The 243,793-nt window shown below is 36.7% G+C and overlaps 3 protein-coding genes and 2 pseudogenes across 13 annotated transcripts in view; 3 read left to right on the forward strand and 2 right to left on the reverse strand.

Annotated features, from left to right (window-relative positions):
* LOC309859289 (large ribosomal subunit protein uL30 pseudogene) overlaps positions 1-30,363 on the forward strand; it is a 56,979-nt pseudogene extending 26,616 nt beyond the window's left edge. The window contains exon 3 of the transcript in view: positions 29,682-30,363. The product of the transcript in view is annotated as a large ribosomal subunit protein uL30 pseudogene (transcript). The remainder of the gene's footprint in view (positions 1-29,681) is intronic.
* An 84,387-nt stretch (positions 30,364-114,750) lies between these two features.
* Positions 114,751-205,393, reverse strand: XKR9 (XK related 9). Of its 5 annotated transcripts, XM_082721190.1 has the most exons (6): positions 205,312-205,393; positions 196,467-196,602; positions 157,848-157,928; positions 152,617-153,153; positions 124,080-124,300; positions 114,751-115,445 (listed from the first exon to the last, which is right to left on the reverse strand). In XM_082721190.1, the coding sequence occupies exons 4-6, from the start codon at positions 152,886-152,888 to the stop codon at positions 114,817-114,819; spliced, it is 1,122 nt and encodes a 373-aa protein (XP_082577316.1). In that variant the 5' UTR covers positions 152,889-153,153; positions 157,848-157,928; positions 196,467-196,602; positions 205,312-205,393; the 3' UTR covers positions 114,751-114,816. The 5 variants fall into 5 exon arrangements, with proteins under 5 accessions (XP_082577316.1, XP_082577317.1, XP_082577319.1 ...); XM_082721191.1 differs by lacking the exon at positions 157,848-157,928; XM_082721193.1 differs by lacking the exon at positions 205,312-205,393 and having other exon boundaries at positions 196,467-197,445.
* LACTB2 (lactamase beta 2) lies at positions 160,602-203,638 on the forward strand. 5 transcript variants are annotated; one of them, XR_014309034.1, is made up of 8 exons: positions 160,602-160,828; positions 166,381-166,544; positions 172,207-172,333; positions 179,343-179,521; positions 181,882-182,030; positions 184,715-184,796; positions 194,452-194,609; positions 200,134-203,638. XR_014309034.1 is itself a non-coding variant. In XM_082721196.1 (7 exons), coding segments are annotated over exons 1-7 (825 nt in total). In that variant the 5' UTR covers positions 160,602-160,706; the 3' UTR covers positions 194,454-197,192. The 5 variants fall into 5 exon arrangements, 2 of the variants coding, with proteins under 2 accessions (XP_082577322.1, XP_082577321.1); XR_014309035.1 differs by lacking the exon at positions 200,134-203,638 and adding an exon at positions 194,761-197,192; XR_014309036.1 differs by lacking the exons at positions 194,452-194,609; positions 200,134-203,638 and adding exons at positions 184,883-185,173; positions 185,455-186,056.
* Positions 205,394-205,688: 295 nt separating the features above from the next.
* Positions 205,689-243,305, forward strand: TRAM1 (translocation associated membrane protein 1). Its single transcript, XM_082721189.1, has 11 exons — positions 205,689-206,050; positions 214,072-214,135; positions 216,097-216,218; positions 216,342-216,458; positions 218,082-218,140; positions 219,831-219,915; positions 225,371-225,441; positions 225,548-225,652; positions 226,800-226,943; positions 227,287-227,447; positions 241,739-243,305. Exons 1-11 carry the CDS (start codon positions 205,928-205,930, stop codon positions 241,810-241,812), a joined length of 1,125 nt encoding a protein of 374 aa, XP_082577315.1. The 5' UTR covers positions 205,689-205,927; the 3' UTR covers positions 241,813-243,305.
* On the reverse strand, positions 236,975-241,730 carry LOC309859922 (small ribosomal subunit protein eS8 pseudogene; annotated as a pseudogene). The gene has a single exon. The product of its transcript is annotated as a small ribosomal subunit protein eS8 pseudogene (transcript).
* Positions 243,306-243,793: the final 488 nt, after the last annotated feature.

The raw sequence follows: 243,793 nt of genomic DNA on the forward strand, positions 1-243,793 counted from the left end.
TATGTTTGTATCTTTAGGGTAAATACCCAGTAGTGCAATTGCTGGGTCATTGGGTAGCTCTATTTTCAACATTTTGAGGAACCTCCATGCTGTTTTCCAGAGTGGTTGCACCAGCTTGCATTCCCACCAATAGTGTAAGAGGGTTCCCCTTTCTCTGAACCCTTGCAAGCATCTGTCATTTCCTGACTTGTTAATTTTAGCCATTCTGACTGGTGTGAGGTGGTTTTGATTTGTATTTTCCTGATGCCGAGTGATATGGAGCACTTTTCCATGTGTCTGTTGGCCATCTGGATGTCTTCTTTGCAGAAATGTCTGTTCATGTCTTCTGCCCATTTCTTGATTGGATTATTTGTTCTTTGGGTGTTGAGTTTGCTAAGTTCTTTATAGATTTTGGATACTAGCCCTTTATCTGATATGTCATTTGCAAATATCTTCTCCCATTCTGTCAGTTGTCTTTTGATTTTGTTAGAATTGTTTCCTTTGCTGTGCAAAAGCTTTTGATCTTGATGAAATCCCAATAGTTCATTTTTGCCCTTGCTTCCCTTGCCTTTGGCGTTGTTCCTAGGAAGATGTTGCTGTGGCTGAGGTCGAAGAGGTTGCTGCCTGTGTTCTCCTCAAGGATTTTGATGGATTCCTTTCTCACATTGAGGTCCTTCATCCATTTTGAGTCTATTTTTGTGTGTGGTGTAAGGAAATGGTCCAGGTTCATTCTCCAGCATGTGGCTGTCCAATTTTCCCAACACCATTTATTGAAGAGGCTGTCTTTTTTCCATTGGACATTCTTTCCTGCTTTGTCAAAGATTAGTTGACCATAGAGTTGAGGGTCTATTTCTGGGCTCTCTATTCTGTTCCATTGATCTATGTGTCTGTTTTTGTGCCAGTACCATGCTGTCTTGATGATGACAGCTTTGTAATAGAGTCCAGAATTGTGATGCCACCAACTTTGGCTTTCTTTTTCAATATTCTTTTGGCTATTCGAGGTCTTTTCTGGTTCTGTATAAATTTTAGGATTATTTGTTCCATTTCTTTGAAAAAATGGATGGGAATTTGATAGGGATTGCATTAAATGTGTAGAAAGCTTTAGGTAGCATAGACGTTTTCACAATATGTGTTATTTCAGTCCAAGAGCATGGAACATTTTTCCATTTCTTTGGGACTTCCTCAATTTCTTTCATGAGTACTTTATAGTTTTCTGAGTATAGATTATTTGCCTCTTTGGTAAGGTTTATTCCTAGGTATCTTATGGTTTTGGGTACAATTGTAAATGGGATTGACTCCTTAATTTCTCTTTCTTCTGTCTTGTTGTTGGTATAAAGAAATGCAACTAATTTCTGTGCATTGATTTTATTTTTTTTTTAAAGATGTTATTTATTTATTTATTTGACAGAGAGAAATCACAAGTAGATGGAGAGGCAGGCAGAGAGAGAGAGGAAAGCAGGCTCTCCGCTGAGCAGAGAGCCCGATGCGGGACTCGATCCCAGGACTCTGAGATCATGACCTGAGCCGAAGGCAGCGGCTTAACCCACTGAGCCACCCAGGCGCCCCTCTGTGCATTGATTTTATATCCTGACACTTTACTGAATTCCTGTGCAAGTTCTAGCAGATATGGAGTGGAGCTTTTTGGGTTTTCCACATATAGTATCATCTGCAAAGAGTGATAGTTTGACTTCTTCTTTGCTGATTTGGATGCCTTTAATTTCTTTTTGTTGTCTGATTGATGAGGCTAGGACTTCTAATACTATGTTGAATAGCAGTGGTGATAACGGACATCCTTGCCATGTTCCTGACCTTAGCGGAAAAGCTCTGCTTTCTCCATTGAGAATGATATTTGCGGTGGGTTTTTCATAGATGGCTTTGATGATTTTGAGGTATGTGCCCTCTATCCCTACACTTTGAGGAGTTTTGATCAGGAAGGGATGCTGTACTTTGTCAAATGCTTTTTCAGCATCTACTGAGAGTATCATATGGTTTTTTTTTCTTTCTTTTATTAGTATATTGTATCACATTGATTGATATGCGGATATTGAACCAGCATTGCAGCCCTGGAATATATCCCACTTTGTCATGGTGAATAATCCTTTTAATGTATTGTTGGATCTTATTGGTTAGTATTTTGGTGAGAATTTTCATATCTGTGTTCATCAGAGGTACTGGTCTGTAATTCTCTTTTTTGATGGGATTCTTGTCGATACCAGCAGACATTTTATAAGTAACTATATCAAGATCTTCCAGAAAGAAAGTGGTACCCATGATGTGGATAATAATAAGATAATGATAATAATAATAATAATAATAATAATAATAGTTTGTAAATCTCCAACATCTCTCAAGTGAATCATAATATCCATACAGCATTTTAACAATTCTGAAAGTCCTAGAAAAAAACCGTAAAGAAAGAAAAGTTCCATTATCTCAACACTTTCAGTATTTGAATGTTCCCCTTCCTAATCCCGGTATCCCCCTCCCACCTACCTGCTAAGTTCTATCATGGTTATTTTGAATACTGTGGGCACACTCCATACAAATGCTTTGCTGGACCGCATGAAGGAAACAGCCCAGTGAGGAAGACAGCTGGCAAGCAATTACAAGAATAAAGGTATACTCTGTAATCACTGTTAATATAGGAAGGAAATAAAAAGAGAGAATACTTCCTTGTGGAAGCAAAGGGTAAAATGAGCAGAATTAACTGAAGCATATGTAATCCATTCTTCCCACATTGCTAAAGAACTGACCTGGAATTACCCTAAAGCCTATAAGTGATATCCCACTGGATACTCCATCCAGGCCTGACATTTAATATTATTTCTTCTTCCTTTCTTTTCCCCCACCTTCCCCTAATCAAATCATTCATGCTACAAATGTTTTGCCTTTGGCAGACAAAAAGAACTATTATTAATAGACCAAATGTAAAAATATCCCAACACATAGATGACCAGTAAGTGGAAGAGAAACTATCATTTATTGAACTTCTATGCTGTACCTGGAACTCTGCAGAATGTTTTCACATGTTAGCTAACTTAATCCTCCCCAAAAGCTTCTATTAGAAACATATTACATTCTTTTTCATTAGGTAAAGAATATGAGGCTCAGAAGAGTTCAGTAACCCACTCAAATTAAGACAGATGGTGTAAACAGCAGAGCTGAAATGTAAGTGTCTGACTCTAGCCTAAGGCCTTGTTACTGTACCAACCATGCTTCCACCGTAAAGATCCCATGCTCTATTTGTATGCTGGCCCTTACATACTTCTACTTTTATTATAATAGAATGACTAAATCTGAGACTAGTAGTGCTCTTTTTACAAGAGGTCTCTAAGACCTTTTGGTTGGGACTCAGTTGTTCCCTGGTTGTGTTAACTATCTTATATACTCCAGTCTGGAAACTAGAGATCATCTATGCCTTAATCTCTGACTTGGTTCTTAGATTCAGTTCCTTGGTATCTGAGGGCTTTATTTCCTCCAAGTCTTTCCAAGGACAGGAGCCCTCCTTCTTATGTACAGTCCTTCACCTATGTTCTCACCTTCCCTGAATCTCCCTAATACAGTCTATCTACTACCTGCACCCATCTTTTTTGGTTTCCTTCTACATTGTTCTCTCCCAGTCTCTGGGTACTCTGTCTTCTCTCAATCATTTCTTGCCCAATCTGCCTAACTGCTTGGTAGGGACAAACTGACTAAATCCAAAGGAAAAACTTCCCAAAGGTGAAGTGTCAAGCAATTTAGCAGGCATCTAGAAGATTCTGAAGCAAGAAAACTTTCCCACCGTCCCTAAGAGGACTGCTGGTTCTACTTACATTTAAGGCAAGATCTCCATGTAACTCCCTATACTACAATTAATAACTAATGTTTTTAAAACACTTACTATATACTTGGCTTTGCTCTAAGTATGTTGCAGGGATTATCTGATATAATCCTCGTCATAAACCTTGAGGTAGATAGTAGCTACTATTATCCCCATGAGGGGAGGAGGGTGAGGAAAGAGGCTTATAGAGAGATGTGTAACTTGCTCAATATCACACCATTTAGGAATCCATAAAGCTAGTATTTGAATCCAAGCAATCTAGCTTAAAAGCCCATATGTTAAACTGCTATGCTTTTAAAGATTATGATAATCTAAATTTACAAGATGCTAACATTTGGAAAAATGTGACTGTTTCAACTATGCCATTTGTTCATTCTTTGAATAAATATGTATAAAGCCAGAAATTATAGGGGTGCCTGGATGGCTCAGTCAGTTAAGTATCTGCCTTTGGCTCAGGTAATGATCTCAGAGTCCTGGGATTAAGCCCCACGTGAAGCTCCCTGCTCAGAAGAGACTCTGCTTCTCCCTCTCTTTTTGCTCCCCAAACCCCTGCTCATGCTCTCTCTCTTTCTCACTCTCAAATAAATTTTTAAAAATCTTTTAAAATAATGATAATAAAATTTAAAAATAAGAAGTATAATATTCTGGGCGCCTGGGTAGCTCAGTGGGTTAAGCCACTACCTTCGGCTCAGGTCATGATCTCAGGGTCCTGGGATCGAGGTCCACATCACGCTCTCTGATCAGCAGGGAGCCTGCTTCCCTCTATCTCTCTGCCTGCCTGTCTACTTGTGATCTCTCTCTCTGTCAAATAAATAAATAAAATCTTTTAAAGAAAAAAAAGAACTATAATATTCTAGGAAATAGACAAGAAGTGAACAAGATAGATAAGGGCTCTGACCTCCTATAGCTGATATACTACATAGGCAAATAACAAATCAGGAAATTTCAAGTAATAAAAAATGATATAAGGGAAATATGATTAAAGGAGGAAATCTATTTTTGATAGAATGATCAGGGAAAGTCCTTCAGAAAAGGTGTTATTTGAACTGAAAGTTAACCCTGACCCAGCCAAAGGTCTCGTGAAACATTCTAGTTAGAGGCTTGTAAGGATAATGTCCAGCAGCAGAACAGGTGGGGTTAAGGAACAGAAAAACATGAAGTGAAGGGAAAAAGAATAGAAGGTAAAACCAAAGAAGTGAGCCTAGATAATTCATGCAAAAGTGTGGCTGGCCACATTAAAGTCTGGACTTTATTCAAATAGCAATGAAAAACCATCAAAGAGTTTTGTGTAAGGGATCTTAAAGGATCTCTTTGGTTTCTTTGTAAAAAGTGGATAAATTGGGAAAATATTTTAAAAGATTCAATTATATCTGGATAAGACAAATTTAATAAAGGATTGGTTGGTGATAGGAAAGAATGGAAGCAGGGAGAACAGTAGGGAGTCTCCAGCTGTTGTCCAGGCAAATGATAACAATGACTTGGACTAAGGTGCTGAACACAATATGTAAAAAAAATAGTTAGATATATGAAGGTAGGACTTCAAAATACATCAGGATGGATTAGATGTGGGGAATAAGGGAAAAGGGAGTATCAAGGATGGAATCAAGGATTAAAAAAAAAAACCACTATGGTGCCCTGCATCCTACAACAAAATAAGTTTCTGACATCTATCCCATTTTTTATTGATTCTAACCAACCAAATTAGTTAACAAAAATGAATACATTTTTGGGCATTACAGTGTGTTAAGTTCTGTGAATGATATGAAGATGCAAAATTACAAAGGAAAAAATTAAAATACATCACTATTTCAGGTTGGATTCTCCGGAAGCAGATACTGATGAGGAATTTGGAGGGCTAGATATTTATTAAGGATCCACACCATGAAAGAAAAGAGGAGGAAGCAGGACTGGGCAGATGAAGAATTTGAACTTCAATTTCAAGATGACTAATCTTTGGCCAACCTGGTAGGAAACCCTGGAATGAGTACTGCTCAGAAATAACCTCCAACTCTTAGTCATAGGACACAAGGTGCCTGGGAAGAATGTGACTTGTAGCAAGGCAGCCCTCAGTAGTTGAAGCAGATTCTTTAAAAACTGATGTCTGAGTGCAACCTACTGATGACATTCTCCACAGCTAAGCATCAAGTCCTTCCTTAAAGGGGCACTTAAGCAAAGTATCCTCCACAATTCTACTTTATGTCTCGTATACCTCACAAATTTTCCAAGACAGCCCCTTTACAAATATTTGGTGACATTATATACCATGTATCAGAAAATAGATTCCCATTATTAGTTCAGGGGGGCATCTGGGAGGCTCAGTCAGTTAAGTGGCTGACTCTTGATTTGGGCTCAGATTATGATCTCAGGATCCTGAGATAGAGCCCCCTGTTAGGGTGTGGAGCCTGGTTAAGATTCTGTCTCTCCCCCTCCTTCTCTCCTCCCACTCATGCTCTTTCTTTTTCTCTCTCTCCCAAAATAGAAAGAAAGAAAGAAAGATGTTTGTGATGCATATAATTGAAGAGGAGAGAGAAGGCCAGTTCAGTCTCTATTTACTTTCTTTTATCTTCCTGTTATGGGTTGCCCTTGTGCAGATCTCTTGAGCAGAATGCTACCATTTGAGTACTGTATCTGAAATAAATTTCTATTGTAGCCTCTTGCTGAACTGGGTTAGGGCAACATGGCCGGGAGGTCATTAATTAACATTAATGGTTTAGCTCAGAGAGTAAGAAGCTTGAAAGAGCATCACTCCTACACCTAAAAGAAGAAAAAAAGACGGACAAGTTGAAAATTAATTATTTTTCTTGAACTTGTCCTAGAACTGAGGTCAGAGAACAACTAATTTCAAAGTAAGAGAACTGGCACCTGCAGGGAGTACCTGGAGCTGAGCATTTGCTTATCTGGAGCAGACGCAAGTAATAATCATATGAGCCACTGTATTAGTCATCTTGGATTTCAATAACAAAATGCCATAGCCTGAGTGGTTTGATGAACAGAAACTTATTTTCTCACAGTTCTGGAAGCTAGAAATCCAACATCAAGTTGCCAGCATGGCTGGGTCCTTGCAAACAGCTTGCCTTCTCACTTTATCCTTACATGGGAGAGAGGGAAGGAGAGAGAGAGATAGACTTTGATTCTTCATATTCATTTCTGGAGAAGGGAATAACAGCTACTGCCAAAACATCCAGACTCCCAGATCTCCCTGATCTCCCCTATAGAGCAGAAGCTTTAAACATCAGGGGAAAGAGCATAAACACTGGCCAGAGACCATTGGTAGAAACCCACTGCATCTAAGAGACAGAAACAAGGAGAGTGGGGGCTAAGAAGCTCTACGCCTGGGAGTAGGGAGAGGATTCCATCCAATACCACATCTACAGAAGGTGTAGAATACCAGTGAAGGCCATACCCCTACAACCTATGTTCTCAGTGTCTGCATAAAACTGATGCTTAATCAGAACATCAAAGAATGCTCTACTATCTCTCTTCTTATGCATCTAAGTAAAAATGACAGCGAAATACAGGTCAGAGAGTTTCAAAAAGGGGAATAGTGCAGTAGATAAGACACAAAGCCAAGCAAAGAGACCACTATAACCTTAATATCATAACTGAAATTTTAAAATTTATGATCTAATCTCTTTCATGAACAATCCTAAATGTATATATGGTAAAATATATATGTATGTATGTATATGAAAACTGAAGCCAGTATTGTATAAATAGACAATTATATCATAATAAAACTGGTTACATTTCAGGAATTCAAAGATAGCCTAACATTTGAAAATCAATCAATGTAATTTCTTATATTAAAAGAAGAAAAGAAGAAAAAAATATAATTCTTGTATAGATGAAGAAGAGGAAATCTGATAAAATTCCAAACCTCTCAGCAAACTAAAATTAAAATAAAATTACCTTAATCTGATAAAGTATATCTACAAAAAAATTTGTAACAAGCATCACCTTTAATGGTGAAATGTTGGAAACCTCCTGAGATCTACATCAAAATAAGAAGACCCTCTAGCATCATTTAACGGTATATTTAAATCTTAACCAAAGCAAATAGGACAAGGTAAAGAAATGAAAGTTTATATGGGAAAAAAGAAAAATAAAACTGTCATTATTTACAGATGATACTATTGCAGAAATAAAAAATCCCAGAGAAGTTACAAATTAATGGTCAGAGTTAAATGGATTTAGCAAGACTTCTGGACATAAGGGTAACACACACACAAAAATGAACATAGATATATAAATATATCTACTCTATTTATATATTACATATTATTAATATATCATATATTATATATTATATGTTTATATAATATATGTGTAAATAAATGTATATATAAATATGTTATATATAATTAAAATAAAATAAATAAAAATGTTTAGTAATACCAAAACATCAAATACCTAAGAAGTCTCATGAAAGATGAACAAATTCCTTCACAGGAAACTGTAAACTGTTACTGAAGGAAATTAAGAAAGACCTAAATAGGCCTGGATTTCTGGGAAGATGGTGGAAAAGAAGGACCCTAAGCTCCCCCCATCCCACAGACACACCTAGGTAACAGCCACATTAGTGCAACCAACCCAGAAAATACCCAAGGACTTGCAAAATGGATTTCCGCAGTTAATTGTAAAGAGGAAGCCACATAGCAAAGGGTAGGAGGGGTGGAGATGTGGTCAGAACCAAACTCATGGAGAGACTAACCACAAACAGGAGAGATACCACAAGCACAGAGAAGGGAGAGAAGCAGAATCTATGCCAGGCATCCCAGACATGGGGGACCTACAATGGGAAGATGAGTGCCTTAGCATTTTGCTTTTAAAATGAGTGGGTCTTAACTTCAGGAGGTTTTCCAATCAGCAGGGTTTAACTCTGGGTACTTTAAAAATCAACAGTCTTCATTCTAGGAGAACCAGAGGGTGACAGGAAACTGAGTCCATGTCCTTAACAAAGCAGTATAACAAATAACCCTGCCAGAGATATGTATAGAAACAAAAGTTTAAAAAGTGCCTGGGATATATGAGAAGATTTATTTATTAATTTCAGAACATGTGCAGCAGAGGCTGGAACCTTTAGGAAACTTCTCCCAAAAAATGGAGTTATTAGCATATCTCTTCCCTACCCCTAGCCTAGATAGTGGAACACTTGCTGGAACCAGTATGACACCCTCCTTCTACCTTGCTAACACTGCATTATCTGTACTCACATTCTCCTGCAGATCCAACCACTTAGCAGGAGTGAGTCCCCCCCCCCAAAGGGGTTCCTGCCATGTCACATTCTATAAGCAGCCCCTTAGGGACAAGCACTACTCCAAAGAAACCTTGTCCCGAGAGAGGAAAGATAACCACACATACCAGTTCCACTGAAGTCCCAGAAGACAAACTGGGAGCAAACATACAATCTGACTGCTGGCCCTGCCCACCAACAAAAATCTCTCAGGGGGCAGCACAGGGAGAATATCTGTAGATTGACATGTGTGACCATGGCTAAGGGTAGGCATCTGATCTGACTGCTGATACCACTCAAATATAAGCCCACATAGCCCCAGACTAGCCCTTTAACAGCACAGGGACCAAATTCTGCTGGTGCACCCACAACATGCAAAGTGGGCCACTGCAGCTGACTGAACTGAAGGCAACAAGGCTCAGCCACAACACTGGGGTGCACACAACCCACAAAGGAGAGATACCCATGAAGCACCTGGTTCTGGTGAAGAGGAGGCATTGCACTGCAAGGCAGCACAGGACTTCTTATTCATAAGGCCACTACTTTCAAGATCAGGAGACATAGCTGACTTTCATAATAAGTAGAAATAAACATAGCATCTTAGACAAAATGAGGAGACAAGGGAATATATCTCAAATTAAAGAACAGGACAAAACCATAGCATAAAATTTAAATGAAATTAAGATAAACTATATGCCTGATAAAGAATCCAAAGTAATGGTCATAAAGATATTTACTGGACTTGAGAAAAGATTGGAGGATCTCCGTGAGACCTTCAACAAAGACATAGAAAATATAAAAAAGAACAAATCAGTGATAAAGAATTCAATTTAAAATTAAAATTAAAAATGCACTAGGGGGAATCAATAGTAGTTTAGAGGAAGCTGAAGACCTGGAAGACAGAGCTGAACAGCAAAACTAAAAAAGAATAATAAGAAATGAAAATAGGTTAGAGGAACTCAGTGACATCATCAAACATAATAACATTCACATTATAGAGATCCCAGAAGAAGAGAGAGAATAAGGGATAGAAAGTTTATTTAAAAAAAAAAAAAAAAAAAAAAAAAAAAAAAAAAACACAGGGAGGCCTGGGTGGCTCAGTGGGTTAAGCCTCTGCCTTCAGCTCAGATCATGATCTCAGGGTCCTGGGAACAAGCCCCACACTGGGCTTTCTGCCTGCTTCTCCCTCTCTCTGCCTGCCTCTCTGCCTACTTGTGATCTATGTCAAATAAATAAATAAAATCTTTTTTAAAAATTAAGAATTAAGTTAAAAATTTAAAAAAAAAAAAAAAGAAAAACAGCTGAAAACTTCCCTAATTCAGGGAAGGAAATAGTCATCCAAATCCAGGATGCACAGATAGACCCCAATAAAATCAACCCAAAGAGGTCCATACCAAGACACATAATAATAAAAATAGCAAAAAGTAATGAAAGAATTTTTAAAGGCATGATAGAAAAGAAAATAGTTACATAGAAGTGATATCAGCTCATTTTTAGCAGAAATTTTGTAAACCAGGAGAGAGTGGCGTGATGTATTCAAAATGCTGAAAGGAAAAAAACCTATAACTGAGAATACTCTATCCAGCAAGTCTATCATTAAGAATAGAAGAAAAGATAAAGAGTTTCCCAGATAAATAAAATCTAAAGTAGTTCATCAACACTAAACCAGTCTTACAAAAAACATTAAAGGGCATTCCTGGACTGGAAAGAAAAGGCTATTATCAGCAGTAAGAAAATTATGGAAGGCAAAAATTTCACGGGTAAATACAAACATAATAAAAATAGTAGATATAAAACCAGTATGAAGGGCGCCTGGGTGGCTCAGTGGGTTAAGCCGCTGCCTTCAGCTCAGGTCATGATCTCAGGATCCTGGGATCGAGTCCCGCATCAGGCTCTCTGCTCAGCAGGAAGCCTGCTTCCCTCTCTCTCTCTCTCTCTCTCTGCCTGCCTCTCCGTCTACTTGTGATCTCTCTCTGTCAAATAAATAAATAAAATCTTAAAAAAAAAAAACAGTATGGAGATTAAAGCACAAAAGCAGCAAAATCAATTATAGCTATAGAAATCAGTCAAGGGATTCACAAAATTAAAAGATGTAAAATATGCTATCATATACCTGAAACATGGTGGGGGAAAATATAATGCTTTTAGAATGGGTATGAAACTGGAAATAGTCATAAGAAAAAATCTGGAAAGGACACAAATACATGGAGGTTAAATAACATGCTACTAAACAATGAATAGTTCAACCAAAGAATCAAAGAGGAATAAAAAATACATAGCGACAAATTAAAATTAAAATACAATGGTTCAAAAATTCTGGGATGCAGCAAAAGCTGTTCTAAGAAGGAAGATTGTAACAATATAGGCCTACCTCAAGAAGCAAGAAAAATCTCAAATGAACAACCTAACTTTATACCTAAAGGACCTCGAAAAAGAAGAACAAACAAGACCAAAACCAGCAGAAAAAAGCAAATAATAGAGATTAGAACAGAAATAAATGAAATACAGACTCATAAAAACAAAGAGAACTGATCAATGAAACCAGAAGTTGGTTTGAAAGATCAACAAAATTGATAAACCAATATTAAAGAGAGGACTAAAATAAACTAAATCAGAAGTGAAGGAAGAGAGATAACAACTGAAACCATAGAAATACAAAGAATTATAAGATAATATTATGAAAAATTATATACAAAAAAATTGGATAACCTAGAAGAAATGAATACATTCCTAGAAACATAGAACTTTCAAAAATTGAAACAGGAAGAAATAGAAAATTGAACAGACTGATTACTAGAAATGAAATTTAATCAGCAGTCAAAAAATTCCCAACAAACAAAACTCCAGGATGGAGATAGGTTGACAGGTGAATTCTATCAAACATTTAAAGAAGAGTTAATACCTATTATTCTCAAACTATTCCAAAAAACAGAAGAGGAAGGAAAACTTCAAAATTCCTTCTATGAGATCAGCATTACCCCATACCAAAACCAGATAAAGACACTAAAAGAAAGGAAGAAAAATGAAAGAAAGAAAGAAAGAAACAAACAAATAAATGGCTATCAGACACATGAAAAAATGTTCATCATCACTAGCCATCAGGGAGATTCAAATTAAAACCACATTGAGATATCACCTTACACCAGTTAGAATGGCCCAAATTAACAAGACAGGAAACAACATGTGTTGGAGGGGATGTGGAGAAAGGGGAACCCTCTTACACTGTTGGTGGGAATGCAGGTTGGTGCAGCCTCTTTGGAGAACAGTGTGGAGATTCCTCAAGAAATTAAAAATAGAACTTCCCTATGACACTGCAATTGCACTCCTGGGTATTTACCCCAAAGATACAGATGTAGTGAAAAGAGGAGCCATCTGTACCCCAATATTTATAGCAACAATGGCCACGGTCGCCAAACTATGGAAAGAACCAAGATGCCCTTCAACAGACGAATGGATAAGGAAGATGTGGTCCATATACACTATGGAGTATTATGCCTCCATCAGAAAAGACGAATACCCAACTTTTGTAGCAACATGGATGGGACTGGAAGAGATTATGCTGAGTGAAAATAAGTCAAGCAGAGAGAGTCAATTGTCATATGGTTTCATTTATTTGTGGAGCATAACAAATAGCATGGAGGACATGGGGAGTTAGAGAGGAGAAGGGAGTTGGGGGAAATTGGAAGGGGAGGTGAACCATGAGAGACTATGGACTCTGAAAAACAACCTGAGAGTTTTGAAGGGGCGGGGGGGTGGGAGGTTGGGGTACCAGGTGGTGGGTATTATAGAGGGCACGGATTGCATGGAGCACTGAATGTGGTGAAAAAATAATGAATACTGTTATGCTGAAAATAAATAAATTTAATTAAAAAAAAAAAAGAACACCAACCTTGGATGCAATTAAAAAAAAGAAAGAAAGAAAGAAAGCAAAAGGCCAGTAAACTACAGAAAACTACAGGCCAGTATCTCCAATGAACATAAATGCAAAAATCCACAACAAAATATTAGCAAACTGAATACAATACATTATAAGAAATAATTCACCACAATCAAGTGGTATTTATTTCAGGGATGCAAGAGTTGGGTTCAATATTCACAAATCAGTCAATGTGATACATCACTTTAACAAAAGAGAGGATAAAAGCCATAGGATCATCTCAATAGATGCTGAAAAAGCATTTGACAAAGTACGACATCCATTCATAATAAAGACTCTCAACAAAGTAGGTTTAGATAGAACATATCTCGACATAATAAAGACCATATGTGAAAATCTCATAACTAACATCATACTTAATGGTAAAAAACTGAGAACATTTCTTCTAAGATCAGAAACGAGGATGTCAACTCTCACCACTTTTATTCAACATGTTACTGGAAGTCCTAGGCACAGGAATCAGACAACAAAAAGACATCCAAGTTAGTAAAGAAGAAGTAAAATTGTCCACCATTTGCTGATGACATGATATTATATAGCAAAAACTCTAAAGACTAGAACAAAAAATTACCAAAACTAAAAAATAAATTCAGTAAAGTCATAGGATACAAAATTAATATAGAGAAATTTGTCACATTTATATATATTAATAATGAAGTAGCAGAAAGGGAAATTAAGAAAACAATCCCACTTACAACTGCACCAAAAATAATGAAACACCTAGTAATAAACTTAAGCAAAGAGGTGAAAGATCTGTACTCTGAGAACTATAAAACATTGATGAAAGAAACTAAAGATGACACTAATAAATGGAAAGATATTCCATTCTCATGGATTAGAAGAATGAGTATTGTTAAAAAGTCCATACTGCCCAAAACAATCTACAAGTTTAATGCAATCCCTATCAAAATACCAACATTTTTCATAAAACTAGAATAATACTAAAATTTGTATGCAACCACAAAAGACCCCAAATAACAAAAGAAATCTTAAGAAAAACAAAGCTGGAGGTATCACAATCCCAGATTTCAAGATGCACTACAAAGCTGTAGTAATCAAAACAGTATGGTACTAGCACAAAAAATAGATACAAAGATCAATGGAACAGAATAGAGAGTCCAGAAATAACCTCATACTTTTATGGTCAATTTATCTATGATAAAGGAAGCAAGAATATACAATGGGAAAATGACAGTCTCTTCAATAAGTAGTGCTGGGGAAACTGGGCAGCTTAGGCAAAAAATGAAACTGAACCACTTTCTTACACTAGATGCAAAAATAAACTTAAAATGGATTAAAGACCCACACGTGAGACCTGAAACCATGAGTCCTAGGAGAAAACGTAACTTCTTTGACATCAGCCATAGAAACATTTTCTCTAGATATGTCTCCTCTAGCAAGGAAAAAAAAAGTAAAATTAAACTATTAGGACTACACCAAAATAAAGCTTTTGTATGGTGAAGGAAAAATACAAAAAAAAAAAAAAGACTATCTACTGGATGGGAGAAGATGTGGGCAAATGATATATACAATTAAAGTTAACATCAAAATATAAATAACTTACACAACTCAAAATGGTAAAGATATAAATAAATAAATAAATAAATAATAAAAAGTATTTTAATAAATAAATAAATAACCAGATTATTTATTTATCTGCACAGGTCTTGTGCAGAAGACCTGAAAGGATATTTCTCCAAAAATGATATACAGATGGTTGACAGAAATCTGGAAAGATGCTCAATATCACTAACCATCAGGGAAATGCAAATTGAAAGCACAATGAGATATTAATTTATGCTTGTCAGAATAGCTAAAATTAAAAAAAAAAACACACACACAAGAAATAACAAGTGTTGGTAAGGATGTAGAGAGAAAGGAACCTTCATACATGACTGGTGTGAATGCAAATTGGTGCATCACCATAGCAAATAGTATAAATATTTCTCAAAAACTTAAACATAGAATTATCATATGATCAAGTAAATTCTACTATCTAGTATTTACTCAAAGAAAACAGTAAGACTAATAAAAAAAGGTTATGTGGACCCCTATATTTATTGCAGCATTATTTACATTAGCCAAGGTGTGGAAGCAACACAAGTGCCTATCTATAGATGAAAGGATGAACAAGATGTGATTTATTTGTATAAATATATAATGGAATATTACTCAGCCATAAAAATGAATGAGATCATGCCATTTACAACAAGGTGGATGGAGCTACAGGGTATAATGCTCGGGAAAACAAGCCAGTCTGAGAAAGACAAATACCATATGATTTCCCTCATATATGGAATTTTAAGAAACAAAAATGAAAAAAAAAAAAAAAGAGAGAACAAACAAAATAACAGACTTAATTACAGAGAACAAACTGGTGTTTGCCAGAGGGCAGGTGGGTGAGAGGATAAGTGAAAGAAATAAAGGGGGTTACAAGTACATTTATCTTGCTGAGCCTTGAGAAATGTGTAGGATTGTTGAATCATTATACTCTGTACCTGAAACTAATGTAACTCTGAAAGTTAATTATACTTAAATTAAAAAAGAAATAAAAAGAAAGAGAAGAGGGAGAAAGGAAGGAAAGCAAGGAAGAAAGAAGGAAAGAAAGAAAAAGATCTAAATAAATTGAAGGATATATCCCGTTCGTGGATTGGAAGTCTCAATGTTATAAAAAAAAAAAAAAAGGTTAGTTAACAAATTTATCTATTAAATGACTACAATGCCAATTCAAAATCCAACAAGATATTTTGTGGAAATGATTCTAAAATTTTTATAGAAATTCCAAAAGCCAAGGATAACCAAGATAATCTTGAAGAAGGAAAATGATGTTGGAGGATTTATACTATCATATATCAAGGCTTATTATAAAGCTACAATAATTAAAATAGAGTCAATTTTTAAACCTACACTACTTGGTATTCCCAGGCAGTTTCTCATCCATGCTCAAAAAATAAATCAAGGGAACAGAATAAAGAATACAGAAAAAGCTCATAACTATGTAATCACTTGATTTTTCTAAACTGGTGCTGTGGTGCAATAAAGAATGGATGGTGAATGACGCTAAATCAATTAAATATTCATTTAAAAAGAAATGAGTATCCCTACTTCACACTATACAGAAAAACCATTCTAAATGGAATGTAGAATAGTGTAAAAGACAATAAAAATCAGTCTTTTAAAAGGTAATACTATAAAATACCTTCATGTCCTCAAGACAGGAAAACACTTTTTATACTAGTTACAGAAATGGTAACCATGAGAGAAAAGATTTATAAATTTGACTTAATTGAAATTGGGATTTCTTTTTATTTTTTTTAATATTTTTATTTATTTATTTGACAGATAACAAGTAGGCAGAGAGGCAGGCAGAGAGAGAGAGGAGGAAGCCGACTCCCCACTGAGCAGAGAGCCCGCTGCAGGGCTCGATCCCAAGACCCTGGGATCATGACCTGAGCCAAAGACAGAGGCTTTAACCCAGTGAGCCACCCAGGTGCCCCAGGATTTCTTTTTATTAAAGACACCATTAAGATAGTAAAAAGGCAAGCTAGTAAATGAGATAAGACATTTGTAATACATGTATCCAATCAAAGGTAGATATTCCTAACATAAAAAGAGTTCCTAAAAATCAGTAGAAGCAAAACAATCCAACAGAAAGTGGGCTAAAGATTTGTGTAATCCACTTCACAAAACAGGATATCCAAATGGCCAATAAACCTCATAAATCAAAAGGGAAACAAAAATCAAAGCCACAATAAGATAACAACCGAACAGATACCACCCACCAGATCTTGTGATCTGACAATGTAGGGGCACCTAGGTGCCTCAGTAGTTTAAGTGTCTGACTTTTGATTTTGGCTCAGCTCATGATATCAGGGTTGTGAGATGATCAAGCCCCGCATCAGGTTCTACATTAGGCATGAAGTCGGCTTAAGATTCTCTGTCCACCTCTTTCTGCCTCTCCCCACACTCCTCCATCTCACTCACTTAAAAAAAAAAAAAAAAAGGCTGACAATGTAAAAAAAAATTTCTTAAAGATTATATTTATTTATTTGACAGAGATCACAAGTAGGCAGAGAGGCAGGCAGAGAGGGAGGAGTAAGCAGGCCCCCTGCTGAGCAGAGAGCCTGATGCAGGGCTTGATCCTAGGACCCCGAGATCATGACCTGAGCTGAAGGCAGAGGCTTTAACTCACTGAGCCACCCAGACGCCCCTGTAAATATTAACTAGTATCCAAAACAACTGGAATTTATATATATTACTAATAGAAATATAAATTGGTATAGCCACTTTGAAAAATTGTCAGTATCTACTAAAACTAAATACATGTATATTCTATGACTCAGTACTCCTACTGCCTCGTATATGTCAAGAAAAATATGTACATATGATCACCAAAATATGTTGTTAAATGTCAGAGTGTAAATAGTTATCGAAAACTGAAAAAAACTCATGTATCTACCAACGGCATAATAAATTATAGTATACTGATACAAGTAATACTATCAGCTATGAAACTATTATTATACACAACATAGATAAAATTCAAAAATAATGATGAATGTCAGAAAACAGACATAAGAGAATATGTATAATAAAAGAATGCATACTATATGATACCATCTATATGCAGTTCCAAAATAAGCAAAATAGCCCATGGTTTTAGAAGTCAAAGTAGTTACCTTTGTGGAGGAGAAAAACTTGGGACTGGGGATGACCCTATGTAGAAGATTTGGGAGCTGGTAATATTTTCTTTCCTGATCTTTCTTTCATGATCTGACAACAGGTGTATCACTTTGTAACAATTCATTGAGTTGTGTCTTTGTTATTAGTGTTTTTCATGTATGCTGAACTCAATAAAAAATGCAAAAAAATAGTATGAACAAAGATTCTACGACCCTTCTATCTGTAGTTAATAGTTTTTTGATTACTGGAAATTTTTCTCTCCTACATTTTTCATAAATTCCATGTCATTTTTCTTCTTCTAAAATATGTGTTATTATTATGCATTGTTATATAAACCTATTAGGTATATAATTATATATCAGATTTATATTCCACTTCAGTGATGTTCTTACTTCTAATAATTACCAATTGCAGCTAACCTTAATATCTATTTTGTTTTTCCCTCTATTCTCTGAGATTTTCTTTTTTTTTTTTTAAGATTTTATTTATTTAGAGAGAGAGACAGAGACAGATCATGAGAGGGGGAAGGGTAGAGGGAGAGAGAAAATCCCCAGCAGACTGCACACAGCCCAGAGCCCCACAAGGGGATTTATCTCATCACCTTGAATTCATTACCTGAACCTAAATCAAGAGATGGAGGTTTAAACTGAGCCACTCAGGTGCCCCAGAAGGTTTTCAACATTTGAAAAGTTGTTTCTTGGGGCGCCTGGGTGGCTCAGTGAGTTAAGCCGCTGCCTTCGGCTCAGGTCATGATCTCAGGGTCCTGGGATCGAGTCCCACATCGGGCTCTCTGCTCAGCAGGGAGCCTGCTTCCCGCTCTCTCTCTCTCTCTGCCAGTCTCTCTGCCTACCTGTGATCTCTCTGTCAAATAAATAAATAAAATCTTTAAAAAAAAAAAAAGAAAAGAAAAGTTGTTTCTTGAAGACCATTGGTTCTCAATTGAAAAACAAAAATGTACATAAACATCACATGAGAAACTTGATTAAAATGCATGCTTCTTGTTCACAGCAAAAATTCTGGCTCAGCAGACTTGGGATAAATATTGGGAATGTTCATTTTCACAGATACCTCAACTGGTTGTAATGCAATTGATCTTCTATCACTCTTAAGAAAACACTCATGATACATTCATTTTGGTGATTTTTAATTTTCCATGAGTTCTTACGTTTTGTGTGTGCTACAAAACTTTCCACTGATCTATATTATTTTGGGACAGTGGAGTGAGAAGTCAGGGCAAGAATGGTATTCTTTGTTACTTGCATTTAATTGCTTAATCTTTTTGTTTAATTATTTTGTCATGTCAGAAGATATAGTAGATTTTTTAAGGTATTAAAAGGAAAGAATTAGTGAAATTTTCTTGGCTTCTGTGATACTACTTACCTCTTAAGTCAATTCTTAGCTTCCCTTTCAGGGTCTCATCCCTCACCCCTCTTTTTAACCCATTTTCTCTCCCTGTTCTGTTCATTTTCCCTGGGTGATCTCATTTATGCCTGTGGTTTCAACTACCATTAATATGATGACAATCTCTAATTTTTTAGTCTGAGCTCCAAACAAGAATATCCAATTGCCTGTTGAAAATGTTCATTAAATTAGCCCTCGAGAGGGCCACCTGGGTGACTCAGTTGGTTAAGTGTTTGCCTTCAGCTTAGGTCATGAACCCAGGCCCCTGGGATGGAGTCCCATGTCAGGCTCCTCACTTAGCAGAGAATCTGCTTCTCCCTCTACCTCTGCCACCTACCCTGTTTGTGCACTCACTCTCTTGCTCTCTCTATTAAATAAATAAATAAAATCTTTTAAAAATTTTATTCCTTGAGAACCCGATTCAAGATGTCAAAAACCAAACTCCTTAACTTTTACCCCAAGTCTATTCTTCCTCCAATATTTCCTATCTCCATGAATTACTATAACAAGTTACCCATGACAGACAACTGATTCCATTCCTTTCAGTGTCCACATCCAGAAGACTTTTAAATCCTATTGATTGCATGTCCATATTATCTCAAGATTCTGCCCCTCCTTCTATCCCCATCAGAGCCACCTTGGTCTAGTCTTCATATAGTGTGGCTGTAGTTCTTCTCCCTTCCTTTAGTCTTTCCATTTGCATATTCATATTTCACACTGCTTCCAGTAATCTTATAAAACCTCTACAAGCACAGTCATTCTGAACCATATACAATTTTCTTTCTGCCTCTTCTAACATATATGTTTTCCCATGTGCTGCTCACTTGCCTTGAAAATGCTTTTCCTCTATCCAAATGTCTTACTAATTCACACCCATCTTTCAGTTGTTGACCTAGGTATCAACTCCTCCTTCAGGCTTCCCTGGCCTCTGATGTAGATGCTAGCGCCCTGCATGCCCCTACTCTCTCATATATATCTTCACTTCTCTCATAGCATTTATCTCATTGTGTGGTCACCATTGGCCTATTTTCTGTCTTCACTAAAATTTTCTAACTTTACTCAAGTCTCTACCTTTAAAAACCTTCCCTTGCTATCCTACCTAAAACAGCACTCCCTGACCTTATCACTTTCTCTTCTTTTACTCTGCTTTACTTTTTCTCATGGTATTAATAATCACCCAAAAAAGTATGTTCTATTCATTTGTTCATGTTTAATTTCAGATTTCCCACATATGATATACACTCCATGACAGCAATGTGTCTTATTTCACCATTGTATTTCAATAACCTAGAAGAGTCCCTAACACATAAGTCTTAGATAAATATGTGATAGACAGACAAAAGTATGTGTCCTTTATATGTAAAATTTCCAACTTTTACATCACTGTGTCCTCAGCACTCAGAACTAGTGTTATTGGCACAATGTATATATCTAATAAACATGTGATGAATTAACAGAGATGGCCCTAATAACTCTTCTACCAAAAAGATATGTTAAATATGTATTATCTCATATATGAGGTGTGTGTGTGGTATGTCTGTAAGTTATGTAAAAAAGGGATGTGTTAAAAATTACTTAATACCAAGAAAAACAAACTTGTATTAGGAAATAAATAATGATGACTAGCACTTTTGTTTAAAAATCAGGTAATTTGGGCCTTAGGTAGGCACAATTCTAAAGATCTCCCTCAAGATTCTCATTCCCTGGCTATTCATTCACATACTATTCAAGGCACTGTTGTGAAAAGACATTGCAGATGTTATTTCAAGAAGCAAGAAAAACCTCAAATAAACAACCTAACCTTACACCAAAAAAAAAAAAAAAAAAGGTAGAAAAAGAATAACAAATGAAGCCTAAAGCCAGCAGAAGGAAAGAAATAATAAAGATCAGCACAGAAATAAGTGATATAGAAACTAAAAAACAGAACAACAGAACAGATTGAGGAAACCAGGAGCTGGTTCTTTGAAAAAAATAATAAAATTGATAAAGTTCTAACCAGACTTATCAAAAAAAAAAAAAGAGAAAGTACCTAAATAAATGAAGTCACAAATGAGAGAGGAGAAATAACAACCAGTGCCACAGAAATATAAACTGTGGAAATATAAATATGAAAATATAAAATATGAAAACTATATGCCAACATAGTTGGACTTAGACAACCTGGAAGAAATGGACAAATTCTTAAACATGTGTACACTACCAAAACTGAAACAGGAAGGAATAGAAATCTTGAATAGACCAATAACCACCAAAGAAATTGAATCAGTAATCAAAAAGTTCCCAAAAACCATAAGTCCAAGGCCAGATAGCTTCACAGATGAATTCTACCAAACATTTAAAGCTAACTATTCTTCTCAAACTATTCTAAAAAATAGAAAAGGATGGAAAACTTCCAAACTTATTCTGAGGCCTACATTAGCCTGATACCAAAACCAGATAAAGACTCTACCAAGAATGAGAACTATAAGCCAATATCCCTGATAAACATGGATGCAGAAACTATCAATAAAATGCTAGTAAACCAAATCTAACAATACATTTAAAAAAATCACTCACCACAATAGCCTGGATTTATTCCTGGATTGCAAAAAAACAGTTCAATATTTACAAATCAATCAATGTGATATACCATATTACTAAAAGAAAGTGTTAAGAACCATATGATCATTTCAATAGATGCAGAGAAAATTTAACCAAATACAATATCATTCATGATAGAAACCCTTAACAAAATAGGTTTAGAAGGAATATACCTCAACATAATATAGGCCAGCTATGAAGAGCCCACAGCAAATATCATCCTGAATGGTCAAAAACTGAGGGCTTTTCCTCTACAATCAGGAACAAGACAGGGATGTCCAATCCCACCACTGTTAGTTAACATAGTATTTACTGTAAGTCCTAACCTCAGCAATCACACAACAAAAAGAAATAAAAGGTATCCAAATGGTTAAGAAAGAAGTCAAATTTTCACTCTTTGTAGAAGACATGACACGCTATATAAAATATCCAAAAACGACTAAGAAGCTGCTAGAACTGATAAACAAATTCAGTAAAGGCTCAGGATTCAAAATCAACATACAGAAATCCACTGAATTTTTGTACAACATAATGAAGAATCAAAAATAATTAAGAAAACAATCCTATTTATAGTTTCACCAAAAGCAGTAAGATACCTAGGAATAAACCTAACCAAAGAGGTGAGAAACCTGTACTCTATAAACTATAAAATATTGATGATAGAAATTAAAGATGACACAAAGAGATGGAAAGACATTCTATGCTCATGAATTGGAAAAACAAATATTGTTAAAATGTCTATACTACCCAAAGCAGTCTACAGATTTAATGCAACCCCTATCAAAATATGAACAGCATTTTTTATACACCTAGAACAAGCAATCCTGAAGTTTGTTTGGAACCACAAAAGATCTCAAATAGTCAAAGCAAACTTGAGAATGAACAAGACTAAAAGTATTACAATCCTAGATTTCAAGATATACTACAAAGCTGTAGTAATCAAAACAGTATGATACTAACACAAAGGTAAACACACAGCTCAACACAACAGAATAGAAAACCCAGAAATGAACCCATAACTATATGGTCAATTAACCTCCAACATAGCATGGAAGAGTACACAATAGGAAAAAAGGCAATCTCTTCAACAAATGGTGTTGGAAAACCTGGACAGAAACATGCAAAAGAATGAAACTGGACCAAACACAAAACACAAAACACTTTTTTACACTAAACACAAATTAGAAATTTATACCAAACACAAAAAGAAATTTAAAATGGATTAAAGATCTGAATGAACCCATAAAAATCCTACAATAGAACACAGGCAGTAACCACTTTGATATGGGCCATAGCAAATTCCTTCTAGATACATCTCCAGAGGCAAGGGAAACAAAAGCAAAAATAAACTATTGGGACGTTTAGGTGTGATTGGTGAAGGAAAGAAAAATTATATGGATTTAAAAACACGGATTTTAGAATTGTTATTATTATGAACTCCTTGAAGACAATGAATGAAATCTTTCCATATCCCCAGTACCTAGTATTAAACCTGATGCCATAAAGATATTCAGTAACAGTTTAGTGTATAGCCATTAAAAGTCAATTTTTAGTTATGCAATTTTCTGAAATAATAGCTTCCTTTTAACTCTGGCAGAAATTATTTTATAAATCTATTTTTAGCATTTAAGCTAATTCAAATAGTCAAATAAGATGAAGTTATATCAGAATATTATATTTTTAGCTAAGGGTCTGCAAAACTTACAAAGCAAAGAATAAATATGATGTGATCTTTTAAATAAGTGATAAAGATCAAAACAGACTGAAGTTAGAGGTCATGTTTACGTATAAGAAAAAGCAACAACCATTCACAAATTATTACTGTGGTGCCTAAAGTAGATCTAGATATCAATCACAGACAAGTAACTCTTCCTATACTGTTCAAGAGTTGATACTAATGAGATTATGTTCCCCTCCCAACTCTGCTATGCTCATCAATATTTTCTACCTTTCTTCAGGGTACATATGCTGTTGTGGAGACAAGAAGAGAAAGGGAAGGTGGAGAAAATGGGAGGAATTCTCCATATATGGGTACATTACTCTATAGAAAATCCTTAGTCATGGCAATGGGTATGGTGTCAGCCGAGACTGCCATAAAGGCATATCTGATTTCGGAAAAACAATGTAAAATAAGAAGTGCAACCTATTCTATTACTATTAATGGTTTTTAGCCGCTTCAACTTTTATACAAAACAACATAATGACAATGCTTTGATCAAAGATCTAAGATGGCTGACTTCTTGAGAAAGCATTTGAGTCCACAGAGATTGGCCAGAGATGAAACAATTTGTGGAACTCCAACTAGAAACCTTATAGGTCTCAGGTAGACAGAGCATAGTGACTTTGATGGGAAATGGTGACTGAAATGTGTTAGCATGCTTCACATCTTAGTTTTTAAATGTTGCACATGATTCTGACAAAGGCAAAGCTGTAAGACAACAGATCATCAGTTGTTTAGGTTGAAAATGGGGAAAGGGTTGACAACTAAGGGACAGCACAGAGAAACTTGAGGGGGGTGACAGAACTACATCTTGATCATATTGGTAGTTATGCAAATTATACATTTGTCAAACTCTTTGAGCTGTGCACCAAAAAGAGCTCATTTTATTGCATGTAAAACTTTTAAAATATTAATAGTTAATCATTTTTAGAATAAACTGGGTTGACATACAGAACTGACAAGAAGATAAGACTTGGTTAGATCAGTAGTAACTTCCTAATATTACATAAAGATAATCCATGTTGTTTTCTAATTGTTAACTCAAAGCTCTAACTGCCAAATGAAATGCACTCTTTTTGATTAAATGTACAAATGAAAGCTAAATAGGACCCTTAGAAGAAGTAAAAATTAAGAATACTTGACACAGAGAATATATAGGGTAAAAGAAAAAAATAGGTAATATCAAAATGAAGTATACAAAAGGAAGCAAGTTTTGAAGACAATTTTGATGGCAAAAGTAATTGAACAAAAAAAATCTTTGTTATAAAAAGTTAACTAAGAAATGCAGTTCTGGGGCGCCTGGGTGGCTCAGTGGGTTAAGCCGCTGCCTTTGGCTCAGGTCATGATCTCACGGTCCTGGGATCGAGTCCCGCATCGGGCTCTCTGCTCAGCAGGGAGCCTGCTTCTCTCTCTCTCTCTGCCTGCCTCTCCGACTACTTGTGATTTCTCTCTGTCAAATAAATAAATAAAATCTTTAAAAAAAAAAAAAAAAGAAAAAAAAGAAATGCAGTTCTGTTGGAGGCTGAGACTTCAGTTTCAGTTAAGAATATTTAATGCCGGGCGCCTGGGTGGCTCAGTGGGTTAAGCTGCTGCCTTCGGCTCAGGTCATGATCTCAGGGTCCTGGGATCGAGGCCTGCAGCGGGCTCTCTGCTCAGCAGGGAGCCTGCTTCCCTCTCTCTCTCTCTGCCTGCCTCTCCATCTACTTGTGATTTCTCTCTGTCAAATAAATAAATAAAATCTTTAAAAAAAAAAAAAGGAATATTTAATGCCAAGATTTTGCAATCACTCAAAAAGTCTAAGGTAAATAAACCAACCTACTGTATATAAATTTTAAAATAAGAAATCTTAAATACTGTATACTTATAAATCTAATATCTTAGAAAACTTTCTAAGTTTTCTTACATTCATCAGAGAAAGGGATATACCCTTTATATAGACATCACTACAGAAAATCATGTCTATTAAAGGGAACACATTTATTCTCCCCATTTTTCTTGAGCTAACATTTCAGAAGGAACCAGAAAGGAGAAACAAACCCATCTTCTCTACTTTCCTCAATTCACCATTCAATGTTAATGGTAGATAATTTATGTAGATAAGTGTTTACTTTTCAACCAATGGCTTGTGTAGCCAATATTCACTGTAGCCATCAAGTAGGTTCAGAAATCACCTCAGGTCAGCAAATGGAGAGAGCAGCATGGCCTTGAAAATACACCCCCCAGTGTCCCTTCTTTTAGTCCCAGAACTGAAAGGTGACTACATGCATGCACAGAAGTTAATGTGATGTGGGATTTTTTTTTTTTCATCTCACTTTGTCAGTCCTCATGGAATATTCTATACAATTTAATAACGTGCTCAAGTCTGGGAATCACATAATCAAGTTCTTTCTATTCCAGAATTATACTTAGTCCTGTCAGATAGGTAGGAAAACTCTACTGAAGTGTGCATGAGCCAATACACCCTTAATACACCATTTTTCCACTGGCTGCCAATGGTGAAAAATGTACACTAAATAAAATCATAAATAAACCAGAGGAAGGTCTGAGTGGCTTTATTTAAAATCTGGGTGGGGTTGAGGGTGCGGAGGAACTGACACTTCTAACTAAACACAAACCTCAAGCAGTTATCAGAAAAAGGCACACAGTGGCTTTATTGTTCTTATGAAAGAATGTTCAACTTGGACCATTATACAAAGAAATGTAAATCAAAACAAGATAGCTTTTTCACTTATCAAACTGCAAAAATTTTTAGGTTTCTAGTTGAGCATGACTGTGCAGAAATGGGCATTCTCCAACTGTTTGTCAAGGTGAAGGTATTCCCTAACTAGCAATTTTCCTTACAGATATACTCCCCAAAATATTCCAAAACACATGGATAAAAGGTTGTCTCATTTTTGTTAATAACAAAAAATATATATAAACAACTTCTTAAATAAACTATGACACATTTATAAATTGGAGTATTCTGTCACTTTAAAATAAATAAGCAAACTGGTATGTGTTGATACAGAAGCATCTGCAAGATGTAAATTTTTAGAAATCAAAGATGACAACTCCAGCCAAAATGGAGTAACCCTACTACAGCTCTCTCTCCCACTAGTGTAACTAAAAACTCTATACGAATTAAAAAGCAACTAGAAGGCAACTGTGAAAATTATACAAGGGAACCAAGGCTTAAAGAATGATCTATAATAGGAGTAAGTTTTGCCATCTTATTTCCTCCTTTATCATCCAGCTTTGACCCAAGAGTGACCCCCAATGCAAAACTGAGGATGGATACAGGCAGCAAAACCTCTGAGAAAACCTATCTTTCTGGGGAGAAGACTGGGAAAAGGGATCACAGTGAGTTGAAGAGTATGAGAGACACCCATTTATTCTTACTTGTTTTTCTCTTGTTTTATGTCATTAAACTCCCTGGAGGAGAGAAGAAAGATTGATGCAGAAAGAAAAATTTGAATAAATTTGTTGAAAGCCATATATTTAGAGATTCATGAAGCTCAGCAGACCCTAAACAGCATAAACTCAAAGAAAAGTTTGCACAAATAGCAGCCAAGTAACTGTATGACAAAGATAAATTTTAAAATCTTGAAAGCAGCCATAGAAAAATGATATATTACATATAGGAGAACAAAATTTTGACTTCAGAATTCTCCTTAAAAGACAAAGAAGCTAAGACATCCTTAAAGCAGGACATCTTTAAAGCACAGAAAGAAAAGAACTGTTGAGTTCTACATCCAGCAAAAATACCCTTCACGAATGATGACAAAATAAGGACATTCTCAGCTAAAGAAAAAATAAGATAATCTAAAACAATAACAACTTTAAAAGGATAGAAATCTTACAATGTATGTTCTTGAACTATGATTAACTAGATATTAAACTGTATAATCTAAAGAGAAATAGGAATTCCTGGGTGGTTCAGTCCGTTAAGCATCTGCCTGAATTCAGCTCAGGTTGTGATCACAGGGTCCTAACATTAAAGTCCTGCACTGAAGTCCTTACTTAGTGGGGAGCCTGCTTATTCCTCTGTTTGGGGCTCCCCCTGGTTGTTCCCCACCCCTCCAACAAATAAGTAAATAGGATTTTTAATTTAAAAAAAACAGAAAACCCTCAATTTGTAAAATGTAGACAACACACTTCTAAATAAACCATGGGTGAAAGAGGAAGTCTCAGGGGAAATTAGAAAATATTTTGACTGAATGAAAATGAAAAGATAAAATATCAAAACTTACAGCATGCAGCTAAGAGTTCTTAAAGGGATATGTATAACATTAAATCTTATGTTAGAAAAAAAAGGTCTCAGGGCACCTGGGTGGTCTAGTTGGTTAAGCATCTGCCTTCTGTTCAGGTCATGATCCTGGGGTCCCAGGACTGAACCTGCTCCCAGCTGAGTGGGGACCCGCTTCTTGCTCTCCCTCTGCCTGCCGCTCTGCCTGCTTGTGATCTCTCTCTTCCAAATAAATAAAGACTTTGAAAAGAAAGAAACAAAAAGGTCTCGATAATGAAAGTGGAAAAGGAAGAAAAAAGTAAACCCAAACCAAATAGAGACTAGAAAAAGCCAAATCTGAGAACAAAAATCAACAAAATTTTAATCAGAAATTTGATGAAACTAAAATATGGTTCTTTGAAAAGATCAATAATATTTGTAAACCTCTAGACAGACTGACCAAGAAAAAAGAGAAGATATAAATCACCAGTAGCAGGCATAAGAGATCCTACAGACATTAAAATGATAATAAGGAAATACAACAAACAATTCTATGCTCGTGATTTCAAGAACTTAAATCAAATGGGCCAGGACTTTAATGAACAGAACTCACTGAAAAAGAAATAAATAACCTGAATATTCCTATATTATTAAAGAAATTGAAAACCTTCCCACAAAGGAAACTCCTGGCCCAGATGGTTTCACTGGAGATTTCTACCTAACATATTTATCAAACATTTCTAGGAAAAAATATCAATTTTATGTTATCTCTTCCAGAAAATTAATTGAGAAAACACTTCCCAACTTATTTTAAGAGCTGCCATCACAATGATACCAAAACTAGAAATAAGACATTATAAGAAACTACAGACCAATATCCATGTGACCACAAATGCCTAAATCATCAACAAAATTCTAACAAATTATATTCAGTAATATATAAAAATAAAATACATTATAAACAAACTGGGGTTTATTCAAGGAATAGAAAGCTGGTTCAATATTTAAAATCAATCAATGTAATTCATTATTAAGAATTTTTTTTTTAAAGATTTTATTTATTTATTTGACAGAGAGAAATCACAAGTAGATGGAGAGGCAGGCAGAGAGAGAGAGGGAAGCAGGCTCTCCGCTGAGCAGAGAGCCCCATGTGGGACTCGATCCCAGGACTCTGAGATCATGACCTGAGCCGAAGGCAGCGGCTTAACCCACTGAGCCACCCAGGCGCCCCCATTATTAAGAATTTTTTTAAACATAGATAATCTCAATGAAAAAAGGAATACTTTTACAGGAGTCAACATCCACTCATGATAAAAATTCTCTGCAAAGTGGGAACAGAAGAGAATGTCCTCTACCTGATAAAGGACATCTACAAAAAATCTGTAGCTAACATAATACTTACCCAAGTTTTAATCCAAATTATCCAAGTCTTAATTATCTAGTCTGTAAAATGAGGATATAAATATTTGCCTTTTAGATTTATTATGAAAGTTAAAGTTATTAGCATAGTGCATTAAGAATGGTGAAAATAGGGATGCCTGGGTGGCTCAGTCAGTTAAGCTGCTGCTTTCGGCTCAGGTCCTGATCCCAGGGTCCTGGGATCGAGTCCCGCATGAGGTTCCTTGCTTGGCAGGGAGCCTGTTTCTCTCTCTGCCTCTGCCTGACACTCTGCCTGCTTGTGTGCTCACTCTCTCTCTCTCTCTCTCTGAAAATTAAATAAATAAATAAAATCTTTTTTTAAATGGTAAAAATAGTCTTTTCCAGCTGGAACCACAGAGGATGCAGAAGAGAAGAAAAAGAGGATTTCTATGGTGCCAGAAATCCTTAAGAAAAAAGCAAAGCAATTTCTCAGATTTGAAGATCAAATGTCTGAGAAAGTAGTTTGCTCAAAAAATGCTTCGAAAAGCAAGGAGAGGGGCACCTGGGTGGCTCCATTGTTAAGTGTCTGCCTTCGGCTCAGGTCATGGTCCTGGGGTCCCGGGATATAGCCCCACATTGGGCTTCCAGCTCATCAGGAAACCTGTTTCACCTTCACACTCCCTGTGCTTGTGTTCTCTCTCTCACTGTCTCTCTCTCTCTCTGTGTCAAATAAATAAACAAAATCTTAAAAAAAAAAAAAAGAAAAAGAAAAAGAAAGAGAGAGAGAGAGAAGGAGAAAAAAAGAAAAGAAAAGCAAGGAGAAACCCTATTTATCAAAAAGCTAAGCATTACCACAAAGAATATAGGCAGATCTAGAGAACTGAGATTCAAAGGGTCAGGATGGCAAGAAAAGTTGGCAACTCCTATGTACCTGCAGAACCCATATTGGTGCTTGTCATCAGGATCAAAGGTAGCAGTGGTGTGAGCCCAAAGGTTCCAGAGGTGTTGCAGCTTCTTCAATGGCACCTTTGTTAAGCTCAACAAAGCTTCAGTTAACATGCTCAGAACTGTGGAACCATATATAGCATGGGGGGACCCAACCCTGAAGTGGTAAATGAATTGATCTAAGAGTTTGGTGAGGGCAAAATCAACAAGTGAGTTGCCCTGACAGGTGATACAGTGATTGCTCAATATCTTGGTAAGTATGGCATCATCTGCATGGAGGATCTGATTCAGCAGATCCGAACGGCTGGAAAATATTTCGAAGAAGCAAACAACTTTTTATTGACCTTCAAGCTATCTTCTCCTCAAAAGGGAATGAAGGAAAAAGACCACCCATTTTACAGAAGGTAGACATGCTGGTAACAGGGAAGACCAGATCAATAGGCATATTAGAAGGATGAACTAAAGTATCTACCATGATTATTTTTATAAGCCGGTCATTTAATAAATGACTACTTTCATACTGAAAAAAATGGTGAAAATAATAATTATTATATATGCAATAATAATAAAATTTATATTCATCATATATCAATTCTGCATTATTGGTTGGAATGCTGCGTAGTCCAGAACTCAGAATAGCTGCAGTATTATCACACACTACACACACACACACAGAGCACACATTGTAAAAAGCACAAGATAATTTTTAAAAAGTCAAACAAATAGGAAATAAAACTGGAAAAGGGAAATAATATCCTATGACTGATCATTCTTTCTGATAATGAGAACTAGCAGTCATTTCCTAAAATCAACTCCATTGAAAAACAAAATGGAAAACATCACAATGAATTTGAGACAAATTCTGCTGACAAAGTTGTCCCTGTAAGACAATCCAATGCAAGACATAGTTTCAGACTCACGAAATCAAAGTTTCCTAGTGAAGTTGTTACTCATGGCTTTTCTTAAATCGCAGTTCTCATTCCTGAAAGTTCCAAGCAGTCTTCTGGAATTTGTGTTGCTTAAAGGATTTCTTTGTTTTGGGGAGTTTTTATAGTAAGGTTGTCCAGATTACTTCAAAGCAGAAATTTTTATTGATATAAACTAGGGACCATTTTTCATGCTAGAGAGATTAAACTAAGACCCAAATCTACGTGAGAATCAAAAAAAGGGTACTTACCCACCCACCCGCTTGCTAAGAATAAATATTCTGATAAACAATAGTAAACTTTCTGAGGCTCCTACTTCCAAGCCCTAGTATACTCCCCAGTAATTCTAAAAGTTCAGGTAGTATGAATGCTTTCAGATAATTTAGCTTTATTTCAGAGTATGGAATTCATACCACTCTAAGAGTATTGCTTTTATATTATGTTGTAACTATTCCTGTGTTATATATTTTGAGGTGTTTTTGTGCCTCCTATGCTCTATTTAAGTCCTCCTGAGGTTTTCTTCCTGTATGTTAATGGTTTATTGATATACTAGGAATCTAGCTTAGTTTCTACTACCCCCAATAAGCATTTTATAGTTAATATTAAAGAATGGGTTTTTTTTAATCCTGAGGGTCTCACATTATAACAAGGGCTAGTTTAAATAAAGAGTTTTAATCTTTCAGACTGCAGAAACTCATGCAAAAATAAAATAGTAGTGGGTGGTCACCAATATAATGAAACTTCATTGAATAATTCCTTATATATATTATTTAATGGAGTATACCAATCTTGCATCCTCATGGGAAGTTAAATTTAAAAGTTTCATACTGCTCTGATTCTTATGATGTATAGATTCCTTTATGAGTCCACTGGCAGATGTTACTATTTTAAACACTCAGAAATCATTAGATTAAGTATAACCACCCAGTTGGATGCAAAATTTAATTTCCAAATGAAAAATTATTTCTAATGTAGTTTATACAACTTCATGATGCTTTTTCTTTGAGGATACATAGTATTAAATGTTCTTTATAAAGAGGATGCAAAATATATATCCTGCTCTATATAAGTTGATTTTATATCAATATCAAGGGATTTTGATGACATAATATATGTCTTTCACTAAGGCAGTCCATATGGCCAAATAGCACAGACCAATTTTTCTTCTATAAATGGAAACATTCTCTACTTAAGGATTTCACAGTCCTGAAAATCCCTGGTTGTAAACCATGGTCTCATAAAGAGACTAATGAGCAAACCCAAATGTGTAAGATAGCGAAAAATTAATGCACTGGGGTGAGAGAGAGGCAGCTGACCGTGGAATCCTCTGCTGTGATGTAAGGTAGAGAACAGATAGGCTCTTTCTAGATACTACATATTGCTAAAAATAAGATAATGGACATGGTCTTACTGCCTTCTCCTTCTAGTAATAGAAGTCTGATATTCCTCATCCTCATGTAGTTTGGATAAGACTGACACTACCAGCTCCATGGATGGGCATGTGACCCAAGACAGATAAACCAGAGCCACTGAAACTCAATCCTTACACTTTGGTTGGAACTACTGGAAAAAAAAAAAATCCCTTACACTTGAATTGTTGGCACAATAGGACCTAAACCTAGAACTACTGATAGCTATTTTATCACCATGAGGGAGGCGCCTGCTCAAAAAATGGGGCCAATACACAGAAGCAGAGCCAAGAAAGAAAGATAACCTTACTGACATCATTTGAGTCCCTGGATCAGACCATGTGAGTGAAGGTCTTGACTTTTCAGATATGGAGCCAATCCTCTCTTTTTCTTTTTTCTTAAGCCAGTTCTTAAATAAAAGAAAGTTCTTTCTAAAGTATTAATCTAAGATACACTCATGGTTTACCCTTTTAAATATTTGAGGAGAGTCAATACTACAGTCACATAGCTCATGTTTCAATATTAAAAGATTCTTGCATTTGCAATGGGGAGAGTCTCTAGCAAGCACCATGCTTTTGTGTTAGTATCTTATTGATTATTTCTTAATTTGTGTATATTTCTCATTATAGATACTTCAGAGTACTCAAGGTTCTCCCCCATTCATAGGGATTTCTGGCAGAGAATAAATTCATAAATAAAGAGAAATGTGCATATTAACAGAAATATAGGGATAGCTTATTTTTAACTTTTGTAAGTTATTTATCAAAGTAAATTTTATAAATTTTAATTAGGAACAAATTAAATGAAAAAACATGAAACTAGTTATCTTTTTATCCTCATCACCTAGCTCAGTACTGGGAGCTTACTACTGGTTGAATGAATAAATGCATTCATGAATAAATGAATATTTAATTAATGGAAAATCATCACCCAATATCTGACTATTGTATTTTTCCCATATAACATTGTTTTTGTTGATTCATTTTCTCTACATGTAAATGTATAATGATAATTTGGAATCACTGCATGTTATTAGTACAAATCTGGGAAATCCACTAACACTTCTACAAAAGTCCACTCTCGTGGTTTAAGAAAATACCATGTTTTCAGGAGATTTTGCAAATGACACACTTCTCATTGCCAACAGAGAAACAATCTTCTCCTTATTTCTCTTTTCTTTTCTTTTGTTCATAAGGCTTTTAGGAAAGAAAAGAGTGATAAAATCATATAAGTTCCACTTGGAACATTTTATTAATATGAGCCTCTAATTTATTTTGATCTTTCAGAGGCTTAGCAAATATGTAATTTCCATATAGTTGTCTTAGAAATAGAACTTTCTCAGATGATTGTATAGTCATTATCAATCTCCACAATAAACAGATGGTAGTTTGAAAAGTTATCAACTTTTCAAAAAATTAATAAAATGGGAAGCAAGATGGATGATTGACCTTCACACAGCAAACTACAAGCCTAGTGCACAAAACATCTGACTTCCATCTTTTATGAGACCATGCAACAATGGCTACCATCCCAAACCACAAAGACAAAGAGCAGTATGAAAGTCCCACTAAGAGAACAAGGTTTCAGAGAATTCTCTTCCTTCTAGCCATGTCTGGGCTGATGCCAGTCTGATTCTTTCCTGTGCTACAATATATGTGACCAGATTCTCTCAAACATTGGCATGAAGTCACATTTTACACTCAGTCACTGGGCACCTGGGTGTCTCAGTCAGTTAAGCATCTGCCTTTGGTTCAGGTCATGAGGGTCCTGGGATTGAGCCCCACATTGGGCTGCCTGTTTAGTAGAGATCCTGCTTAGTAGAGATCCTGTTTCTCCCTCTCCCTCTGCCTCTCTCTCCCTACTTGTGTTCTTGCTTACTCTGCTCTCTCTCAAATTAAATAAATAAATTTTTAAAAAATAATAAACTCGGTTACTAATACTAGTGTCATTACTAGAGTATTCAGATTTTGAACTTGCTGGGAAGGTTCTATTTTCTCTATAGTTAACCTGACACATTTGTAACATCTGATCAATGCAAAATATTAATAAAAGTTATCATAACTTCATCAAGATCAAAAGCTTCTGCACAGCAAAGGAAATAGTCAACAAAATAAAGAGGCAACCCACAGAATGGGAGAAGATATTTGCAAATGACAGTACAGACAAAAGGTTGATATCCAGGATCTATAAAGAACTCCTCAAACTCAACACACACAAAACAGACAGTCATATTTTTAAAATGCTCATATCTTTAAAAAAGATATGAACAGACACTTTTCCAATGAAGACACACAAATGGCTATCAGACACATGAAAAAATGTTCATCATCACTAGCCATCAGGGAGATTCAAATTAAAACCACATTGAGATATCACCTACACCAGTTAGAATGGCCAAAAGTAGCAAGACAGAAAACAACATGTGTTGGAGAGGATGTGGAGAAAGGGGAACCCTCTTACACTGTTGGTGGGAATGCAGGTTGGTGCAGCCTCTTTGGAGAACAGTGTGGAGATTCCTCAAGAAATTAAAAATAGAACTTCCCTATGACCCTGCAATTGCACTCCTGGGTATTTACCCCAAAGATACAGATGTAGTGAAAAGAAGGGCCATCTGTACCCCAATGTTTATAGCTGCAATGGCCACGGTCGCCAAACTGTGGAAAGAACCAAGATGCCCTTCAGCAGACAAATGTATATGTGGTCCATATACGCTATGGAGTATTATGCCTCCATCAGAAAGGATGAATACCCAACTTTTGCAGCAACATGGATGGGACTGGAAGAGATTATGCTGAGTGAAATAAGTCAAGCAGAGAGAGTTAATTATCATATGGTTTCACTTATTTGTAGAGCATAACAAATAACATGGAGGACAAGGGGAGATGGAGAAGAGAAGGGAGTTGAGGGAAATTGGAAGGGGAGGTGAACCATGAGAGACTATGGATTCTGAAAAACAATCTGAGGGTTTTGAAGGGGCGGGGGTGGGAGATTGGGGGAACCAGGTGGTGGGCACTAGAGAGGGCACGGATTGCATGGAGCACTGGGTGTGGTACAAAAACAATGAATACTGTTATGCTGAAAAGAAATAAAAAATTTAAAAAAATAAAAATAAAAAAATAAAAGTTATCATAACTATTTAAAAGGAAAGAAGATGTGCTCTTCTTATCTTTTTCTGTAGGACCTCCATAACTTGGAAAATACACTAGTTAATTCCCATAATAACCTTGCCAAATAGGTTGGCACAATTTTCCTCTTTGAAAGAATAAAGAAACCAAAGTTACTATGCCTGAATAACAGAATTTAGAACTGAAAGAAACTCCAAAAAATTAGCAATCTGAGCTTAATTATATCATGTATCATTTTCATTCCTGCTATATGCCAAGCACTGAAGTAGGCAAAGAAAACTGGGGCCCAGCAAAGTTAACTTTGTCTAAGACCATTTGCCTACCTCAAAGCAAAAGTGGTCCTCCAAAGTTTCCACCACTGTTTCTGGACCATACTAGCTTAAGATACAAAAGTAAAATCAGAAAAGTTTTCTCCTCTCTAAGATCTACTCTATCCCACCTAACATGCTGGTGACCTTGCCAGTACCTCCAATATGATATGCAAAACTTGTTACTCTTAAAATATAGTTTTAAAGCTTTTCTTCTCAGATATATTAACCTGCAATGGGTAACGAAGTATATCAAATATTCTCTTTGGAGAAAAAGAATGCAGACTCAAGATCAAGATGAACATATTTGTCAGCCTAAGGGAAACTCCTGGATACTTGATTTCTTTGTTTTTCTCCCAACTGTAAAACAGAAATAATAAAACAAGGATGTTGTAAGGTTAAAAATATTGCATTTCTAAAAAGCTTCATACTTAGGATGAGCCCCATAAATGAGAATTATCATTCTTATTATTTATTTAAATATCACACTCCAGTTTTAGCAAGGAATTGTTCTGTTGTTGGAATGCAAAATTTCTTTCCATTATTCCATTGGTCTGAGACAAGGAAATGGTCCAACCAGTCTTTAATCTTTCTAATAAATTGTACTCCCAGGCTCAATGGAAATTCCTTTAGCTAGCTTAAGTGGCTCATCCTCTAATTGCCTCGCTAAAGCTCTACACATTATTATCCAAATATGTAACTCTCCAGTGAAAACACCACTGCACCCATAATCATTTCCATTTCCCATCCCCATATTTTGGCCTTTCCCGTGAACCTCTCTAGTTTTCTTCTCAAGTAGATACAGCAGAAAGCAACCAAGCATTTTGTAGGCGTGGTGCATAGTGGAAAGAATATGAGCATCAGAGACATACAAGGTTACAATGGCAGTTCCTCCACTGCAGAATTTCAACCCAGATAGGTGAACCCAGGCAGGTGTCTTGGTTTCCTGAGTCTGAGTCTCAGTTTTTCTCCTTTACAAAATGGAGATGATAATATATAGATTACAATGTTGTCAGGATTGATGAGACTATACATGCAAACCCTCAAGCACAAAGGGAAATAGAAACTATCATTATTTTGAAAAAAGTGTTTTGTCTGTCCCTTCTAAGGTTAAACTGTTGGATCTCATAACTTGGTCAGTTCAAGCTATTTTATAAAGTAAATCAGCAATAGGATCTTATTTTTTGAGCACAGACAACCTTAATACTTTCCTTCGCCCTATGTTTAAATGGACCCTAATCAGATTAATTTTAGAAAATAATGAGCATCGGGTAAATGTATATATACAATCTCACTTTCAGAAGGACAAGTTTCAATATAAAGAATGCAAAGTGATTTTTTCCTTCTATTATCCCATTCAATTGAGACCGTAAGTACTCTTATCAATTACAGATATGACATTAATTTTATTAGCCGCTGCTATTCTGCTCTCCCTCTTTAAACTGATTCAAATGGGATGAATATTTTCCTGAAAAACTGTAGTGATTCACCTGGGCCTGCACTTTCTAAAAAACAGAAAAATAAAATAAATTCATTGTTGTAATTACTATTTTTCAGTTTTGAGATAGTGAAATTCATAGTCTTACACTGGAACTCTAAGCTCTAGCTTTATAACACTAGAAAGTAATTATGAACATAATTAGATTTCACAAAAGCAAGCTTAATTAAGATGTAGAAGTCTTGACTGTGACAGAATTTCAGGGTTGATCCCAGCTTCAGAAGGCATCTAACCTCTCTCTTTCCTTAACAACAACAACAAAAAAGTCCAGAAGGACTTTTGATCAATACACGTAAAAGATTCTCTCACTTGCCTCTCCAAAAGACAAATTCTTCCTTGGGGAAAATTCTTCACTCCTTTAAGTAAATTCTCTCCACCAGCTAATAAACTAACAAAAGTACTACATCCCCCTTTTGCAGGTAATCAATTTCAAAACCCAGACAAATAGGAGGAGTGAGGCACATTGATACATAACAACTGTCTCATGGAAAAAGTCAATAGAGGAAAATGTCAGGTTTCCCTACTTTCTAATTAGAATTACTCACAGAAAACATTATGTTTTCTTGCCTGCCTGAAGGCCACTTCAGACCAAAAGGGTTGAAGTAAGCCTGGGTGGGTAGTTTTCAATGGATTTCTGTTGAAAGTTTTTTGATAAAACATGGTGCTGGGGTTAAAACTTTAGGATCTGGAAAGGTTATTCTGGAGATCATCCACCCTGAGTAATGTGGTATCTAGAGACCCGATAAGGTTAATCCAAATTATCCGGGAGATTACCCCTGAGACAGCAAATGGTTCCATAAACATCACCATTGCTATCCCAAGCAGAGAAATGATATGCTTCACTTTTGTTAGCATTTTCAAGGAGACTAAACCTGAAAATGTCAGTGAAATGAAGACTTGAGTTTATAGGCAAAGCTGTCCCTGGACCTCTGAATTATGAGGCTAGACTTCCAGTAGCTGTCAAGTTATAGGTCAGGCCCTTCTAGGTCAACTTTCACCTCTTTCACAAAACCCATGATGAAATTTCAAAGGCTTTCATGGGAAGTTTTATTAACTTAAGTTAGTTTGAAAGAAAAAGGTAGGCAGGGCAAAATGTGAGAACCCATTATCTTTGTTCATTGTTTTCTGTCCTTTTTGCTGCAATGCTTGTAGGATCACACACGGATAATCAATTATTCTGCGCACACAGTGGGAAGGCAGGGTGAAAAGGCTAAAAGGATTCTTAAAACATTTAGGACAGCTGGCATACAATATTCAAAAACTAAAAAAAGTAACTTCTTTTTCCTTTCACGTTTTTAATACTTTTAACTTCCAAGTTATTCAAAATGAAGTTGAAGTGGTTTAATTTTTTTCAGAATTACCACTCATGTTATAAAGGTATGGGGGTGGGGATAAAAATTTACAGATCATAAGCTAAAATCTGTTATTACCTGGTGCATAGTAGGTGCTCAATAAATATTTGTTGGCAAATTCTGTTAAATTTCTGCATTGAAAACAAAACCAAAGAGTTAGTCTGTGTTAGGACTGATGTGTGTCAATTGTGTTATTTCCATACTCAGGTGATTATTTATACATACAAATAGTTATTTGGAAAATGAAAAGTTTAAAATATATCCAGATATATAAACATAAAAAGATTTTTTTATATGGAGAAAAAAAAGAATCACTATGTTGGTGTTATTTAGTGATTTTTGTTTACCTTTCAGTCAATTTCCCTAATTCTAGTTCTAATTTGGGGATTTGGTTCCATGAGGTCCAAAATCGTGGTTGCTCACTATCATTCATCCTAAACAAAGACCTAACTAAGCCATCTGTGTCTTTACAACTCCATAACCATCAGCCACAACATGCCTTTCCTGTCAGGACCACTGCCATAGTCTCCTAAATGAGAACTCTGGATTCTTGCTGGTCCCTCTAAAATCGGGTCCATTTTTATCGAGCACTTTTGTTTTGTTTTGTTTAAATTCAAGTAGCCAACATACAGTACTAATTAGAGGGTTTTTTTAATACACACATCTGGCTGCATCCCTTTCCGTTGTGCAGGACATGTCAATAGTTACTTATTCACAACCTGTCACAAAGACCACATGGCCTCACATTCATAAAAAGCCACAGATTGAAAGTTTGGCCCTACCTCCAAATGAGGATCTATATATAGTCACAGAGACATAGTGCCAGGATTGAGAGAAGATAGCTCATCATACAACTTTAAACTGGTGTCCTTTTACCAACTCATACCATCTGAGGTATACTTTAAACTGATCTTTGGTAAATTCTGTAACTTTCTTGTGAATATAATGCTTATACTGAATTGCATTTTTTATATTTTGAGAGTATAAATATTATAGCCCTAATTATTAGGGGACTTTGGGGGGGGGGGGTTGTGTTTTTTTTTTTTTTTTTAAGCATTTCTTCATTTCTTTCCATCTACTAGAATCCAAGGCCTAAGCTTCTCTCAGTATCTGAGGGGTCCCTTCCCAGGGAACTTGGGATAACATGGGTACTTAATATGGCCCACAAGGCCCTAATTGCTCTGGGCTACTGTCTAACTTAATTCTATAGCCTCATTATTTCACGACACTCCTTCTTGCCTCTGAACTCTGGCAATTCTCACCTTCTTTGGGCTCTCCAGAACCCAGTCCATGCTCCCTCCTGCCAAAAACTTTTGCATATAGATGCCCCGTCTGCAATAATCTCCTTCCTTAAGTCCCTGACTCCTCTTCAGTGTTATTATCTGTTCATCCTTCAGATCTCAGCTCAAGGGCCACTGCCTCCAGGAAGACTTCTTTGGCTTCTCCTAATATACAATTATATATTCTCCAATACCATGTTATTACCCCAATTATAATTATGCTTCTATCTACATGACTCTTAAATTAATATCTGTCTCTCCACCAGATGTTATAAGAGAAGAAATATCTTTTCATCAGGAGCGGGAGGGGGCAGCAATGTGTGTATGCACACATACTTTCTTCACCCAGCACAGTTGGCTGACATTTATTAGAAGCTTAAAATACATTTGTTTAATAAACAAATTTTTTTATTATTCCATGCTGTCTCTTAAAAAGAATCTGAACACTCAGATTGTTTTGTGAGATTAAGAGTCTCTTATGGTTTGCTGGGAGGAGGATGGGTATGGAGAGGGTAGTTGGGTGATGGACATTGAGAAGGATATATAATATGGTGAGTGCTGTGAAATGTGTAAGCCTGATGACTCACAGACCTGTACCCCTGGGGAAAATAACACATTATATGTTAATAAAAAATTAATAATAATAATAAATCTGAACAGATATTAATTATAATCTGTTTTAAAAAGTGATTATATCCAAAGCCTAATTTATCTAAAATAAACAAAAAACTTTGCAAAAAAAAAATAGGTATTATATGAAAACAGTTTGAAACCCATTCAAAAAAATCTCTTTTGCTAGTGACTTTCAGTCTAAAATATAAAACTTTAACCTCAGGTGCACTAAACAGAAGAAAACAGCACCAGAGATTTAAGAGACTGTGTGGGATTTTATGCCACAAACAAAATGGACTGAGCCAAAACATTCAGTTGACTCAGTTCTCCATGCCTGTTTAAGCATCTGAGTCACGTGGAGGAAAAGGGGAAACATCGATCACTGCTTCTCAGCCATCTAGACATCCCCCAATGAATCACATCAGAGATATGCTTTGGTTCTACTCCCATCTCACTTATTCATACAGATAGAGGCTAAAGAGAAAAAGTTTCTCCTATACCACAATCAATCATATTGTGTCAGTAAAATGGATAAGTAAAAAAATTATTATATAAATAATATAATTGTGTAATATGTACGTCATTATAATATATACATAATACATACACTATAAAAATTTAACTTTCTAAATGTAAAGGAAAAGAACATTTTGAGTATAAAGGAAATAAGAACACTTTGATTGTGGTCACAGGAAAACCTCCCATGCTGATGGAAAAGCCATTAAAGATCAGTAGTTGAAGAACTTACATGTGTACAGTGCTTACTAAAGGCTAGGCCCCCATCTAAATTCTTTTACGTATTTTAACTCACAACAGTCTTACAAAATAACTATTTATTAAATATTCTGATATTTCAAACCCACTTTATACATAAAGAAACTGATGCACAGAGAGGTTAAGTAACTTGCCCAAGATCGCACAAACTAGGGAGCAGAAAAACAAGGATTAAAACCCAGGCTGCATGGCTCCAGATTCTACCCTCCTAAAAACATTATACTGGCTCTCAGTAGTTGTCAGTCATGGACTCCACAATCCTAAATTCACATATCCCTCTAAAACATCCAATATTGTAGTTTTTTCTCCACAAACACTAACTTTTTGAAGCTGCATATAGTCATTTTTCTCAGCATTAGAACTACTATTTAAGATCTGGAAGAAAAACATCTGAGGGAGAGAAGAAAGTTAAAAGAGAGGAAGCTAGAATCAACCCCTCCAGTTTTGTATCATAATCATAATCATAACTAACATTTTTTGGACATTGTGCTAAGTGTTCTAAGAAATTGTCTCATTTAAATGACACATAACACACACAGATCAATGGAATAGAATAGCAAGGCTGGAAATAAATCCATATATATATAGCAAATTAATTTATAACAAAGAAGAAAGGACAGTCATCAATAAATGTTGTCGGGAAAACTGGAGAGCCACATGCAAAAGAATGAAAGCAAACTACTATCTTACATCATAAATAAAAACTAACTCAAAATGGATCAAAGATTTAATCTTAAACATGAAAACATAAAAATCCTACAAAAAAATATAGGCAGTAAGCTCCTTGATACTGATCTTGGCAATGATTTTTTAGATTTGAAATCAAAAGCAAAGCAATAAAAGTAAAAATAAACTAAAAAGTTCTGCACACTAAAGGAAACCACCAACAAACTGAAAGAGCAACCACTAAATGGGAGAAAATATGTGCAAATCATATATCTGATATGAAGTTAATGTCTGAAATACGTAAAGAACTCATACAAATCAATAGCAAAAAACCAGTCCAATTTAAAAATGAACAGAAGAGGGGTGCCTGGGTTAAGCAGCTGGGTTGGTGGTTAAGCAGCTGCCTTCGGCTGAGGTCATCATTCCAGGGTCCTGGGATCGAGCCCCGCATCGGGCTGCCTGCTCAGCAGAGAGCCTGCTTATCTCTCTCTCTCTCTCTCTCTCTGCCTGCTGCTCTGCTTACTTGTGCTCTCCATCTCTCTGTCAAATAAATAAATAAATAAATCTTAAAAAAAAAAAAAAAAAAGAATGAACAGAAGATCTGAATAGGTCTTTTTCCAGAGAAGACATCCAGATAGCTGACAGGTACATAAAAAGTGCTTAATATCACTCATCATCAGAGAAATGTAAGTCAAAACTACAGTGAGATGTCACCTCACACAAGTTAGAATGGCTATCATCAAAAAGATAAGAAATAACAACTATTGGCAAGGATGTGGAGAAAAGGGAACCCTTGTGTACTTTTGATGGGAATGTAAATTAGAGCAGCCACTGTAGAAAACAGTATGGAGTTTCCTCAAAAAGTTAAAAAACAAAATACCATATGATCCAACAATTCCACTTCTGGGTATTTAACTGAAGAAAATGAAAACAGTAATTTGAAAAGACCTATGCACCGCCATGTTCATTGCAACATTATTTACCATAGCCAAGATATGGAAACAGCTCAGTGTTCATTGTTAGATGAATGGATAAAGGAGGTGTGTTATATACATACAATGGAATATTACTCAGCCACAAAAAAGAATGTTAAATCTTGCCATTTGCAACAACTTGGATAGAACTTAAGGACATTATGTTTGGTGAAATAAGTTGGACAAGAAAAAGAAAAATCTCACTTGATCCCACTTATGAGTGGAATCTAAAAAAAAAACCAAAAAACAAAAACAAATAAATGAGTTCATGAATACAGAAAATAGATTGGTAGCTGTAAGAACTAGAGGTGGTGGGGTAAGTGAAGTTGTTGAAGAGGGTTAAAAAGTACAGACTTCCAGTTATTAAAAAAATAAATAATAAATAAACAAATAAATAGGGAATACAATGTACAACATGGTATAGTTAACAATACCATACCATACATTTGCAAGTTGCTTAGACTGTATATCTTAAGCATTCTCATCAGAAGAAAAATGTGGTAACTCTGTGTAGTGATAGATGTTAACTAGACTTATGATGGTGATCATTTTGCTATAAGCGCAAATATCAAGCCACTATATTGTACACCTGAAGTTAATATAATGTTATATGTCAATTAGATCTAAATTTAATTCATTCATTCATTCATTAAATTGGTAACCCTATGAGGTAGCTCTATGAGGTAACACTACTTAGTTCCATTTTATAGTTGAAAAAAACTGGGGATCAAGGTATTTGAACACTTTCACAAGGTATTTGAACACTTTCACAACATCACACAGCCAAGACCAGAGCCCACAACAAAAGAACTGTTATGTGATCTTCTGATGTTCTAGATTCTACAAAGTCCCCAAAGTCTTATCTGAGTCCAGAACTCAGATATTTATGCACAAACAGCATAAAATGGGTAAAAACAAAGCAGAGTTGAGTTGTAGGGATGAGGGACATAGACTAACTCATTTCCAAAATATAGGAGAAGGAAAAGGAGAAAATCAAATTATTAGTTTATGTAGAGAAGAAAATATTGCAAATTAAGTTTAGGGAAGGTTTGTGAGGGCTTTTAAAGAATTAAAGATATGATAGTAAAAATTCAAATAAATACTTGTATAAATGTACTTATACATTTATATCACATTTATATCATAAACTAAGGTTTGTGAGGGTTTGTAAAGAAGTTAGAGATATGACAGTAAAAATTCAAATAACAAATATTTGTATTAAAAAAAGGATTTGGCTGGGACGCCTGGGTGGCTCAGTTGGTTAAGCGGCTGCCTTCAGCTCAGGTCATGATCCCAGGATCCTGGGATCGAGTCCCACATCGGGCTCCTTGCTCGGCAGGGAGCCTGCTTCTCCCTCTGCCTCTGCCTGCCTCTCTGTCTGCCTGTGCTCGCTCGCTCTCTCTCTCTCCCTCTGTCTCTGGCAAATAAATAAATAAAATCTTTAAAAAAAAAAAAAAAAAGGATTTGGCAATAAAAATAATAATAATAGCAACAATTATGATAATGCTTACTAAATATCAGACATTATTCTAAGGTCTTACATTTATCAACTTATTTAATCCTCAAAATCACCCCAGAAGATAAATACTGTTACTATTCACATTTTACAGATGAGGCAGCTAAGGCACATAGAGTTTAATTAACTTAACCAATCATACAAAGGCAACTCAGGCAGTTTAAGACAGAACCCATGCTATATTTACTTCTAAGGTATTCATAGTGGGAGGCCGCATTTATCTGTTATATTAGATGTATGTGTGACTTCATATGCCAAATCCAGGTTACATGCAATCATTTTCATTGTGCTTTTTTAAATAGTATTTCAAGTCTGTATATTTCTCTTTTAAAGGTGGGATTATTCTAATTTTCTGCGAAAGTACACTTTAATATGAAATTTAGTAAAGAATAAATAGCAAACCATGGGCATGCACCCTAACTTTAGTGATTGTTAAAATCCCTGTTATCTATTTTAATCTATAATTTCTTCAGTCTCCATTCTTCCTTCCTTCCTTTTTTCCTTTCTTAGTCCAAAATTCATTAGGCAGACTTCATTAGCACAGTAACAGTGGCCTGCAGGACAATGATATCAAAGCTGTGGAGAAAAGGCAGGCTGAGCAGCTCAGTAATGGCACCTGGTAAAGATGATGTTGGAGCCATGTGGTGAAGAAGCCTGGTTATAGCAGGTAACAACAGCCCACGTGAAGATAGTGTTGGAACAGGGCAACAGGCGTGGTCTGACAAGATCAGTAGTTGGCTATATAAAAAGGATCAAGCAAATGAGTAAATACATTGGTGATAATGAGAACCAGGTTTCTCAATTACTGAGAAGAACCCCAAGGTACTGGAGTTATTAATATGAACTTATATTCTCAGAATGTATAAATACAGATGCAATGGGATGTGTGTACTTGTATGTATTACTAAACTCTGACGTGGGAACAACATCCCAATTGCAATGAACACATTGAGCACCCTGATCTTGGTTTGTAAATTTCACTTTACACTAAAAGAAGTAGGGCTTCTTGGGGGAATGGCTGAATCCAGGGCCAGGCAAGAAGAGTACAAGGTCAGGCTAAAACATTTTTTGACCCCAAGAAGTAAGGAAATGCTTAAACAATGGGGAAAACATGTCAAAAGGACACAGAAGCCAGCTTAAAGGAGCAACTTAAGGTCAAGTCCAGGCCGATTCAAATGTCAAAATAATAATGACAATTGCAGATTATAAACTATGAATAAAATAGGAATCAATAAGTCTACACTGATATAAGTAAGTAAATGAATAAATAAATGGAGAGAAAAGAAAACTCTGCTTATAACAATAGCTAATAAATGTGGAAGAAATCAGAGAATTAGAAAAAGCACCACTTAGGGGCGCCTGGGTGGTTCAGTGGGTTGAGCCTCTGCCTTCGGCTCAGTTCGTGATCTCAGGGTCCTGGGATTGAGCCTGGCATCGGGCTCTCTGCTCAGCAGTGAGCCTGCTTCCCCCTCTCTCTGCCTGCCTCTCTGGCTGCTTGTGATCTCTCTCTCTCTCTGTGTGTCAAATAAATAAATAAAATCTTTAAGAAAAAAAAAAAGAAAGAAAGAAAGAAAAAGCACCACTTAGAAACTATCATACTGATAATTCAAGCATGATAAATCAATGGACACTAAAACTTGCGGGTGAAAGTGAGGAGACGAATATATATTTGTATGGTTTCAAAGTATTTCCATTAAAAACACTTACTTAAATACAAAAAAAAAAAAAAAAAAAAGCAACTTCACTATGGAGACTCCTCAAGCAATCAAGTGGTCAGAATTTACACCACCAATGAGGGTACAAATCAACATCAAGTGCCATCCAATTGGAATGGAGCATCACTTCTGTAACATTTTTTTTTTAAAGATTTTATTTATTTATTTGACAGAGAGAAATCACAAGTAGATGGAGAGGCAGGCAGAGGGAGAGAGAGGGAAGCAGGCTCCCTGCTGAGCAGAGAGCCCAATGCGGGACTCGATCCCAGGACCCTGAGATCATGACCTGAGCCGAAGGCAATGGCTTAACCCACTGAGCCACCCAGGCACCCTTCTGTAACATTTTTACCAAAAACTGCATAACCTTATCATAAGGAAAAATTTCAAAAACAGAAGCAGAGGGACAGTCTACAAAATGACTGATCTGTGATCTGAAAAGGATATGAAAATGAAAGGAAGACTAAGGGACTGTTCCTGATTGAAAGACCCTAGGGAGACATGACAGTTGGTTGCAGGGTGTGATCCCGGAGCCTTACACTATAGAAGATACCAGCAGGACAATGGTAAAACCTCAATGGAGGTTGTAAATGAAGAATATACAAGAGTTTTTTTGTGCTGTTCCTGCAATTTTTTTGTAAGTTTGATGTTACTGCCAAATAAGTTGTTTCCTAAAATCTCAAATAGATAATGTTGAATATGACACAGCTTAAGACTAAATTATAATTTGTTCATAAATAGAAAGTTCATAGAAATCTGATTAAGTACTTAAATAGGCAGAAACTTGTATTTTTAATTATATCCTTATTAAAAGCTAAGAAATCACCCAGTCCTTTTATACAGTTGGAATATAAGGCCCAGAAAATAAAGAAAAATTGAATGCCATGATTTCATCAGATTCACAGAATATTATCCATAGGTAATGTTTTCTTTTAAAAACTTGAGGTTATTCTCTGTTTTGAAATTATTAAAGCAAAAGCCCAGATTCACAGTGCAAATAATACCTCAAGTAATTTCCATAAAGGATAGACAAAATGATACACATTTTTCAGCAACTGACCTACCCCAAGCTCTATGAATTTAGATTCGAAATTTTTTACTCACATAAAAGGCATTTATTCTTTCATTAGAAATGACTACTCCTTTAACACTTGTTTCCTCAAATTTCCTAGGGACTAAAAGAGTGTATAGATCAACTTCTAAATAGATTTGAGAAACAAATGAATTCCACAGATACTGTAGTAAACATTTCTCCTTAACCTTCATTCCAGTCCAAAGAATTACTGTTAATCAAGCTTACATTTAATCTCTTATCCCTTTCCCAGTAGTTTCTTCAAGGATGCATAAGCCTCTCATGGGACTTGGGAGTACCAAAGTGAATCTTCTCTCCTGGATCAAGCTTATCTGCTAACAGCCATGTTATGACCACAAGTAGGAGCCTAAGAATGGAGCAAAAGCTATGAATGACAAAGTAGAGACACAAAAGAATCTCAGTGTCCAATAACAGTGTTTATCTACTGAATTAACTAACCCTGTAAGCTGTTTTACTTCAGGATTTTCTATTATAGAAAATAACAAATATTTTTATATTCAATTTAACTTGATATAGGTTTTCTGTTTCAGCCCAAAGTATTTTAATACATATACATCAATGGGAAAAGCATAAGATCAGAGAAAATCTCCTACAAAGAGGATAAATCTTAAAATATGCACTAAAATAAAAGAAAATATCAGCCATAGGCCTCAAATTACTTAAGAGTTTCCACATCTCAACCGGTTTCCGGAAGGGTACAGTACTGCGTAGGTGGATTTTGTAAGCAAGAGTACAGAGGTCCATAGAAGATAAAGGAGGGGTATGAAGAGAACTAAACCAGCCAACAAAATTCAAAAGCTTTTTTGTTATGGGGAAATCTCCAAGTTTCTTACTTAGATAAAACATCAACAACATATTCTGCCTCAAAGTTTGCTCACAAGTTATGGTAACTCAATGCTTAACATTCCAAAACATGGGTAAGTCAAGCCCAGGAGATCAGAGAGGTGAGTACAGCAAATAGTCCCATCAAGGTCACTGTGGAGAGCAGTTAACATAAGTTGCTTGTTAAAAATGTGTGCTCCTCTATTGGGTATTTACCCTAAAGATACAAATGTAGTGATCCAAAGGGGCACATGCACCCGAATGTTTATAGCAGCAATGTCCACAATAGCCAAACTATGGAAAGAACCTAGATGTCCATCAACAGATGAATGGATCAAGAAGATGTGGTATATATACACAATGGAATACTATGCAGCCATCAAAAGAAATGAAATCTTGCCATTTGCAACAACATGGATGGAACTAGAGCGTATCATGCTTAGCGAAATAAGTCAAGCAGAGAAAGACAACTATCATATGATCTCCCTGATATGAGGAAGTGGTGATGCAACATGGAGGCTTAAGTGGGTAGAAGAATAAATGAAACAAGATGGGATTGGGAGGGAGACAAACCATAAGTGACTCTTAATCTCACAAAACAAACTGAGGGTTGCTTGGGGGAGGGGGTTTGGGAGAAGGGGGTGGGATTATGGACATTGGGGAGGGTATGTGCTTTGGTGAGTGCTGTGAAGTGTGTAAACCTGGTGATTCACAGACCTGTACCCCTGGGGATAGAAATATATGTTTATAAAAAATAAAAAATTAAAAATAATAATAATAATAATAAAATCTTAAAATAAAAAAAAAAAGATTTAAAAAAAAAAAAAAATGTGTGCTCCTAAGACCAACCGAGGGACCACATTCAAAGCACAAACCCCAGTAGCCATGTTTGACCTTTAGGGATGACATACACAAAATGCTGAGTTGGAGAATAGTCAGATGGAATGGAGAGATGAGATGATAGCTGACAGATAATGTTAAATGGGTTCTTACCCAACCAAAGCTATCAGGTTTCTCTGAAATGGCATGTGACTTCACTGGGGTATCAGTTTACTTAGGTACTTGCCATAGGTCTGGAAAGAGATTCCATGTAGGGGGATTGCCATCTGCTGGTGGCTCTCTTCTTAGGGACAGATAACCTTGAAATTTGGGGACTGTGCCTTACTTAACCCAGAACACAAATGATCATTCAGCAAGTAATAGTTTCTTTTTCATTGCTAAAATTAGACTACCTTGTCAGTTAGACAGATACAAAATTCTGAAGTTGAGCAAGGTATTTCAGAAAACAAAAGAGAAAAAAACAATAGACAACAAATGCAATTTTGTCTCTGCTACACTAACAGTTTTTGTCCAAGTGGTACACTAAAATCTTGCAGATAAATTTGTCTTCATGTTTAACCAAGTATTAACAAATTTTTATAAAATGGATGGTGACTCCTATGCTTGGAAAATTAGAAACATAGTACAGTGACTTATCTGACCATATATTTAAAGACCAAGTCTTAAAATCTCCTAAGAGTCCTAATCTCCCAGGGAATATATTTTCCATGTGGCATATAAAAAGTAAAGAGAAACACTAGCTTCCAAGCACAAATCTGCAGAGTCAGCCTCCAAAACAGAGGTTAAAATTCCTATTTTCTTAGTGAAATTCCTTGGAAGCATACTGCTTTATATTGTAAATACAGTTGTACAGGCAAAACTCAGTCCTTCGGGATACAGAATATGGGTTTTAGACTATAACCCCAAGTCATGTAAGTGTAAGAAATATGGAATTGGGTCATATTATTTCACCCACATTTTATTCTTCAAAGCAACACTTTTCTCTTTAACATTATTGCACAACCTCTATATCAGGAAACAGCCCTTCAGAATAGACAAGTTTATGCCATTTTTCTTTAATGTTTAGAAACAGTACAAAAATCAAAATAAAAGTATAAATAACCTCAAAGCAGAAAGAAATCGTGTCACAGGCTACAACAGAGATAAATCTCGAGGATGTTGTGGCGAGGGAAATAAGCCAATCACAAAAAGACAAATACTGCATGATCCCACTTATATGAGATATCTAAAAAGTAGTCAAATTCATAAGAACAGAAAGTAGAAAGGTGGTTGCAAAGGGCTTGGAGGGAAGGGGAATTAGTTTTCAATGGATACAGAGTTTCAGTTTTGCATGATGAACAAGTTCTGGAGATCTGCTTCACAACATGAATATAATAAACCCACCTGAATTGTATGCTTAAAATGGTTAAGACGGTAAATTTTATGTTACATGTTTTACTTTATCACAATTGAAAAAAAGATAAGCGAACATAGTAGACACTGTAAATATGATCTATAAGTGAAGGTTAAGGGGTTTGCCATCACAGTATTTAGTCTAGCAAGAAGGAGAATACACAGTTGCTTAATCACATGGATTTGAAAATGTCTCTGAAAGAGCAAACCCTTGACCCGTTTTCTCTACCTCTGCAGAGGACATAATGATGACACGCACTAAAACCAGAGAACAGCTGCAGAACATAGTGGAAAGAACAACCAAATTTTGAGTAAGAAATTCCACTCTACTTCTAACTCTGTGGCCTTGGACAAATTAAGTATCAGAGAAAGAACACTATAACTTTGAGGAAACATGGACTTTGGAAAAAGAAGTGACTGCTTTGACTTCCAGTTTTGCTTTGTTTCTGTTCACTGAATATATGAATTTGAGCCAATTACTTAGAGTCCTAGAGCCTCAGTTTTCTCACCTGTAATTTTGGGGGTCTGGGTATCTTACAGGGTTGTTATGAGGCTGTGAAACTGAATTAACAATGACAAAAATGCACTTGGCATGCCTAGAGAATTGTGGGTATTCCGTCAGTATTCACTCCCTGAGTGTCCTGTGGTATGTTTTCTTTTCTATAAAATGGAGGTCGATGATAAGTGCCTAACAAAATAACATCATAAAATACCAGATATGTACTCTTTCTTTGCCTTCTCCGAGCTTCAACTTTGCCATCTATAAAATATTGCACTAATACTACATAAAAGGGTTATGAGAACAAAGAGAGATAATAAATATACAATTGTTCCATACTGAACATGGCACTTAGTAAGTACTGAACAAATCTATTATTATTATTATTATTGTTCAACAATCATCTCTCGAGGAATATTTTCTATAATCATGCCTGGTCCTAAATCAGCTGGTCTTTTCAGCATTCTTTTAGTCTTCTCTAAAGGAACCAATATTTTTGTGGAACTGTTAGCATCAAACCACTGAACTTTTTTCTCAGCAGTAATCTCAAGATTTCAAGCTTTGACTAGGAAGGCAGATTTTGTGAGGGATCATGAACATGTAAACAAGAGATACTAGTTAAAAACCTCAAGACATTTCATTCAACATCAACATTAGTTGATTATTGTTTTCATCACCTTCACATTAGCTGCTTCTAATTAGTTCAATGTTGAAATAGATAAAAACAAAAAGAGAGAATATGCATCCTTCATGGCCTGGAGACCCTAAGAGAACTGTTTCTCTCTTAATTTATAGGAGCCACAAAATCCAAGGGTAACAATAATTCAGTAGGTGTTTTGTTGCCTCCAAACTATTATTGAGACCAGCACAACCAGGACGTGACTAATGGTGAAGTTTACTAAATTTGTTTCTCTTGTTCATTCCTTCGTTTTCGGTCTGTTACAAAAAACCTTGTACCTTTGAGCCCCCTTGCAAGGGCTCAGGCTCAATGACCTGCCTCCAGGGCAGCCTTCTATTTTATACCCCACTTCCAAAAGATTTCTCTGTCCTCTGTCTCATCTCTTCAGCATCCTGCTCTGAACACTGATACTCTGACAAAGTCACAATAATACGATAGCATGTGTTTATATGGTTTCCTACTTCAAAGTTTCTCATTTAAATCCTTACAAATCCCTGGGGTGCCTAGGTGGCTCAGTTGGATAAGCATCCAACTCTTGGTTTCGGCTCAGGTCATGATCTCAGGGTCCTGGGACTGAGCCCCACCTCAGGCTCTGTTCTCAGCATGGAATCGGCTTGTCCCTCTTCCTCTGCTCCTCCCATTACTCTCACTCACTCTCTTTGTCTCTGTCTCTCCCCCAAGTAAATAAATGAATTTTTAAAAAAAATTTTAATAAATAAATAAATTCTTACAAATCCTTGTTGAGAACTATGTCTTAACCCCAAAAAGCTATAGTAAGTCATTTATTCACCAAACGATTATTGAGCACTTGCTATCTTCTATGTAATAAACTTGGTACTAACATTATAAAATAATGTTAAATAACATAATAATAAATATATATGCGGTTCAAGAAGCCCACAGTCTAGTAGAGAAAACAAATAAGTGTGCAAATAATTGTGATAAAACTAAATGAGTGGTATCAGAGGTATATATAAGAAGCTATAACAGTAGGTAGTTGGAGGATAATCTTAAATAACCTGTTCCAGATCACACAGCTGTGAGTGGTAGAATCAGGATTTGAACCCAAGTATTCTAACCCAGGCTCCAGAGCCTGTGGGCTTAACCACTATGCAGTAGTGGAAATAGTCTCTAATGAGGCCTATTATTTTGAAATAAAAATCACTAAATAATTTAGAAAATGTACCTGATCAATTTCATAAAAGAAAACCTTAAAATAAGATGTTAAACCAGTAAGGGAAAAAACATGACACATATTAAGATACCAACTGATCTTTCCTATATCCCCACTGCCTAACATATTAGTACATGACATATTAGATATTTTAGATATTAGATAATTAATTAGATATTAGATATTCAATAAATATTTAGTTTTTAAACAATGAAATAATATTTATAAAACCAAATGTACATTTACCTATAACCCAGCCATTTTTTACCACATTATTTACTTAAGGGATACAAAACATATGTCCATAGAAATACTGGTACAAAAATATTTGCAGCAACTTTATTTGTAATAATTAAGAACTGCGGAAAAAACCAACTATCCATCAATATTTGGCTTATAATGGGTTTAAAAAACTGTAGTATATTTATTTAGTAATGGAATACTACTAAGAAATAAAAGAGACTACCAAGATGGGCAACAACACTGGTGAATATCTCAAAAACAGTGTGTTGGATAAAAGAAGCCATTACAAAAAGATAATGTACTTCTATTTATATGAAGTTCTATAATGGGCAAACTAATCTGATGTGAAGGGAAAAAAAGAACAGTGGTTACCTTTGGGAGGGGACATGGATTGACTGGAAAGGGACTTGAGGGAAACTTCTAGTCTGATAATGCTCCATATCTAAAAGGGGTTTAGGTGACACGGGTGTATTCATGTGTCAAAATTCAGCAAATGCCCCTTAAGATTTCTGTATTTTTGTGTGAAAATTTTACCTGGAACAAGCTAAACAAATATTGAACTCTACTTATCTATTACCATACTGAAATGGCTAAGGGGAAGCATACTGATGTCTATCTTTTACTTTTTAATGCACCAAACAATAAGATGGATAGATATGACAGGACAAATACAGCAAAATGTTAGTGGTAGAGTCTGTGTGGTGGGTATACAGGTATTCACTGTAAAATTCTTTCAACTTTTTTGTATGTTTAAGTTTTCCATAATAAAAATATTTTCTTTGAATAAGGATAGAATGAAGCAAAATAAACTAAAACCTTAGAGTTGAAAAGTTTTTGAGATCATCTATTCTAAAATTACATTTAGTGCAAGAATCTCCTCTTCAACCTCCCAAAACATGTGAGTTGTGCCAGCTCCAGTTAACATATGGGTAGTGCATGGGAGCTTGCTACAACGCAAGGTAGACTACTGCATCTCTGAACGTGGCTAAAGTAGGTAACTTACATTTAGACTATACCTAAGCAGGGCATGCAGGAGGGAGAACATTTTCTATAAGAAGTAAAATCCAAAGAAGTAGAAACCTGGGATTTTGTGTAGTATCACTCCTCTTCCCAGATCTTTACTCTGTTGGCTGACTGCTTGTGTGCCCATGTCAACTTAATTAACCTATCTGGACTACAGGTTTTTATGTCATTCATTCATTCATTCATTCATTCAGTAAATAATTATTGAGCCCACATTATATATCTTAAAACCCTAATACCTGAATGCTTTAAGGCAAAGAGGCGAACTGGATGATGCTGAGATCCTTGTCCATTCTAAAGCTGAATGGTTCTGGATGAATTAACAAGAATTAGCTAATTGCTCTGTTCCATGTATCTGATCAATTAAAAAAGAAGAGAAAACTTACCTTTTTCTTAGTAGAGGAGTTATATTAGGATGATACGTAACTGTCTTGTTTCTTTTCCCTTTGAAAATAAAGACTAGCTTATCCATTTAAAATATCGTATATAAATGTCATTTTTAAGAAAGGTCATTTTCCAAGATGGCCTCTTTTCTAGAAGATTATCTTTGAGCTGCCTCTCCCAATTGGAAGAAGGAAGACTCTTCCTGACTAGGCCATAGCTCCTCCTTGTGGTTGACAGATGTAAGACCCTTAAATTCCAACTGCAGAAACCGTTAATAAAAATTTGATGTGATCATATTAGGATTAACTCTGAGGTGAAAAACACCAGTATGATTTTGTCTTTACTCCATTTCCATAGATGCTCGCTCACTCATTCATCTTATTAACTAGCTCAGCTCAATGAGTGTTATTTGAGAGAAAACCCAGAGTAGTATTTTCAGTCTTGGGATCTTTCTTGAATCTGTGGTGGTTTAAAGTAGCATCTATGTTCTAGTAACTCAAATCTAGTTCTCAACAATAAATCCAGTGTGTTTGCTTTAATCCATGCTAAATCCATACTCTAGCATGGTAAATTATAGACTCTCCATCACTGGGTAACAGGTCCTACCCTACTAACATAATTCTTATCAATGGCTTAAATAATACGTAAAAGGATTTTATCAAATTGTGAATAATTCTAAGATGGAAGACGAGTTAAAATAACAGGTAACCAAATTAATCCAAAAAACAGTTGATAAGCTGAAAAGATCAGACAAAACTAACAAGATAGATTTTTAAGTGAAAACTCTATCTCAACAATTTTTAAATAAAATATAATTGGGACAAAATATAAAGTCTTATATTAAAAATTTTTCAGAAAATGAATTGCAACAGGATGTAAAAATCATAATTAGCAGCATCATATGTAAAAATAAATCACCAGTGGGAGCTGGCTATTCAAAAGATAATATGAATTTGGAGTACATTAAAATAGAATATGATGTAGCAGTGAAAATCAATGGGCAGAAACAACATAATTGTATCTCACAAACATAACAGTAAGTTGCAAAATAATACATATTTTTTTATAAAGTTTCAAAATTTTTAACTGCAAAATAATGCCATATGTTGCTTAGGAATATATGAGCATATAATTTTAAAAAAGAGAAAACACATGGTTATTTTGGGTAAGTGAGTGCATTTGAGGGAGGTACACATAAAGTTTCAACTATGACTTGATAATATGCCATTACCTTTAATCTGGTGGTGAATCTATGGATATCCATTGCATTATTCTTTACATCTCTTTGTAGGTCTTAGGTATTATATAATATTTCTTGTGTTTTAGACTGCATTTAAAGAAAGAAGGTAATTAAAGTCCTCTGTACTATACTAATGAGACCATATATTGACTTCTATGCTTTTTCAGGACACTAAGTGTCCCTGAAAAGATAAAGAAAAAAAAGAAGGAAGTATAGTGAGGATGAAAGGTACTGTGAAGGTATTCAAATCAAAGCCATAGTGAAAATCATTTTTAAAAACTTGTTTTTTTATTTTTTTTATTTATTCCTATAGCTTTGTAATGTATCTTGAAATCTGGAACTATGATACCTCCAGCTCTATTTTTCTTTCTCAAGATTGCCTTGGCTCTTTGAAGTCTTTTGTGGTTCCATACAAATTATAACATTATTTGTTCTACTTTTTTGGAAAATAATATTTTGATAGAGCTTGCACCAAATCTATAGGTTGTTTTGGGCGGTATAGACATTTTAACAATATTAATTCTTCCAATCCAAGAGCATGGAATATCTTTCCATTTATTTGTGTCATCTTAAATTCCTTTCATCAGAGTTTTATAGTTGTCATTGTACAGGTCTTTTCACTTCTTTTGTTTATTCTCTGCTATTTTATTATATTTGGTACAACTGTAAATGGAATTGTTTTCTTAATTTCTCTTTCTGCTACTTCATCATTAGCGTATAGAAATACAACCAATTTCTGGCTACTAATTTTATATCCTGCAACTTTACTGAATTCATTTATTACCTCTAGTAGCTTTTTGGTGGAATCTTCAGGATTTTCTATGTCTAGTAACTTGTCATCTGCAAATAGTAACAAAAATTGTTGTATTTTTTTAAACATAAAATGGCCTAACCCTGGATATTCTGATATAATGGTCTAAGGTAGGTCCTAGACACATTTTTAAGAACCCCTGCTTCTATTGCACAGCCAGAGTTGAGAACAGTGGGCTGGAGTTTGAGGATTATGCCTTCTACAAGACACTTCACATGTCTCACAATTTTTTTACTAATACATCTCAAACCGGAGAGTAACATCTACATATATTTTACATTTTCTTAAAGATTGTATTTATTTATTTGACAGAGAGAGAGGGAACACAAGGAGAGGGAGTGGGAGGGAGAAGCATACTTCCTCTGAGCAGGGAGCCCGATGGGGGCTCGATTTCAGGACCCTAGGATCATGACCAGAGCCGAAGGCAGACACTTAACAACTGAACCACCCAAGCACACCTTACCTTTTATTTCTTTTTTTTTTTTTTTTAAGATTTTATTTATTTATTTGACAGACAGAGATCACAAGTAGGCAGAGAGAAAGAGGAGGAGCAGGCTCCCTGCTGAGCAGAGAGCCCGATGTGGGGCTCTATCCCAGGACCCCAGGATCATGACCTGAGCTGAAGGCAGAGGCTTTAACCCACTGAGCCACCCAGGTGCCCCCCTTACCTTTTATTTCTGATACTTAAAATGTTTTTGGGAAATAACTTGTCCTGTATTATATTAAATTTGAAAATTAATGAGGATCTGACAGAAATCTCGAAACTAATAAATAAACAATAATTTCAATTCAGGCCAAGACATATCTGTCTCAGTCATTGCTGAGACACTGTTATTTGTCCATTTGCCTGAATTTCATGAAGGTTATAGAAAATAATTGCTATAAATTATAATACTGAGAAATACAACTAATTCAAATTGGTAAAATTCTAAACATTCTTTCCACCATCTCTACATAGAGGTAAGCTCAATATTTGGGCGTGGGAAGGAATCCTCTATTAATTAGTTACACCTCTCCCCTGAATCTACAAAAGCTTCAGGGAAATTATACAAAGGTGCTTGAAGGAAGACATGACAAACCAATGAGAATTTTTCTATTAAGATTTTTTTTTAAGATTTTATTTATTTATTTATTTGACAGAGATTGCAAGTAGGCAGAGAAGCAGGCAGAGAGAGAGAGGAGGAAGCAGGCTCCCCGAGGAGCAGAAAGCCCGATGCGGGACTCGAGCCCAGAACCCTGGGATCATGACCTGAGCCGAAGGCAGAGGCTTTTAACCCACTGAGCCACCCAGGCGCCCTTTATTAAGATTTTTATTTTAATTCCAGTATAGTTAACATACAGTGTTATATTAGTTTCAAGTACATAATATAGTGATGTAACAAGTCTATACATTAACCAGTGGTCATCATGATGAGTGCATTCCTTAATCCCCATCACCTATTACACCCATCCCCCCACTCACCTCTCCTCTGGTAACCATCAATTTGTTCTTTGTAGTTAAGAGTCTATTTCATGGGGACACCTGGCTGGCTTAGTTGGTTAAGTATCTGCCTTCTGTTCAGGTCATGATCCCAGGGTCCTGGGATCCAGTCCCACATCATGCTCCCTGCTCAGTGGAGAGTCGGCTTCTCCCCCTCCCTTTGTCTGCCACTTCCCTGCTTGTGCTCTCTCTCTGTGTCAAATAAATAAAATCTTTAAAAAAAAAGAGAGAGAGAGAGAGAGAGAGAGATCCTTTCCTGGTTTGTCTCCCTCTCTTATTTTTCCTTTGTTCGTTTGCTTCTAAAATTCCACATACGAGTGAAACCATATGGTATTTGTTGTTCTCTGACTGACTTATTTAGTTTAGCATTATACTCTCTAGCTCCAACCATGTTGTTGCAAATGGCAAGTTTTCATAATTTTAAGGTCAAATAATATTCCTTTCTGTGTATATATATATATACCACATCTTCTTTATCCATTCATCTAACCAATGAGAAGCTTTTTACACATTATTGCAAAAGGATTAGTATGGTTCTGAGATTAGAATGATTTTATTCACTCATTTCATAAATATGTAATGAGCAAGCTCTAAGTGTCTGGCCCTGAGCCAGGCACTGGGAATATAGCAGTTTTTAAAGACAGATATTGGTTTCCCCTCATAGGGCTTAACATTCTGGTAGAGAAGGTGGTGGACAGTAAACAAGTAAATAATAACAAAGCCTGGGAAGTACTATTAAGTTTGTGAGCAGTTCCACTACTTACCAATTCTGTGATCCCAAGCAAGTTATTAACCTCTCTCTAAATTTCATTTCTAAAACAGAGAAAAGAGTATACTTTGATCACAGGTTATTTGAGAATTAAATGAATTAACTGTCTAGCACATACTAACATTTAATAGACGTTAGTAATATTAATGTGAATATCCCAGTGAATTCACAGCATTCCAAATTTTTATATTTTTTTATGTTAAAAACTGCTGCAACTAAATTTCCTTTCAGCTCATTCTCTCCTCAACATAACTCCTTTTTAATATCCTATAAGTAAAGATTTCCCCCCCTCAATTAACTTTGGTCTATATTGTGGGAATTCAGGGCCTTTCATCCTTTTTTACAAATCTTTTCTTCCACTCTAATAATTATTCATGCCTATCTTTGCTAAATACTTTCCATTTCTCTTTTCTTTCACTTATACCCAAAAGGAAGAAAAATTTCGATGTCCAGGTCTAATGAATGCCCAAACCCTGTTGTTTGTGGAAATTTGAAGACCAAGAGGGTTTGAAAACTGTAGGTCAGTATGTCCTCATCTAGTCTGGAACAATAATGCAAATGTGATACTCTATAAGAATGAGCTCATAGAAGAGTGGGGCAATGTATTCATTTATAGAAAGGAAATTGCACTCAGGATACCTGCTTTCTAGATCAGTGAATAGATGGCTATCAAGCTAAAGTAAACCTCTTAAAAGTTAATTTTTATGTGTAAGTCAAGCTGTGCAGAATGACCCTGAGATGGAATTAGGTTTATGGGATGGGAACCAAGAAGTGCATTTACAGCTGCTCAGACACAGGAGAAAAACTGCTTCTAGGATCATAACAGGTGAAAAGAATTTCAATCATCCCTGCCAGGAGTCAGTAGGATGCAGCAGGAAAACACCTGAACTCCAAGCATGGAACAAATATTTACTAGTTGTGAGGTCTTAGGCAAGGGGGTAACCTAAGTTTGTTCATCACCAGTAAAATGGAAAAGGTGATAACAATATTTATAGTATGAACTACTTTGAAAATTAAAGGAGATAATGATTAATATGTAGCATCCTGGGTCTAAACATTTATGACAACCAAACATGGGTTTTATCATTGACAGAGAAAGAAGTATGACTGATTTGGCCAATCAGCACAGATTGCTATGGGAGTAAAAATGCAGAGCCTTCCTGAAAGGTGATTTAAATAGAGAGAGAGAGAGCAGGCTTATAACATGGAGATGAGATGAATGAAAAGAAGTCATTGCAAATAAGACATGATATAGTTCCTGATAAAGGGAAAATGAGAAAGGAGTCACCTGGGTGGCCCAGTCGGTTAAGCATCAGTTTCTTGATTTCAGCTCAGGTCATGATCTCAGGGTCCTGGGATGGAGCCCCACTTCTGGTTCTGCACTCAGTGGGGAGTCTACTTAAGAATTCCCTCCCTTTGCCTTTGCCCTTCCCCCTCACTCACTTGCACACTTTCTCTCTTTCTCTAAATAAATAAATCTTTGAAAAAGGGGGGGAAATAAAAAGGAATCAAAGGATACTTTAATCAAGTTAATGGCCCAGTGTAAATATTTTAAATATAAATACTAGCTCAACAAACATACTTTCCTTCCTTCTAGCAGGGTATCTGGAGCAGCAAGAATTTGAAATGTTCAAACCCAAAGAAGTTATATCCTTAAAAATTTTACTTGATATACACGTAGTTTTTCAAAAACAGGAAGACAAATGAGTGAAGCACAGATTTGGAATTGAAGGATCTGGGTTCAAGTTCAAACTCTGCTATTTGCTAATTGTACAACCTAAGAGAAGCTACACACTTACTGAGAATTGGAAAAATAATAAGATAATAATTCCACTTTATTCCACTCCGTAAGGTAGTTGTAGGAGATGAAATTACAGAGTGTATGTTAGAAGTGTTTTGTAAACTGTAATGTCCTATATCAACAGATACTGGATACCTAATTTGTTTATATAAGTATATGAATATATATATATATATATATATATATATATATATATGTTTAGATGAATTTATATTTAATAAGAGACTTTTGCTATGAATTTTGATGATAATCTTCATTACAGTAAGAGTAAGTGACTTCCTAAGCTCATACAAAGAAATGATTCCAAGTCCTTGAAGCTCATGAGTAAATTACTCTATTAATCAGGACTTAGCCAGAACTAGCAGTTGTTTTCATAAATCTTAAGAATGGTGGCTTTTCAGTGGAAGAAATCACAAAGGAAGAAGATCAAAGGATTTCATTATATAAGCACTTAAAACTTCTGTACATGAAATATAAAATTTAAAAGAAAAAATATTTACAATAAATATGACAAAGGGCTAATGTCCTTAATAAACAAAGGCCTCATAAAAATAAATAAGCAAAACAGGAACTCAAAGTAAAACAGGACAAGGACCTTCTACAAATAGGTAAATAAATTCATTTTTTTAAATTAACCTATTTAATCATCAAAGAAATGAAAAATTAAAGCCATAATGTAGAATCACATTTAAGCATAAATTAAGATTCAAATTACAAATAATAGTGTCTTGGTGAGGTAAAATGGAAACTTTCACAGGTTCATTGGAAACACAAATCAGGAGAATCTTTTTGGGGAAACAGTAAAAACACATTATCAAGAGGCTTAAAAATAATCAGGCCCTTCGTCCTGATTCGTCCAGTTCTACTTCTTAACACAGAACTAGGTCCTAAAGACCCTACAGAAGTTCTTGGAAATTAAAGTATGTAATAACAAGCAACAATAATAGTTGTAGCCAGCACTTACGTCATGCTAATTGTTTTAAATGCCTTATTTATATTTTCCTATTTAAATATAAACCCTATTATCTCCTTTATATCAAATTAAGAAATTGAGCCAGAGAAAGATTAAGTAATTTGCAAAGGTTACACATTTGGTAAGCAGAGGAGCTAGGATTTAGTTCACACTGGGGCAATAAATTCCATTCCTTTTTTAAAACGATGAACCACAACACAAGCATTTGTGATAATATATGACAAAGAAATACCAGATGTGTCATTTTGTGTGTGTGTCATTTATTTTGTTGGTAAAAGTTATTATGGCTTTCCACAGGAGATTTTCTCTTTCTCTTAACAATGAAAACAGTTTATTTCTTCTAAATGGTTATAACTGAAAATTCTTGGGGAAGTAATAGGTAGAGATGGAAAAAAAATGCAAATAAAAATCTTAGAATGGAGGGCGCCTGGGTGGCTCAGTGGGTTAAGCTGCTGCCTTCAACTCAGGTCATGATCTCGGGGTCCTGGGATCAAGTCCTGCATCGGGCTCTCTGCTCAGCAGGGAGCCTGCTTCCTCCTCTCTCTCTCTGCCTGCCTCTCTGCCTACTTGTGATCTCTCTCTGTCAAATAAATAAATAAAATCTTAAAAAAAAAAAAATCTTAGAATGGGAACTCAGACTTTATTCTCAGGACTCTTAATGACCCAACAGATAATATAAGTAGGGATAATTTAATCTTCATGGTCATTATATACTCTATTCTCCTAAGCATGATTTCCTTCCCCTACCCCCACCAATCCTTATACATTAAATCAAATGGTTAGGTATTCAACCCATGGCCCCAAACCTTGGAAGTCCTTGCCCCACTCCCCATATGGTATTCCCACTACTGGCTTTCTCCTTATATGTTCATATGCTGCAATAGGGAGACCAATCATATGATATCACTGTGAACTATGGGATGTATGAATTGATATCACTGTGAACTATGGGATATATGAATTGATAAACCATGCATCCAAAATCCAAAGTTAACTTGGAATTTACTTCTTCATTCATTGAAAATTTTTCATTAACCTTTATCTTCTTTGAAAATGTCAAGCTCCTCCATAAAATGAACAGTGTACTGTTTGAAATCCTTAAGAGTACTGAACTTAATCAATTTTTTCAAAAAGTTCCATGGAACGAAGAGAAAATGCCAACAGCCAAGGTGAAATAAAAACCTAACTTTGTTCAGCCAATTGTTCCTATGTCATATATCATAAAGTATCTTACATAATGTTCAGCACTCATGTTTTATGACATCGTTAATAATGAAAATCTTGTGCAAAAAGCATTATAAAAGGTTAAAGTAATTTTATTTATTAATAACGTGTTCACTGGATTTATAAATAGTAAAATAATCACAAAATTCGATATTTTAACAGATATCTAACTATAATAAAGATGGACAATTCCATTTAAATTCTAGGTTAACTATAAATTAAGCAACTTTTTTATTTAACTTGCTTAAAACCTTTCCTTTCTTGGTATGTTTTCATACATATTAATAATACAAAAATGACCTCCTTTTTTCAAATAAATACATTAATAAGCAGTGCTGACATTTCTCTGGACTTCGCTTAAACTGCCAGAGACTTTTGCCAAAAGTCTAATTGCAGTGTATGTGGATGCCAAGGAATGAATTTTTTTGCTTTAAAAGAAGTATCTGTAACTACTGAAGTAACATGTAAAAATACGCTACAGCCTAGCTGTAATGTTTCACAATACACGTAACAGATTTTTTTCAATATCACAAGCTTTCCATCTTTCCTTCCACCCTTCTAACTAAATGAAGGACATATGAAAAATGCTTATACACAATAGCCTCTCAGACATTAGCTCTCCTCTTTCTACCTGTGTCTTGAGTCAGGGAGAAGGATGGAAGTTAAATGAGCACTGGATAATCTCGAGTCTCAGTATCTTGTAACCACGCTCACAACGAGACTTGACTGACGTTTGTGTTAAACTGTTTTTCTTTCCTGCCTATCAGTTTTCCAAGAACTAAATTTTATAACTATTTATGAAAATAAACAACACAAATCATATATACACACATTCACATATATATGTATATAGAGATAGATTTTAATCATGGAATAAATATTCCATCAAAGAGACTTTTATGTTTCACAGAGGCAGTCTCAAATGACTTTCATGGTATCATGTTAAAAACCAGAACACGGTCCATTTTTACAGTAGATTTACTCAATCACAGTTACTAATCAGATTAGCACCGCTTTTATGTCTAACAAATTTTAAAAGTTGGAGGATCATTAGAGAAGCTACATATTATGAGCCTGTAGCCTGTGTTGTATTTACTTGTTAACCTTTAGGGAAAAAATGGTCTTTGAAAAATAGCTTCAAGGAATTCTTTTTCTTTTTACACTATACTTAGAATAGGATACAAATGCATCAAAAAATTTTATTCATTTTTAATGTTATAAGCATTTTATTTTAAAAGTAGTTAAATCTTTATTAATGTTAATATATTAAACAGCTAAGCTCCATTTCTACATTGCTAGGACAGCAATGTTCCCTGAAGAGTTTCATAAATTAGTTGTAACAGAAAAAGATCTTCTAATATGGACAATGGAAAGTCTAGAAAATCAACCAGACTGAGCTATTACAATTCTTAAAGGAAGTAGCATAAATCAACATAAAAACTTTATGTGGATAAAATAAAGTAAGTTTCCATGCCTCTAAATTTCTCATAATTTAAATATAAGAACCATTTAGGCCATTTTATCTGACTTAAATTAGTCTAAACTGATATCTTTTATCCAAAAATGGGCAAAATTTATGTTATCTACTTATGTCATTGGAAGAATTTTGTTTAACAATGAAAAAACATAGTAGACAAACCAAAAGAAGTCAGTGTTTGATTTGCTAATAGAACAAAAGCAAATAGATCTTTAACAAAGGTCTGACATATCACAAAACTAATTAGTTCAAATTTCATCTCCTGATTTCTATTGTCCACACATTGGAGGATATACCAAGATCCAGTCAAAACTTGGGAAACCAAAGTACAAATTCAACATCTGAGAGTTTATTATACAAATGCCTTGGCCCAACACACAGTTAATAGCTTTTCTTTAGAAAACAAAGACCCAAAATACAACCTCACTTTTGTCAACAAACATTTATCTACAACTCTGAGGTCTCTGACTCTAATTTTTCCTAATTAATTATTTATTCTAACTATATACCCTAATTTAAAACCAATTGCAAAATAAATTATAAATATATGTTATACATAAATATATAATTTATAAATATATGGGTATATATGATATCATCAAAAAATAAACTCGACCATTCTGAAGGAAATATAATTTGCCTTTAAATTTCTTTGTGGTAAATTCCTTTTTCCAGCATAACCTTTGCAGGAGTAGAGGAAAGAGGAAGGAAGTTGGATAGTTAATAGAGCGTGTCCATAGATCCCACAAATGAATGATCAATTTTCAAAGGATTCTTAAGTTTCCAGGTGTCTGGTAGATTTCCCCATGGCTTATCTATTAAAATTCTAGATGACAGCAATGACATTCACAGACATGGCTATGCAATGTGTTTGGGAGACATAGAAGTGACTGAACCCCCATCTAAAGAAGCTCTTCAGGGTGGTCCCATGAAAGAACCACAAGAACCTGGTGTTTCCGGGAGCTGAAGAGAGAACTATTAAGCCAGTCTTCAAGGAAATGTCCTTTTTACTAGAATATGAAGATACTTTTTCCAAGATATGATATCTTCTCAGGATTCTGTGAAAGAATTGTATGAGCTTAAAATGTTCTATTATATCCAGGAAAAACTTTGAGGGAAGGCATAAAAGGAGGAAATAAACTTCCCAGGCAATTTAGAGAAGAATTCAGGCTAACAAATTATCAAGATATCTGAGCAGGCTACTTAATGAAATCTGGATGAGAAAATCAACCAAGTCCAATTGAGAACTCTAGCAGAAAGAAGAAACCTGAGATATGATCAGTATGGGAGTAGAGCAAGGTGGGAGAGGAGGGAGGAAGAGCTACAGACTACAATTTATCATTTACCAAATAACTCAAACAGCACAAAGAGAGAACTTCTAGAAAAATTTTGTCAAAGATCAGGCTACCATGTTTCAAAGAGTCCACACAAAGGAAAATCCAGATCATGATGAATGTGGAACTTCCTTCAGCTCAAAATAAAATATCCTTGTCACTGAAACTATACTAGACCTTTTAACCTTACTTTAAGGATAGAGAAAGCACAGAAATTTTGCAGGACCTCTGTGATATTATTACACACATTTCTATTAATACTAGTGAGTATTTGTTGCCCTAATGAGTTTTTGTATTTGAGTTACATCTTTCAAGAAGTGCTTTCATTTAAATTAAGCCCATCAAAATCTAAGGCCATATACCACAATTCAAGATTATAAAGTAATTTTTACTATGTAATCATAGCTACTCACTAGATGCTATTTTTTGTCCATCCTAATATTCTAGAGTATAAATATCTGCCCATGGCTCCTCTATAGAATTTGAAAGAGAATATATAATGTTATTTTTAAATAGTGTTCATTTTCTTTTGGTTCTTAAATATAGTTGGCAAGATGATACGGTCCCCTAAGATTTTCAAATCAACATAGTCCTCATCTGAGTGTTTTTCACATACCGATTTTGGAGGTCTGTCTGAACTGAAGCAGTACGTTTTACTTAAGGAGGCTGTTATGGTGACACCTGGGTGGCTCAGTCAATTAAAATGTCTGGCACTTGGTTTTGGCTCAGGTCATGATCTCAGTGCCCTGGGATGGAGCCCCGCATCTGGCTCCTGCTCAGCAGGGAATCTACTTGAGAGTTCTCTTTCTCCCTTTCCCTCTCTCTCTCCTGCTGCTCATGCTCAGTGTCCTTCTCTCTCTCTCTCTCTCTCTCTCTCTCAAATAAATAAATCTTTAAAAAAAAAAAAAAGGTGTTTGTTATGGACTGAATTGTGTCCCTCACCCCAGATTCCTATGTTAAAGTCCTAACCCCCATTACTTTAGACTGTATTTGGAGATTGGACCTTTAAAGAGGTAGCGAAGGGAAAATGAGGTCATATGATTGGGCCCTAATCCAATGAGGTTGGTCTTTATCAGAAGGAGAGATTAGGACCCAGACAACACACACACAGAGACTAATGGAGGATCCTGTGAGGGCATAGCCAGAAGGCATCACCTGCAAAGCAAGAAAACAGGCCTCAGAAAAAAAAAATATGCCGACACCTTCACGATGGACTTCTAGCCTCGAGAACAGTGAAGAAACAAACTTCTGCTTTTTAAACAACCCAGCCTGTGGTATTTTGATATGGCATCCCTAGTAAACTACTATGATTATAATGAAAAAATTTTAAATACATTTATTGACTAGGAAATAGAAAACTAAGTAAGAAGTGTCCGTCCTGAATAAAGAACAGAGCTATAAAACCTAATGAAGAGAATAGCAAACAGAAGCCTCATTTCCCTAAGTTTTAGATTGAAAAAAATTACCTTACATACAAGTGTTGTGTACTTACTATGTGCCAGGTACCATATTAACTTTTAAAACAATAGAGGAAAAAATTAATCAAGTGTTTAGATACTCCTTTTCTAAAAGATACAATGGTTGAAAGTAGTCAGTTTTTCCTAACTGAAAACGGTCTGTTTTGTATTTCCTTAGTCACTATCTCAGAATCATAGTATATTCAGCTCACTTCTCCCAATATTCTCTATGCACTATTCTATCTAACCTAATCCACTTCTAATCCATTGTGATCTTTTTTCATTAAAAATTTCTCAAAAGACTACAAATTATTTTGGTAATATATTCAGTGATTCACAACTCCATGGCAAGAGAAATCCTTGCTATAGAAACTAGATTTACAGTACTTTGAGAATGGAGACTTTATTTTTACTTTGGCTAAAACAGTGCAATGGACAATGTTTATCTTCAGCATTCCAAGTGCTCTTCCTTCAGCACCACCCCCAGCTCCTTTAATAGAAACTCCTCTCCACTTCATTAAGGACTCAAGAACTCTTGTTCCCCCTTTCTTCCCTAAGACCCATCCCCACTTGATCCCCACCCAAAACTTCTCTCAGAGAGAAGTCTCATACACCCACCTAATTGAGATATGAAAATATTTTTAAAAATACTAAGTATAAATACTTTTCCCCAAGAACAAAAATTTTTTTCCAACGATTTTTTCTTATCAGAAATTCTAGTCTCCTGCATACCTTTTTCCAGCAACCATGAGCATTTGAGTTCCAGAGTCCATAAGTTACAAGTCGTGCCTAGGAGAGATAAGTAAAAAAAAGAAGGGATTAGTGATTTGGATTGGAAAAGCAGAACAGCAATAGTTTTCTCATCAGCTCCTCTTCCAGAGATAAAGGAAGCTGAGGAAAAGTAACTTTGGGCCTTGGAATTGCACTTCTACTTCTGTAAGGAGAGAAAACAGTGAGTTATACAGAAAAGCTGGTGGTATGTTTTTATTCACATTGATGTGAGTATCGATTTAGTTCTGTCAAATGGGTAAAAAATGTTATACAAAGCTTGGTAAGTGTTAAGGTATGTCTCTAAGGTAAGTCTCTCTAAGGTATGCTGTATTTCTGAAACCACAGTAAAAACTGGGGACTGGAGCCAACAATTTGGGGTCATTAAAGTTCAAAAGGCATTCAAACAGGGCATCAGACACACAAAAAATAGCCCTTTAGTATTTGTGCTATCTTCCATAAGGCAAGTGGATATATTTTTACATCTCACTGAAATAGTGATAAAGGTCCTAAAAATTTTCTAAGAAGCTAGCATTTGAGGGGTGCCTGGGAGGCTAAGTTAGTTGAGCGTCCCACTCTTTTTTTTTTTTTTTTTTTTTTTTAAAGATTTTATTTATTTATTTGACAGAGAGGGATCACAAATAGGCAGAGAGACAGACAGAGAGAGAGATGAGGAGAAGCAGGCTCCCTGCTGAGCAGAGAGCCCAATGCAGGACTCGATCCCAGGCCCCTGGGATCATGACCTGAGCCGAAGGTAGAGGCTTAACCCACTGAGCCACCCAGGCTTTTTTTTTTTTTTTTTTTTTTTAAAGATTTTTATTTATTTGTCAGAGAGAGCGAGTGAGAGCGAGCACAGGCAGACAGAGTGGCAGGCAGAGTCAGAGGGAGAAGCAGGCTCCCTGCAGAGCAAGGAGCCTGATGTGGGACTCGATCCCAGGACGCTGGGATCATGACCTGAGCCGAAGGCAGCTGCTTAACCAACTGAGCCACCCAGGCGTCCCACGAGCGTCCCACTCTTGATTTCAGCTCAGGTCATTATATCAGGATCCTACAATGGAGCCCACATTGAGCTCCATGCTCAGCAGGGAGTCCCTGTGGGGATTCTCTCTCCCTCTGCCTCACTCCCCTGCTAGTTCATGTGCGTACATGCTTGCATTCTCATTCTCTCTCTCTCTCTCAAATACATAAGTAAATCTTAAAAAAAAAAGAAGAAGAAACAAGCTGTTGATTGATGGAAAGTAATTATAAAGTGTCCATTATTATTAATATGAAATAGTTAAATGTTACTATCTCTATTTCATTTACTATGTTGTTTTAATTTTTTGACTTTAAAATTATTTACAAGAACTTTTTTTTTTTAAGATTTTATTTATTTCTTTATTTGACAGAGAGCGAGATCACAAGTAGGCAGAGAGAAGCAGGCAGAGATGGGGAAGCAGGCTCCCTGCTGAGCAGAGAGCTGGATGTGGGGCTTGATCCCACGACCCTCGGACCATGACCCAAGTGGAAGGCAGAGACCCAACCCACTGAGCCACCCAGGCCCCCTACAAGTACTTTTATAGAATCCTAAAATCTTTAATCTTTCTAACTCTATTTATCTGACAATGCCTTATATCCTTTAACTGTGAATTTTCCTGCCAAAGAATTTTTCATGAACTTGGTCATCAGCCTGTGTATGTGTGTATATGTGCATGTATGTTGGGGGCATGGTGAGGACTCTATTCTTTTACATTTTCAGAGTAGATAAAGTCTTAAATTGGGGTGGGGAGCAGGGATGGAAGAAAACAAGCTATAGCTTGTTTGTTGCCAACAACTAGAGCTAACATTACTGCTCAGAACCAAATTTCACTGAGTACTGAAAGTGTCCATTTCACTCTTCTGGGAAGTTATCAAATTAAAATGATTATCTAACCTATATACCTGGTGTCATAATTTGAACCTATTCCCTTTTTCTTTTCTTAATATAAAGTATTATATTATTTATCATTATTAAATTATTATAAAAATATAACCAGTAAATTATATTTCTAAGTTTTGCAGCAAATGTAAGTAAGTATAGTAGTTTGGGGGAAATTAGCAGATTCAAATATTAAGAAAGAATCTTTTATCTTCTACTTGTATTGCTCATGGCCACAAATATTCCTATTCTTCCCAGACCAACTAAAATAGTGTTGACAAGATCTTCTTCTTTGACAGTTAGGATAAATAAACAACACCTATATAATTAAACCACTAAAATTGTACTGATGAAATTTAGAGGATGAAAATAAGGCTGGTTTTAGTAAAAAATTGTTGCTGGGGAAAAAATTTTAAATATTATGCCATAAAATGAATTAAACTTATTTTTAATTATAATTAAGCTGATTTTAATTATGTGCATTTTCATATATACGTATAGATATATATGTATATATGAAGGTGTTTGCTTTCCTTTACACTTAAGTAATGGTTTAGATCTATTTAGGTCTATTAGATTAATGCATCTAGGATCCCCGTTAATAAATACATGCTAATGACATTCTTTGGGAGGGGGTTCGGGAGAGGATGGTGGGGTTATGGATATTGGGGAGGGTATGTGCTATGGTGAGTGCTGTGAAGTGTGTAAACCTGGCGATTCACAGACCTGTATCCCTGGGGCTAATAATACATTATATCTTTATAAAAAAATTAAAAATTTTTAAAAATAATAAATAAATAAACACATGCTAATGACATTCTTCCAAGTGTATGCTATCTGAAGTTTGTACTTCCATAGGGGCCTTGCTAGAAGAAACATGACAAGAAATAGGGTTTTATATGAACCAGCCTTCTTTTTGAAACCTGACGGGTCACTTCAAAGACTCTGGGCTTTCCTTTCCACTTTCCTTCAAATGGAATCATGGAGCCTGACACCTGTTCTGTCTGGCGGTGGGAGGGGCGGCCAGTGTGGCCCTAGAGGAGTAATTAACTAACGGTTGGAGAATGTTAACATTCTCTTTAAAGAAAGGAGAGGAGAAAAAGCTTTGATAAGGACAAAAGTACTTTACATTTGCAAAGAGCTTTACAGCATACAAAGTATCCTCACATCCCTTATTTGATTTGATTTTTAAAACAACAGTGTGAGTTCGGTAAAGCAGCTGTTACGTCTATTTTACATGAAAAAATGAAGGCTCAGAGATGTTAAGTGACTTTCCTAAAGTGCTCACATTTTTAAGTATCAGTGATAATTTGAATCCGTCTTTAAATTCCAGGAGCAACACTCTTTTCATCACCACTCAGAGACTGAATACTAGAATATAGAATACTAGAATGCTAGTGGACAGCTTCCTGGAAATATGGTCCTGTCTCAGAGAAAGAATGGCAATTCTTCATATGTTATTAAGATACTACAGACTTCTTTTTATTTTTTTAAAGATTTTATTTATTTATTTATTTGACAGAGATCACAAGTAGGCAGAGAGACAGAGAGAGAGAGGGGGAAGCAGGCTCCCTGCTGAGCAGAGGGCCTGATGCAGAACTCGATGGCAGGATCATGACCTGAGGCGAAGGCAGAGGCTTTAACCCACTGAGCCACCCAGATACTAAAGACTTCTAAGAGATATGATTCTTTTGCTCAATTTTCCTAAGATGTCACTAAATCTTTTCTTTCAAGGAAGAAACGTGAAACAATCACTTTATCTCAACTAAGACATCTTATCATTAAGCCAGACTCAGAGAGGAACCTGGAGGTGTAAGAAACAAAGCAGGAAATTGATTGCTATGCAATACTAAACAAATGGCTCAAGGGGTGAAAGAACAGATCCAGGCTGCTGTTCATGGGGCAGCCAGCTCTCTTTCTTTGCAGCGAGCTTCCTGGTGTATGTCCTTGCCTGTAAGCAGTGTTATGAAATAGTGTGATTTTAATCAGCTTTGACTGTACCTTGCTCTAAAGGTTTACTCAGTGCAGTCCTTAGAGGCACATTACCAGTCGGCCCCATTCCAGGGAAGAAGTCTGTTCTTCATCAGCTTTAGAAAGACAGGAGTGCTTTTGTCTCACCATTCCAGAGCTACCAGAAGCACCTAAGACACAGATGGCCAGCCATGGACCTGGCCATGCCAAACTGCAACCACACTGTAAATAGGCCAGTGTAACTCAATTCTCTAGTAATGACTTAGGAGAGGTGTGTCAAAATGCACAGTCTCTAGGATCACTCAATCCCTAGTTACATTTACCGATCAAGTTAGTACAAACAAAAATCCCAGACCATCAAATGTATTCTGTAGAACACAGCACAAATATTGTCTAATGGTACCAATATGTATGGCCCAGATTTCATGGATTTCTTCATTATCTCTGAAACCTTCACATCCATTCATTCAATCATTCGTTTACCAAAGTTCCAGACACTGGTTATATGGGGGTAAAGAATCACTGTTTGATTTGGTTATATTACAATAAATAAAAGTGATAATCACTATACTCATGAACATTTTAGTGTAGATAAGAGACAGTCAATAAATGCTTAAATTAGCAAACAAACAGAATGTAATTATAAAGGTAAAAAAGATGCTACAAAAGAAAAATTAACAAGGCACTATAATAGGAAATAACAGTGCCTGGATGGGAATGATTTTTAGATAGGGTGACCAGGGAAGAATTTTGTAAGGACTTAAGTTCAATTTTGAAAGATGAAAATGAGCTAATCATGTAAAAAATCACATTAAAAAGCACTCCAAGTGTTGCAGGATTATTGGGTTCAATGATTAAGAAAGAATTCTTGAGATATTTTATGGTATAAATTAACAAGTTTATTTAAGTAGCACAGGGATAGGATCCATGCGCAGAAAGAGCTGTACTTTTGCTATATGAAGCTGGTGGTTATATGCTCAGTGCTCAAGGGGGAGGGTGTGCACAGTGACTATTAGATTTAAAAAAATATGTTTTTTTATGAACTCATAAAACCACTTTCACAAGATTTCTCTGGTGCTTATCATTCTGTTCAATATTAATATCGGTGACATGTACAGGCAGTCATGACACCCTTTAAGCATATAGCAACCAGGGCACCTGAGTGGCTCAGTCATTAAGCATCTGCCTTTGGCTCAGGTCATGATCCCAGAGTCCTGGAATCAAAGCCCACATTGGGCAAAAAGCCTGCTTCTCCCTCTCCTATTCTCCCTGCTTGTGTTCCCTCTCTAACTGGCTCTCTCTCTCTGGCAAGTAAATAAATAAAATCTTAAAAAAAAAAAAAAAGGAATATAGCAACCAGCATGTATTTGATCCTTATCAAAACCCCACAGGCTATAGGTGAACATTTTTCTGCTTTTTTTTTAAATTTTTTTTTATTATGTTATGTTACTCACCATACAGTACATCATTAGTTTTTGATGTAGTGTTCTGTGGCTTATTGTTTGGGTGTAACACCCAGAGCTCCATGCAATATGTCCCCTCCTTAATACCAATCACAGGTATCCCCCCACCACCCTCCCCTCTAAAACCCTCAGTTTGTTTCCCAGAGTCCATAGTCTCTTATGGTTCCTCTCCCTCTCTGATTTTTTCCCCTTTTTCCCTTCGTTCTCCTAATGTCCTCCATGCTATTCCTTATGCTCCACAAGTAAGTGAAACCATACGATAATTGCCTTTCTCTGCTTGACTTCTTTGACTCAGCATAATCTCCTCCAGTCCCTCCCATGTTGATACAAAAGTTGGATATTTATCCTTTCTGATGGCTGTGTAATATTCCATTGTATATATGGATCACATCTTCTTCATCCATTCGTCTGTTGAAGGGCATCTCCACTTCTTCCACAGTTTGGCTATTGTGGACATTGCTGCTATGATCATTGGGGTGCACGTGGCTGTTCTTTTCACTACATCTATGTCTTTGGGGTAAATACTCAGTAGTGCAATTGCTGTGTCATACAGTAGCTCTATTTTTCACTCTTTGAGGAAATGCCACACTGTTTTCCAAAGTGGCTGTACCAACTTACATTCCCACCACAGTGTAAGAGGGTTCCTCTTTCTCCACATCCTCTCCAACATTTGTTGTTTCTTGCCTTGTCAATTTTTGCTATTCTAACTTGTGTAAGGGGGTATCTCAATGTGGTTTTGAATTTAAATTTCCCTGATGGCTAATGATGTTGACAATTTTTTCATGTGTCTATTAGCCTTTCACATGTCTTCTTTGGAGAAGTGTGTGTTCATGTCTTCTGCCCATTTTTTGACTGATTTGTTTTTTGGGTGTTGAGTTTGAGAAGTTCTTTATAGATCTTGGATACCAGCCCTTTGTCTGTAGTGTCATTTGTGAAAATCTTCTCCCATTCCATGGGTTGCCTCTTTGGTTGACTGCTTCCTTTGCTGTGCAGAAGACTTTTATCTTGATAAAATCCCAAAAGTTTGTTTCTGCTTATGTTTCCCTTGCCTTTGGAGATGCATCTTAAAAGAAGTTGCTATGGCCAGTGTCAAAGAGGTTACTGTTTGTGTTCTTCTCTAGGATTTTAATGGATTTCTGTCTCATATTAAGGTCTTTCACCCATTTAGGGCTTTCTTTGTATATGGTGTAAGAGAATTGTTAAGTTTCATCCTTCTGTAGAGAGCTGTCCAATTTTCCCAGCACTATTTATTGAAGAGACTTTTTTCCACTGGATATTTTTTTCCTGCTTTGTGGAAGATTAGTTGACCATAGAGTTGAGGGTCCATATCTGGGCTCTCTATTCTGTTCCACTGATCTATGTGTCTGTTTTTGTGCCAGTACCATGCTGGCGCATGGTGATCACAGCTTTGTAATATAGCTTGAAATTTGGCAACATGATGTCCCTAGGTTTGTTTTTCTTTTTCAACATTTCCTTGGCAAGCTGGGGTCTTCTGGTTCCATACAAATTTTAGGATTGTTCCAGTTCTTTGAAAAATGCCATTGATATTTTGATTGGGATGGCACTGAAAGTATAGATTGCTCTGGGAACCATAGACATTTTAACAATGTTTATTCTTCTGATCCATGAACACAGAATGTTTTTCCATCTTTTTTGGGTTTTCTTCACTTTCTTTCATAAGTATTCAGTAGTTTCTAGAGTATAGATCCTTTACCTCATTGGTTAAGTTTATTCCAAGTTATCTTATGGTTTTTGGTTTTATTATAAATGGAATAGATTCCCTAATCTCTCTTTCTACACTTACATTGTTAGTGTATAGGAAAGCAACTGATTTCTGTGCATTGATTTTGTATCCTGCCACATTAATGAATTGCTATATGAGTTCTAGTAATTTGGGGATGGAGCCTTTTGGGTTTTCCACATAAAGTATCATGTTATCTGCAAAGAGAGAGAATTTGGCTTCTTATTTGCCAGTTTGAATAGTTTTATTTCTTTTTGTTGTCTGATTGCTGTTGCTAGGACTTCTAGTACTAGCTTGAAATAGTGGCAAGAGTGGGCATCCTTGTCATGTTCTAATCTTAAGGGAAAGCCTCTCAGCTTTTCCCCATCAAGAATGAAACTCACTGTAGACTTTTCATAGATGGTTTTTATGACATTGAGGAATGTTCCCTCTATCCCTGCACTCTGAAGAGTTTTAGTCAGGAAAGGATGCTGTATTTTGTCAAATATTTTTTTCTGCATCAATTGTGAGTCTCATATGGTTCTTGTCTCTTTTCTTATTAATGTGTTCTATCACATTGATTTGCAAATATTGAACCACCCTTATATCCCAGGGATAAATCTCACCTCGTTGTGATGGATAATCCTTTAAATGTACTGTTGCATTCTATTAGCTAAGATCTTGTTGAGAATTTTGGCATCCATATTCATCAGGGATATTGGTCTGTAATTCTCCTTTTTTATGGGGTTTTTACCTGGTTTGGGGATCAAGGTAATGCTGGCCTCATAGAAAAGAGTCTGGAGGTTTTCCTTCTGTTTCTATTTTTTTGAAACAGCTTCAGGAGCATAGGTATTATTTCTTCTTTGAATGTTTGGTAGAATTCCCTAGGGAATCCTTCAGGCTCTGGACTCCTGTTTTTTGGAAGGGTTTTGATTACTGCTTCAATTTCATTACTGGCTATTGGTCTATTCAGTTTGTCAATTTCTTCCTGTTTTAGTCTTGGTAGTTTATAGGTTTCCAAGAAGGCATCCATTTCTTCCAGGTTGCTTAATTTATTGGCATATAATTGTTGTCAATATTTTCTAACAATTGTTTCTGTTTCCTTGTTGTTAGTCGTGATCTCTCCCCTTTCATTCATAATTTTATTAATTTGGGTCCTTTCTCTTTTTCTTTGGATAAATTTGGCCAGTGGTTTATCAATCTTATTAATTCTTTCAAAGAACAAGCTTCTAGTTTTGTTGATCTACTCTATTTCTGGGTTTCTAATTCATTGATCTCCACTCTAATTTTATTATTTCTCTTCTCATGCATGGCTTAGGCTTTAATTTGTTGTTCTTTTTCAGTCCTTTAAGGTGCAAACTTAGTTTGTATATTTGGAATTTTTTTTTTTTTTTTGAGTGACGCTTTGATGGCAATGTATTTCCTCCTTAGGACCACCTTTGCAGTATCCCATAGGTTTTGGACCAACGTATTTTAATTCTCATTGATTTCCATAAATTGTTTAAGTTCTTCTTTGATTTCCTGGTTGACCCAAACATTCTTTTTTTTTTCTTTTTAAATATTGTATTTATTTATTTGACAGACAGAGATCACAAGTAGGCAGGGAGGCAGCCAGAGAGAGAGAGGAGGAAGCAGGCTCCCTGCTGAGCAGAGAGCCTGCCATGAGGCTCAATCCCAGGACTCTAGGATCATGACCTGAGCCAAAGGCAGAGGCTTTAACCCACTGAGCCACCCAGGTGCCCCTGACCCAAACATTCTTAAGTAGGATGGTTTTTAACTTCCAAGTGTTTGAATTTCTTCCAATTTTTTTCTTGCGATTGAGTTCCAGTTTCACAGTATTGTGGCCTGATAATATGTAGGGAATAATCTCAATCTTTTGGTATCAGCTGAGACCTGATTTGTGACCCAATATGTGGTCTATTCTGGAGAATGTTCCATGTGCATTCAAGAAGGATGTGTTAAGGTAGAACATTCTGCATATAGCTATGGGGCCCATTTGGTCCAGTGTGTCTTTCAAAGCTCCTCTTTGTTGATTTTCTGCTTAGATGATCTTTCTATTGCTGAAAGTGGAGTGTTGAGGTCTTCTACAATTAATGTATTATTACCAATATGTCTATTTTGGTTAATAGTTGGCTTACATAGTTGGCTGCTCCCATATTGGGGGCATAGATATTTACAATTGTTAGATCTTCTTGTTGGATAGACCCTTTAAAAATGATATAGTGTCCTTCTGTATCTCTACCTACAGTCTTTAACTTAAAATCTAATTTGTCTGATAGAATTGCTACCCTAGCTTTCCTTTAAGGTCCGTTGGCCTGAAAGATGGTTCTCTATCCCTTCACTTTCAGTCTGGATGTATCTTTAGGTTCAAAGTGAATCTCCTATAGACAGCATATGGATGGGCTCTGTCTTTTTATCCAATTTGCAACCCTGTGCAGTTTCATGGGAGCATTTAGGCCATTCACATTGTGATTATTGAAAGATATGATTTTATTGTCATCATGTTGCCTGTGAAGTCCTTGTTTCTATAGATTGTCTCTGTAAATTTCTGTTCTATATCACTCTTGGGGTCTTTCTCCTTTTCTAGAATCCCCCCTTAATATTTCTTGCAGGGCTTACTTGGTAGTCATATATTCTTTCAGTTTCTGCCAGTCTTGGAAGCTTCTTGTCTCTCCATCCATTCTGAATGAAAGCCTTGCTGGATAAAGTATCCTTGGTTACATGTCCTTCTCATTTAGTACCCTGAATACATCTTGCCAGCCCTTTCTGGTTTTCCAGGTCTCTGTGGACAGGTCTGATGTTATTCTGATGTTCCTCCCTCTGTACATAAGAAACCTCTTCTGCCTCACTGCTTTCAAGATTATTTCCTTGAATCTAAGATTTGTGAATTGTACTATTATATCCCGTGGTGTCAGTATGTTCTTATTGATCATGGGAGGAGTTCTCTCTGCATCTTGGACAAGAATGCTTGTTCCCTTCCCCAAATTATGAAAGTTCTTAGCTAAGATTTGCTCAAATATATCTTCTGGACTTCTCTCTTTCCACCCCCTCAGGGATCCCAGTAATTCTGATATTAGAATGTTCTATTGAGACACTAATCTCTCTGTTTGATCCCTTGGGGTTTAATTTGTTTTTCCCATGCTGCCTCACGTTCCTTCTTTTCTATCATCTTATCCTCTAGCTAGCATTCATTCTTCTGCCTTGTTCACCCAGGCAGTGAGAGTATCCAGTTTAGACTACATTTCACTCATAGGATTTTGAAGTTCAGCCTGATTAAATCTCATTCCTGCCCTTAGAGATTCTGTACTGTCATTAATATTTTTCTCAAGCCTAGATATCACCTTCATAATTGTTACTCTGAAACCTATTTCTGACATCTTGGTTATGTCCATATTCATTAGTTCTGTGGCAGAGGCCACAGTCTCTGTTTCTTTTCTTTGTTGGGAGTTCCTCCTCTTAGTCATTCTGTTGAGGGGTGGTTGAGGGAATGTACAGAGTCCAAAGTGTTGACCACAACCCAAGCAAAATACACCTGTTTTATAGGGACCTTAGGGTTGTCAACCTTTTATTCTTCCAGCCTATCTCCAGTGGGAGGGTACTGTTGCACTGTTACTTGGGCAACCCTGTTTGGGCAGAGTTGCCCTGCCCCCTGTTGGGGGGGTGGGCTTATTGAAAACCAGTTTTGGGGGGCTTTTGTTCGCTGGTGGCCTTCCCTGGCAGCTTTCTGAGTCTCTTCTGAGAGTCAAAGCAGATATGAGCATATCCAAAACTCTGCCTCAAAACAGAGAAATCTGCTCATCACTGAGCTCTCCAGCCCACATTATCTCCCTTTCTGTCCATGCTGCTAAAATCTGCAGCCTCCTGGGTTGTGTGCCCCACAGCAACACCCCCAGCCCTTGCTCTCAGGTTTAAGCATGTCTCTGCCCTTTGTGCTTCTGAAACTGCAAGTTGCCTCTGGGCTGCACATGTGCCCCTGTAGCTCCAGGCTACAATCTGGGGAGCTGTCCTAAAGTTCTTTCCCTGCCATTACCAGTGAGTCTGTGCCCAGTCCCCAGAATGGGAGACTTTTGCCTTCCTGAGCAAGTTCATGAAGTCTCCCTCCCCCTTCTATTTATCTTCTGATATCTGCCCACAGAATCACGGCTTCCCGCTTCATACCTCAAGAACAACCACTAGAGATAATGTTTGTAGAGATCCAGATCTCTACATCTCATGGTGATTTTGTGGATGTTCAGAGTGGTCTGGTAGATATCCAGCTCAATTCAGGGAACTGGTTGAAATAGGGTCCTCTACTCCTCTACCATCTTTTTTCTAATATATGTTTTTTAAGTGACTGATAAATGCACAGCATGGTGGGGAATGCTGATGTGCAAAAACTTATGTTTTGATCCTCGAAGTCCAACAGCTTGCTTTTCTCCCTAAATCACAGTCAAGGAATGTCTCCAGTCTTTGCCCTTGTGCTTTTTCTTCACTCACCACTATATCTCCAGTGTTTTCTCTTGGTACTGAATTATCTTGGAATATGAGAGAGCAATCTCAAGGACCCAGGCCAGTGGCTGTCCAAGTTCCCAGGATGCAGGTGAGGAAGCCTTGGCCACCTCTGCCAACCACGTGACTTCCCTGAGGCCTGGTGCACTGTCCTTGTGACCAGAGGTGGCCCCAGGACTCCTCTGAAGGCAGGGCTGGGCTTGGGGGCAGGTTACACAGGAGCTGGGCTTGAAGCATTTCCTGGCATTTAGGCTAGCTGGTCCATTATTTTGTTTCTATCCCTCATAATTTCCACCTGACCAATTTTTGGTCCTTAGATCTTTAAGGTCGTTGGAGGATGAAGGGCCCATCCTCTTGAACTTCTTCAAGCTGACAGGGGTTGTAAAGATATCCCTGTAACTAAAAAGTTGGTCACTATCTGTCCCTACAAATAACTATTATGGAAGGCCATTGCTGTAGAGTGCAGAGTGGACATTGGAGTGAATTTGTTTTGAGTCATGAGGATTATCTGTCAGCTGGGCAAAGGAGTCAGAAAGTCCTTGCAAGTATCTCAACAATAGGAGATAAAGTAAAAGAGACAACATATTAAGATTAAAACTATAATAAAAATAAGAAGTATGACAAAGAAATCCTTTAGAATAAACTGTAGTCCACCTCCCAACCAGAAATTTAAACAATAATTATGTGTTATGTAGGGCCTTTAAAAGCACCAATTTGGTTATTTATATCAGTAACTAATCTTATCTTTTTATCATAATCTGGAATGTAGACACAACATTCCATTTTAATAATAGCACATGTTCTTCCTTGTGCTGCTGTTAAGATATATAATGCCATTCTATTTTGTAGAAAGGCTTTACACATTTGAGTCACTTTAGTGTTTAATAATGTAATGCTATTTGAGTCATTTAAGGCCCCAACTGTGTATTTATCAAGGGCCTCCATATGCCATATGACCTACTGATAGAAGAAAAATCAATGTCAGATAGATGGTCATACCAACATAATATGGATCCTGTCCATCATTATGTTACATGTGGAAGATTAGCTGGACTTATGGTAGTCTTAGTGCCAGAGCCATGCATCCAATTATGACCTATAGTACATGTTTCAATCCAGCCTGGTGGAATCCATGACCACAAATTTGATCCACATTACCACTGTGTTCCATTAGGTGTTAACCATCTGATGTCTGGTTGCCTTGTCCAGTCAGTAGTAAACCAATCAGGTGCCTATAAAATAATGGTATGGTCACAGGCTTCTGCAGGTAGGTATCCCATTTGGTGAGTATCTCTGGGCTATAAATCAAGGATATGTTTTTTCTCTTTACAACATAAAAAAAATCCCTTTGGCTTAGTTGTCCTAGTGTAGGATTAAGCCACATATATCCATTCCATATTTGATATAATCTTTCCTGGGTATATTATAGGAAGAACTACATGGCCAGGGAATTTGTTGTCATCGCCTATCTGTAGGTTGGCATATTCACTTAAAATTTTGATAGTCCGAGGATAAAAAGAAAAAAAGCTTCTTATGTCCTAGAAAGTCTTGTGAAACATTTGCCATAGGCCAGGAAGGAGCATTCCTTTTAGTAACAGAAATATCCCTATATGTGCTGGTATTGGGGTGACTTCATGTTGGGTTTGGTTAAAGGTGGCCACTGTATGCTTGACTAAAGACTCTATTTGTAATTTTACATCAATAAAGGTGGCTCCCAGGACAAATACAGCTAAGGAATAAAACCATTAAGCTTTCTTTATCTGATGTCTAGCCTTAACAATATCCTAATTACAAGAAATTACTCACAAGTGGGAGATGACATGTCCTGCCAGATAAGGGCATCCCCAAATGCATTTTCCCAATCCAATTTTAAGGAAGGTGAGGCCATCCATTATCTCCACATGTTCATAGTTAACCCTATTGCATGGGGTATACACTGACTGTTAAGGAACAATTTTGTTATCCCAGCCACATAGAATTGATCAAGATGACAGCCAGGTTACACAATTGTTGGAGAGTCCATCCCATTGTCCAGCTGCTTAAATAATCATATGCCCATGGGGTACCTTTTATTGATACCCACAGAGATACAAGCAGAATAATCATGTATGTATGTGTATATGTATATATATATATATATGTATGTATATATATATATGTATATATATATGTATATATATATATATATGCATGCTATTCTGGCAATCTCTCTGAAGTTTATCTCCAGTTGTATAACTTAGGCAAACAACAAATATTTAAAGACAATCAAATCTAGAATCTAATATCCATATAGATGCATTAATTGAAACATAATTTCTCACTCAATTCATCTTTATTTCTAGAGATAGCCAAATCAAGACTAAATTATTTGTAAAATAAGTCCAATTTCAACAAACCTGGCCTAATTATTTATATAAGCTTAGCAAGAATAGTGTTTGATCACTAAAATCACTTAAAATCTGCTTTGCCAGAACTTTTTTTCATAAAGAATCTCTAGATTGAACTTTTAATAGCCTCTCAAGGTCAGATCCAAGCCAAATATTTGTTGTCAGACTTGCCTGCAAAACCTATGGATTTTGGTATATTTCTCTTCTTGAAGTCCCCAAAATATCCCAAGGTTTCCTGCACCTGCCATGAAGTAACATTCTTTATTCACCTGGTAAGGCTGGTGAGAACTCTGTAAGCAAGGTATCAGGTCAATATTCTCAAGGGGTTTTATTGGCTCCATAAAGCCAACCTTAATTCCTTAAAACTGTCTGGTCATACCTGAGTCTATGCACATCTCTCTCAAATATGACATTCCAGTCGAAACCTTGGTAATATAAGCAATGTTTCCAATGGTGTTACAAGGAAACAGATTCTCACTGAACTTATGAAAATAATTATAATTCCCATGAAAGAAAGGAATACTCATTGACAGTTTCTGAATTCTGGAAGGTATGGGTAGGCAAAATAGATGTTTCAATTTGTTCGCAAATGAATATTTTATTATATTTCTATAAGTCATGGATATCTTAAGAGAAAGTTTCCCTAAAACTAGAAGGGAAAACATTAAAGAACCAGCAATGTTTACAAGAGTCATAAAATACTATAACCATCTTCCTTAATTCTTCAGTCCTATGTTGTTAATTTTTGTTCTGTTTGAATGAAGTTTTCCCATTAGTTCTGGAAATTCTTACCCAGTTCAGCATTATGATTTTACAGATATCAAAAACCTGTATTTGTCAAAAGTCTATTTTATGAATCTTCTTGAAATGAAACACATACTGCAACACATACTGCTGTTGCTAGGACTTCTAGTCCAGAAAAGTGACTATAGATGACAAAACAAAACAAAACAAAACAAAACAAAACTCAGAATGGACATGGTTAAAGATCTGATAGGAGAATTCATTATAATGAAAGTGACAAGTGACAAAGATATTCTGGTTATTCATGAGAGACTATGCACTCTGAAAAACAATCTGAGGGTTTTGAAGGGGCAGGGGGTGGGAGGTTGGGGGAACCAGGTAGTGGGTATTAGAGAGGACATGGATTGCATGGAGCACTGGGTGTGGTGCAAAAACAATGAATACTGTTACGCTGAAAATTTAAAAATAAATAAATAAAAATTTAAGAAAAAAGAAATTCTCGGGGCGCCTGGGTGGCTCAGTGGGTTAAGCCGCTGCCTTCGGCTCGGGTCATGATCTCAGGGTCCTGGGATCGAGCCCCGCATCGGGCTCTCTGCTCTGCAGGGAGCCTGCTTCCTCCTCTCTCTCTCTCTGCCTGCCTCTCTGCCTACTTGTGATTTCTCTCTGTCAAATAAATAAATAAAATATTAAAAAAAGAAAAAAGAAATTCTGGTTATTTCTGTGACACACATTTCAGTAATTTAAGTAATGAACTTATACCAGGACATAGTAAAACTTCAGGAATTTCATATATTTTCTAGAAGAGTTAGAGCATTTACCCTTACAATACAACCTAAGGCTTATTATTATTGGTTTAACAGTGCTTTCCAAGTAACTTAACATACCAAATAAAACAAACCTAATTAGTCAGAAAGATTTCATTTACCATCTAAATCTTGGGAGGTTTGTTAAAAACCTTAGAAAGTTTTAAAGCACATACCTAAATAGGATTACAGATCAATATAAATTTAGTATTTATATTTAACAAAAGTGACAATAAGGGATTCTACAGGAAGTTATTTGGTTATTAGCAAAACTTAGCTTCTTTAACACTAAGACTTTAACTTTCTTAAGTAATCTAAGACCTGATAAAGACAAACCACAAGAACTTTTGTTTTTCCAGGCAAATAAAGAAAAAACCTTTGTTTATATTTTCTTTACCAAGAGCAGACTATCAATCCAAGAAAACTTTGTCCTTTTTACAAAGAGAAAAGCAGAATTTCTTGTATCAGTGTACTTTTAAAATCCATTAATTTCAACCTCAGTCCTGACCACACATAAAATTACATAAGAAAGCAACTGATTTCTGTACATTGATTTTGTATCCTGCCACATTACTGAAGTGCTGTATGAGTTCTAGCAGTTTGGAGGTGGAGTCCTTTGGGTTTTCCATATAGAGTTATCATGTCATCTGCAAAGAGAGAGAGTTGGACTTCTTCTTTGCCAATTTGAATACCTTTTATTTCTTTTTGTTGTGTGATTGCTGTTGCTAGGACTTCTAGTACTATGTTAAACAACAGTGGTGAGAGTGGACATCCTTGTCATGTTCCTGATCTCAAAGGGACGGCTTATACCAGTTTGAATGGCCAAAACTAACAAGACAGTAAACAACAAGTATTGAAGAGGATGTGGAGAAAGGGGAACCCTCTGACACTATTGGTGGGAATGCAAGTTGGTACAGCCACTTTGGAAAACAGGGTGGAGATTTCCTTAAGAAATTAAAAATAGAACTACCCTATGACCCTGCAATTGCACTACTGGGTATTTACCCCAGAGATACAGATGTAGTGAAAAGAAGGGCCATCTGTACCCAAATGTTCATAGCAGCAATAGCCACAGTTGCCAAATTGTGGAAAGAGCCAAGATGCCCTTCAATAGATGAATGGATAAAGAAGATATGGTCCATATATATAATGGAATATTATGCCTCCATCAGAAAGGATGAATACACAACTTTTTATCAACATGGATGGGACTGGAGGAGATTATGCTAAGTGAAATAAATCAAGCAGAGAGAGTCAATTATCATATGGTTTCACTTAGTTGTAGAGCATAAGGAATAACACAGAGGACATTGGAAATTGGAGAGTAGAAGTGAGTTGGGGGAAATCAGAGGGGAAGACAAACCATGAGAGACTGTGGACTCTGAGAAACAAACTGAGGGTTTTGGAGGGGAGGAGGGTGTGGGGTTGGGTGAACTTAGTGGTGGTTGTTAAGAAGGGCACGTATTGCATGGAGCACTGGATGTGGAGTATAAACAATGAATCTTGGAATACTGAAAAAATTTTAAAAAATAAACAAAAATATTATTAAATTTTATGGATAATTTCATTCTTCCTCCAATAAAGGCATTTGAAGGTTAAAAAAAAAATCTTTTCCAAAGATTTCCCTTCAAAGCCAGCTTTTTAATTCAGATTTCGTCTTAAGCATTTTCTCTCCAGCCTCATTTTAGAAAAAAATTGCCTTATTTTCCTCTCAACAAAATGTATTTCCATTACTTATATCTTTCTCAAATATCTCCTATTTTCCTACATACAGATTTGCTTTCCTTATTTTCATCAGTCTTAATTACATTGAGCGAATTTTAACTCTTAGAAACCTAAGCATCAGTGAAAATTAAGTAGTAACCAATTGTGAACTGTTACACCAGAGCCTTTTAGATCTGAAACTCATGAATACATTTCATAATTTCAGTAAAATGTGTTTTTCCATAGTACAATCTTTCAATAAAGCATAAAGCATATTTATCAGCACACCCAAATATCCTCAGTTTCTCCACAATAAGAAGCCAAAGCAGGTAAACCTGCATTAGTAACCAATGCTTTAGTATTTTATCTTATTTGGAAAAGACTTAGATATCCAATGCATTCAATTGAATTTGTTAATTTAGCAAAATTTCAAAGTTCAGGTTACTAAAAATTATGAAAGCTATTTAAAAGTTTTGCTGATAAAACTTTTTATTTATTCAACCTATTAACAATTACCCATGAACACTCTTATGAGACAGACAAATTAACCATAATTTAAGTCTTCTTTTTGCCGACAAATTGAAACAGAGATAATAGGAAATTATTTGACTGATCTTTAGTAAACTTTGGAAGAATGAAAGTTTTATAGTAAATGCTGATAAATCTAAAGACATGTATATCTTAATTAAACTAGCAATCTTAAATTAGTTTAAATACTGAATATGTTGCACCTTGTATACTAAAAGTCAATCAATTTGTTCCACACTGTCAATTTTTACCAGAGGCACCTGTGAGGAAATGAAGTGGGAAGTTTAAGCCAAGGGAAGCATTGGACCCTTCCATATTGATTCAGGAGATGCTCCAGCTTGAACCTCATAAGGAGGTGACCCAACAGTTTGGGATGCCCTTTGCTCTGTGATAGTGATGGTAGTAGGAATAGGAGTCACCAGTGCCAGAGGCATGGAGGATGGTATAGGAGCCAGTTTTGCAAGCTGTACCTATGGTAATGCAGAAATAGGAGGAAGGAGAACAGGAGGCAGAAAAGTTGATATGCTGCCAGCAAGGCTGGAGGCAAATAAAAGCCAGAGGGCAAAGAAAGAAGACTCCCAGCCCTAAAATTTGTCAGGTCAAACAGATGAAGAGATACATTTTCTTCCCACCAACAAAAATAAAAACGGGCTGTCCATGTCAGGGCAGAAAAGACAGAGAACCTTCCCAAAACAAAAGGAATTTTGGCAGATGCTTTGGAATTCTCCTTCAAGTCCCCATTCCAAGGTAGAACTGACCAGACAATTGGCTCCAATTATTATAGCCTTTAACCAGGAAATGAATAAGGGAGAAAATCCCATATGACAAAAGCCAAGCAACATTCATCCAGTACTCTCTAGATATATTCCAGATCAAACACACAAAAGAAGGAGCAAACAGAGCACACACATGACTCAGCAAAAATAGCAGGAGGCGGGTACAGGATCTTTGCAGCAACCTGTTTACAAGAGAGTTGGACACCCTGGGGCGAGGGGGAGGTTCTATCTTTTATAGCCCAACAGCGTGGGCTGCTTTTTCTCTAAATCCAAATTGACTCCAATGTGCTAGGAGATAGCCTGAAAAGGAATCCTTTGAGATCAAGAAAGTTGATCCCACAGTTAATTCTTATAAAATGAGGACAGCATGTTAACTAACTAGGAGTCCATTACCAAAATTCGCCTCTGCTTCTAACCGGTGTCCCATCAGATATATTGCTGAAAGTTCCTGAGATTCAGAGTGGCAAGAGGCATCCCTCTTTCCTAACCACTCCGAAACTTTGTGCTAGGTCCCTTCAGTTCCCCCACTGCATTCTAGACTACAGCAGGTGCCAGTGAATGGACTGGCCCAAAGATTGGGGTATTACATTTTGGGGTTGTTGATATGTTTGGTGACCAAAAATGATTCCTTCATAAGCCTCTTTATCTAGTAATAATGGGGTAGAGTACTGGCCTTTGTTAAGAACAGGCAGCTATTTTATATCATATTAACTATCACATATCTAAGTTAGAAGTCCTTTCAATCTGAAAGCAGGACCAAAAACACTAAATAGGCCATGGGTAAGGGCAAATGAGAGACATGAAAAATCTTGAAGTATGGAACTCCTACCTAATCCAGACTAAGAAAGACAAATACCATATAATTTCACTCATATGTGGAATCTAAAAAACAAAGCAAATGAATAAAAAAAACCAGAAAGCTGAATCAGACCTATAAATAAAGAGAACAAACTGATGGTTGCCAGAGGGAAAGGGAGGATGAGCAAAAGGGAAGTGGTGTAGGAGATATAGGCTCCCAGTTATAGAATGAATAAGTCATAGTAATAACAGGTACAGCATAGGGAATATAGTCATTGATACTGTAGCAGCAATGAATGATAACAGAAGGGAGCCATAACACCTAGAGATGTTGAATTACTGTACTATACACTTAAAACTAATGTAACACTGTGTGTCAAGTATAGTCAAATTAAAAAAGATTATAGGTATATATACCAAAAGAATTACAAGGGAATTAAAATATGTTAGAAAATAACTATTTTACACAAAAGACAGCATTAATGAAGGAACTGAGTGGGGGAAGAAATATAAAAAACAAACAGTAAAGTGTAAAGTATAAATTTTAATCTTAACAATAATTATATTATATGTAAATAGATGAAGCTCTGCCTTTAAAGTCAGAAATTGGCAGACTTGATCTTAAAAACGTGACCAAGGGGCATCTGGGTGGTTCAGTCATATAAGTGTCTAAATCTTGATTTCAGCTTAAGTAATGATCTCAGGATTGTGGGACTGAGCCCCAAGTCAGTCTCCACAGTGGGTATAGAGCCTGCTTAAGATTCTCTCTTTCCAACAATTATCATATGGTCTCTCTGATATGAGGAATTTGAGAGGCACAGCAGGGAGGTGTTGAGGGTAGGGAAGGAAAAAATTAAACAAGATGGGATCAGGAGGGAGAGCCTCTTAATCTCACAAAACAAACCGAAGGTTGCTGGGGGTGGGGAGGGGTAGGGATAGGGTGGTTGGGTTATGGACATTGGGGAGGGTATGTGCTATGGTGATTATGGTGAAATGTGTAAGCTTGATGATTCACAGACCTGTACCCCTGGGGCAAAGAACACAATATATGTTAATAAAAATAATTTTTTAAAAATCTGTTTTACCAAAAAAAAAAAAAAAAAAAAAAAGATTCTTTCCCTCTCTTTCCCTCTCCTTCTGCCTCTCACCCCTCCCTCTCCCTCTCTAAAAACAAAGAAAGAAAGAAAGAAAGAAAGAAAGAAAGAAAGAAAGAAAGAAAGAAAGAATCTAACTATATAGTGACTACATGACACTTCAATTCCAAAGATAAAAATATGCTAGAAGTAAAATGATGGAAAAATATATACAATGCAAATTGTCAGCAAAAGATAACTAGAGCATCTACACTAATATAAGACAAATTAGACTTTAACACAAGTATTGTTACTTAAGTCAAAGAAAGACATTTATAATGATAAAAGCATGAATCCATCAAGAAGATACAGCAATTATAAATATATATGCATATGTATGCACCCAACAGCCATCCCAAATTACATGAAGTAAAACTGCCAGCATTGAAAAAAGAAATAGACAATTTAATAAGAGTTGAAGACTTCGATATCCCACTTTCAAAAATGGATAGAACTACATAGAAAATCAGCAAGGAAATCACAAGTTGAGCAATATAAACTAACTAGACCTAACAAGCATCTATAAAACAGCAGAATACACATTCTCCAATGCACATGGGACATTCTCCAATATAGATAATATGTTGGGCCATATAACAAGTCTCAATAAATTTTAAAAGACTGAAATCAAACAAAGCATACTCTCCAACAATAGTCTGAGGAAAAATCCAGAAAAGAAAATTTGAGAAATTTACAATATGTGGGAACTAAATGGTGTACTTTTTTTATTATTATGTTATGTTAGTCACAATACAGTACTTCATTAGTTTTTAATGTAGTGTTCCATGATTCATTGTCTGCTTACCAGTGCTCATTGAAATTCATGCCCTCCTTAATACCATCACCAGGCTAATCCCTCCCTCCATCCCCTCCTATCTGAAACCCTAAGTTTGTTTCCCTGAGTCCATAGTCTCTATGGCTCCTCTTCCTCTCTGATTCCACCAGCCCCCTTCATTTTTCCCTCCCTTCTCCTAATGTCTTCAATGTACTTTTAACCAATGAATTAAGAAAGATATCGTAAGGGAATTTTAAATACAGTTTGATATGAAAGTAAATGAATATGCAACATGCCGAAATATATGAAATGCACCAATAGCAGTGTTCAGGAGTAACTTTATAACTATACATGCCTATTTTTAAAAATTTCATCCAGGGCGCCTGGGTGGCTCAGTGGGTTAAGCCGCTGCCTTCGGCTCAGGTCATGATCTCAGGGTCCTGGGATCAAGTCCCGCATCGGGCTCTCTGCTCAGCGAGGAGCCTGCTTCCTCCTCTCTCTGCCTTCCTCTCTGCCTACTTGTGATCTCTCTCTGTCAAATAAATAAATAAAATCTTTAAAAAAAAAAAATTTCATCCAATAATCTAATAATAAAAGTTATAGCTAAAATAATAAAATAAAGACTAGAAAAATAGAGAAAATCAATGAAACCTAAAATTGGGTCTATGAAAAGATAAATAATAGGGGCACCTGGGTGGCTCAGTGGATTAAAGCCTCTGCTTTCGGCTCAGGTCATGGTCCCAGGTTCCTGGGATCCAGCCCCGCATCGCATCGGGCTCTCTGCTCAGCAGGGAGCCTGCTTCCTCCTCTCTCTCTGCCTGCCTCTCTGCCTACTTGTGATCTCTGTCTGTCAAATAAATAAATAAAATCTTAAAAAAAAAAAAGAAAAGATAAATAATATTGGCAGACTTTTATCAAAGGGAAAAAGAGAAAAGACTCAAAATACTACAATTATGAATAAAATGAGAAACATTCCTACTAACCACATAGAGATATAAAGGATTATTGGGGAATATAATGAATACCAACAAATTAGAAAAATAAAATGGAAAAATTCCTAGAAAGACACAAACTACCAAAACTAACTCAAGAAGAAATGAAAAATCTGAATCACATATAACAAGTAAAGAAATCACAAAATTTCACAAAATATTCCACTAATATCTATGAATTATCAGAAAAATAAATTAAGAAATCAAAAAGAATAAACTACCTAGGAATTAATTTAACCAATGATATAAAAGATCTATACACTAAAAACTATAAGACTGTAATGAAAAAAATTGATGACACAAGTAAATGGAAAGATATTCTATGTTTTTGGAATAGAAAAAGTAATATGTTTAAGTGTCCATACTACCCAAAGCAGGCCAGTTTCAAAGCAATCTGTATCAATATTCCAATGGCTTTTTCACAGAATTAGAACAAATAATTCTAAAATTTATATGGAACCACAAAAGATCACAAATAACTAAAGCAATCTTGAGAAAGAACAAAGCCAAAAGTATTGTACTTTTGATTTTCTATTTTTGATTTTGAACTATACTACAAAGCCATAGTTATCAAAACAGTATGACATTGGCATAAAAACAAACACACACATCAATGAAACAAAATAGAGAGCTCAGAATCAAACCAACACATATATGGATAATTAATTTACCACCAAGAGACCAAGACATAAAATGGAGAACGGACAGTCTCTCCAATAAATGGTGTTCGGAAAACTGCATAGCAACATGCAAAAGAATGAAACTAAAGTATCTTAAATCATACATTAAAAAAAAACAAACTCAAAATGGGTTAAAGACTTGAATATAAGACCTGAAACCATAAAATTCCCAGAATAAAAGACAAGCAGTAAGCTCCTTGACATTGATTTTAGTGATATTTTCGTGAATCTGATTCCAAAGCCAGGGAAACAAAAGCAAAAATAAACAAATGGAATTACATCAAACCAAAAAGCTTTTGTACACAAAAGAAACCATTATCAAAAAAAGAAAAGAAAATTAAACCTCAAGTAAGTAAGAGAAAACAAATAATTAAGAGTGGATCACAACAAAAGCAAGAAAAACAAAAGAGGAAAGTCAATGAAATATAAACTAGTTCTTTGAAAATTCTGATAAAATTAAAAGAAATCCCAGTTTAAAGAAAAAACTCAATTAGTATCAAAAGAAGGAAAATCATGAAGATTCTACAGACACTTAGAATAAGAGAAAGAAATTTAGTCAAAATTTAGACAAACTGCCAAAATTGGTTATAAAAGAAACAGATATTCTAAATAGATGCCATATCAATTAGAGAAATTGATTTAGAATTAAACCATTTTCACAAATAAAATTTCAGGCCCAGATAGCTTCACTTATTCAAGGGAATTATTATTATTTCAAATATTTAAGAGACAAATAATATCAGTTCTTTAGAAAGAACTTGGAAAATAAAGGAGGAAAGACCTCTTTTCAACTGATTTTCTGAGACAATTCTGAGAGGCAATGACATTATAAGAAAAGAAAATTTAAGATTAATGTTTTTCATGTACATAGAGGCAGAAACCTTAATAAAATATAAGCAAATAAAATCCAGTCATACCTAAAAAATATAATACGTTATGACCAAGTGGGATTTTCCCAAGAATACAAAGTTGGTATAACATGTGAAAAAAAATCTATGAACATATTATGAACATATTAACATATTAACAGAATAAAGGAGAAAAGACATCTGAGCATCTCAATAAATATAGAAAATTTATTTTACAAACCTCAATAACCATTCATAATTTTCAAATCTCAGAAAACTGGGATGAGAAGGAAACTTCCTCAACTTGATAAAAGGTATCTACTAAATCTGCTTCTACCGTCCTATTTAATAATGACAGTATTTTCCCTCTGAAGATCAGGAACAATGCAAAGATATTGGCTCTAACAACTTCTATTCAACATTCAGTTTGAAGTGTTACTAATGAAATAATGCAAAAAAAAAAATAAGATACAAAAGGCATACAGTTTGAAAAGGAAAAGGTAAAATGTCTTAATTTGCAAAATAAATTATTGTGGACATAAAAATGCTAAGAAATCAATGAAGAAAAAGCCATTCGAATTAACAAGTGAATTTAGCAAGTTTATAGGATACATGATCAATGTTTAAAAATCGGTTGTACTTATATATCTTAGCATGAACAATTAGAGAAATTGAGAAAATAATACCACTTGATTAGCATGAAAATTAAATATTTAAGGATAAATTTAATAAAATGTGTAGAGTGAACTTATAAAGCATTGCTGAGAAAAACCGCAGACCTATACAGATGAGGAAATATTAGGAAACTCAATAGGGTTAAGATATAAATCATCTCTTCCTAAACTGATCTAAAAGATTCAATGCAATCTTAAATAAAATCCTAGGAGGCTTCTTTGTAAAGGGGGCCTCTTTGTAAAGGCTGACAGGTTAATTATAATATTTACATGGAACATTAAAAGATCCAGAACAATGAAACAAATAGTGCTGGAACAACTGGAAAGCCATATAGGGGGAAAAAAATGAAAATCAATTCTTACCTCATACTACACACAAAAATTACCTGAAATGGCTCATAGACTTAATATGAAAGTTATAGAGCTTCTAGAAGAAAACACAGGAGAAATCTTTGAGACTTTGGGATAGGAAAATATTGACTTGCTTTGGTCAATAAAATGTGAATGAATATGAAGTGGCAGATTTAAGTGTCAGGGTATGATATAATGTGTTCCTTTTCCATGTAATCATGAAAGCATCTGTCAAAACGGAATCTCTGTCAACTTATGCAGAGATCCTTTGTGGACATGTAGCATGAATGAGACTTAAATCTTTGCTATGTTAAGCCACTGATAATTTGGGCATTCTTTGCTACTGAAGAATACCCTAGCCCAGTCTATAAGAAATGTTTTGGAAACACAGTTCTTATGCTATTTTTCTTAGAAATGTAAGGTCTTATTGGAATGTTTAATCTAGAAAACTGGCAAATTATCAATTGAGAACTTCAATCAAGCATGAAATTGGAGGTATGACCTCAATAAACAAATGTGCTATTAAAGGTGACTTGTGTCTATTCTTTGGGCAAAGAAAAATAATTAGAAAGTTATTATTCAAAGATGCCAAGAAAAAGGTATGAAATAATGTCTAATACACCAGTACTCTAGATTTTAAATCTCCATACTTCTATTCTACATAAAGATGACTCTGTACTAACAGCCAAGCTCTGCTTTCTTACTAAACCTAACAAAGATTACAAAGAAATGATGTAACTGGTTTAAGGTCTAATTAAATAGCTTGACTTCATGCTGGACTTTGATTCCAAATATTACAATGACACACTCATTTTGTCCATTCATTGTCTTTGTATGTAGGAAATAAGTCAGTGTTTTGACTATGAGTACTTCCTCTTTTTAACTGAGAAATGGAAGTTAGAAATGGTATGCCAACATTTCACCATGAAGCTATCAATTTCCTTCCCAGAGTCTGATCCACATACATTCCAAAAAATTAACATATAAGATGTAATCCAAGCATTTCTTCTTTTTCCCAAAATGTACAAGTTGAGTCCATTTTACAACAATCAGGATCATCCAATTCTGCATGTGGTGTTTGTTAAGTGCTGCGCTGAAAGAAAACTCAGCCTGGAGGGAAGAAGAAAAAAAGCTGTGTTGCTCTATGGCCATAGCCAGTAGATTGCACTCAGTTAACTTCTTTCAGGCATAATTCATCATGGACAGAGCCAATTTGTTAACGCATGTTTTCTGGCTGAATTAGGCCATAGCCCTGTTGCCCTGCATACCATTGTATCTGTAGACATGCCAAATAATACTCTTTTTTCAGTTGGGCAACCCAAATTAAAACCCCTCAAAGACATTTATAAACTGCTTGCCTCACCATATCTATTGGCTAGATTTGTTTATAACCTTAGGGAACATTTTTGAGCACTCAGTAATCACAATACTGGGGCCTTCAACAATGTAACAAGACCTCTCTTATAGTAATTACTATGTAGGTTTATCACAAAAATACATTTGCCTTGGGGCACGTGGGTGGCTCATTCAGTTAAGCTTCCGCCTTCAGCTCAGGTCATGATCCCAAGGTCCTGGGAAAGAGCCCTGAGTTGGGCTCCCTGCTCAGTGAGGAATCAGTTTCTTCTCCCTCTGCCCCTGCCTGCCCCTGGCTCTGTTCCCCACCCTCATGCTTGCATGCAGGCTCTCTCTCAAATAAATAAAATCTTTTTAAAAAAATTATCTTACATGCATAAATAACCTTTACTTTAATATTACCATGATCTATTAATTTCCTATCAAACCTATGGATATAGCATTAAGAAAATACTATCAATTCTCAAAACTATTATTTAACTGGAACCAACAATTCTTTAAAATTCTTTAAACTCTCATACCAAACTATCCCCCTTATAACCTGGTTATAAATGGAAAAATTTGAAAATTTTTTCAAGTCTTAAAAAGTTAAGGCTTATAACTCATAAATTAAAAATCAAATGACTAATTGTTCTACTCACCTTCTCACAAGATCTCTTTTATTTTTTAAATATTTGTATGAATAAAAAAAGAGTAGCCATGGTATTTCAGTATGATGTTATGTCCAGAAGACATCACAATTCAGAATATTTGCCGTACATCAAATGAAACCTTACACAGCATATGTTTTTAAACTCTTTTCAGTGTCATAAATGTTATAGGGTTCCTGGCTTGTTCGCTTAAACACTTCATGGTATTTTATGCTACATCAGTCTGCCAAGAAATCTGCTTCTCCCCACTATCCCTGCTTATTATTAAACTGGGCCATTCAAAATCCTTTCAGGGTCAACACAAGTTGAAATCTGAATCATTAGGTTCCTTTATCATGGGGTATTATCCCAAGCAAAAAGAGATTAACATCATTTCCTTTGTGTTCTCTTTCACAACTCTTTTGTTCGATATTAGCAAAATCTACACAGACAGCAAACATGCCTTAAGTATTTTACGAAGTTCCAGTTATCATGCTAAACTCTATAAATACAAAAGCTATTAAAACACAGTCCTGGTCTCAAGTTGCTTATAGTCTAATAGAGAGGGGTGCCTAGGTGGCTCAGTTGATTGAGAGACAGCCTTCAGCTCAGGTCATGATCCTGGAGTCTCAGGATCAAGTCCTTCTCAGCCGGGTGGGTGTCTGCTTCTCCCGCTGACCCTCCCTGCTCTCATACTCTCTCTCTCTCATTCTTTCGTTCTCTCATTCTCTCTCTCTCAAATAAATAAATAAAATATTTAAAAATAAAAAAATAAAAGGTCTTGCAAAAATCTGTCAATATCCAAAATTACTTTTTTGCCAGGTATAAAAGTTTCATGCTACAGCAGGATTGGACCCTCTGCTTTACCCAAATCTCAGAAAAATAGGGCTTGATAAGTTTGAGTGGGTTCTCTGAAGGTCTACACACAGAATACCATTAGTGGACACAACCAAGGAACATTTTAGATACTACTAGGTTACTATTAATAGCCATAGGCCACATTTTCTTTTGAGGTCATCTAACCTTCTTCATTTATAGACTGTCATACAGAAACCAGATTAATTAAAACAGTCACTTGATCTACATATAGCAAGAATATTTTTTGAAGTATATCAGCAACTTTCCTCTTTTAGATATCCTAAATCATCTACCTTTCTTGAAAACTGGGGTGGTACTAAGATTGTTACAATATTAAAATAGAAATAAAATTTAGTAATCACTTGGACCACAAAATAGAATTTTCAAGTCAATGAGGATAAGAAATAGTCCTGAAAGTAAGGCTTTGTATGTGAGAAAAGGATTTTCTAAATTCCTTTATGTCCCTGTGTAACAAATGAAGACACAGATCTGACTGACTTGATCACAGATTTTTCTAGAAAAGATGTCCATCCACTCTCACCACTTTTATTCAACATAGTACTGAAAGTCCCAGCCACAGCAATTAGACAACAAAAAGAAATAAAAGACACCCAAATCGGTAAGAAGAAGTAAGCGTTTCACTATCAGCAAGTGACATGAAACTATATGTAGAAAACCCTAAAGAGTCAACAAAAAAAAACTATTAAAACTAATCAATGCATTCAGTAAAGTTGCGGGATAGAAAATCAAAGTACAGAAATCTATGGCACTATTATTGAAGCAGCAGAAAGTGAAATTAAGAAAACAATCCTATTTACAATTGCACCAAAAAGCAAAATGCAATAAACTAACCAAAGAAATGAAAGATTTATACTCTGAAAACTATAAAATATTGATTAAAGAAATTCAAGACAGGGGCGCCTGGGTGGCTCAGTGGGTTAAAGACTCTGCCTTCGGCTCAGGTCTTGATCCCAGGGTCCTGGGATCGAGCCCTGCATCGGGTTGTCTGCTCTGCGGAGAGCCTGCTTCCTCCTCTCTCTCTCTGCCTGCCTCTTTGCCTACTTGTGATCTCTGTCTGTTAAATAAATAAATAAAATCTTAAAAAAAAAAAAGAAATTCAAGACAATTCAAAGAAATGGAAAGACATGCTAATAAATTGGATGATAAATATGATTAACATGTCTACACTACTCAAAACAATCTACAGATTGAATGCAATCCCTATCAAAATACCAACAACATTCTAGTTCACAGACTAGACAAACAATCCTAAAATTTATATGGAACCACAAAAGACCCAAATAGTCAAAGCAATCTTGAAAAGTAAAAATAAAACCTAGAGGTATCACAATTCCAGACATCAAGATATACTAAAAACTGTGGTAATCAAAACAGTTTGGCACTGGCATAAAGACAGACACATAGATAAATAAAACACAATAGAAAACCCATAAATAAGCCCACAAGTATAAGGTCAATTAATCTTCAACAAAGAGGAAAGAATATGCAATGGGAAAAAGATAGTCTCTTCAACAAATGGTGTTGGGAAAACTGGACAGCTACATGCCAAAGAATGAAACCAGACTACTTTCTTACACCATACACAAAAGTAAATTCAAAATGGACTAAAGACATAAATATGTGACCTGAAATCATAACAATCTTAGAAGACGGTACAGACAATAATCTCTGACACCAGCTGCAGCAACATTTCTCTAGCTATGTCTCCTGAGGCAAGGGAAATAAAAGCAAAAATAAACATCAAAATAAAACACTTCCATACAGTGAAGGAAACAAGAAAACCCAAAGCAACCTACTCAATGGGAGCAAACATTTGCAAATGACATACCCATTATTTAGTGTCTAAAATGTATAAAGAACTTATACAACTCAATACCCAAAAAACAACCCAATTAAAAATGGTCAGATTTTTTTTTTAAAGATTTTATTTATTTACTTGACAGAGAGAAATCACAAGTAGATGGAGAGGCAGGCAGAGAGAGAGAGAGGGAAGCAGGCTCCCCGCTGAGCAGAGAGCCCGACGCGGGCCTCGATCCCAGGACCCCGAGATCATGACCTGAACCGAAGGCAGCAGCTCAACCCACTGAGCCACCCAGGCGCCCAAAAATGGTCAGATTTTTAATGGCTCCTGGGTGGCTCAGTGGATTAGGCCACTGTCTTCGGCTCAGGTCATGATTTCAGGGTTCTGGGATTGAGTCCCACATCGGGCTTTCTGCTCAAGAGGAAGCCTGCTTCCCTCTCTCTCTCTCTCTCTTTGCCTGCCTCTCTGCCTACTTGAGATCTCTGTCTGTCAAATAAATAAATAAAATCTTTTAAAAAGAAATGGTCAGAAGACATAAACAGACATTTCTCCAAAGACATACAAATGGCCAAGAGACACGTGAGAAGATACTCAACATCACACATCATTGGGAAAACACAAATCAAAAACACAATGAGCTATCATCTCACATTTGTCAGAATGGCTAAAATCAAAGCCACAAGAAACAACAAGTATTGGTGAAGATGTGGAGTAAAAAGAACTCTTGCACTATTGTTGGGAATGCAAACTGGTACAGTCACTGAGGAAAACAGTACAGACATTCCTCAAATAGATAAAAATAGAACTACCCCATGATCCAGTAATCACAGCACCAAAACTTACAAAAACGCTAATTCAAAGGTATACATGCATCCTTATACTTAGTGCAACATTATTTTCAATAGCCAAATTATGGAAGCAGCCCACACATCCATCAACATATGAATGGATAAGGAAGATGTAATATATGTATATATATATATATATATACACACATACACACACACACACATATGCAATCGGATATCATAAAAAAGAATGTCATAAAAAAAAGAATGAAATCTTGCAATTTGGATAGAGCTAGACAGTATAATGCTAAGTGAAGTAAGTCAGAAAAAGACACCACAGGATCTCACTCATATGTGGAATTTAAGAAATAAAACAAACAAGCAGAGGGGAAAATAAGAGAGAGAGGCAAATCAAGAAACTGTTACCCCAGAAAATAAACTGATGGTTACCAGAGGGGAGGTGGGTGGAGGGATGGGTTAAATAGGTGAGGGGACTAAGGAGTGCACTTGTGATGAGCACTGGGTCATGTATGGAATCGTTAAATCACTACATTAGTTTCACACCTGAAACTAATATAACGCTGCATGTTAACTAACTGGAATTAAAATAAAAAACTGGTCAAAATGGTAAATTTTATGTTATGGATATTATATACTATAACAAAAAAGAAGATAGTAACTATTAAACATTAAAACAATGCTTCATATGGTGCTTTGTAACAATGTACTCTACAAAGTGAAGTCTCCAAGGAATACATGCTGTATAAATTACAGATCTTACTTATCAATAAGAATTTTCAACAGAAACAGGCTAAACTGTTAATGAGTAAAAAAGTAAAACAGTTAAAAATTTTAAAATAAAGATCAGTAACAATTTCCTCATCAGAAGCCTTAGCAATTTACAAACTAGTTTGAGGGCAGTATACATTTTGTTCTTACTTAGAAGTACATTGAATAAGAACAGATAAAAACACATTATTCTAACAGAATTTGAAGTAGTTATAGAATGATACTTGCTATAGATATACTAGTTTCACAACTGAATAAGGATGTTTTAAAACCCACTGTATTCACTCTGTAACAAGCACTTTAACAAGTGAATATTAAAATACACATTACTTGAAAGTAAAGATACGAAATAATATGATGAAAACAAGCAAGCTAGAACACTAAATCCTCTAAAGAGTTAAAATAAGCTGTAGTCTGTGAACGGTCACCCTCTAGAACCATGTCTTCATAAATTTGATTCATTTATAGAGTGTTTTTGATGATAGGCAATTCTTTGTTGAAAGTTAAGTGCTCTTTTATATGAATAAATAAAGAAGGCTTTGGTTTGAACTAATACATTATTTTGACAAATGTTTATTGGAAACCCAGTTATAGGTTCATAAATCAGGGTTCTTTGTGGTCCATCAGGTGAGCTCACCAATGCCACCAGATGTCATGGTGCATACCAACAGGGTAATTAAAACAACTCCATGGAATGCTGTCCTTCTGCACAATGACAGTAGTCAAAACAGAGGGAGCAATCGCTTATTATTTTTAATTTACTGAAAATGCTTTTTCAAGATGTCATGACCATACCTTAAAGGGAAAAAAAAAAACACATTTGTTTTCTATTTACTTCTAGATTAAAATGACAAGGTCAAAGGGTGCCTGGATGGCTGAGTCAGTTAAACATCTGACTCTTCATTTTGGCTCAGGTCAGGGTCTCAGGGTTGTGAGATAGCCCCATATTGGGCTCTTCACTGGGTGGGGGGCAAAAAAACTGCCTAAGATTTTCTCTCTCCCTCTCCTTTTGCCCCTCCCTACCTCTCTCCCTCTCTATAAATAAACAGATAGATAGATACGTAGATAAAATGACAAGATCTAGAATGATACATTTGATTTTCAAAATTTTCAAAATTCTTCACTAGAAAAAAGGAAAAAAATTCATCTGCATGTATCCCATGTCTAAACTATGTCCGTAGTAGAATTGCTTTTTTTTTTCTTCTTTTCCTTCCCTTCCTTGTCTTCCATCCATCTTTTAAACACGTGTTATTTCCTGAAGAAGTGATTCCTATTAATTAAGGCCCACTATACAAGGGCCAAGATAGCACAATTCAGCTATATAATGCATGGACCTGAGCTGTATGAAAAATTCCATGATAAAAGTTTACATTCTTCACAGCCAAAAAGAAAACAGTTGGCAAAACAAGTGTGACAAAAGCACCAACTCATTTCAACTGAAAATTTAAAAGACTTTTAACTCTAAAGATTTCTCAATGTCCCTATATAGGCCAAATTTACCAACCGTGAACAGGGAAGGGAGTAAGGTACATAACGACAACACACATTTGTATATTATAACCAAGAGTAAGACATTTTATTGACATTAGATTGTCTATACCTAGTGAAGGATGCCAAAAAGTCTGATCTGAGTCACTAGCATGATAAATAAAATAAAACATAAGAATTTTGGCTCTTAATATCACAAATTTTGTTATAATTATCTCTAAGCATCTTAAATCTTGCTTTATCTCTTAATGACTCAAATTTGCTTTCTATGTAGGGTAAAGTATTTCTTCCTTTATAAAGAGAATGATATATACAATAAAAAGATAACTGAGTATTTTCTGGGATGGAAATAGAAATTTTATGCTTTTTTTGGACTACCTGGGTGGCTCAATTGGTTAGGTGTCATCTGCCTTCAATTCAGGTCACAGTCCCAGGGTCTTGAGATCAAGTTGGGCATCGGGCTCAATGCTCAGCAGGGAATCTCTTCTCGCTCTCTCTTGGTGCCTCTCCCTGCTTGTGCTCTCTCTCTCAAATAAATAAATAAAATCTTAAAGAAAAAAAGGGAAATGTTATGCTTTCCCATACAATAGAGCTAAAAAGGGCTTCTGCTCTTGGTTTACACATTACTACTTAGCAGTACAAAATAAAGGGTCTCTGCCTGTCCCAAATAATCACAAGTAAGTAATCCAGGCCAGCACATCAGAGATTTGCCTCTAGACCAGCCAGACAACTCCACATGAAGTACCAATTGAATAAGACCACAAATGCAGAACTCTATTTTATCTACAACTGCACTGCCCAAGTCTGCCAGCTTGACTATTGCTAATAATATAAACAAGGAAGTGAGTGACAACTTAAAATGCTAGCTGTTAAGCTACCCCAAACTTAAACCCAAGAAACCATGTCACCAAGACTGACTTAAAAAGGTCAATGTTTAAATACAATTACTTTGTTGAAAAACAAAAAATGTTACAAATGATAATGATACAAAAATTATATCATAGGGGGGTGCCTGGGTGGCTCAGTAGGTTAAAGCCTCTGCCTTCGGCTCGGGTCATGATCCCAGGTTCCTGGGATCGAGCCCCGCATCGGGCTCTCTGCTCAGCAGGGAGCCTGCTTCCTCCTCTCTCTCTGCCTGCCTCTCTGCCTACTTGTGATCTCTGTCTGTCAAATAAAAAATCTTTTTTAAAAAAAATTATATCATAGGAAAAATGTTTAGAGAAAACTAAACTGGGAGCTCTGAGCTCTGAGTCTCTAAGCATCCCAGATATGAAGTTATCTGGACAGCTTCTTATAAAAAAGGAGCTCTATTTAAGTGGGTGCCTGAACAGCCCTGAATTCCTATAACGAATTAAGAGACTTTCTTATTGGCTTGAGTTGAATGAATCTTCATAATATCAGGTTAATGGACAGTTGTCAAGAGCAACAGACTGCTATGAAAGTGCCTAACAGCACAAAGAGCTCCACTAACTCACTCCCAGTCAAACTGGACAGAATTACTCAAAAGCAAGCAACTAAAGCCTCTGGAAATGGCCCTATGTGTAAACAGCAAATGAAGAAACATATATTCAACAAAACCTAAGAAACTGCCTATAAGTGAGAGTCTGTGGTTTTGAATCAAGACCATTTCTTCCACCCCACACCCATAACAGTGAGGCACACACTCCACTCAAGACTGCTGCAGCTAGGAACACATGGTTCCTTCTTTCCCCAGTTTTCTCCCAGAGGGAGGAACTTTCTTCTAGAAGCTAGCAAGATTTCAGTGTTTCTCATCTTATCCCCAGCTGCCTATAGCTGGAGATAAAGCCCAGGTAAGTGTGGTCAAGAGGTGAGAGCTCCCTTCTTCCACCAAACTTCCACTTGTGGAACTGAGACTCCTACAGCGGGGAGTCACCAATAGAAAAGTTTGCCATTGTTCCCACTTCTAGCTCCAGAGTTGTAGCCCAAAGATTTTGCCTAAGGAAGAAGCAACCATAAAACAGATAGCTCCTGATCTCTCCACAAAGAAATTGATTTCATTTGTAGCAGAGCTTGGAGAAGTTTAACCTAAGAGCACTCTCTCAAGAATAGTGGAGGCTGTAGTAAAAGGCAATTGGAAGGAGATTTGTATATGTAATAAAGAAACGGCTTGGACTGTGGGCTGGTCAGCAGTTTAGAGAACTGGAGAATAAGACAGCTGGGAGGGGCCCTCCTGGGGTCAGAACAAATACCACACTGATCTCAGAAACTATTCTGTCCAGAGAGCCACAGTTTGATTGGATTCATTTGTAGAGGAATTTATGCCCTAGAACATTTTTTGAGAAAAAAAGACAACCAGGCAGCAATTACTGGAGTTTTAACAGCTGAATATGGTCAGGCAAAGAGTGGTAAAGGGCCCTACCACTGCTGCTATCAACCCAAAGTGACTGTGGGCACACCTAAAAGTTGTGCCTCCCTGAGGAGCAACATCAGATTCTTAACCTTGGTGGGAGGGAGGAGGGTGGGGGAAGCAGGGAATAGATTGCACTAAAATGATCCAGGCAATCACTAAACAAATATACAAGCAGGTATCAATAACAAGCCCCAGAATGAGGGTACCAATGCCCCGAGTTACTAAAATATATTATGTAAATTGTCCATAAAATTACCATATTGATAATTAAAGATAATAATCAAAATAAGAATAATATTATTATGAATAATAATATTAAATTACCCTTGAATAAGAATAATCTTATTATCTTAATTATTCTAACAGTAATCAAAAATTAAGAAGCATGCAAAGAGACAGAAAAGTATGACACATACTCCCGAAAAAATAAAAGCGGGCAACAGAAACTTCCTGTGGCAGCAACAAGAGGTGTGATTTAACAGAAAAATATTTCAAAGTAGTCATTATAAATATGTCCACAGAAATAAAGAACCCATGTTTAAAGAAGTAAAGGAAGGTATATTGACACTGTTGTACCAAATAGAAAAATCAAAAAAGAGATAGAATTTGTTTTTTAAAAGAACCAAATGGAAATTCTGGAGTTAATGCAATAACTGAAATAAAAAATTTACTAGAAGGGCATCAACAGTAGTTTTGAACTGGCAGAAGAAAAAATTGGCAAACTTGAAGACAGATTGATGGATATTATGTAAACTAAAGAACATAGAGGAAAAAGAATGCAGAAAAATAAACAGCCTCAGAGAAAGATGAGACACCATTAAATACAACAATATGCAGACAAAGACAGTATCAGGAGAAAAGAAAGAAAAGATCCATACAAGTGGATTTATCCCAGGAATTCAAGGTTGGTTTAGCATCTGAAACTCAATTAATGTAAAACACCATATCAACAGAACAAAAAACAAGTCACCAATAATCATTTCAATCACAAAATCATCTCAAAAGAATTTGAAAAAAATCCACCTTCCATTCATGGTAAAAAACATTAAACAAACCAGGCATAGAAGGGGATTTCTTCAACTTGATAAGATCATCTATGAAAACCACAGCTAACATCATAATTTATGGTAAAAGACTGAAAGCTTTCACCCTAAGATGAAGAACAAAACAAAGATGTCTGTTCTCATCACTTCTAATTCAACATTGTACTGTAAGTTTTAGCCAAGAGAATTAAATATGGATATTAAGATATCCAGATTGGAAGGAAATAGGTAAAATAATCTCTACTTGCGGATGATTTGACCTTATATATAGAAAATCCTAAGGTACCACTGAAAACTAGTAGAACTAATAAGTGAGTTTAACAAGTTTGTAAGATACAAGATCAATACACAAAAATTAGTTGTATTTCTATACACTGGCAATAAAAGAATCTGAAAATGAAACCAAAACAATTTCATTCAAAACAGTATCAAGAAAAATAAAACACTTAGGAATAAATTTAACAAAAACAGTGTAAAATTCATACTCCAAAAACCTATAAAACCCTGTTGAAAGAAATTAAGGAAGATCGAAGTAAATGGGAAAACATTCCACATTCATGGACTGAAAGACTTAACACTGTTAAGATAGTATTACTCCCAGAAAAAAAAAAAGATAACATTACTCTCCTAAATAATCTATAGATTCAACATAATCCCTATCAGAATCCCAGCCAACTTCTTTGTATAAATTAACAAACTGATTCTAAAATTTATATGAAATTGCTAAGGATCCAGAATAGTCAAAACAATCCTGAAAAAGAAGAAAGGACTTTTTCTCTCACAGGAAAGGACTCACTTCTCAATTTCAAAACACACTCCCAATTTCAAAACTTACTACAAAGTAACAGTAATCATCACAGTGTGGGCCTGGCACAAGGACAGACATATAGAACAAGAGAAAAGAGCTGACAGTCCAGGAATAACCCCCATATTTCTGTGGCCAGCTGATTTTCAACAGGGTGCCAAGACCAGTCAATGGGGAAAGAATAGTCTTTTCAAAAAACAGTGCTGGGACAACTGGATGCAAAAGCATGAAGCTAGATTCTTCCCACTATATACAAGAACTAATTCATAATGGATTAAAGACCTAAATGTAGGAACAAAAACTATGAAACTCTTGGGAGGAAACATAGGGGCAAATATTCATGACCTTGGATTTCACAAAAGATTCTTAGACATTTTGCCAAAAATATGAATAGCAAAATAAAAATTGATAAATTATGCATCATCAAAATTAAAACTCTTGTGCTTCAAAGAACAGCATCAAGAAAGTGAAAAAAAGGGGCGCCTGGGTGGCTCAGTGGGTTAAAGCCGCTGCCTTCAGCTCGGGTCATGATCCTGTGGTCCTGGGATCGAGCCCCGCATCGGGCTCTCTGCTCAGCGGGGAGCCTGCTTCCTCCTCTCTCTCTCTCTCTCTGCCTGCCTCTCTGCCTACTTGTGATCTCTGTCAAATAAATAAATAAATAAAATCTTTAAAAAAAAAAAAAAAGAAAGTGAAAAAAATAACCCATGGCATGGGAATAAATATTTGTAAATCATGTATTTGATAAGGGAATTGAATCTAGAATGTATAAAGAACACTCACAGATCAGTAAAAAGAGATAAATAACCCAAGTAAAAAAGTGAACAGAAGTTCTGAATAGACATTTCTCCAAATGTACAAATGGCCATTAATAAATTTATGAAAAGATGCCTGACATCATTAGTCATCAGGGAAATACAAATCAAAACCGTAAGATACCATTTCTTACCCACTAGGTGGCTAGAATCAAAGACTCAGATAACAAGTATTAGTGAAGATGTGGAGAAATTGGAACCCCCATATACTACTGATAAGAATATAAAATGGTGCAGCCACTTTGGTGAAGAATGGCAGTTCTTCAAACAATTAAACATAACATTACCATATGACCCAGCAATTTCACCTGCAGGTATATACTCAAAAGAAACGAAAACATGTGCACACAGAAACTTGTGCAAATGGTTATAGAAGCATTATTTATAATAGCAAAATAGTGGAAACAACCCAAACATCCATTAATGAACCACCAGATAAACAAAATATGATATTTTCATACAATGTAATATTATTCTGCATTAAAAAATGAAGTACTAATATATGCTACAACATAAATAAACTTTGAAAACACTGTTAAGTAAAAGAAGCCAGTCACAAGCCACATACTATATAATTTCATTCATATGAAAATCCAGAATAGGGAAATCAACAGACAGAAAGTAGATGAGTGGTTGTTTAGGGCTGGGAGCAGTGGAAAAGAAGGTGAGAGTGGAGGGTTGTATTAGTGTTCTCCAGAGAACAAAATCAATAGGATATATTTATATATGAAGAAACAGATTTATTTTAAGAAATTGACTCAACGTAGAGGCTGAAAAGGCCAAACCTTCAGGGTGCCTAGCAGGCTGAAGACCCAGGATAAACTGATGATGTAGTTCAAGTCTGAAGACCAGAAGTCCTTCCTGCTTAGAGGAAATCAGCCTTTTGTATGCAAGCCTCAAAACATGGGTGGATGAGGCCCACCCATGATATAGAGGACTATCTACTCAAAGTCCGTATATTTAGAAATTAATATCATCCAAAAACACCTTAATAGAAATATCCATAATAGTGTTTCAACACGGGGCACCTGGGTGGCTCAGTGGGTTAAAGCCTCTACCTTCAGCTCGGGTCAAGTTCCCGGAGTCCTGGGATGGAGCCCCGCATCAGGCTCTCTGCTTGGTGGGGAGCCTGATTCCTCCTCTCTCTCTGCCTGCTTGTTATCTCTGTCAAATGAATAAATTAAAAAAAAAAAATGTTCCAACACATTTCGGGGCCCTGTGTGTGGCCCAGCCATTTCAACATACAAATTAACCATCACAGGATTGATAGATAAAGGTACAGGGTTTCTTTTTGAAATGATAAAAATATTCTAAAATTGATTGTGGTAACGGTTGAACATGTTGTGAGTATACTAAAGGCACTGAACTATACACATTTTAATAGGTAAGTTGTATGCAAATTACACTGCAGTAAAACTTTGTTCCATAAAGACAGACTACCACAATAATCTTAATATACTTGGAAAATGCAAACAAATTTTTTGAAAAGGATTTTTTAATCCAAAGACTACCACAGAAACACAAATCACTCTCTGAAGGTGACTGATCAATAAGCAACAGATTATTTACCAAGCCCTTTCTCAGCACAGTGCTAAACACATATACAGCACTGAGAAGTAAACCCTGATAGTTTGATTCATTGCCCTCCAAAGGAATCAGAGGATTTTCCTAGTGCTCTGTGGAATGAAATACACTCTATTCCTGTTTTCAGGGAATCAGAAAAAGTAACATACTATACTGCTATTGCAAACTCTATGCAAAGTCCTCTGAGGGTCACAGAAATATAATCCCTAATCTATGTAAATTTATAGTCTACTTAGCAAGACATACTACTAGACAAGAAACAAAAACTATAAGGAAAACTAATGTTTAATCTTAAAACAACCATAGCTAAGAGATTCTGTGGTCCATAAAACAACTAAGAGAAATAGTACTTACCCATAGTTATTTAATGAAATCCTACCATTCATATAAATGTATTGTGATAGGCATGATGGCTTCAAGGTTACATCATGGAGTTTGGAGTGCTGGCTACACAGGCCATCAGGGCCCATGGTCTCAATGCAGTCCCTGCAGTCCGTGGCATCTGGAAATGGTGCTCCTACTGATGGCAAGCAGATGAAAGGACTGGAGAGGAAGGCTGAACAGCAGGGACTGGATCCATATAATTTGCTAGACCCAAAGGCAGCTTCAGGCACCAAGGAAGTCCCTAATTTAGTCCCATCTATCACCAAATAAATGGGCTGCATCCACGAATAGTACACAGTGCCATCATCTGCTTGTGGCTGCACAAAGGTAATATCTAGCAATGCCTTAGCTGTGGAACCCATCACAAGCTGATGCCCCCACAAGTTGGCCCACTGAACCTTTGCACTAACTTACTCAAAATGTAAAGTTTCTTCTTCCCAGTAAAGACCCTTGGCTCCTTCTCCCATTAAAAAAAAAAAAAAAAAAAAAAAGGCATGTTCATATGTATACACAGTACATGAACATATTATGCATATTCCCAAAGGCCAAATAGTGATTTGCAATTTAAGCCTTAATCCTGATCTCATTAATAACTAGTTGTATTTAGCCATATCTATAGATCATATTATCTACATATGAGGAACCATGCATACCACACAAGAAAAAAGTAATGAAAAACTAAGATGTTATATGCAAAAGGGTTAAACTTTTTTGTGATATAATTCCAGGTTTTTAATGTGAGTATTCCTATTTTGTACATGTGGAAGCAATTTTACAAAGATATAAAGACATCAAAACCAAGTTCAAAATATACTCCATATTGGTAGAAGAATGTCAAAAACAGAAAATTTCAAGAATGGTTACAATCTATAAAACATCATCATATATAGTATTTCACTGATTTTTCAAAATAGCCCAGGAAGATAGTTGTTATTGCATAAATTCTCATTCTACATATGCAGAAACTGAGACTTACAGAGATTAAATGATTTATCAGAGTCACATAGGTAATAATGTCAAGGCAAGGAATCAAACTCAAGTCTTTGGGCTTTCAAATCAAAATTTCTGCAATACAATGAAAATCAATTGCTGATTCAAGACAAGATGTCAAGATACTCAGAAAGATGTCTATGATTCTATAGCTATTATCAAAATTAATTTTTTAAAAGTAATAACAGCCACAATAAAGGCAGCTTTCAAGTTCTGTACTAGGTCAGGCACACAGAAAATGTACAACACTGCAGACTACATCTTTTGATTTTTCTCTAATCCTTGTCTACCATCAAAGCAACACATCTAGAAGAAAAAAACTACAAGTCCCCTATACCATGTGGATCTTTATGTTCTACCAACTGAGGTTGAGTATAAACTTAATCCACTAAGTTTATAATATTTTTTAAAAGTACTTAGGTCTTAATTTCATAAAATAAAAGTGTCTTAAAACAATAAATAACACTTAAGTGTAGAACTATCTCCATAACAAACTAAACCTATTATCAAAATGTAGTCTCTTTGGGAAACCACAAACGGTTCCTGTTAACCTCAAAGACTACTAGGTATATGCGCAAATGCCCACTTAGAGAAGTTCAAATTTAAATTACCATGATCACGAAATGGGCTTTAGCGCTGCATTTTACATGTCCAACCCCCGCAATCATAAGGACAAGCTTTGGTTTATATTACAATTGAGAATGAGTCTCAAGATATTGTACAGGAAATTAATGTTTGGCTTTTGTATTCTCATGGCTTGTAAGAATATTGTAGCTGATAGCATAAACCAGGGAACCTATTAAGCAGCACACCCAGTTTGTCCGTGGTTCCACTGCCCTCTAGTGGCTATTTTGCAACTAGTTATTAACAGCATTAAGCCTTCGAAAGTCAGCAAGCGCTTCTCAAAGCCTGTAGGCAGAGTAACAACATCTGCAACATTTGGGAACTTATTTGTACAGATTTCAAGCCCCACCTAAGTTCTAGTTCAAAAAACTGTAGATGGTGCCCAGAAATCCGTTTTAATCATCCTGCAGGTGATGCTGGATGCACGGTTAAGTTTGAGAACCACTAGACTAAGGGAAGCATTTTATTCATATCTGAAGTAGACGTGAATGCAGATAGGTGCAAGTGATGATTAATTTCGTGTGTCAACTTGACTGAATGAAGGCATATCAAGATAGCTATTAAAACATTATTTCTTGGGACGCCTGGGTGGCTCAGTTGGTTAAGCGGCTGCCTTCGGCTCAGGTCATGATCCCAGCGTCCTAGAATCGAGTCCCACATCGGGCTCCTTGCTTGGCGGGGAGCCTGTTTCTCCCTCTGCCTCTGCTGCCACTCTGCCTGCCTGTACTCGCTCTCTCTCTCTCTCTCTCTCTCTGGCAAATAAATAAAATCTTAAAAAAAAAAATTATTTCTTGGTGTGTTTATGAGGATGTTTCTTGATGAGATAAGATTTTTGCATTGGTAAATTGAGTAAAGCAAATGCCCTCCCCAATGCTGGTGGGTATCATCCAATCTATTGGGCCTAATAGAATAAAAATGCAGAGTAAGGGCAAATTTGTTTTTTCTACTTGAGCTAAGACATCCATCTTTTCTTACCCTTAGACATTGGCACCTCTGATTTTAAGCTTTCAAAGTCAGATCAGTAATTACATTAGCCACCAAATTCTCAGGCCTTCAGACTTGGACTGAATTACACTGCGGGTGTTAATAGTGCTCCAGCTTGCAACAGCACATCACAGGACTTTTCAACCTCCATAACCACGTGAGCCAATTCCTATAATAAATCCCCTCTTAGATGTATAAGAATCCAAATACAGTATATGTGAGTACTCTTTTATGAGTATTGCTCATAATTATTCTTACGCTTTTTCCAAATTTCAAAAGGCCTTTTATATGCACCAAATACTCTAAGAAAAGCTTACATTTATTTGGAGAGACTTAAAATTGCTGTAAAGCCATGACTGAATGATACAGAAAACCAAAAAATAAAATGAATAAAAGTAAGTTCACTAAATATGAAGTTCATTTTAAAAGCTTGCTGACTAACCAAAACATCCTACCTTTCCTTATCTGTAAAATCAGTGGGAAAATGTTTGTTCAGTGAATGAATGTTCAATCCAGGTTTGTGGGGAATTTAATACTTAAGTTCTTCAAAATTGTGTATTATTTTCTACCCATTTTTCCATTACATAAATTGCTACTTCCCGTTTTATATACTTATATATACATGTGTGTGTGTGTGTGTGTGTGTGTGTGTGTATAAAATTATTCAAACTCTCAGTGACAGAACCTTAGCCACATCCTGAGCTAAGACCAAAAACTACTTAAGCCAGATTTTTAAAAAATTGTGTTTTGGGTAATTCATAATAATTTTTAAATCATGTATAACTTAGCATCAGCTCTAGGCTGCTGATGGTCACTTAATCTGATCATCAGCATGATTCTACAGAAAGTAAACTAGACTTGAGGTCAGAAAATATGAGATTTGATCTTTTGGCAGGTAACTTGCCAAATGCATGGTTTGCCCAACTAAAGAGTAGTGGAAAAAAATAATATCTATATTTCTGGGGTTTTGTGAGGGTCAAGGAAGTAAGAATAAGGGAAGATTAAATGCTAAATAAAAGAAATTCACACATCATGTTTAAGCAAATGCCCAGAAAGAATGGTGTATATTACAGAGTATTGAAACTGTAATTGATGAAAAAAAGCACAAAGCCCTTACAAATAACCACTCTAAACTCTGGACAAAATATAGGAAAAAAATACCTGACAGCACTTGAGAGGGAAAAAGCAGGCAGACATTGAAGAGGTCAACATTTTTAAGAAAGAATGGTACTGAGTGAGGATAGACCCCAATCAACATACTGGGTACAAAAACACAGAAAACCTACAATCTTAGTGGTTAAGGCCCAGATGACAGAGTATGGAGTGGCCACAGCAGGTGAAAAGTGAGGGTGAAAATCTGAGGAGAGAGAGACAAAAGAGAGCAAGCCTTATTCCATATTAACTCTTCCTAATTCTCTGACTGACACCGAGAGGCAGAATCCAAGCAGCACACTGAAGGCTGAGCAAATAAAGCCTTTTCAAAGTTCAAAGTTCAAGTTAGCAGCCTGTTAAAAGAAAAAAATATATATTCTTCTCAATAACAAACAGGATCGAGAGGTCTAAATACACCTTTAATAACTTCCTGGAAATAAGAAAATTAATAGACATATGAAGAAACAGGAAAATGTGGCCTCTGTTCAAGAGAAAAGGCAACCAATGGAGATCAAACTTGAGATGATACAGATATTGAAATTAACACACAAGGATTTTTAAACACTTATTAAATTATTTACTTAAATGTATTAAATTATTATTAAAATACTTATTGCCATTAAAATAAAGGATATAAAGGAAAATATGCTCATAATGAATTAAAAGGATAAAAATCTTAGCTGAGAAATAAAAACTATTAAAAAAACATGGAAATTCTAGAACATAAACATAAGATATCTGGAATTTTTAAAAAGCCATTAGATGAGCTTAACAGTAGATTGAAGATGAAGGAAAAAGTCAATGAACTTGAAGACAAATCCAATAATTATTGAAGAACAAAAAAAATAAATTGGAAAAAAATGAATGCGCTCCTCAGAGATGTATGGGATAACATCAATAAGTCTAATATATATGTTAACGGAATCCAAGAAGAGAGGTAAAATGCTAGCAAGAATATGTGAAGAATAATAGCTGAAAACTCTCTAAAAGTGGTGAAAGACTAAAATTTATATGTTCAAGAAGATCAGAGAACCCTAATTAGGAAAATACAAAGAGAAACTACAAACATAAACATAGTAGTCAAACTATTGCAAATAAAACAGTAAAGGTAAAAATCTAAAAACAGCCAGAGAAAAATAACAAATTACAAACAAGAGATAATGACTTCAATGATCACTAACTTCTCATCAGAAACAATGGAGGCCAGAAATTAGTGGAATGATCTTTAAAATGCATAAAGGGGGAAAAAACAGTCAACCCAGAACTTTATATTCAGCAAAAATATCTTATAAGAGTAAAAAATAAAGACATGTTCAGATAAAAGAAAAAAACCTCATCAACAAACCTAAACTACAGAAAATGCTAAAATTTTCTATGCCAAAGGGAAGTGGTAACACATAAACATTTAAATCTTCAAAATGGAATGAAAGCACTTTCATTTTAAGACTTTCATTTTGTCCTTTATAACTCAAAGATTCTGATTGAAGTGTTACTAAGTGAGCCTAACTTCTTTTCCCATCTTCACTCTCTCAACCATATATATATATATATATACATACCACCAAACCTGCAGAGACAGAGAGATATGTAATAAGGGGGCCACACTACAAGGATCTGTTGCCCAAAGTAAACAGCAGATTCCCTAGTTTCTGCAAGGTTTTTCAGTGCTGCCTAACTTTCTCAAAGAGTAGCACAAGAGATAACTTATTCAGTTTATATATTCTATAAATATAACCCTTCTGTTATCCAATAATTTGTTTCATTTACTATAAAATGAAAATCACAAACAGTAAACATTCTGGTAGATGGTGAGTTTCTATAAATGCTTCAATATGTATACTTTTCAAGGAACAGAGAACTCTATCATACACTTGTTTTGTACCCACAACAGTACCTAGCAGAGAGCTTAACATTTACTTATTGTTTTCAAATATCATTGATAGTTGAAATGCATTGTATCTAGTAAGTTTATCCTTCACATTAAAAGCTACATAGCAGTTTTACATTAAGTTATAAGATAAATATAGAAATGGAATTGTTTCCTCCTGGTTTAGAGAAAGCTATCGTTTGAGGATTCATTCATTAAGACACTACCCAAGGGGAAAAAAAGGGTAAGAAACTAAAAAAAATGCAAATTTGATGGAAAAACTTCATTATTTCCAGGAATTCAGCCTAATCCACTTGTCCTTACTATTACTCTAGGACCGAAATTTACTACTTAGCATAAGGAATAATGCAGAAAACCATTAATATATTATTTAGGTACCTAAAGTCCTTTCCCTATTTTTCAATCAGGTTATTTTAGTTTTGTTGTTGTTAAATTATAATTCTTTCTGTGTTCTGGATAATAACCCCTTATCAGATATAGACATTTCCTCAAAGAAGATATACAAATGGCTAACATCATTACCATCATTAGTGATGCTTAACATCACTAATAGAGAAATGCGAATTAAAACTACCATGAAATATAACCTCACACCCATTAGGACAGCCTTTATCAAAAATACAAAATATAGAAAGTTTTGGTGAGGATGTGGAGAAACTGGAACACTTGTGTACTATTAGTGGTATTGTAAAATGGTGCAACCACTATCAAAAACAGTATGGTGGGCGCCTGGGTGGCTCAGTGGGTTAAGCCGCTGCCTTCGGCTCGGGTCATGATCTCAGGGTCCTGGAATCGAGTCCTGCATCAGGCTCTCTGCTCAGCAGGGAGCCTGCTTCCTCCTCTCTCTCTCTCTGCCTGCCTCTCTGCCTACTTGTGATCTCTGTCAAATAAATAAAATCTTAAAAAAAAAAAAACAGTATGGAGTTTCCTCAAAAGATTAAAAATAATTTACTATATGATTGGGCAATCCTCATTTTGAGTATACCACCAAAAGAGAGGAAAGCAGGATCTCAGAGAAATATTTGCAAACCCATGTTCACAATGGCATTATTCACAATAGCCAGGTGGTGGAAGCAATTCAGTGATAGATAAAAATGTGGCAAATATATACAACAGAGTCTTGCTCAGACTTTAAAAAAAGGAAATCCTGTCATGTGCCACAAAATGATTAAACCTGAGGGCAATATGCTAAGTGAAATTAGTCAGTCATGAAAAACAAATATTCTATGATTCCCCTTACATGAGTTATGTAAAGTAATCAAATTTATAGAAACAGAAACAGAACTGTGGTTCCCAGAGGCGGGAGAGGAGGAAACAGAAAGTTATTCAGTAGGAATAGAGTCTCAGTTTTGCAAGATGAAAAAGTTATAGAGATGCACAAGGTGAATGCTAGTTAATGCTCTAACAGTACACTTAAAAATAGTAAACTTAACCAGTCAATTAAGCATCTGCCTTCAGCTAAGGTCATGATCCCAGGATCCCAGGATGGAGTCCCACATCAGGCTCACTGCTCAGCAGGGAGTCTGCTTCTCCCTCTGCCTGCTGCTCTCTGACAAATAAATAATATATTTACCTCCCCCAAATATAGTAAACTTGATGTTTTGCTTTTTCCCCCTTTCCTTCTTTTCCCTTTTCTTTACTCAATCTGCGCCCAACTCAAAATATATGCACTGAATCAACAAAATAGAGGAAAGAAAAATGAGCATTCTGCTCTTCTCCCTTCACAGTTCTCCACAACAAGCATTAGTTTTAGTTCAGAAACAATGAGGGAATGTAGAAGGGCGTGTATGGGAATGAGCACTGAGTATTATACTCAACTAATAAATTGCTGAACACTAAAAAACTTACAATGTAATATATTCTGGCTAACTGAACATAATAATAAAAAAGAAACAATGAGGGAAAAGTCGAAGGGAAGCTCAATTCTAGGCTTCTAATTTGGGGGAACCAGAACATTTCTTCCAATTCAGGCTCAAGCTGGCAACTCTACTAGGTAAGATGGAAATGTATTTGAGTACCCAAGATCTTTAAAACCAAATGAGAAATTAATTTAAATAATGAAATACTACAATGCTCTCTCACAGTCATAGTTAATCTACTGAAAATGATCTCAAATTAAAAGTAAAATAAAAAATAAATGGGCAAAAATAACACATACAATAACATTTTCTTTATTAACCAATGAAACAAAGAAGTAAGAAAACATCTCACAAATTAATAGCTAGTCCATTATAAAATACTTCATTCTACAATCTTCTTGAGACGTTTTTCCATCAATCTCATCAGGTTTTGTTTCTTCTTTTCTGTTTGGGTGCAAAGTCCCATAATAAACAATAAGAAAAATAATTCCAAGGACAAGACTAAGAACTATAGTGATACTGATAGGCATAAAATAGTCTGAATTAAAAACAGAGACTGGGGAAACCCAGAACACAACCAATATCCCCACTGTGGCCAGTACCCTTACAATATAGTAGCAAAACATTGGACATCTGGTATTCTGTCCCTTAATATTAAAAAAAGTAAAAATAAGAATGAATCCAACAACAACTCTATATAAAAATTCCATACTTACAGAAGCACAAAACTGAGTTTGCTTTTTAAATGCCCACAATAACCCTAAAAACCAAAGAAATAACAATAGAAATAATGCAATCTTAACATTTAAGAATAAAAGAAGTACAATACTCAGCATCCAAGATAATAATGTAAATAACTTGTAAAAGAGGTAAGTGAATTTGGGACAGGATCCTTTAAGAAGATTTTTATCAGACAAGGATTTTCTTAAAGCTACTTGATAATCAAGAGTTGACCAAGAAATAGCACAGCAAGAGACCATAATGGCTGCATCTACAAAACAAAAAATAAAAAACAGATATACTGTTATAGGAATAATAACAGCAAAATTAAATTACTGTATGCCATACATGCTTTATCTGAACACCCACAAACACATCAGGTACTTTATATACTGATCTCATCTACTCCTTTGAAATAGATATTAATATTCCCATATTACATTTGAAAGAAATGATGCTTAGAAAATACACATATTACTTAAGTCATACAACCAGCAAGTTGCAGAAAGCTGAGATTTGAAGCTAACTCTGCCTGATTTCAAAGTTGGTGTACTTAAATGCTATATTAAGACTGCTTTGTAAGATTTTAAATAAATTCACTGTACAAATTTTATTGAGCAACTGGTATAATGGAAACTGCACACTCTGGAAGTCCTCTAAGAGACTACAGTTACAGTCCGAGCTTTGCCACTCTCTTTGGCTTTGACCTTGAACATATATTTAATTCACCAAGAGACAGCATAATGGGGGGCAGCAGTAAGAAGAAGGAAGGGAGAAGGGAGGGAGGTTAAATAGAAAATTTTCATGAAAGTATAATTTCCCATTTTTTAGATGATGAATCAAATAAATAAATATATTCTAAAACTTACAAATTTCTATAGACTTGACATCTTTACCCCTTCTTTTCCCCAACAAATAACAGAAGTTCATTACTGCTTTGAAAAGGATGACACTAGCCCCACTGTCAGAGCTGGGAACTTTTATAAAACTGAAAGCAAAGGCATTAGAGGATTAAAAAGAATTTAAAGCAGAACACAGAATGCTATTCCTTCCATTTAGTCTCATTGGAGGTCTATATCTTGGGATAAAAAGGCAGACTTTAAGAAATTGACCTACTGAAAAAGTTTATGATGATTTTAAATGCCTTTGTCTACTCTCCTGGTTTTAGCATATCCCACTCTGGACTATACAATTAGCTGGACTTTTTTCTTTCTTCTTTAATTCAAATATTTTTTTTAATTTTTTAAAGATTTTATTTATTTATTTGACAGACAGACAGAGAGATCACAAGTAGGCAAAGCAGCAAGCAGAGAAAGGGGGAAGCAGGCCCCCTGCTGAGCAGAGAGTCCGGTGATGTGGGGCTCAATCCCAGGCCCCTGAGATCATGAGCTGAGCTGAAGGCAGAGTGCTTAACCCACTGAGCCACCAAGGCACCCCTAATTCAAATATATTTTAATTAAAGCTCTGCTTTCTGCTAAATTGTCCTATGCCTTTTTTCCTTTTTTTTTATGCCTTTTTTCTAATTAGTTTTTAACTTCTACCAAAATAACACATAAATACGTAAAAACTGAATAAACAAAAACAAATTATTACATATATAATATTTAAAAGTCACTAAGCTCCACTTTTCTTCACCTCTCTGTCATAACCTCCAGAAGAAATTGCTAACTCTTCTAGTTTTTCTTCTGACATTTACTCTTGTATTTTTAAATAAAACAAATACTTTAAAACAAAACAAAACAAAAATAAAGAAAAATACTTTATCTGCTTTACACACTACTTCTTGATTTCCTCTTTGGAAAGAAGAAAATTTAGCACATACATAAGTACACACCTTTCTTGCATTTTCCTCTCCCTCCACCTGCCCAACAGAGTAACATCACAATTTTTGGTAAAAGTCAGTATTTGGTGTTTATCTTATTACAACTACATATGCACTGGTTTGTTTGTTTTACTGCTCAGCCAAGTATTACACTGATATATTTCCTTTCTTTTAAAACTGTTCACTTTTCCTTTACTTGGTTTTTCCTAAGCTTATATTTCTTAGGAAAATCTTCAAATTAATTAATTAGTAAAACTCCCCTATATACACATTTATTAGTTTATTCCTTTTCTTTCTTTCCTTTTTTTTTTTTTTTTAAGAATAGCATCCTATTGATCTAAGGTAGCTGTTCTCAAGGCTTGCTTCCTGCCTTCCCAAAACTTCTGTTCACTTCTCTTTGGTGTTAAATTCCTGTTTCCTGTTCTCAAGTCTTCCTTGCTTTATTCTCATGTTTGATCAAGCATTCTCCAGATATTCCCGAGAGAAGTTACACCTAAGGAAAAATTTTTGAGACCATATATCTCAAAATGTCTTTATTCTACCCTCACATTTGATACACAGTCTTGCTAGAAACAGAATTGAAAGTTTAAAAATGCAGAGCACCTGGGTGGCTCAGTCACATCTGACTTTTGATTTCAGTTCAGGTCAAGATCTCAGGGTCCTAGGATCAAGCCCTCAATCAGACTCTGTGCTCAGCATGGAGTCTGCTTGTCCTTCTCCCTTTGCTCCTCCCCCAATGTGCTCTCTCTCCACTCTCCCTCTCAGATAGATAGATAGATAGATAGATAGATAGATAGAAGACAGATAAAATCTTTAAAAAAAAAAAAAAGTTAAAAATTGGTTTCAGGGTGCCTGGGTGGCTCAGTCAGTTGAGCATTTGCCTTCCACTTGGGTCAGGGGTTCTGGGATCGAGCTCCACATCAGCATCCCTGCTCAGCAAGGAGAGTGAGTGCATAGCTTCTCCCTTTCCTCTCCCTCTACCCTTCTACTCCCCACCCCATTCATGCACTAATAAATAAAAATCTTTAAAAATTCTTTAAAAATGTTTTCCATTGAAACTTTGAAGTTGTTGCTCTACCTATAAGCTCTTAGTTTCAAGTATTACAGTTAAGAATTTCAATGCCAACCAGTTTCTCTCACATCTTATAGAATGTTATCTTTATCCTTGCTTCTCTGGATGTTATAATGATGGGCTCAGTATGGCCATTTTTATTTACCCTTTCAATCTAATAACCCACTTCCTTCAGTCACTGTAGTTTATTCTTTGGTGGTTTTGCTAGAAATCACAATATGCATATTTAGTATATCAAAGTTTAAATATTAATGTTTTACTTCATAGAAAGATTTATAACAAAAGTAATGAGGCTTAAATTTCAGGGACTCACACTTACCCAGGTTCCTTTCAAGCCTAGGAAAGCCCTAGCAATGTATTCACTCTGTCATATATTTTTATAAGATTTGGGAAAATAAGGCATTTTTAACTGTAGTTGATTAAATGCCCTGTCTCTACTCCTACTTTCTCTTATATTTTCTTTTGGTGTATTGAAGTGTGGTCATTTTGGAGATCTAAGGGAAACTGAGTTGAGAATACATTTAGATTAGATTAGAAGGATATGTTTATAAGATCTGTTAAATAATTAAGATCTTACTAAGTGACAGAGCTAAGATTCTCAGGCAGTTTGCCTTATATTAACACTTGACTATATTGCCACCAATGGACCTCTGATTACTTAACATTAAGGTATAATGGTCTATCTAGATTTATCCAGTTGACACTATTAGTTTGACACTATTTCCCATTTCTTACTAATCTACCTGCTCTACTATATTTTTCTGATCATTTAGCTAACCTAACATTAAGTCACACTCTATCCAAACTGAATTCCTTGTCTTTACCAAACCATATCTTTGTTTATGTATTACTCTCAGTCTGAAATGACCTTGTCAAATTATACATATATAGATTATTATTTTCTTTCTGAGTTTGACATTACTGACACCAGTGAAGAAAACCTAAGACTACCAATATTTACTAAACGAGACATCAATAATAAACTAGTACTGTCACTTCAAACAGTATTGAAAATTAGTTATTTCATCAAAAAATGTGATATATTCTGAACTTATACCACATTACTAATGAAACTGCCAGTGTTTTTCCAAACTTAACAATCCAAAAAATATACATGATTAATAATTTGTGAAGCTAAAAGAAGCTTTTCCAAGTTAAAATTGTATTATAAAATTATCAAAAGTCAATCAGTATGCAACCAAAAAAATCAGAATTATCAAAATAATAAAGATATATTACTTTTCTTCCTCTTGTGAAATTTGTCAGCTTTTTTTATATATCTAATTTACTGTAATTTATTTTTTTAAATGTTTACTTTCATACATTTTATGGACTGAACTGTATTCCCCCAAAATGCATATGATGAAGCCCAAAACCCCAATGTGACTCCATTTTGAAATAGTGTCTTAAAGAGGTAATTAAGGTTAAGTAAGGTCAAAAGGGCAGGGCCCAAGTATGATAGGACTGGTATCCTTATAAGAAGAGGAGGAGACACCAGAGATCGTTCTCCATATACAGAGAAAAGAACATGTACGCAAACAGCAATAAGATGGCCATGTGCAACCCAAAGAGAGAGCCCTCACCAAAAACCAACTCTGCTGACACCTTGATCTTAGACTTCCAATCTCCAGAACTTTAAGAAAATCTATTTCTAATGGTTATGCTGTAGAATTCTGTTATGTCAGTCTACACAGACTAACACAATACTTAATTTTTTATATTATATTCTTTTTCTTAAATAAGGTCTCTCTAAATGTTTAAGTTTTACACTTCAAAAAAACCAGATCCACCTTTGCTTTACCTTTTTTCTGGACTATACAAGGAATTCAAAACACTTTAACTCCATTATCTTCTACCAGACTTACATGTTATCACTATCTTATACTTTCCTTCTATCTTTTTCTTAACCATATGATGTTTTATTTTACAGTCAATCTTCATTTAGATTTACCCACATATTTACTATTTTCTTTCTTCTTTATTCCTTCTTGCATTTTGGAACACTTCTGTTCTATATGAAGTACATTCTTTAGAATTTCCTTTAGTAGTGATATGCTAAGGCATGGATTTCTTTCTACTTAGTTGCTTGTACGATGAAGGGCTTCCTCAATCTGTGGGCAGTTGACTCTCATCATTTCTGAATTTTTTTCAGCTATTAACTTCTCAAAATTACCGCTGTTCCATTTTTTCTCTCCTCTCCTCTCCTTCACAGACTCTGCTCACATGTATATTAGACCTTGCATCCCACCTTCCATGTTTCTTAATATCTTTTTCATATATTCCATCTCCTTGTCTCTATATAGTATAATCTGAAAATTTCTTCTGATCTAGCATTGAATCACTGTCTATACAGCTATGTCTTATCTGCTAAGTAAATTTCAATTCTTAAATTTTATCATTCTCATAAATTGTACTCTTGTTTTTCAAATACACAAATCATTTTTTATAGTTTCCTATTCCATATTTTTAAGTTCATCACTTACCTCTTTTGACATAGGATGCAGATACTTTGTAACTGTTAAATTCCAATATCTAAGAACTTAATAAGCTTTTTTTTCTGCTGTTCTTACTCATGATGCTTTTGTGTGTGTGTGTGCTATAAATTACTGTAAACCATTCATTTTCCTTGGAAAACTATCTGTGAAAATTATTTGAGGCCTGAGAGAAAATGAATTCCTCCAGGGAGGATTTATACTTATTTGTGCAAAATGGCTAGGGTCACTGTCAGTCTGGGACCACTCTAAACTATATTCATACCTTAGCTTTCATCAGTTTGTTTTCAGTTTTGTTTTGTTTGGGGGACTAAAAATGAGAATTTTGATTGCAAAATTGTTATACTGTTAAGTTTCCCTGCGCTACTCAATAGCAAGGCAATACTTCTTGCTGTGTCTTGAAAGTAGATAATGAGGTAGGTAACTTCACACCTTTGCCCTGAGGAGGGTGCCTTTTGGAGTACCAGTTTTACAGATTAGATCTTTTTATCAGATGTCCCTCCCTTAGGAGGACTGAGCTTTGTCTTCAGTCCACACACTGGAAACTATCAAAACTGAATCTGCTACTTACAGTTTTGGTAAAAAACAAAACAAAACAAAACAAAAAACCTCCAGGTTTAAATGCCTTCAGAGTCTTACTTAATCCTGCTGTGTTCCCACTTTCATGTGTATGAAGACTTTTGAAAATATCCAATTGTTTTACATATTTTCAGAGAGAGGATTAATTCAAATAATTTAGGCTTTCAGTGGCAGAGTTTATTTAAATAATCTGTTTTCCATCTGCTTTCCATCTTCTAAACATTTGTTGATACTTTAATTGCTATTCTATTCTACATTCTCTTTGTCCCTATGGGTTTATACCATCTTTACTCCTTTATTCTCCTTTTTAGTATAATTTCAGGAGAGTGCAAAGATAAAAGAATATGTTCAGTCTTCTGAAGTACTTCTATATATAACCTGATTTTTTTCACATTTTACTCTTCTTGATTATCAAAACAATATATGAGTAGCAGAGAATTTTTTAATTTAGAAAAGTTTAAAGAAGATGAAATAAAACCTTTCCCAATCCTATTACCCAGAAGCAGCCACAGTTGACATTTTTGCATATTTTCTCCCAGATTCTTTATATAATAATTTCTCTGTATCCTTAAAAGTAGGATAGAAAATTTGGCAATGAAGAGCTTTGCATTGTGGGAACTCTTTCCTTTCTCTCTCCTGGACATTTTGGCAACTGCTTTGGATGGGGCTGTCCTGCATCTAAGGCAAAAAGATGGCGGCTGCAAAGAAGATGAAAAAGTTGCTGGAATGAATAAACTTTACGTTCCAACTCACTATGAAAAGTGGAGAGTACATGCTGGGGTACAAGTGGACTCTGAAAATGATCAGACATGGCAAAGCGAAACTGGTCATCCTCACCAACAACTGCCTAGCCTTGAGGAAATCTAAAATAGAATACTACTCCATGTTGTCCACAACTGTTGTCCAATACTACAGTGGCAATAATACTGAATTGTGCACAGCATGTGGAAATACTATAGGGTCTGACACTAGCTTTCACTGACCTAGGTGATTCTGGTATCATTAGAAGCATGCCAGAATAGACATAGTAGTAGTAAATTATCCAAAATTTTTCTTTAATAAAACTGACCAAAGTTTGTTTTAAGAAAAAAAAAGTATAATAGAAAATTTCATAAACTTTTTGCCTCAACTTTATTTTAGAATTACTTTCCTATGATATTAAAAGTTATCTATAAATGCTATTTCTTTTTTTTTTAAAGATTTTATTTATTTATTGGACAGAGAGATTACAAGTAGACAGAAAGGCAGGCAGAGAGAGAGAAAGAGGGAGGGAAGCAGGCTCCCTGCTGAGCAGAGAGCCCTATGTGGGACTCGATCCCAGGACCCTGAGATCATGACCTGAGGCGAAGGTAGCGGCTTAACCCACTGAGCCACCCAGGCGCCCTATAAATGCTATTTCTAATGGCTACATCATTTTTATACTAACAGTCTATAATTCAATTTCTCATCTTTTGCTATTTTTTTAAAATTTATTTTAGCCTAACAGTATTCATTGTTTTTGCACCACACATTTTTTGCTATTTTTAACTGACACTTCAACTTCTTACTTCAAGAAGAAACTAAAGGACAAGGACAGAACCTTAACATAACTACAGCTGTTACTGGATTCCATTGCTGGTCTAGATGCTATATACTACTTGAAATCATCAGAAAATCTAACATAATATAGGCTGTAGTTCTAAATATTGAACTTCTAGCTTAGGAACTGTATGATATAGGACTTTTAAGTCTAAACCCACAAATTCCTTGAATCACAAGGAAAAAACATCCCATAAGTAGGTTCTCTTTGATATATGACTAACAATCAAAGTAAAGGTAAAAATATTAGAAGGGACTAAAGTTTTATGGGAAATGAGAAACAGAAAGACTGAGGGAATGAACTGATCTCACAGGTGCCTCTAGCATAGAAGGAACTCCAGGGAAAATGATAATCTGTTCCTCTGAGCTGAATCCAAGTGTATATAGAACCAGAGTCATTAATGAAAACTGGGGCTATTTAGCAAGTGGGTTTTTTTTTAACATCTCAAATTAGATACGTAAAAAGGTTTAATGAAAACATTAATTGTCCTTTAAAAAATGAACATTTTACCCTAATGAGGAAATCTGCTATAGAAGAGCAATATATTAACTACTTACAAAATTTTCATTGTTTTGTGGCATTTGGACTTTCAACCAGTGATTTCAATTCTGGGAATTTACCCTATGGATATACTTCACACATGTAAAATGATTCCTGAATAAGATTACTCACTTCAGCATTTTTTTACAATAGCAAAATATTAGAAACAACCTAAATTAATATAAATATTGGGCTTGTTAAATAAATCATCCATAATTTGTAATACTATGCAGATAATAAAAATGAATGAGGGAGTTCCTTCTGGACTGATACGGATAGATCTCGAAGACATACTGTTAAGTGCAAAAAGCAAACACAACTTTTATGTTACCATTTCTGTAAAAGAAAAAAGAGGAAAAAAGAATATAGGCTTTTTAAAAATTTTTCTGAAAGAAGCATCAAAAAACTGACAATAATAATTTCCTTTCTTGGCAGACAAAAGAAGTAATGGGAAGAAGGGAGAAGGAGACAATATATCTTCATATACTTTTTGATATTTCCACAGTATACTTTTTTCAAAAAAAATGAATAATTCTTAAAATAAAGAAACTATAAGAAAATTTCTAAAACCTCTCAAAGAGTTATGTAGTTGAGGGGTGCCTGGGTAGCTCAGTCACTTAAGCATCTAACTCTTGATTTCAACTCAGGTCAGGATCTCAGGGTTTTAAGATCGAGCCCCACATTGGGCTTTGTGCTGAGCATGGAGCCTGCTTAAAGGTTCTCTTTCTCCCTCTCCCTTTCCACCCCCGCCCCACACAAAAATTAAAAAAAAAAAAATCCTCAGAGGACCCATTTAACACAGGGTGTTAGAAAAGACTTACACTGACTGAAATTTGCTTGACCATGTTCCAGAAAGATGTAGAGCTGCAAAACAAATTGTGGGCAGCCTTCCAGGTAGGTCTCAAATAGTCTGAGCATGCTCAAATCAGTCATTCTATCTATAACCTCTTTATGTGGATCAATTTGTTCTTCTATAAAGTTATCAGTTTTGCTGATATTTTTGAAAGTCACGTGATAACCCTTTTTCAAGGCAAACCAATACCTGTAAACACAAATATTCACCTTCAGTAAAATATTCATTATAACATGTATGTTAATATATATAATAATTCTGGAAAAAGTAATGTACTTAAGTACAGAATATTCTGGGGCGCATGGATGGCTCAGTTGGTTAAGTGCCTGACTTCATTCAACTCCGGTCATGATCTTAGGGTCCTGGGATCAAACCCGACAGCAGGCTCCTCACTCAGAGGGGAATCTGCTTGTCCCTCTGCCCCCCCCCCACTCATGCACCCACATACATGGTTTTTCTAATAAAAAAATAAAATTATTTTTTAAATAGTACAGAATTTTCCCACAAACTTTCTCCACTATAAATTTCTTTCAACTCTGAATATTTCATGATGGCTTTATTGCAATTCAAACCCCATAAACTTTGGGGCACATGGGTTGCTCCATCGGTTCAGTGTCTGCCTTTGGCTCCGGTCATGATGTTGGGGTCCTGAGATCAAGCCCCACATTAAGCACCCTGCTCAGCACAGTCGGCTTCTCCCTCTCCCTCTTACTCTGATCCTCCTCCCTGCTCATGCATGTGCTTTCCCTCTCAAATGAATTAAAAAGAAAACTTAAAAAAAAAAACCACCATAAACTTTAATTGCATATTTGATAGGCATTGTATGCTAACACTATTGAGCATACATGATTTCAATTCATATTCATAGTAATTATGTGAGAAGAATAAGTATTATTCCAATTTCACAGATGAGAAAACTAAGAATGAGAATGGTAGCATGATTAGCTAAAAGTAAAGATCAGACCAAGACTCCACACCTGATCCTATGATTCCTAGTCTTAACCACTACTTTCTGAAAGACAAACAGCAATTTTCAATTCATGAAAATTTTTTTTTAATGTACTTCACAGAGATCACAAGTAGGCAGAGAAGGAGGCAGAGAGTGGGGAGAAGCAGGCTCCCTGCCAAGCAGAGAGTCTGATGCGGGGCTCAATCCCAGGACCCTGGGATAATGACCTGAGCAGAAGGCAGAAGCTTTAACCCACTGAGCCACCCAGCTGTCCCCAATTCACGAAATGTATCTTAACTACAAGACAGATACATGCTCTTAAAAATGTCAAAAGTTGAAGATGAGACTGAACCTAGCAAACAATTACCCAATATCTGCAAGGTGCTAGGTTCTTTTACCATTACCATCCTAGAAAATATGTAATTTCTCAAAGGCTTTTAAAACACCCTTACTCAGGCTCTTTTTTTTTTTAATTTTAAAATTAACATGAGTTAAGATCATACAAGTAAAACTATTAATAAAACATATTGAGATATTTAAGAAATTTGGGTCTTGCAAAAAGGCAAACAGGCTTCTAGCCCAAAGTTTACTGAAACTCTTTACTCCTCAGTTTCCTCATCTATAAAATAATGGCAATCATATATATCTTGTTTCAGTTGGCCCCTTCTGTCACTGTTCCCCATTTCGTTAAATGGTACTAACATTTACCATATTGCTCAGACCAAAAACATGGAAAAAATTTACAACTTTTTTTTCTCATACCCTAAAAAACAATTCCTCAGCAGGTTCTCTTAGTTCTGATTCTATCTTCAAATATATTCAAATCTGAGATGTGTTGATGAGAGGAGCAAGATGGAGGAGGAGTAGGAGACCTAAATTTCATCTGGTCCCAGAAATTCAGCTAGATAATTATCAAACCATTCTGAATGCTTAGGAACACAACAGGAGATCAAAGAATAGCAGTAATTTTATGGACAGAAAAGCAAACACTTTCTGGAAGGTGGGATGTGTGGAGAAGTGAATCTGAGGTGATATACAGGAAGCCAGACTGCTGGGGGGTGGGGGAGCCTCTGTCAGCTGGCTACCAGCAAGTGATAGAGCTGTGGGAGCACAAAACCAGAACTTTTAGAAGTCTGCTCTGCTGAGGGATGTTGCTCTAGTGGCTAAGTGGGGGGATTGGAATCCTTGCAAGGACAGTGTGGTCTCAGGACTTCTGGGTTACAGAAAGCCTGAGGGTGCCTGAGTGCAGAAGAGCTCCCAGATAACTGAGCAGGGAAGCTGGCTGTAAAGACTGAGCCAAGAAGTGGGTTCTCAGCTCGGCATTGCCATGAATCCACAGCATGATCCACAGCACAGTCGGGCCGCTGCTCTTCAAGCAGAGACCCAAAAAGTGGCAGATCCAGTCAGACTCCCCTTTCTTTCCCGGGAGGAGTGGCATGGGAGGGCACTGCAGGAACCTGCTGGGTTTGGGGACTCCAAATGGGGTCATGTGCCAGAGACAGAAATTCTCAGTCACAGGCCAGGTAAGCACAGAGTATGACAGAGACCAGGGAGACAAGAGTGACTGACTACTTTTCTCTGAGGGCTCGCTGAGGAGTGGAGCCCTGAGCTTTCAGCTCTTCTGGAAACAGAGACTGGGAGGCCACCATTTTCATTCTTGTCCTCTAAAGCTGTACAGAGAGCTCTCAGGGGGGAAAAAAGCTACTAAGGCAAACACAAGCAGATTACATAGGCTGGCCACTGGCAAGGGTGGTGCCATTCCCTCTGGAGCAAAGACATTTGAGAATCACTGCAACAGGCCCCTCCTCCAAAAGATCAGCAAGAACATCCAGCCAAGACCAAGTGTATCAATGAGAACTGCAAAACTCCAGCGCTAGAGGAATACAACACATAGATTTCATGGCTTTTTTCCCATGATTCTTTAGTCTTTCAAAGTTAATTTTTTTTTATTTTATTTTATTCTTTTCTATTTTTTTAATTTTTCTTTTCTTTTTCAACCAACATCTTATCAATTTCTTTTTAAAAATATTTTTAAATTATCATTTTTGCAGTCAAATTCTATTCTCTCATTGTATTTAACTTTGTGTGTGTGTGTATACATATATATAACATATACATACATATATATGTTTTCCTTTAAAAACACATATACAAACATATATATGTTTTCCTTTAAAATTTTGGGATGCAGTTTCTTCTCACAGACCAAAGTAAACCCAAAATCTAGTGTGTAGCTCTGTTCTATTCAAGAGCCTGATCATATTCTTTTTATTTTTTTTTCTTTCCTTTCTGGTCTCTTCTGATTTGGTTAGTGTATCATTATTTTTTTCTGGGGTTGTTGTTACTCTTTTAGCATTTTGTTCTCTCATTCACCTATTTTTCTCTGGACAAAATGACAAAATGGAAAAACTCACCTCAAAAAAAAAAAAAAAAAAAAGAAGAAGAAGAACAAGAGGCAGTACCAACTGCCAGGGACCAAATCAATACAGACACTAGTAAGATGATGGAACTAGAGTTCGGAATGACAATTATAAAGATACTAGCTGGACTTGATAAAAGCATACATGACATTAGAGAATCCCTGTCTGCATAAGTCTAACCAAGTCGAAACCAAAAAGGCTATTAATGAGGTCCAATAAAAAATGGAGGCTCTAACTGCTAGGATAAATGAAGTAGAAGAGAGAATCAGTAATATAAAAGACCAAATGATGGAGAATAAAGAAACTGAGAAAAAGAGAGACAAACAACTACTGGACCACAAGGGGAGAATTCAAGAGTAAGTGATACCATAAGACAAAACAATATTAGAACTGGGATCCCAGAAGAAGAAAGAGAGAGGGGGGCATAAGGTATATTGGAACAAATTATGGTGGATAACTTCCCTAATTTGGGGAAGGAAACAGGCATCAAAATCCAGGATGCACAGAGAACCCTCCCCCCTTCAAAATCAATAAAAATAGGTCAACATCCCAACATCTAACAGTAAAACTTAAAAATTTCAGAGACAAAGAGAAAATCCTAAAAGCAGCTTGGGACAAGGGATCTGTAACCTACAATGGCAGAAACATTAGATTAGCTGGTATATAGTAGGTTCTCAAAAAAATATTACTGAATGAATTAGTAAATGAAAGTTCATATTTCTTCCATAAAGAGACAGTATATAGAAAAGAACTTTGAAAAGTTGGAAGTAAAACACAAATATAAGATATTCCTATTGTAAACAAGATACACATATATGGACATACAAAGATTCATCATGTGGCAAACAAGTACATTTTTAGGGTAAGTGGGCAGGGGAATGGGGTAACTGAGTGATTAACTGGGTATTAAGGAGGGCACATAATAAAATGAGCACTGGATGTTGTATGCAACTGATGAATCACTAAATTCTACCCCTGGAACTAATAATACAGTATATGTTTAAAGATGTTATTTTTATTTATTGGACAGACAGAGATCACAAGTAGGCAAAGAGGCAGCTGGTGGGGGCTGGGGGGGAAGCAGGCTCCCGGCCAAGCAGAGAGCCCGATGTGGGACTCGATCCCAGGACCCTGGGATCATGACCGGAGCCAAAGGCAGAGGCTTTAACCCACTGAGCCACCCAGGTGCTCCTATAGCATATGTTTAAATTGAATCTAAATAAATTGAATTTAAATAAATTTTTTAAGAAGAAGTAGATTTTTATCACAGTTTTAAATAACATGGTCTATTATATTTATTGTGGGTTAGATGCCAAAGCAGAAAGTCTACAAAAATGATGAAGGTGTGATCTCCACTTCAATGACCTTACAGCCTAATAGGAAAGTCAAGCCTGTAAAGTATCAGTGGCAACACAAGGCAGAAGAAATAACTAAATAGAAATATAAATACTGCGTTGTAAAAGTACAGAAGAGAAAAATGATGAACACTCCCTAGGACTTATACCTGAGATTTACAGGGAAAGTTGTGTTTGAGTCTTTTCTGAGTATCAGGCACAACAGGCAGCTCCCACATATATATTATACATATATATTATATAATACTATTACATAATACAATACGAGATTTCTCTTCCTAATGTAGATTATAAACCTTTCACAAATATTAACAGGTACATACCCACAGCACAGAGTGAGAGAAGTAGCAAAGCACAGTGGCTAGGAGTACAAATTCTAATAAAGCCAGAATGCCTGAGTTCAAACCTCAGCTCCATCACTTCCTAGCTTAACCTCTCTGCTTCTGAGTGTCCTCATCTGAAAAATGGAAGCATTCATCATATCCACCTCAATGAATTGCAGTGAGGAAAGTTAATACATGTAAAATGCTTAGACCAGTAACTGGTACATGTTAAGTATCATACATACAGTTGACTGTTAAAACAAAAAAACAGATAGAGGTGTTTACAGATGTTCACATCAACATTTCCAGTAACTTTAGGGAGTAATTTTTCCAATTCTGTAGCAATTAATGGAAAATCTATACAAAGTTCTGCTTATCTAAAGGATAACTTCATGGGAAAGGGGAGTATGAATATAATTGTTTAGTCAATAAGATATTGTTTCAGTTTTATGGAACAAATGATTAAGAAGACAAAGGAAAAAACAAAGGGAGCATTTTTATATTTTGTCACAACATATTCTTTTATTGAGATTTTTAAAAAAGCACCAGCTTCTTCCACTATTAATGGATTACTTTATATCAGGCTAATCCTCCTACTGATGACAGTGATAAATTCTAAACAAAACATATAAGAAAACAAAGCACAGAAGAGGAACCAAAAGTAGGAAGAAACAAGAGGGCATTCAACCCTTAAGAAAAGGGCATCATACTGTATAAGATACACATTTATCTGTCTTTCCTCTGAAAATATCCCATAGCCCAAAGGGCACAAAGCAGATACAGCTCAAGCAGAAAATAAAAATATTACTGGCCCAAAGAATCAAAGGACTGGGTCTGAATCTGCCAGAATGTTTAGAAATTAAAAGGGGGGGAAACTCTCTGGAAAGAGGAAGCCACACAGTAGAGAACCCCCAAATCTGCCTATACTCTCCTCAGATACATGGTTGACCCCTTACTATGTCTGTGTGGAATGAGACTCCAAGAACTGATGAAAAATGGCCAGAAAGAACCAAGCAAAGATTTCAGCAGCTGTCTACCACAATGAAGAGTCTAGAGTTTGAGTTCCACCAAATTAGAGGGGTTTGGTAGATACTTCAGGCATTCCACTAAAACACCAAAAGAGACATGCTTTAGGAGTAAAGACCATATTTCATGTTTCAGAGATTTTTCCTTAAACTAAGGACAAAATCAAAATACACCCTCCCTAACAAAACCTAAACCAAGCCTCTGTAACACAACAAGGTAATTTGCCATCTGCTTTTTCTTCAATGGAAGATAACAGAAAACAGTCTCTACAACGTCTCAATCACAATGTCCACTACACAATAAAAAATAATTTGACAAGCAAATAAACAGGGAAATGTGACTTATACAGAGGAAAATCAGTTAACAATTAGTTAATAGAAGCATACAACAGATGACTCAGATGTTGAAATTAGAAAACTAAAGCACAGAGGGAAAAAAACTGGGGAAAAAAATTCACAGAATCTTGGTAACAAAGATGTACACAAGTCCCAAAAGAAAGGGATGATGGAGCAAAAGAAAAAAAAAATTACTCGACAAAATACTAGCCAAAAATATTTTCTAAATTTGGGCAAAAACAACATATAAATCCAAAAGTTTCAAAGAACCCAAACAGTAAAAATATAAACAAAACCATACATAGGCCCATCATACTCAAATTGTTGAATATCGAGTATAAAAAGAAAATCTCAAAAACAGAGAAAAAAGATAAACTCCATCCTGGGAAACAAAAAGAATGTTAACTGACTTCTCATCAGAAACAACAAAAGCCAGAAGATAACTATATCAGTAGTCACACAGAATGTAAATGAATTGATTCAACACATTAACTGAACTAGACTGTCAAATTGGAAAGAAAACCAAGATAAACTTTTCGTGCTTTGCAAGATCTCTCTTTAAACTTTGTTTTTGATCAAATTTCAAACAGTTTGAAAGGAAATTACAAAAAAATAGTTGGTATAGTTATAGTAATATCTCAGACAAAAGAGACTTCAAATCAAGAAATATTACCAGGGTTAAGGAGGGTCATTGTCATAACGATGTTAAGAATCGATTCTTCATGAAGACATCTGCATGTACCTAATAATGGAGCTTTAAGATAATTAAGCAAAATTTGTCCAAAATAAAAGGAGAGGGACGCCTGAGTGGCTCATTTGGCTGGGCGACTGCCTTCAGCTCAGATCATGATCCTGGAAACCCCGGATCGAGTCCCCATCAGGCTTCCTGTTCAGCTAGAAGTCTGCTTCTCCCTCTTCTTGGGCTCTCTCTCTCATTCTCTCCCTCTCAAATAAATAAATAAAATCTTAAATAAGTAAGTAAATAAATTAATAAATAAAATGGAGAAAAAGACAAATCTTAGTTAGTTGAGGAACTTAACACTTATCTCTCAGTAACCGAAAGAAAAACAAGGCCAAAAAATATACAAGACTATAGAAGATTTTAATAACATTATATTTTAATCATCCTAATTTACATGTATAGAACACTACATTGAACAACGGCAAATTATAAATTCTTTTCAAATGCACATGGAATATTCACCAAGTTAGACTATATGCTGGACAAATCTCAATAAATTTACAAATCTCAATAAATTTAAGAAGGATGTAATCATAAAAAGTATGTTTTCTGACCAAAACAAAAATTAAATGAGAGATCATCAACAATTAGATATCTATGAAAAACCCCAAATATTTAGAATTTGCAGTAAAAGGTCCAGACCCTAAAATTTCATCAATACTGCAACCTAAGAAATTTGAACATTACTAAAAGACCTCTCTCTAAGGTGTTTCAGATAGAAAATAGGTAAGAAAAAGGGTTCAACTGTTTAATGTCCATTTAAGAAACTCTACAAAGAAGAAAGTAGGGATCTGTGGGAGGAGACTCATTCCCATTATAATCTATTTTATACAATTTGAACTTTTTTTACAATGTAAAAGAGCAAAAATAACATCCATATTTTAAATAATTCAAATGTCTTTCATATACCCATCAAAAGGAAAGTTTCCTTCGGCAAAGAAAAAGGTTTTATCACAAATCATACATAAAATGGAAATGCAAAAGTGTCATCTAATTTATATTCTGGAAAAAGAAATGTTCTTCTCCACAGACCCGTGAGCAGTAACAGCATACTTAGTAACAACAGACACTTATATCTAATAAATAATTCATGTTGATATTCCTTGTCTTTCATCTACCAACAGAAACTCAATTTAGCTATCCTATAGGGAAATGAATCCATAATTTCTCAAGATTTCTATACTTAGTCTGCACAACCCCTGCAATAATTTGGCCCATTTCTACTGTTTTAAGTTTTGCTTCTTTCTCAGTATTTGTCTCAGTATTCTGCCACTTCCTAAACTTACAAAGATAAAGAAAAGGAAAGACAAAAAAGGGAGTGTCTTTATTTATCTACCTGACATTTTTCACTATTAGCAAACCTAATTCAATTTTCTCTTCCTTTTGTCTAATTATTTGAACAGGCAAAATATTCACATGATTCAAAAATCAAAAAGTTATTCATTGAAAAAATTTCATCCCACTCTTCTGACCCAACTACCTAGTTTTCATCCTCCCCTGTGATCACAAGAATTCACTGTTAGTAGTTTCAAGTGCCCCTCTAGAGTTCATTTATGCATATGCAAGTAAGGCTATAAACAAGAATATAAGCTTCTCACCACCTTCTTTTACACAGATTGCAACATATCATACCTTCTGTCTGTACCTTTTCTTTTCACCTAAAAATACTTCTTAGTTTCTTCAACAAATGGTGTTGGGATAACTGAATAGCAACATGCAAAAGAATGAAAATAGACCACCTTCTCACACCATACACAAAAACAAATTCAAAATGGATTAAAGATATAAATGTGAGACAGGAATCTATCAAAATTCTAGAGGAGAACACAAGCAGTAACTGCTTTGCCATCAGCCAGAGCAACCTCTTTCCAGATGTCTCCAGAGATAAGGGAAACAAAAGCAAAAATAGACTATTCGGACTTCATTGATAGAAAAAGTTTCTGCACAGCGAAGAAAACTAGCAACTAAAACTAAAACTATGAAATGGGAGAAGATATTTACAAATAACATATCTGATAAAGGGTTAGTATCCAAAATATATAAGGAACTTACCAAATTCAACATGTTCAAATTCAACAAAATACCAAATTCAACAAAAAACAAATAATACAGTTTAAAAATGGTCAGAAGACATGAACAGACATTTTTGCAAAGACATCCATGTCTAACAGACACATGAAAAAATGCTCAACCTCACTTACCATCAGGGAAATCAAAACTACAATGAGGTATCACCTCATTGTATCACACAAGTTAGAATAGCTAAAATTAATAACACAGGAAACAGGTGTTGATGAGGATGAAGAAAGAGGAACCCTCTTACACTGTTGGTGGGAATGCAAACTGGTGCAGCCACTCTGGAAAACAATATGGAGGTTCCTCAAAAAAGGAACTTCTTACAACCCTGCAATTGCACTATTAGATATTTACCCAAAGGATACAAAAACACTGATTCAAAGGGACACATGCACCCCGATGTCTACAGGAGCACTATCAACAATAGCCAAATTAGGGAAAGAGCTCAAATTCCCAACAACTGAAGAATGGATAAAGATGTGGCATGAGAGCATGCTCCCACACACAGTGGAATATTAGTCATCAAAAAGAATGAAATCTGGTCATTTGCAACAACATGGATAGAACTAGAGTATTATGCTAAGTGAAATAAGTCAGTCAATGGAAGACAAATACCTTATTATTTCACTCACCTGTGGCGTTTAAGGAACAAAACAAATGAATGTACAGAGGAAAAAAAGAGAGCAAACCAAGAAAGATACACTTAACTATAGAGAACAAACTGATGGTTACTGGAGAAGAGGTGGTCAAGGAGAGGATGGGTTAAACAGGTGATGGGTATTAAAGAGTGCACTTGTGATGAGCACTGGGTGTTGTATATAAATGATGAATCACTAAATTCTACACCTGAAACTAATATTACATCATATGTTAACTAGCTGAAATTTAAATAAAAACTGGGACAGAAAAAAAAATACATCTCAGAGATCTTTCCATTTCAGTACATAAAGTACTTAACATTCTTTGTAATAGCTGTATATATGCTATTGCCTTGGATGTACCATAAACTCTATGAGCAGACTTTTAAACTGTTTCCATTTTCTCACTTTTACAAAAAAAAAAAAAAAGCCATGACTGAAAAGCTGTGTACATATGTTATTTTACATATATGCAAGTATGATAAATTCCCAGAAGAGGAACCTCTGGTCTGAAAATATATGCATTTGACATATAATCAAACTACCTTCCACAGGGATTGTACCAATCTATACTACCATCAACAAAGCATGAGAGACCTGCTTTCCAATGCCTTTCCAAAAGAGTATATTATCACCTGGATTTTTGTCAGTCTGGCAAGTGATAATACATCAGTAAAATTTTAATTAGTATTTTTTAAAAATTATGAACAAGGCTTAGTTTCTTTCACACAATTTAAGAACCACTTGTATTTCCTTTATGCACTACTTTATTCTCTTCCCACTTTTCTATTGAAAATTCCCTTTTTTTTATTCTATTTCTAATATGTTTCTTTTACTTTCGACTTCAGAAGCTCTTTAAATATTAGACTAGCCTTTGCTGGGTATAAGTTGCAAATGCCCCTGTTAAGGTTGTTTTGCTTTTTGTTTTGCTTTTGTTTTTGTTTACTTGGGGAATTTCTGCTTTTGTTTATTGACATGCATTTTTATAGGTCAAATCTATAATTTTTATAGTTTATGGGTTTTGAGTTATGGTTAGAAACTCTTTCCTGATTCCATGGTTATAAAGGAATTCCCCCATGTTTTCTTATAGTACTTTTGTTTTTTCGTATTAAATATTTGATTCAGTTGAACTTATTTTAGTGTCTGGTATCTTACCTGGAAGTATAATCCATAAAGTGCAATCTTAAATTAGCCCAACTCTAAAGTTAATCAAAACTTTACTATTCTTATGTTACATATACTTGCTATTATTTCCGCTTACTTCCATGCTGGTGTGTTTCTACAATCTGTGATCTTTATATGGCATACAGACAAAAAATTCTTTTCTTATTCTTGTGGTTTGGATTTAAAGGAGTGAGGGAGTAGGGCTACTCTGGAAACAAAAGTCTTCCAATTTATCCTTTCAGATGTTCTGTCTAGAAGTAATCAGAACAAATACTTTGTCACGTTAAGACTGGGAGGCTGAAGACAAAAACTGCAATATTTTAAAGTTTTCCCAATACCCAACTCTATGTTTCTATCAAGCTACTACTAAAGATTTCACATTCATCACAGAATAGGCTTAACCCTTTTCAAGATCATGTGCTATGCTAGGGTATGTGCTTAGCCTAACTTTCACATGAAGATCCAATTACAATTTACACAGGCTTTTTTTCCCCCAAAACTACCCAGTTGTTCCAACAGAACTAACTTACAGAGCAAAAAATCATTAAGAATGTAGAATCTCTAGGGCGCCTGTGTGGCTCAGTGGGTTAGGCCGCTGCCTTCAGCTCAGGTCATGATCTCAGAGTCCTGGGATCGAGTCCTGCATCGGGCTCTCTGCTCAGCAGAGAGCCTGCTTCCCTCTCTCTCTCTCTGCCTGCCTCTCCATCTACTTGTGATTTCTCTCTGTCAAATAAATAAATAAAATCTTAAAAAAAAAAAAAAGAATGTAGAATCTCTATAAGACACTACCAACTACATTTACTAAACTTCATTTATAGAATACTACAACAATCAACCAAAGAACACATATATTTCAAGTACATATGAAATTATAAAGATGGACCATATGTTGAGGTATAAGACAAACCAAAATAAATTACAAGAGATTGAAATTGAAATGTTAAAAGTATATTAGCTGTCATAACAGACTTAATTAGAAATCAATATTAAAATATCTATAAAAAGACCTGAAGACCTTAAAAATTTTTTTTAAATACAGCCTAAATTTGGGTATAAGATGAAATCACAAGAAAAGCAAAAAACCATATTTTGAACTGATAGATAATATCATATGTGTTTTTAAATAACATATCAAAGTGTCTGGAATATAGCTAATTCAAAGATTTGGAAAATTTTTATAACTTAAATGCTTTTATTAGGAAAGAAGAAAGGGTTAATAGTAATAGGTTTTCATAGAAATGAACTAGAGAGAGAAAACAAAAAGTAAGCCCTCAGTATATAGAAAGAAGAAAATAATAAAGACAAAAGCAAAAATTAATGAAATAAATTAGAGACAAGGAATCGAAAAAAAAATAACAACACCAAAATTTGGTTCTCTGAAAAGATATCAATTGATAAACCTCAAACAAAACTGCTGAAGAGCAGGGAGGGGAAAGAGGGTTAGAGAACACAAAATGTCAGTATCAGGAATAGAAAAGGTTATATCACTAAAGATCCTATAGAGATCAAAACTACAATAAGGGGGGCGCCTGGGTGGCTCAGTGGGTTAAAGCCTCTGCCTTCGGCTCGGGTCATGATCTCAGGGTCCTGGGATCGAGCCCCGCATCGGGCTTTCTGCTCAGCAGGGAGCCTGCCTCCCCCTCTCTCTCTGCCTGCCTCTCTGCCTACTAGTGATTTCTGTCTGTCAAATAAATTTTTTAAAAACCTTAAAAAAAAAAACTACAATAAGGGACTATCAGAAACAACTTTATACTAATAAACTGAACAACTCTAATGAAGTGAAAAAATTTCCTGAAATATACAACTTACTAATACTGACAAAAAAATCAAATAGAAAATATGAATGGATCTGTATCAATGATGTCTAATTTGTTCTCAAAAATCTACACACAATAACTCCATCTAACACTTTTTTTTCAAACAACTGTGGAAGAAATAATACTAGCCTTATACAAACTCCTTCAGAAAATAAAGAAGGAATACTTTACAACCTGTTTTGAGGCTAGAAAAAAACTAATCTAAAACCTGCCGACACTATTAAAAGAAAATTGTAAAATAGTATCCCTTTGAGCATGGACACCAAGTTTCTTAAAAAAATATTTGCAGGGACACCTGGGTGGCTCAGTGGGTTAAGCCTCTGCCTTCAGCTCAGGTCATGATCCCAGGGTCCTGGGATCCAGCCCTGCATTGGGTTCTCTGCTCAGCAGGGAGCCTGCTTCCTCCTCTCTCTCTGCCTGCCTCTCTGCCTACTTGTAATCTCTATCAAATAAATAAATAAAATCTTTTAAAAAAATATTTGCAAATAGGAATTCAGCAATGTATTAAAAAAAATCATGATCAGTTAGATTCTGTACCAGGAATGCAATTGGTAAAATAGTCTTAAGTCAATCAATGAAAAGTGAATTAATGAAATACCATACAATCATCTCAATAGATACAAGAAAAATATCTGACAAAATTAAACATCAATATAATTTTTAAATGAACCCTCAAGAATATTAAAAGAGAATGAAATCTCTTTAATCTGATAAAGGGCAGCTACAGAAACCCTAGAGGACACCATCGAACTTAGCGGTAAAACACTCAACATTTTATCCCTGAGATCAGGAACAAACCAAAAATATCACTGTCATCACATCTATTCAACAATTTATGGGAAGAACCAGACAGAGGGAATGACAAAGACAAAAAAATAAAAGGAATAAATATATTTAAAAAGGAAATCAAACTAATCCTATCTGAATGACATGATGAACAACAGAAAATACCAGAAAACAAAACACTAATAGACTGAGTTTAGCAAGGTCTCAAGAGTCAAATTAGGAAAAAATCAACTGTATTTCTACTCAATGGTAAGAAATAATTGAAAAAAATGAAATTATAAAGACATTATCAATTATAGTAGCTGGAAAACTGATTCAAACTTCATGTGGAAATACAAAGACCCTAATATAGCCAAAACAATTTTGAAAAAGAACATAATACATGAATTCAAGACCCAAGTCTACGTTTCCTAGAAGAATACAGTTTCAATTTAAAGATACATACAGAGGCAACTGGGTGGCTTAGTCATTAAGTGTCTGCCTTCAGCTCAGGTCATGATCCCAGGGTCCTAAGATCGAGCCCCACTTCAGGCTCCCTGCTCAGTGGGAAGCCTGCTTGTCCCTCTCCCACTCCCCATTTGTATTCTCTCTCTTGCTGTCTACGGCTATCAAATAAATACATTAAATCTTTTTTTAAAAAAAGATGCATACAGATTGAAAGTAAAGATATGTCAAGAGAATGAGAAGACATGCTACAGACTGGGAGAAAATATTTGTAAAAGACATGTGATAAATGACTGTTATCCAAAAAATATAAAGAACACTTCAACTCAACAATTAAAAAAAAGAATGACCTGATGAAATAAACAGGCAAAAGACCTGAACATACACTTCACCTAAGAAAATATACACATAGCAAGCAAGTATAAAAAAAGATGCTCTACATCATATGTCATTAGGGAAATGCAAATTAAAATGAGATACCACTATACACCTATAAGAATGGCTAAAATCCAGAATACTACGACAAATGCTGACAAGGATGTGGAGCAATATGAAGTCTCAATCACTGCTGATGGGAGTGTAAAATGGTACAACCACTTTGGGAGACAGTTTGGCATTTTCACACTCTAACATATGATTCAGGATTCAGCAACCACGCTTCTTTGTATTTATCATATTAGTGAAGATTTATGTCCACATAAAGCCTACACATGGATATTCACAGTAACTTTATTCATAATCCCAAAACTTGGAAACGACTAAGATATCCTTCAGTAGGTGGTGAATGGATAAATAACTTGTAATACGTCCACAAAAAGGAATATTATTTAGTGCTAAAAGAAATAAGCTATCATGCCATGAAAGGACACAGAAGAATGTTAAAGGCTTGCTATTAAGTGAAAGAAGCCAATCTGAAAAGGCTACATAGGCTATGGTTCTAACTGTATTGTGTCTGGGAAAAAACAAGACTACAAAGACAATAAAAAGATCAGTAGTTGCCAGGGGTTAGGGTCAGTAGGAATGAAGACACAAAGCCCAAAGGATTTTTAGGGCAGTGAAACTATTATATATGATATTGTATGGTAGATATATGTCATTGTACATTTGTCAAAACCCCCAAAATGTACAACTCCAACAATAAACTAATGTAAACTATTGTCTTTGGGTGATGATGATGTGACAATATAAGTTCATCAATTGTAACACATGTAACATTCCTGTGAGAAATGTTGCTAGTATGGAAAGTTGTTGGTAGTGGGAGGACAGTTAAGGATATATGAGAACCGTATTTTCTACTCAATTCTTCTGTGAACCTAAAACTGCTCTAAAAAATAAAGTCTACTTGAAAGAGGAGAAAAGCATACATGACTTCCAAGAGTATTATAAAGCTACAGTAATCAAGGCAGCATGGTTTCTTTCTTCAAAATGACAGGGTTATCTATGTAAAAAAAAAAAAAAAATCCTAAGGAGTCTACAAAAAAGCTACTAGAACTAGTAAGTTCTACAAAAAAGCTACTAGAATTAGTAAGTGAACTTACCAAAGTCATAGGATAAAATCAATATAAAAAACAAGTATAAAGAACAAAAGTCATGATCATTTCAAAAGGTGCAGAAAAAGCATGTGACAAAGTATAACATCCATTCATGATAAAAACTCTAACAAAGTGGGCATAGAGGGAACACACCTTAACATAATGAAAACTATATATGATAAACCCAAAGCTAACATCACACTCAACAGTAAAAAACTGAGAGCTTTTCCTCTAAGATCAGGAACAAGACAAGATAACTACTCTCATTCACTTTTATTCAACATATTATTAGAAGTCCTAGCTACAGCAATCAGACAAGAAAAAAGAAGTAAAGGTCATCAAGATTGGTTAAAAAAAAAAAAAGTAAAACTGTCACTATTTGCAGATGACATGACATTATATACAAAACCCTAAAACTCCATCAAAATATTTTAGAACCAATGAATTCAGTAAAGTTGCAGCACACAAAATCAACATACAGAAATGTGTTGCATTTCTACACACTAACAACAAACTAGCAGGAAGAGTAATTTTTCAAAAAATCCCATTTAAAATCACATCAAACAGAATAAAATACCTTAATAAAATTTAGCCAAAGAGATGAACTTAACCTGTACTCTAAAAACTGTAAGATATTGAAGAAAACACAATGGAAAGATACTCCATGCTTTTGGACTGGAAGAACAAATATTGTTAAAATGTCCACATTACCCAAGCAATCTAAAGATTAAATGCAAACCCTATCAAAATACCAACAATATTTTCACAAAACTAAAACAAATAATCTTAAAATTTGTATAGAAACCATCAAGGCTCCTGAAGAGCCAAAGCATTCTTAAGAAAAAACAAAGTTGGAGGTATCACAATTTAAAAAAAAAAAAAAAACACATACACAAAACAATAGAACAGATCAATGCAACCAGGAGTTGGTTCTTTGAAAGAATTAACAAAATTGGTAAATGCATAGCCAGACTTATCAAAAAGAAAAGGTAAATGATCTAAAGAAAATCACAAATGAAAGAGGAGAGATCACAACCAACATCACAGAAATACATAAAAGAATTTTATGAGCAATTATATGCTAAAAAACTGGGCAATCTGGAAGAAACAGATAAATTCCTAGAAACATATAAACTACCAAAACTGAAACAGGAAAAAATAGAAAATTTGAATAGACCCATAACTAGCAAAGAAATTGAATCAGCAATCAAAAACTTCCTAAAAAACAAGAGTCCAGGGCTGGATGGCTTCCCAGGGGAATTCTACCATACATTTAAGAATTAATGCCTACTCTTTTCAAGCTGTTCCAAAAGATAAAAGTGGAAGGAAAACTTCCAAATTCATCCTCTGAGGCCAGCACTACCTTGATTCCAAGACCAGACAAAGACTCCACTAAAAAGGAGAATTACAGACCAGTATCCAGGATGAACATGGATCCAGAAACTCTCAACAAGATACTAGCTAATTGAATCAAACAGGACATTAAAAGGATTATGATCATGATCAAGGGGGATTTATTCCTGGGCTGCAGGGGTGGTTCAATATCCACAAATCAATTAACCTATCACACCTCATTAATAAAAGAAAGGATAAGAACCACTGATCCTCTATCAATAGACTCAGAAAAAACATCTGACAGAATACAGCATCCTTTCTTGATAAAAACCCTCAAAAAAGTAGGGATAGAAGGAACATACCTCAACATCATTAAAGCCATATATGAAAGACCCACAGGTATGGGCGCCTGGGTGGTTCACTCAGCTGGGTGTATGCCTTCAGCTCAGGTCATGATCCTGGGGTCTGAGAACTGAGTTCCACATGGGGCTCCTGGCCCAGCAGGGAGTCTGCTTCTCCCTCAGCCCTTCCCCCTGGCTCATGCTCTCTCTTTCATTCTCTCTCTCTCTCGCAAATAGATAAATAAAATATTTTTAAGAAAAAAGAAAAGGAATAAAGGAGGAAAGGAAGGAAGAAAGGGAAAAAGAAAGAAAGACCCACAGCTAATACCATTCTCAATGAGGAAAAACTTAAGAGCTTTTCTCCTAAGGTCAGGAACATGACAGGTATGTCCACTCTCAACACTGTTGTTCAATATTGCACTGGAAGTGCAATAAAACTTTCACTCTTTGCAGATGACGTGATACTCTACACAGAAGACCCAAAAGAATCCAACAAAAAATTGCTAGGACTGATATAGGAATTCAGCAAAGTTGCAGGATATAAAATCAATGTACAAAAGTCTGTCACATTTCCATACACCAATAATGAATCAACAGAAAGAGAAATCAAAGAATCAATCCCAATTACAATTGCACCAAAAACCAGAAGATAGCTAGGAATAAACCTAACCAAAAGAGTAAAAGATCTGTATGCTGAAAACTACAGAATACTTATGAAAAAAACTGAAGACACAAACAAATGGAAAAACATTCTATGCTCCTGAAATGGAAGAACAAATATTGTTAAAATGTCTTTACTACTGAAAGCAATCTATATATTCAATGTAATCCTGATCAAAGTAACACCTCCAGCACTTTTCACAGAACCTTAAGAAACAAAAATAAAATTTCTTTGGAACCAGAAAAGACTGCATATCACTAAAGTAATATTGAAAAAGAAAAGCAAAGTGGGAAGCATCAAAATTCCAGACTTCCATCTGTATTCCAAAGCTGTAATCATCAAGACAGTATGTTACTAGCAAAGCAGGAGGCATCACACTTCCATACCTCAAGCTGTATTACAAAACTTGTGATCATCAAGACGGTATGGTACAGGCATAAAAACAGACACATAGATCAATGAAACAGAGTAGAGACCTATTCTGGAGCGTCAACTTTATGGACCCTCAACTTTATGGTCAACTAATCTTGGACAAAGTGGGAAAGAATGTCCAGTGGAGAAAAGACAGTCTTTTCAACAAATGGTATTAGGAAAACTGGACAGCTACATGCAAAAGAAAGAAACCAGACTACCTCCTTACTCCATATACAAAAGTAAATTCAAAATGGATGAAAGACCTAAATATAAGACAGGAAACCATCAAAATCCTAGAGGAGAACACAGGCACCAACCTCTATGACCCTGACTACAGCAACTTCTTACTAGCACATCTCTGGAGCCAAGGGAAACAAAAATGAGCTATTGAGACCTCATCAAGATAAAAAATGTCTGCACAATGAAGGAAACAATCAACAAAACTACAAGGAAATCAATATAATGAGAGAAGAGATCTGCAAATGACTTATCTGACAATGGGCCAACATCCAGAATATATGAAGAATTCATCAAAGTCAACACCCAAAAAATAAACAATCTAGTTGAGAAATGGGCAGAAGACATGAACAAACATTTCTCCAAAGAAGACATACAAATCCCCAACAGACACATAAAAAAATGCTCAACATCACTTATCAGTAGGGAAATACAAATCAAAATCACAATGAGATACCATCTCACACTGGTCAGAAAGGCTAAAATTAGTAACTCAGGAAACAACAGATGTTGGCAAGGATGCAGGGAAAGAGTCTTTCTGCACTGTTGGTGGGAATGCAAACTGTTGCAGCTACTCTGGAAAACAGAAGGTTCCTCAATAAGGTAAAAATGGGAGGAGTCAAGATGGCGGAGAAGTAGCAGGCTGAGACTACATCAGGTAGCAGGAGATCAGCTAGACAGCTTATCAAACCATTCCGAATACCTACAAATCCAACAGGAGAGTGAAGAGAAGAAGAGCAGCAATTTTAGAAACAGAAAATTGACCACTTTCTGAAAGGTAGGACTGGTGGAGAAGTGAATCCAAAGCGATGGGAAGATAGACTGCAGTGGGAGAGGCCGGCTCCCAGCAAGTGGCAGAGCAATGGAGCACAGAATCAGGACTTTTAAAAGTCTACTCCACTGAGGGACATCGCTCTAGAAGCTATACCGGGGTGAAGCCCATGCAGGGACAGCATATCCCCAGGTCCCACGGGGTCACAGAAAAATCAGGGGTGTCAGAGTGTCACAGAGCTTGCAGGGATTAGAGTGGGGAAGCCGACTACAGAGACAGAGCCGAGGAGTTAGCTCTCAACTCCCAGCTACCTTGAACCGTAATCCGTAGCACAGGCCACTGCTCTGTGGGTGGGGTCCCCACAAGATCTGGGAAGACCCCTTGGGAAGAGCTCAGGGATCTGCAGGGTTTGGAGACTCCAGGCGAAGCTGTGTGCCAGAGACAGAGACGCCTGGTAACAGGCTGGGTGAGTTTGAAGCACAGCCAGAGGCCAGGGAGATGAGAGTGACTGAGCACTTTTCTCTGAGGGCGCACGGAGGAGTGGGGCCCGAGCTCTTGGCTCCTTCAGGCCAGATATTGGGAGGCAGCCATTTTCATTCCTGTCCTCCGGAACTCTATGAAAAGCACTCAGGGAACAAAAGCTCCCAAAAAACCAACCTGAGCGGATTACTTACCCCAGCCCCTGGTAAGGGTGGTGCAATTGTGCCTGGGCAAAGACACTTGAGAATCACTACAACAGGCCCCTCCTGCAGAAGATCAACAAGAAATCCAGCCAAGACCAAGTTCACTTACCAAGGAGAACAGTGGAATTCCAGAGGAGGAGGAAGCAAAGCATGGAATTCATGGCTCTCTCCCCATGAATTTTTAGTCTTGCAAGGTTAATTAATTTTTTTAATTTTATTTTTTCCTTCTGCTAAATTTTTTTAACTTTTACCCTTTCCTCTTTTAACATTTTTTAACTAGCGTATCTTAATACGTTTCATAAAAAAAATCGTTTTTAAACCTTCATTATTATAGTCATATTTTATCCTTTATTGTATCTAACTTTATCTTTTATTTACACATAGGGTTTTTTCTTCTAAAAAATTTGAAGTACAACTTCGTCTACTAGATCAAAATACACCCAAAATCTAGCACCGGGCTTGTTCTAGTCTCTAGCATAAGCAAATTCTCCCCATTTTCTTTTTCTTTATTCTCCAAACCAACTTACCTTATGAACTCCTTTTTTAGAAATTTAAAAAAAAATTTTTCATCTTTATAGTCATACTCTATCCCTTCATTGTGTTTATCCTTATATATGTTTTTCATTCTTTAAAATCTTGGGAGGTAGTTTCTTCTAAGAGACCAAAATACTCCCAAAATTAAGAGGGTGACCCTGTTCTAGTCACCAGTCTAATATATATTTTTTTTCTTTGTTTTCTTTTTTTAATTTTTTTTTCTGAACTTCTTACTTCCTTTCTCCCCCCCACAATTTGGGGTCTCTTCTGATTTGGCTAAAGCACATTTTCTGGGGTCCTTGACACCCTTTTAGTATTTTATTTGCTCCTTCATATACTCTTATCTGGACAAAATGACAAGGCGGAAAAACTCACCACAAAAAAAAAGAACAAGAGGCAGTACTGAATGCTAGGGACTTAATCAATACAGACATTGGTAATATGTCAGACCTAGAGTTCAGAATGATGATTCTCAAGGTTCTAGCCGGGCTCAAAAAAGGCATGGAAGATAATAGAGAAATCCCGTCCAGAGAAATAAAAGCCCCTTCTGGAGAAATAAAAAATCTAAAATCAAACCAACTTGAAATAAAAAAAAAAAAGCTATTAATGAGGTGCAATAAAAAAATGGAGGACCTTACTGCTAGGATAAATGGGGCAGAAGAAAGAATTAGTGATATAGAAGACCAAATGACAGAGAATAAAAAAGCTGAGCAAAAGAGAGACAAACAACTACTGGACCACGAGGGGAGAATTCGAGAGGTAAGTGATACCATAAGACAAAACATCATTAGAATAATTGGGATTCTAAAAGAAGAAGAAAGAGAGAGGGGAGCAGAAGGTATACAGAGAGAATTATTTTAGAGAATTTCCCTAATACGGCAAAGGGAACAAGTATCAAAATCCAAGAGGTACAGAGAACCCCCGTCAAAATCAATAAGAATAGGTCCACACCCCATCACCTAATAGTAAAATTTACAAGTCTTAGCGAGAAATAGAAAATCCAGAAGAGCCCAGGATAAGAAGTCTGTAACATACAAAGGTAAAAATATTGGATTGGCAGCAACTTATCCACAGAGACCTGGCAGGTCAGAAAGAACTGGACAGGTCATCCAAGCAAAAGATCAACAAGGAAATAAAGGCCTTAAATGACATACTGGACAAGATGGACATCACAGATATATTCAGAACATTCCATCCCAAAACAACAAAATACACATTCTTCTCTAGGGCACATGGAACATTCTCCAGAACAGATCACATCCTGGGTCACAAATCAGGTCTCAACCAGTACCAAAACACTGGGATAATTCCCTGCATATTGTCAGACCACAATGTGCCAAAGCTAGAACTCAATCACAAGAGGAAATTTGGAAAGAACCCAAATACATGGAGACTAAACAGCATCCTTCTAAAGAATGAATGGGTCAACCAGGAAATTAAAGAAGAATTGAGAAAATTCATGGAAACAAATGATAATGAAAACACAACGGTTCAAAATCTGTGGGACCCAGCAAAGGTAGTCCTGAGAGGAAAATGTATAGCGATACAAGCCTTTCTCAAGAAACAAGAAAGGTCTCAAATACACAACCTAAACCTACACCTAGGAGCTGGAGCTGGGAGAAAGAACCAGGTCTCTGTGGCATTCTCCAGCTGGGAGCTGGAGAAAGAAAACAAAGGAAGCCTAAACCCAGCAGAAGAGGAGAAATCATAAAGATCAGAGCAGAAATCAATGAAATAGAAATTTTAAAAACACAAACAGACAATAGAGCAAATCAAAGAAACTAGGAGCTGGTTCTTTGAAAGAATTAATAAGATTGACAAACCCCTGGCCAGACTTTATCAAAAAGAAAAGAGAAAGGACCCAAATTAATAAAATCATGAATGAAAGAGGAGAGATCACAACCAACACCAAAGAAATACAGAACATATTATGAGCCACTCTACGCCAACAAATTTAACAATCTGGAAGAAATGGATGCATTCCTAGAGACATATAAACTACCACAAGTGAACCAGAAAGAAATAGAAAACCTGAACAGACCCATAACCAGTAAGGAGATTGAAACAGTCATCAAAAATCTCCAAACAAACAAAAGCCCAGGATCAGATAGCTTCCCAGGGGAATTCTACTAAACATTTAAAGAAGAATTAATTCCATTCTCCTGAAACTGTTCCAAAAAATAGAAATGAAAGGGAAACTTCCAAACTCATTTTATGAGGCCAGCATCACCTTGATCCCAAAACCAGACAAGGATGCCATCAAAAAAGAGAATTACAGACCAATACCCTTGATGAACACAGATGTGAAAATTCTCACCAAAATACTAGCCAAGAGGATCCAACAGTACATTAAAAGGATTATTCACCACTACCAAGTGGGATTTATTCCAGGGCTGCAAGGTTGGTTCAACATCTCCAAATCAATCAATGTGATACAACACATTAATGAAAGAACAAGAACCATATGACACTCTCAATAGATGCTGAAAAAGCATCTGACAAAGTACAGCATCCCTTCCTGATCAAAACTCTTCGAAGTGTAGCGATAGAGGGCACATATCTCAATATTATCAAAGCCATCTATGAAAAACCCACTGCAAATATCATTCTCAATGGAGAAAAACTGAGAGCTTTTCTACTAATGTCAGGAACACAGCAGGGATGTCCATTATCACCACTGCTATTCAACATAGTACTAGAAGTCCTAGCCTCAGCAATCAGACAACAAAAAGAAATTAAATGCATCTAAATCGCCAAAGAAGAAGTCAAACTATCACTCCTCACAGATGATATGATATTACATGTGGAAAACCCAAAAGACTCCACTCCAAATTTGCTAGAACTTGTACAAAAATTCAGTAAAGTGTCAGGATATAAAATCAATGCACAGAAATCAGTTGTATTTCTTTATACCAACAACAAGACAGAAGAAAGAGAAATTAAGGAGTCAGTCCCATTTATAATTGCACCCAAACCATAAGATACTGAGGAATAAACCTTACCAAAGACGCAAACAATCTATACTCAGAACTATAAAGTATTCATGAAAGAAACTGAGGAAGACACAAAGAAATGGAAAAATGTCCCATGCTCCTGGATTGGAAGAACAAATATTGTGAAAATGTCTATGCTACCTAAAGCAATCTACACATTTAATGCAATCCCTATCAAAATCCCACCCATTTATTTCAAAGAAATGGAACAAATAATCCTAAAATTTATACGAAACCAGAAAAGACCTCGAATAGCCAAAGGAATATTGAAAAAGAAAGCCAAAGTTGGTGGCATCACAATTCCAGACTTCAAGCTCTATTACAAAGCTGTCATCATCAAGACATTATGGTACTGGCACTAAAACAGACAGATAGATCAAGGGAACATAATAGAGAGAGCCCAGAAATAGACCCTCAACTCTATGGTCAACTAATCTTTGAAAAAGCAGGAAACAATGTCCATTTATCTTCAATAAATGGTGTTGGGAAAATTGGACAGCCACATGCAGAAAAATGAAATTGGACCATTTCCTTATACCACACACAAAAATAGACTCAAAATGGATGAAGGACCTCAATGTGAGAAAGGAATCTGTCAAAATCCTTGAGAAGAACACAAGCAGCAACCTCTTTGACCTCAGCCACAGCAACATCACCAAAAGCAAGGGAAGCGAGGGCAAAAATGAACTACTGGGACTTCATCAAGATCAAAACCTTTTGCACAGCAATGGAAATGGTTAACAAAATTAAAAGACAACTGACAGAATGGGAGAAGATATTTGCAAACAACATATCAGATAAAGGGCTGGTATCCAAAATCTATAAAGAGCTTATGAAACTCAACACCCAAAGAACAAATAATCCAATCAAAAAATGGGCAGAAGACATGAACAGACATTTCTGCAAAGAAGACATCCAGATGGCCAACGGACACATGAAAAAGTGCTCCACATCACTCGGCATCAGGAAAATACAAATCAAAACCACAATGAGATACCACCTCACACCAGTCAGAATGGCTAAAATTAACAAGTCAGGAAATGACAGATGCTGGCGAGGGAGCGGAGAAAGGGGAATCCTCCTACACTGCTGGTGGGAATGCAAGGTGGTGCAGCCACTCTGGAAAACAGCATGGAGGTTCCTCAAAAAGTTGAAAATAAAGCTACCTTACAACCTAGCAATTGCACTACTGGGTATTTACCCTAAAGATACAAACGTAGTGATCTGAAGGGGCATGTGCACCCGAATGGTTATAGCAGCAATGTCCACAATAGCCAAACTATGGAAAGAACCTAAATGTCCATCAACAGATGAATGGATAAAGAAGACGTGGTATATACACACAATGGAATACTATGCAGCCATCAAAAGAAATGAAACCTTGCCATTTGCGGCGATGTGGATGGAACTAGAGGGTATCATGCTTAGCGAAATAAGTCAATCGGAGAAAGACAACTATCATATGATCTCCCTGATATAAGGAAGTGGAGATGCAACATGGGGTTAAGGGGGTAGGAGAAGAATGAATGAAACAAGATGGGATTGGGAGGGAGACAAACCATAAGTGACTCTTAATCTCACAAAACAAACTGAAGGTTGCTGCGGGGAGCGGGTTGGGGAGAAGGGGGTGAGGTTATGGACATTGGGAAGGGTATGTGCTATGGTGAGTGCTGTGAAGTGTGTAAACCTGGCAATTCACAGCCCTGTAGCTCTGGAGCTAATAATACATTATATGTTTATTTAAAAAAATTAAAATTAAAAAACAAGAAAGAAAAGAAAAGGTAAAAATGGAACTACCCTATCACCCACCAATTGCACCACTAGTTATTTACCCAAAGGATACAAAAATGCTGATTCAAAGGGGCACATGCACCCCAATGTTTATAGCAGCACTATCAACAATAGCCAAATTAGGGAAAGAGCCCAAATGTCCATTGACTGATGAGTGGATAAAGATGATGTTGCATGCACATGCATACACACACACATACACACACACACAGGATTATTACTGAGTCATCAAAAAGAATGAAATCTTTCCATTTGCAGTGCATGGATGGAACTAGAATTTATTATGCAAAGCAAAGTAAGTCAGAGAAAGACAAATATTTTATGATTTCACTCACATTTGGAATTTAAGAAACCAAACAGAGGAACATGGGGAAGGGAAGGAAAAATAAGATTAAAATAGAGAAGAAGGGAAACTATAAATGACTCCTAACTATAGAGAACAAACTGAGGGTTGCTGGAGGGAAAGTGAGTGAGGGAATGGGTTATATGGGTGATGGGTATTAAGATGGCAATTCTGTGATGGGCGCTAGATGTTACATATAAGTGATGAATAACTAACTTCTACCTCTGTAACCAATACTACATTATTTGTTAAACAACCTGAATTTAAATCAAAAATAATAAAATTAAATTAAAATTAAAAAGTAAAATAAAACCCAGAGGTTGGATGGAATAACATTTTGGCCACAATGAAAGTACTAGTGAAATAAAAAGAGTTATGAAAATTATTCACAGAATGTACCACACACCACACAGAGTCCAAAAATAAAAATTCAAAACACCTAACATGAAACACTCATATTAGATAATGTGAGATCTAACTTACATTTGCTTGAAGCCCCACAAGGAAATGTAGCACAGAAAACATTAGAAAAGATAATGGCTGAGAATTGTGCAAAACTGATGGAAGATAATAATCCACAGAATTAAGAAGGCCAGCAAATCCCAAGCAAAAAAAAAAAAAAAAAAGAAAGAAAAGTCTATACCTAGATATATTGGAAACTGTATATAAACCCCAAAAGATAAAATACTTTTTAAAGAATAGCAGTGGGTACCTGGGTGACTCAGTTGGTTAAGCATCTGCCTTCAGTTCAGGTCATGATCCCAGGATCCAGGCCAAGTCCCACACTGGGCTCCCTGTCATCAGGGAGTCTTCTTCTCCCTCTATCCTTCCCTCTTGCTCATGATCTCTCACTCTCTCTCTCTCTAATAATCTTTTTAAGAAAAAAAAAATTTAATTTTTTTAAAAAACAAAAGAACAGTAGTAAAACTGATATCTAATTCCTGAAGCGCAACAACAGAAACCAAGAGACTTATATGCAGAGACTATAATATGCAGAGACAAAATAACTACATATTAGAATTCTATAGTCACTAAAATATCTCTGAAGAAAGATGGTAGTTAAAACAGCCCAAATTCAAAATCTAATTGTAACAAAAAAATATTATTCATCTAATATTTGTCTTTATTTTTCTCTTTATTACATATATATTGCTTTTAACAGAATTAAATGCCTTAAGATAATAATAAAAAGATCAAATGAAATTAGACATATGGAAAATCATAGAATTCTCAGGACTTATTTCGACTCCTAATTTAACTATAAAATAACAAGATGAATAAGATGATTCTTTTTTTAAGATTTTATTTATCTGTCAGAGAGAGAGGGAGAAAAAGAGAGAACACAAGCAGGGGGAGCAGCAAGCAGAGGGAGAAGCAGGCTCCCTGCTGAGCAAGGAGCCCGACATGGGACTCAATCCCAGGACTCTGGGTTCATAAGCTGAGCTGAAGGCAGATGCTTAACAATTAAGCCATTTAGGTGTCCTCAAACAAAATGATTCTTAAAGTTATTTTTAGTTCTGCATATGATTCTGTACCTAACTAACCATATGGCTACTGCAATTATTACAATAAAAGTTTCATATCGTGAAATCAGTGGTAAAAGAAACTTAAAAAATTAAGGGATCTAACACAGTTGCATGTGATAAACTATATTTATATAATCAGGATTGGAATACAAAATAGAAGATAAAAGATTCATAAGACACAGACATGAGTCATCTCCCCACAAAAAGTGAGTACATACCAGAAAAAGTAACTTAATTTGAAGGGGCATGTGCCCCCCAATGTTTATAGCAGCAATGTCCACAATAGCCAAACTATATAAAGAGACCAAATGTCCATCAACATATGAATAAAGAAAGAAGATGTGGTGTGTATGTGTGTACATACACACATACACACACGTACACACCTGTATAGATACACAGATACAGATATAGATATATACGAATATTACTCAGCCACCAAAAAAATTAAATCTTGCCATTTGCAGCAACGTGGCTGGTACCAGACAGTATTATGCCAAGCAAAATAAGTCAATCAGAGAAAGACAATAATCATATGACCTCACTCATATTTGAAATTTAATAGAAAAAAAAAACAGGATTGTGGGAGGATAGGAGGGAAGAATAAAACAAAACAAAGTCATAGAGGGAGACAAACCATAAAAGGCTCTTAACCATAGGAAACAAACTGAGAGTTGCTGGAGGGAAGGGGGCTGAGGGAATAGGGTAACAGGATGATGGACATTAAGGACACATGATGTAATGAGCACTGGGTATTATGTAAGACTGATGAATCACTGAAATCTACCTCTGAAAACTAGTAATACACTATATATTAATTGAATTGAAATTTAAGAAAACATCCCTTAAGATTTTGAGAGAGAGAACACACACATGTGCGCGCACACACACACACTCATGTGTGCACGTACACAAGCAGGGGAAGGTGGCAAGGAGACGGGAGAGCAGCAGACGCCATGCTGAACCAAGCCTGATGCAGGACTGGATCCCACAACACTGAGATCATGAGTGGAACCGAAATCAAAAGCTGAATGCTTAACCAACTGAGACACCCAGGTATCCCAAGGTAAATTAAAACATTCTATTAATGAACCTAGAAAATTCTAACAGTAGCAATGACTCATATAACCACTGATAGTGAGGAGCAAGTGACCTTTGTGCTACATGCAAGTAGGGGAACTTTGTACATTTGACTACCCAAACACAGAAAGGTAGTTTCTTTTTACATAAAAGAAAAATAATGTTAATGATCAAAAGTGTATGCTCACCTTGTAAAAACTCCTCCTTGCAAGCAATGAAGTAGAAGAAAACAGTGCTGACTTTCTTGGCCTGCTTTCTTTAAATCAGCCTTGAACCAAGAGTAACTAAAACACTGCACCACAAGTGTTCCAAAGAGCATAAAGGTTACTGTTAAAATACCAAAAACATTTCGTCCTTCATAGAAAAACCTGACAGATACCCAAATGTCCACAATTAAATCAGTTATATAGATTATAATGCCAAGAACTGACAACATAAAGTGCAATTTAGTGTATTTCATTATGAATCACTAGAGCTCTTGGTTATCTATTTTCTTCTCTTATACAAAAAAATAATAATAATAATAATAATAGTGCATCTGTTAGTATAGCACTGAATTTTAAGTTCTACTCCTTAAATTTATTCAAAAGAATAAATATTATGAAATTGAAACACTAAAACCAAAGTGAGTAATTTTCTTTTCTAAATCTCCTATCCAGGTCCAATGTTACAAGGCTTTATTCAATCTTCTGTTTTTCAGTGATCTTCATTACAGATGACAACACCTAAAATGAAATATATATAAAAGATTCTAAAAATCTTGACTGTAATATTAAAAACCCTAGGCCATGATTTTATCAAACCCCTATTTTCCTAGAAATAATAAATTATGACTAAATATGGTTCTTATAATAGTTTGGGAAAGAAAAGCCTCAGAAATATACTTATTAGTTGAAAACTTCCTGACTACTTACCTTTTAAAAACCATAACCTACTAACAAAGATATTTATCACAGGTCCAAAATTAGAAACAATCTAACTGTGTCAACATAAGAATCAGTAAATAATGGTAGATTCACAAAATGGAATACTACAAAGCTACTAAAAAATATTTAACAAAGGTGAAGTAGCTGTGAAAATCCTTAATATAGTTTTTAAATTTTAATTCCAGTTAACATACAGTGTGAAATTAGTTTCAGGTGTACAATATAGTGATTCAGCAACTCCATACAATACCCAGTGCTCATCACAGCGCACTTCTCAATCCCCATTACCTATTTCACCCACCCACCAGCCACCTTCCCTCCAATAACCATCAGTGTGTTCTCTATATTAAGTTAATATGCTTTTAATTCAGCAATTCCATCTAAAAATCAAGCCTAGGGAAAATGTCACAAATGTGCACAAATATATATACTATTTGCAAAACCTTCTTTATAATAGCCAAAAGTTGAAAACTGTGTAAATGACAAATGAGATCTAGTTCAATAAATTATGGTACACCAGAGTAAAGAATACACCACATAGCCTTTAAAAAGAATGAAGAAGTTTTGTATAAACTGGCCTCAGAAGATCTCCCAAGACATATAAAGTGGAAAAAAAAATGCCAGAAAGATAAATATAACATTTATGGGTTTTTAATTCTATACAGAGAGAGGAAGGAAGTTGGGAGTGGAAAGCAAATGCTTTCCACTATAATTAATTATTCTTTTATATTGTTGGAATTTTTTATAAAAGACATGTACCCATATATTACTTACATAATCTCTTAAAATAAAAACAATAGTAAATGATACTTTTAAAAAATTCCAATGACTGGACAATGTTAGCTAACAATTATTTAGCCCTATGTGCCAGGTATTAAACTAAACCTTATACATAGAAACCCCCACTTAAATCTTACATCTCAAAATTTGGAGACAGGTATTATTACTATTGTGACCCCTATTTTATAAATATGGGCTGAATGCAATCTACAGACAAGATCTGTCTGACTTGGCAGCTGCTCCCATACTTCCTGGGGTACTTGTGTCTGGGCCCTTTGTACCTACCAGTGGTGCTTTCTGGTAGAGGCATGGAATTGATGGCTGCAGGCTCTGGGCTGGGATAAACCTCTTGGTGGATGCAGGGGCACCACGCCAGAGCTATGGGCAGTGTAGTACTAGCAAATGGACTGACCATTACTGCTGCGGGATTTTCAGGCTGTTATGTTTTGCAAGCCATGAAGCATATAGAGCTTCAAGCAAAACAAGTTTTCAAAGTCTACCAAAATCTACCTTCAGTGGCAGCTATTACAGAAGTGGGTTTGACCACAAAGTGCCCAAACAAGAGGCAGCATTAACAGCAGGTGTAAGCTCTACTACCAATAATGGAAAAGAGATGCTCTTCTACAAATTGTACTTTTTAATCACCCTAAAAGGGAGGACCTCCTTATACAGCAGGAAAAATCAATGAAGCTAAAGATATAATACAAGGTCAAGACAAAAAGTGAAGTAAAAGTGCAATGAGTTTTAAGTTCTTACTAGTTTATGTTTAGAAGTACTAGCTTTTTATAATAAAATGTCTCAAAGCTAAAAAAAAAAAAAGTTCTATTCAACAATGTTTTTTTAACTTTCCTAATTGCCAATGTTTCATGTAAAACACAGATTTTTCACTGCTATCAAAAAATTGAAAGATGTGTTACAATAGACTGACCTTTCTTCATGAGCTGTGGATGCCCTAGATGGGGCATGTTCTCTCAAGTTCACCACAGTAGCCCACCACCCCTTTTCAGTCATTTCAGCAGCTGGGTCTCAATGACAATAAAGCTACCTACTAGCTGTGTCCTCAAACATGTTCTTTTACCTCCCTATGCCTTATTTTCTTTCACTTGAAATATGGAAAAAATAATGGCATATAGTTCATAGGGTTGCGGTGAAGACTAAGAAAGAGAACATATATAATACATATAAATTTCTAGGAAAGTACTTGGCAAACAGAACTCAATAAATGTTGGTTACCATTATTACCTTGCCTGCCTGAACCCTATAAGCATCTGAGTTTGCAAACTTTGACTTCACATTAAAGAATGTTAAGTTAAAAAAAAAATACTATGGCATGATCGCAAAGCTTTGAAAATACAAAAAAAAAAAATATGACTGGAGGAATAAAAAAATGTTAACAGTAGTTTTATCTGGGGAATTAATAGTATTATAAATGAATTTTTTTCCTCTTCTTATTCTTTTCTATATGTATGAACTGAATGTTTTCCCTCCAAAGTTCTTACAAAATACTAACCACCAATGTGACTGTACTTAGAGATGGGCCTCTAAGGAGGTAATTGAGATTAAAAGGAGTAATAAGGACAGGGCCCCAATCCAATAGGGCTGATGTCCTTATAAAAAGAAGAGACAACAGAAACCTCCCCCCTACACACACTCCACTCCCATACCCACACAGGAAAGGCCACATGAGTATGCAGCTACAAAGCAATCATCTGCAACTCAAAGTGAGAGGCCTCACTAGAAACCAACCCTGCTGGCACCTTGATACTGGACTACTAGTCTCCAGAACTGAGAAAAAATAAATGTCTGTTGTTTAAGTCACAAAGTCTGTAGTTATTCTGTTACGGCAGCCCAAGTAGACTAACACCCTACATGTTCTATAAAGAATGCTTATCACTTTAAAAACCAGGAGGTAAAAATGTTACTGAAAACACACACCAGCTAATACTTAGTGTTCTTGTCATTTTACCACTTACAAGTTTTTGTTTAAAGTTTTCAAAATAAAACTAAAAGGTATTTCACTCTTCATAATGAAAAAAAAAAAATTCACTGTCACTAGCTTCCCTGACAAGAATGCTATGACCAATGGGATGGATAACAGTAATTTTAAAATCTGAGTTTTCCCAAAAGAGCAGGCCTTGAATTTCCATGTGTTAAGTTTCTTATCTTAAAATGAAAGACATAAGTATGGAGTTTAGAAGGATGAGACTTAATCAGAAGGTTCTGTTCAACTGAAAATACTTACTTAGAACCTACCATGTGCTGTTCTAGGCTTTGGGGATATAGCAAATGACAAAAGAAAAAAACAAACAAAAAATCCCTGCCCTTGTGTAATTTACATCTGAACAGAGAAAGACCGTCAATTAACAATAAAAATAATAATATTATTTATTAAATAAATAAATTAATTGAATATTATATTGGAAGGTGATAAGTGCTATGGAAAAAATACAAACCTTGGTGTTGGAAGTAGAGACGGGCACATCATGAGTTGCATTTTTAATTAGAATGGTCAGGACAGAGAGTACCTGGGTGGATTAAGTTAAGTGTCTGGCTCCTGATCTCAGTTCAGGTCTTGAATGGTCAGGACAGGCCTCCCAGAGAAGATGGCATATAAGTAGTGAAATTAGTCATGTGAATATCATGTGTAAAAGTGTTCCAGGTGGAAAGAACAGCTAGTTTGAAAATCTAATGTACCAGACTTCAAATATGTCCTCCAGAAACAAAAGTTCCACAAAATATTGGCAAATTCCTTACCATGGTAATACTGGATGTGTTTAACGTGCATCCAGTCCTGCTCTAATATTCTAAAAAAATGTAACTTCTTAAGCTTCACTATGTAGGGAGGAAAAGAACATCACATATATAATGGAAAAATAGTAATAACAGTAGCTATCATCGCTCAGTATCTACTCAGTGTGTGGAGTACCATACATACATTTACTTTAATACTCACAAATCTCTTTGGGAAGGGTGTTATTGACCGAAACACTGAGACTTAGAGATTTGGGGTATTTAGATGAGTTATCTCTAATAAGTAAATCATTTTAATGTAGATAATTTCCTTAACATTACAGATTTTAATACCTAAGCACTCCACATGTACATTTCTTAACCACTCTCCCCACAAAGAGAATTTCCTTTACCCGGCTATGGATATAGAAAATACTAGCAGTTTTGAAATAAATTTTACAAGACAAGAAAAATACTTTCTAAGAAACATAGAAACTCCATTATTAGCAAAACATTTTCAACAGACTAATGTGACATGGCAATGTCTCTATTCCTAATTTAATCAGGCAAAACATAAAGCCAACCAAAAAGAAAACTACAAAGCAAGAAAATAAATATAGCAGCTCTTATAAAGAAAGCCTACACCTCCTTCAATAACCACATAGTGACTTAACTTGTATGAAGGCTAGTTCATCTCTATCCCTACAGTTAATCACTTTTTCCAATTATTACCTTAGGAGAAATAATACCACCTATAAAGTTTGACTTTACAGAGAATTCATGACACTTGCTGACTAAATAAGACAGTTTCAATCCAATTTCATTCAGAGGTCAACTCAGCTATGTGGCTAACCAGCTGCCAGCCAAATGACCTTTGCTCACTGTACATAATCTCTTGGTCATAAGGCATATGTTTGAAGAAGTAAAAACTACCAAACTTTCATTTGTCAACCAAATTCAACACATATAAAATGCAGACTTACTTGTCAAGTATAAAAAGCCTTCTTTAACTCAAAGTCTCTCCTGGAAAATCTTCATCATGGGAATCTTTTATTTCTTGTTCACTGAAAATGAGTACCATTAAAGGGCGTGTAAACCTTTCAGCACGAATACTAAAATGAAACTGAAGTCATCTGTTAGTCATATGTGGGATTTTTTCATCTAGTGATAAGAGAGTTTGTATCATTGCAACTACAGTACACCCCTTTATAATTGTCACATTGGGAGAAGGAATAACATGGCTCCTCTCACAGGCTGACTAGGTTACAAGGTTTAACTGTATTCAAAATTTAAGTTTTAAGAAAATACAATTTACCTCACAGAATATCCAAGTAGACAACAAGTGTTTGAAAAGGAAGGAGAGAGATTCTTACATTTGAAGTACTCTCATAAAGAATTCACAAAGTATTTTTTAACTTAGTCTTACCTTTTTCAAACTGTACACCTTAAAACCTGTGTCCCAAAAACATGATTGTTGATTTCCCAAAATAAATACTACAGTTGTTCTATTTCCAAGCCTTTTCTCAAGATTATTTACTGTCTAGAATGCCTTTCCTACCTCCATCTACCTGATGAGGTTATATCAAGTCCTTTAAGGATCAGCTCAAAACCCTACCACCTTTAAGCTTTCCCAATCTTCCCAATTAATTTGACTCTCTCTCTTCCTCCTTGCAATCCTATCACTTCAACTATACTTCTCTAGGATTTACTCAGATATTCTTTAAAATAAGATAATGTATGTCTCCTTCCTGGTCATAAGCCTCTAGAAAGGCAACTATAATTTTAACACCCACCCCATATGTCTATAATAATACTATGCATACTGTAGGTAGATGATAAATAATTATAAATGTAATTGAACAGAATATAAAATCTTTGGGTTTTTTGGTTTTATTTTGTTTTTCGGTGGGCAGGAAAGCAAAGTTTATTGAGTTTTATTGGGTACAATGCTCCCGAAGAGGGCAAGGACCCTGGAAGATTGCCCAAAATCATTCTTATTTCTTGGACAAGAGCTTAAACTTCAAGTCACATACTAAACATATCCACAAAGACAATTTTGTAGTAGCAACCTAGAACTCTCTTCTAAGTTCAACCCATATTTACCCAAAGTCTACTACAGGTTTCTTTACCAGGATATCCCACAATCATCCCAATTTTAATTTGTCTAAACCAAGTTAACTACCCAAATTCTATTCCCCCTCTTCAGGTGGTAGCTCCTTGTATGACTCAACTGAGGTCACTAGAGTTTTAAATTATTTGTTAAGTCCATTTGGCAGATGGAAGACCTTGGCAATGAATTAAAAGAAACAGAGATGGAAGCCACAAGGGAAACTCTATTTTAAAACAAAAAGCCAAGGGATAAAAAAAATGGAACTGCCCACCAGTCCCAGAAATTGCTGTTCCACCCTCTTCTCAAAGGTTTGTTGAATTTCCAGCACCAGGTTTTTCAAAAGAGAAAATGGAGATAGCTTCCTGACTGAATAGCCATTAAGAGACTACAAATAAATAAAACTGGGGAGTTGAAAGTAACTGATGTGAGGAATTTTGATGGTTCTTCAAACATTTTTTTAAAGGGCATATTGCCCTTTCAACAAAGGTTTTTGAAACACTTTTCCATTACAAGTACATCTTTGAGACACAAGGCAAAGAAATTTGTCACCCATAAAACAGGTGTGTCTTTCAAGAAATCCAGAATATTAAACTAACGATTTGTAAAACAAATACTGTAAAATGGTAGTCTCTTCTTCAGAAACACCTGCAAAAAAAAGTGTTAAAATATGTTTCCTAAATTTTATAACCACAAGCATCTAATGTGTCATTCTCCTACGTGTTTTTTAAAAGACAAATCGGGACAGCGGATATGGGACAAAGGTATGTATCTCTTTTGCGGCAGCTTACGTACAACTATCTTTACTCAATGAAATGGATTGTAGAATCTGCGCATTTCCTTTTAGGCAAATCGTAACTCAATTTTTTTTAATAGGAAGGGGTGGTTAATACTGGGATAGTCCAAGCTTAGCAGATTAGAAAAGGGCTCCTCATTAGCGAAAATGGGACAAAACTCAAGGCCGAGCTAGGTCTCTGGGCAGGAACACAGCAGAAGGAGAGAGGCCCAAGCTCCCTGAATCTAATGAGAGGGGGACAAGTGTTGGGGCAAGACAGCCAGGAACACGGCTTCAGACCCTGAGCTGGGTTCACACAGCTGGCACCCCGCCAAGTCTCCGAATCCCCGTTTCATTTGTTGAACAGACATTAAAAGTGTCTTCCTCCTCGTGTCCTTAGGAGAATTAAGTGAGATAGTGTTTAGAAAAAGGACTTAGCGTGGCAGTGAGCACTAAGTAAATACTAGTTGCCCCTATTTATCATAAAAATCAAACAGGTTTCTTACCTCACACACAAAACACACACACACCGCCATTGCCTGAAAATAAGAAGCCCTCCTTCCAAGAATTTAGTGCTCCGCAACGAACCCCAAATCGGCCTGCCCTGTGCTCCACAAGACTTCCCAGATTACAAGGTCTCTCGTCCACTGGGATGAACGCCACAAATTGCTGTGAAATCACCTCGTTGTGACAGGAAATGGCGCGCGGCCAGCAGAACGCAACCTCGCCTCGAGACGCCTCACGCCTCGCGCCCTGGACTGCGCTCCCGCCTCCGCCTACCGAGCCCGGGCGGCGTCAGGTGACCTCTGGCCCCGCCCCCCGCACAGCAGGCGATTTCCCCTCCGCCTGCTCGCGCCTCCTCGGGCGACTGCTGGCCCCGCCCCACCTCGTCCTCCGCATCCGCCTAGTCGCCGCTTCCGTGTTCAAGTCGTTGCGCCGCCGCGGGCTGCAGAGGCCGTCATGTCGGCTGTTTTGCAGCGCATCGAGCGGCTCTCCAGCCGGGTGGTGCGCGTCCTGGGCTGTAACCCGGGACCCATGACCCTGCAGGGCACCAACACCTACTTGGTAGGGATCGGCACCAGGTAAACGTCCCTATTCCTCTCTAACAGACGTCCCGGCCTGCGGGACGCCCAGAGCTGGGGCTGGGACGACTACTCGGCGAAGGCGGCCCTGCAACCTGGAGCTCAGTGTCCAGTCCGGTCCAGGCAGCCGCACCGAGGACCACCTTCCGACGCCCCCATTCCAGGCCTCCCCCAAATCGCTGCAATACCGGCTGGTAACCTACCTCAGAAATGACTAATGAGGGTGAAATAGTGAGAAAAATCAAAACTACCAGCTTTTGAAACCCAATGGGCTTTGCCTAATGTTAAATGTTTAAGCTGTTGAGTGTTTTAAACTGTGTTTAAGCTGTTGAGAAATTAGGATCGCCTGGAGTTAGAAATCCAAGAAAGCATTTACTTTGCTCACCTTCTGACTTTTCACTAGTGTTTTGCTCAAGAGTCTAACTTGCCCTTCACAAAAGTGGTTAATTGTGCTGAGGCCTTTTTCTTAACTAAGCGGCAGAGGGCAGGATTTTCATGCTTCCAAATTGCTGGAGTCTGAAACACCGAGGAGCCCCGTAGTTCTTGGGAAAGAGGAGCAGACTAATTTTAGTTTTCGTTACTATTGTGTAACCTCATTTAAGTTACTTTGCATATGGAATAACCTATATGTATTTCTAAGATTCTTCTCTTGTTCAGCTGCATTATTTTAGTGTAATTTTGCCTAAGTGGTGAGTAAGATACGGTGTACTTCACAAATGTGCATGAACAAAATTTTATATGCTTCGTCTTTAGTATACCCTAGGTAATACAAAATAAAAATAAAATACAGTTCCCCTTAAGCGTAGAATTTAATTTTATATTTCAAGATGTGTTAAAATTAACATAACTGATTTCTAAAAAACAGTTTAGTAGTAATTGGAGTTTCCACTTGAAGTATCTGCTGGATTTGCCTTTTTCCAGTAAATCAGAATTTTAGATGGAGCAGAATGAAGGAACTAGAAGTACTGAAGTCAGACAGGCAGAAGTTAGGTTCAGAAGAAACAATGCAGGGTCCAGTAGGTACAGGAGCTTTATTTTAGGCAGCCTCCAGAATCTAGGACGATAGAGAATTCAGCGGAAAAAAATACTTTAGAGTGGAGTCTGTCGTGTCTGGGACTCCCTCACCCCAGAAGTCCATAGGCATTCTCTTCTCTCTTCAGTGTGTCATGTTAAACTAGTTCTAACATCAGTACCTATTCTAAAAATTGACTATAGTCAAAATTGCCCTATAAAGTCTCTTAGGAGGCACTGTGTTAGAGATCATGTACAATCACAAGAAGTTTGGTGCAGCCTGCTTTTTCTTCCAGCAATAAAGCAGATGGCTGGTTCTGTTTGAAAACCAGATGAAGAAGTTGGCTTGCATTTAGGGGCCATGTTGTATGAAAAATACATACTGTTATCTTTAAACACTAGAACCACATTCAGTGTAGCAAAGTGTGCTAAAAAGAGACATAAAGAACCTGAAAGTAACTGAGAGAAGACATTCATGGTCTCCCACTTTACTCACATAAAGTCATGGGGTGGAATGGCCAGTGGAATCACTCATATGTGATACATATATGGATGAATCCATATAGTCACGCTAGAATAAGTAAGTTAGTGTGTAGATAATGCTACTCTACTGTATAAAGTAGAAGTCAGATGGCAAGCAATGAATACTAACTGGGTTCAAGTAAGAGGTTCAGATATTGGTATCCACCTGTCTGCACAAAACTGTTCTAAGATCACAGCTGGCTCCTATATCACCAAATCCAATGGCATTTTTCCATTCCCATTTTATTTGAACTTCAGTATCTTTTGACACTGTTGACCATTCCCTCCTTGATTTGCTAATGCCACATTCTCCTGGTTTCCTTTTACCTCTCTGGCTGTTCTTTCTCAATCTCCTTCATGGAATCCACCTCTTTACCAGATCTTTAAGTGTGTGAGTTCCTTAAGATGTAATCTCAGTCTCTCCTATTCTCATCTATATTCCCTACCTAGGTGATCTTACCAACTTCCTTCGTGTCAAATGAATTTCCCTAAATGAATTTAGGGAATACCAAATGAATTCATTTGGATTTCAAATGAATTTTCCCTAAAGCATTACTAAACCTAGTGTGATGCCTAGTGTATAGGTACTCAGTAACATTTGAATGGATAAATAATAGATCTTCTGAAGCGTATTTCCATGTTTCTCTTCTGCTCAAGAAACTCTAAAAGCTGCAGTTTTAATCTTTATTACCAAAACTGTAACTCCCTGGAGGGCAAATAGTTTATCTTTTAATAGGGAAAGGCAATCTAATGTAGTAATTAGAGTTAAGACTCTGTACTCTTGTCACCTAAATCCAAACCCTAGCTTATGACTTCAGACAAGGCAGTTGATTCTCTAAGCTTCAGGTTCTTTATCTGTACACTGAGAATTGAATAGCATCCACCTCAAAGGATATTATGAAGATTCAGTGAAATTTAAATGAAAAATCTAATCAAAAGCACTTAACAAATCCTAGCATATGGAAAGCATACTATTATGTTAGCTACTATTATCACTTCTTCCATCATAGCATCCAGACAACACTAGGTTCATGGTAGGTGCTCAGAAAATACCTAATGATTTGCATCTTATAATGAACATAACACAGTATCTTATACATGGTAATCATTCATTAGAATTTGAACTAAACTTATTCAACATATATATATTGAGTGCTTACTTTGTGGCCAGGACTATTCTAGATTACTAGGGGTACATCAACAAATAATAATTCATTCATAGTAACTCAGACCTGATTTTATCATCTCTTCTCTTCCTCCTCTACCAGAATCAGGGGTTCTTAATTGGAACTCTATGGTCCTAAAAACGATATAGTTCAGGGAGTCTCACCTTAGCGGGGCGGGGTGGGAGGGGCTGAATTATGCCCTTATTAAAATACCTCAAACTGAAAATTAGCCTTTATTCAATTATAAATATGGACAACAAACCATAGTAGTAGTAGCAGTACCTATGATTTTTTTCTCTAATATTTTCATTGCATATTATAGTCATGATAGATATCTCAAAATTGCATGTGTATTCATCTCCATTTAAAAATTATAATCATTGGGGCACCTGGGTGGCTCAATGGTTAAGCGTCTGCTGGGCTCCCTGCTTAGCTCAGCAGGGAGTCTATTTCTCCCTCTTCCTCTGCCTGCTGCTCTGCCTACTTGTGCGTGCATGCACACGCACTCCTTCTCTCTTTCTTAACAATAAATAAAATATTTTTAAAAAAGAAAAGAAAAGAAGTTATGATTATTCTAAGCTTTGATGCTGATCTTGTTACTTTATATGGTAGTAAAGAAGCACATGTAACACTATAGCATAATGTTTTTTAATTTTGATAACTATTTCAATAGAATTGATTTATTTTGTAATCTTACATGTTTTATTTTATACACTCCAAAAAAATTATTCTGAGACTAGTCCATAGCCCACACTGCCAAAGGGGCCCAAAACATCAAAAAGGTTAAGAACCCACCTAAAGTTGTCCATCAAAACCTACTGAAGTATTCCCCATATTCAAAGAAAATGGGCATTGCAGTTAGAAAGGTGTGGGTTCAAATATTTCCTGTGCTGGAATTCGTAAGTCTAGGCAAGTTACGGTATTACATATATGTCTGACATGTCAAGGTCTCAGTTTCCTCATCTGTACAATGAGAGTAAAATTTTGGGATTGTTTTGATGATTAAATAAAATGAAAGATAGCCATTACCTTATTTATTCATCCAACAAACATTTACTATCAAGTACATGCCACCATCTAGATCCTGGCAAAATCAGACCAGATTTCTCCCCTCATGGAACTTAAATTTGTAAGCTGTGAGAAGGTGTGGGGATAGGCAAAATTAATAAACAAGTATATATATAATATGTCACATGGTAATAAGTGCTATGAAGAAAAAGCAAGGAAAGATGGCTGGCAGCGTCATCAAAATTCATCATAACCCAAACCATATTTATCTCAAATTTGCTCCCTCCAGTGTTTATAGTCTTAATTAATCACACACCAGTCATCTTACCTAGAAACCTCAAAATCATTTTTTCCCTTTCCTTCCAGATCCAGTTGTTTAAAAAAAAATCCTGTTGATTCTGCCTCCTAAATGTTTTTTAACCACCACCTCCATATATATCCACTGCCTACAGAACCTCATAATGTATTTGTGGGCCAGTATATCCATCTAGTTTCCCTTTCTCCAGAAGGGGCAGTTATAATTCTATGTACTTGTAAAGTAGAGCCATTGCTCTATGGAACTTAAGGTGTAGATAAAACCCTGTGGATCACAAGGCCATTGTCCCACCTCCACCCCGACCCCTCCCCCATTGGAGGAGAGTTTGGTTTTTTTGGCTGTGCATCTCAGGGAACAGGGTTAGGGAAACAAACCATCCAATATAAAATAGCCATTCAGATACTTCAGGTCATATTTACCCCATTTGAATGTTCTGCAGAATGTTGTTTATCTGTCCCTGTTACTGTTTGTTCTCATAGATTCCTCTTCCCACTTTCCACTAGAATGCAAACAGGATTTTTTGTCTTGCAAGAAAGGCATGGCACATAGTAGATAATTTATAGTTAATAATGTATTAATGAGTGAATGACTGAGGCTTTTCATCAAGACTAACCTTCTCTCCCCCAACCTGAATTAGGGAGGTACTATTGTGAAGCAGCATGAATTAAAAATTTATGAGTTGGTTCTTGAGGAGGAAGATGTCCTGCTTATATATATATACACATATATATGTTATATTTATATACATATTTATATATATTATTTACATATATGTAAAATCAGGAAAATTTTATAGAGAAAGACCATCATCCCATGAAATGGTGAGGAAGGGCAAACAGAATAAAGAAGGTTCAGAACCACAAGCAGAAAAATATAACTGATAGGGTTGTTTAGGTAAAGAAATAAAGCAACTCAGACATCTCCCCATGCTTCCCTATTCCTTTCATTTTCATGTGGAAGGAAGCCAATGTAAAACTTTAATGATAAGTTTTGCATGTAGTGCAGACTAGGTTTCTTGAGGAATACCTCTAAATCTAATTCTTTCATATCTATGAGACGTCTGAATATGTTGTAAAAGATCTCAAAGGCAGAGTGGATAAAAGCACATATTCTGGAGACAGAATACCCAGGTTTGAATGCTCGCTTTGCCATTTATTTGCAGAGTAACCTTGGGCAAGTTATATAATAAAATACCTCCTTTAAATATTTGTGATGAATAACACAATTGTTAAAGTATGTAAGGTCTTTGGAGTAGTGCCATATTTAAGTGGTATGTAAGTATTCAATATTATTGTGCCTTGAACTTGCCAAGTTCAGACTTATATGGAGCTCTAAGATTTTTTCAGAGAACTTTTCTTACAGTGAGATTACAATAGTTAGGGCAAAATGTCATATAGCTGGTTTCAAGCAGGTTGAAAGCCAAGCAATTTAAGCAGTTTCTTAAATGTAATAGGAATTATCTGTGTGAGAAATATGCTTCTATTAATTCTGTGTTCCAATTGTGTGATTACCGTCCATTTAATTTTCAGGAGAATCCTCATTGACACTGGAGAACCAGCAATTCCAGAATATATCAGCTGTTTAAAGCAGGCTCTGACTGAATTTAACACAACAATCCAGGAAATCATAGTGACTCATTGGCACCATGATCATACTGGAGGCATAGGAGATATTTGTAAAAGCATCGATAATGGTAAACAGAAAACATTAATTAAGCTCTTTGAGAAAAACTATGTTCTCAGAATATTTATTTCTGTTACAGAACTAAGTAAGCCGGTCAGTCATTTACTGAATACCTCATATACTTAATGGTACTTTTAGAAATTAATATACTTTTGATACTGCCCCCAATTTTAACAAAAGAGGAAAGGAAAAGTCCTATTTTCTATTTCAAAACTCTCATCCCTCTTAATTTTCCCCTTTTCCCAGGGGAGAATGTTAGTGGATTTTGTATGTAGTAGTAATAATGACAGTTGCTGCTTCAGAGTTAATACTAACTAACCACTCTTGAGCATTTACTATGTGCCAAGCACTGTGATAAACACTACATGGGTCTGTGAGGTAGCTTCTATTACTGTCCACACTCTAAACATGATCTCAGGTCTTCTATAACTTTAAGGCAATTACTATGATACATGAAAATCCTGGGGAAAGATCATTGTATTGACAGTTCTCCATCCCTGAAAGTTCTGACACTTTACCATCTTGGTCCTTTTACCCCCATCTCACAATCACACACATCAATTCCTTCCTTCCTTCCTTCCTTTAACAAATTCAAGTGACCATTCTTGCCCAGGCCCTGTTCTTGGTGCAAGGGATGTGGCAGTGCACAAAACAAAGACTCTGCTCTCCTGAAGCTTGCATTTTAGTAGGGAAGGTAAATGGTAAATAAATAATAGGTCAGAGGTGATAGGTGCTATGAAGAAAAATAAAGCTAAGTGAAGAAAAAGGGGAGAGAAAATAAAGTGACAGAAGGCAGTAGCTTGTATCTAAGGTGGCTAGGGAGAGGGAGAAAGCTATACAGGTATCTGAGAGGAGCCTATGCCAGACTGAAGACATTGCAGGAGCAGAGCTACTGGAATTGGGGTATACTTGGCAAGTTCAGGGCAGATGAAGGACAGGAGGGTCAGGAACATTCATTCACAGAAGGGACATACATACACATTCATCTTGTGTTTTTAAATATTTTTAAATGTCTTCTTTTTAGGACTTGAGACTACAATTAGGACACCAAAGTGTTATCAACCAAAGCACCCCAGATCACCAGGCTGCCCATTAAAAAAAATGCTTTAACCTCACTTTGTTATCCTCTAGCCGCCTTTCGTACAATCCTAGAGGACTGTATGCCACAAGAAATCATCTTTCAGTCTAACTTCTCCTCACCTTTCTCTTGTCTATCTACCCATTACATTTTGTGAATTAAAAAAACTATGCTAGACAATTATCATATGATCTCATATGATATGAGGAAGTAGAGATGCAACATGGGGGGTTAAGGGGGTAGGAGAAGAATAAATGAAACAAGATGGGATTGGGAGGGAGACAAACCATAAGTGACTTTTTTTTTTAATATTTTATTTATTTATTTGTCAGAGAGAGAGAGAGAGAAAGAGAGCATGCTAGCACAGAGAGACAGAGTGGTAGGCAGAGGCAGAGGGAGAAGAAGGCTCCCCGCTGAGCAAGGAGTCTGATGTGGGACTCGATCCCAGGATGCTAGGATCATGACCTAAGCCGAAGGCAGCTGCTTAACCAACTGAGCCACCCAGGCGACCCATAAGTGACTCTTAATCTCACAAAACAAACTGAGGGTTGCTAGGGGGAAGGGGATTGGGAGAAGGGGGGTGGGGTTATGGACATTGGGGAGGGTATGTGCTATGGTGAGTGCTGTGAAGTGTGTAAACCTGGTGATTCACAGACCTGTACCCCTGGGGATAAAAATATATGTTTATAAAAAATTAAAATAAAAAAAAAACTATGCTGAAGGTTCTTGACTAGCTTTGGCCAAATTTTTTAGCATGAGTTTTAATTTAATGTTAAATTAAATATTAATGTTAAACATTTTAAATGTTTATGGCCTACTTTTTCTCCTTCATAAATCAACTTTATTGACCTTGAATTTGTATACATAAAATTTAGCCATTTTAAGAATATAGTTTGATAAACATCTTTGTGACCAATCTAGTCAACATACTCTGATGATCCCAAAAAGAGGTCTCCTCCTGCCTGTCTGCAATGATTCCCCCTCTAGCAACCACTGATCTGCTTTATTTCACTATAGATTAATTTTGCCTATTCTAAAATGCCACATAATGGAAGCATACAGAATCACTATCTGGCTTCTTTCACACAGCGTCATGTTTTTGAGATCACCTATGTTTCAGTATCAATAGGTTTTTCCATTATTGCCAAGTGGTAATCCATGGGAGGACTATACCAGGATTTGTTTATCCATTCATCTGTTAATGGACACCTAAGCTCTATGTTTAAATTAAAAATTAGGAGTACATGAGTGGTTCAGTTGGTTAAGCATCTGACTCTTGATTTCAGCTCAGGTCATGATCTCAGGATCATGAGATCCAGCCCTGTGTTAGGCTCCATGCTCAGTGAAGAATTTGCTTGAGATTCTCTTCTCCTCCCGCGGCCCCTCCCCCTGCATGTGCACACGCAAATGCACACTCACTGTCTCTCTCTCAAAAATAAAAAATCTTTTTTAAAATTTTTAAATCATTATTTGCTCCATACAAAATAATGAATATTTGCATAATAGATTATGATTTAAAGAAGATAAAGGCGATTTTCCTCGTAGCCACTAAAATTTTAATACTTTGAAAACTAGCTCATCAACTTTCATTCTGAACTGTATTGAAGCTAGACCAGCTGGATGTAGACCTTGAGTTGCCCAGCACTGAAACAGTTCAGAGGTACCTTTCAGAATCTCCCCTCAAGAGTCCATGTATTTCTTCGTTCTCTAAACCCTTAATTGCTAGCATTCTTGTTCCATTTTGTTCTACTATTTTCTTTGCTCCATATCATTTTACTACTTCAGTTATTAGTATGGCAGAAATTTGTCAGCTGCTTTATGATGCTAACAACCTGTGGTTTTACTGGCAACACCAAAATTACAAATGTCATTTCTAAGATTCCTTTGAAAAGATACAGCAATCCTGCTTTCAAACATTTAAGATACAATCAGTGTATAATTCTAGAACTCCCGGTGGCTGGCAGGAAGCCACAATTTTACTAGACATGAGAACTATATAGCCCCAGGCTGCCCCAGTGTTTTGGCTTCTTTTTGAGTAAATCTTATAAAATATATTTTGTGACCTGATAAATATGTGATTTATTTTGCAGCTGAAGTTGGGTCTTTGCCATATATTTCCCATCCCGGTCTTAAGAGTCAACTGTTTGCTTCTATGCCTCTCAGTTAGATTGTGTTTTCATTAGAAAGTATTATAATATCATGTGTTTGCATCAGCTCCCATAATTAGCATTAACAATGATGTTATAACCCATTATTCAAATCTTTAACAAGAAAGATTTTCTACTGTTAAAATAGTCATATGATAGAGACAGAAAGTAGATAAGTGATTGCCAGGGGCTGGTAGGAGGAGTGAATAGGGAGTGACTACAGTTGGGTAAAGGGGTTTTTTGAGGGATTTTGAAAATGTTTTAAAATTAGATAGTGATGATAGTTATACAGCTCTTTGGATATATTTTAAAAACACTGAATTGTACTCTTTGAAAGGATGAATTTTATAATATTGTGTTATATCTCCATAAGCTTTTCTTAAATATAACAATTATTATATGATTGCTTTCAGCATGCCCTTCTCCATCCTGCCTAGACAGATTGTTATTGTGAGTAGGATGTGTGTGTTTTCATGTTTGTACATAACTTTAAAAACTGACACAAAGTTATTTCATAGTATGACATTTGTTTTGTAATTTCGAGATAATGGTGAGTTTTTTGGAAGGATTGTGTGCCAGAGGTCTCGCATAACTAGAAATGTAATACCTCTCCTTCTTTCCTGAAAGACAAAATTATACGGATTAAAAATAAACACATACCGAAAAACCTCCCCATCTCACTCCAGAATGAAGACAGCCTTATTATGTAATGCCATTTCCCAGAATAGCATATTATTTTTTGCTTCAGCCTCTAAGATATAAAATAATAGAGTTTGGGCTGGAGAGAGTAGGTCTAGTCCCAGTGTGTTTTATTTTTATTATATTTGCAATATTTCTATCTCCTTATCTCCTATACTAGCCTGACTTCTGTGCCTTATCAGTTTTTCTCTGAATGTCTTTTTCTCCCAAGTTTCGTTGCTGTCACCTTAGTTCTAATACTCACATTCTTCCAGCTGGGTTTTTAACAAGTCATCCCCTCCTGGTCTTTCTGATCTCTCACCCTCCAGTGTCCCACCTAGAGCTGCCATATTGATCAGTTAACACTATTTGGTTTTCTTTCTAAAGAGAGTACAGTAGCACACATATGGTAGAGTTTAAATTCCTCTTTTCTGTGAAAGGCAATTTAAGGCCTTCCATGATCTGAGCTCATCTAATCTCCATGTCTTTATTTCCATGTCTTAGCCAGTGTTTTGCATTAGACAAGTTGGTAGCATACATTGTTGCACATCTGCCATGCTCATTGTCATTTCTATGCTTTTCCTAATACTTTTCCCTTGCCTATAAATCATTCTCTGTACCTTTTCCCAAATCATTCATCTTGTTAGCCACATTTCAAGTTCTGTCATATTTGTGAATTTTTTCCTAATTGTTTTCCTTTCTCTAAACTATTGCTTTTATTAGCTGAATTGCCCATTTAGCATACATTAAATGGTACTGAGTATAGCTCTCTAATTATTTCTTATCTGTAAGTTTTATTTCCCCAACTGTGATAGTTTTTAAGCACTTCAATGTCACAGTGCTTGTAATCACTATATATAGTATACTTGGCACCCAGCTGTTGATTGGTTAATTGATTTTCTTTGTGTCAGTGAGAGGTAGTATGGGTTAAATTTATTTTAATGATGTAATATCTCAGTCCTGGGTTTGGGGCTTTCTTTCAGCAATTACAGAAAGAACACCATGTTATCATCATTTTGTTACTAAGTACTGCCATGATGCCATGACTTCTTTTGCTATATGCTAAGATTAGACAGAAAAACATTCCTCGGTTCTGTATTGCTGCCTCTTCAACACCCATCTTGATATCAAAGCACCTAAGCTATGGACACCTAAGCTATATCTTTAAATTAAAAATTAGGAGTACATGATTATGATTATGAAGAACTACTTTCAAACTTTCATATAAAATAAGAGTGATTAGAAAATCACAAAGGCTTTTATGTAGACCGAGAAGTGCCTGAGAGAATAAAAAGCTCTTTTGTTGAGGTAGAAAAAAATGGTTCAAATCCCAGAGATAGGCTGCTATAATCCATCCCATTTTCTCTTGTCTCTTAATGTTAATATTTTTTGCAGTCATTCACAGTTAGCTCTATGAAAAGTTGATCTCTTATTTTTTTTGTTTTCATTGAAGAATTTAAAGAGTATACTTTTAATGAAATCAGATATGAAACATGAAATGACAAAAGTGCAAAATTGAACTAATAGGAAGACTGCAGACTTAGAGAAGAACAAAATCATGAATTAAGCAACAGTGTTACAAAAGGAAGGAGTTTGAAACAAGAAAGAATAAAAATGGCTGAAATAAATTAATGTGGTAGAGAAAGAGCTTAAGAAATTACTGCAAAAACCAAATACAGGAAAAACATTAGGAAAGAAAGTTCATCTCTTAAAAGGCTGAATTATCATTTAGAGTATGACTTAATATATTTCATATGTTTTGTTACTAGACACTGCATATTGCATTAAAAAACTCCCACGGAATCCTCCGAGAGAAGAAATTATAGGAGATGGAAAGCAACAATATGTTTATCTGCGAGATGGAGATGTGATAAAAACTGAAGGTGCCACTCTCAGGTCAGTAAATGTCCTTTAATCAGGGAAGGGGGAGGGTTATGTATGTGTCTTATAAAAAGGGAATAAAGGAAGATTTCTGAATTTTTGCTTATATGAGTGAGGAACATCCTGGGAAGGATATAGAAGATCTGATAACATTGTTAGGTTACTCTGGGAAGAAACACCAGGTTGCTTGAGAAATAGGAGAAAAGAAAGAGTTTTCATTCTATCCACCCTTTTTAAGTTATTTGTTTCAGTTACATGATTACCAGTTTTTTAATAAAATTTAAATTAAGAAATAGATTAGTATTTCCTGCTGGGAATGGTTTAGGGCTCTACTCATCAATTAAATTAGGACTTTCTCATGCTCTCAATTTCAAAAGATGACCCATACCTAAAGTAAATACATTTTAGGTCAGCCCCATAATCCCCCATGACCTAAATCAGGTCGAAAAGTTGTTTCATACTCAGTAATTTTAAAACTGAACTACTTAGGGTTCTCCTCTGTCCCCCAGTCTACTTGCTTTCTGATTTCAGAACACCTACTGCTCTCAGCACTTAAGATTTTATTTTTTCTTCTAAGACAGAAGCTGGCTCCAGTTCCTCTTTATCACTCCCCCTTTCCCCACCCACCACATCTTATCGTGTTAGATTTTACCTTAAAAATATTTGCCCATGCTGTCCCTTTTTCTTCATGTCCACTGCCACTACTTCTTATTTAGTATTCCTGTCTCCAGGCTCCCCTTTCCAAACTACCCTTCATACCCAATGTCACTTGAAACCTTGAGTAATTCTTAGTGCATATGAGATCATGTTTATTCTCCTTACCATGTCACTGTCTAGCCCCAAACCACTTTTCTGGTCTAAGTTCCTACCATTGCCATTGCAAATACAATTAACCATATCCAGATACCTGGACACATTATGTATGTTCATGCCTTTGCTCATGCCTTCCCCTTTACCAGGTATGCATCACTGCTTTCCCCCTACTTGTCTCCCTCATAAATACTTACTATTCATTCTTCAGACTTCAGTTCGCAAGTTACTTATTTCAGGAACCCTTTCTGGGCAGAATTAACTGCTCCCTCCTCTGACTTTTTTTTTTTTTTTTTTTTTTTTTGAGAGACAGAGCGAGTGAGCAAGAGAGAGGACAAGCCATGGGGAGAGGCAGAGGGGGAGGGAGAAGCAGACTCCCTGGTGAGCAGGGAGCCTGATGCAGGGCTTGATCCCAGGATCCCAGGATCATGACCTGAGCCGAAGGCAGATGCTTAACCAACTGAGCCACCAGGCGCCCCTTTCCTCTCTTACTTTCATATAACTTACATTATTTTATCATAGCACTGATTAAGTTTTATTGTAATTTTTGTATAAGTAGGTATCTCCATAAAAGGTCATCAACCCCTTAGGTTCACAGTATTAGTTAATGCCAGTCGCTGTAGCAAACCGACCGCCAAATATATCATGGTTCATACATGAAATAAGTTTTCTTCTCAGTCATATAACGTCCAGGAAGGATTCCTGATTATCAAGTGGCCCCCCTGCAGGAATATTTCAGACACCTTCCATCTTGTGAATCCACCATCCTCAAGAGTTGGTTTCAAGGTTGCTTTGTTCACCTCAGTCAGTCCAGTGGGTGGCAGAGAAGAAGCATGGAAGGGATCTTTCATGGGAGGCTTTCATAGACCAGACCTTCTGTTACATTGGCTATAAATTCAGTCATAAATAAATTCATTCACTCCTGGCTATAAGGAAGCTGGGAAATAAGGTTTAACTTCATGCCCAGGAGAAAGAGGAAGGAGGTTTGATGATAAACTAGCTTTTCTCTGATACACAGCAGAAGCCAGATTCATCTTCAGATCCTCAGTCCCTGGCATATGGAAATACTGAATATTTATCCAACAGGTAATAAATATCTATAAAGCGGGCAGTGGATAAGTATAAGTAAGTGAATGAGAAAGAGAAAATAACTGGGTATCCATGCCCCCTTTCAAGCCAGTGTTCCCTTTTTCCTAATATGCCTTTGATTTGTAAATTTAATTTATAAACCCAACTAATTTCTGGGCCATTTTCTTAAAATGTTCTTGTTCTCCTGTAATTTGTTCATGATAACCAAAAGATAATAAACATTACATTACAAGAGAGTATTCTTGACAATTCTTTTCCCCCACCACACATTAAAGACCTATCTCAAAGTCTTGGGAATCACAGTACTGGTTTATTAATTATCACAGAATCATGGATATTAGATCTATACCTAATTTGCAGATTAAGAACATTTGGCCCTTGGTAGTTAATTACCACCCATCTGCCATAAACAGACCATATATTGTAAGGTTTTAAGAGAGCGACACAGCAGGGAGAAGAGGCAGAGGGGGGGGAGAAGGACAAGCAGTCTCTCCACTAAGCAGGAATCCCAATGTGAGGCTCGATCCCAGGATCCCGGGATCATGACCTGAGCCAAAGACAGATGCTTAACTGACTGAGTCACCCAAACTCCCCTATTTTAAGCTTTTTTTTTTTTTTAAGATTTCATTCATTTATTTCACAGAGAGAGAGATGGTGAGAGAAGGAACACAAGCAGAGAGAGTGGGAGAGGGAGTAGCATGCTACTCGCTGGGTAGAGAACCCAGTGTGGGGCTCGATCCCAGGACCCTGGGATCATGACCTGAGCTGAAGGCAGATGCTTAACGACTGAGACATCTAGGTGCCCCCTATTTTAAGCTTTTTATTAACATATACAAAAAGAAAAGTGTATATCATCCATGTGCAACATGGTATATTGTTATAAACTGAACAAATCATATGAGCAGCTTTCAGATCAAGAAACAACAAGGGTGCCTGGGTGCCTCAGTTGGTTAAGCATCCAACTCTTAGTTTCAGCTCAGGTCACAATCTCAGAGCCATGAGCTTGAGCCCTACCTCAGGATCTGCACTCAGTGTGGGGTCTGCTTAAGGCTCTCTCTCCTCTTCCCTCTGCCCCTCCCCACTCTGTCTCTGTTTCTGTGTGTGTGTCTTTCTAAAATAAATCTTTTAAAAAATAATTTAGTAAATAACGTTTTCACAAAAATAAATTATAATTATGCTAGAATCTGAATAAAACATTTCGTTTGCTGATGACGATGCTTCCTATTTCCATTTTTATCAAGTAAGTAAAACCCAATTGTTTTAAATATTAACAAGCAAAAGTTCATCATTAAGCAAAAGTTCCATAAACAGAAGGTAAAATCTACTTAAGTTCTCAAGTATTTGATGTCCAGTTGATCTGGTCTGCTTGCCAATTTGGGGCGGGGGGAATACATTAGAGATGGGGACAATACCCACCAAGAACCCTTTGGTTAAAAAGTAGGAAGCAGGTTTTTCAGTAGGATTTGATTCTGAATATAACCTTCAAGAATTTTCTAGTGACCTGAGTTCCATTTCTCAAAGAAAAGCCAGTCTGACAGCTTTTGTTGACTGTTCTAAGTCTCCTTAAAGAGCCATCTTTATAAAGTCTACTCTATCACAGAAGTGGCAGAACTAGATAAATTGCCACCTGATGAATGGGAAGGCCACAGCTGCAGTTCCTCTGATCTTTAGCAAAGCACCTCTGATGTCATCTCCTTTTTTCCTCCTGCCTATGTGAAGTGAATTTTAACACCGTTTTTATGCAGATTAAAGCATTAGCTATCCAGGTGACTGGAGAATTAGAATTTCTGATCCCCTAATTTAAGAAATCTGTTGCCTTGGTTATCAAAGAAACCATTACTGAGTTCTGGAGTAGGGGGTAGAGGGACAAATAGAGGGTGCACTCCGAACCCATCAAAGAATAAAACAGTCTGCAGACTCTGAAAAAGGGTGGTTCTCCAAGTGAGTTTCTGTAGATTAAAAAAGATTGGGGGTCTGTTTGTAAACGCATTGTATGTATTGTATTGTATGTAAATGCATTGTCTGTTCGTAAGATTGTCCATAAGATACAAGCACACCCACACTTACATATTCTTATAGTTGTGGAAATATGCCTCTTGGAATTATTTTCATGTAATATTGAATCCTTTCATCAATAAGTTTAATCAAAAAAAAAAAAAAAAGTCTCCATATCACAGTTTACTTTCCCTGTCCCAGACCTGAAGCCAACCACGTCTGCAAGAAGCCCTGGTTTCTTTGAGTGGGAAATGGTATTTCAGTTCCATCCAGAACTAAGTGTCAGGCATGCTCAAGACTAGTGGAGTGTCATTACTTTGGGGCTTTTCATAGAGCTAAGGAAAAAAATGAAATGATGAATTCATAATGATTCCTCAATTCAGATGAGAAACAACCCCCAAAACCTTAATTCCCTCATTTATGTATTTTTTTTCTTTATCCCACCGTAAAAACCTTGCTTTTCAACATCAGTTTATTATTTATATTGTCATACAGTAAACACAAAACAGTTTCAGAAACACAGTAACCAGTAACACTGCCAACAATAAACCTATTAAGTAAAATTCAAAATATCTTTCCATTTCTTTTAACCTTAAGATACATTCTATTTAAGATGTATAATCTTAGTATTTCAGAATTATTTGAATTAATAGTAGCATGATTGTGCTATCTTTCCAGTATATGGTAAGATTGATTTCTTTCATATTTATAGTTTTAGTTTTATGTTTAGAATATATATTTACATAGCTCAGAAGTTTAATAAAAAAAGTTACTATCAGATAAGTCTTGCTTGCATATCTGTTCCCTACAACCCACCTGCCTGCCCCCATAGGCAGCTGTAATTCATTAGTTTTTTATCTATCTTCCGTTTCTTTTTACAAAAATAGGGAAATATATACGTATACCTTTTTATTTCCCCAACCTTTCTTGGACAAAATAGCAACTGTAAACATTCTTTCATGCTTTATTTTTTAAGAGAAAAGCCCTGGTTAGCATTTTTTTTTTTTAAGATTTTGTTTATTTATTTATTTGTTTCACAGAGAGAGAGAGATCACAAGAAGGCAAAGAGAGGGGGGAAGTAGGCTCCCCACCGAGCAGAGAGCCCGATGCGGGGCCCGATCCCAGGACCCTGAGACCATGACCCGAGCCAAAGGCAGAGACGTAACCCACTGAGCCACCCAGGCACCCCTCTGGTTAGCATTTAATGAACCTCCTCCCCCATGGCTTGAGGACCCAGCTCCTACACACACCCACGGATTTTCTGCTCAGCTCTTCTGCTTTCCTGTCTTCAGGATGACAGGCTGTTTGGGGAGCTTTCCCTTTCCCAGAACCACACTACATCAGCGACAGGAGCAGCTTCCATCTTGTTTTTGGTAGCATTTACCTGAGTCTTCTCACCCGGCAAGGTTCCCAGTTTATCAAAGTTGACAGCTGGGCTCTGGTTGGGCTCTGGTTCCTCTTTAAGTGGTCCTGTCTCAGACCAGCTTTTCCAAAGTAACCTGGATGATGGGTGTTGAAACTGATGCTGTGGTGACACATGCCACCAGCATTACCCCCGCAGATGCTGGCCAGTGGGGCTGCGGCCGTGGCTCACATGGCCCCCAAGTTTCCAGATCTTCTCAGTCTGGATGGTGTGGCTAAAAGGTGGTTGGTGATATGGCCAAAAAGAAGCAGGTACCAGGAGAACTTGCCTGACTGCAAAGGGTCTATAGCCCTGGCAGAATCAAGGATCTCCTTTGTGGCACATTCAGCAAAATTGATGTCAGAGACTGGCCCAGGGCCATGCAGCCTCCTCAGGGTGGCTGCAGAGCAGGGGCCTGTGGACCTGAGATCTGAACCCCAGGCCAAACACAGCCCCAGGCTCCAGGACCTACACCAACCTCCCTGCCCTGAGGCCTGCCTTGTGTGGCCTGGAACACTGGACTAAGGTCAGGGGGTAGGTAGTTGGGTTGCAACATAGATACAGCTTGCAGCCTGCTCCAGCAGTAAAGCAGAGGCATGAAAAGAACCACACTTTTTTACCTCTTGACAATATATCCTGCAAATTACTCCATATCAGTTCACAGAGATCTTCATCCTTTTTTTTTTTTTTTTTTTTTGATGACTGTTGCATTGTATTCCATGGTGTGGTTGTACCACAATGTGTCCATAGTGTCTGTCCAATGGTTGGGTATCTAGGTTGTTCCTAATATTTTGTTTTTATAAATAATGTAATGAATAACTTGTATATATTTTTTGTACTTGTGAACGTGTAATCTCAGGGTAAATTTCTAGCCATGGGAGCAGTGGGTCAAAGGGTTATGTAATTTTGCTAGAAATGCCAAATTCCCCTCCATATGTGTTATACTATACATTTTTCTCTCCCAACAGCAACTTAGGAAAGTGCTTTTTTCTCAAAGTCTCACCACAAAGTATATTGTAAAATAAACATCTATGCAAAGGAAATTGAAAAAAAAAACAAAATGTTTTTTAATAATAAAAGCACTGTCTCTGAGTAGTGGAATGATTGTGACTTCATATCTCCTTTAAGTAGTTTCCTTTCTATTTTCAACATTTGCTGTAATTGGTGCATGCTTATTATTTATAAAATTTTTAAAAAAGGGAAAAGTATTAAATTTATACTTCAGAGTGGGAAATCTGATTTAAAGCTGAGAATTTTCTTAAAATTTTTTTTTTTTTTTTTTTTTTTTTTTTAAGATTTTATTTATTTATTTGACAGAGAGAGATCACAATCAGGCAGAGAGGCAGGCAGAGAGAGAGAGAGAGGAGGAAGCAGGCTCCCAGCTGAGCAGAGAGCCCGATGCGGGACTCGATCCCAGGACCCTGAGATCATGACCTGAGCCGAAGGCAGCGGCTTAACCCACTGAGCCACCCAGGCGCCCCAAAGCTGAGAATTTTCTGATGATAATTTTCAGTGGGCCACAAGAGAAAAGGGAGCTTTTTACCCAGCCCTGAGATCTGAGATCTGAACCCCAGGCCAAACACAGCCCCAGGCTCCAGGACCCACACCAACCTCCCTGCCCTGAGATAAGGCTGTCTTGTGTCTTATCCAGAGATAAGGCTGGAGAATAATTTCTTCTAAGCCTAAGAGTTTCTAATTGCTGCTATTTCTTCGTTTTCTTTTAACCAGGGTTATATACACACCTGGCCACACTGATGATCATATGGCTCTACTTTTAGAAGAGGAGAATGCTATCTTTTCTGGAGATTGCATCCTAGGGGAAGGAACAACTGTATTTGAAGACCTCTATGATTATATGAACTCCCTAAAAGAGCTATTAAAGATCAAAGCTCATATCATATATCCAGGTGGGTAGTTGCTTAAATCTAGCAAACCATTTGTGTGAAATGATTAAGAAGGTTCATTTTGATTTGTCTATGTGTGTGTTTTATATGTTTTCAGAGTTAGAAGAGATACCCATAAAGCAATTCTTTTTATGCTTTATTATGCCCCTAAGTCTTAACTAGCCATGCAATTAAAAAAGCTGGAGAGTTGGGGTACCTGGGTGGCTCAGTCGATTGGGTGACTGACTCTTGTCTTCGGCTCATGGCTCAGGTCATAATCTCAGGGTCGTGCAATCCAGCTCCGCATCCAGCTATCCATCGGGCTCTGGGCTCAGTGGGGAATGGGCTTGAGATTCTCTCCTTCCACCTCCATCCCTTCCCCAGCCCCTGCACTCACATGCTCCCTCTCTATCTAAATTAAGTAACTAAAATCTTTTTTAAAAAGGCTGAGAGTTACATTAATTACTTTATAAAGATACAAGGTTTATTTTTTAATACCCTTAAAGCTATTAATAGAACTGTTAAACAAAAGAAATAAATTTATCTTTTGGTATCTTCACTTTTGTTAATTATTAGATTTCTGTCGCAGGCCACATTTTAGCCATGAACTCTGAGCTTCAGTTTCTTTAACTCACACTACTGAAATATCTGTAGCTTCTATGTCAACTCTAAAACTATATTAATTTCACTTCTCCAGAAAAAGAAACCTGTTTTAGTGTCTCAGCTGTCGCGCACTGCTCTGCAGCATGAATCTCCCTTCCATCCTAAAAGTGGAGAAAGATAATAAGACTCAACAAGAGGGCCCAGAAGGAAGAAGAAACTAGGTTACCTAATTTTTTAAGTCCTTCTAACTTGTTCCTAACCAGAGTCACAGAAAGATCTATAAATAGAGTATTGTCAGTACCCTTATATTCTCTCATGAGTTTCTCTTGCTGAGAGAATCGGAAACATGGGCATTTGAATTCGTATTATGACACAAGAGGAATGGAAGCTGACAGCTGTTTTTAAAGAGAAGAGAGTATATGTTTCACTCACACTGAATGAAGCAAAGCTAATGAGAGGCTACCTAGTAATGGTTCTTAGAGTGTTTGCTTTAATGAATCCTTAAACCGGATTCCTGACACAGCGGGAGCTTATATGTAAATTGTGTCCTGTAGCCACAGCCACCATATATGAGAGCCTGGCCAGTGCTGTGCAGGGACCTATACTGTGTTGTCTTCACAAAAACCCAGTGACGGGGTGCCTGGGTGGCTCAGCTGATTTAGTGTCTGCCTTCGGCTCAGGTCATGACCCCAGGGTCCTGGAATCGAACCCCACACTGGGCTCCCTGCTTGGCAGGAAGGCTGCTTCTCCCTCTCCAGCTCCCCCTGCTTGTGTTTCCACTCTCACTGTGTCTCTCTCTATCAAATATATACATAAAAAACTTTAAAAACAAAACAAAACAAAAAACAAAAACCCAGTGAAGCAGGTAGCTTTACTTCACTTGACTGCCCAGCTGAAGAAACAGGCTCAGGGATTCAGACCCTCATGGCCCCATACAAGTAAATGATTGTCAATATTCTAACCAAAGCCCATGCTCTTTACTTGATAACAGGTGAGTCCGCCTCTGAATATTTTGTTCTCAAAAATTTTAAATACCCCTCTTGCAGACTCGTGTCATAAATTCATTTGTACTGTCTTAAAGAGCAACTAGATTTTAATATAACCTAATCTGGGTTGTCGACATTTCTGAATTACTAGCTTATACGTAAGATTCTTAAAGTTCTACTGCGGTTCTTGTGAATTTTTAATAGATCTTAGTCACATAACGCTACTTTTTACATTCCCCTTTTCAATCTCTTACATTAAGTGTGACACAGTGGTTAAGAGCATAGAGTGATTGATTAAGAGCTCTCAAGTCAGCCCTTCAGCTCCATCTCTTCTTCACTGTGTAACTGTGTGCAAGTTATCTGCCACCCCCCCATATCTCAGCTTCTGCTTTAAATATAAAGAAGGGATAATAATAGTTGCTACCTCATCGGACTCTTCTAAGAATAATATATATTAAACCTTTCGAAAAGTGCCTGGCAAATAATGAGCACTCTATAAATGTTACCGATCCTTACTCTTGTGGATGCTGTTTTTATTGTTAAATGTTTATTGTTTATTTTTAATATATATAATAATATTCCATACAGATTTTGATATAATTATCTGTTTTTTGGCATTTAGTATAATTTTTAAATCTTCTATCTGTATGGTTTTCCAGGTAATTCCTATTTATTAATATACTTAGTGTGCTTTTTCAGTACATCATATGAATTATTGTTAAATAGAACAAATTAACTTCATTTGTACTTGATATTTTTTATCTGGTTGAAATAATTTTTATAATTCTAATTCAGGACATGGCCCAGTAATCCGTAACGCTGAAGCTAAAATTCTAGAATACATTTCTCACAGAAATATCCGAGAACAGCAAATTCTTACATTGTTTCGTGACAATTTTGAAAAATCATTTACAGTAATGGAGCTTGTAAAAAACATTTACAAGGTAATTTTCATTTATCTTATTTGTACATAGCAATGGTTTTATTAGAATAATCTTTATAATAGACTATAGATATGGTAAACTTAACACAATCTAGAACAGAATAAGTCTATTAATTTTATAAGTAGTGCTGCTTATATAAATTCAAGATCAGCAATCTCAACTTTCTAGAACACAGAAGTTAAACAAATAGAAACGGACCTGGGGAACCTAAAAGAAACATTCCAAGCTATCATTAAACCTTACATACTTCATCTTGTAGGAGAGACTATTACCAACACCCTAATGATTAAGTTTTGTAATGATTTATGTATTATTGTAGCCATCTTGATAATTGGTGTCCTAGCCCATAGCAAGTGAGAAGGGTGATCTGCTAGTGACATACTAGGTTAATAGCAGTAGAAAGTAGTAGCAATGCCTAATGAGAGAGAAGGAGGAGAAAGTACATATAAAAGAACATGGCTAGAATAACTTACAATGTAGAGAAAAAAGTGCTCTCACTTCAGTGGCCTCTGACTACATATATAACAGCACTGTGAGGCAATCAATTAGTATAATTCCATTTTCAGCAAAGATTACCTGGGTTTAAAAATTGCCCCTACTGGAGCACCTGGCTGGCTCAGGCAGAAGAGTGTGCTGACTCTTGATCTCAGGGTCATGAGTTCAAGCCCCATGTTGGGTTCAGAGATTACTAAAAAATAAATAAATAAACTAAAAAAAAAAAAAAAAACTCCCACTACAAAAAACACCTCCCACTACTACAAACTGTATAGCCATAAGATACATGAGAGTGAAAAGTACCTGGGGACAATTATAATTAGTAAAGAAATTTAATGTTCCATTGGCCCAAGTGATCAAAAAACAATCATATACTCAGTGTGCTTAGGTTAAAACAGCTAAAGATAAAAAAATGCCATTGGCAAAAGGGTAATATAAATATTTAAATTCTGTGAAAGAGCTCCTTTCCTCATAATAATAGAATATAGACTATACATTGGTACATTGGGATTTTTATTCCTAACTTAAGTACAGACAACAGAACTCTGGAATCACCCTCCCAGATGAGTCATCAAGCAATGGTCCATCCCTTCAAAATGATGATTCTGCATTTAGAGGTGTAGTCACTGTATTCACTGTAAAAATGTGACACATACCTGTTATGTATAGAATGGCATAGGTATTCTAGAGAGATTTATTCATTCAATATTTACTGGATACCTTTTGTATGCCACACAGTAGACTAGGTACTGAGACACAAAGATGACGTACATCCCTACCCCAAAGGACTCATAGTTTAATGAAAACAGACATGTTCAACAGATGCTTATAATACCAACTTAATCATTTTTGAGCACCTTATTGTGTGGTAGACTCTGTACTCATTGGTTTACACTTACAAATGTAATTTGAGGCCCTTAATTCATATGCCTTGAATTTTTAATACATAAAGATACAATTATTCCAATGTAATAGACTTTAAAAAAGTGTGAGCTAAGTAACTTCCAAAGGCACACAACTAACAGATAGCACATACTCAAAAGTGAGATGTCAGATACTCAAGTCTGTTTTTTCTATCATACCAGGCTTCCTATAAGACTTTTACACAGTATATCAGAGCATAAAAGAAAGAGGAATAAATTTCACCTGATGGAAGATGCAGGGTATCGAGGCTCGTCTGGAAAAGCTTTAAAAACTTAGTTATTTAACCAGTTTTGAAGAAGCCATTTCCAAGCATTTTCCAAGCCAGAGTACAGGAGGAAGTCATTGTAGACAGAAGGAAAAACATGCTTTGCAAGTAATAAAAGAGAATTGTATATGTATATTGTATATGTTTGAAAACCCACAAAGAGATTGCATATGACTGGAGCACAGAATGCACATGTGGATGGGCAGGAAAGGAGTCTCAGGAAATGAAGCAAGAAAGACAGACATGATCAGATCATGGTAGCCTTGACTGCCATCCTAAAAAATATGGGCATTAGCCAATAACCTGGGCATGACCACTGAAGGATCTTAGGCAGAGGAGTCACATAATTAGATCTAGAAGATCATAGTGATGGATATAGTATATGGTAATGGAGCTTAAGAGAGGGCTTGGTTTTGGAAGTTTATATTTGGGGAACAATAATGTGTGATGTTGCTGTGTTAAGTTGGTTGAGTAAGAAGTGAGTCAACAATACAACTCAATGTAAGTAAACATGAAGTTTAAGAGAAGTCTAAGGAAGTTTCCAGATGAAAACTAAAGGATGACAGAGATAGGATACCAAGGGAAATGTACAAGGATATTATCATGTAACATAATAAGTAAACCATAGGGCCAATTGTCCATAGTACCATCAAAACTCTAGAATAATTTTTACAGCTATTTATTTATTCATTCATAAAATACAGAGTTCCCACTATGTGCTAAGCATTGCTAAGCACTGGGTATATAGTAATGAACAAAACCAATGCTGATACTATCCTTATAGATCTTACAGTCTATTTTATGTATAGGTATATAGATAAAAATAGAGTGGCCTAAAGCAAGACATATACAAAGTGAAATCACTTTGATTATTCCTATATAAAAATGTATTTAAGTTAAAGTTTTCCTTTTCTTCCATGTTTTAATAATTTCAACAAGATTAACTCATTCTTTTTTAAAAAAAAGAAATGTCTTCTTTCACCCTTATTTTTTCTTTTAGAATATTCCTGAGCATTTACATAAAATGGCTGAACATAATGTCTCACTTCATTTGAAAAAATTAGAAAAAGAAGGAAAAATTTGTAAGTATATTTCCAAATTTCAATTATTTTATTACCAGCTTTTAAAATATATATATATATATATATATTTTTTTTTTACAAATTAGTTTGCTTTTAGGAAAAATAACGCCCACCAGAGTCCTTCCTTGAATGTCACTGTAAGAAGGAGAAAAAAGCGATATGAAGGGTTAGTAGTGAAAGGCCAGTGGACCACAAATTGGAAGCTAAAGCTCCCACAGGAATTAGAATTTTGCTTAGGGGTTGCAGTTCTTACCCACCACAACTACAATCAAAGGCATGTAACGGGAAGATAGCCTCTCTTCTCCCTACCACAAGACCATAAAGAATTTCACATGCAGAAGATTTGGGAACAGCCAAACATTTTAGCAGTAGTAAAGGTAATAAACTCAAAAATATTAAAGCAGTAATTCTATAAGTGTTTACTAGTGTTAGATTAATTCAGCAAATTAACAATCTTTATAGAAGTTTAATCCTTAAAAATCAAGAAGCTTGAAACTTGAATTTTCTGTAGAAGCTTCAGCAGTGCTTTTATATGTACAAAAAAACCCACCTTTATATTAAGCAACAAAATTGTTTTAGGAATTTCTAGCCACAAAATAACTTAAAATCCATTGCTTATCTTTTGTTAAATTTTTACTCTCTAATTTTCTTTCCACAGCTAGCAACACGGATCCTGACAAGAAATGGAAAGCTAATCTTTAGTTTCAGATTAATGAAAGCTTTTTGTTTTTATTTTTAGAGAATGGTATGTTTTCTCAACTACAGTTATTTACAATGAATATAGAATATAGAACATTGAAAATAACCCTAGATATACTTTATAATAATATGTTACTTCTTCTGAAATATATATTACATTTTACATATATAATATAGGTTATTTATCTAATCCAAGTGTTATAGCATTTTACCAAAAACTCAGAATCCAACAGTTTAGCCAAGTTCAGCAGATTTATGGTTACTTTAAAAATCATAAAATTTATTTAGGTTAAACTGGGTATTATTCTTGGAGATTCATTATCTATTACAAATGGCTAATAATAGTGTTTTTTCCAGCTGCTTCAGTTAACAGAACAGATTTCTATATAATCCTTCTTTATTTCTATCTGTAGATAATAGCTTTGTTTTCATGTTTCTATCAATTGTATTATGATTTGGCTTTAGTTCTATAGCTCTGTATCCTGTGTATTTTTTATAATGTATCTCACAAATGATTCATAAACATCAACTTATGGTAATTAAAAAATATTAAATTCCTAATTAAAAGCATTATATGATAGTTATTTCCATAACCCATAGTATAACTAACTTAGTTTTCAAGTTTAGATTTTAGTGTATAGACAGTCATCATATATATGAATTATATACCAAAAGTTTGTTGTTGTTTTTTTTACCTAGAAGATTTGCAAGAAAGGGCTTTTTTTATACAAGTAGTGTTCTTAAATATAGTGGTTAGGTTCTCAGGGTAGCCAGCAAGGCTTATTTAACCCATAAGGTTGCCAAACTACTATACTAAAATGAGCTCAGAATCCTGAGAATGTCCTTTATTTTAATTCTTTACTAAAGCTAAAACTTTAACATTTTTTTTAAACTTTCTTTGACATCCTCACCTTTTTCTGCCCCTTTTCCCAAGATCCCTAGCTTTGTCATACTATATGTAACACTTGTTTTCATGCCTTAGAGACCTGTTTTATTCCTAAAACCCATTTCATGTTACAAAATAACTGTGAACTCCACAACAACAACAGAAATAATTCCATTCTGAAATGGGCAAAGGACTTAAATAGACATTTCTCCAAATAATATATACAGATGGCCAGTAAGCACATGAGAATATGTTCAATGTCACGAATCGTTAGGGAAATGCAAATTAAGACCACAATGAGATACCACTTCACTCACTTAATAGGTTGGCTATTATAATAAAAAATAATAAAAGTGTTGGGGACAATCTGGAGAAAATGGAATGCTTGTGCACTACTGGTGGGAATATAAAATGGTATAGCTGCTATGGAAAACATTATGGTGCTTCCTCATAAATTAAACATATGATCCAGAAATTCCACTTCTGGTATATACCCAAAAGAATTGAAAACAAGGACTGGAACAGACATTTGCACACCCAGGTTCATGGCAGTGTTACTCACAATAGCCAAAGGTGGAAGAAACCCAAGTGTCCATTGAAGGATGAATGGATAAACAAAATGGTGTCTATACAGACAATGGAATATTATTCAGCCTTAAAGGAAGAAGATTCTGACATGTGCTGCAATATGGATGAAACTTGAAGACATTATTCTAAGTGATATAAGCCAGTACAAAAGGACAAATACTATATTCTCATTTGAGGTACCTAGAGTAGTCAGATTCATAGAGACAAAAAGTATAATGGTGGATGCCAGGGACTAGGAGAGAGGCAGTTAGTGTTTAGTGGACAAGGAACTGCAATTTGAGAAGATGAAAAAAGTTCTAGAAATGGATGCTACTCATGATTACCCACAAAAACAATGTGAATGTACTTAATGCCACTGAAAAGTATACTTTAAAATAGTTAAAACAATAAATTAAAAAAATAACTAAGTAGAGGCGCCTGGGTGGCTCAGTGGGTTAAGCCTCTGCCTTCGGCTGAGGTCATGTCATGGTCTCAGGGTCCTGGGATCTAGTCCTGCATCGGGCTCTCTGCTCAGCAGGGAGCCTGCTTCCCCCTCTCTCTCTGCCTCTCTGCCTACTTGTGGTCTCTGTCTGTCAAATAAATAAATAAAATCTAAAAAAAAAAAAAAAAAAACTAAGTATTTTCCCCAATACCACCCAAAAAAAACAGATCAGTATTCCCATTTCCTAAGTATAGTATATATCAGCAAAATTTAGATAAGAAATCTGATTATGTATGTAAATGTTGAGATACCTCTTAATCTGCATCTCCTCCATTCTTTCCTATCTCTGACTACACCAGTTGATCAAACCAGAAAAACCCAGTAGTTATTTTTGACATGCCCCCATTCCTCATCTCATCCAATTCTTCAAGTACTTCTTGACTGTTCCAGCTCTAGAATTTTTTGTCTCTACCTCTTATTCCACCAGTGCTTCTTAGTCCAGGCAGTCATCCTCTCTTTCATTGACAACTGCAAAATTCCTTAACTCTGGTCTCCCTACTTCTGTTCTTGGAAGGAGTTAGGGGACAGGGAAGAGAAGGGCATTCTGAACTGAAGAAGTCTGCACAAAGCCATGTAATCATTGTCTTTTTAAGGAACCATGGCACAACTGCAATTGGGGCTACTGGATGAGGGATGATAATGGAAGGCCCTTAAATTTCCTGGTTTTTGAAAGAGTCTAGGCAACTGACCTTTAACAAAAACAGTGGCACCCACTGAGTATCTGCTTTGCGCTGGGTACTGGATCAGGCACTGGGGATACATTGGGGAACAAAAGAGATTCTCTACCCTCAAAAGCAGTCATGGAGATGCACAGTCACAATACGGAATACCATTAAATTTGGTTGAGTTATAGAAAGCTTAGAGGAGCCTGAGCTCAGTCTTCAAAGATGAGTAAAGTGGTATCCAGATCCCGTAAAGAAGTTAGAGATATTTAGGAGATGAGAATTATTATTCCAGTTGGAAGAAATAGTATATGCACATAAACAGAGAGATGGCAGAGTGTCACACAGTTGGGGAACTAAGTTCTATAGCTAGAGTAGATCATTTTTGTGGCTTGAGGTCTTAGAAACAGGCAGCAGCTCAGAAACACAGAAATTTCACAGGAATCAATGTACTGTCATCCAGCCATGCTTCACAAAGGATGGAGCATACATAATTAAGGAATTAAGAGGCTAAGCACAGTCCAGAGCAGTTCTAGTCTTCCTTTGTTCCCTCCTCAAAAGCAAGTTTGTCCCCAACCAATATGGTAATTTCATCTCTTCATTTCTCTCATATCAGCCAATTACTTTATCCTCCACTCAATATACCCTGTAGTTTTGGATTACTCACAGCTTCTGCTTGCACATTTTCTGTTTACTCAAGAGTTACATTCTCCTTGTCATCACCTCTGCCTTCTCTCTGTGTATCTTCAACTTCTGTTTTACAACAACTGAATAGCCCTCCATGGGTCTCAGACTCAGACTCATAGAAAAGGACCTGCTTGGGCGCCTGGGTGGCTCAGTGGTTAAATCCTCTGCCTTCGGCTCAGGTCATGATCTCAGGGTCCTGGGATCGAGCCCCACATCGGGCTCTCTGCTCAGCAGGGAACCTGCTTCCTCCTCTCTCTCTCTCTCTGCCTACTTGTGATCTCTGCCTGTCATATAAATAAATAAAATCTTTAAAAAGAAAAAAAAGAAAAGAAAGAAAAGGACCTGCTTGATGTAATTAATCTTCACTGTCCCTATTTAAAAGAGCTTTCCTGACATTGTGTCTTATATTATTGACCAGCCTTTATGGGAACTATGCTAGACCAATCATCTGGGACTAAAAGGGAACCCATTCAACAGTAGATAGGGTAAGGATTCTGAGATTGGGCCTTTTCGGTCAGTGGGAGAAGCCAAAAAGCAGCAGAAGGAGTCTCAAAAGTAATAGAAAACAGGGTAACAGATATGAGAAATATTTATGAAAAGGGGGAGGGCGCCTGGGTGGCTCAGTGGGTTAAGCCTCTGCCTTTGGCTCAGGTCATGATCCCAGGGTCCTGGGATGGAGCCCCACATCAGGCTCTCTGCTCAGCAGGGAGCCTGCTTCTCCCTCTCTCTCAGCCTGCCTCTCTGCCTACTTTTCTGCCTACTTGTGATTTCTCTGTCAAATAAATAAATACATAAAAAATCTTAAAAATTTTATGAAAAGGAACAGCACTTAGAAACTACTAGATCTTGAAGGATGGGGATCAAGTAGAAAGGGAGAAGTCTAGTAGAGCTTTGGTTTCTGGCTTGGACAGCTGAGTAGATGCTGACCTGATGATCAAGATAAAAAAAATAAAGGAAATGGAGTAGGTAGAATGGGTAAGGAAGCAAAGCTGCATTCTACTGCAGATGAATTTGAAGTACCAACGAACATCCAAAGGTAGATTCCTAGAAGGCACTTTGATCTCTGGAGCTGGGGCTAATAGGTACAATATATTTTGCTGCAGCTGAAAGAAACTTGTTTTCAGCTAGCTTAAGCAAAGTTCATTGACACATGTAACCAACCTAAGAAGGATAAGGGTAGAGCCAGGCTTGTGAACAAGGACGAAGATTTGGATCCCATCAATACAGCCCAAACCTCTCATTCCTATTTCCTTTTTCACATGTCAGAGACCCCAAAGCAGATTGGCTTCATCACATGGTAAAGGACACAGCTACAGGCAGCTCTGGACTCAGAGCCTAACCACTCCATAAGCAGTAGGCAAAACTGGTTCTTTCAGCTTCAGTTTGGAAAACGCTAGGGGAAGGACTCAATGATTTACACTGGCTCATTATCCAGTCCTTGGATCAGTCTCTGTGATCTACAGAACATGACCATACTACATTTAGCCCAGCTTTGGTGACATGTCTACCCCTGTGGCCAGAATGAGTGAGAACTGTTCTCAGATAAAGAAGAGTCACAGGAAGATTCTGGAGCAATATTGATTCCTTAATGAATAGCTTTCCTTTCCTTCCAATGTATATAAAACAGTTCTCTGCAGTAGCTCACAGAATGACTGGACCAACTTCATGCAAACCGAATCTTTTCTGTGTGTTTCTGTGAGATTTTTTGTGTGTGTGTTTAAGTTTCTGGGAGTGTTTTCATACCTCCAGATTGTCACTTCAAGAAAAAGTCACAAAAATTGGCTAGCAGCAGGGAAACTAAAATCCTAGAGAAAATGAGAAAAGATTCAAATGCAGATGTTTCTTAATTCTGCCAGTACTATACATTGGTGTCCCCTCCCTTGCAAGTCCCTCCTTGCTTACCAGAGCATGGATCAGCATGAAACTTCCTACCAATTTCCAGGAATTGTTGGAGCAGGAAAATGTACCATAACCAGGCTTTTGCCCCAATCCACTGGGGGGGGGGGGGACTGTTGAAAGGACACTTTGTTTTGAAAAATAAAAGTTCAATATTTGAAATATTGATTGTGAAAGTCTTAGCTCCAGCTGCCTTGGTGCTGGGCCTTCTGAAACATTTGGAATTAAAATGGAGAATGGAGGAGGGATAGATAAAAGTGTATTTACTTGTGTATGCAGAAAGTATCTCTGGAAAGATACCAAAACTATAAGAAAGCTTGATCAAGGATAGGATAATCACTAGGACAGAGGTGTTTTAGCAGCCAAAAAAAAAAGGTCAATAGTATTAAAGGAAGACTTTTTTTAATGTGCTGTTTATGCTTATTTTACTCGTTATTGGATTTTATGACACTAAATTCTCAAAAATATTATCATATTGTTACTGCATATTACCAATTTTACCCTGAAAGATTGCTCATAAATGTTAATATTCTGATTCCTCCACAAATCCACATTAAAATCCATTAACATTATAGGCAGTTTCAAAAAACATTAAGCATTATTCTTTGAAAATGTAATTCTATTTAGTACTATTTATGGCAGACTTACCACATGTTTATTGCTACTCCTTTCCAAGAGCCAATAAAAAAATACATATTAAATGTACAGAGTTATAGATTTTTAAAAAACACACACTAAAAGGTACAAACCGGAGAAGATGGAGTGCAAGAGGGGATTGCACAGATTGTAGCCAAATTTCGAAAAATTGCAAAAAAAAAAAAAGAGCAAGGGCCGTGATGCAACGATAGTCTAAAATTACTGTAGGAAGGAAGAAAGCCGATTCACCATAACAACCCCTTGAGAAGTTAGGGCCTAGAGGCACCAGGTGCTGCAGAAGATGGGGGTAGTTCTCTGTTCTAAAAGTGGGATTGCTGAAAGCTTCTCTGTGCAACATACCTGAGTGCTACACAGCCAGGCAACTGCTACCCCAGGAAAGAAACCAAAATTTATTCTTGGAAGTGAAAGGCAGGAGAAAAAAAAAAAAAAAAAAAAAGTGAAAAAAACAGTAAACGTCTATCCCCCTTTCCTTACCTGTCCTCAGAACAGTGGCTTCCAAGCAGATGGCTGCGAGGTGGAAGATTGAGAATTTCCTCTCTAGGGAAAGTGAATGGTACAGACTAAAAATTCTTAACATACATTTATATATAGGTTCTACAACAGAATGGCCCATCTCCCTACAGTGAAGCCTACCGTCTGACAAACCCTTCCATTCACCCACCCACACATACATAGTTTCCAGTCAATATCTCTCAATATAAACAGAAATCCAAAGTACATCAGAAATGAAAGAACAAAATAAGCAAGTATAGGGAGAAAAAGACAGTGTAAGAAAAAATATTTAATTATTAGTATTCTTAGATGAGGAAAAGTATTATAATTTGTAAAACAAGAAACAACAGGATACTATGAAAAACAGTTCTATGAAAAAACTTCAGAAAGTAAAAAATATAACCGAAATAAACAAATTTTGGGAAAGAAAGTTGAGAAAGTCTTTGGAAAACAAAACAAACATAGGAAACAGAAGGGAAAAGATAGAAGGCTTTAGGAGGAAACGAGGAGGTATAATATTAAAGTATTAGGGGTTCCAGTAAAAAACTCAATATAGTTAGAAATTATCAAAATGAAATACGAAAATTTCTTAGAACTGAAGGACCTGAGTCTCAGCTGAGAGAGTCTACTTAAAACAATCCACACTAAGTCATAACATTATAAAATGTCAGACCATCAGGATAAAGAGGAGATCTTAAGAGATTCTGGGTTGTGGGTATGGTGGTAGAATTGAGGGTGTGGAATCACTTAGAGCCTGATGAAAACAGCACTGCTTTTTACAGTGTGTATTAAGACATAATGCCTTCAAAAATCTGAGGGAGGAAATTATTTGCCCGATAAGTTTATAACCAACCAATTTATGGTGTGAGTGCAAGGACTCAAAATGTATTATCTGTATGCCCCTTTAGGGAACTACTGGATAATGTACTCCAGAAGAACAAAAACAGAAAGGTATACAATTGAAATAGTAAATCCAACGTAGGAAAATGTCAAAAAATAAGTTCTAAGACAAAGGTGTGCCTAAAATCTGCTCTAAATTGGAGCAGGAGGAAGTGGGGGCTCCGAGAGAGAGATTTCCAGAGGGGAAAATGGAACTGACAGGTTCGCTGGTATGTTTGAGCCTTTGGGTAGTCATACAACAGCCCTAGTTGACCAACTGAAACAATGACCAGTTAATAGAAAACTACACTGGTGAGGAAAACATGAGGCAATCATTGGATTCCAAAAAACAAAAGCTACGCAAGGAAGGAATAATTATGAAATAGTATCTGTCACTGCAATTTTACAAAGGCAATAATAAGGTAAGCACTGCCTAAAAATTATGGTCTAGGGTAATAGAAGAAAGGAAATGGGAGATTGAGAATGCTAAATCATCAGCTCAGATAACAGAAAGTCAATAAAGTCTAAAATTAACAAATCAGGAAATAGAAGTATAAGCATTTTACTAATGCCAGAAAAAGAATCTCAAAAACAGAAAGAGATTGGGAAATAGTTTTCCTGTTAGTGCTATTTAATTTTTAAATTAAGTAAATGGTTTGATATAAACTAAACATTTTTTTTAAATATTTTATTTATTTATTTGTCAGAGAGAGAGGGAGAGAGAGTGAGCACAGGCGGACAGAATGGCAGACAGAGGCAGAGGGAGAAGCAGGCTCCCTGCCAAGCAAGGATCCCAGGACGCTGGGATCATGACCTGAGCCGAAGGCAGCGGCTTAACCCACTGAGCCACCCAGGCGTCCCTAAACTAAACATTTTAATGTCAAAATCCTGATACTATGCAATGGGTGAGTTCCAACTCTTTTAGTCCAGTGGAACAAGCACTTTTGTCATAGAATTTTCTCCTGCAAAAATTATCAGCAGTTGGAAATAATGAGATTCGTGCTTATTTAGTGTTCTCATAGCCCTAAGGATAAGAATCTTGAAGTTCCTTAGTGGATATAAATGTCAAGCATAAAGTTTTCCCTAAGAGGAAATCCTGCCCCTAGTATCCTGGAGAACCTGGAGAATTAAGGTTGAACTGGAGTCATAGATGTCCGTGACCTTTAAAGTTTCACTGCAGTATTAAAATCATCTAAAGATAACTAGACCTGAAGTCACCCGGAATCCAGCAGAGTGCTATTTATAACTCTGTGGTAGATCCCAACGTTGTATTCCAGCCCTAATATAGTACAGTATTCAAGATCTATCATAGTTCGAGTTTCTCCTATTGAGATCTAAACTGAATTTAGGATTCGGTAACTAGCCCATGTAAAGAAGAAAAGACTCTGCCTCTATCTCTCAGAGACTTCAGCTAACTCTCTATATTGTCCGTTAAGTTTCTTACGACAAAATTTGCAGGAAAGCTAATACTGATATGACAGACTCCCTCACTTATGTTCACTAGTGTTTTTAAGAACTTCGGGGTGGCTAATGACCCTGAAAAAGTACTCTTCTGAAGAAAACAGTATTTTTTTCAAATCATAGGCTTTCAAATATAAGTTAGGCTGCAGCAAGCTGGATATGTACATGACCTTATTTATATAAGGTATATACTATATACATGTATATGACCTTACTTTGTGCATGAGTGTATTTTTTTTTTAACGAATTTATTTATTTACTTGACAGAGAGCAAGAGAAGGAACAGAAATGGGGAGTGGGAACAGGAGAAGCAGGCTTCCCACTGAGTATGTGGCCCGACTCAGGGCTCGATCCCAAGACTCCAGGATCATGACCCGAGCCAAAGACAGATGCTTAACGACAGAGCCACCCGGGCACCCCTGTGTGTGAGTATATTAATACTGTGCTATCTTTGGCACTGAAGTGTTTGGATGAAAGTGCATCTCAACCAAAAGACCAGCCAATTAGTTTTTCCCATGTTTGTTGCTATGATTCCCTAAGATTTTAACCCACTGAGTATCTACTTCCTCCCTTTAGGTTGAGCCTGACAGATACACTAGAGGCAAATGAAGCATGAAACATGAAAAGCCTATGCTTTTCATGTTTTCCCCAGGGTTGAAGAAAACTTTTCACTAACAGAAGTTCTCTGGTTTTGCACCACGGAAGTCTTCCCAGCGTACTTTGTGGAAGTAGCCAATCCAGCCTCCTTCCCAAAATCAGTTTTCAAAAATGGTAAAAATGTCTGTCACAAATGATAGATCTCAAAATTCTGCATCTAAACCTGAAACCTCCAGGAATACTATCAGCAGGTCATTCTCCCAGCACAAAATGTACTCTTGAACCACTTGTGTCCCTATTAGCTGGGACACTTGAGTATTTCAAATGCATATTTCTGGGCCCTAAGCAGATTTACTGAACCAGAATTTCTGAAGAGGACTAAGGAACACAATTTTTTCTATCAACCCTGATGATTGTTTTCCCAGATCAAGAGAATTCTAATTTAGTATTGTGTTGTTGGTTTTTATTTGTTAAAGGTTAGTGTGAGATACGTACAAAATCTCTGGGTTTGTTTGGGTTTTTTGTTTGTTTTTTTTTGTTTGTTTTAGAGCTATTGAGGACATTGCCTATTTTATTATTCAATGTTCTTTGGTTTCCATGGAATGAAATCCCTTTCTGATTCCAGAGCTAGATAAAAGGTTTTCTCTCCTGAGAACTGATATGTTTCTTTTATTAGACTAGTATTTGTCAAATTTGGGTAATCATCAAAATCACCCAGGGAAATTTTTAAAAATACACAGCTTCCCAGACCCCTTGTAAAACCCATTCATGTGATGCTAATAATTAACCATGTTTCAAAAACTGTACATGGGATGGTATGTAGATAATTCACAATGATCACTTTTTGCTTTGACTTCCTGGAAGCTAGACTTAAAACAATTTTTTCTTGGAATTCAGTTGTTGTTGTTGTTTTTTTAAGATTTATTTATTTATTTGAGAGAGGGAAGGGGCAGAGGAAGAGCAAGAATCCCATGCAGGCTCCCTGCTGAGTGTGGAGCCCAACTCGGGGGCTCAATCCCATTACCCTGAGATCATGATCTGAGCTGAAATCAGGAGCTGGAGGCTTCATTGACTGAGCCACCCAGGCACCCCAGAATTCAGTTCTTTAATATAATTATTCTCCTTTTCTTTCCCCATTGTATTATTTGTCTGTTTTGGTATTTTTTAATGAATTTCAATTTCAGGGGAAATAATTCATAATAATCCTATCGTTTGGACCAGCACATTCCTTGCAAGAGCATTTAAGCCTAAAATAAATCAATTATTAGGAATTACAGAGTGAAAAAATCTGGTGGGCTGAAAAGTTTCATCATTCAGATTTTATGGAGACTTCACAGGAAATTGTTGTTTGAGAAACGCTCTGAAAATCATTGCTATTAAAAGCCATATACATAATTAAGCTTCTGATCCCCTTTCAGCCCCAAGACTATATAACATTGTTCTTTCTTTTCATTCACCACCTCAAGGATCTAATCCATTTTAGTGGTTTAACCATTGCCATAATGTTGAACAATTTCCAGATGTATGCTTGAGCTTGAGTCATTCACCAAAGCCCCAGGCCTAAATCCTTGGCTAACTGCATAAACTCTTCACCTGGCTGGCTCCCAAAGACCACGCATCAAGGCGAAGAAACTCACTACCATCCACAATTTCACATTCCTGATTACCGTCCTCTCCCAACTCACCCTTTGGGTAAATAGCATCACCATCACCGTTCTTCCACACCCAGGCTGAATTAGTCCTTGGTCACTCATTTCTTTTAATCCCCACTCCACTTAGCAGAGCAGTATTTGTGTCCTAATTTGAGGATGTAGATGCAATCTGAAAATCAAAGAAAATGTCAGTGGTTTTGAGTAATGCTCAGGAGAAGCAATAAATAATAGGGATAAATGTGCCTCGTTTCACAGGGACAAAACTAAACATTCATCATAGACAGTCTCAGGGACAGAGCCCTTTCTCTTTTCCCCAGCCTAGTGCTCATGCCCCAAATCAAAATAAACTACTAACGGATTTCCCCATATGTGACCTACTCCTGTTTCCATTCATTGCAGGAGTAGCGGTACTAGTGATGGTTTAGTAGTAGTATTTTCCAGTCAATTCCTCCTCTGCAGAGAGTAACAGGGGAATAACAGTACCTAACTCAAGGAGTCATTATGATTGTTAAATATCCATAGTGTTTAGCAGAGTCCTTGGTACCCAATAAGTATTAGTTGCTATTACTTTTCCTGTTATTGTTAACAGAATATATTCACCTATTATTGATTATTTCACTTTGATTTATACCAATTAAGCTCCACAAAACACCTAATTTACTCTTTGGTAAAATCTTGCAGAAGATTGTGAGATTTTTATAAGATAAAGTGCACATTGTTCATCTTGGGAATTAAAATCTGATGGTTGTGAAATCTTAAGTTATTTTGCTGAGCCTCTGTTTCCTTACTTTAAATAGGAATAACATTAGGTTCCAGGTTGATATGAGGTTAAAACTAATGTATATCGGGGTGCCTGGGTGGCTCAGTGGGTTAAAGCCTCTGCCTTCAGCTCAGGTCATGATCCCAGGGTCCTGGGATCGAGCCCCACATTGGGTTCTCTGTTCAGAGGGGGGCTTGCTTCCTCCTCTCTCTCTCTGCCTGCCTCTCTGCCTACTTGTGATCTTTGTCTGTCAAATAAATAAAATAAAATAAAATAAAATAAAATAAAATAAAATAAAATAAAATAAAATAAAATAATGTATATCAACAACACCTGGGAGGCTGTAACGGTCTGTATACATTTTAGTTGTTTTCATCTGTGCTATAGGCTTTGCCTTAGGGCGTACAGGCTGACGAAAACAAGGAAACAGGGCCAAAGAATCCTTGGCCACCACCCCAGGACCTTGATTCTACTAGGCACTGAGCCATATACCGTTTTTGATGACTCCAAAATATCGACTCAGTTCAACTAGTCACAAATTCCCTGAGGCATCAGGCCTTCTAATGTTAGAAGCCATTTAGGAAAGCACTTTGCACAGACAGATGCTTTCCTTAGTTCCTTCTCCTCAGGTGAAAGTGATCTACTAGGCAGCCTCCCTGCCAGATGTAATGGCCCAATTATCTCATGAAGCGGCCCTCACATCCGCTGCTGTGTTCTGCATGTGTTACCCTCCCCAGGAACCACTTACTACCATCTTCCTGACTGTTCTTGAGAACTAGGACCCTCTCGAAAGGACAACAAATTCCAACTACAGGCCCCCTCTTCTATCTGTGTCTGCTGAGATTATTTCAGAAATCTTCTTGCTGTGCATCTCCATAGTCCTTGGCCATTGCCTCAAGTACAAGTCACTCCCTTCTATTACTTTCATTCACTCATGTTCATGCTGCTACTGGATTTTTCCACCCTGATCCAATCACTTCCTCCTGTTCCTTGACCTCCAGAATCATGTTCTCTGGAGCACCTGTGGTGGTTCATGTTCTTCTTTGCCCAACACCCCTTCCTCCACACCTTCCAGTAATAAGCGCACCCACCCTAGCCATAGGGTGACCAAAAATTGACCCAGAAATGATCATGCTACTAAGCCAGACTAGTCTGGGTATCTCCTTGGGATTATTTTGACAGAACTTCCAAGTGACCATGTTCTCTGCCATGTAAGTAAATTCCAATTATAACAGGGAAAGAACGAAGCAAGCTGAAAAAAAAGAGAAAAAAGGAGATGTGTTGAGAGTCCTGATGAAGTCAAATTCCTGGTTCTAGTTTCTAAGATCTACAATGCACTCCAATTCCCGAAGATTTTTTTCCAGTCTGTTAACTTTTAGCCCAATATATCTAATTTTCAGTCACTTGCAACTAAAAGAATTATAACTAATATAAACCATCTCATTATAAATAAACTCCCCTCATCTTCACCTGTTAGACCAAACATTCCCTTCACCAGTTGCTTTGACTGTATCATAGCCCTCTCCTCAAACCACCAATCTCCTCCAGCTCTCTTAGGACCTTCCTTTTCAACTACAGAGCCACCCTACTCCTAAAAAAAAAAAAACCCGCTTCTTCAGCCATCTTTCCCTCTACACTTATTGCCTTTAGTCTCCCCATTCATTCATTCATTCCTTCAGAAAAGGAATCTGGCTCCCACTCTTCCTGGCACTGCTTCTCCTGATCTCATCACCCATGTGGGAGAACCTCCACTCTCAGATCCATGACTGCCTTGTCTCTACTGACCTTTACTCCTTCCTTTCCGTGTGAAAACTGGTGTCCCCTCCTATGTAAATGGAATTCTCTACCTATGTTCTGGTGGATCCCAAACCACAGAGACCTCAGTCCCTTCCCACGTCTTCCCATTGCCCCAGTGTCTTCAACCTCGCCCTCTCATCCCTCCTTCTTGTCATCTAAACATGTGTAACTCCCACATCATTCAAAAGCAAACACAAACCCTACCTGGATCCTTTATTCCTTGCTCTCTCTTCCTCGGCAAAGCTAAACTTCTTGGAAGCATGTCCACTCTTGTTTCCCTATCTTCACTTTGCACCACTCTCTGAAACTGATCTCCCTTCTCCCAGAGAAGCTTTGACTCAGGCCCCTGATGTGTTAAATAAGGCAAAATTAAATAAAGTGAAATAAGTTATAGGTTAAAGGCGAGAAAGTCTACCTTGGGCCCCTTAAGCTTCTAGAGGCAGAAGATTACAGTCCTAACCCTAGCGGGACACAGGGTGCTTTAGATGGCTCACAGACTTTCATAACCATTACCAGCCAGCTCTCCCTCAACCCCCTCCAAGTGTGATGTTTCATCTCCTGCCAATCTTTCCTACTAATAACAACACAGCATTATGAATTTTGTTTATTTCCACAGCAGTAAAAATTATACTCAAGGAAAATATATAATTTCCAACTATTAATGGAGTGAATTTGCTTCCTCATAGAAATATAATTTCTTCCTTACATCTGAATGCAACTTTATATTTTAAATATTTACTGTAAATCATATAACCATGGCATGTAAACAGATCAATGACCTGCTTTAAAAAAAAAAAAAAAAAGTGCTGTGTTTCCATCAGGGCAGGACTATCCTCTGGAATGATTAAGGTTGATAGTCATTTCTCCCTACAAGTTCAACCTTTTCCTGCTAAGTGAAGCTTCTGGAGGAGCACTTACATGAAACAAGAAAGGGTTTGGCAAACAGATTACCAGCCCCATGACTTGGGGCAAATTATTTAACCTCTCTGAGCCTCAGTTTCCCTGTTAAAATTAAAATAATAACACCTATTTCATAGGGTTTTCATGAAGACTAAATGCTTTAACCCATGTGAAAGCAAAATACCTGTAACGTAGTAGGCATGCAACAAATAGTTCCTCATCCTTTATCCTTCTGGCATCTAGGAGAGGTGGAAATGCAACAGTCCCACTTCATCCTCGCTTCTATCGGTCCCAGAGTGGGACATACCTGAGCAACCAATCTGCTTGAAACAAGCCTTCAGAAACCCAAGGATCTTGGTAAGACAAAGTTCCCCACTACCATGACCCACTCTGAGAGGATTCAATGCTGGTCACCGCTCCTTACAAACTGCTTAAGAGGCCAATTCTACAAAGAAAGTTGAAATTAGAACAGATTCCCTGCTTTCCCCTAAAAGACCATGAGCATAATTCCACCATATACTGAAACACTCTCCACCTTGGTACCCTCCAGAAGCAAACCTCCAGAGTCATCCATTGTCACCATCTTCTCTTTCCCCACATGATTCTGCTCATCCCTTTGCTGACTTAAACTAAAAGCCATGCCCCTCACCCCTAAACCCTTCTACTTTATCCCCTGGGACCCCAGCTGTGTCAACTGCCAAATCCTCTGCACGTTCCACTGCTTTCTGTATATTTTCTTCACCCTCTTATGGAGAAACCCAGCTACAGCTCTGACTGAAAACTGAAACCTGCTTTCCTTAGTGCCTTGTCAAGAGGTGGCTGTTTCTTCCCTCCCGCTCCTCACATACCACCACGGGTGGAGTGGGTGTTTTTCATGATCCTTATGGCTGATGACAGTTTTCCTCCCTCGCTCAAAAACCCCAGCTCTTCTGGAAGCCCATGCCCTCCAACTACACCACCCACTATCCCCCTGTGGTAATCATCTGCTAAACTCTCGGACTCCTCTTCATTTATGTCAGACGTTAGCACCTGGCTCATTCCCTGGCTCCCTTCCCATTCTACTCCTCCAGTCATTCTTGGTGACTGAACATCCATGTAAATCGTGTGTCAAGCATCCTAGCCTCCTGGTGCCTTGACTCCCCACTTCCAATGCATTCCTTCTCCATCTACCTCAGTACTCCCTCCCTCCATCATGCCTTTGCCATCTCCTGGCCAATGACTGCACAACATCTGAACTCACTCCCAGCATCCAACTCCCTGACTACGTCCTTCTTAACCAACTAGTTCCACTCCAGCCATCTTCAACCCCATGGGCGCCCCCCACTCAGAGGCCCTAGCACTGTTTCTCTGCATCTGTCAGAGAACTGGCAAGGAATAGAGGCATGTTCAGATGGATTTATTTGGAGAGGGTTTGACAAAGTGCCACTTCACGGAGGAGTGGGCAGGTAGAGGGAATGAACAAGAGATAGGGAAGCTTCTGATGACTGGGGGTGTGGAAAGCCATTACCACCAACAGCCTGAAGAGGCCAGGGAGAGAATGAGCTCACTGAGCCCAGGGAGAGCCAAACAGTGAGAGAAAGGTTACATGACAAGGGCTGACCACAGAAAAACACAGGCACTCCAGAAACAGTAAAGCAACGAGGAATCAGGGACAATAAATCCCCAAAACTCTCCTCTGACTTTTTGACCAGTGCCTTCCCTTGGCCAAAGTTTACTAGAAGTCAGAGGGCAAGAAAGCCTCAGGGATGCAGTCTGCAAAAGGTTGCCTTTCACAGCAGGAAAGGGTGGACTGCGGGCTGGAAAGTGATAGAGGATGGGACACAACCACCCCTCACAGTGTTCACTTCATTAGCTCTGCCCTTATCTGCAAATATCCTCAACATCCTCGTCCCTCTGCCACACGGGCCTTGCAAAACCCAGCTTTCTGCCTTCTCCACACCTGGATCCAAGCAGGGGGTGTGGCTGCAGACAAGTCTCACTTTGAATTTATGTCCACAAGTCTCAAGGAACCTCTGCTGTCTGATTATGTTCCCCCAATCCATTCACCCTCCCATAGTTTAACACCATTCTCTCTTCAAACCTCATCCCCACTCCTGATGACTTCATTTCATATTTTACTGGGAAAACAGAAGCGATCAGAAGTTGCACAAAATACAACTAAATTATCATAGACTCAAATGCAAAAACTAAAACTGTAAGGTTCTTAGAAAAAACAAGCAAACCTCTGTCATCTTGCGTTAAATAACTTCTTTTTAAGGTTTTATTTATTTATTGGAGAAAGAGAGTGGAGTAAGAGGGAGACCACAAGCAGGAGTGGGGCAGCAAAGGCAGAGGAAGAAGCAGGCTCCCCACTGAGCAGATAGCCCATGCCATCCCTGGACTCTGAGATCTCGACCCAAGCAGGAGGCAGACATTTAACTGCTTAACCGACTGAGCCACCCAGGGCCCATAAGCAATGATATCTTAGTACACAAAGAGCAAATGATAAAATAGAACACAGTTCAATTGGGCTTCACCAAAATTAAAAACTTTGGTGCTTCAAAGAACACCATCAAGAAAACAGAAAGACAAACACACTAGGAGAAAATGTTTTCAAATCAGGTTATCTAAAAGGGACTCGTATCTTAAAAACTCATAACTGAATGAATTAAAAAATAATAATAACCCAGAATATAGCAAAGGATTTAAAGAGACATTTCTCCAAAGATATACAAATGGCTAGCAAGCGCATGAAATGGCTAAGAATCAACAGCATTAGTAGGGAAATGCACGTCTAAGACATAATAAGAAGCAACCTTAAACCACTGGGATGGATAAAATTACTCGATAGAAAAATAACAAATAGTGGCAAGGTTGAGTAGAGACTAGAACCCCCAGACATTGCTAGTGGGATGGTAAAATGGTGCAGCGCCTTTGGAAATCAGTCTGACAGTTTCTCAAAAAGTAAAACATAAAATTGCCATGTGACCAGCAACTCTAGGTGGACACCCAAAACAAAAGTCCCTATAAAACCTACACGCTAATGCTCACAGCAGCATTACTCACAATCACCAAAAGGGAGAAACAAACCGAATGTCTGTGAACTGATAAATGGATAAATAATATGTGATATATCCATACACTATTGTTTTGCCCATAAAAAGAAACGAAATACTGATACGTGCTACACGGCAGCTGATCCTCAAAACCCTCATTTATCTTAAGTAAAAGAAGCCAGTCAGAAAAGACCACAGTTCTATGTATGTGGAATGTCAGAATAGGCAAATCTAGAGAGGCACTAAGATGAGCGGTTGCCAAGGACTGCCAAGTCCGTGAGGGAAAATGGAAAGTGAGTGGTAACATGTACAAGATTTTTTTGGAGGGTGATAAAAAAGCTCTAAAGTTAGAATATGGGGATGGCTGCACAACTTTGTTAATGTTCTAAAAACCACCAAATTGTACACTTGAAATAGGTGAACTATGTGATAAAAATTATAAACTTAAAATTTTTTAAGTTAAAAAAATTTTAACTTAAAATTTTAAAATGTGTATTCAAAAAATACAGTTGAGGGGCTCCTGGGTGGCTCGTCCTTAAGCCTCTGCCTTCAGCTCAGGTCATGATCCCAGGATCCTGGGATTGAGTCCTGCATCAGGCTCCCTGCTTGGTGGGAAGCCTGCTTCTCCCTCTCCCACTCTGCCTGCTTGTGTTCCCTCCGTTGCCGTGTCTCTCTCTGTCAAATAAACAAATAAAATCTTTACAAAAAAAAAATATATATATATCTATATATACACAGTTGAATCCTAAGAGACAAATGCCTAGATCAGTCATAGAAGTCAGCAAAGGTTTCAGAGAGATCACACATGAATGAGATTTGACGGCTCAGTGGGAGCAGGCTGGGTCTATGAAGAGGATAGGAGAAAACATTCCAGACAGAAGCAGCAGCAGACACAAAGCTGGGGGGAGCAAGGGAAGAGAGCGTGATCTAGAGGTGTGGGGTCAGAAATGCTCACACTGAGATTGGGTTTGAGCCTGTCTGTGTAGGCAAGGGTCCAATCATGAAGGGCTGTTCAGTACTCCTAGCTATCCATGAAGGAAAAGGAAAACCATCAAAAATTTTTGTACCTGTTAGATGCATCATTCTAACGTAAAAACTGAAAGGTGATTTGGAGGTAAGTGAAACTAGTAATCACTTGACCAGAATAGAGAACAGTAACAACAGCTAAAATGTAGAGAGCCCTAACTCTCTACTAAGTACTTTCCAGGAATCATCTTATATAAATGCATCACATTTTAACTACAAGTGCCTTCTCTTTATAAATGATAGCTGTAATGCTTGGTCCCTTGCCTCCTTAAGGTCTTCAGGCAACTGTAACCTCCCCATGCTTTCCCTATTCCCTTTATTTTTCTCCAAGACCCTCATCTCAACTTAACCTGTTTCACTTTTTAAATCCTGTTTAAAGATCCTCTCCCCTCTCTAGAATGAAAGCTCCTAAGAACAGATTCATTTGTATTTTCCATTCAGTTCTGTATCTCCAGTTTCCTAGCGTATGGGTAGATACCCAATATTTTTTGAATAAATGAATACATAAATAAATGAGGAAATCGAGTCTCTCAGATTAAGTAGCTTGTCTACCGCCATTCAGGTAATAAGTGGCAGAATTCTGACTCAAAAACCCATCATCTTAAACCACTCAGCAATTCAACAAAGTTGTCTGAGAATTTTGTAGCTGAAAGATAAATCTCCTCCTGAGGCTGTGGCAGTGGTAAGGGGGAAAAGGAATAGAATTACCTGAGTGTGATAATAGTTTGGATATGGAAGGATGCTGAAAGGTATCAATCCAGGATGACTGTGGTTTCTGGATTTGGCAAACAGGTAAAGAGTGGTGCGATTTAAGAGAAAGAACACAAAGGAGTCTTGGTTTGGGTAGAAAGATGAAAGAGGAAGATCTGTCTTTTCCACAAACCTTTTGTACCATCTCTCTAGATTACTAAGAAATGTTAATAAGTATCGGGCAAGTAAACCCAAACAAATTCTGATTGTCTTCAGTGAGAGGCCGGGAGGGATGGGGATGTAGGTGGGACTGAACAGGAACTGTTAATTAAAAAAAAAAAAAAGAAAGAAAGAAAGAAAAAAACAAAAACTAGTTCAAGCTTTCAACAAGTGTTTTTTTTAAGTCCCCAACAGTGTTTAAAATAACTCTGGGGGCACCTGGGTGGCTTAGTGGGTTAGGCCAATGCCTTTGGCTCAGGTCATGATCCCACGGTCCTGGGATCGAACCTGGCATCGGGCTCTCTGCTCAGCGAGTAGCCGGCTTCCTCCTCTCTCTCTCTGCCTCTCTGCCTACTTGCGATCTGTCAAATAAATAAAATCTTAAAATAAAATAAATAAAATAACTCTGAAGTTAATATTTAAGACACTAAAACTGAAGAAGTCACCTTACCCTTGTGTAGTGAGACTGTAGTCCCATGTTTTGATTACCGTGGTGGTGGCTGTGGCTTACAAGAAGTGACAATCTATATGAAAGCAAGCACTGACACCCAAGCCCAGAGAACCCAGGAGGGCGGGAAGGCAATGCTTTCGGCCATGCACGCCACAGCACGTGGCCATTCTCGACCCGCCGCGGACTCAGCCTGTTAACTCAGCGCAGAAAGCTCGCGCCTCAAACGACTGCCAACCTCCATCCTGGAGCGGAGCAGTGGGCGTGCCGCTCTGATTCCTTACCCAGGAGAGGCCGTGGGCCGACGGCCTCCGGTCCCCAGGCGGCGCTGTGGGCTTGCAGGGGCGACCCCGGCACGAGCGAGCGCCGTCTCCCGGGTGCGCATGCTCACCCCCGCTGTGGGCTTGCTTGCTTTTTTTTTTTTTTTTTTTTTTTTTTTTCCCGGGCGGCCCCGGCGGCTGCGTACTGGCTGTGGGATGGGAAGTGAAGCCCCAGCGAGCGGCAGCGGCAGGGCTGTGAGGAGCAGCCAGGGGGAGGCGGCGGCGGCAGCTAGTCGGTGAGCAGCTGGAAAGAGCGGAGCCGGGGAGGAGCACCTGCAGGCACGGGCGGTGGCTTCACCATGGCGATTCGCAAGAAAAGCAGTAAGAGCCCCCCGGTCCTGAGCCACGAATTCATCCTGCAGAATCACGCGGACATCGTCTCCTGTGTGGCGATGGTCTTCCTTCTGGGGCTCATGTTCGAGGTGAGTCCGTCCCGCGCCCCAACCGCACCGTCGCTCCCTCCTCGGGCTGCCAGCCTTGGCCCCTCGGCCCAGGACCGCGGGGGACCGGACGGGGAGGGGGAGGTACCGGCCCCCGGGACCCCGAGGTGGAGGCCTGCCCTGCCCTGCCCTGCAGTGCCCCGCGCCGGCTTCGGGCTGCCGAGCCCCGGCAGGCCTGGCCGCCGCCCGCAGGACCGGGGGGCCGCCGCGTCGCCCCCTTAGCCGCCGCGCACACCCCGCCCCCGCCCCCGTCCCCTCCCGTCGGCTGCGCCGCGCAGTTCCTGGTTCCCGCGAAGGGTTACGTGGCAGCCGGCGAGGGGCCGGCGGGCGGCGGGGGCGGCCCCTGCGCTGCCGAGCTGGCTCCGGCCGGGCGGGTGGTCGGCCCTGGGGGCCGAGTGCGTCCGGCGGGCGAGGGCTGGAGATGAGTGGAGGCCAGGCCTGGCGGTGGGCCGGGGGGGGCGGGGGGCGCCTGTGGGACCGAGTCAGGGATGAACGCGAAACCGACGGAACCGGGCGTCCGCTCCCTCTTTGAAGGGCGGTGGCCCGGGGCAGCGAGTGATCGCCACGAGTTGGGCACACTGAGGCACACCCGATTGTTTTCATTCTTCTCTCCCGAACTGGTATTATTGCCACTTGCCGAACTTTTTGCCGTGCTTTTGCTTTTCCCTTGAACAAGGTCTGATCCGTATATCTCGCTTCTGAACAGCAGTGCCAAGAAGCCGAGTGATTCTCTTTTTGTTTCGTGAAGTATGAGAGGATGGAAATGTCAGGAGTGTGTAAATTCTCTTCCCACATATCTAGTATTTTGATGACTTATTTAACAGCTGTTGAATGTGGGTAATAAACTTTGCAAGGTGAACGTGTATATAACATCCTACGGTTTTCTTTCCCTCGCTCCTCAGTACACACGCCCATTCCTTATCTTCTTGAACTTCTAAATTTCTCTGTATAGATGCTCTGCCCCATTAAATACACTAATTATTTTACTTGTGAATTGTTTGTCTCTCTCCTCCTGGAATATAACCTCAGTGAGGGCAGAAACTGAGGTTTTATTACGCTGTTCCCAGTGCCCACAATAGCACCTGGGACATAGTAGGTGCTTAAAAAGTATTTGATGGATGAATGACATTAAAAATTCGTGAGAAAAACTAGTAGAATGAGACTGCCAGTGACAGCTGAAAACGGTTTTTTATGACTAAGATGAATAAAAATTTTAAGTGGAGTCCACGTGGGTTTTATAAATGTTATTAGATAACTTAAAATTTTAAGTTTACTTGTGCTTCTCTTCCGATAGGCTTTTCTGGATCTACACAGATGTTTTTATTCCTGACAGTGCCATTTATTCTGCTGAGCCCCCTGCTAAGGGGGCAGTAGGTATGATGGAACTGAAGGTAGAAGAAGGAAACTAACATATGTGCCACGCTTTTAGGCTGGCCCTGTGCTACTTACCTATCAGGTGACCCAAGTCTAAGCCTCAGTTTTTCAACCTAAGGAAATAACAGCACCTGTGGTATTCTCACAGCCATTGTTAGGTTATAAGGATCAGATAATATGGTGTGACTGCGGCTCATGGTTGTTTAAAGTACTATATGAGCGTATCATATTAAAAGTGCAATTCTAAACATTTGTACTCACTTTCTGAATTTTGTTTCTATATACTTTCTATTTTGATCTTAGAAGTAATACCTTTGTAAGTACAGTATATTCAACAATTTTATAAAACTTGTCATAACCCATCTCCATATGGTAAGAATTCTGACTCTAAAAATCTAATCTAAGAATAATATTACCTGCAGGGTATATTTACAGTGCTTTGAGTGAAATGGAATATTAATCAGAAATCCCAACACTTAGAAATGGTATAACTTTGCTTTTTTGTAAAAGATTTCACAGTCTCTTACTACATTTCTAGGGAAGTTCACCACCTATACTTTGCCTCACATATCAGTGATTTTTTTTTTTTTTTTTAAGATTTTATTTCTTTAGGGGCGCCTGGGTGGCTCAGGGGTTGAGCCTCTGCCTTCGGCTCGGGTCATGATCCCAGGGGCCTGGGATCGGGTCCCGCATGGGGCTCTCTGCTCAGCGGGGAGCCTGCTTCTCCTCATCTCTCTCTGTCTGTCTCTCTGCCTATTTGTGATCTCTCTGTCAAATAAATAAATAAAATCTTAAAAAAAAAAGTATAAAAAAAAAAGATTTTATTTCTTTAAGTTGGGGAGGGGGTGGCCGCAGGGAGGAGCAGAGGGAGAAGGCAAGCTGACTTTCTGCTGACTTTCTGCCTTCCAAGGGGCTCAGTCTCACAACCCTGAGATCTTGACATGAGCCAAAATCGAAGGACTAAATGACGGAGCCACCCAGCCGCCCCATGTCAGTGATTTTTTTTTATAATAGAGAGTGGATTTTTATTTCTGTGTAAATCTACAAAATTTATAAATCTAAATAGACACAACAAAGATTTAAATAGAAGCTTTTAGTGCAAAAGAGAATGTAAGATATGGAAGAGGGAAGTTTGTGCAAGTTGTATTTGTTTCTTACCACGTTAAAGTTTTAGGATTTGAGTGCATGTTATATACATATCAGGAAAAATTGACAAAGTTAGTTTGGCTGTTTGAGTTTTAAAATAATTGCTGCTGAATCTCAAAATTAGCAGAACTATAGAATTACAGTATTTGTGTTTGAATAATAGAGAAGTTGATGTTTTTGCAGTAGAACTTCTTAGGCTTTTGTGTAAATATATTGAGGAAATGTCGGAGGATTTACGGAGAAATTGATGGAGTGATAACAGATACTGTATTACTAACTAAAATGAAAAATCAATATAAATATACTGTAGAAGCATAGATGTTGTAGCTAAAGGGGCCGGGTTCAAGTTAGGGGTAATAGTTAGGGCTCCGCAGCTTGCTCCCTGGGTGACCTAGGGCAGATCATTTAACTTCTCAGAACTTGTTTCCTTTCTGTAAAACAGGGCTCATTGGGTTACTCGGAGAATTAAATTAACTAATGTGTATCATGGCTTTAGTTCAGTGCTTGGTTTACAGGAGCCATGCCATAAATAGTAGCTATTATTATTCATTAGATATTTATCAAAGTTGAAAATAGAAGACAGCATTTTTCGGTGAAAAAAGTGTCCCGTGGTTAGCTTCTAAAGAGATTCTATGGAAAAAGGTTGATTTTTAAAAAAAAAAAAGGTAGTCTGTTTTGGAAAAATCTAAGTTTGATTTCCAAGAAACTTCATGTTATCAAAAATTGATTGTAAATTTTGAAATCATGGTTTTAATTACAGTCAGTATCTGTCCACATAATACAAATCATGGTCTTTGGTTAATGGCTTCATATTTGAGTTGGGAAAATTTGAACAGTTGAAAAATAGAAGGGTGCTTGGGAATCCAGGCGAGGATAAGAGGAGTGAGAAGTTAGGGGTTTCCAAGAGGAATATTTTCTTCTGGAAGGGAGCTTCTTTGCAGGAGTCTAGGTGGTTTGTGCTGTGCTGATTTGGGGGAACAAATCTTGGAACCATTTTGGAGGGTTTGGGTGTTTTTTTTTTTTTTTTTTTTTTTTTTTTAAGAATGACTCGTCTTAATGCTCATATTTTCTTTCCATCTCATTTTTTAAGAACATAATTTTATTTAAACTTAAAGTGATGGAGAAGTAGAATGTGATATTCAGAAATTGTCTTTATCTTTTAGGTATATAGTCAATGTAGTAAATCACACCTGCCTCTAATAAGTACAATATAATTTGAACAAGAAAAAAATAGTAACCCCAAACTGGTGACCTCTTAATTAAGGAAACATTAGGATATTCATGATATTACATACAACATAGAATTAGATAATTCCTTAGAGTTTGTGGAGCCTGTTTAAGATGTATCTGAATAAGTTTCTTTCTTTTCTTGTAAGTGGAAAGCAGTGTTAATCAATATCCAAAACTGTCATAAACTCAGTTATTTTTACTTTTGAGTGTATTATATATTTCTGCAGCTTATTTTATTCCAAACTAATTTGTCTTCCTATTAATTGATTGTAATATTAGTTTAAAGTAATGCTGGCTGTAGTGCGAGGCTTAGGGAGGCCTGGAAATGGCTAGTAGCATGATTTTTCTATAAACTTTTGGGGTGTGTAGGTGGTATTTTTCCTCTTGCTGTACTTAATGCCACATGCTAAAGTAGCTGGAGGCCAGATTTTAATTTTATTTGGAAACCTACCATAAAACTATAATCTAATTTTTGTTGCTTTTGGCATTTGATATTAAATTTATCTTTGAAGAATTTCACTTATCATTTGTAAAGAGCTCCTGAGAAATTTTCTTAGCTACAGTAATGGTGACCTCATATTCTAAACTAGAAACAGGTATATAGAGAAACTATGTATGTGTTGATACATGTGGAGTCTGAATAAAGATATCAAAAAATGAAGTTTGGTCATCAGTCAGCTTTATTAAAAATAATCACATGAAAGCCATGTTGCCCTGGAAACTCATGCCATTATTCTGCTCTGATGCATTCATGTGAATGACCCAAATGATAGTACCAGAACCCTTGCTGGCCTTTTCTATGCAGGTGACCTTTCTGTATCTGCGACGGTTAAGCAACTCACTTTAGTGGCCATACAATGAATGGACTTTATCACGTAGGCTTGCGTTGTTTCCAGATTCTGAATTGCAGTATAGCAGAGCTCAGCCACAACCTACATGTCGCTTCACCTCCTTCATTCTGCTGCTCATGTGCTGACTGTCCACTTAGTCTAAGCTTTTATGGTGCATTGGCTCCCTCATTGCTTTGCTCTCTCCCTGCAGACTTTAACTACTTGTCCACACTCCCCAGGCCTCAGCTCCCTCTCCCTCTTGGTCTTTTCTCCATATTAGCCCTGTAAATATCCAACTGTGGATTCAGCCCACCCTCTGCCTTTTCTGTGCTTCTGCATTTGTGGATTGCTAAAGGTTGCCAGAGAAAGTCATACACTTGTGCTGATAGATTATATTACAGATCAAAAGTTTCTAATCTCAGACATCAGTAACACCCAGTGATCTTTTTTACTTTTCCCTGGCCAGCTCCTTTCCTATAGGAATGAAATAAATACTCATCTTTCAAGTCCCTAATTATGCTTAGCAGATGGCTTTGCTTTTTTTTCTCTGCCACGAGAAAAATAAGAATTTACTCGATGTGTGTTTCTTCATTTTTCCTGCCTTTTGAATCTGTCTTATCCATTACTGCCTTCTTCCCCATTTAAGAACAAAACTTCGAGGTTAACTTCTAGCTCTATCCTTACATTTTATTTCCTACCAGATCTTTCTATCCATTACCCCCTTAAATGTTTAATTTCTTCCTTTTCCCTGGCATCTTCCTGATTGCCCCCACATACACTCAGTCTCATAAAAACAACATAAATCTTGATCTGGCATCCATCACTGGATACCACTTTGTTTCTCTTGTGTTCTTCAGTCAGTGGTGTGGTTCTTACTCTCACTGCTTCATAGGAATCACTCAAGCCATGACTGCTGATGGCTTCTTAAAATGTCCAGTCCATTGTACTCTTTTCCTGCCAAGTGTCTTTTGAAATTTCGACTTTATTAACCACACCTATTTGAAATGTTTCCGTCTTGGCCTTGGGGGCATCAAGCTGTCTTCATTCTCTTTCTGCCTGTCTGATCATTTCTTCTTATTTTGCCACAAGCTTTTTCTCTGCCCACGCCACAGTTGTGATGTTGTCCTACTTCTCTGCAAACACAATGCTGTCTCCATAGATGATTTATGTACCCCACAGTTTCAACTACCTACTATAAGTAGAGACTCCCAAGTCTTTAAGCAAGAATCTCCCTGCAGAGTGCCAAGCTTGGGTTTATCTGCCTCTTTCCACCCAAATATCTCACAGAAATCTAAGTCCATCTAAAACTCAGTTTTTTCTCTTTTCCCCAAAAGCTGCTGCTCCTCCTGTATTCCACATTTTTATTAATAGTATTACTTTTCACCCCATTGTTCAAGATATTATGTATTCTCACATAATCTGTGATTCTTCCCTCTCACTCCCACACCTTACTCTGCCTCAAAAGTATTGTCTCTGTCCCACTACCACTGCCTTAGATCAGGCCTTATTATGTTTCATGTGGCACTTACAGAAGTCTTATATTTGACTTGTGTACTTACTCCAGTTTATGTCTTATGTAGTATTGAATTAACAGAATTGATCAGTCACTTAACATGGGCCAGGCCCCATGCTGTGCTCTAAACATACAGTGAAGAAACAGGCATGGTCCTAGCTCTTACGGAGCTTACTTTCTAATGAGTGTGACAGGAATTAGTGATATTATCACACCGAGAGTATGTGTTTTCTAAAAAAGGAACACAATTGTTAATCTCACAAAGGCTTTCTTGAAAAGGTGTGATTGAACTGAGATCTGAAGGGGGAAGGTTTTCAACAGGGTTTCAGATAGAATCGCATGTGCATAGACCCTGTGATGGGAGGAATCCAGGAGGCAGTGATCTGAGTCAAGAGTGGAGAGGCAGAGGGGAAGGGTGGTGGATTACCGTATGGGCCACATTAAAAATGTTGTTCCTCGGGTGCCTGGGTAGCTCAGTCAGTTGAGCATCTGACTTGATTTTGGCTCATGTCATGATCTCGGGGTTGCGGGATCGAGCCCTACATTGGGCTCTGCACTCAGCCAGGAGTCTGCTTGGGATTCTTTCTATCTCTCTCTGCCCCCTATACTCGTGCTCTCTGAGTAAGTGAACAAATAAATAGGTAAGTAAATAAATAAATGAATAAATTAAATCTTTAAAAAAAAAAAAAAGATTGTATTTTTTATCCTAGGAAGAATGGGAATCCAGAGAAGAATTTTTAGGGTAGATGTGGGGGATGGATGGGCATGTGGAAAGGTGTTAACATGTTCAGAAGCTGATTCTGGTTGCAGTGTGGAGAATGAATTTGAGGGGGCTTGAAAGACCACCTCGTAGGTGTATCCATGATCTTTCCAAAAAGCACAAATGAACTTCCCCCACCTCCTAATTGTCTAGTTTGTGTCAAAATAAATCTAAAGTATTTAGTCCAACAAACAAGGCCCTTTCTAGCACTTGAGAAGTTTTCTAGGTTTTTCTACTGCTTACTAATGTGAATCCATGCGGGGCCTCTGTTTGCTGCTATTTAACCTTTGTGCTTTTTGTTCTTCTACCCAAGCTGCCCTCACCATCCCTTCTTACGAGCTTAGGGAACTTCTGTTTTCCAAAAAGAAGCAGTTCCACATCGTATCCTCTGAGAAGCTTTTCCAGAACATGCCTCATTCCCCACCCCAGGAAAAAAACAAAAACAAAAAAATAATCATTGTTTATCGTGAATACCTGTTGGCTTACAATATTATAGAATATCTGATTCTATAATATTATAGCAATATATTTACCCATCTTCCTGATCCTACTGAGCTACAGGTGGTCAGGGATTGAATTGTTCATCTTTGTTATTCATTCTTGTCTAGCACATTACCTGGTGCCCATAAATACTGAGTAAGCATTCCATTTTTCTGTTCTGACCACTTTACTTTTACCAATAATCAGGTCAGTTAAATATTTATTGACCACTTAACTATCCCAGGTGTGTGAGAGATAAACGCACACACACCACAGACCCCCACCTTTGAACTATTTTTGTGGTGGTAACCGTGCTTCCTTTTCTTTGTTAATTTGCATTTCAATTTTTTTTTATAGGAACTTTGTTCATTGTATAGGTCTAGAGTAGAGACTCTTTGTCAAATTTCTGTTTACTGAAACTAAAGAGTGTCTCCTTTGAATTCTTAAAGTTAGGAATAACACAAACTCACCTAAACTGCAGTACTCCCAGGCTCAACCCCTAGGTGATCAGGAAATCAGTTAAGCCTGTCACAGTGCCTCGAGAACTAGGGTGCCCTTGATTCTTATATTTGGGGACAGCACTTAAAATGTTTTTCTCCCTCGATCTGCTATTTGGGATAAGGTCACAAACTGACTTGATCTTTTTTTTTTTTTCCTTCTTTCTTTCTAGATAACAGCAAAAGCCTCTATCATTTTTGTTACTCTTCAGTACAATGTTACCCTCCCTGCAACAGGTAGGTAGTTTTCTTTCAGGATTTTCTATTTAAGTAGAAGTAAGTTTACTTGAACAAATTTGGAGATTATCATGAATGCTAAATTCGTTGATTTTAATAGATTCCATTCACGATTAGATTGAACATTATTTTAATTTTGTAATGCAAGAAATGATGTATTTTGTTGACTTCACCCTATAGATTATATGAAAATCAGATTTTATGTGTCTGACCTTTATTGTATATTTTGTAAATGAACTTGACTTTCCATGGGAGAACATTTTTTTTTTGCCTTCTCTTCCCTCTGATCTTTTTCATAAGAAAATTCTAAGAATAGATATTATATATTTGTTTAAAGTGTTATCGTTCAATTAAGGTTTCTAAAGATACAATGTTTAAGTTCAGTTTTTCTGACCTGTGAGTTATGTTTTAGACCTAAAGTAAAAGTCCTTTTAAGCCTGTTTTATTTTTGTGTTTTGTTGTGCTCTACCTCTAAATGTCAGTAAGCTCTAGGAATTATAAACTACAATATCAGGCTCTATTTATAAAAGTTTCATTTCTTTTTTTTTTTTTTTCTTTTTTTTTTTTAATTTTAAGTAGGCTTAAAATTTTAAAACACCCAACATGGGGCTTCACACCCAATGTGGAGCTTGAACTCATGACCCTGAGATCAAGAATCGCATGTTGCACCAACTGAGTCAGCCAGGCAGCCCTAAAAGTTTTATTTCTAAATTATGCAATGTGAAAGTCAAGTTGTTATTCAGAGTTGATTGTAGTTGAATACAATGATACAGTTAACCAGCATGGATGAGGGTATTTGGTTAATTAAATATTAACATACTCAAGACAAGTATTGGCTCTGTATTTAGAATATAGGACCAGTTATATAACATTGAGTTAATTGGGTTTAATTCAGTTACATAGTTGTATACATGCAGTTGGCCCTTAAATAATGCAGAGGGCTAGGGGCTTTGACCCCTGTGCAGTCAAAAATCCACATACAATTTTTTGAGTCCCCAGAACCTTAACTACTAATAGCCTACTGTTGACTAGAAACCTTACCAATAACATAAACAGTTGATTAGCACATATTTTATGTTAAATGTATGATATACCTCATTATTATAATTAAAGAGAAAAAAATGTTATTTTTTAAAAAATAAATGTTATTAAAAATCATAAGGACAAGAATATACATTGGCAGTACTATATTTCTTGCAAAAAAAATCTGCAGGTAAATGGACCCACGCAGTTCAAATCTGTGCTGTTCAAGGGTCAGTCACATTTGATTTAGTGATTTAGATATCAGATCACTCAAAATCACAAAGTTGTTTTGAAATTTGAATATGTCCGAGAAGAATAATGCTCTTTTTCTCAAATAATTTCCATAAATGTAAAGCTTGAGAACAATTTACAGCAACTCATAAGTATTTGATTAAGATTTGTTTTTAAAAATAGAACAATTTCGAGCATTAAAGACAATTTTAAGTGACAGTTGCCTCTATGTATAGTGCTTGTAGGTCAAAACTCATTTAGACAAAGGTTGAATCAGTTTTTCTATCAGAATCATAATGAAGTGTCTAGTTTGAAAAGAGGTAGAAAATTTCAAAAGTTCTTTGAAAAGACAGACAGATAGGCTAAATATAACTTTGATGTAACCTAATCGCTACCTGGGATAATGGTAATTTTATAGTCTTCCCAAGGATCTGAGTATGGCCTCCCTTTCCCTATTTTTTGGTCTTTGATGGCTGTAACTAACATGTGTCAAGTCTTTTATAAGTAATTCTTGAGGCCTTGGATTTCTGGGTAGTCTTCAATTTTCATTGCTTCTAAGACTCAAGATATCCAAAAACAAATCACCTATAATGTTTCTATAGAACTTATTAGTTAGTGTTCTTTTGTTTGTTTCCATAACTATGTTGTACTTAGTACTGTTCTTATAATCTTATGTATATGTGTGTTCTGTCCTTTTTGGCCTTCAGAAGAACAAGCTACTGAATCAACATCCCTTTATTACTATGGTATCAAAGACTTGGCTACAGTTTTCTTCTACATGCTAGTGGCGATAATTATTCATGCCATAATTCAAGAGTATGTGTTGGATGTAAGTATACAATCTTAGAAATCTATACTTGATAAAATACTAGCTCTCCGTACTTATAGTAGTCACATATTAAATATGCCTTATAATATATTCTTAATTACTAATCGTTATTTTTATTTTTAGAAAATTAACAGGCGAATGCACTTCTCCAAAACGAAACACAGCAAGTTTAATGAATCTGGTCAGCTTAGTGCATTCTACCTTTTTTCTTGTATTTGGGGCACATTCATTCTTATATCTGTAAGTATATACTATGCTTAAATTTGCATTCCTTGAAGTATTTGTGTTATATACCCAGAACAGAAAATGATGTCCTGGTTTTTTGTTTGTTTGTTTGTTTGTTTGTTTTAAAGATTTTATTTATTTATTTGACAGAGAGAGATCACAAGTAGTCAGAGGCAGGCAGAGAGAGAGAGAGAGGAGGAAGCAGGCTCCTTGCTGAGCAGAGAGCCCGATGCGGGACTCGATCCCAGGACCCTGAGATCATGACCTGAGCCGAAGGAAGTGGCTTAACCCACTGAGCCACCCAGGCACCCTGATGTCCTGTTTTTAATGCTCATAAGCAAATCCTGAACCTTAGAAAATCCCTCCTCTATTCTGTTCTTATCTGAGATTAGGAATTCTCCTATTGAACTAGTATAAATCAAGTTTCAGCAGTAAGCCTCTCTTTTCATTAGTTTTCATACAGCAGAAATTTTAAACTGTGTTTAATGTTTCAGAAAGTCTCACTCATTTTTAGTCAGCCTGAATGTTTTTATATCCTGTAGTCATTTGCAGATATATCTATATTAGCAAAAAGGGTAAGTTAGTGATAACTTTTCCTGGGTTATGTGAATTGTAATGTTTCTAATCATTTCTTTTAAAAACAGTCCAAGTAGTGTCCAAGCAACTTAAAATACTGTGTGACTTTGCAGTTAAAGCTATCAAATCCTTCAACTGTATCATTCCTTCAACTGTATCATTCTAACTAGTGAGGGGGGAAGGTAGTGTTTACAGTAGTATTAACAGTCTCTGAAATTTATATGCACTCTAGAGTTTACATATTTTTGAGTTTGTTAGGACTCATAATTTTTTTTAATCGCCATGTTAGAGATGAATAAACAAGCAAAGTGTGTAATAGTTGGAAATAGATTAAGACTCAATCTTTCCAGGGCTCATGCCATTTTATGCTGCTGCTTTAATGATACTTTAATTTTTTTAAAGATACTTTATAAATATATGTAATTTCTGCTTAAAATCTATTGTATAATTTTCTTAAATATAACAATGATACATTTCAATAGGAAAATATTCTTATTAAAGATAAGTCACTTGAGAGGTTTGTTGGGGTTTTTTGGTTGTGGGTTTTTTTTCATATACCATAATTCTCACTGAATAGATCTGGTTATTTAAGAAAATGATTTGGATTAGTATGTGGACATCAGCCTATAAAACTTGACAGCACCTTGATCCTCCATCTCCTGTCAGGTGCTACATCTTTCCTGAAACCCTTTTCTGATCACCCAAAACAAAATTCATCTCTCCCGTAGGTGTTGTTGCCTCTGTTATGTACCATTACTGTTTTTTTATTGTTTTATGTTTGTTCGTATACATGTATTTTTTACCCTATTGGATTGAAAGAATTTTGAAGGCCAGGAATTACACTATTTGACTTCATATCCTTCATAGTGATTGTCATTTTGCTAAAATAAGCAATTCAAGTGAATCAAAGATAACTAAAACAACTAAGAAGTTTTAGCTTCAGTGGGCTCTTTGGAGCCCAATCTGGGAAACTATAAATGTGCAAGAAATTAAAATACTGTCTTATTGTCCAAGAAATTTGCATTATACTCAATAGGCTAATTTTTATATCTTCTTTCTTAGGAAAACTACATCTCAGACCCAACTATCTTGTGGAGGGCTTATCCCCATAACCTGATGACGTAAGTCATTTTAGCAGGCTTTTTTTAGTTATGGACCATGATCATGTCACTTTTGAGCGGAACCCATTCTTGTCATTCTTTTTAAGACTTTGGCAAATTCATACAATAGGTATGTCATTGGCAGTCCCTCTGCCATAAGAACAAAAACTTCTTGTGCACTTACTTTTTTTTTCATGTATGTGATAATATTTCCGACATGTTCATTAGCTTGAGAACACTGATTTTAACAATAATCTTAATTTAGTTCCCTTCTCCCTCAACCTTTCTCCTCGTTAGTTCTCCATCTTCTTCTCCATACTTTTGCTCCTCGTCCACGCCCCAGTCTCTTTTTACTCCTTTCATTTCTTCTCTTACACTGTAAACTTCAGGGTAGCGATTGTCTCTTTTTTATCTTCCTAGCCCCCAAGGTTTCAATACAGTCCTGTAAAAAAGCTCAGTGTTGCCAAGACATTCAGCTATGTTACTCATTCTTCAAGCCCACCTCTAGCACAGCTATTCCATATTTTCCCTTGCTGCATTAGCCTATGTTGTCTTTTGCTTTCCTTAATTTGTCATTTCTGTGTATAATATCTTGGGTAATATCTCTACATTGTCTTGGATGTTCTATAATTGTTTCATTTATGTAAGTCTTATATTGTGCCCATGCCCACCAAGACTCTGTGTAACTTGACAGCAAGTAGGAACTATTTATATTATATATCCTTCAATGTGCCAAGCCATATGTAGGTGATTGTCAACTAGACAACATTCAATAAATGCACTGTGATGTGGGAATTGGAGAGAAAAGTACGAAGGGAATAACATGACTATGCATACCTTTGTTTTTAAGTCCAACAATAATACCCATGCTGCTGAGTCTTTCTGCCTTTTTCAAATGATATTAATTCAGTGTGCTTTTATGCAATAAACATCATATTTATATAGGACTATTTCTCCTCTCCTCCCACAAAAAATTTATTTCCAATTGGATTTTGGTTTTCAGTTTTAGAAGTCTAGAGGAGAAGGAGAAGGGAGAACAAAGAGAACGCAGGAGGACTGGAGGGATATAATTCCAGAGACTATTGATTCTAGACTGATGAGCTCAATCTCATGGGGAACATTCCATGCTATATTCCTCTTTCTGATCCTGGTTTTCCTCCATTTATTTGGGAGCTCTCTCAGTGTTCCAACCAAGTAGAGTTACCTTATTTCCCTAAGAAAAAAGTCAACGGATGTTTGCAGTTGTGATTATACCAATTTCAGGTGATTGTTCTTCCAGGCACCTTCACTTTGTGTCCATCTCTTTGCCCTTCCTGCTTTCCTCCTGGTGAAACCTTAAAGGTCTGTAAGGTGATTCCCTCAAAGTCATGCTCCTTATGTCTCTGGTAGCTAGCATGACACATCAGTATTAATTTACTAATAGACTAGGGCGTCTGGTTCCTCCCTGCTAGCGTGCAGGTCAGCAAGGTTCTGCAGATAATGTCTTTGCATCTGTTGTTTAATCTAGAGGAATCAACTGGTGCTGAGAATATTCTAGGGAGATAGGGAAGTGGCTGCTGGGGAGTTGTTAAAGGGGAGCAGAGTACTGCCGGGAGACCTGACATGATAACAGAAGGTAGCTACTTTGTACATCCTGATTTCCCACTTTTGTTTTTACTTTATTCTTTAAAAATAAGGTGCTATAAAAGGTATTTTTTTCCTTTCTTTGCAGATTTCAAATGAAGTTTTTCTACATAGCCCAGTTGGCTTACTGGTTTCATGCTTTTCCTGAACTCTACTTCCAGAAAACCAAAAAAGTAAGCTGGGATTTTGTATTTTTACAAGTTGTCTTGCCGTTTTTTTCCTTTTGTTTGAAAAGTCACTCTAAAATTGGACATTTTCTCATGTCTCTAACCTCGATTTTTCTTTCCCACCTCAGTTCTTCCCCACTTATTCTCCCACCTCCGCTCTTTCCACAAGGACTAAATATCCTCACATATTTCTTGGGGAAAATCTTTGGTCATATTTTAACTTCGAGTGGAATCTTTTACATTTGACATGTTAATCACTTGTCTTAAAATTGTATTCGTGGTAATTTTAAAATAAAATTTAAACAAATTTAAAATCTGTTATATTAGTATTACAAATAATGTAATATTAGTTGTATGTTACTGATATTCTTGGGAGTTTCACAGATGAGACAAAAGGATTAATCAGATTATTCTGCAGCTAACAGTTCTATGTGTTAAGGCCCAGTAAAAAAAAAAATTCAGTATTAAATAAAGTAAGCCATACTTAAATACTCAGCAGTGAAGCTTTTCCTGAAATGGGTGGAGCATTCTTTTTATTTTAGCATGTGAGAAAAATATCTGTTTGTTTGTTTTAACAAATAACAACTGGAGCAGTGCGATATCTTTATTTCCGTTTTACCCTCAGTACTTCTCAGGTCAGACTCTGTGATACTGCTGAGCACACTTTAGTTTCTTTCTTCAACTCTTTCTTCTCTCAAACCTTTACTACCTCCCTGTAGCTTGAAACTAAATACAGCAGGTCACCTGTGCTCTGCGGTGGTTTCTCTGGTTTATACCACCTCCTCCCTGCTCTCTTTTCCTCTGTGCTCTCTTTAGGCTTCATTCACACTGATACTCTCTAATTTTATGATCCCAGCACATCTTTTTCTGGAATACTGTTAAATTAATCACACACTATTACTCCCTTTTTGGGGGAGAGATTATTTTTAAAATCCTATACAGGAGGATAGGAAAAACAAGTTTTGTCCTGAGTTCACAACTATTGAAGCTGGAGAGCGCTGTGTGGGGGTTCATTATGCTCTCTCTTTGTTGAATATATATTTACATGTGTCCACATTTAAAGCTCCCTTACTTTTCAGGATAGAAGTGTAACATGATCATTTCCTTTCTGACTTCCCCAAAGCCACACTTATTTGTATATGTACTGCAAGTAGTTAATCCAGAGCATATCTACCTAATTTATTACTGCATTGTGTCTATGGTTTTTGTGTCCTGTGAGTCTGTCATCACTGATGCTGTCTGCTATGATTAGAAAACTGCACCAAATAGAGTTCATTTACTATGGCTTGAAAGTTCTTTTTATGTTGATTTCTTTTTCAAGTGGAGTGTTTTTCTAGTTAAGTTGATTATAAGGATTAAGATGATAAAACCTTTGGCTTAGAACAGTGTTAAGATAAGATCCTTAAGCTCACAGTTTCCAGAAGCCCTTCCATATTCAGTAAGCACCTAGTGTGAACCACAGATGTCCTTGAGCTGCACTGCCCAAAACAGAATCCACTAGCCACATTTAAAGTAATTATAATTAAAAACAAAATGTACTTTCTTAGTCACACTTAGTCCTACTGCAAGTACTCATTTAGCCACATGTGGCCATACTGTTTACCATTTTGTATAGCAGAGATAGAGAGCATTTCCATCATTGCAGAAAGTTCTGTCGGGCAGTGTTGCTGAGAACATCATTGTTTCTTAATATCTTACTACTGTGGCTCAAATATTTAAAGCTTTCTCCGTGTCCAGACTTATATACCCATAGACATAATACCTCTAGGCTCCATTATTAATCTATATGTCTCTTAGTCATTGACCATGTAAATAAGGAAGGACATTTCAAAGTAATTGCTCATTTTAGTTTTCAAAGTTTTCCTTTCTTTATCAATTCCTGCCAGATGGCATTTCTCCAGAAATGCAATCTAATTTTTATGGAATAATTTGCATAACTTAGAACTTAACTGAAACTATTTTTAACACCTACATATGACAGTCGAAAGTAACTGTTTCAAGTAATTAACATAATTTGAAAGTAACAGCTGCATATGTGTTAAACAGTTTCTTAAAATTTACTCTATGAAAATTATTTTTGGAAGAACACTTTACTGGAAGAAACTAGTACAGTGATTGTTTTTGAACTGATCCTACAGAGAAATGAAGAAAGAAAGAAAGGAACACTGCTGTTAGTAGCAGTTCAAGAGGTGTGTTAGTCACAGATAACATTAAGTTTCTTTTAAGGAGAATTTTTTTTTTTTAAAGATTTTATTTATTTATTTGACAGACAGAGATCACAAGTAGGCAGAGAGGCAGGCAGAGAGAGAGAGGAGGAAGCAGGCTCCCTGCTTAGCGGAGAGCCCGATGCGGGGCTCGATCTCAGGACCCTGAGATCATGACCTGAGCCGAAGGCAGAGGCCTTAACCCTCTGAGCCACCCAGGCGCCCCAGGAGAATATTTTAAATACATACAATATGTATGCCTCAATATAAACATTATTCCATTTTGCCCATAAGAAGATTCACAATGTAATTTCTTATCCAGCTTGAATATGTGGAATTTTGGGGAAGTCTCAGTGAAATAGCCAAATGTTTTATTTCTCATATTCAGTTTATCTAGTTTAATTATATACACATATAAATATTTGCATATCCTATGAGTATTTTAAATTAGAAATAATGCTTTTTCCCCTCCCCACTTCATGGAAGGTATATTCACACTCTCCACATGCAGCTTTGTTGTTCATATCTGTCATTCATCACTAGAGCCACTTTTTGAAACCTTTCAGTTTGTCCAGAGTACATCATCATCCCTCTACTGATTCCTTTGCGAGGCCCTCTATAAACACTTGGAAATCACATTGATTGAGGTTTTTTAAGGCTGTGTATCTTACCCAAACATGTATTTCTTATTCAAAATAATCGATATAGATCCCTATTACATAAGAGTTATGAAAAGTTTTAAACATGAGATGGCTCCATCTGTGGTTTAGGAGGAAATCTTTGCCTTATATGTGGGCATATTTATGATATTCAGTTTAAAGTCAAATTTTTTAATACAGTGTAGTTAAAACATTTTTTTATAAGAATAGAAATTTACTAGGGCGCCTGTGGTGGCTCAGTGGGTTAAGCCTCTGCCTTCAGCTTAGGTCATGATCTCAGGGTCCTGGGATTGAGCCCTGCATCGGGCTCTCTGCTTAGTGGAGTGCCTGCTTCCCCTTCTTTCTCTGCCTGCCTCTCTGCCTACTGTGATCTCTCTCCCTGTCAAATAAATAAATAAAATCTTAAAAAAAAAAAAGAACAGAAATTTACTGAAGTATATGGCTGATCTTTTTTAATAAAAAGATGTTGGGGTAACAACTGAAAATGTCACTTAAAGTTATAATTTTAGAACTTGTTTTGATTTAATGTACTATATTTACTAGATTTTCCATGAAAAGTGAGACAATTAGAATTTTAAATCATCATTCCATGATTTCATTCTTGCGTTAATTATTTAAACATTAACATTAAGAATAGGGAGACTGTGATGAAGGGTTGTGTTTTTTTAAGATTTTATTTATTTATCTGAGAGAGAAAGAGAGTGCACAAGCAGGGGGAGGGAGAGGGACAAGCAGACTCTGCACTAAGCATGGAGCCTGATGCAGGGCTCGATCCCAGGACCCTGGGATCATAACCTGAGCTGAAGGCAGATGCTTAACGACTGAGCCACCCAGGCACCCCAGAAGTTATATTCTTTAAAATAGTTTTTCCAGCAGTTATTTCAGCAAATTAGCTACACTGACTTAGACAAGTTTTATAAAATGAGTTTAGTGATCAATCAGCAATTTAAAAACTTGTAAAGCTTTTTTTGTAAGTATCAGGAGTCCCCTTAGTCCCTTTTCTCCTCAGAAATTTGGAGCATAGATTAACACATCTGAAGAATATGGCAGTATTTCCCATATCAAGTCACATGCCACTTGTTTTAATTTAAAATATTTTATTTAAAATTATAGTTAAAAGTGTTTTTTTGTGTAGTGTCTACAATCACGTTGTACGTTGCCAGTGATATAAACACCACATCTGGGGAAATGTGTATCACGGGGGCACATGGGTGGCTTAGTGGGATAAGCCTCTGCCTTCAGCTCAGGTCATGATCTTGGGGTCTTGGGATCGAGCCCTGCATCGGGCTCTCTGCTCGTCAGGGGGCCTGCTTCCCTCCCTCTCTCTCTGTCTGCCCCTTGTGTTGAACTTCAGCATTTAAGTCTTGACACTGTTCTCCCATTCTCTCTCTCTCTTTTTTTTTTTTAAAGATTTTTTAGTTGAGAGAGCATGAGCTGCGGGGTGGGGCAGAGGAAGAGGGAGAAGCAGACTCCCCACAGAGCAGGGAGCTTGATGTGGGGCTTGATCCCAGGACCCCGAGATCATGACCTGAGCTGAAGGCAGACACTCAACCGACTGAGCCACCTCAGGGCGCCTCTCCCTCTCTCTTGTAAGGAGAAATATTTCATTGGAAGTTTAAAAATTAAGACAGCTTATTTTCAGAGATCCTTCTTTCTCCAATTGGAAGAACCACTGTAAACTTGATATCATATCTTGGGTTTTTTTCCCCAAGAGTCTCAAAACATAGTAGTATATATGGTACTATTTGACTGTCTTATGTTCTCCCTTTCTAACACTTGATCTTTGTACCATTCTTACTAGAGAAGAGTTTTCAATTTCAAAACTACAGTTGTAAAATCTCTACTCTTTATCCAGAGATTTGAGTAAGTAACTCTACTGAAATGTAGAAGAAGAAGTAGAGGGCCAATAAAGGCCTGTGCTCAACTGTACTAGATGCCAGAGATGAGTTTAGTGAGGTTCCAGAGGAATACAGTTCAGTTCATTTAACCTCAATCCTCCATTTAAAAAAATTACAGTTAGCAGCCGTAGTACATCAGTAGTACTAACCAGGCTTAATATAACCTGATACTGTATATAAGTCAGGCTACTTTGACTATGTTCCATATATACATGGAAACAGCAAAAAACAAAGTAGAAATGAGATGTGTATGCATTTCATAAATTAACAAGTGTTTATAGAGTTTAACACTGTCAGTTTTTTGTTTTGTTTTGTTTTTAAAGATTTTATTTATTTATTTGTCAGAGAGAGAGAGGAGCGAGAGTGAGCACTAGCAGACAGAGTGGTAGGCAGAGGCAGAGGGAGAAGCAGGCTCCCGGCTGAGCAAGAAGCCCAATGCGGGACTTGATCCCAGGATGCTGGGATCATGACCTGAGCTGAAGGCAGCCACTTAACCAGCTGAGCCACCCAGGCATCCCTAACACTGTCAGTTTTTACAGACATTTGTGACTACAACTCAAGATGAAAAGCTAGATTTTACATCATAATTTAGTGTGTATGTGTGTGTGAAATCTGTAATAAAGTTTTTATGAAACAGTGTAATATGCTGTACACAGAAATGGTTCAGCGTGTTTAATCTATTATGCATCTCTATTTACAGGAAGATATTCCTCGTCAGCTTGTCTACATTGGTCTTTACCTCTTTCACATTGCCGGAGCTTATCTTTTAAAGTAAGTTGGGGTTTTGCTTGGATGTGTAAATGGACTGGGTAGATAGTGGGTTAGTCTGTTTTAATTGATAATTCATCTTTACATTTTAAATTTGTCCTTTTAACAGCTTGAATCATCTAGGACTTGTTCTTCTGGTGCTACATTATTTTGTTGAATTTCTTTTCCACATTTCCCGCCTGTTTTATTTTAGTGACGAAAAGTATCAGAAAGGGTGAGTAAGTTGTTTAGCCATTCTATTTCTTGTGTAATTAAAGTCAAGTCTGTGTTGCCAAGGACTGTGCTATTGCCAAGGTCCATGCTGGGGGCAATTATATCACTCTGTAAGCTATTAGTAGTAGCTTAAAATAAAATTTAAAAACTTTACAATTCAGGTTGGCATTTTATTCTCTAAAATGGGAGTCTCATCTTTGCTGGAGAGATGTTATATTGGAACTTATAATTTTGAAGGCTTTTGGGGTTTAGTTTTCTGTTATAATTGCCCTTTGGTTTAATGCATGTTTTTCTTTTGGAGGAAGAGTAATGGGGAAGTGATAACAGGAATAGGAAAGAAGAAAATGAAATAAAAGATTATATAGCCTTTAAAAAAAACACTATATAGCCTAAAAGATACTAAAATATTTCAGTGGAAAATTGGACTGTAAACAGAATTGGAATAGTATGACGTGTTAAAAAAAGAAAGTAAAACTAGGCCTATTAAGTGGGAATTGGGTGTCCTGTTTATTAACAGGACAACTTTTGTCCAGCAGTTTTCAGAATTTTTCTGTGCCAGTAGTCATTAATAATAGTTACATTTTTTTTTTTTAAGAATTTTATTTATTTATTTGACATAGAGAGATCACAAGTAGGCAGAGAGGCAGGCAGAGAGAGAGGAAGGGAAGCAGGCCCCTGCTGAGCAGAGAGCCCGACGCGGGCTCTGCCTACCCTAAGATCACGACCCGAGCCAAAGGCAGTGGCTTAACCTACTGAGCCACCCAGGTGCCCCAATAGTTACATTTTTAAAAAGGAGATCAGCTAAATGAAGAGTCAATTATTTCTTTACTGGACTTCTAGAATCTTAAAGCTGCTGTGTGATTTATCTCCAAAAGTGTGATATCGTATATAGCAGATCCCAAACATTTTACTTCAGAATCCTTTTTTGCAGAACAATAAGAAAATTTTTTTTTAATTATTTTTATTAACATATAATGTATTCCTTGCCCTGGGGGTACAGGTCTTGAATCATCAAGCATACACACTTCACAGCACTCACCATAGCACATTGTTTTAATATGCACTTGCTTAGTAGGAATCTGATTTTTATTAGAATCCATTCCTATCTTTGCAATCTTATGAGTTTGACTTAAGACATTTTCTTACAGGTTTTCTCTGTGGGCAGTTCTATTTGTTTTGGGAAGACTGCTGACTTTAATTCTTTCTGTACTCACGGTTGGCTTTGGCCTTGCAAGAGCAGAGAATCAGAAATTGGATTTCAGTGCTGGGAACTTCAATGTGTTAGCCGTAAGGTACAGCCCATTTTAACATTTTTCTTACTTTGTACTGCTATATAGGATATATTATCCATTTATGATGTAGATCATCTTAAAAAAATAGAGACAGATACAGGGGGGAACACATTCATGTGATTTCAAACCTGCTGCAGTCTCATATGTTTTAATTGAAATGCTAAGGGATTTCTTTGAATTTAGAGATTAACTATTAATGGGATAATTATTTATTAGCATCATTTTGTTACCATTGGGAATTTAGCACCAAGTGAATCCTGTCAGTGCTAGATAGAATACTTCATTCAGTGGCCATTGCTTTGATATACTCTAATGTTTTGTTTATTAACCTTAATATTCTCAGAATTGCTGTCCTGGCATCCATTTGCATTACCCAAGCATTCATGATGTGGAAGTTCATTAATTTTCAGCTTCGGAGGTGGAGGGAACATTCTGCTTTTCAGGCACCAGCTGTGAAGAAGAAACCAACAGTGACTAAAGGCAGGTCTTCTAGAAAAGGAACAGGTTTGTATTCAGTAAGCCGTGGAAAAGCTGAAGTAGAAAACTTTTTTTTTTTTAATGTTGTGGGGTTTTATTCTAAACTTAAGATTTAAAAAAATTTTTTTTTCATTTGAGAGAGCAAGAGAGCACTGTGCATAGGAGCAGGGGAGGGAGAGGGACAAGCAGATGCTGTTCTGAGCGTAGAGCCCAATGCTGGGCTCAGTCCCATAACCCTGAGATCATGACCTGACCTGAAACCAAGAGTCAGACACTCAACTGACTGAGCCACTCAAGCATCCCTAAATCTTTTTTTTTTTTTTTTTTTAAGATTTTATTTATTTATTTGACAGAGAGAGATCACAAGTAGATGGAGAGGCAGGCAGAGAGAGAGAGAGAGAGAGGAGGAAGCAGGCTCCCTGCTGAGCAGAGAGCCTGATGCGGGACTCGATCCCAGGACCCTGAGATCATGACCTGAGCCGAAGGCAGCAGCTTAACCCACTGAGCCACCCAGGCACCCTTGCATCCCTAAATCTTACAAAGAAAATTTGATTCTGTTTTTAGCAAAATCAGAAGCAAAGTAAAACTTACCCATTCGACAATTTGTTGATTCCCTAGGATTGGTTATTTCCCAAAAGCTGTCTACTAAATTTCTCTTCTCCCAGGTTTTCCACTAGACCCATGTATATGGGCCGTTTTTGAGTGAATAATTAACCCAGCAATTGGTAGTTTGTGCTTTCAAGCATCTTACTCATATTTTTAAAAAAAGAAAAGGAAAACCTCTTTATAGCCCCTCCCATCTGCCTTTAGTTCCAAGTAGAACAGCTTTTTCTATAACTTTTGATTGCTTGATCCTTCATCTTTGAGTCTACATCTACCACCCTCTTTCCTCCTTCTGGCTTCTGATTGAAAATGCATTGACATTGCAATAATTTTTTCAACTAGTATTTGGTGTTATACTTGGAATTGTAACATAGAGGAGTTCCAGTTTTAAAGATGGCATCAACTCTGGTTTGCTCCTTAGAAGTCTTCATATTTGATAGTTATGCCCTCCAGCCCTGTCCTATTCAGGCTTGTCTCAGCAACTCTTGGGCCTTTGCATTTCATATAAATTTTAGTACATCTTGGTCATTTTCCACTCTCTGCCCTCTACCCTGCCAAAGAAACTCTTCCTGGGATATTTGATTAGCATTACATTGAATCTGTAGATCATTTTAGGGAGGAATGAACACTTCAGCCTGTGAGTATGGTATATACTTCCATTTACCTAGATTATTTTAACTTCTTTCAATGATATTTATTTAATGACCATTTTGTCGGGATCTAGTAAATCACATACCATAGGGTTCACCCTTTAAAGTGTATGTTTCAGTGGTTTTTTAAGTATATTCACAAAGCGTGTGAACCACTAATTCCAGAACATTTTTATCTCCCCAAAAAGAAACCGCATGCCCACTAGCAGTCTTTTCCTATCCCTTCCTTCCCCCTGCCTCTGGCAACCACTTACCTATTTTCTGTCTCTGTCGATTGCCTTTTCTGGACATTTCATATAAATGGAATCGTATAAATTGTGATCTTCTGCAACTGGTTTCTTTCACAGATTATGTTTATCCACTTACTAGCTGATGGGCATTTGGGTTGTTTGCACTTTTTAGCTAATTGAATAATGCTGCTGTAAACATTTATGTACAAATTGTTGTTTGAACATCTGTTTTTGCTCTCTTGGGTATATACCTAGGAATAGAATGGCTAGGACAAATGTTAATTGAATATTTAACATTTGCAGGGGAAGCAATAAACTGATTTCCACAGTGGATGCACCATTTGACATTCATTATTCTTACAATATTCTTTTGTCCCCTGCAGCATTTGTGGAAAAGACTAATCTTTCTCTATTGAGTTGTCCTGATATCCTTGTTGAAAATCAGTTGATCAGCTGCTTACAGGGCAGAATAAATAACTTATTTTCAGTGGGGAGAGGAAATCGGTTGATCAAAATGTAGGAATTTATTTTTGAGCTCTCAATTCTGTTCTGTAGATCTATATGCCTCTTCTTATGCCAGTACCACCCTGTCTTGATTAATGTTGCTTTCTAGTTCATTTTGAAATCAGGAAATGTGAGTCTTCCATTTTGTTCTTTTTCATGATTTGGTTATTCTGGGTCCTCTGCACTTCCGTATGAATTTTAGGATCAGCTTGTCAATTTCTGCAAAAGCCAGCTGGGCTTTTGATATGGATTACTTTGAATTTGTCGATTTCCTTGAAAAATAGGAACATTGATGGCTTATCATTTATTTGGGTCTTCCTTCATTTCTTTGAGTTAAATTTTGTAGTTATCATTGTACAAATCTTTTTTATTCCGAATAAGTATTTTATTCTTTTTGGTGATATTATAAATAGAATTCTCTTCTTTTCATTTTTGGATGTTTATTGCCAGTATATAGAAATATAATTGATTTTTCCTTATTGATCTTTTATCCTGCAATATCACTGAACTTTTTAGGATTTTTTTTTCTAAGATTTTTTTTTTATTTATTTGAGAGAGGACACATGAGAGGAGGAAGGTCAGAGGGAGAAGCAGACTCCATGCTGAGCAGGGAGCCTGATGAGGGTAGATCCTGAGATTCCAGGACCATGACCTGAGCCGAAGGTGGTCACTTAACCAACTGAGCCACCCAGGTACCCCTGAACTTCTTTTTTTTTTTTTTTAAGATTTTATTTATTATTTATTTGACAGACAGAGATCAAAAGTAGGCAGAGAGGCAGGCAGAGAGAAAGGGAAGCAGGCTCCCCGCTGAGCAGAGAGCCCGATGCGGGGCTCGATCCTAAGACCACCGGGACCATGACCTGAGCCGAAGGAAAAGACCCCAACCCACTGAGCCACCCAGGCGCCCCTGAACTTCTTAGGATTATTATTTAGTAGTAGGGTTTTTGTGTGGACTCTTTAGCATTTTCAGTATGCAGGACTATGTCATCTGCAGATGGAAATAGTTTTACTTCTTCCTCTCTAATCTGGATGATTTTTTTAATTAATTTTTTTATTTATTATTATTGTTTTTTTTTTAATAAACATATAATGTATTTTTATCCCCAGGGGTACAGCTCTGTGAATCACCAAGTTTACACACTTCACAGCACTCACCATAGCACATACCCTCCCCAATGTCCATAACCACACCCCCCTCTCCCAACCCCCCTCCCCCCAGCAACCCTCAGTTTGTTTTGTGAGATTAAGAGGCACTTATGGTTTGTCTCCCTCCTGATCCCATCTTGTTTCATTTATTCTTCTCCTTCCCCCCAAACCCCCCCCATGTTGTATCTCCACTTCCTCATATCAGGGAGATCATGTGATAGTTGTCTTTCTCCGATGGACTTATTTCACTAAGCATAATACCCTCTAGTTCCATCCACATCGTCACAAATGGCAAGATTTCATTTCTTTTGATGGCTGCATAGCATTCCATTATGTATACATACCACATCTTCTTTATCCATTCATCACTGATGTCACTGATGGACATCACTGATGGACAACAAGGTTCGTTCCATAGTTTGGCTGTTGTAGACATTGCTGCTATAAACATTTGGGTGCACGTGCCCCTTTCGGATCACTATGTTTGTACCTTTAGGGTAAATACCCAGTAGTGCAATTACTGGGTCATAGGGTAGTTCTATTTTCAACTTTTTGAGGAACCTCCATGCTGTTTTCCAGAGTGCCTACACCAGATTCCACTCCCACCAACAGTGTAGGAGGGTTCCCCTTTTCTCCACATCCTCACCGGCATCTGTCATTTCCTGACTTGTTAATTTTAGCCGTTCTGACTGGTGTGAGGTGATATCTCATTGTGGTTTTGATTTGTATTTCCCTGATGCTGAGTTATGTGGAGCACTTTTTCATGTGTCTGTTGGCCATCTGGATGTCTTCTTTGCAGAAATGTCTATTCATGTCCTCTGCCCATTTCTTAATTAGATTATTTGTTCTTTGGGTGTTGAGTTTGATAAGTTCTTTATAGATTTGGGACACTAGTCCTTTATCTGATATGTAGTTTGCAAATATCTTCTCCCATTCTGTCAGTTGTCTTTTGGTTTTGTTAATTGTTTCCTTTGCTGTGCAAAAGCTTTTGATCTTGATGAAGTCCCAGTAGTTCATTTTTGCCCTTGCTTCCCTTGCCTTTGGCGATGTTTTTAGGAAGAGGTTGCTGCGGCTGAGGTCGAAGAGGTCGCTACCTGTGTTCTCCTCAAGGATTTTGACAGATTCCTTAATCACTTTGAGGTCTTTCATCCATTTTGAGTCTATTTTCCTGTGTGGTGTACGGAAATGGTCCAATTTCATTTTTCTGCATGTGGCTGTCCAATTTTCCCAACACCATTTATTGAAGAGGCTGTCTTTTTTCCATTGGACATTCTTTCCTGCTTTTTCAAAGATTAGTTGACCATAGAGTTGAGGATCTATTTCTGGGCTCTCTATTCTGTTCCATTGATCTATGTGTCTGTTTTTGTGCCAGTACCATGCTGTCTTGATGATGACGGCTTTGTAGTAGAGCTTGAAGTCCAAAATTGTGATGGCACCAACTTTGGCTTTCTTTTTCAATATTCCTTTGGCTATTTGAGGTCTTTTCTGGTTCCATATAAATTTTAGGATTATTTGTTCCATTTCTTTGAAAAAAATGGATGGGATTTTGATAGGGATTGCATTAAATGTGTAGATTGCTCTAGGTAGCATAGACATTTTCACAATATTTGTTCTTCCAATCCAGGAGCATGGAACATTTTTCTATTTCTTTGTGTCTTCCTCAATTTCTTTCATGAGTGCTTTATAGTTTTCTGAGTATAGATTCTTAGCCTCTTTGGTTAGGTTTATTCCTAGGTATCTTATAGTTTTGGGTGCAATTGTAAATGGGATTGACTCCTTAATGTCTCTTTCTTCTGTCTTGCTGTTGCTATATAGGAATGCAACTGATTTCTGTGCATTGATTTTATATCCTGGCACTTTACCGAATTCCTGTACAAGTTCTCGCAGTTTTGGAGTGGAGCCTTTTGGGTTTTCCACATATTGTATTATATCATCTGCAAAGAGTGATAGTCTGACGACTTCTTTGGCGATTTGGATGCCTTTAATTTCTTTTTGTTTTCTGATTGCTGAGGCTAGGACTTCTAGTACTATGTTGAATAGCAGTGGTGATAATGGACATCCCTGCCATGTTCCTGACCTTAGCGGACAAACTTTCAGTTTTTCTCCATTGAGAATGATACTTGCAGTGGGTTTTTCATAGATGGCTTTGATAATATTGAGGTATGTGCCCTCTACCCCTACACTTTGAAGAGTTTAGATCAGGAAGGGATGCTGTACTTTGTCAAATGCTTTTTCAGCATCTATAGAGAGTATCATATGGTTCTTGTTCTTTCTTTTATTAATGTGTTGTATCACATTGATACTACAGCCAACCTTGCAGCCCTGGAATAAATCCCACTTGGTTGTGGTGAATAATCCTTTTAATGTACTGTTGGATCTTATTGGCTAGTATTTTGGTGAGAATTTTCACATCTGTGTTCATCAAGGATATTGGTCTGTAGTTCTCTTTTTTGATGGGATCCTTGTCTGGTTTTGGGATCAAGGTGATGCTGGCTTCATAAAATGAATTTGGAAGTTTTCCTTCCATTTCTATTTTTTGGAACAGTTTCAGGAGAATAGGAATTAGTTCTTCTTCAAACATTTGGTAGAATTCCATTCGGAAGCTTTCTGACCCTGGGCTTTTGTTTGTTTGGAGATTTTTGATGACTGTTTCAATCTCCTTACTGGTTATGGGTCTGTTCAGGTTTTCTATTTCTTTCTGGTTCACTTGTGGTAGTTTATATGTCTCTAGGAATGCATCCATTTCTTCCAGATTGTTAAATTTGTTGGCGTAGAGTGGCTCATAATATGTTCTGTATTTCTTTGGTGTTGGTTATGATCTCTCCTCTTTCATTCATGATTTTATTAATTTGGGTCCTTTCTCTTTTCTTTTTGATAAAGTCTGGCCAGGGGTTTGTCAATCTTATTAATTCTTTCAAAGAACCAGCTCCTAGTTTCTTTGATTTGCTCTATTGTCTGTTTGTGTTTTTAAAATTTCTATTTCATTGATTTCTGCTCTGATCTTTATGATTTCTCCTCTTCTGCTGGGTTTAGGCTTTCTTTGTTGTTCTTTCTCCAGCTCCTTTAGGTGTAGGGTTAGGTTGTGTATTTGAGACCTTTCTTGTTTCTTGAGAAAGGCTTGTATCACTATACATTTTCCTCTCAGGACTACCTTTGCTGGGTCCCACAGATACTGAACCATTGTGTTTTCATTATCATTTGTTTCCATGAATTTTCCCAATTCTTTAATTTCCTGGTTGACCCATTCATTCTTTAGAAGGATGCTGTTTAGTCTTCATGTATTTGGGTTCTTTCCAAGTTTCCTCTTGTGATTGAGTTCTAGCTTCAGAGCATTGTGGTCTGAAAATATGCAGGGAATGATCCCAGTGTTTTGGTACCTGTTGAGACCTGATTTGTGATCCAGGATGTGATCTGTTCTGGAGAATGTTCCATGTACACTAGAGAAGAATGTGTATTCAGTTGCTTTGAGATGGAATGGAAATCTGAATATATCTGGTCCATCGCTTAAGGCTTTTATTTCCTTTTTGATCTTTTGCTTAGATGATCTGTCCATTTCAGTGAGGGGATGTTAAAGTCCCATACTATTATTCTATATTTGATGTGTTTCTTTGGTTTTATCATTAATTGGTTTATGTAGTGGCTGCTCATATGTTAGGGACATAGATATTTAAAATTGTTAGATCTTCTTATTGGACAGACTGACCACTTAAGTATGATAGAATGTCCTTCCTCATCTCTCATTTTAGTCTTTGGCTTAAAATCTAATTGATCGGATATAAGGATTGCCACCCCAGCTTTCTTCTGATGTCCATTAGCTTGGTAAACTGTTTTCCACCCCCTCACTTTAAATCTGGAGGTGTCTTTGGGTCTAAAATGAGTTTCTTGTAGGCAACATATTGGTGGGTTTTGTTTTTTTATCCATTCTTATACCCTTTGTCTTTGATTGAGGCATTTACCCATTAACATTCAGGGTAATTATTGAGAGATATGAATTTAGTGCCATTGTATTGCCTGTAAGGTGACTGTTACTGTATATTGTCTCTGTTCCTTTCTAATCTACTACTTTTAGGCTCTCTCTTTGCTTAGAGGACCCCTTTCAATATTTCCTGTAGAGCTGGTTTGGTGTTTGCAAATTCTTTCAGTTTTTGTTTGTCCTGGAAGCTTTTGATCTCTCCTACTATTTTCAAGGATAGCCTAGTTGGATATAGTATTCTTGGCTGCATGTTTTTCTCATTTAGTGCTCTGAATATATCATGCCAGTTCTTTCTGGCCTGCCAGGTCTCTGTGGATAAGTCCACTGCCAATCAAATATTTTTACCATTGTATGTTACAGACTTCTTGTCCCGGGCTGCTTTCAGGATTTTCTCTTTGTCGCTAAGACTTGTAAATTTTACTATTAGGTGATGGGGTGTGGACCTATTCTTATTGATTTTGAGGGGGATTCTCTGCACCTCCTGGATTTTGATGCTTGTACCCTTTGCCGTATTAGGGAAATTCTCTCCAATATATACCTTCTTCTGCTCCCCTCTCTCTTTCTGCTTCTTCTGGAATCCCAATTATTCTTTTTTTTTTTTTTTAAAGATTTTTTTTTTTTAAGATTTTTTATTTTATTTATTTGTCATAGAGAGAGAAGCGAGAGCAAGCACAGGCAGACAGAGTGGCAGGCAGAGGCAGAGGGAGAAGCAGGCTCCCTGCCAAGCAAGGAGCCCAATGTGGACTCAATCCCAGGACGCTGGGATCATGACCTGAGCTGAAGGCAGCCGCTTAACCAACTGAGCGACCCAGGCGTCCCCCAATTATTCTAATGTTGTTTCATCTTACGGTGTCACTTATCTCTCGAATTCTCCGCTCATGGTCCAGTTGCTGTTTGTTAATCTTTTGCTCACCTTCTTTATTCTCTGTCATTTGGTCTTCTATGTCACTAATTCTTTCTTCTGCCTCATTTATCCTAGCAGTGAGAGCCTCCATTTTTTATTGCACCTCATTAATAGCTTTTTTTATTTCAATTTGGTAAGATTTTCTTTTATTTCTCCAGAAAGGGCTTTTACCTCTCCAGAGAGGGTTTCTCTAATATCTTCCATGCCTTTTTCGAGCCCAGCCAGAACCTTGAGAATGGTCATTCTGAACTCTAGGTCTGACATATTACCAATGTCTGTATTGATTAGGTCCCTAGCCTTCGGTACTGCCTCTTGTTCTTTTTTTTTTCCGCCTTGTCATTTTGTCCAGATAAGAGTATATGAAGGAGCAAATAAAATACTAATAGGGTGGCAAAGACCCCAGGAAAATCCACTTTAACCAAATCAGAAGAGACCCCAAATCGTGGGGGGAGATAAAGGAGATAAAAAGAAGTTCAGGGGAAAAAAAAATTTTTTTAAAGAAAACAAATAAAAAATGTAAAAAAGAAAATATATATATATTAGATAAACTAGTTAAAAAACATTAAAAAAGAAAAGGGTAAAAGTTAAAAAAGGAAGTTAGCAGAAGAAAAAAAAAATTAAATTAACCACAAGACTAAAGAATCTTGGGGAGAAAGCCATGACTTCCGTGCTTTGCTTTCTCCTCCTCTGGAATTCTGGTGCTCTCCTTGGTAGGTGAACTTAGTCTTGGCTGCATTTCTTGTTGATCTTCTGGGAGAGGGGCCTGTTGTAGTGATTCTCAAGTGTCTTTGCCTGAGGCGGAATTGCACTGTCCTTACCAGGGGCCAGTCTAAGTAATCCGATCAGGTTCGCTTTCAGGAGCTTTTGTCCCCTGAATGCTTTCTGTAGAGTTCCGGAGGATGGGAATGAAAATGGCGGCCTCCCAGTCTCCGGCCAGAGGAGCCGAGAGCTGGGGTCCCCACTCCTCAGTGCGCTCTCAGAGAAAAGAGCCTAATCACTCCCGTTTCCCTGGCCTCTGGCCGCGCTCTGAGCTCACCCAGCCTGCGACCAGTTCAAGGTAACCCGGAGCTGAGAGCTCACTCCTCGGCTCTGTCTCTGTAGCCGGTTTCCCCACTCTAATACCTGTGAGCTCTGCAACACTCACACCTCCAATCCTTCCGTGACCCCGTGTGGGCTTCACCCAGGTTTAGCCTCTGGAGCGATGTCACTCAGTGGAGCAGACTTTTAAAAGTCCTGATTTTGTGCTCCATTGCTCTGCCACTTGCCGGGAGCTGGCTCCACCCTCCGCGATCTATCTTCCCCTTTCTTTGGATTCACTTCTCTGCTGGTCCTACCTTTCGGAAAGTGATCGATTTTCTGTTTCTAGAATTGCTGTTCTTCTTGTCTTCAATCTCCCGTTGGATTTGTAGGTGTTTGCAATGGTTTGATAATCTATCTAGCTGATCTCCTGCTACCTGATGTACTCTCAGCCTGCTACTTCTCTGCCATCTTGACTCTTCACCCGCCATCTTGACTCCTCCCCCGCATAATCTGGATGACTTGCCAAACAGCCCTGACTAGAACCTCCAAAACAATGTTGAGTAGAAGCGGAGAGAACAAACATTCCTATCTTGTTCCTGATATTATCAGGAAAGCGTGTAGTCCTTTACCATTAGATATGATGTTGCCTGTGGGTTGCCTAAATGCCTTTTTATCAGCTTAAGGAGGTTCCCTTCTATTTCTAATTTATTAGTATTTTTTTCATGAAAGGATGTTAGATTTTGTCACTTGCTTTTTCTGCATCTACTGAAATCATCAAGTGGTTTCATTTTATTGATATCATTTTATTGATATCATGTATTACTATTAATTGGTTTTTGAATGTTAACCCAACAGTGCATTCCTGGGATAAATCTCATTTGGTTATGGCATATAATCCTCTATAGATATTGTTGGATTTGGTTTGTTAGTATTTTATTGAGCATTTTTATATCTATATTCATAAAGGATATTGATATGTATTTTTTAGTAATGTATTTATTTTCAAATGTAAAACCAGTCTTACATTTCTAGCTTAAATCCAAGTTGATGATAATACATAGCTTTTAGTAGATTGATGTTTTCAGTATCTTTGTTAGGATTTTTGTACCTGTGTTCATATAAAAGATTGGCCTCTAATTAGCCTGGTTTTGTTTTTGTAATGTTCTTAGCACATCTTGGTGTCAGGGTTATGATAGCTTTATAAATAAAAGTATTGGGCAGTTTTATCCTTTGTGTGAAGTCAACGTTCTTTTTTACTTAAATGCTTGGAAGAATCTACCAGTGAGGCCATCTAACCTAGAATCTTCTCTGGAGGAGGCTATTTACCTATAGATTTACATTCTTTAATAGATAATAGGATTATTCAGGTTTTTATTCCTTATTGTGTCTCTTTTGGAAAATTGTATTTCTCAAGAATTTTCATTTCATCTAACTTGGCAAATGTATCAGTAAAATTATTCATAATATTCTTTTATTAATTTGTGTAGAATAGTAGTATTTTTTACTTCCTATGTTAGTAATTTATGCCCTTCCCCCACCCCCCCCCATTAGCCAAAAGCTAACATTTGTGGGCTCTTTTTTTTTATTTTCTTAGTCATATCATTGATTTCTGTTCGTGGTTCTTTGGGCTTGATTTGCTACTTTGCTATTTGTGCTTTACCTTCTTGAGATAGATCTTTACATCATTGATTTTCTGCCCATCTCGTGAATTACTTGCAATTAAAGGCAAGCTTTCCCTTTCAGCAGTGCTTTAATTGAATTTCACAAATTTTGATATCTTTTTCATTATCATTCACTCTAGGATATTATAATTCCAATCTGATTTCTTCTTTGATCCACAGATCATTTATTAATACATTGTTTAATTTACAACTACGTGGGCATTTTCTAGTTTTCTTTTTGTTACTGATTTCTAGCTTAATTCTGTTATGGCTAAAGAATATATTCCGAATGATTTCAGTTCTTTGGAATTTGTTGAGACTTTCATTATGGCTCAGCATGTGTTCAGTTTTGGTAAATGTTCCATTTGGACTTCAAAAGAATGTGTTTTCTGAATTTCTTGGTTATTAGTTGTATATCAGGTCAGATTTGTTAGTTGTATTTTTCAATCTTTTATATCTTTACTGATTTGGTAGAAGGAGTTCTATTTGTTCAGTCAGTTATTGCAGGAGATACTGAACTTTTCCGTGTAGTTTACCAGCTTTTGCTTTAAATATTTTGAGACGTATAAGTACATCAAAATTTAGGGTTATTATAAATTATGAATTTGTCCTCTTACTGAATGTCTGTCTTCATTTCTAGTAAATTTCTGTATTTACTATAGCTGCACCAACTTTCTTTTGGTAAGATGTTATGGTGCATCTTTTTCTTTATTTTTCTACTTTAAACCTTTCTTTGTCCTTAAATATAAATTTCATCTCTTGTCAGCAGCATATAATTGCATCTAATTATCTGACAATTATTGTCTTTGTTTTTAGAAATATGATTTTCTTTGTCTTTATCCTGTTCTCTGTCATACAGATCTTCCTGAATTTTGCTTGGCTTGACTTCTTTTATCATTTTTGGAAAATTCTTGACCCTAATCTCTTCAAATATTCTTCTACCCCATTCTCTCTCTCCTTTCCTTCTGGAACTCCAATATATGTGTTAAACCCTTTTTACCCTGTTCATGCTTTCTGCATTTTTCATCCCTTTTTTTCTGAGTTTTAATCTAAGTTTGTTTGTTTTTAATTTTTATTTATTTATTTGACAGAGAGAGAGATCACAAGTAGGCAGAGAAGCAGGCAGCGAGAGAGAAGGAAACAGGCTCCCTGCTGAGCAGAGGCAATGCTCTGCTGGGCTCAATCCCAGGACCCCGAGATCATGACCTGAGCCGAAGGCAGAGGCTTTAACACACTGAGCCACCCAGGCGCCCCCAATCTAAGTATTTTTTTTCTGGTTCACTGATTTCTTCTGTTGCGCCTAATCTGCTATGAAATTCATTATTTAAGTCTGTATTTTCAGTTACTGTATTTTCCAGTTCTAGGATTAAAGATTTAGTTCTCATGAAATTCTCCATCTTTTCATTTATTTTTATTACTCATTTTATGAGTCCCTGTGTGATAACTCCAGATGTGGATCACCTGAGGACCTTTTTCTTTTCTTTTCTCTTCTTTTTCTCTTCAAAGGTAAACACCTTCTTTATGTGAGTTGAAAATAGGAGGGAGGAGGATTTATTTACCTTTTGGACCTTGATTTTCCTCAAATAGAGCTCCAGCTTCTTGCCCTCTAGCACATAGCCCTCTGCTCAGCCACACTGGCCTGGTCTTCAGGCAGTGTACTCAAGAAGCCTGCTCTTATGGAACTGCTGATTGTGGCTTGCTTTTTCCTTCCATTATGTTTCTTCCGAATTTTCTTTGATTCTTTTTTGTTTAAAATCTCTTCCTCCTTAGGTGTCAACTTAGCCCCCTTCTTAAGCCCAGAGGTAGTACATAGTGGAACTCATACCATGGTCAGGATGGCCTGCTGTCAATGAGCACGGTACCGTTCCTCACCAGGGTCTTGGTGTGGACTGCTCATTCACTGTTGGGTACTTTGTAGATAATATCAGTAATTCCTGTTTGCTTCTTCCAACACTCAGAGCCCCACGAGAAGTTCCCCACATCCAGCCTCAAGGCAGTGTACTTCTTATTACCTCCCCAGATTGGAACTGTGTGTATGGGGCACAGCATCCCAGTTCATCCTTCTGCTTCTTGCGGAAGGGCTTTCTCTTGCCCCCGGTCTTGCAGGTTGTACCAGTTGTCCCAGCAGATGCCCATCACTTGGTGCTGGCTGAAAAGAGTGAAGATCTATTCCTAATATATTTTTTTCTCTCAGTTTTTAGTACCTTGGTCTTGCTTTCTGGGATGCCCAGTAGTTTTTTAATTGAATACTGGGTGTTTTATGTAAAAATGGGTATAGGTTTTAGTCGAGTTTATAGAGGCTCTGGATTGAATATGGGTAGATCATTCTGTCCTGTCAAAGCTGATCTGTTTCCAGTTTACCCTCATTCCTAGAACATCAGCCATTTGTATAGTCTGTCTTCTCTGACAGACTCTGGATTCATATTTTTTCTTCTGTCATTATGAGACCAACCAGGTCTCTGTTTGGTTTTGCATTTGCATAGGAGTTGCTTTCTGTTTGATTCCTCTGAGTCTTGCTTTATGCATGCACATTCAGTAATAGGCAGATGCCTTAAGGGAGAAATACAGAGCTGCCTTCGGTTTTTGTTTTTGGGTTTTTTTTCCCTTTAGACAGCCATGTTTGTATTCCAAATTTAATGGACATTTTTGGAGAGAGGGTTAGTCTAATAATAGTTACAGATCAATAGATAGATACCTCCATCATAACTTGAAGAAGGCAGCCATAGTATACTTCTAAACATTAAAGTTATCCTAAACACTGACTTTATATCTTGTAAGGAAACATATCCCTAAGAACTTTGTTTACAGACAAATGTGAAAAGGTTCTTTATTGCTACCAAAAGTACTGCTCTTAAGACTATTCTAAAATTCTTGTCATTTCTTTTTGGAATTTTCTCTTTATCACTTTTTTCTGCCTTCAGTACTAATTGCTTTATGTTTTATTGAGATACAATTGACAGTTACTTTTTTAAAAATTTGCTACTTTTAGGGGAACCTGGGTGGCTCAGTTGGTTAAGCATCTGGCTCTGGGTTTCAGCTCAAGTCATGATTGTATGGTTGTGGGATCAAGGCCCATGTTGGCTCTGTGCTCAGTGCAAAGTCTGCTTCAGTTTCTCTCTCCCTCTCCCTTTCCCTCATACTCTTTCTCTCAAATAATTAAATCTTTAAAAAAAAAAAATTGCTACTGAACATGTATTTAACATGTTACTGGGTTGGGGTTTTTTTTGTTGTTTTTTTTTTTTTATTATTATTATCAGGTTTTATGATTGGTTAAATACTGGTAAAAATTTATTACTGCGAAATAAGTTTTACCTGAGGGCATCCAGATCTTTATTGGGGTTTTAAATTTTCTTTTCTGAAGGTACTTTTGTGTATAAAGATGATTTTATTTGCATTTCTTTATAAAAGAGAGTAATACTGGGGCGCCTGGGTGGCTCAGTTGGTTAAGCATCTGCCTTCGGCTCAGGTCATGATCCCAGGGTCAAGCCCTGCATTTGGCTCCTTGCTCAGAGGGGAGCCTGCTTCTCCTGCTCCCCCTGCTTGTGCTCTCTGTCTCTGTCAAATAAATGAATAAAATCTTTATTTTTAAATAAAGAGAGAGTAATACTGATTCTTTTCTCTTTTCAGAAAATGGTGTAAATGGAACAGTAACTTCAAATGGAGCAGACTCTCCCCGTAATAGAAAAGAGAAATCTTCATAATGAATTATAATCTAACTGATTAATGTCCCCAAAGAAATACGCTTTTTACTATATCTTTCAGCACTAGAGATTTTTTCTGTCCTTAAAAATACAGTTTGTGCTCTTTGATTCTTGCTATTGTACTGTTTCATGCATTTTTTTAAAGGGCATTTGAGGGAAGGTTGATTACTATGAGTGAGAAAAATATTTAGCTTAGACTAAGCTACCTGCCTTCAGAATAGTTTAGGGACCACCACCATATTTTATTTTGTTTTTTATCTTTGAACGTTTTTCTAATGATTTGGAGAGAGAACTATTTACAGAAATTCTACATATCAGTGATAAAATTTCTTGCTCTCACCAATTTTTTATATTAGCAAGATGGCCTCTTCCAGCAAGGTCATATTTTTTTAAGTTATCTTTCAGGGTAATATGGAAATACTATAAAGTTGGAAGTCAAACTTTAATATGTTTTCAGTGTTCTCTAATTTTTAGGAATTTTTGTAGTCTTTACACCTGGGAAAAAAGATTTGTAAATTCACTAAAATAATTGTGTGCTTTATATTATAGGTAATGGTTGTTAATGTTACATCCCCATTAAAAAAAAAAATAGTATTGGTTACAATGTGTGGAGATTATTGCCATATATAGTGAATCAAAATACATGAACATGAAAGTACCTGTGAAGTAAAATCTTTCTTGTGCATTTTCAACACTTGTGAGCTGAAAATCAGAAAATTAAATATTTACTATAAAGAACCAAATCTGACTATAGCCCTTTTTGATATGTTTATTAATAATGATTCTTAATGGGGCTTGTTATAAGACCAATATGCACAGCATCTTAGAAAAATATTGTTTAATTAACCTGCAAACCCTTTTTAAAAATAATGCCTATTTGATTTATATCTATAAAGAGAATGTTGGGTAATTATATTGGGAGAAACTGCATTAATCTTAAACTGAAAATTCAGTTGGCTAATCTTAGAAAAGACAGTGCTTTATGTTATAACTATAGCTTTGGTCCCACCTTTAATTGAGAAGCATTTATCTGTATAAAACATATTTTTGGATAAATATATATATATATATATATATTTGTATCTCTACAGAAAGGCTCTAAAAAACATTTGAGTAAAACATTTGGTTCCCTTTTCTATAATTATCCTTAAAAATTCGTATAGCTATATTTGGTTTTTTGTTGTCTTCACAGTACCTATACTGCTCCTTTTGGTGTTCGCATCTTGTTCTCCATTTCTCACTTTTGTCACCAGCTCATGTTTGTGCCATTTTTAGTATAAAAGTTGCAGGCTTGTTAGGTCTGCAGTTTAGTAAGTTGCCATGCTGCTAGAAAGTTGTGCTTTCTATTTCCAGCTGTTGACTTCCTGGAAAAAGTAGTAGCTCTCTGTAGCATCATGGAGTTTCAGTGGAACCAAATTTTTGCCATTAAAAACTGGCATTATATTGAACTATACATTGAGAAATCAATCAAAATAAAATTTTTACTTTCACAAGCTGTATCCTGAACGTTCTCTTTATTGTTAGCAAGTTTTTATGCTATCTTAGACGATATAATCTCATTAAAATGTACCATGTTTAAAGAGTATACCCTTGATAAACATTTAGAATAGCCTTTGCCAAAGAAGTGTTCTGCAAAAAAAGAGTATTAGTTTCATATAATATCTGAGAGCTACTGAGGGGGAAAAAATGGTTAATCACCAAATTCATAGACTACTGAGTTAAATTTAAAAGGTGTTTCTTTACTATAGGACTGTTCAACCCTTTATATGCAAATAAGCTTCCTGATCCACTAAGAATGTTTACAGTAGGGATATAATGTGCGGTGTTTTTTGGGCTGTGGAAACTTCTTTATATGGAATTACTTAACAGCGTCATGTTCTACACCATATCATGCCATAGGTTTAGGAAAAGGAAAGAAAAAAGCCCTTTGTAGGTATCTAAAACTTGATAGGCACGCATATAGTCCCAAGTAAAATTGTTA

This window comes from Mustela nivalis, assembly GCF_964662115.1.
Source record: "Mustela nivalis genome assembly, chromosome: 2".
In the NCBI taxonomy this organism is placed as follows: Eukaryota; Metazoa; Chordata; class Mammalia; order Carnivora; family Mustelidae; genus Mustela; species Mustela nivalis.

Coding starts and splice junctions, on each gene's coding strand:
- XKR9 (XM_082721191.1), bottom strand. CDS start 152,888: ATGAAATACACTAAATTGCACTTTATGTTGTCAGTTCTTGGCATTATA. Junction 124,301..152,616: donor CAAGGAGGAGTTTTTACAAG/GTGAGCATACAC, acceptor TTGTGTTTACAG/GTATTGGTTTGCCTTGAAAA. Junction 115,446..124,079: donor TCAAGCAAATTTCAGTCAGT/GTAAGTCTTTTC, acceptor TTTGTTTTGTAG/ATGCAGCCATTATGGTCTCT.
- LACTB2 (XM_082721195.1), top strand. CDS start 160,707: ATGTCGGCTGTTTTGCAGCGCATCGAGCGGCTCTCCAGCCGGGTGGTG. Junction 172,334..179,342: donor ACTGAAGGTGCCACTCTCAG/GTCAGTAAATGT, acceptor TCTTTTAACCAG/GGTTATATACACACCTGGCC. Junction 182,031..184,714: donor TTGTAAAAAACATTTACAAG/GTAATTTTCATT, acceptor TTTTTCTTTTAG/AATATTCCTGAGCATTTACA.
- TRAM1 (XM_082721189.1), top strand. CDS start 205,928: ATGGCGATTCGCAAGAAAAGCAGTAAGAGCCCCCCGGTCCTGAGCCAC. Junction 214,136..216,096: donor TGTTACCCTCCCTGCAACAG/GTAGGTAGTTTT, acceptor TTTGGCCTTCAG/AAGAACAAGCTACTGAATCA. Junction 219,916..225,370: donor ACTTCCAGAAAACCAAAAAA/GTAAGCTGGGAT, acceptor CTCTATTTACAG/GAAGATATTCCTCGTCAGCT.